The sequence below is a fragment of the Acartia tonsa genome, chromosome 4 (genome assembly GCF_053477335.1).
Source record: "Acartia tonsa isolate MP-2025a chromosome 4, ASM5347733v1, whole genome shotgun sequence".
Taxonomy (NCBI): Eukaryota; Metazoa; Arthropoda; class Copepoda; order Calanoida; family Acartiidae; genus Acartia; species Acartia tonsa.
This window is the reverse complement of record NC_137263.1, coordinates 32,825,456-33,113,813: the sequence shown is the minus strand read 5'-3', so window position 1 is coordinate 33,113,813 and position 288,358 is coordinate 32,825,456. Positions and strand designations below refer to the sequence as shown.

At 32.4% G+C, this 288,358-nt stretch overlaps 14 protein-coding genes and 2 long non-coding RNA genes across 23 annotated transcripts; 4 read left to right on the top strand and 12 right to left on the bottom strand.

Moving 5' to 3' along the window:
• Window positions 1-12,628: 12,628 nt before the first annotated feature.
• On the bottom strand, window positions 12,629-22,596 carry LOC145316859 (uncharacterized). The gene is made up of 12 exons (XR_013878750.1): window positions 21,496-22,596; window positions 20,994-21,087; window positions 20,569-20,651; window positions 20,312-20,358; window positions 19,650-19,744; window positions 18,539-19,134; window positions 18,166-18,232; window positions 17,636-17,713; window positions 16,501-16,619; window positions 15,935-15,990; window positions 15,192-15,295; window positions 12,629-12,973 (listed from the first exon to the last, which is right to left on the bottom strand). It is a non-coding gene; the product is annotated as an uncharacterized LOC145316859 (long non-coding RNA).
• Window positions 22,597-26,413: 3,817 nt separating this feature from the next.
• Window positions 26,414-33,684, bottom strand: LOC145315428 (uncharacterized). The gene is made up of 8 exons (XR_013878075.1): window positions 32,488-33,684; window positions 31,783-31,831; window positions 29,253-29,305; window positions 28,636-28,739; window positions 26,923-28,411; window positions 26,692-26,754; window positions 26,559-26,594; window positions 26,414-26,425 (listed from the first exon to the last, which is right to left on the bottom strand). It is a non-coding gene; the product is annotated as an uncharacterized LOC145315428 (long non-coding RNA).
• Window positions 33,685-56,189: 22,505 nt separating this feature from the next.
• Sil1 (Sil1 nucleotide exchange factor) lies at window positions 56,190-66,548 on the bottom strand. The gene is made up of 13 exons (XM_080157620.1): window positions 66,468-66,548; window positions 65,712-65,776; window positions 65,134-65,218; window positions 64,871-64,931; window positions 64,482-64,651; window positions 61,594-61,714; window positions 60,116-60,212; window positions 59,658-59,758; window positions 59,509-59,576; window positions 59,009-59,183; window positions 58,471-58,576; window positions 57,026-57,101; window positions 56,190-56,661 (listed from the first exon to the last, which is right to left on the bottom strand). Exons 1-13 carry the CDS (start codon window positions 66,539-66,541, stop codon window positions 56,412-56,414), a joined length of 1,449 nt encoding a protein of 482 aa, XP_080013746.1. The 5' UTR covers window positions 66,542-66,548; the 3' UTR covers window positions 56,190-56,411.
• Window positions 66,541-76,110, bottom strand: Snx6 (sorting nexin 6). Of its 2 annotated transcripts, none has more exons than XM_080157621.1 (11): window positions 75,991-76,110; window positions 75,354-75,498; window positions 75,059-75,126; window positions 73,370-73,474; window positions 72,873-72,971; window positions 72,482-72,646; window positions 71,896-72,056; window positions 71,450-71,534; window positions 69,078-69,184; window positions 68,587-68,710; window positions 66,541-68,169 (listed from the first exon to the last, which is right to left on the bottom strand). In XM_080157621.1, the coding sequence occupies exons 1-11, from the start codon at window positions 76,057-76,059 to the stop codon at window positions 68,101-68,103; spliced, it is 1,197 nt and encodes a 398-aa protein (XP_080013747.1). In that variant the 5' UTR covers window positions 76,060-76,110; the 3' UTR covers window positions 66,541-68,100. The 2 variants fall into 2 exon arrangements, with proteins under 2 accessions (XP_080013747.1, XP_080013748.1); XM_080157622.1 differs by having other exon boundaries at window positions 73,370-73,471.
• Window positions 76,085-80,928, bottom strand: LOC145316858 (acyl-protein thioesterase 1-like). The gene is made up of 6 exons (XM_080157627.1): window positions 80,840-80,928; window positions 80,095-80,428; window positions 79,059-79,272; window positions 78,742-78,861; window positions 78,243-78,346; window positions 76,085-77,934 (listed from the first exon to the last, which is right to left on the bottom strand). Exons 2-6 carry the CDS (start codon window positions 80,266-80,268, stop codon window positions 77,848-77,850), a joined length of 699 nt encoding a protein of 232 aa, XP_080013753.1. The 5' UTR covers window positions 80,269-80,428; window positions 80,840-80,928; the 3' UTR covers window positions 76,085-77,847.
• Window positions 80,918-90,489, bottom strand: LOC145316854 (uncharacterized). Its single transcript, XM_080157619.1, has 16 exons — window positions 90,311-90,489; window positions 89,676-89,714; window positions 89,287-89,356; window positions 88,793-88,888; window positions 88,454-88,507; window positions 87,660-87,765; window positions 87,344-87,404; window positions 86,714-86,754; window positions 85,966-86,064; window positions 84,762-84,841; window positions 84,389-84,469; window positions 83,996-84,099; window positions 83,424-83,547; window positions 82,703-82,800; window positions 81,720-82,338; window positions 80,918-81,363 (listed from the first exon to the last, which is right to left on the bottom strand). The coding sequence occupies exons 1-16, from the start codon at window positions 90,472-90,474 to the stop codon at window positions 81,199-81,201; spliced, it is 2,001 nt and encodes a 666-aa protein (XP_080013745.1). The 5' UTR covers window positions 90,475-90,489; the 3' UTR covers window positions 80,918-81,198.
• On the bottom strand, window positions 90,490-96,729 carry LOC145316857 (lysophosphatidylserine lipase ABHD12-like). Of its 3 annotated transcripts, none has more exons than XM_080157625.1 (12): window positions 96,656-96,729; window positions 96,145-96,286; window positions 95,713-95,843; window positions 95,225-95,319; window positions 94,777-94,855; window positions 94,354-94,446; window positions 94,041-94,096; window positions 93,570-93,647; window positions 93,223-93,277; window positions 92,998-93,065; window positions 92,671-92,781; window positions 90,490-92,312 (listed from the first exon to the last, which is right to left on the bottom strand). In XM_080157625.1, exons 1-12 carry the CDS (start codon window positions 96,683-96,685, stop codon window positions 92,291-92,293), a joined length of 960 nt encoding a protein of 319 aa, XP_080013751.1. In that variant the 5' UTR covers window positions 96,686-96,729; the 3' UTR covers window positions 90,490-92,290. The 3 variants fall into 3 exon arrangements, with proteins under 3 accessions (XP_080013751.1, XP_080013750.1, XP_080013752.1); XM_080157624.1 differs by having other exon boundaries at window positions 90,490-92,245; XM_080157626.1 differs by having other exon boundaries at window positions 90,490-92,232.
• On the bottom strand, window positions 96,694-107,752 carry LOC145316853 (uncharacterized). Its single transcript, XM_080157618.1, has 20 exons — window positions 107,042-107,752; window positions 106,584-106,705; window positions 106,427-106,465; window positions 106,114-106,259; window positions 105,729-105,914; window positions 105,459-105,599; window positions 103,831-103,933; window positions 103,647-103,705; window positions 103,024-103,149; window positions 102,671-102,742; window positions 101,970-102,115; window positions 101,443-101,549; window positions 101,144-101,236; window positions 100,833-101,010; window positions 100,182-100,302; window positions 99,606-99,920; window positions 98,743-98,868; window positions 98,306-98,380; window positions 97,795-97,996; window positions 96,694-97,689 (listed from the first exon to the last, which is right to left on the bottom strand). The coding sequence occupies exons 1-20, from the start codon at window positions 107,191-107,193 to the stop codon at window positions 97,469-97,471; spliced, it is 2,730 nt and encodes a 909-aa protein (XP_080013744.1). The 5' UTR covers window positions 107,194-107,752; the 3' UTR covers window positions 96,694-97,468.
• Window positions 107,753-108,324: 572 nt separating this feature from the next.
• LOC145316852 (uncharacterized) lies at window positions 108,325-115,411 on the top strand. 2 transcript variants are annotated; one of them, XM_080157616.1, is made up of 11 exons: window positions 108,325-108,506; window positions 108,732-108,836; window positions 108,998-109,309; window positions 109,523-109,729; window positions 109,946-111,259; window positions 111,397-111,870; window positions 112,324-112,434; window positions 112,809-112,894; window positions 114,221-114,371; window positions 114,693-114,834; window positions 115,111-115,411. In XM_080157616.1, exons 1-10 carry the CDS (start codon window positions 108,420-108,422, stop codon window positions 114,738-114,740), a joined length of 2,895 nt encoding a protein of 964 aa, XP_080013742.1. In that variant the 5' UTR covers window positions 108,325-108,419; the 3' UTR covers window positions 114,741-114,834; window positions 115,111-115,411. The 2 variants fall into 2 exon arrangements, with proteins under 2 accessions (XP_080013742.1, XP_080013743.1); XM_080157617.1 differs by having other exon boundaries at window positions 115,128-115,395.
• LOC145316851 (uncharacterized) lies at window positions 115,400-129,811 on the top strand. Its single transcript, XM_080157614.1, has 8 exons — window positions 115,400-115,589; window positions 115,881-115,922; window positions 116,192-118,262; window positions 118,533-118,759; window positions 120,841-121,635; window positions 122,127-124,098; window positions 126,030-127,411; window positions 129,228-129,811. Exons 1-8 carry the CDS (start codon window positions 115,411-115,413, stop codon window positions 129,370-129,372), a joined length of 6,813 nt encoding a protein of 2,270 aa, XP_080013740.1. The 5' UTR covers window positions 115,400-115,410; the 3' UTR covers window positions 129,373-129,811.
• A 4,547-nt stretch (window positions 129,812-134,358) lies between these two features.
• Window positions 134,359-140,402, bottom strand: LOC145316846 (uncharacterized). Its single transcript, XM_080157607.1, has 3 exons — window positions 140,004-140,402; window positions 138,665-139,692; window positions 134,359-138,402 (listed from the first exon to the last, which is right to left on the bottom strand). Exons 1-3 carry the CDS (start codon window positions 140,104-140,106, stop codon window positions 138,082-138,084), a joined length of 1,452 nt encoding a protein of 483 aa, XP_080013733.1. The 5' UTR covers window positions 140,107-140,402; the 3' UTR covers window positions 134,359-138,081.
• A 1,169-nt stretch (window positions 140,403-141,571) lies between these two features.
• On the top strand, window positions 141,572-214,343 carry ave (sterile alpha motif domain-containing protein aveugle). 2 transcript variants are annotated; one of them, XM_080157612.1, is made up of 4 exons: window positions 141,572-141,752; window positions 142,223-142,362; window positions 188,058-188,199; window positions 214,205-214,343. In XM_080157612.1, the coding sequence occupies exons 1-4, from the start codon at window positions 141,700-141,702 to the stop codon at window positions 214,263-214,265; spliced, it is 396 nt and encodes a 131-aa protein (XP_080013738.1). In that variant the 5' UTR covers window positions 141,572-141,699; the 3' UTR covers window positions 214,266-214,343. The 2 variants fall into 2 exon arrangements, with proteins under 2 accessions (XP_080013738.1, XP_080013739.1); XM_080157613.1 differs by having other exon boundaries at window positions 141,584-141,752; window positions 188,058-188,218.
• A 76-nt stretch (window positions 214,344-214,419) lies between these two features.
• Window positions 214,420-241,931, top strand: retm (real-time). The gene is made up of 8 exons (XM_080157611.1): window positions 214,420-214,554; window positions 221,676-222,136; window positions 222,389-222,552; window positions 222,824-223,004; window positions 224,554-224,794; window positions 230,615-230,923; window positions 239,159-239,289; window positions 239,441-241,931. The coding sequence occupies exons 1-8, from the start codon at window positions 214,428-214,430 to the stop codon at window positions 240,029-240,031; spliced, it is 2,205 nt and encodes a 734-aa protein (XP_080013737.1). The 5' UTR covers window positions 214,420-214,427; the 3' UTR covers window positions 240,032-241,931.
• A 4,762-nt stretch (window positions 241,932-246,693) lies between these two features.
• LOC145316847 (uridine phosphorylase 1) lies at window positions 246,694-264,164 on the bottom strand. Of its 3 annotated transcripts, none has more exons than XM_080157609.1 (11): window positions 264,024-264,164; window positions 258,879-258,918; window positions 257,111-257,193; window positions 256,538-256,660; window positions 253,528-253,659; window positions 252,345-252,438; window positions 250,209-250,290; window positions 249,283-249,347; window positions 248,415-248,603; window positions 247,909-247,970; window positions 246,694-247,192 (listed from the first exon to the last, which is right to left on the bottom strand). In XM_080157609.1, exons 1-11 carry the CDS (start codon window positions 264,044-264,046, stop codon window positions 247,072-247,074), a joined length of 1,014 nt encoding a protein of 337 aa, XP_080013735.1. In that variant the 5' UTR covers window positions 264,047-264,164; the 3' UTR covers window positions 246,694-247,071. The 3 variants fall into 3 exon arrangements, with proteins under 3 accessions (XP_080013735.1, XP_080013734.1, XP_080013736.1); XM_080157608.1 differs by lacking the exon at window positions 264,024-264,164 and adding an exon at window positions 260,631-260,692; XM_080157610.1 differs by lacking the exon at window positions 264,024-264,164 and adding an exon at window positions 259,432-259,512.
• A 4,048-nt stretch (window positions 264,165-268,212) lies between these two features.
• On the bottom strand, window positions 268,213-271,031 carry LOC145316845 (lambda-crystallin-like). The gene is made up of 7 exons (XM_080157606.1): window positions 270,842-271,031; window positions 270,448-270,574; window positions 270,256-270,358; window positions 269,510-269,693; window positions 269,336-269,426; window positions 268,867-269,033; window positions 268,213-268,568 (listed from the first exon to the last, which is right to left on the bottom strand). Exons 1-7 carry the CDS (start codon window positions 271,000-271,002, stop codon window positions 268,421-268,423), a joined length of 981 nt encoding a protein of 326 aa, XP_080013732.1. The 5' UTR covers window positions 271,003-271,031; the 3' UTR covers window positions 268,213-268,420.
• Window positions 271,032-273,711: 2,680 nt separating this feature from the next.
• On the bottom strand, window positions 273,712-288,127 carry LOC145316844 (uncharacterized). Its single transcript, XM_080157605.1, has 5 exons — window positions 287,806-288,127; window positions 281,398-281,480; window positions 276,919-277,038; window positions 276,278-276,468; window positions 273,712-275,926 (listed from the first exon to the last, which is right to left on the bottom strand). The coding sequence occupies exons 1-5, from the start codon at window positions 287,952-287,954 to the stop codon at window positions 275,150-275,152; spliced, it is 1,320 nt and encodes a 439-aa protein (XP_080013731.1). The 5' UTR covers window positions 287,955-288,127; the 3' UTR covers window positions 273,712-275,149.
• Between the last annotated feature and the right edge of the window lie 231 nt (window positions 288,128-288,358).

The following is a 288,358-nucleotide window of genomic DNA, read 5'->3' as shown; positions in this document are numbered from 1 at the left end:
TTTACATAAGAACTATTTGCTTCGCCTTATAACCCTAGGGGGAGGGCGTGGGAGGTCAAAAATAGCCTAAGAAACCAGAAAGCTTCCAAGATTAGTTCAACTAGTTAAGACAAATATTTTCAGAGATCTTCGACTTATACTTAAAAAATACTACTTTATATTTTGTGATATGGGATTTTAAAATCATAAACTTTAAAAAGAAAATGACAGTACATGAAATCTACACCATGAACGTACATCACTTCTTCAACTTGAACATTTCTCATCTTCTCACCAAATCAATTTCTGGAATAGTCCACTATTGTCTAAGTGGTCCCCTACACTCCCCTCGTTTTTTTACATGTGGGGGTAGGGATAGATTTTATCAAAAAAGAAAGATATTAAGAACAAACGGCGCTGATAAAATTGTAAAAATGGTTGGATGTTAGAAAAAAATAATTACTCAGGGAAAAGGTAATAGAAGATGTATCCATCTTCACCATAAAATATCTCGATGGATAGATCTCGCTTGCGGCTGAACCGATATATGGTTCTCATTTATCATGCAGCTATTCATGCAGGTCCTTTTCCTTATAACTATTTTGGAGGGAGGGTACCACAATCTCACAAGAGAAATTGAAAAATGAAAGTGCCCCTAGAGACCTTTAGGGGCGAAGCCACTAGTGTATGAATAAAGCATTTAGTGTCCTGTATTATAAATTAAGGAGAGGTGGGTTGAAAAAAAAGTTAAAACTGTCATTGTCCACAAAATACTCCTTATAAGCGGGTTCATAATATTGCGGCCACCAACAAAATAAATGATATCTCCAGATTCTTTTGTATTGAAAATAGTTTTAGTTGAAGTGGTCAACTTTACTCACATTTCCAAGGGAAGGGTCAAGTTATACGGTGCTTTCCATCAAATTACCAAGTCGAGCACAGAAGTTCCTTTCCTTTTATTTAAAAAAATGATTGGGGAGTTTTTGTTTGTTTGCTCACTACTTTTGGTCCAGTTAAATTATGTTATTTTGAGTATTGAGTAGTTTCGGAGGGTTAGGAACCCGTAGGTATAGGCCCTACGGCACAGTTCATGCAAAAACTTGAAAAGGCCATAACCTCCACCCCCACCCCTCACATTTATTTTCAAAATATAAAGAAATAAGCCAGGGTGGGGGGTTCAGTGCTAGATAGGTACTTGGAGGGAAAGCAACAGTTATACCAGTTCCATAATTGAAAATAGTTTTTGTTTTCAGGGATAGCCCATACCCCCCCCCCCCCCCCCCAGGATCTAAAAACTGGAGGCGAAAGCATTATTAATACACAATAAAAATGATGATATGTTTTATTTATTAGGTCATTTTCTTATTAATATAAATTGCATGTACATTTGCGACCACAAATAATAATTGAATTTATAATAAGACAAGGATAAATATTTCCATTGTTAGCACAGCAGCACTGTTATCAGGAAAAAAAAGTATAGTAATCAGTAATAATAAAGTTTTAAACTTCAATTTATACAGGGACAAGGGACAGGAATTCTGACAAACGAAAATTTCCCCACAACCCAAATCCGTCTTTTCTCCATTTCTTACCCATTACCCTTTTGTTACATCACAAAATAAGTTTCACGCCAACATTACGCCTCACAAATAACAAAAATTTTTGCGATTTCAAATGGAATTGATTTGCTAAATCAAGCTCTGACTACATAAATATATAAATTAAAATTAAAAATAGTTTATGAATAAAAGCAGGGATAAGGGATAGGAAACCTGGCCATAAATTAGGTCTCGGCCTGATTTTGAAAGGGATCATGCAACTTTTACCATTTGCCTAATTTAATGACCTTACTGGCGGACGGCTCATATTGGCTACCGCTCTAAACCAATAGTGTTCTGTGATTTGGGCTTGTTTTGTATCAACCAATCACCAATTGGCGGAGCCAATTGGTGATTGGTTGATACAAAACAAGCCCAAATCACAGATGGCGGAAATTTTACAAGCAGACAATTCTAGAAAAAATAATGATTTCGTCTGCTACGAAAAAATAAATATAAATGGTGTTAGATCACATTAGTTTAATTATTAAATCTGCTTAGAGTTAAACATTAAAAAAGGGCCACATAGAAAAAATAAAAATAACGGGATTATTTTTTTGGAAAGAAGGTAGCTACGAATTTTCATTTGGTAGTTTATAAATTAGATGTTGTATTTTGAATTTTAAAAATTTAGTACGGAGTTGATACAACACCTTCACCCTAATTTTTGTACAATACAACACAGTACAGATATATCATTACATTATATCCAGTATAGTATCCAAAGAACTTGATAGAATGTTACCCAAGTGCATATTTATTTATTTATTTTGAATTTTAATTAGCAATGAAATTTTCAAATAAAATTTTTACTCATTAATAAAAATGCAAATAATACAAACTAAAATCTGTCTGAGGGAAACCCAACGATAGCTTTCTGACAGTTCAAATTACCAAAGTAAAAGATAAAAAATTTTGGGAGAGAAAAAACTTCATTTTAACAAAAGCCATTAATATATAGGTTTATAAAAAGTTATGTTTTTTACTTTAAACTAGCTACCTGAATTTGATTCTATACTTTATCTACACACACACACACAGCTTTTTCATTAGCATTTTATACGAACCACTGCGCTATCCCAAAACTGGTTTATTAGGCTAGAAATAGGCCTAGGCTTGAAATAGGCCTGAAATAATATTTTCCTACGTTTCCCATCCCTTATCCCTGAATAAAAGAGCATTTGTAAAAGTAAGGGTCGAATATAATAGAATATGGAAAAAAGCTATAAGAAACTGTACCTTTGGAAATAAACTATTCTAAAAGTAAGCATGATTGGTCCTTTATTTGGTCTGTTGGGAGTTTTTTTAAAGAATTTGTTCGTGTAGAGAGATGTGCTTTGTAAACAATGATGTGTCTGGACGTTGTGACGACAGCTGGACCTACGGCTGGAGCCTAGTATTGGGAAGCTACAATACAACAAGGACGATACTGTTCTTTAAATTTGTTCACAAATCATTATTTGGATTTTCCGTAATCGTTATTTTAGGTTATTCAGAAGAAAAGCCCCCTAGAGAAAGAGATGAAGTCACTAGAATATGAATAAAAGAGGAGTGATGTACAATTTAAATTAAATGTTTGAATTATACCCTACTGTGTCTATCTACTGAAGCTTTTCTTTAACTCCCTCTGTGATAATTTTTGCCAGTTTCCTTCAAAGTGCCTAGTTGGACACAGAAACCCAACTCCATATAATACCTCTGTCTTTAGGTCCTTACTCCTTTATTCTTTCTTAATCGTCCTATGATTCACTAAATATTCTCATTTTTGATTTTGTATCTAAGGAGGGTACATATTTAAAATATTAATATAAGACGTACTGACTTTCAGGGTATGACTATAGAGTTGACACACTTGTATCTTTTAGTTTGTAGAATCTGTTATTGCGCACTCGAAAAAAAACTGAAATTATTTTACTTGTTATGATTTATTTTATTCTTAAGAATTTAAGATGCTTTACCTCAAAGATCCTAACGAGTACTGAACCCCCCCCCCCCAGCCTTTATTTCTAAAACGAATTGAAAATAAGGGGGGTAGTTTTTTCCATGTGTCCAATCACTTCAGAGGCCAATAGCTTTGCGGGGCCTTAACTGACAGTATCCCAACCCTGCGGGGCAATATAACCTAACTTTAAATAATAAACAAACAAACTAAAAACTATTCTCCTCCCCTTAATTCCAATTCAATAAAAAAAGGGGGGGGGGGGGTTAATGTGCTCTACTAGACACTTTTAGGGAAAGACCAAATTTTGTATTGTAAAGATTATATTTATTTTTATTCCCTTGATGTCCCCCCCCCCCCCCACCATCACTAGGATTTACAGCAAAACTTGACAAACACTTTTCTAAGTATTCAAATAAAAACTTGATTTTACAGGTATAAAAATACAACAAGTGTAATCTCATTTTATGATTTATTGCCCTTTCAAAAAGTATTGTAATAAAAGTTTTATTTATCCGGCACATGGGAGGGGGGGGGGGGGGGGCTCCAAAAGGGGTAATAAAGGGAAATAATTTCTACCTATATTTATTTTTCTTACTGGGTATTACATGGTATAACCACGAAATTTTAAGGTATCAGGAGATGGACTATAAATTTATGTACATCCCCAATTGTTATACACAATATTTTACTTTCTGTGGATTGAAATCATTGGTCGAAAAGTTTGGACAAAGTCCACAAAGGCGGCTCATATCTGTGGTGCTACCCATTGCCTCGTAAAACCTACCTAACTTGATCTGGATAAATAAACAAAAAAACGAAAAATTAAACACCTAACTCCCTTATTTAAAAAAAGCTTATGTGCCTTACTAGGCACTTTGACGGAAACCCCCCCAACATACATTCATCGTTCATAAAAAATCTTAAATATCTTTGCTTTCAAAAACATTTATGCTTTTTTTCTGCTTTTCAATGTCTATATTTTAATTGAAAAATAAGGATCAAAGTGAATAAGTTGAAAAGAAAACTTAAGAATAAAGTAAATGCAAAATCTAAACATGAAGAAAAAAACTTTACTTCATTCAGATGAAATTTTATATCTACAAAATATAAACAAGGATGACCGCATCCATAATTTTAGAGAAGCTCAAAGACATTAAAAGAAAATAACAAATTAATAGATAGAGTAGACGAATCGTCTGAAATAAATGTTTCTAAAATCAGACAAAAAAACGGCTCAAATATTTTTAAAAATAAATTAAACTCATTAAATCCCAAGTACGAAGGTAAATTAATCTTTAATTATTACCCATAAAAGTGGACAAGAAACACCAAAAATCTTTAATAGGAGCCGAGAAAATCAGGTTTCCCCCGAAACGTTTCTGACGTACATTTCGAATTCTAGAGTAGCTTCGCTACTGACATACAATAAACGAATATTTATATCTTTAAAATTAAGATATTTGATTGAAAATAAAATTATTTCTTGCATATTGTCAAAAAATTAGTGCTTATTTCATTAACATAAGTAAAAGGTCACAATATCATAAGAATGAATTTATTATTATTGGATCTTACTCCAGATTATGATGTACTCTAATAAATGGAAATATGTAGCTGGCTAAAATATCGACCCCCTCCATCCATCCCATTTATTCCATCCCCTCCCCTACTGCTGGATGAAAGAACAAATAAATGATGTCCATGTTAGCAAGCTAACTTGGCGACAATTTTTCTCCTGTCTTAATATATCCACGTTCACATCTACATCCATTGTCATAAGATTTTCGATTGCATCAATAATAGCAATTGTTGTCATTTTAAAAACGTAGTAACCTATAATTTATATAACCAATGGGACATTTTGTGCATTGCCATATTTTCCATAGAAACCCTGCATGTCAGTTTTGACAGGGGCGTGTGAGTGATATAAGACAAACGAGGATGACACCATCTATAAGAAGAAAAGCAAAAAATCATGGATTGAGAACGAAAAAAGAAGGGGAGAAAGATTGAAGGATGATTGATAAGTAGAAAATCACTGAACCTTTTATAAATATACACTAGCGGATGCGCCCATAGTATCTAGGGGATATATATTGGAAGGGATATGGAATGGCAGAAAATAGCCTAAAACCATACCCAGACTTGTTTATAAAAACAAAATAGCCTAAAACCATCTCAGGATCTATATAAAGCTTCACTGTGAAAGAGAACCATATCGGACAGCGGTCAGCGAGATCCTTCGCTACAGACAAAAAAAGCTTGCTACTTTATATAATTGGATATATGTCTCTATATATACATATATGTCTTTTGTAGCATGACCACCAGACTGACGGACCAAGTAAGTTATTTACAGGTTGTTCATTGGTACAGGAAATCTTCACAACAAAAATTTCAGATGTCTATCTTGAAATCGGACATTTAAAATTAAAGAGCAGCTTCATTATTAAAAAAGTAAAAGTTGTGATAGAGGAAAGAGAAAAATAAAGGGAATAGCAGAAAAGGGAAGTGGAACTCTGAAACCAGGGATCTTCAGTTAAAAGACAATCAATATATATAAGTAACCACTTAACCGATATGGTTCTCTTCATCAGGTAATCTTCCTAATAGGTTTTAAGAAGCTTTATTAATTAGTCCTTTTCTATTTCTTTAATGGACTAATATATACATAAAAATATGTTTAAAGATATTGAGTTGAAAGTGACAAAATAATGCAATTTTTATCTATTACATAAGGTAGTAAGGTTTTTTTGTCTGAAGAATGAGTTTTCACTAACTACAGAGCTGGATCTTTAAATGTGTAGCCGTTGCCGTAGCCGTGGCCAGAGGTACAGCCACTAACCTAATACCGATCTTTAAATTAAATTGGCTACGCGTGGCCACAGCTATATGTGATCTTTAAATCTCAACACCTTTTGAATTTTCAGTAAAAATAATAAAAATAATACGTAAAAACTTCAAACATTTAAAAATCCATATTTTATTGGCAGCACTGGCAGTGGCGAAGGCTACGACTACTGTTACGACTACGGCCACGGCTACGGCCACGGCTACGGCAACGGCTATACATTTAAAGAACTATTTGCGTTTCTTTTCGTAGGGCTGCTTCAAATAGGTCCGGGGTAGTTTTAAGCTAATTTTTTACATTTAAGCCTTAGATTGGTTTTATGATATATTTCTGTCAAATACTTACCTGTTGATGAAAAAGTCCCTAGATGCTAGGGGCGCATCCGTTAGTATTTACATATTTCTTTTATGAATAATTTAACTGCAAGAGAGACCTTTTTTACTGTATTGTATGTTTTGTGACTGTCCTAGTTTATAAACTTGTCACAATAATTACTAATTTAAAAGGAGAAACTAAGCTCAACAAGAACGAGATCAAATCATGGTTTTGCAGCAAATTTATTATATCAAAATGTGTATTCATAGTGCGGGTTGTCTGTTGGGTATTGCTTTATGTTAGGACAGAAAAGTGCACAATGCCTCCTCTTGTTGGGTGATAGACCTGACTTTACAGTGTAAAGAGAGGCCTCGCCCGTACCAGATAAGAATCAAAGTAAAAGATAGGAGGGGGCATGAGCTATATGTATCGCTGTCCACAGGGCGGGGACCCTGTCCCGATTTTGTTATAGATCTTTGAAATCCGCTAATAGCGACGGAAATATAAACAAAGCCGAGTCCCTATAAAAGAAATTTTCTAGCAGACGAAAAGGGTCTCCACCATTTGGGCCAGGTAGTTATCTAGATTATACATACGTTTATTAGATGGACAGAACACAGAAGACAAAGTCCCTAATATAGTCTAAAATTCTATCAAACAACTATGTATGGTGACATTAAAACAACTACCCAACAAATTTTCTCGTTAACAAATCCTAAACTGAAAAAAAGACATTACAGACAGACAGACGGACAAAGGAAGTTGAAAAGTAGTGACGCCACTAATAAAGAGTTACAGTTAGTTTGTTGATGAATGTTAGCAATGTATTTAAAAACTTTGTTGGCTAAAGTTAATATCAAATAGTTTACAAAATATCACGAGTCAAGGGATAGATATAATATTATATTATTTTTCGAATTTAATTCAATAATATTAACTTAATCACCTAACAAAATTATTAAGGAGTATGTGCTTCTGAAAGGTTGTGATTTGTTAATTCAATTCCGTAGGCTTGAATACAAATGTTTGACCAATGGGAACCTTAAAAATCTAATTTCAAAATCAACATGTACAGGGTGGGGCAAATAAGACCGGACAAACTTTAAACGGCCATAGCGTCAAAACGACTTGACCAAACAGGACGTTTGACCACACTATAAAAAGCTTAGGTAATGACCTTTTAGCACAAAAAAATCTTTGGACGAAGATGGACGTGTACAACGAGCTGTCAGCGCATATGTTCAACAAGGCAGATTCCAAATGCGCCGGTGGTTTAAACTGGATTCTCGACTAGGGCCCACTAAATTTGACCCCAGCCCATCTGTAGGTGAGGTAGAGTTATGTAACTTGCTGGGGATACTGTCAGATACATAAGTAAGACACTATAAATGACTAGAGCTCTCTATCTGAAATGGCTTGGCCGTAGTACTCCAGCAAAGTGAAACGGGGCAGATTTTGAGATGCAAAAAACGTCAAAAACCGTGAAAATTCGTGATAAATTTTCGGTTCTTGACTTCACGGACCCTTATTGAACTTAAAAACTCATTTTAGACTATGGGTTGCACTGACAACCCCAGCAGAAACTTGCCAATTCTAAAAAGGTAAAAAAGTCGTTCTAGCTAACTGTGGTCCAAATAAGAGCCTCCGTGTATAAGGGTAGCTTAGAAGTTGGGCGAATTTGGATCTTGCGGTTACTCACGTTCCTAAGGAAATGTGGCCTCTCAGCAGCCCGATCTTAATTTAATGGACTTTTGGGCCTGGGGCTATTTTGAAGCATGCACCAATAGACGTGCCCATGCCACAAAGACCTCCCTCATTGCCACTATCAAGGAGAACTACGCCAGCTTGGACAGGTACATTTTGACCTGGACCTGTCGGCGGTTGAGGAGGCGGGTAGAGGCGGTGATTAAGGCTGGCATTGATTTTATTGAATAATCTAATAGTCATATACCTATTTTGCTTGCCAGTTTTTAAAATTTAATAAAATCTTTAAAATTGGCGATTTTATGTTCGTTTGTTTAAAAGTTAGAAATTGTCCGGTCTTATTTGCCCCACCCTGTATATTTTTAGTTTTTGTGTGTGTTTGTCAGTTTTAAATGAGAAATAAGGTACAAACAAACGTAAATGAAAAAAATGGACTAAATAAGACAATCCTGAAAAAAACAGGTAAAATCATTAGAATTTACTTTTGAATTAATTCAGCTGTTACAGCTCTGTATTATGGTATGAATTTGTTTATATCATGATATCAACTTCAATCCTTACTTGAATTTTCCTGTGCTAATGAGTTTTTATTTTAAATGCGCAAAACTCTTTGAACATTTCATAAATGTCCATATGCCCACTTTAGAAATATGGGTTGATTTTTAGCTTGACTTTCAAGGATATTGTATTTTTCAGTTTATGTAAAAGTCGCAAGTAAAAATTCTGGATTTAAACTTCTATGCAGGAACATTTTAAGTTTGAATACATAATACAAATACACAGTTGTAAGTTATATACCTAATAGAAATGTTAGCTGAAATGAAATAACATGTATATAGTTCAACCTTATTCAACTGGAGTAAGTTTATTAATTTAGAATATTTGATATCTAAATTTAGTTTAAATGCTAAAACATAATGAATATAATTATATGATCTTTATTATCATATATATAAATTGTTGATGAAAATGCTCAAAGATTTTCCACTTCTTCTTTTCCTTAATTTCTTTCCTTTATTTGACCCTTCTATTTCTCTCTCAATTTATATATTTCTTTCTTTTTATTCTTATCTAATTATTATCTTTCTTTCTTGCCCTTTTTCTCTCTCTCTGCTATTCCTTGTTTGCTCTCTCTTTCATTTACTTTTCAACATATAAATAGTTGCAAGAATAAAAGTTTTCCATGTATGTCATTTGTACCAATCTAAAATTATATAAGGTTTGAAAATCATCCATTTCTCATTTTTCTTCTTCTGAAACAATCTAATTTTAAACACCTTTTTTATGAAACCTTCATATATTCTTATCTATATTAATTTTTAATATTTATAATGTTTCAAATAATATGCTCTCCACTCTACATTTGAAAATTTAAGATTAAAAACTATTTTTTTGCAATTGAGTGTTACTCTAAATTCACAGCTATTGTTCATGGAGGGAAGAGTACATTTGTAGAAAGTTAAACCTGAAGGATAATGCAGAATTTGCCTCTAAATTCCCATGAGATTTCAAGTTCACCAGAAATTTACCAACAGTTACCCCCAACAACTATTCCCCCCTCCATGCTTCTAATATTCCCTTTCTTTCTCTCTTTTAATTTTACCAACCGACCAAAATGAACTATCCCCAGCCCTCGAGTCATTCCCTTAGGACTTGACGTTTCCCTCCAAACAACCCCTTTAACTTTCTGTTAGTGTAGCCACTCAATAATTTGCATTGTACGTCATAACATCTAAGATAAAAATGGATTTATTTTCCAGGTTTATGTTTATTATTGTAAAGTTTTTGTAATCAAGAAAAACAGTTAAAGTAAATTGTCGCTATCCCAATATAATAGAAACAGACTATCATGTCTATGTAGCACTAAAAAATAATATATCTAGATGGTCCATCTGAACCCAAAATTCGTCAAATTTAAAAAGGATTCCTAGCAGACAAACATCTTTGTTAATTTTTTTTGCATTTTAGTAATTATTTGAGGATATAATTAATTTCTATAAAGCTAATTATCATCCTCAAATTTCAATTAACTAGAGGTAAGACAAAAGATATGTAAAAAGTAAGCTTTAAAACACTTACCTTATAACATAGCTTGTCCTTGTCCAAAATGCAACATCCAAGTAGTATCCTAAAAAAATGTTTAATATTGTAACAAGGATAAAAAAGTTCAAAATCAACAAATTATTTATTCGTTTTTTTTATCACATCTTTAAATTTAAAAACCACAACCTTTTCCTTTATAATCAAACTTAAAATATTACAGGCCTTTGGTGGAAGAATGGTTGTCAGAATGAGATTGTTTTAAGCAGTCAATGAACTTGTCACACACCAGGGTTCATAACCCGGTGACTCATACACTTGTTAAGACAGAAGGAAAGTGAAAAAAGGGAAAGTTTTACCCTAAAAAGTGACAACCCCAATAAACAGTTATCCACAGATCAAAAACTAGACGTCTAGTATACCAAATTTCACCATGTTAGAAAGTGAAAATATCAGTGATTTAGACGTCTAAAACCAACAACCACAAAAGCTTAGACGTCTGATATGTGACAATCATAGCAACAGATAGCCAAGATGGCCATTAATTATGGTTAAAACCAGACGTCTAGGGGGCGCAACAAGCGTCCCCAAAAGTATAAAAGGAAGGGATTTCTGGAAATTCCTCACTCTTCTCACAACCATCAAACTTAAAGCATCTCACTTGTAGAACATAGTCCATAGAAAATTAATTCCAGATCTATAGAAATCCAGTAAGTTTTACCACAAAAACTTTGATTAAATTACCTTAATCATATCCAAGGATATTCCAAACACCAGTGGTTGAATTTGACTACCTGAAATAATTGACATTTGATAACAATTTCATTAAGCCAAAGGTTTAAGTAATATTAATTAAAGCCTCTGTAATTCTAACACTACTGGTTGATTTTAATTTTAAAAATCCGAAACTAAAGTTTAAGTAACATTTATTTAAAGCCCTAGTAATTCTAACACTATTGGTTGATTTTAATTTTAAAATCCTAAGCTAAAGTTTCAAGTAACATTTATTTAAAGCCTTAGTAATTCTAACACTATTGGTTGATTTTAATTTTAAAATCCTAAGTTAAAGTTTCAAGTAACATTAATTCAAAGCCTCAGATAACATTTATTTCCATTGGTTGGTTATTTAATTTTAAATCTTAAACTAAGCATTAAGTAAAAGATTTGTTTTAAAGCCTCAGAAAAGTCCGACGCTATTGATTGATTATCATTTCAAAATAAAGAAATAACTTTGAATAGTAATTAATACTTAAGTAATTAATAATCCATCGAAGATAGGTATACCTATCACGTCTGTAATTAAGTATACATTAATTGATAATTCTTTGTGTTAAATAAGTTTTGTGTACAATTTTGTTTGGTCTTATTCTAAATTATTGCAACCATTTTGAATTTAAATTGTTCTGTTTTGTCCTTTAATTCATAAGTATAACTCCACCTTTTATATATCCAATATCATTAAATCTTGAATTGTTTTGTCTTGTAAATAAATTCATTAGTATTATTCCACCATTTATATAAATCTAATATTATTAAATCTTGAGATCTTGTAATCTAATTAAAATCTAATTAATATCTTGTGATTGTTTTGTGTTTAAAAAAGTCTTGTAAAATAAAATTATAAAATAATAAGGAATTAGTTATTAATTGGTAAACCCGTTTGAAAACTACTCTATAATTTACCTAGCTCGAATATAACACTGTCAAGGGAATTAGTGGCAAGCCGTTAAGAAAGGGAGAACCTTATCGGTTAGAATTGGGTTTCCTTGAGAGTCGGGACTAGGATTAACTACTTACTGAACCAACATTTAAAGGATTGCTTTGCAGGTTAGGAAGGCTGATACGTACGTCTTCTAATTTCAAAGGATAGATAGGTTAAAATCTGCTCTTTTGATAACGCAAGGTATAGAATAGCGGTAAACGCTATCATCACTCCTACAGGTGGTGCGACCGTCCTTTTGAATCTTAGATAGATAAGAATTATTAAGAAAATTTTTAATTAAGTTCTCTTACCTTATTTTTCTATACGGACCCATAGCATTTTACCAAGATCATTGACTTCCTTGATATATACTTAATATTTTTGACAATCTATATCTTGTACAAGACAAAACAACTTCTCTATACTATCATATTACTATTTTTAATTGCGTCAATTGACACTAAAATAACAGCCAATAATTTAGTTTATAAACTTGAATTAGACAATTTAAAATCTGATAAAGCACTTGAAAATCTTGCTATTTTTTTAGATATAACTCAAAGGATACCTCTTATTTTTATTCTAATTGACATTATAACTTTAATTTGCTACTAATAAACTCTTTTCCAACTTTTTTTTCATAGTTCTCGAATTCTTTTCCTATCGGATTGTGTATTCTACACCATTAATAAGTATTTCTAAATTGCTGTGAAAAACTTTCTGTGATAATAACTCTTAATAATATTAAGGAGACCTGTGATTTCTGACGGATCCGGTATATAACACCACAACATCAACAGAGAAGAGTCCCGTCAATACAGCGATCTTTGGTCTTCTACCTGAAAAACATTCAAAATTTTAGGTAAGTGTATTGCCTTATCTTTTATTATTTTCGTATCCTTATTAGGTTTAGTAGCTTTATCTATTTTTAATATACAATTGTTAAAAAGTTTTGCTGAATTTATAAATCAATTTTTCTCAACTTTTGAAAATATTATAAAACTAATTAAGTCAAAATATGACAAGCATCTTTAAAAGAAGCGAAAAATCCCCCTCGAGACCTACGTCACAGGCGGGGTCAATCATAATGGAATCTCAAAATACAGATAATAATTTAATAAATGATGATCATCATAATAATCTAATTACTGAAAATGTGGCAAAAACATTACAAGACCCTATCGGTCGATTACTTTTAAACCTAGCTAGCACTTCAATTGCTTTGAGTAAAAAATCTGACATTCCTGCTCCAAATCTTGATATAGAAGACATAAGTAATGATTATCAAGAACATTTACAACAAAATAAAAAACGCATTGAAAAAGAAATCAGAGAAGAAAAATTAAAATTAGATCACTTAATAAAAAATTATACAGCGGATAAAAAATTTACAACCATGGAAACTATAGTGGCCCCATCAAAATATTCTCCTACAGATATCTTAACTCATGATGAGTATAAAAGAAACTTAGCTCATAATCTATTTCCAAAAAAACAATTCAACACTAAAAGTCCTTCCTCTCCTTCCATTGCTGAACATTTAACAAATCTTAACGAGTTTCAGGAGGACATGTGTTTATCAGAGGCTGAATTTAAAAGATTCCTACAAAAAAGTTTTACAAATGAACCTTATCAGTTTATATCTGATCAAATAAGCTCAAAATTGCCTATTAGCGATATCTATTCAAACCTGTTAAAAAAATATGATACTCGCATAAATCCATTCCAAGCTAGAGATAAATTATTACAATATAATCCTCCCCCTAATTCAACTTTATCAAGTATTGAATCAGACATTCTTGAATTAGGGAACCGTGCGGCACTTATTCATGATGAAACCTCCAGAAATTCATGCTTTAATGCTGAAGTCATAAGTGCTTTAAAGAAAGCATTGCCCCGCCAATGCTCAGAGTACGTACTTAAAGCTGAAAAAGAGTGCAATGCTTACTACGGCCGTAACGCATCTTTTGCTGAATTTAGTACTTCATTAAAAGTTTATTCTGACCTCATAGATCTAGAATTAGAAAAACTTTATGCTAGCAAACCAATGAAGTCTATACATTACAGCAAATACAATACACCTAGACACTCTGTAAATGCTTTAAATTTTGATGAAAATCGTAGATCTACGTATAATAATAATAATCATGCAAAATCTAGCTATAATAATTATAGAAATAATAGGCACTTCATCAATAATCTCGATATAGAAGATAATTATATATTTTATAATAATGGATCCAATTTCTCTAATTATAACAGGAGCTATATAAATTCATTAGATATTGGCGGGACGCCCCAATACTCTAGAAATTATTCAAATAACTCCAATAATAATAATAAAAATCATTATAATAATCAATCTTCTTATATAAATAGAAAGCCACAATATAATCCTGGTCAAAGTTACCAAAGAAATAATAATAGCAACAGAAATAACATTAATAATTACAGGAATAATAATAATTATAAAAATAATAATAATATAAACAATGCTAGCTATAGTAAACAGCCTCATAACCAATATAAAAATGGCCAATATAATCCGCAAAATTTTTCTAAACGTCTTAGAGACCAATTCTTCGATAATTTTGGTTCTCACAAATATCACCACAATAAACCTGTAGAAGAATATAAAAATAAAATTAATTGCCCTCTATGCGGTGATTCTGGGCATGAATCAACTAGATGCAGACAAATGCGTTTAGATAATGGTAAATTAAAAGTTCAGCCACCAACAAATGTACCTTGCACCATCTGCCTTAAAGCAACAAAAAATGAAATGAAACTTCTCCACCCTGAACACTTATGTTTTCGCAGACCCGCTTTTATTCAAGCCAAAAGGGAAGGAAAACACAGGGATTATGATATGAGAGTAGTGAATCAAGAATATAGAAATCGAATTAAATCACAATAGCAACTAAATGTGATTTCTTTAAACACCCTAAAATCTGACAAGCACCAACTTATTTTTATGGATCTAAAACCTACATATGGACGGAAACTATATATACCAATGTTAATACATCTAACTAATAATGACTATAGATCATGTACCTCTATGCTGGATACAGGTGCTGATTTATCTATTTGTTCTTTTTCTTATTTAAAAGATTTGTTTCCATACTTTGATGATGATGAATGGGATGACATGATTCAACCTACAAATATTAGTTTAAAGTCTTACACGGGTCACAAGATACCTTTATTAGGAACGATCGATTTTAAAGTTAAATTTGATTATAAAGATAAGCCACAAATTATTAAACTGTACATTGTTAAATTCCAAGATAGATTTCAATGCAAACACCCAGTTATTTTATCATTAACAGATTTTCTTAATTTAAACTTAATTATTAAAAGTCTTAAAGCCGATAATTATATGCAACCAATAGTATACAAATCAAATGATTTAGAACAAGAAATTCCTAGCTACTTTGATACTGATGAAAATTTAAATTTAGCTCATGCTTTTCTTAATGATTTTAAACCTAAAGAAATAACAGAAATCTATTTTCAATTATCCCCAGCTTCAAAATTTTTAGAAAACGATCACGTGATTATAAGTCAGGACCACATTCCTTACTCTCAGCATTATAATATTAAAATTTTTCCTTCCACTAGTTTTGTTCAAAGATACAGAAATAAAATGTCTGTAATAGCAAAAGTTCAAAATGTAGGACCTATGACTTATAATGGCGCAATCCAGGGATATGTAGATTTTATTGAACAAAGCCAGGAACTTACTGTTATAAATCATATTTCCATAAATTCTTACATTGAGAATAAAATTAACTTACTGCATGAAGTCTCTTTCCTTGACAGTTCAATCACTCCAATAGGTGAAATCACTCTTCTAAAAAATATAGATGATAAAACTAAGACCGCAAACATAGATCAAAATATTTTTAATTTAGATTTTAACTTTGCAGAAGATTTTATAGGTAACCCAGATGCAGTTAATAATGACGTTAAAGATCCAAAATATAGCTTGTCAGAAGAAAGGGATAGGGTAGAGGAATCACCTATTACATTAACTAAAGAACAGGAAAATTCTTTCCTTGATGATAATGAAACAATACAATTAGGCTTTAAGCCAAACACTAAAGATATTGTACCTGAAGACTTACAACCCTCAGGTTTTTCAATTCCTTCAAATTATTACGAAAATGCATCAGACATTATATTAGAAAACAATTATGATGCTGAACACTGGCCATATATAAAAGACATTTTTATTGATAAATATCCACAAATAATCTCACTACACTCTCTGGACGCAGGTAAAATCAGCGACACTCTTGGTTTTTATAAAATTACACTTAAGCCACATGTCTCTCTTCCAAAAACCAGAAAATGTTATTACCTGGCTCCAATGGAACTGGCACAGTTAAGAGAAATTCTTCGAATTCTTGAAAAACTTGGCATTGTCAGTAAAGCCAGCACATCAGGTTCGGAACTCAGTCAGTTTGCCAGTCCTTGTTTCTTAATTGCAAAATCAAATAAAGCTCAGACAGCAAGATTAGTTGTCAATTACAAACTACTTAACGAGCTTATAACCATAGAGCCTCCACTCATACCTACGGTTAGCTCAATCCTTAATAAATTAAGAGATGCTTCCTTTTACAGTGTCATAGACCTAAAAAATGCATTTAATTCCATAAGCATACATCCAGACTGCCGCAAGTACACCCAATTCGCAACACAAATTGGAGCCTATCAAATGAATTCACTATGCACAGGATTGGCCAGCTCTCCATCTATATTGGCTCGTTTCACAGATATGATCATTAATCATGTTCCTAGTAGAGATAAAAATAATACAATAATCTTTGATGACAATGGTTATCCTCTCATGTTGCCAGATTACCTGGATTTCTGTGACACCTACTACGACGACATTGTTGTCTTCACACCTGCAAAAGATACTTATGAGGAAAGTGTTAAATTTCATTTCCAATGCATAGAAAAATTAGTTTCTCGCTTAGCTTTTCACAAATGTAAAATCTCCATAGAAAAAGCATCCTTTTGTAAAAGCAAAATCAACATTTTGGGATGGTATGTGTGCAACAACTTTATACAAGCCGACCCCAAAAGGGTCGAAAAAGTGTTGCAAGCACCCATGCCAAAATCTAAAGAATGTCTGCAATCATATTTAGGTATGTTAAATTCCTTCAGAACAGTTTGTGGATTTGACGTATTTAAAGACATAAAACACATAACAGTACTCACAAGCGATAAAACAAAATTCATTATGAAAGATTCACATAAAAAAGTAATTATGGATTTAAATAAAACCTTATCATCAGCTCCATTGTACTCAAAAATTGTACAACCTGGAGTTCCCAAAATTCTTATGACAGATGCCGCCAGCGCATCAGGTTCTCAGTATAGCTGCGTCCTAGCACAAATTATTCCAGTAAAATTCCCAAAATTAAAAGTCCCAGAATACATCAACATGGACGATAAAACACACAGAATAATTTATGATTTAAAATTACCTTATAAACCTATCTTTTATCCAAGAGCAGACCAATCTCACAAAGCATTCATGGCAGACTTAAAAACATCTCAACCACCTAAACATGAATATCTATTAGATAAAACTTTAGGATATGGTGAAGATGTAAAAAACTCTTTTAGTCATAGTCTCAAGTTATTACTAAAAGTCTCAAATTGCCCTACAGAATTCAATACAATTTGTAAGAAAATGGTGACCTATATTAGGGACCACATCCTCCACCCGCAGATATTAGAAAACACATACATGTCAAACCGTCATATGATGAAAGATTTCATTAAAAATATGGAAAACGGAGAAATTTCCATAGACAAAGATTTAAATGTTTTTGATGCTCTAGCACGTGTACTATACAAATCAGTAATAATAATAAACTCAACAGATAAATTCAATAACCAAAAACAAATTATCTTTAATGCACCTAAACTTAAAAGTGCAGCACCCCTCATTTTTCTACTTTATGAATCAAAAGACACCCTAATTGTAAGACCAGCAATAAACATTTCTTACCCAGAATATCAGCTCAGCAAACACAGAGGAACTTTTGAAATTATCTGCTATCACACAAAGTCTATACCTGAAACAGTAGAAAGTAATGCTATATATACTCTAGAACTTAATGCACTTCTAGATGCCTTACATGCTACGGAGCACCTTCGAGGCTTCGACCCAACTCTAGCATTATGTGATAATAAAACAGTCCTCTGGATGTATAATGAAGGAGTCACAAAATCATGTAGGAAAATGAAACGATGGGGATTAATTATTAAACATGACCATAAAACTGTCACACTTGCATTTTTAAGTTCAAAAAACAACCCAGCAGATTATCTAAGCAGAAAATTTCAAGTCCCAAAACATGAAAGAGTAAAAATACAATTACCTCTGTATGTGAAGGACAGCTTAGATGACAATATGCCTGCTGAGGAGATGTCCATTGGCGACTGGGCCAAATGGGTAGTACAACATCCACAGTTTGTTGAGTACAAAGATCCAAAACCTGAAAAATCATTATCAGTCAACAACATTACAGCATACTCCATTCCTGAAGTACATATTAACCTCTTATCTCAAATCTCTAGAGAAAAATTTGAAAAAGATTTTAAAGAGACAAAACTCAGCAAAAAAGTCTTAGGCTCTAGTCTTTCATACAATAAAATAATTGAAAATTTAACTTCAATCTTTCAACCATTGAAAGATTTAGAAAAAATTCTAACCACTCAAAGAATTATTGATGAACAAAAATTAGAATACAAAGACATTTACATCCAAGCATTAACGGAAGACACTTATGTACATAACAATAATAAATACAAAATTAAAAATGCACTTTTATATTACATTGACAAAGATGACATTCCAAAACTCTATATTCCTTCTAAGCTATTATATGCATATATAGCTTCTGCTCACCTGGCTACGAACCATTCTGGCAAAGATAAAATGATTCTTAATCTCCAAAATTATTTTCATCCTCGCCTAAAAGAATATGTTGATAAATTTACAAAAACTTGTTATGCATGTCAGCTTGTAAATCAGTACTCTAAAAATGAAAAATTAGGATTCTATCCAATCAGTGACCAGGCAGGTGAAATTTTACACATGGACCTAATAGAAAGCCTTCCTAGTAGTAGTGGTTTTGTGCATATACTGATTGTAAAATGTCCAGCTACAAATTTCATTAATTGCTTCCCCGTAGTCAATAAGACAAGCGAGGAATTCTTACATATTTTTCAAAATTACATATTTCAATTTTGGCACCCAAAAAGCATACTTGCTGACAACGCCCCATTCTTTGTATCAAAAAAGACAATCTCAACTTTAGCTTTCTTAAAATGTAGAATGTTTTATTCCTCAGCCTTCTCAGGATTTAGCCATGGAGGGATAGAAAGATACGTGGGGTTGTTTAAAACATATTTCAAAAAAGTCTTGGCAATTAGTCCGTCATTCAATTGGAGTTTCCTCTGCTGCTCTGTCAGTCTATTGCATAATACCTCAAAAATTCACAAAACAGGCTACTCTCCAGCTGAACTTATCTTCGGACCAGGTGTACATTTGTCAGAAAATCCGCTTCTATCAGACAACCTACCTAAAATACATCCAAATGCTCATATCCACATTGACCAAATAAAAGAAAAACATAACTTTCTACAAAAAATATGGAAAGAAGCACAATTAAAAATTGAAAAAGTTAATGTAGATAGGACAACATACAAAAATAAAAATAGAATCACCAGAGATTATAAAATTGGAGACATTGTATTTGTAAAAGATCAATCCAAAATCTTAGGTAATACACGACCGTTAAAAACAACTTATTATCAAACACCCTTTGTTATTGTACAACTCCCTGAAAAAGCTGTAGTAGTAAAAGCTATATCTAATTTAAATAATAAACAATTAAGAAGAAACAGGAATGAGATAAAAAAATACATTCCTTCAGACCCCCTCTTTGACCCCCTCCCCCTTTCTGTTAAAAATATTTGCCTAAAACAGTATGAGGATATAAATAAAGAAGAATTAGATAATCTTTTATCATCAGATAATATAGTTCTTGAAGAAATATTTAACACACCTGAGGAAATTATTGACGACGAAATTGCAATTGTTAAGGAACTTGAGAACGGAGTTGTCCCCATAGAGCCCGTTGACCTACCTGAAGACCACAACGACGAAGACAAACAGATTGTAACAAGATCAGCCCTTAAAAAAGCACAAAATCAGAATAAAAAGGTAAATTTTAATTCAAAAGTTGATATTAAGATTTTTGATTCATAATGCTATTAAAATATCTATTAATATTAATCCTTCCATCGTCAATATTTTCTTTGCAATTTTTCTTAATCGACACTATTACTACTAATATGTATGATTATAAATTTGAAACGATTATAAAACTTGAATGTAAATTACCTGATATTAACAAAATTAATACAACAGTATTCAATATTTATGATCAAGCAAATACAAAATTCCCATTGCCTGCAAGTAACGACCTACAATATAACACGCTAATAACAAATGAGTATTATGTACATTTATCATTAGTAAATACTCAGATACAAAAAATTATGGAAATAAACAAAAAATTTACTGAATTACAGCAATATTACACACAAGAGGTTCCATCGCCTTATCACCAATCTGGTAAATTTGAAGTATCTGAGAAATTTTTAAATGATACCCTTAATGCATTAGACTATTTAAATGCGGTCACAAAGATAACATTTGATAAATATACTACTTGGGACGCTTTTAAAGCCAACAGTCAATCCTTTACATCAATAATTATCCAATTTCGATTTATACAAGAAACACTAAGTTATTTATTTACTAACCTGGACTCACATTATGAAGCCATAAAACAAGCCAAACAAAACATAATCACAGATCGCTTGGCCTCTGCCATCTCGACTTTTGAATACAACACACCTAAAACAGACATTAAAATAATTGATTCATTTATTAAGGATGGCATACCTACGTATTATATCAAAAAGATTGAATATCACAACCAAAAAACAGGAAACAAACTACTTCCTGTATATTATAATAATTTTGGTTTAGAAGAAGGTTATCTTTTTGATCCTTCAATACATAAATATATTAAGCCATCAGATAAATCTTTATCTTATAAACAAAGGATTAATCTTAATAAATGTCTAACAGCCTTAAACTCAGAAAATTTTAATGATACATTAAAATTTTGTGAATTTCAATATAACCCATTAATTACCTTTACACCAACAAATGAAGGAGTTTTGCTACATAAAGCCAGCCAATTAACTATTAATGCTATAAATAATCAAATAAATGTTGATTTAGCTCAATCAGACTTACCTGCACATATAACTTTTGATGGTAATTTATCATTCATAGACATGGAGATTGGTTTAGTATCCTTCAAGCGTAACTCAGCAATAGATGTCGAGGAATCTACATTTTCTCACAATAGAATAGATTACATGACAGATTATTTAAGAAAAAAAGGAGATAAAGTTAAAAATAATCTGACATTTCCTGAATATGTTGAAGATAATTACGTAGGCATATTAATTGATATTTCAGCTGTAGGATTAGTAGTTATTCTCGTAGCCATAGTGCAAAAACTTTTCTTAAAATCTACACGTCATTGTAAAAGAGTTCCAATGGAAAATAGCATTATTAAAATGGTAAGAAAAAATCATGCATAATTCTTTTTTTGTTTCAGATGTATAACATATCCAGCACCATCAGAAACAATATATTGAACGTGGACGAAATAATAGACAGATCCTTATTAAAATTTAAACACCTTACGCCAGCTGAAAAAGATCTTTTTAGAGATAGAATCTTAAAACCTAATCTAGAGATCATTATAAAACACAAAGACCTCATTTTTATTTCTAATTTATGTAATGCCGCTATTATCTATAAACAGCTAAATCCTTCAATAAATTTTGCACCTAGAGTGCTTAATTTCATCCTCCGAAATCATCTGCCTTATTTCTACTATGTATTTTACATATTCTTTGATGCTATGTCTATTTCAGAACGTAAAAAATTCGGATTTGACATCAATCTTTATAGCGACACATTTTTTAGAAATACGACAAATGATACTATTTAAATTACAATTTTGTTTGTGTAATTATTAATATAATTATTGTACATTATTTCTGTCATATTTTCTTTTATTTACCTTTATCGATTCCAACCAATTCAAACTAATCATATGAGTGAATCTAAGCTATATACTACACACTTTCATAATTCAATGCATCTAAGCATATTTCTATTGAATTACATTACTTAATATCCGCCATATTAATTGATTAACTAATTTAAATCCCAAGTATCAATTTATAATTAACCCTTCCTAATAATGAGTATAATTAATCTAATCTCGAAATCGATTCACCCTAATTATTGTATAATATGGTTTTAACAATTACTGTGTAAATACCCCCCCCCATACTGGAATCGACCCATTCTAATTTAGCCTAAGCTGTATAGAACACGCTTAATCTTTTTCTAATATACATAAACACGTCTCCGCGTCTAGCAAATAATTTTCTCCTTTCGTACCTAATAATATTCTTTTTATATATATATACGTAATATTAAACCTTTAATCATCTTATTATCTATCTATTTAATTGTAACACTGCTTTTTTTTATTTTTTTTTCGTTAAATAAAATCTCTGACCTAATCTTTATTTTTTTTACTAAGCAATATAAAACACGCTTTGCATTAAACCTTCAAACGCTCATTTATTTATTTTATCAAAGTAACGAACAGTTCAAATTAACTTCTCACCTGTATATTAATCTCATTGTTAAGTATTATGAAGCATTTTTAACTTATAATTCTACAAAATAAAAGTTAAACCTTCTATTCTTACCTAATAATTTCATTAATCGCATTATTACCTATTTTTATTAAATACTAAGCATTATAGAACACGCAATTCTCACTGATCTCATCTAAGGAATGCTCTATTATCCATACCTTTAAGCCGTTTATAATTCCATATTAAAATCGATCCAATATTTACATATAAGATAAATTCCATACCATTAAGAATTTTTTTTTCTAATCTAAGCTTTATAGAACATTTTTGCAAACAAATATTCAATAACGGTTAACTTATTTCCATCCTGTAATCCAAATTTCTAGTCCTCCTTGATTGCTAACATAAATCTTCAGATATTTGGCCAACGGTTTCTCTACATCTATTTTCGGCAGATGAAAACTTCTTGTCAATTTTCTTACCAAATATTTACCGCATAAATCTTACAACCTACCATTTAAATTAATGTTTATAACCATAAAGATAACGAAATCTCAATATTTATCTAAATATCTTAATACCACCCCATAAACTTTATAACCCCCTCCCCTCCGCACAAGCTTATTGTATCCTCGTGCCATAAATCTTTTTTGGTCCACTAAACACACAAGTTAAATTGCCCCTACTTATTTCTAACCAAAATTTTACAATGTATTTTTCACCCATTGTATTCAAACTAACCTGCTCCTACTCAATAAACTTTAATCTTACTTTCAACCACATAATAGTACAAATTTTAGAATTATATTCGAAATAAATACAACTTTTTTAATCTTAATCAAAATAACTAGGTATTACGTTTTAAATTGGTTTATCATAACACCTTTTCTTTTCATAAAATCAGTTTTTTTTACGAGATCTTAAAAACAGATTTACATTAAAATTTATGTATCGGAAATATACAACTAGGTATTATCAAATTAAGAAAAAAGACGCAATCGATTAATCATCTTTATCTTTTAAAACGACCATTTAAAGATTAATATTTTAATTAGATTTGAAAAACATTCAACCTTTATGATCTTTTAAAATAAATTCTGACCTCGAAATTTCCGTACATTTAAAACAATTTTTATTCCAAGGACGTGAAAAATTTTTTAAAACATTTTTCTTTCACTAAAACTAGTTCCAATCTTTCCGAAACATTTATAAAGAATCAAACAATATTCATATGAAAACATTCACCTCGAAATTATTTTAATACACTCACTTGTTTAATTCTTTATCAAATTTTAATTTATTAATTTATAGATAAAATAAGAAAAGAAAACGTGAAATTTATAAACCACTTTTATTTTAATTTTCGTCTTAAAACAACGTTACATAAATTTCTGTCACATAATTACTAAAAACAGGTACAAGTTCTTTTGAAATATAAGCGTAATTTAGTCAAATACTCTAATCTTTTATATACAAACTTCTTAGGTACAATTTTTTTATCACAAGAATGCTAATAATATTATAAAACGATCTTTTCTAAACTTTAAATCTTTAAAAATTGCAAATTTTAGTTTAATTTATACAAACTTTACATATTTACAAATAAATTTTGAAAATTTACATCCTTGTTAAAATAATGAAGATAAATACAGATTTCCACTAGCTTCGCTCAAAATATTTTAACACCATAACCCATAAATCTTATAGTACAAAAGAATGATTCCCCTTAATACAACAGATTTTAAACGCTACTTGATTTACATAGCACTTAACTAACACCCATAATTCTTCTTGTTCCCTTTAATTAACCATCTATTCAAATAAATTATTTCCGATACGTTAAGAAGCTAATAAAAATCTATTTTTACCTCCATTTATACAAATAGGTGTTAAATTAATGTATCTCGAAACAAATTCCTTTCCTTGGTTTTACCAATATCAATTTAATGATAAATTAAAATCTATCATATTTTACTTCTGTTATTATACAGTGGTGTGTCTTTCGTTTAACATTCCTGAAGAATATTCAAAAATTTTAACGATTTTATTTAAACCCTCCATCCAACCCACGCCATTAAAATGACGCACTCCATTTTTAAACTTTTACTTAAATTTTACGCAAATACTTAACAAATATATTTAAGTTTCATAATTTCGAAGTAAAGACTTTCTTAAAATACTACAGTATAAATTCTCCAGGATGTCCAAGCCTTAAAACACACACCTGATAATAAAGAATTTTTGAATATCAAATTTTAAATTTTAAAAACAGAAATAGTCCTTTAATTTAACTTTAAACCAAAATCTTAACACCAAATCTTAAATATTTTATATTAATTAACTTTAAGAATTTAGTCAAAAACTAAAATTCTTTTATTTTTTGAGAGAAAGCCATTCCAAACCTGACAATAGTGCATAAATAAATTAACCCCCTAAATTTATTACTTTCAAAGCACTAAACTCTAAATCCTTATTCCATACATATTTCCCCTAATTTTACAACCTTTAAATTTCCCTTCATATCCCTTGATAAATTTTTCTTTACACTTACTTTCATTCCAATAATAAATCTAACGATACCCAATATTAAGATATAATGTTCAATAGCCTAAACCCCCCCCCCTCCAAACCAAATGTTATTCAGTTGTCAGGAATGTAGTGGTCTTTTCCTCTAAAAATATACATCATAATAATACATAGGTTAATAACATTCTAGTAAAGATTTTCTCATTTTTAATTTCATCCTACCTTAAATCCCTGCGCCCGAAAAGAAATCTTAATTCTTTAAATTTTATTACCCCCCCCAGAATTTAACCCCCAACTTAAAATTAAATTCGTCCTAAATCTCTGCGCCCGAAAAGAAATCTTAATTCTTTAAATTTTATTCCCCCCCCCAAAATTAACCCCCACTTTAAAATTATTTTCATCCTAACCTAAATCCTTGCGCCCGAATAGAAATATTAACACTTTAAATTTTAAAATATCCCACCTTAAAATTAAATTCGTCCTAAATCTCTGCGCCCGAAAAGAAATCCTAATTCCTTCAATCTTATTACCCCCCCCCCAAATTTAACCCCCCACCTTTCCGAACATTTTTTACAATTAAATTACGTATTTAAATACCTACCCACAATTTTTTTACTTTCGTTTCCTTTTATCCTGTAAAATTTCTTTCCATTCATATACTAAACCACTACAATCCTTTATTCTACAACCTCCCCCCCCTATTTTTCTCCCCCCCCTAAAAGTTAATACAATCCAACATATTTTTTTTTCCTTATCCAACTGCTAATCCTAAATTAAATACGTACCCTAAACTTAAACCCTTCTAACAAATAAATAACTTAACCCATCGAAAATCTCTACTTATGTTTTACCTAATTTTAGCCCTAGTATTTTTAAGAAGAAAAACATTTTTAAACTAACCCCCCCCAACTATGTTGATATGTGGGTAGTAGTAATTCTTCTTAGAAAACACAGACGCTTCAAACCTCATCCTAAAATATTAAATAAGATTTTAATCAAGAAATTTACTAACTAAACCTATAAATAACTTAAGAAATTATTTTAATTACTTATTAATATCCTTCAAAATCCCCTCCCACACCAATAAATGAAATACAAACTTACAAAATTAATCCTTCTCGGCTCGAACGCAGTTAACCTCTAAAATAATAAAGTATTCTTAAAGAACCGAATAATATTGCATAATATTCTTTAAAGCTTAACTACCTACCATTAATAAATTAAACCCTATTCTTACCTTTCTCACAAGGCCGGGACGGGGCTGAGTGCAGGTCTTGGAGCTGACATTAACAGGTTCCAGCTAAAAAAATATTATATTTTTTAAGTTTTCCTTCAATATTTCGTTTTTTATGTATTTTTTTCTTGCATTATAACTCTTAAATTGTATATCTTTTTGATTACATTGCATCTCCCTCTTAATTATATTCGACAAAATAATTATTTCTTTTCCAGAATCTAAAAAATGTACCTGGATTAGTTCACCCGCAGCATCTCCAGACCCGATAACATCGTTGAGATCTCGGTTGGCAGCTAAAAAGAAAACATTCAATCTATGAAAACTGTAATCAACCATACTGAAGAACTGAACCCAGCCCAATTTATCGGTATTTTGATAGCAATCTTGTTTTTACTGCCAGTAGCAATTATTCTAGTGACGGCCCTAATCTCATCTGTATTATTTTACATTTATGGTACCTACAAACTAATAAACTACCTGTTTAAACGTTTCATTTTAAACAATCAAGCCCAATTCCCATTCGAAATTTAAGAACAAATCTTACCGGTGGATTGTCTCCATAAGCGCTTGAACAGCATCCGAAACAACCTGAAACAACAAAAAAAATATTAGATGTATGAACTAATCATCCACGGATCACCATACTTTAAAATAGAACAAATAAAGGCAGACTACTACTTAACCTCCCTTACATCATTTGTTATACTGCCAGGTCATACCAAGCTTGATTCAAAGATTGAGATTAACTTTGATGACAGATTTTTATGCTTAATACAGCTCGAACGCCCACAATTAGAACACGGTTTACTATTACAGGCAATAGACTTCCCGAATGGAATCTTAAACATAGATTTAGTCAACCTAAAAAACACACCCTTCTTTGTTGAAGCCAACACAAAAATAGCAAAGATAAACTTCACACAAAAACAATTCTTAGACTGCTATTTTGTTTTCAAAAATAACGATATTAACCAACAATAAAAAATTTTTACTTACATTGTGAGAACGCAGATCACAAAGACACTTCCCCCCACCACCACATTGATCGTCGTGGAATTGCCAGCCCCACCGACCAACACAGTTCCCCCGTCTCCTCCATCCCCCTCAAACTCCGATTTAAAATCGCCGACCCCCAGATCCTGACCCCCAGTTTCATCGCCGACATCAAACAAAATAGAATAGATATCCATATTCGCAATAAATCTGAAAGCAAAAACATATTCAAGTTATAGTGAATAATTATAGAAGAAAACAGTTACAAAAGTTAAAAAGATAGACACAATACTCAGTGAAAAATACTTTAATAATTAAAATCACATTTGTTATCATTACTCTGCCTTACAGAGATCATTAGATCAACTTTATTACTAAAGTACTGAAAAATCAGGTAAATTTTTTTTACAATGTTCTTAAATAGAAAACACACAGAAATTAGGTCGTATTTCACAAATTTATACAAGCTTTATCATATAAAAATACCCAAATTACTTTCAAATTTTTATATTAAATATAATAAAATCCTCAAATTTTCTGTTGACCTCTTATTTAAACTAACTTGTATAATTTTATTAAATACGATTTGAATTCACTCTCTAGAACTCAACATCATCATAGATGTTATTTCCAGCAGGGTTTAACGGATTCATTTCAATGTGGGCTCCATTTCCCTCCTCCACTCGCCGAATATTGTTTGTCCGTCGAAAACACCGTTCAAATAACGCTAAAATATTAAAAAATAGTTTTACAAAGAATATCCTCACTCCAATAATTTATATAAACAATGAACACACGCGAATTTTAGTTCATTACTAGTAAAAAATTTTACGCGGCATACAGCGCTTGCATTATTTTAACTCTCCTTTCCGTATAAGGAATTTAAAAATACAGATAGAAAAGTTAAAATATATTCTTTATCATAAATATTTAATTAAATTAGAAACATACCTCCCAACTTAACGAAAACCATACACATTTGCGTTAAGACCAACAACAGTACAAGGACGAGAATTGCAATAAGCAACCACGTATTCAAGTCAATTCGGAAACCTCTAAAATAATAAGATTTTTTTTATATAAATAGATATTTTCCAAAAAATGCAATTTTTTCCCTTACATATTATATGTCTTACAGATTACCTGGGAGCAGTTTTGCCAGATCCATCAAGAACCACTCCTTCAACGGCTCCAAGATCTTCAGAACTTAACTCATTAGGATCCGGAAACGAGAGGGAAGGGAAGAATACAGCACTCATATTCAATGATGGCGCAGAAACAGCCAGTATATGACTGCTTTGTAAGTATAATTGTTTTAATATAACCCTAATAGAAAGCATGTAATTTAACCCGATAATAGATTCATATAGAATCACTAAAATATGTTATTCAGTCTAAAATAAATTTCCCCCCCCTACCCCTAAACCTCTTATTTCAACAAGTCTTTAAACCATATTGGTTCAAAATTTTTATCTTTTTATTTACAAAATTATAAATAATGTTTTCAACCCACAATCTTTTACTATTCCCAACTACACAATAATATTCTTTTTTTACCTTTTCCTTACCTTTATATTATTTCAGTCGGACGATGAAATACAACCACTAGATCCACCAAGTCCTAAAAAATCAGGTAACTCTATTATTTTTCATATTTATATCTCGCTAACAAATAGCCTATTAAAAATTTGAACCGAACAAAAAGTGTAGATTTATCATTTATAATTGATAATCTGTAGGCAAGCTAATCTAAAAGTTACTGCTACACAAAATTTAATTTTCCAATAACATACCCTTTTCCTTACACATCAATTATAAAGGCTTATTTTACATATAGAAAATTTTATTTTCATTTACCCCCCCCACATTTTGTAATGTTTTGATTATACTGTAACATTTATCGCTAAAACTTATCTATAAACATTATTTTTGGGGATATATAAAATTTATTTTTCATTTACCCAACCCTCCATAATTTGTAAACTTTCAACAATGTAACATTTATCTTCACATCCTATCTATAAATATTTCTTTTGAAAACATAGAATTATTTCCCATTTACCACCCCCCCCCACAATCTTTTTATTATTTTAACTACAATTTAACATTTATCTTCACACCCTATCTATAAATTTTTCTTTTGGAGACCCACAAAATTATTTCCCATTTACCCCCCCCCCTGAATTTTTTTTGTAATATTATGACTACACTGTAACATTTATCTCTCAACCTATCTATATATATATTTTATTTTCCATTTATAACACCCTACAAATTTATCAACTTATTAAAATATTAAAATTTACCAATAAAATCTATTTTGTAATATCAAAATGAAAATTTTCTTTCAATATTAAATATGAAAATATCTTCCAATATCCAACCCCTGCACTTACTAGTAAACATTGTTAAACTTATGCTAAATCTTAACCACAAAATAACTATATTTTGATGTAAATATAAATTATTCTCCATTGTCCTTTCACCGCCAAAAATCATATGTAAACAAACTCGAAAATTATCTCTACACATATCATTTTTGTTGATAGAAACATATATTATTTCAATTTTAGTGAAGGAGCAAAGCTCCTCCCAAGTTTATTGTAACTCAATGTGATACAATGTAAACTAACTGTGATACTATATAAAACTTATACTTTAAATGTTTCAGGCGGCGGCGCCCCTAATAAACGCGTAAAGAAGACTTACTCGTGGACAAAACCCCGTGGCTCCAGCCCCGACTACAACCCCCCATCCCCTAAGAGAACAGCACGCGCCAGCACGCCCCCTAGAAAGTCCCCAGAATGCCCCCCCGGACCTTCAAATTCGCCATCTTATAAACCCAACTTTGGTCCTAGGACCCCCCCTGGAAGCCCTAAATACATAATTTCAGCCCCAAACTCGCCCCCTAATACAGAGGTAACCCCTAAAACAAGGGCGCCCATTCCATCAGCAGAACAACCCTCCAAGCGCAAAAAGATTTACTCACTGAAACGAAGACTGATGGACGGGTTCACAGTCAGCGACCTAAATGAAAGAAGAGCATTCTTCACCAACATGATCTATCCTACCCCATTAGCTGTGGTCGAGCAGATCAACACCAACATGACCAGTATTCCACAGATAACGCGCGATATGGGGAAAGTAAACCAAGAAGGCATGAGCACTCTGAAGAATAGCTGTCCCCAGATAATACTCAGTAATAATATTATCAAGACCTACCAGCTGAGTCATGTATCAAACTTCTCCAGGGGGACAGCTAAATCATGCACTTGGGATTTGGTGACAGACCAGCTGACAGTGTATGAGGCCCAAACAACCTCATACGCCATAACACAGGGCTTGTATGTACCTACCATGGTATACAGCCAGGGAGCCAACTTGGTGAGACTCGCCAATACGAGTTGTCCACATTCGTGGGTTCCTTCCTTGAAGCACATTCACCAAGATCGCAGTATTGTCTCTGTAACTTTGAATAATTTCAAATTCCAAGTCTTGGAGCCTCCAAAAAGATACCCGCTCACTCCCGAAGGAGAAATGTGTTCCCTCTGGCATCATGCCAACAGAGAGGTTTTAAGCACAATTCCTAACTTCTCCACCAAGTACCTGGAGAAGATGACCAACCGATACCTGATACTGCCCAGCATGCCGTTGATCAACCACACCGTTCCTGCAAAACGTCACCTGTTGATGCAAATATCCACCTACTCCCGCGCATATCGCCTGCCAGAGATACTGCAGACCATCAGATCCCTCACAGAAACCAATGAAGAAACAGTATACAGATTATACCTGTCCTCATCCATCACCTTCCGAGAGCTCCTAAACTGCATGCCACAGGGAGCATGTTGCTTGATCCTACCCAGCAGGATCGCATACAAGATCACCCTAGCAGAGATTTCCCGCCTAATCATCATTGCCCACAGCAAAGAATAAATCACCAAAATGTTAGTATTACAGGTACTACATAAAAAATTTCCTTTTCTTTTCTCTTTCTCTTTTATGCAAAAAAATATACTTGGCAAGCTAATTAATTTTTTTTCTCCTTTTTTTTGTAAAGTGGAATATAATGTAAAAAGTAAGCTTTAAAACACTTACCTTATAACATAGCTTGTCCTTGTCCAAAATGCAACATCCAAGTAGTATCCTAAAAAAATGTTTAATATTGTAACAAGGATAAAAAAGTTCAAAATCAACAAATTATTTATTCGTTTTTTTTATCACATCTTTAAATTTAAAAACCACAACCTTTTCCTTTATAATCAAACTTAAAATATTACAGGCCTTTGGTGGAAGAATGGTTGTCAGAATGAGATTGTTTTAAGCAGTCAATGAACTTGTCACACACCAGGGTTCATAACCCGGTGACTCATACACTTGTTAAGACAGAAGGAAAGTGAAAAAAGGGAAAGTTTTACCCTAAAAAGTGACAACCCCAATAAACAGTTATCCACAGATCAAAAACTAGACGTCTAGTATACCAAATTTCACCATGTTAGAAAGTGAAAATATCAGTGATTTAGACGTCTAAAACCAACAACCACAAAAGCTTAGACGTCTGATATGTGACAATCATAGCAACAGATAGCCAAGATGGCCATTAATTATGGTTAAAACCAGACGTCTAGGGGGCGCAACAAGCGTCCCCAAAAGTATAAAAGGAAGGGATTTCTGGAAATTCCTCACTCTTCTCACAACCATCAAACTTAAAGCATCTCACTTGTAGAACATAGTCCATAGAAAATTAATTCCAGATCTATAGAAATCCAGTAAGTTTTACCACAAAAACTTTGATTAAATTACCTTAATCATATCCAAGGATATTCCAAACACCAGTGGTTGAATTTGACTACCTGAAATAATTGACATTTGATAACAATTTCATTAAGCCAAAGGTTTAAGTAATATTAATTAAAGCCTCTGTAATTCTAACACTACTGGTTGATTTTAATTTTAAAAATCCGAAACTAAAGTTTAAGTAACATTTATTTAAAGCCCTAGTAATTCTAACACTATTGGTTGATTTTAATTTTAAAATCCTAAGCTAAAGTTTCAAGTAACATTTATTTAAAGCCTTAGTAATTCTAACACTATTGGTTGATTTTAATTTTAAAATCCTAAGTTAAAGTTTCAAGTAACATTAATTCAAAGCCTCAGATAACATTTATTTCCATTGGTTGGTTATTTAATTTTAAATCTTAAACTAAGCATTAAGTAAAAGATTTGTTTTAAAGCCTCAGAAAAGTCCGACGCTATTGATTGATTATCATTTCAAAATAAAGAAATAACTTTGAATAGTAATTAATACTTAAGTAATTAATAATCCATCGAAGATAGGTATACCTATCACGTCTGTAATTAAGTATACATTAATTGATAATTCTTTGTGTTAAATAAGTTTTGTGTACAATTTTGTTTGGTCTTATTCTAAATTATTGCAACCATTTTGAATTTAAATTGTTCTGTTTTGTCCTTTAATTCATAAGTATAACTCCACCTTTTATATATCCAATATCATTAAATCTTGAATTGTTTTGTCTTGTAAATAAATTCATTAGTATTATTCCACCATTTATATAAATCTAATATTATTAAATCTTGAGATCTTGTAATCTAATTAAAATCTAATTAATATCTTGTGATTGTTTTGTGTTTAAAAAAGTCTTGTAAAATAAAATTATAAAATAATAAGGAATTAGTTATTAATTGGTAAACCCGTTTGAAAACTACTCTATAATTTACCTAGCTCGAATATAACACTGTCAAGGGAATTAGTGGCAAGCCGTTAAGAAAGGGAGAACCTTATCGGTTAGAATTGGGTTTCCTTGAGAGTCGGGACTAGGATTAACTACTTACTGAACCAACATTTAAAGGATTGCTTTGCAGGTTAGGAAGGCTGATACGTACGTCTTCTAATTTCAAAGGATAGATAGGTTAAAATCTGCTCTTTTGATAACGCAAGGTATAGAATAGCGGTAAACGCTATCATCACTCCTACAGATAAATATTTTTTTTCATATATTTCTGAATACTTTTCATCTGAACAGGTAGGCATTCCATTTAGATTCTTACAGTTGCAACGAAGTTTTGGGTTAGAAAGAAATGCCGTGCAGCGTTTCTTCAAGATATTTTTTTTCAATATTAGAGTAAGTTTCTTAAATATTAAATATTTCTACAAATCACATGGCTATTCTAATTATTTACTTTTTTCTATATGTTTTCATTGTTTTTTCCTATTTCTAAAATTGTTCAACATTAGGGGAACTTACGGAAGGTAAAATTTATCTTCTTTTACTGTGATACAATTTTCTATGCAAGCCTATTTCTGTAATGGGTTGCAAAGTTGATCATTGGAAAAATAAATGGATAATACAAAATTGTGCTCAGATAAGAAGGGCCTAGTTTAATGGCGTGTGTGTAGGTGTGGGTGTGTGTGTCTGTAGTGTGTGTAGGCGTGTGTGTGTGCGTGTGAATAAGTATGTAAGGCCTAATTAGTTTATAGGGATAGCAGTTAGTTTAAAGCACAACATATCTAAATCTTTTTCAGTTTAACTGTGTCTAATTATGTGAGGGTTGGTGTTAAGCTATTTTATGAAGAATAAGACACTTTCTTTGTAGCCTCTTAAGGCTAGGTGCGAAGTCGCAAGCAAGTATAAAAAGCATTAAGTCTCATTTGATAAATGATAATAATTTTATACAGCTAGATAAAGATGCAATATAAATTGATTAATAATATTACTTTTTCTATCTAATTGCAACATAAAAATATATCAACTTTCTATTACTTTTTATTATGGTTTCGACCCTAGTCTTTTAAAATCGTTATTTTTCTTCTTTTTAAATTAATTTTTCATTTGGAATTTCGGTTATTTCCCCAGGAAGGGAGGGGACAATATGCAGTTTATTACACTAGACCCCAAAGTTTTACAATAACGTTTTCTTATTCGTTGGTTTATCAACTTTTGGTACTTTTATTGAATTTTGATTGGTTTCTTCATTAAGTTAAGTGTCCAAACGTTTCAAATTTATCGGCCATTGTCTTGTACAAAAGAAAAGAGTTTTACGAGGTACATACCCCGTATGGATAGGACCCTATGCAGGGAGTGGGGATCGGTGGTTTAAAAATAGGTTTAAGTTAAAGCACAGACATTTGGCCTAGAAGTAGTCTAAAACCTATCTAGGACTAACAGAAAACTTGTCTATAAAGCTAGCCTTATTAATGTAATAATTGACGAGTTCTTGGACGAATTTTTTAAATTGGAGGTTTAAAACAAAAACTACAAAATACGATTAAGTTTAATACGCACACAAAAAAAGATTCTTTGTTAATTTATCCATTTATCAGCGGAAATATCTGGGCCACAAAAAGTTGTCCAGCTCGACCTTTTTCCCCCACACAGCTCTTTTTATCCAGGTTTTTACAAGTCCCAGTTTACCTATACATTTATATTTTATATTATATTCCCATTTAGAATACACCAATGAAAAATATAAAGAGATATTTAATAATGGCTGTAATAGTTATTTATCGCATTGTATTATAGACAGCTTTCCGCGGATATCAAACAAAAAATAATGAGAATTAAACGAAACTGGCATTAGTATGATTTTCGCTTTAATGCTCGTGGAAAATTGTCTGTAATACGATGCTAAACATGATTTTTCAAAATGGCTGAGAACCGGTTCTAATCCACCGGATATTGATCGGCTTCGAATCGATATGGGAATAGTTATTTCTCGCATCGTATTAAAAACAGCTTTCATTTTTATATTCGTAGAAAGCTGGATATAATACGATGCTAGATATGGTTTTTTCGTATTGATGAGAACCGGTTCCTATACACCGGATTCGAATGATTACGAGAAAATTGATTATTTTTTTTCTTTTCAAACTTTTCTAAACCATCTTATAAAAAGTTACAGATTCGAGAAATTTGCATATTGCACCAATTGAAAATTGGTTAGTTTTTCGGTTAGGTTATAATGGATACAGGGTAGCCCGGCCCCCTACCCCTTTATTTTCATTTTATTAAGAATATTTATGAATGGGTGGGAAGGATTCAGTGCTCTACAGGCAATTTGAGAGAAAGCATCAACAAATTCCCTATAACACTACTCGTATCTCTAGGAAAAAGTTTAAACCTTATTAATTTTCTAAAGATATTATTCTATGATATTCTATGGAAATTGTATTGTCTTCTTTTTCTTAGTAATAATAGACAAGGGAGTTATCTTATAGCTAATATATAACCAGGAACATTATATCCATAAGTAGCGCAGTATAATTAAGGAGGGGGTTGGACTTGAATAACATGTAAATGTAAGTTATGGAACAGCTATACTCTTAGAGTGTACTAGCAGATAGATAGATATTAAGACAATGGCCGATAAATTCATGTACATCCCAAATGATGAAACACAAAATTTACCCTACTGTAGATTACAATCAGTGGTTGAAATGTTTGGACTCTAAACTTAATAAAACAACCAATCAAAATTTAATAAAAGTTGTTGAGCGAACGAATAAACTTTGGCGACTAGTGTAATAAACAGCCCAAGGTCTCCTCCCTTCCTGGTGTACTGGTCAGCAAGGGTGTGAGTGTGTGTTAAAGTGACACTACTAGCTTGTGTGACGCCGGTGTGTCGACGGTGTGGTTAATGTACGGACAGACATACCTGGTTAAAGAGTGGTAGCGCTATTAATAATAAAAGAATTATTTGATTATTTTACAATCCTTTGTTGACTATTAATTATTTTTTTATATTGTAACTTATTCATAACTGGCGGATACGGATTTACAGGACTCTAGGGGGACTTGAAAAAAGTGGAGGGGGAGGAGATGTCAGACCACTAAGTTAGATTTTCATATAAAAATATTTTCTTTTTTGTAGAAGAAGATTTTATTCATTCACTGAATTCCAGATACACAGAATGCAAAAAGATGATTTATATTATCTTTTAGTTATTATTTTTACAAAATATAATTATTTTCTTTCTATGTATTATTATATAATTTACTATTAGTCTCATGGGCGTGCGAAGGGATTATATCTAAGAAATAGGAAAAAACTGCATTGTCTTTTTTACACCCAACCTGGTAAATTGTATTAGAGACTAGTGGCGACAAACCCTGTCTGTCTGCTTCAGGCTTAAGATCTCGGTAACAGATGAACCAATTGTTGAACTGCTTAACTTTTCAGGGAGTATAGGTACAAACAGGTTTTTTTTTCAAAAGATTAACAGCTCCATTAAAAATCTATACCCCGCCCTCCAAAAAAAAAATTTTAACATAAAAACATTGTTTGGAAGCTACCCCACCACCTTGGGATATGCGATTATAATAGAGATATAAAAATTCTATTACGATTATGTTGTAGATTTTAAAATCAGTTTACTTTTAAATTCCCCCCTTTATCCTTTTTAAAGGAATTTTTGTGTATGCTGAGAAGCAAAAAACTGTTTTGATTGTATATAATACACTTGATAAATTAACTTAGAAAAGCAAAGCTTTCCAATACATTTCAGGTATGTCTATTTCTCTGAATGTAAATTTATTTTATTATTTTTTATCAGCCTTTTAAAAAATATTCTTGTTCTCCCTTATATTAAAAGTGACGTTCGTTTTAAATGTTCCTTGGACATAAAATTTGTTTCGCAAAGCTACGCTTTTATGGTGTTGACATTCTTGTTAAGTGATATATTTATATTGCTGTATAGGTAAAGTATATTGTAGCCAAGGTCAGGGAAAAGGTGCTTGAATAAATGTTTCCAGGAACCCTATCCCTGCTAGGAAGTTTCTCTAAGTTGACATTACCTAAAATGAGCTTTAAAATATATTTTACAGTATGGCTTTGAAATGAAGCTTTTTTTAGTACCTATAAAAGATGATGTCATACTAGCCTACTATTGGTTAATTAAAATATATACTGGTCTGCCATTGGTAATTTAGTCTGTTCATTGGTCATTTGTATTGTACGACACATTGTATTTTTTATAAGCACTAAAAAGAGCTTCCTTCGAAAGAGCTAAAAATCCGCTGGATTAGAACCAGTTCTCAGCCATACTGAAAAATCATGGATAGCATCGTATCACAGATCATTTTCCCTCGAATGTTAAACAAAAATTATAAAATGGAAACCAGTTTTGTTAGGCCCGAAATATCCGCGGAAAGCTGTCTATAAGTAACTACTCCCTTAGTGCTTGCTTAGCCCTGTAATATCATAAAGAAGGGGTAATACTATGTAATGATAATATATTTATTAACTTTTCTATACTAATGGAGAAGAGAATAAGAAAGAATTGTTTTATGGCTTTTTATTTACAGAGATTATATGGATAATGGATCTTTAAAAATCTGAATTCGGACAATTTTAACAGTTTGAAAACCTTTGAAATAGATTTGGAATAAATGTATTTAAGTTATTCCCTTCTTTTTGGTATTTTTCATTCAAGGTTTAATAATAATAGGACGATTAAATCAAAACTTACCAAAGATAAGAGCTCTACTGACTAATAAATTATGTTCATGTTAGCAACCTAAATTGATGACAATTTTTTCCCCTATCATAATATCCACGTATATTCTATATATCCATTGATATCCCAGTCAATAATAGAATATAAAATCTATAAATCTATGAAACAATTTGTCAAATGGTTGGTGGACAAGTTTTTACACCCTCTGGGGGAATTAGAAGTTTTAATATTTTGTAAATAAAAATTCCACATATCTCTAATAAAAGTATAATATATGGTGGTTTCCTAGTAAAATGTAGTTTATTTTGTGTACTTTAGACTTAAACAAAGCTATATTATTTGCATATTATTTTTCAACAAAATAAACTTATATTTTATATATTTTATTTAGCATAGTTTTCAATAAACTTAAACTTCTCATTCATAAATGTTTCAAATATTATATAGTTGTCATTATTTTTAAATACTTGGTTTTTCATTTTTAAGTATATCATTTAAACTAAGTGAATTTGTTTTTCTTACATATAATAAGTATAACATTAGTATGACTTATATTTATTTTTGTTTTAAGAAGATCAACAAAAAAGGGAGATTTTTTGAGATACCCTCCCCCTTGCCAAATATTCCGAAACCTAGCCTAGACCAAAACTATGCCATTTAATTGTGAACCAATTGGTCCGTCTTTTTACAAGATCTCGCTGGACATACACAACACACATTCATCCTATTACTTAAGTACATAAGATACATGCCGAGCCGTTCCAAGGTGAACCTTTGCAAAAGTAACGAGCCTTATAAATTTTTATAACACTGCTTTCCTAATAAACCTTAACATTACAAACAAAGTATGTGTGTGCGTGTGTGTGTGTTTGTATTTGTGTGTGTGTAAGTAGAGGTCCCTGTAAAAGATGTAATATCCTTTCAGGTAGCATAGCAACTTTGCAAGTCAGCCTGTTGTGCTGATTTTTATTTAGTCTGTGTTTTATTCTAATTCTATATTAAATACTTTTCCTGTATTGCCTCGAAACCGATTAATCCGCTGGATTAGAAGCGTGTCTTAGCCATTTTCAAAACTCATGTATAGCATCGTATTACAGACAATTTTCCACGATTTTAAAATGAAAATCATAAAATCAATACCATTTTTGTTATACCGTTCCTTCGGCCCCTCAGGGCCAACAAAACTAGTTATATTATTATTTTTTTATTTAATATCCGCGAAAATTTCTTATTTAATGCTATTACAAAAACATCTCAAGAATTAAATTTAAAAGTGAAATAGCCTAAACCTATCACTAAAATGGAAATCTTTTTGAGTTTAAACGGCCAAACAAACCAAAATGTACCATTTCACATAGTATAAATAGAGTAAATAAGCAAAGCATATAAACTTAAAAAGTATCTTTTTTTTGCACAGGGATGGCCAGGTCTTTTTACAGAGAATACTGGGCCTTAATAATGCAATATGGGCCTTCTATTTTAACACCTCTCCTAAATAAATTTTACATTCTAAAAAGTAGTTGATGCAAAAGTATGATTTTTGATGGTAAAGAAATAGTGTTGTACTTGTGTTGGGTGTGAAAAAATAGTTTTGGTAAAGAAAATAATTGATTTTGAGAGAAAAAAAATAGGCTAAATGCTAGCTAGAACTAACATGAAGCTTTCTTGTATTATTTGCGAGACTCGACAAAGTGGCTGAAAAAATGAGCCGTGTGACGTCATAAAAAATGAGATTCCAGTCTCATTATTTGCTTTTCTCACTCATTAAGTAATGTTATGTTAACCAAAATGTTTTGAATTTATCTTGTTCTTACCATATGATGGGGTGTTACTTTTATATACTTTGCAAGGTATATTAGCCAGGTTCATTATTAGGACTTTGATGCATGATAAACCCTAAGGAGGATGTGGAAAAATGTTTGATTTTTATAAGAAAATCAGCCAAAATGATAACAATTTTATTTTAATTTAAACAATCTTGTAATTTTTAATACCACAAATATAAAACTAAATATTTGGCCTGTAAGTCTATTTATAATTTTACCTTACATAATTAACAAGAATGCCAATATCCAAAAGTAGCGAAGCATGCAAATACAGAATTAAAAAGAAAAGCCTAGCAGGATGAAGGTAAAAATAAGTTAGTGATGAATACCTTAGCAGTACAGACAAAGTGTTTCATGAATCTGGTGGTAACTGGTAATTTGAAATATTGGTATAAGAAATCTTCACAAAAATATGCAGACATTAATCGTACAGTTTTGCTACTAAAGATAAAGTAATGAACAGAGCTAATATTGTGTTGCAGTTTAGTGTATACATTTTATATTACAATTTCTTCACAACATCTCTTTTTAGAGCTCAAGGGAGGTGAAACATGAAATAGTTTGCGGTTTCCCTCGAAGTGCCTTGTAAAGCACAGAAAATCCTGACTCTTATTTTGAAATAAATCTAAAATTAACCAAGATGTAGAGGGGGAGGGGTTAATTTTTTTTCTTGTCTTTGATTGTTTAATTTTAGTCAGGTTAGGTTAGGATATTTTTAGCCCCGCAAGGTCAGCGTACCAAAATGTGTATGGGGGTCTGTGCTCGCTAGGTACTTCAGTGAAAGCACCAATTTACCTCAGAGAAAGTTTTGTAATGTTACTACATCAGCATATGACTGTTGACAGCATCACTTTTTGTATTCGTATACAGTCGACAAAATAATATATCAAGTGCATGTCAATCTAGGATACTTGATCCATTGAGGGCCTATACATACAGTATACATTCTGGCGTAATTGGTTTAATACGTTTGATATCTTTAGCTCTGATTCACCTCTCTTTGTACAATTTATGTTGTAAGCTTTTCATGTTTGTATCAATGTGGCATATCAATGTGTTGAGATTAAGTTCGAAGACTTCCAAGAGGGAGGAGTCACCAGCCCCTAAAAATTCCCCTGGGATAAATTTGTAGAAAAAAATTCACCACTATATACCAAGCCCTTCCAACACAAATAGAATTGCCAATGAGATAATTTACCCCCTCAGGCAAAAATAAGCTAGGACGTCCTTGATTATAACTACCTCTTAAGATCTTTCTTTGAAAAATTTGTAATGTATCATATATTAAGCCAACTTTTAGATTATAAAAATGTTAACATATTTTTATACATAACACTATAAATTTTATTTCTTATATGTTTATGTAAATACCTAGTGTATAATACTAAAGAGGGATATTTTACCAGAAGAAAGATTATATTGCCTTCAAAATATCCTTAACCCTTATCGGTCGGGGGTAGGGGGGATTATATCTGGAGCCTGAAATTGACTTGAACGCTTATCTATAATACAAAGTAGCTTGATGTCTGTCCGTCTGTCCGTCTGTCTGTCTGAAGCTTAAGATCTCGGTAACCACTGAACCGATTGGATTCTACTCTTCAGGGTATATACCTATCGGTCCTGTGGTGGTTTTAAGCTATTTTCTTGGGGGGTGGGACACCCCCAACCCCCCCAAAAATGAAAATTTACCCCCCTCCCAAAAAATTCTCCTGGTGCTGGTGGTGCAGCTGGTGCTGCTGGTGCAGCTGGTGCTGCTGGTGCTGGTGCAGAAAATTATTTTTTTTCTTGGGGCAAAGCCCCTAGAGGCTAGGGGCGAAGCCGCTAGTATTTTATATAAGGGTTTACTACTAGAGAATATTTAGTATTTTGGTAGACGAAAGTGCTTTGTTTATGTCAAGTTTTTTTTTGCTTTTTGCGTTCAACGCCCTACCCCTCCCCCCGTCCGTTAAGGGTTAAGTAAAACAAAAATTCAAAGTTTGAGTCTAAGCAAGTTTTTCTCCAAGTGTACTATACTTGTCCCTGATGTATATATTTCAAAATAAAAAGGCAGACGAAGGGAATATTAGATTTTCTCTTTTTTACACCTTCACCATTATACTATGTATTTTACATATATGTACAGAGTTAGAAAAATAATTTTATTTTTCCATTCAGAGTTGTAGTATGTTAATTCTATACAATTGCTCAAGTTAAACACAACCATTTCTAGAGTCAAAATTAAATATGATTAATTTAAATAAATAAAAAGACAATATTCATAAAAGCGAAGCTCTAAAATCAGATAGTAGAACAAACAAACAGTATTACTTGTAGAGCCACAGAATTTAATGAGCAGAATATTAATGTAGATGTTTAAACAAAATTGCATAAAAATTTGTTCCTAAATTACATAAATACAGGATACTTAAGGACATGAATTAATTGGGCTTCTCTATTGCTCGACATAATCAGGTTAATAGAAATAAGGTTATTTTGGATACTTGGTCACCCCGGATGGTTAGGAACCTTTATTTTAATTTTTTTCATGGAATAGAACAAATTTTGTACTGTAAAGATTATATTTTTTTGTTCCCTTGATGTTTAAAAGGCACTTTGTGGGAAAGCATCCATCATCATCTTTGTTTATTTGTTCAAATATTGTTAATGTTAATGTATTTTAGTTTTAATGCTCCAAGTGCCATCTCCCTGAAAATAACAAATGAACAGAGTTATGTTGGCTGGATGTGCTAATTTACAGGAAGTAAGGAATAAGTTATAAAATAATAAATTATGGTGTTTGCTTGCCTTTTGGCCTATCATTGCTTACCCTAATAAAACTTTTACTTAGTGTTTTGTGATTTAACTGTCCGTCCATCCAAATAGAGCTAAAAATCTAGCAGTCCGATGTTCCCAATATGCTTAATAGGTAATTTCTTTACTTTAAATATCGCGAATTTGGGCTATTGTCTGACTGGCCATCATCCCTAAAAAGATTTTGGCCAACCCAAATAATAAAAAAAAATAGAAAATCTTGTTTATTAACCCGTACAGCTATCCCTTTCACCCCTGCATAATTCCGGAGCTTGGTTCAGCAACCGGAAATTCATTAGTATTGTGAAACATTAACCAAAATCAGACTCGGAATATACCATGGAGGGGGGAGGGGACATTGGGCTATTTATTACACTAGTCTCTAAAGTTTTATAATATCACTTTCTTATTCGCTTGACATCTTTGTGGACTTTTATTTAATTTTTATTGGTTGCTTCTTTTAGTTGAGTGTCCATACGTAACAATTACTAATTGTATTCTACAGAAGGTGTGATTTTGTGGAACATCATTGGAAATTTACATCAATCTATCGACCATTGTCTTATCCCTTTAGATCCTTGGGAATATACACATACTCAGGCAGGGAGGTGAAACTGGACTGTAAACTTTTATGGTGCAACATGTTTAATACACAAGTTTCTCATTTGCTGGTTTAAAAGCTTTTGGCACTTTTCTCATATTCTGATTGGTTGGTTCAAACTAATAGTGTATAAACTTTTCAACAAATGATTTTGAAATAGAGAAAGATTTTTAACATCAAAAGGAATGAAAATAAATTTTTTGTTCATTGTCTTATCCCATAAAATCCCTGACATATACCACCAACACAAATTCTTATTGTGTAGAGGATTATCAAAGAACACAATTATAAGTTTTTAAATTGTGAATCTAAAGGGACAAGACAATGGACGATAAATTGATGTATGCTTAAAATTACCCCTTAGAATAAAATTAATGACTGAATAGTTTTGACACTGTTAGTTTGAACAATAAAAATAGATCCCCAATTTCTTAATTTGGCCAACAGTAACACAGTTTAGGAACAATCCGACCACGTTATTTGTTAGATGGTGTACAGTACACACTTGTGTAAGAATGGCAGTTTTTTTAGTAAATTCTGACATTGACTTAACAGAAATAAAAGCTATTTTTTATAGTACAATTACAACATAAAGTTTGATAGGAAGGCTAAAGGCGAAACCACAAGCCACTCCTCTATGTTTGGGGATCTATGTGTGCAGACCTAATTTGACTATTCCCAGGCATAATATAAAAATTGACATAGGTGTGAAAAAGGAATGAAAAATTAGGTTTCTGTATCGGGTTTTCTACATTATTCTATTCAACTTTGTTCTACATTATACATTGGATGAAAAAATGGACGATTTTGTCCAAAATATTCGAAAATACAAATCAGAAAAATTACAAACAAGTTGCTTTATACTTTATCTTTGTCTAACTGTCTGTCCTTGAGTACGATCGTCAGTCCGGCTATTACGGCTGCTTTAAAGATAGAAAGTTAAAATTTTTACAGTATCCAGAATATAATTTACTAAGTTCTCAGTCTGTCAGCCGTGCCAAAAATGTAAATTCTAAAAAATATATAATTCATGGTTTTCCTTCACAGTGAAGCTTCTTATAGGTTCAGGGAATAATTATTTTACCCCCATCATTCCAAGAGAAATCACAAATGGAAAAAGATAACCTCCCCCCCCCCCCCCCCACCAAAAAAAACTAGCAACATATATTTTACCATAATATATGTTTGATGTTTAAATTACTGCTGTAAAACCATTTTTTTTGTTCACAATATTAATATTCTTCTGGGTCCAAAAAAAAGATATATGATCATTTGCAGCAATATTAAAGATTGCAGTATTTTTTTCCCTACATTAATCTAAACAAGGGTGAATAAATCCAAAAGTATTCAGCTGTTTTAAGTTCTTTTTTCCCCCACTCGTAAATAAAAAACCTTTAATTATTAACAACAAAAAATTCCATAACTTTTTTGATATTCTTTTCTTCTAATTTTCTTAAAGCCAGGTAGGGAAATGACAATGGGCTATGTATTATACTGATCCTTAAAGTTCAATAAATACCTTCTCTTATTCATTGACTTGAAAAATTTGGAAAGTTTCATCATATCTTAATTGGGTGGTACAATCTAGCAGTGTACTACTTTTCCATTATTATTTTTTTTTTATCTATAATAGGGGTAATTTCATTCATCATAATTGGGGGTGTTTATCATTTCATCATCAATTGTTTTATCATACACATTCTCGTAGCTTGGTTGGAAGACTTGTAACTTAATGTATAAGACTTATATAGTTGCCTCGTTGATAAAAGCAACATAAAAGAGTAATAAAACATCTCTAATCATCAAAGAAAAAATGTAAAATGATTGTGATGAAAATATTTAGTTGAATCATCGCAAAAAGTGAAGAACTTTGTCCACAAATATGATGCACTATTCATAGAAAAATATATATAGAATCAATGATAAAGGGCTAAAACGACCAAGCTAATATTGCTTGATTCACTTCTACAAGAGATGCGATCGATAATGAAGATTTTTTTCTTTGAAATGTATTTCGTTATGAAGCAGCAGTAGTTACTAATTTATAAATGTTATGGTTGAGATAGATTTACAACTGTTAAAAGTACTGATAAAGGGGTAAATTACATTGGTCCTCAAACTCATTCAAGATTTTAGAGTTGGGGTAATTTTGTTTATCGTAATCGATGGTGGACAGTACATTAATTTGTAGTCTTTTGTCTTGTTCTTTATGATCCTTCTATTAAGATAAAAATTAACACAAATTGTTTTAATAGATTTTCTTAACAAGAAGATTGTTCAATAAGATCATACTGCAACTGCAGCTTTTTGGTTGCTTCTTAGTCGTTATTTTATTTGATAACTTCAAATTAATATACGTGTTTTTATTGATCTGAAGTGTTGGTAATGGAGGTACTATTACTTGGATCTTACACCAGATTTTCATGTTCTACAATAAAGTGTACTCTGTAGCGGGCTAAAATAATCCACCCCCACCCCCTCCCCTTTACTCCATCCTCTTTCCTCCAAATAGATAATATGTCCGACCAATAAAAGCGGGGGGAAATTGCAACCTAAATTGACGACAATTTTTCTTCTGTTATATCATCCACGTATATTCTTTATCCATTATGTTGGTAGACTTACAATTTAATGACACCTTGAACTAAACAAAGCGTTTAGCTACATTGGATGGCGTAAGGCGTTTTTGGTAACAGATCATAGTAAAGATGTATATACAGACTACTACTACCTTCCTTCATTTTTCAAAGGCCTCTTTCGTCTGCTTTCAAAATATTTTCTGCTACTTGGCTGTGCTAATATAAGCGACACCATTGGTTGATTTTCAATGACCCAATAGAAAGGTTGCACAAGGTGGTTACGATGTGGAGATACAGTTATTTAACCCTTTCTCCATCTAGTGTTTTACTCTAATTTTTTGGGTAAAGCTACTTTAAGATTAAAACTTTATAATGCCAAGTAAATTATAAACAAATTAAAAATTATAAAATTAATACCTCCGGGTTAATAAAACTGGTATTAATTTTTATTCTAGTATTAATGGAAAATTGTTTGAAATACGCTGCTATACATTATTTTATATTGTGGCTGTGAACCGGTTCTAATTCAGCGGATATTAGTGGGTTAAGAAGCCATAATGTAATAATTATTCCTCAATTATTCTTGCACTTTTTTTCTTTGTTGACAATCAAAACCAGAGGATAACTTTGTGCAGGCAATCTTATGACAAGTTCATATATATGTACTCTAAGTGTGTGTGTGTAGGTGTGTGTGTGTCCGTGTGTGTGTGCAATGTGCAATAAAACTGAGATTTATAAAAAAAGAAGGCATTCATACATCATATAATTTGTTTTGGAGTATTTTTGAAGGCATCCATATATCATATAATTTTATGGTTAGGTATTTTCTTAGAAGTTTACTTATATCATAGAATACTTTAAATTGTTCTATCGTACCACAGCTTAATTTAAAAAGTTCTACAATATAATGATTAACAGAAACTTTATTTAGAAAAAAGAAAAGATTTTCATATCAAATGATCATAAACTAAATCACTCCCCGTTGTAGATTAACATTATTGCTGAAAATGTTGACACTGCTGGATCGAACAATTAGTCAAGATTTATTTAAACTGCCCATTGTTTTTACCCTATTGAATGAAACTTTGGGGGATTAGCATAATTTATAGTTCAATGTCCCCTCCCTCCGTGATATAGGAAATAATACTATTAATTTGTGTCTAATGTATGTTGCCAAAAGAAACTTGACCTAAAGGTTGAATCATTAACTGTTCTTGCAACACAAATATAGTTTTCTTAATTATCTTTCTCATGGAGTTAGGACAAAAAAGTCTTAAAGAATTATTTGGATTTAAAATGTCAATGTGTTATGGCATTTGATAAAATTGAAAATGATCGATATATGTTATTAAAATGCTCTTTCACATGAAATTAAGAAAATATTGAGTATAACTTTTGTTTTATGTCGATATAGTCACTCAAAGAAACTTTTTTTTAAACTCAAATTTTTTAACATCCTAATTGGAACTGATGATCTAATTATTAGTGAAATAATTGTATTCCATGAATAGAATGAGAAAAAAATGAAATGTGTTTATGTATAAGAAATCTTTTGTTTTCTGAACATATTTCTAATTTTAAAAGTTATAAATACCTTAATTACCTGCGGGATACAATTGGCTGGCCTGCAGCTGCCGAGCCCTGTTTTATTAGCAGCTAAATTTGAAAAGTATACGGTTGTAGTTGATAAAATAGAGGATTGACTTTTAAATTTTATGCATTGTTTAAATTTTACCAAAAACTTAACAACAAAATGTTCTTAATGTTATTTTTTACTATAATGAAAACCCAAGGCATTTCTCCACTACCCTCTCAAAAAACGTCAAAAGTCTCTTTATAAAAACACAATAGAAAACTAATCCCTTGGTTGAGTCTATTATACATAGTCAAACAAGAATATTAAGTCCACACTAGCATGGGCATCAGAAAATAATCTCCAGTCACTTTCAAACATAAAGTTATCTTTTTAGTTAGCTCTAAAATTTGGTTATTTTAGTTGAATTTTGATTTGTTGTTTTCAAATTAGCAACAACCAAACTACTCTGCAAATAATTCAAATCACAGATGGTTAATTGACTAAAAGTTCAAATGAATTTACTGATATAGTGATAGTTACGTACAATAGAGAATTGTAGATAGGCGGCGCTGCTTATAATGGAAGGTCTATACACTCTGTCTCCTTATTTCTTTACCCCCCATCAAGAATCAATATATAAGATATAGATTGAAGTATATTAATGGATATATTATTACTTGGATGTTGATTTAAATATATTCTGATAAAAAGATGCTTCAAGCTGGCTAAAAGAACTACACACCCTCTTTAACCCATCCCCTCATACTGGATGAACGAACTGACCAATAAATGATATCCATATCAGCAAGCTAAATTGACGATAAATTTTCTCCTGTCAATATATCCTATATCCATTAGTATATCGTATATTGAAGTTTTTGAACCTGCTATAGCAACAGGATGTATGTATGTTCACTAAGATCTGATAAACAGCTGGACTGAATGTTCAACAATTGTATAAAAAAATTCATGATTTTGTTCAAAACCCTCCCACAACCAGTTAAAATAAGAAAGAAAAGGTAGAATTTCAGAACTTATTCTAGACAGAGAAATACACAAATACAGTAGATTAGCTACTGCTAGCTCTCTATATCTTGTATGTAAATTATCAACTTACCCCAATATTCCTTGCCTTTTTGCAAGGATAATAACATGTGTGTAACTCTCTATATCTTGTATGTTAATTATTAACTTTCCCCCAATATTCCTTGACTTTTTACAATGATTATAACATGTGTGTAACTCTCTAATTCTTGTATGTTAATTATTATCTTTCCCCCAATATTCCTTGCCTTTTTACAATGATTATAACATGGGTGTAACTCTCTATATCTTGTATGTTAAATTATTAACTTACCCCCAATATTCCTTGCCTTTTTACAATGATTATAACATGTGTGTAACTCTCTATATCTTGTATGTTAATTATTAACTTCCCCCCCAATATTCCTAGCCCTTTTGCAATGATTATAACATGTGAGTAACTCTCTATATCTTGTATGTTAATTATTAACTTACTCTTAATATTACTTGCCCTTTTGCAATGATTATAACATGTTAGTAACTCTCTATGTCTTGTATGTTAATTATTAACTTCCCCCAATATGATTATAACATGTGTGTTACTCTCTATATCTTGTATGTTAATTATTAACTTCCCCCCATATTCCTTGCCTTTTTGCAAGGATAATAACAAGGGTGCACTCACTTCCGTAAATAGCAAGGATCTTAGGGGATAAAACAATAAACGACAAATTGATATATATACTTAATGATGATGAAATAAAATCACCCCTTCTTGAGGATAAAAGTATTGGTAGAAAAGTTTTGGAACGAACCAATTAAATTGTATGAAAGTATCCAAAGTATCGGTGTTATAAAAACTTTGGGTTCCAATGCAATTTAAGTCCAGAGGGGATGTTTGCGGGTCTGTTGATTTGACAATGTGATAATTGATATAGAATATGCGTGGATACTACGAGAGGGAAACATTTTCGTCAATTTAGGTTGCTAACATGGACATCATTTATTGGTCAAATCGTTCATCCAGAAGGAGGTTAGAGTATGGGGTAAAGGGGGTGGATATTTCAGCCAGCTACAAATTTCACTTTATTAGAGTACATGATAATCTGGTGTAAGATCCAAGAAATAGTTAATCCATGAATGGGATACATGTGCAGAGGTGATTGCACACCTAATAATAAAGTAACATTAAGAAGTAAATGATATAATGATATAGATCATGCCAGCTTTGTACATACACTAGTAGCAGATACATACAATTAACAAAGAAGAATCTCTACAATATATAGTATGTTCGGCTGAATTCTATAAATATTCAAATTTGCTATTGGATCTGCTATGCATATATCCTTTGAAAACCCGAATATACACTAGTCTAAAATAATAAAATTGAATCGCCGTACTGATTTAAAACTTTAATATTAATTTTGTTAAGTTTTTATTATCCTATAAATTCTACATTGCATTACTAATTGTTTTAGTTGGATCGATTTCAAAACTATGAAGAACAAATTAATATAACATTTTCAATATTTTGTAAGTTATTTATTGGACACCCATCAAGCGGAGAAAATATTTTGGCAAACATGTTTATTTTAAAAGATTAATGATCTCTTTATATTAACTGAAAGACTAACTTTCAGTTTTATTTAGAATAGATAAACGTAACAGGATGTCTGTATGTCTATGTGTCTGTGGCTAACCTCTGATATGGTTATCCTTCACAGTGAAGCTTTATAACTATTTTTAGGGTGAAAGCAATCATTCTCCCATGAGATATCACCCCAATAAAAAAGTCTTCCATAAAAAAAATAGTTTTTGTTTTGTTTTTAAAACTAAAATTAGATGTTCCATATTTTGAGGTTGGTTTAATATTTACCTAGATGAAATTTATTAGAGCAAAAACTGTAAACCAAACCATCTCAAGTTGATAACTTTTACCACATACAGATAAAACAGTGGAAAATAATTGGCCGTTTTGATACAGGAAAAATTAAATAAATCCTTACATATGCTAAAGGCTGGACCGATTTAGTTCTCTTTTCCAGTGAAGCTTTTTAAAGGTTCGGGAGATAAGATAAATTTTGGGGGAGATGATTACACCCTATTAAGAAAAATTACCCATGAAAAATATCCCTCTAATTTAAAAAAAAACTAAAATTGAAAGTGATGTGGTAATATCCCACTCCCTCCCATCAAATGATATTAGAGGCAATAGTAGGTGATATAAAACTGCAATTAAGGCGGTCATTGTTTCTGCTATTTTTCGTAAAACAATGTGTTCTACTCCTTTTTTAACGCATACATTTACGGAAAATAAGCAGACAAAATTCTCTTTGTATAAATCAAATGATATATCAATAAGAAATAAATATCTTTTTTATTAAAGCCCATTTTTAAGAGAGTAGAATATTATAAACATATTCCAGATCAGTATTCTTATTAGTAAAATTGAAATTTTTACCAAAAAACAAATGAAAGCCTTTTAAAATATTGTATACGAACAAAATGTCTCAATTTTTCAATGTGTTCTACAAACCAGAAAATTGATTACATTAGAATTTACTTTTTTGTATGCTTTATCTTGAGTCAAAGCTCTACAAGTTTCAACTTCCCTCGCTTACAGACTGATTCTCCCATTCCCTAAGAAATATCCGTAGTATATGTCAAGCAATTAATTTTGGTTAAATAACGTATGTTTATCTGTACCATTCAGTGTAATTGTGTTCAATTTATTTACCCTTTAGTTTATCAAATGATTTTTAGAGTTTGTGATTTAGACTTCAACAAATATGATTACATTAACTTTATCAATTAAGAACCTTATTGTGGTTAGTACAACAAATTCATTGCTTCCTCTCAAGCCTATTTCTTGACCCCTGAAAACTTCACTCTTCTTATTTTTTAGGGGCCCTAATTCTCCGGGAACTAGCCCCTGAAGACTCCCAAAAACTTTACCTGACCTAAAATATGAAACAAAATATGTTCTTCAAAAGTTCGTTAGTGGTCCTTCCTGACAAAGGTCGTGCAATTAAAGCGTATATTGTCGGTAGAGTAAATAATAAACTTAGCCTTACTCCTGCATAACAAAGCAAAACGTTCCATTTGATTTAGACGACGATTATGGGACGTGAACATCGAGCTAAAAATGATTTCACCTTAACTAGGCAATATTGATATTTCTAGTATAGCATCGAAACCGATTCATATCCTGTGGATTTAAAATGGTTCTTAACAATCTTAAATCGTACCGTATTAAAGACAATTTTCGGGTATAGGCCCTTTCGTGACAATGCCTATTAAGTGGAGTTTCGTCTTGTTTTCCAAGTAGCTTTTGATAGGTTATTTTAGGTTAGGTGATTTCTAGCCCCCCGCAGTGGCTAGAAATAGGAGAAAATCTACTGTAAAAATATAATAAAACTCACCTTAAGAGGCGTTGTCACGAAAGGGACTATACCCCAATTTTTCCCCTAATAATCAAATACAAACCATATTAATACCAGTTTTGTTGACCCAGGCCTTAAGCCCATCGAGACCAACAAAACTAGAATTAATCCTCTAATTTTATTTCACTATGTGCTTAAAGCTGTCTATAAAACGATGCTGTAAATAACTAGTAAAGTATGATTTGAATAATAAAATTTTAGTGTATAAAGTTTTTATAATTTCATATGGTATCCTAGATAACAAAGTTTCAAAGAGGTCCCCAGAGAAATATTCTTATGCATACGACTTAGACATCAGGAATCGCAAGGGATAAGACAATAAATGATCAATTGGTGTAAGACAACAATAAACCAAATTTACCTCTTCTGTAGATTAAAACAATTGGTTGAAAAGTTAGAACACAAAACTCAATGAACCAACCAATAAAAATTTAAGATAAGTACCCTAAGTTTGAAGCCAACGATTAAGGAAAACTTGATTATTATAAAATTTTGGGGTTTAGTGTAATTAACAGTCCAATGTCCCTGTAGACATAGGTTGATAGACAAATAGATAAACTTGTAGATAAATAGATAAGAAGGAAAACACAGATACCCATTGATATTTGCTGGATCATAACTGGTTCTCAGCCATACTGAAAAATCTTGTATAGCATCGTATTACAGACAACTTTCTACGAATTTTTAAATAAAAAATCATAAATTTTATACCAGTTTGTTAGCCTGGGCCTTTACTCTCAGGTCTAATAAAACTGGTTTTAATCTTTCCATTTTATTATCCACGGAAAGCTGTATATAAATCTATGCGGTAAATAACTATTATTGTTTGCAAGTTGGTGGTTTCACTCAAAGTTCTTAGTAGAGCTTAACCCACCGCCCCATTTAATTTTGGTATAAATTCAAGTGAGTCGGAGTTTTTGATTATTACTTTATGACAGGTACTGGGTAGCCCCACAGGTATAGGCTTTATTTTTAAAAATTAGGAGGGGGAGGGTTTGGTACTCGATAGACCCTTTGAGGAAAAACACCAAAAACAGAAAAATGTATCAATTGATAGTTGGCCGGACAAATAACAAGGTTAACGCTTTCACACCAAAATACCTAAACTTTAGCCGGGGTAACGTGCATAATTTGAATATAAATGCCAAGTTCGTATGAATGCTCATTCAAAATGTCTTTATGCTGCCAACATTTAAATTAGGCTAGCACAAAATCATTATTTTTCAATTTTAAAGATAATTATTTCGAACCCTTAGAGATGACACACGACTTATATGATTTTAATGATTTTTTGTGTAAATTAAATTGCAATTATAATTTTTTTAAATCCTTGTAAGCTTGTGTATTTTTACGTGGTGGTGACAGACATGCCCTGGCAACAATGGAGTAGCTACGTAACTGATTTTTTTACTGTGAAAATATCTCTTGCAATATATACTTCTGCATAATCTGGAATTTTTAGAATTATATGTTAAGGCTGTTGAGAAAAGTAAGGTACGGCTGAAAATAATTAGATGCTGTTCTGTAGATTCTAAAAAAACCGCTGCATATTGCTACTGAAGAATCCTAATATTTTGAGAATAAAAACTAATTAATAAACAAATTTTAACATTTTGAGCCTGGCTAACAACATATGTAACATGCCCTCTAAGAGTCTAAATCCTTTTGATGCAATCTCTTCAAATGTAAAGAATGTTTTAAATATATAAACACAATTCAATATTATTCCAAGGATATTTACACACAAAAGAATATGGTTAGAAAAGATTAAATTTACACTAAATTTTAAGTTTAAAGAAATTTTTTTTTCTTAAATATTAGGCTTTTCTTCCCCTCATTATTTTGGGAATAGTCCCTTTAAGATGCGATTCGTCGTATTTTTAAAATGGCTTTTTATAGTTATTTTAGGTTATATTGAGTTAGGTGATTGCCCCCACAGGGTTAGGCAATTGGCTCCGCAGGGTTAGAGCCTTCCGCCGGGGGTAGAAATAGGAGAAAAGCTACTGTGAAAAATACGAAGAATCGCTCCATAAGGTGCGTTGCCACGAAAGGGACTATACCCCTTATTTTTAAAATAAATTGAAAAAAGGAAAGGTGGTTGGTTTTTTTCTGTGTAGGAAGCTATTATGCTGCAGTGCATATTATCCATTTTAGTCTAACATTCCCTGCCCTTAATTAATGAACAATGAAACGAAAAACCAGCCCAAACCCTTCCTTATTTAAAATTTATTTCAGAAGTAGTCACTTTGAGGGAAAGCATCATATGAAAGTTAACTTTGACTTTAAAGTCAACGTGTTCGCTATATCGCCACAGCTCGGGACTTAATGGAATTATTATTACTTGGACAGATTATCCTGTGCTAAAATAAAGTAAAACTTGTAGCGGGAGAAAATAACGATACCCTAATCCCACACAGATTTTTCTTTGTGAATAAAACGAAAGTGTTTCTTTTTTTACACAAAACAATTTCATTTTTACCAGAAATATGAGTACAAAAATGCATTTCATCATATAGAGCATGTATGCTTTACAATTTTATACATATATACAAAAATTCTTAAGGAATAAAGGGAAAAAATTTATATTGTTTGGTGTATATATTTATCAAATATCAGAGGCCTTAGATGATAGGGCCGAAGCCACTAGCGTTAAAATAATTTTTCAAAGTTTAAGGCCTTAGATCTTAATAATCTGCGGTTCCTAAAAATAAAAATATTTAATATAATTAATCACATAATGGCAATTTAATTAAAACGATTTTTTTAATGGAAATATAAAAATCAAGTTCATGTTACAATAATTATATATCGCATCGTATTATAGACAGCTTTCCGTGGATACTAAAATGAAAATTATAAGATTAAAACCAGTATTTATGACAAAAATTACTGTGCCGTTTTGATAACCCCGAGAGGCCGAAGGTATTAATTTTATGATTTTTATCTTATTATTCGTGAAAAGTTGTCTATAATACGATGCGATCCATGGTTTTTAGTATGGCTGAGAACCGGTTCTAATACAACAGGTATCCATCGGTTTTAAAGGCATACTGGAAAATGACAAACTAAGTTTGCTATTACCGTATCCCTGATACCGTTAAAGTAGGATGCAATGTTAGGTGGGCATATCCTGGCAAAGAATAACATCAACCATAAAAGCGAAGCCCAGCAGGGTTAGAGCCCCCTGAGGATTGGGTTTTCAACAACCTCCTTAAATATAAATTGGAAAGACCTGCCTTCCCCTTTTCATTATCTTAAGAAATACATCCCCCCAATCAAACTCCTGTGCAAGCCACATAAATTAAAAATGTGCTTAATATTCATAAAATATACACAAATATTTTGGCCGATAATAAGGATAATGTGAATATCAACTAGCACTTGTTCCAAGCGTATTTAAGTAAGACAGGACGACATACGGATAAACCTTAGTTATAGAGAAGCCTAGCTATTGAAAATAACAAATATACATTTATCAAATATGTAGAGAATGCAGAAATATATTTTACATTATGTATAGGTATAGAAAGGGAGAGGAAAATGATGGTAAAATTAATTTGAAACTCTTTCTTCTCGGCATTCTTCTCCAACTCTTAATGGCAAAATTTAGTAGAACAAATTTTTTAGTCTATAATCCTATGAATTTTAAAATTAAAACCTGCAATGTAGCGCGGCATTATATAGTAAGAGTGTAAGGGGAATACCTTTGCCCAAAACAGGTTGAACTCAAACCCATACACACAAAGTTAGAAATTACAGAGAAAGGAAATTCAAACAAAGGGTTGAGAGTATGCATTAGGGCCTTGTGAACTATTAAAAAGGTCTGGGCCTATGTTGTTATCAAACGTCACCAGAGGTATAAATTGTATAAACTTGATAAAATAAGAACCATAACTTTGAGAACGTTTTTTTTTTGCAAAGAAAGGCAAATAAAACAATCTAACTACTTTACTAGCAGCGGGAAGTAACTGGTATGGTCTTCTACAGACTAATCGCTTTTGGTATATACCCCACACGATGATAAATAAAATAATCCCCTGCAGATTGAAATTAGTTTCAGTTTGATTAGACACCAAGTCCCTAAAGTTTTAGGGGCTAACTAATGAGAGGACTAGTATAATTTACAGTCTAATGTCCCATCCCTACCAAAAAACACTTTTAGAGTAAATTCTAATAAAAAAATAATATTTCTAAGATAAAACAAAATATATTTAACAACATAAAAAAAAAAAATATTAAGCACAAACAATCAAGACTCCTCAAAGTTTTTAGCCAGCGAATGAGAAAAAGTGTCATAAAACCTTGAGTACCATTTAAAATTACAGTCCAATGTCACCTCATTCCTTGGAGAATAGGCGCATCTCTCTCTTATACAATACTAAAATAAATAACAAAACACAATTTAAAGTTTAAAGTTCATCTTTAGAACTGGTAGAAGAGGAATGTGTTAATAAGAAGTGTAAAGAATCAATCATTCCAGCAAAGAATTCTCCAGCGTCACCCTCATCTTCCTCGGACACATCCTTGTTCTGAGCCTCCAGCAGGTTCCTGTACAGGCCCAGAGCAACCTCCAGCCTCTCATGTAACTCCACATCTTGGTCCAATTCGGAGCCACAAATTGGTTTCAACTTTGTCATGGCATTTATAATCTTTTCATTTCTAAAAAATGCATAATTATAGGATAGATGTATAAAATATGAAATGTTTAACTAGTGATTGAATTATTGCATTTAAAGTAAAAATTACTCTATAAAAAATAGAATATTCTATATAACTATTAAAATGATTTAAATAACTAAAATCAAATGCAGATAAAAAGAAGCAGACAACATTATCTACTACAAAAAATGCACATTCAAGGATTTCTGATAAGTAATCTATCTAATATAGCAACTTATTAGAAAGATCGCTTTTTTTATTTAAGTGCAAATGGCAAATGCGGACGAACAAAGTTATTGAGTAACTTTATTACTGACTAAGAAAGTTTAAAGTGGATATATTTCAACTTGCAATAGCGTGGTACCTGTCATGATCTATGTAGCCATCTGTTTCAACATGTTGTATTTGTAGCAGGCAACTTCTGTAAACATCACACCAACCTTAACATTATTGTTCTTGTTAGTATCCATAATAGTAATAGAATGTGTTAATTAGTTGTTATTGACAGTTTATTTGTTTGCCTATGTATTAAGATCTCTGAAACTAACAGAAAGGGTGTGCGAAGCCCAAAAAATTTACCCCATACTTGCAATTTCACACACCCACCTTAACAAAAATCAAGAGGGAAATGTAAAACAGGTATTTAGTATAAAAAGAAGTCCCAAAGGCAATACAATTGACGAGAAAGCATTGAAAATCTAAATAATATGTTAATATGATGGAAAAATCTACCAATTTCATAAAGAAACAGATATACATATTTAACTCAAACCCAGCGTTACATACATACAGAAATACAGAGTTAGGGAAGTTCAGCTTTATAGAACAAGATTTGTGTGATAAAAAACCTAAACATGAAAAAAAATGACAAACAAGAGTTATCCATTATCAGAAACATAGTTTTACATTTTTACTTATTATATACTTACTGTAGAATTAATGTATATTCTAATGAAATGAACATACTTAAAATTATCTTAACATGTGTAATTAAAGGTCTAAATTATTGCACAAAGCAAAGCTAGGGCGATTTCAAAGTCCTAGAAAAATATTAATAAACTAGCGGCTTCGCCTCTAAAAGCTTTGCCCCAAGAGGTATAATTACATCTTCTATTACCTACCCAGCAGAAAACAATGCAAATGGATCGAAAATTTTCGCACCTACCCAGCAGAAAAAAAAACAAATTTTCGCGATTAAATAACGAATTCGCAAAATTCGCTCAATTCATAAAAAAAAAATGGGGGGGATTTTTTGGTTTTTTGGGGGGTTGGGGGTGTCCTATCCCCCAAGAAAATAGCCTAAAACCACCACAGGACCAGTAGGTATATTCCCTGAAGAGTAGAATTCGATCGGTTCAGTGGTTACCGAGATCTTAAGGGACAGACGGACATAATAAGTAATAATTTATCAACAAGTTCAGTAACTTGTAAAAGGGATAAGACAATGGACGATAAATTTATGGACATCCCCAATGATAATAAACAAAATATCCCTTTTAAAGGTTAAGTTATTGGTAGAAAAGTTTTAACCATACAATCAAGATTTAACGATGTGGAAATTTTCAGGGATCTAAAAGGATAATACAATGGCTGATAAATTGATGTAAATCCCCAATGATAATACACAAATTAACCCCTTCTGTAGATTAAAATTAGTAGTTGAAACGTTTAGTCACTCAACTTAATGAAGAAATAAATCAAAATTCATTATAAGTCCCCAAAGTTGTTGAGCTAACAAGAAAGAAAACATCATACTTTAGGGACTAAAAAAACAGCCCAATGTCCCCTCCCTCCCTGGGAAATTTTTACCTGTCTTTTTAATAGCTGCCATAAAGTTAGACTTGTTATATTGTTCTATCCTCTCCAGGGCTGAGGGATCTGTCATGTTGATGTTTTCTCTTTCATCCAACAGATCCTACAAAATATCAATTTTCTTGGAACCTTTGTTAGGATAGTTTTTGTTGTAGTCTTTTAATTTTTAATAGCTACTTTACAACTAGGGAGGGCGAGGGACTTTGGAATATGAATTATACTGGTACCCAAAGCTTTATCAACACAAATTTTGGGACTTTATTAAATAATGATTGGGTTGTACAAACTTTCAATGTCTAATCATTACGACCAATAATTTAAATTCATAAAAGAGTTGATTCAATTATACATTAATTGGTAATTATTTTTATTGATATTTCTGATTTTTTTTTAATTGAGATCATTTTTAGCTGTTAAGTATCGAATATTCTCTGTAGTTAAATGGTTAATCATGGTCATATTTTGAAGAAAGCTCTTATATCGACTCCTTTTTTCCCATTAATTATAAGCAAGTTACATGTAAAGATCATCATACCTGTACGAGAGTGAGAATTTTAATTTTCAGTTTATTGAGCTGATTTGTTTCATCAGAACTGAATACTTTCTGGAACACCTCCAGTCCTCCAGCCTCCAGAAATGAATGTTGGGCCTCTGGAAAGTTTCTGAGGATTGCAGCCAACGCGTATAAACACTTACTACCAGTGCGAATACTAAAATATGAATAAAATTTATGTAAATAAATATGTTAAAAATACCCTTTTTGTTACTTTAGGACTTAAAAATTGAAAACACACTGAATGAAAATAGATCATCGTCAAACACTTTACTTTGGTCTAACAAACTCAATTAAAATAATTTAGAAAACTTATGATTATTTTTAAATTGGTAGAAAATCGAAAGGATTATGAATTCAAAACATAAACAGAATAAAATAAGCTTTCGCAATTACTACAGCAGATAATTTGGATCTAGTGCAGTGCACAGTGAAATGTTCCTGGTAACGATTATTGTAAATGTACCATCAGTTCTTTATACCTGTGTGGGACAGTAATTTTTCTTAACAGAGTTGTTATAAATCCAGCCTCTAAAAATGCTATTTGCACCTTAACAAAAAAATCATTTTGCATTAAAAGGAATAATATGATATTAAATTTTTTAACTATTTATTTAAAACTCAAACTTACTTTTGGATTACTCTGTGCCGCACTACCAATGAGAAAAGCAGAATTCTCCTGTAATTCCACATTTGATGAATTTAAACTTGGCTTCAACACTTTCTCAATGCCTAAACCAAAAACGAATTTCAATTAGGTAATTTTTTTATTAGGTATAAATAAGGCCACGCTTTAGAAGATAAATAAATATTTAAAAATATTTAATAAGGGGCATTTGAAAATGTATTATTTTTTTTTATTATTTAAAAAAACCAGCTTAAAATATTCCAATCGTCTGATTTATCGAAAAATGTCGAAGGTTTGGTACAAAGTCGTCTGTCGTTCTTTCTCAATTACATATTATATTAAAGCAATGCAAAACTGAATGATGAACACTTATTGACCTAGTTCCTTAATGGTTTAGGTTGGATTTTAAAAGTAAAATATTTAAACCATTTAAAAATAATATAAAAGTTATAAAGTATTACCTTTCAGAGTAATAAAATCAATAGCATTATCATACTTGTGAAGATAATATTCAAGATTCTCCAGAATATTCACCAAACTTTTTATTGTATCATCATCCTAGATTACAAGAATGATGTTATAACTTTTAGTAACATTGCTCTTAGTTACTGGCACTTCATTTTTTAACAGCGACCGTGGCATAACAAGCAGCGCATCCGCTCGTTTTCGGGTTAATGTTTGATTTGAATCTCAGCCCAACGCCGAATTATTACATGTAGGACTACCAGAAAAAGGTTGTACAATCAAAGGGTTTGTTGTCTGTAGGACGATTGGGGCATACTCAGGCACGTCGATGAACTTGGATCTAATGATCCTTGTTGTTCATCAGTTGATTTCAATGTTTATTTTTTATCATATCCATCTATCTATCGAAACCAGGGTTGTCATATCGGACGGGCGGTTTTGGGCTGCTCTTTATCGGGTCCTTTTGGGCACCCCCCGTTTTGGGGGGTGAAAAAAAGGGGATGGGGTAAAAGGTGATCGGGCTTATTTTTGGGGTGATATCCTTGTAATAAAGTAACAGGATGTGTGTTTGTCTGTACCAAAGGATCTCGCTAACCGCTGAACTGATCGGGTTTTCCTTAACAGGGTAGCTTCTCATAGGTTCCAAGAAGGTTTATAACTATTTTCTTGGGGGGCGGGACACCCCCAACCCCCCCCAAAAAATGAAAAATAACCCCACCAAAAAATATTTTTAAAATTTTTTTAATTAAAATAAAAATGAGGGGGGGGGGGCAGGCAATCCCCCCCCTCCAAAACATTTTGTTTTTTATTTTAAAATCTAAAATAAGAAGTTGGATTATCAAATTCGATTTCCCCCTCCTCAAGTGCCCCTAGAGGCCTCTAAAGGCGAAGCCGCTAGTTAACTATTATATAAATTAGTAAGCTTTTTGTATCTAGAAAAGGATTTCGTTAACCGCTGAACCGATATGGTTATAATATAATAATTTATTTCGGAAAAACAGAAGAATACAATATTGCATTGGAAAAATTAGCCACATGGCTATACGGATTGGATAAAAACACAAAAGTGTTGTTGGCCCATCCGTTATACAATATACTTTTACAGTTTACATTATATATATAAGTTGTGCATTGTAGTATGATTGTTTCCATACATTATGTATCTACTGGTTGCCTATAGGGGATGTCGTGGTTGTGATTAGATCACACCAATCACTTTCCAGTGGAGCTTTTATAGGCCCTGAGATGGTTTTAGGCTATTCTATTTCTAATAATAAGTCTCGGTATGGTTTTAGGCTATTTTATATCCTTTTTATATGCTTTTTACGACATTTGCCCAAAAAGGGTGCCCAAAACTACTTTTGGGCGCCCTAAACCAGCCTAAAACCTTTTTGGGCAATTGGGCTACCCGTTATCGAAAAAAATGCCCAATATGACAACCCTGAATTCGAAACTTTTACAAAATATTAATTACCTGTTTTTCTTCCATATTGAAGATATCGTCAAAAGTATCAATAAACTTTATAATAATATCCGCTTCAGTTTCAATTTTAGTATTAGCGTCAGCAAAATCGGCCTTTATCTCATCCATTGACCTGATATGTTATATTAATATCATAAAAGTGTTCAATTTGTTTGTTTTATAGTTGGTGCATTATTTGCCAAATGTACCACTTTTCTGCACTACCTTTCCGATTTTGTTAATACTCTATATTTTGGTCCGTTGGGTAATTCAAGGATGCTGGATGGCCAAAAAAAAGTTTCAGAGTCCCTGGATGTCTAGATATCTAGCTATCTATGAAGGTAGGTAACAAAAATTTAAAAAACACCCATTTTTTCACAATTTTAAAAATTAATTTTTTCATCAATCTTACATCCAACCTATACATTTTATACACCAAAATGATCGTTTATTCATGTAAAAAGCTCACATAATGCTATTTTGGCCAAAACTCTAATTTTACAGGGTGTCCAACAAAAAGTGTATTTTGGATATCTAGCGTAATACCCAAAATACCTGTCCGAAAAAAAATCATTTTTTTTGGCTTAAATCCTGTGTTTTATCTGTGGGCATATGTGGTATATAACGGTTCGGAGGACCCGGGACTATAAGGTTGTCAAATTTCATTTTGGAACACCCTGTAAATGTGATTTTTGTGTCTGTAGAGCTAAAACTTGGTCCAAATTGGCTATTTTTTTTCAAATTACTCTAATATGTGTCTTAGTATGTTTGGCCATAGTGTTTTCTGACCAGATCAATATTTTCCTATTTTTTGGACACCCTGTATTTTCAAAAAAAGAGAAAGAAAAAATTTGTTTTTTTTTAAATTTTTTTTCTATTTTTAAGTTACTTAAAACTGTCATATAGATACAAATTTTGACTAATAACAATAATATTTGCCTATTTTACAAATTTTTACACTTTTGGGACACCCTGTGCATGTTTTTGAAAAATGATGGTTTTTGCCCATTTTTGGGAGGAAGGAGTCGTTTTAAGGCCATAGACTATTTCTTCATTTTTGTAGAACCTTTCAAGATACATCATTTGTTATTTATGCAAAAAGCGCAAAAACCGAACCGTTTTGCCGTTATTCACTGCCAAAGGCGGAATTTTTTACGTTTTTTGCCGTTCCCAAGGATTTAATGCGCATTTTAAGTAGGAAGACGTTGATTTTTCAAGATAACTGTAAAATAATTTTATTTAGGCATTTTATTTTACTAAATTTCATGTGAAGTAAAAATTTTTGTATATCCAACCGATTTTTGTCAAAAGGAATTTCAAATGCACATGGTTTATCCTATTATATAAAGTAGTAAGCGTTTTTTGTCTGTCCCGAAGGATCTCGCTAACCGCGGAACCGATATTGTTCTCATTTACAGTAAAGCTTCTTATGGGTCCTGGGAAGGTTTTAAACTATTTTTGAGGAGGGTGCCTACAACCCCCTCCACCCCCAAAAATATTTTTTTTTCTTTTGAAACTCAAATTTAAAATGAGAGGAGGTCGACTTTACCCCCTCCTACCTTAAGTGCCCCTAGAGGCTTCTAGGGGGCGTAGCCGCTAGTGGTTCTTATATTACTTATGTTATAGCAATTATTTATATTATATACACTTCATTTTCTTGTTTTAACAATTGAAATCCATCTCGACGAAAAATGGTTAGCTGCACAAAAAATTTGACTTAATATGAATTTTAGAAAATTTCCTAAATAAAAGTATTTCAGAGTAATCTTGAAAAATCAACATCTTCCTACCTAAAATGCGCATTAAATCCTCGGGAACTGCAAAAAACGTAAAAAATTCCGCCTTTGGCAGTGAATAACGGCAAAACGGGTCGGTTTTTGCGCTTTTTGCATAAATAACAAATGATGTATCTTGAAAAGTTCTACAAAAATGAAGAAATAGTCTATGGCCTTAAAACGACTCCTTCCTCCCAAAAATGGACAAAAACCATCATTTTTCAAAAACATGCACAGGGTGTCCCAAAAGTGTAAAAATTTGTAAAATAGGCAAATATTATTGTTATTAGTCAAAATCTGTATCTATATGACAGTTTTAAGTAACTTAAAAATAGAAAAAAAAATTTTAAAAAACCAAAATTTTTTTTTCTCTTTTTTTGAAAATACAGGGTGTCCAAAAAATAGGAAAATATTGATCTGGTCAGAAAACACTATGGCCAAACATACTAAGACACATATTAGAGTAATTTGAAAAAAATAGCCAATTTGGACCAAGTTTTAGCTCTACAGACACAAAAATCACATTTACAGGGTGTTCCAAAATGAAATTTGACAACCTTATAGTCCCGGGTCCTCCGAACCGGTATATACCACATATGCCCACAGATAAAACACAGGATTTAAGCCAAAAAAAATGATTTTTTTTTGGACAGGTATTTTGGGTATTACGCTAGATATCCAATATACACTTTTTGTTGGACACCCTGTAAAATTAGAGTTTTGGCCAAAATAGCATTATGTGAGCTTTTTACATGAATAAACGATCATTTTGGTGTATAAAATGTATAGGTTGGATGTAAGATTGATGAAAAAATTAATTTTTAAAATTGTGAAAAAATGGGTGTTTTTTAAATTTTTGTTACCTACCTTCATAGATAGCTAGATATCTAGACATCCAGGGACTCTGAAACTTTTTTTTGGCCATCCAGCATCCTTGAATTACCCAACGGACCAAAATATAGAGTATTAACAAAATCGGAGAGGTAGTGCAGAAAAGTGGTACATTTGGCAAATAATGCACCAGTTTGAATTTCATATCTTTGCTTTTATGGATGTTGCCATCCTTGTATTTTCGAAAATTAAATGTCATTTTAAACAATATTAGCAAATATATAAAAAATAAACCTGAATTTTGATTGGATATTATCCTCATCCACTTCATCTCCATCGCTCCTTTGTTTGTAATCATTCTTGATATTCTTGAGAACTCTCTTCAGCTCCTCAGGATCAAGATTAGGACCACCACCCTCTTCCTTATTGCTGTCATCTTTCATTGTGTTGGAATTTTCGGCTTTCTGAAATTTTTAAACATATCAGTTTGTGTAAGGTGTATTATTACTTGGATGTTGCAGATTTTCATGTACTCTGATAAAGTAATACTCCCCAAAAAAAGTTCTAAACTTTTCCAGAAGCTACCCTGTAAAGGAGAACCATACCGGTTCAGTGGTTAGCGAGATTTTGTGTACCGAAGTGTACTACACACACAGATCCTGTTACTTTTATAAAAGGAATACCTCATTTCCTTCATAAGGATCCAGAAGTTTTGCTTCTCTCTTTCCAGTGGCCATATTTATCCTGAATTGAAGTATAAACAATTTTAGTATTTCATATCTATAAATTAAAAACAATAATTAGATACCTATCCAGAATGTAAAGGAAATTGAGGAAATTTTTTTCTTTGAATTACCTAGTATGTGCCTATTATGTATATTCTGACTTTAATAACTAGTACCTATTTATTTAATGAAAATGGTTCAAAAAATAAATAATAATAAACCTGACATGCAGCCCCCTAGGAATGCCTTGATTAGGTAAAATTTCCTGCCATTCAGTTGTTGCAACAAACACATCAGTTGGCCGTTCTACAATTCATACAAATATTATTTAGGTAATCGCTTAAACAGTCTTGGTGTCTTTAATGCCTGATGCTCTACCCCAAATTACTAAAACGAATATAAAGTTCCTTTTCCTTGATGTACTTAAAAATTTAAAAATATGTGAATATATGTAAAAAAAAATAGGTAAACAATTAACAAAAAAACTCGCAACATAATACATTTATGTTATTGTCAACATTTAAAAAGTGAAAGTTACAAACTAGGAACACAAATTATGAAAAACAACGCAAATCTTATAACTAAAAACAATTATTAAGAAGTAATCTTTCTAAATACTTGTTTACGATGGTTGTTCAGGCATGAGCTGAATTTAACTATTTTAAACTTATGAGTGGCTTTAAAATTAGTAAGTTTTATCAGCTGTAACCATCAATTGAAATAATTCGAAGAAAAAAATCACAAATTCATAGATATTTATTTCGCTTGTTGGTTATACCTAATACCTAAAGTTTTATACCTATTTCAACAGAGGCCTCGCTATCAGATTCCATTTCTTCAGACTCAACCATAATTAGGTCATTTCTAAAAAAAAGAAGAAGCTAATCACGTGCAGTTCACGCCAAAATATTTTTATTTGGCAGGAGATTCTAGAATTTTCCAAATTATTTGTATTATACAGAGATATAAAGACAATGACCGATAAATTGATGTACATCCACAAAGATGATACACACAATTAACCCTTCTCTTGATTAGTTAGTAATTGAAAAGTCTGGACACCAATAAATCAACCAATCAAAATTCAAAAAGGGTTCTCAAAGTTGTAAAGCCAACGAATAAAAAAAACGTTCAATTATAAAAACTCTGGTGACTAGTGTAATAAACAGCTCAATATCCTCTCCACGACTGCATCTTATAGAACTTATAACAATGTTCAGTTATAACGTATAAGACGAGCAGTCTTTAATTATTTTTTGTTTCATCTATATTTTACCTTGTAATGTAAATGATCCGAACAAAACCTTTCATGATTCGCCAGTTTTTTAAGATGAAACACTGCCGTGCTCGAAAAAAAAGTTGAAAATAAAGCTTAAATGAAACTTTTTAGTCAGTCGTCAGATTAATACTTCTTAACAGGAATTTTTATCTTTAATATTTTTTTCAATAGAGGTAGGTAACTGCAATGTTTTAAACATTCCAAGATAAATTACAAAGCTTCCTTGTAAAACATTGACCAACACCTCCTAAAATAATGAATTTCCTAAATACTTACGCTTTCACAGAGCACCCCTGTAAAAACATAAAATAAAATATCACACAACTGCACAGCCATCTTGATAAACCCATTTTCTTCTGAAATAATATATAAAACTCAAGTAATTAAAAACTAAGGAATAAAATGCTTAGGTATTTCTTTTCTATTTTTACTTTATAAAATATTGATAAATGTATGTAAAATCACATGAAAAAATCATATCACATCCATTTTATTCAATTAACTTCCAAGTTACATACAAAATAATTTTTTTCCTGCCTATTTGTGTAATTACACATATTTTATAATTCATACGATGAAAAATAATTTAATTTGTATATTTACTTCGCTTGTGTAATAAAATTATGATTTTAAATCATTTTCAGATCAAAATAACACTTTATTGCACATTACTGTTTTAAAAATGTGTTTTTAATTTCTTAATAAATAGGCCAAATTTGTAACATTTACAAAATTTTTTTGACATATCATTTACATAAATTAAATATAAAAGATTCGCAAAATTAAGCATTTTACAGCAAATCTAATAAGCTACTTGCAACTATTTTTGTGAATTATTTAAGTACAAAATTACAATTATAACTACTAAAATTGTTGCTAATACCATAAAAATAATAATAACTTTATATAATTAATCATTATTCAAAATTAATTTATTTACATGTAAAAATGCTTTGCTTAGATAATACTCATTTTTTTGCAATACACAAAATGTACAAAAAAATTCAATGTTATTTGTAAACCCAAGTATGATTTTTAATATTCTGGTAACTGTTGTCTATAACTTTTGTTTTCTTTCTAAATTTCACCGGTTTATTAATTACAATTTACCATTAAAATAAAAAAAAATTAAAAAAATTTCTATTATGGCTTCAAACCGATTGATATCCGCTGGAATTGAACCGGTTCTCAGCCATACTGAAAATTCATGTATAGCATCGTGTATTTTTCACGAATATTAAAAAAAAAATCATAAGATTAAACAGTTTTGTTAGCACAGGCCTTCGCAACCCCCCCCCTCTCCCAGAGCTCACAAAACGGATTTAAATAACATATTTTTCCATTTTTATATCCGCGAAAAGCTGTCTATAATACGATGCGAAAAACTTCTATTCATACATCCAACCTTTAATAAAACTATTAAAATAAACTACACTGAAACTATTTTTTTGAAACTAGAGACTTTTATGCTTAGAAATTGTTACATTGCATCTTTATATTGTTTTTTTTTCAGAGCAAAATTATAATTCATAAGTAGGTAAACATTAACTAACTATTACATAATTTAACATTTGACTAAACAGATAATATGTTACTGCTATTAAAGCAGTAGAATCACTACAGTAAAATTACATCATATGTTCATACAAAGTTTCATCATAGTATACGTTTGTGTTTACACTGAATCAGCTGATTTTGTGCTTCGCGGGCTTTTTGATGACGTGGCACTTTACCATTCGTTAGAAAATGCTTCATTCAATGTTTTGTTTGTTATTTGATGGATGATGAAATTATTTGGATAAATTCTAGAAACTTTTTTATTCAAAACAAGATTAAAGTTTATTTTTTTAGCTGCTTTAAATTTAAAACTCAAAGTTTATTAAATACAATTTAGTTACAGCTGTGAATATTATAGCCCCTGTCTGATAGTTGCAATGGTTTGACGCAGCATTTGTGCGTGGGCTGCCGCGTGTTTGGCCTGAAAAAAATTGTTAGTTTATCATTTGCAGTCATTATTAAAGTTACGATGTGGATGTTAAAAGTATCCTCCATGATTCCCTCCCTGTATCCCTGTTTACTTTGAGAACGTTTTCATAATTATACATCATCAATTGACCCATCCTGCATTTTTATTTTCAATTCTCACCTAAGGGGTCGTTGAGGCGATAGTGCTCTATGGGTGATTTAAGGGAAAGCACCGCAAAAAAGTAACCATTGGGGAGGGAGATGTAGGGGGGTGTAAAACTCCTTTTATACAATAAAATCTGATGCAAATGCCTTCCCCTATTTTACCACATGTGATGGCTTACAATACACACCCCCTCATAATTTCTGTGCATGTGCTTAGATTTTAAAAGCTATGACGCACCCACAAGTTAAAAATGTAAAAACTGACCTCTAGCTCAGCCAGTTCGACTAAACTCTTCTGTATGTGTTCAACTCTCTGCTCTCTCTGCAGTTTTAGTTCATCCTTGGCCTTGTCAGACATCTTCTCAAAGGTCGTGCAGGCGTCCTGTTGTCTATAGAATAAATATTAGGCCAATTGGGTTATTACCCTTGATGGTCAATCAGACACAATAAGCAGTCCCGCCTATAAGGAAATATTCTATCATACGAAAATTTTGAATTATTTATAGGGATTATATAAAACAAAATGTTAACACTTAGACTAATGCCACATAATTGCCAATTTCCAATTTACTGGAAAGAAACCTATTATCTTATCGTATTATAGACAATTATCTACTAAAATAAAATAAAAACCTAGAAATAGACCATTATTTTTTGTGTTAAAAAACGGTCCCTTAAGCTAAACCAAAAAATCCTTAATCCTGTAAATCTGAGGACATTTGACACTAAAAAAATGAGATAAATAAACATTCCTACCTGTTTTCAGCGATGGCTACATCTTTATTTCTTGCTCTAGCTAAATCTAGCTCCTTGTTGGCCTTCTCATAATTGCTTAAACACTTTAATCTTCGGAATAGCAGATCCTTAAAAATATAAATAAACTTGAAAATTAGGTTTTTTTAAAAAACATAGGTAATTAAGGAAAGATTTGTAATGTATACTAAGCTTCTAAATTTAAATTCAGCACTGTTGTAATTGAATTTGCTAGTCTAATGATAATATATAATCTAATAATGTACGATTGTCCAATTTGGACAAAACTGAAATAATACTTTTAACAAGGATGACAACATCCATAAGTAGCGAAGCACAAAAAATCGTCGATTGGAATACGTAGAATAGATTTATTGGATAAAATAAACATGAAACCTTGTTTTATTTTGCATGATGACGATGGTCAAAGTAAATTATATTAAAGATGCTCACAACAATGGGAAAAATTATTTTGATACAGATATCCCATAAAAGTTTGAAAATTGCATCAAAATATACAAAGATATGGGGAAATATGTAAAACATATAAAAATAGCAAAAACCTGATAAAAGGCAGTCTGGCCGTCATGGTTGTTTTATTAAAACGACAAAAAATTTAATTTTTAAATCCTTAACTTAAAAAATTTGGAAAATCGGACCATATACACTGAAGATATGGAAAAAAGTGTTAAATATATAAAAATAGCCTAAAACCTGCTAAAAAGGCAGTCTGGCCGTCATGGTTATTTTGTTAAAAAGACGGGAAATTTAATTTTGATGTATATAACTGAAAAAATTTTGAAAATCTGACCATATACACTGAAGATATGGAGAAAAATGTTAAATATATAAAAAACAGCCTAAAACCTGCTAAAAAGGCAGTCTGGCCGTCATGGTTGTTTTCTTTAAAAGACGGAAAATTTAATTTTGATATCTGTAACTGAAAAAATTTTGAAAATCTGACCATATACACTGAAGATATGGAGAAAAATGTTAAATATATAAAAAACAGCCTAAAACCTGCTAAAAAGGCAGTCTGGCCGTCATGGTTGTTTTCTTTAAAAGACGGAAAATTTAATTTTGATATCTGTAACTGAAAAAATTTTGAAAATCGGACCATAAACACTGAAGATATGGAGAAAAATGTGAAAAATATAAAAATAGCCTAAAACCTGCTGAAAAGGCAGTCTGGCCTTCATGGTTGTTCCTTTAAACGACGGGAAATTTAATTTTGATATCTGTAACTGAAAAAATTTTGAAAATCGGACCATAAACACTGAAGATATGGAGAAAAATGTGAAAAATATAAAAATAGCCTAAAACCTGCTAAAAATCGGTCCGAACGCCAATGATGTTTTATAGTCAATTGTGCTCCTTAATGATGGGAATGTTGTCAAAAAATTTCAGCATTCTATCTTTTATAGGAGCTGAGTAAATCCCATTTCCCCCATAGCGTTACGGACTGACGGACTGACTGACGGACTGACTGACGGACTGACGGACGGACAAAGTGAATTATAGAGTAGCTTCGCTACTAAAAAAGGAAATATATCGAATGTGCCAATATCATTATTTTTGTCGAAATATTTCTGAATACTGAAAAATACTGAATCATGTAAATTTCCAAAAACTGAACAATACTGAACAAAATTTCCAAATACTGAATGTTCAGTATTTACTGAAAATACTGAATCCCAAATTTCCAAATACTGAACATTTTCAGTATACTGAAAAATGTGGCCACGCTGAATATGGTTGAACGTCTAAACAAAAAGTAACTATGGCTAATAATCATAGTAACCAAAAGGGGGAAAAGTTTTGCGTAAACTGTAGGTAAAGGCTTCTTTTGACTGAGATGTTGGGTTATTAGGGATAAATCATTCATTTATGATAAATTTTCCCAAGTTTTAAGATTTTTTGGATAGGCCTCCAGGTTCAGGAGCTGCAGGCATCCAGGTGGTCTCTGGACAAGAAAAAATGAAAAAAGTTTATTTTAAAGAGTTAGAGTTCAACTTATAAAACAAAATATGCATCTTTTATCTTCAAATATGTAGGTAAATACCATTCACAAAGATGCATATTTTCGTTATAAGTTGACCTCGAACTTTTCAAAAAAAATTTCCTCTCCAGAGACCCCCTTGAGGCATTCAGCTCCTGGACCTGGATGACTTTATCTCTAATAACCTTTTCTCTCAGTTCAAAGATAAAGCCTTGGTATGCACACGGTTTACGTAAATGTGTCAAAACTTCTCCCCTCTTATTGATGATCAAGGACATATAAAAAATCCGTCGAATCATGTGTAATATTTAGTTTTGACAATTTTAAATAAACTTATTTTACTAAACAAAAGCTAACAATACACAAGAGTACTTACTTTAGCAGCTGCAGTGTCTCTCATATGATATCTGAGACAATCGGAAAGTTTCAGATCTTCATCATTTGCTACTCGAGCTTCAATTCTAAAAACAATAACAGTATAATTACATATTATTACTTGAATGTTGCCCTAGATTTTCATGTTCTCTAATAAAGAAAAACTCGCAGATGGGTAAAATAAAGATACATCCTCTCCCCTCCTACTGGACTGACGAACTGACCGATAAATTAGTTTTAAGTAAGCAACCTAAATTTACGACAACTTTTCCGCCGTCAATATATCCACGTGTATCTTATATCCATTCATTTAGGCACTTGTAACAGCGATATTAATTTGATCAAATTTAAAATAGTTGGCTAAGGGGATAGGTCGGACTTTGGGAGGAAAAAATGTTTGTGAATGACATTCCTGGAAACAAAGTCTCAAAGAAAAGAAGTTCAAACCTGCGCATCTTCTCAAAAGTTTCTGATAATTTAGAAAGGAAATCTGCCAGATTGCTGTTCTCCAGAGTAGCCAGATCCAGGAGGCCAGAGGAAAGCTTGATGTAGTTATCAGACATCTCCTTGTGGGTGGCACACATCTTGTCAGACTTTTGGCAGGCATCCTACAATCAATGTTAAAAAGTTATGAAATAACAAGGTAAAGTGTTTACAGGTAGCGCAGCAATAGGGCTCTAAAAACGAGAACGAACATATCATTATCAAACTTTATTTACTTCTTCTATGGGGTACTTTTCTCAAAACCCCTAGCACAGAAACTCTTCGCCCATGCAAAGCTTTCTTGTACCCAATATAATAAATAAAACTATATTTAATATAAGGGAGAGGGGGATTTCATGTGCTTCTCTAAACACTTTCAGGAGAACCAACTTCTACGGCAAATAGGATAAAATTCAACAAACTACATTTTGAGAATTATCCAAAACTATGAACATTGAATTTCATAACCTAAAATTACGTCAATTCAAAATTATTTAGCTTGTAGATTATACCTTATTTATGTAGAAATCTATATAACTGATCTGATTACCTTTAGTTGAGTATGATAGGTAAGTAGAAAAGATTTTTCCGACTCAAAGAAGTCATCAATATCTTTCTGTGTACTGTTCAACAGGATTTCATCTCCAGTTTTCTGGAAGGAGGAGAAAATATCCACCAGTCTTTCTTTCTTGTTTTTACCACGAACATTCAGATCCTAGAATTTCAACATTTGTAGTTTAGAAACATTTGTAATACTTTTGTAGGATTAAGTAAATATTATTGAAATTGCGCATTTTGTTAGTTAGACCAGTAAAACAATAAAAATGAAGGAAAATAATAAAACAAACAAAAGTTGTTTTTCTTTAAAGAGTAGTGGTAAATCTTAAAAATGTTTTAAAAATGTATTTATTTTGTAAAAAAAAACTTTGAGTGTAAATTACCTTTTCGTATTCTAGAAAAACTTTTAAATTTCTGTCAAACTTCATAATTGGATGGTTGGCTAATCTTGTCAGGAACACTTCATGTTGAGCCACCGTTTTCTAGAAAAAAAGTTGATACTAATACAAGAATAGCAAAAATATCTTATACTTGTTGTTAAATGTACTTTTGAAACGTTATGAAAGAATTGTATAAAATATCAGGAAATTATAAATTCTCATATAGAGAAGGAGTGAGTTATATTATATTAGATAAGTAACATGGCCAATTCTAACCCAATTTCTTTTTTTAGTTTACACACGCCTAAATTCCTCTACCACATGCTTATGGATTGATTTATCCAGTTACCTCAGAAAATCTCAGAAAATGCTAATTAGAATGAGTTGTACTTTTCAGGGAAGCTTTTTAAGCTTTTAAATGTCTTAGGGATGGTTTTCAGCCATTTCCTGACCGCCTTCCTGTTCTTCCCTATAGGCTAGGGGCGAAGCAACTAGTGTACCTTAAAAGTAGCCAGGTATTCTGCCTCCAGTTCCTGCTTCATCTTGTTGAACTCTTCCTTTGTGAGTTGACCGGACTCTGCCTCTCCCAGCCTCTGCAGCTTCTCCTTATTCCAGTCAATTGGGGATGTCACAAGTGTAGAAGCGTGGTAATCAGGGATGGCAAAATAAAAACCACGTGGTTTTAATCAAGTGGTTTAAACCAAAAAAAAAAAGCTAAAAAAACCAAAAAAAAACAAGGTGGAATGGTTTAAATGTTTTTTTTAATACAAAGGCCTATCTTTCCAGTTATATCCTTATAATAAAGTAACAGGATGTTTGTATGTGTGTTTGTGTGTTTGTATGTTTGTACCAAAGGATCTCGCTAACCGCTGAACCGATTGGGTTCTCCTTAACAGGGTAGCTTCTCATAGGTCCCGGGAAGGTTTATAACTATTTTCTTTGGGGGTGGGACACCCCCAACCCCCCCTCCGAAAATTTTTTTAAAAAAACTTTTTAACTAAATTTAAAAATGAGGGGGGGGGGGCACCCCCCCCCAAAAAAAAAATTTTTTTTTTTACTTTTTCTTACAAAATATAAAATAAAAAAATCAATTATTAAATTCGACTCTCTCCTCCTCAAGTGCCCCTAGAGGCCTCTAGGGGCCTAGCCGCTAGTCTTTTTATAATGTAAAAAATACAGTCAAAAACATAAATACCTAATTCAAAATTCTTTTAATAGTTTAAATCTTTATACTAAAGGGGTAGTTTCACGAAATGCATTTGAACTTAATTTAGTGAACTGCATATTTTTTCTTAGTTAATGGGGTAAACTACATTTAAATAGCATATATTTGAAATAAATTCAATTTTCTACCACGTAGTTTTTAAAATATCAAGACCTGAAAATTGTCTTTTAGTGATATATGCAATTTAAAAAGACGATTTTCTAGTCTTGATATTTCAAAAACTATGTGGTAGAAAATTGAAATTTTTTCAAATATATGCCATATAAATGTAGTTTAACCATTTAACCAGGATAAAATATGCGGTTCACTAAATTAAGTTCAAATGCATTTCGTGAAACTTTATACTAAATTAGAATACTTTAATTTGGATATTATTAAAAAAAACCAAAAAAATTATTAAAAAAACCAAAAAAAACTGGTTTTTATTAATAAAAACCAATAAAAACCAGTTTAAACCAAATAAACCACACTGGTTTGATCTTTTTTAAAAAAACCTGGTTTTTTCCCATCTCTGGGTAATATTTGAACAAGATATTCTTTTGTTTCCTTTTTTATTATCAAAGTTAAGCTATAGGATCTTTTTGGTTTGATATTTCTATTAAAGGAGCCAAAATGTGTTTTTCAACTAAACTAGTAGGTATGGCTAGGGATGGTTTAAAAAATTTTTCTTCCCTGCCGAATCGAATACATAGCCCATAAATACTAGGGCGCAACCGTTAATGCTTAATAATGTAGCTCATCAGATGACCGGGAGCCTTCAATTGTTAAGTCAATCAAAAGACTATGCACAAACGGGAGCAAGTGGTCAAAGCATCTTCAAGCAGTGATTTTAAGTATTTTTTTTTCGGGTTGGAAGGAGAATACTATTTCATATCATTAGAAAGAAAATTTCATGATTTATCTTTTTACAAAATAAGACTCTCCCCCCCCAAAAAAACTTTTAATTTGTGACATTCTTCTTTGCCTGTGAAGCGTCAAAATCTGGTTTAGGAGGGGCTGGTGGAATTATGTGTCCAGCATATGCAGGGTTATCTGAAAAGAAGTAATTTTATCAAGAATGCAAATTTAATAGTGGCATTCTTTAGCAGTTTTTATTATATAACTCAAAAGTGCATACCTACCTAGTTGAGCTCAAAATGGCAAAAAAGACTTAAAATAATAACATAAAAAAATAAATCTTTGTCTAAACTTACATAGGCAACTCAAATATAAGGGACTAAAAAATTTAAATAATGTTTTTTTCTGAAAAGTTTTATCACCTCTAATATCATCGTGGAGCCAAACAAAATCTTCATGGAGCCTGGTCACAGCAAAATCATTCTTGAGGTAGTCTGCCAGGTTTGTCTTGGTGTGCACTGTAAACTTCACCTTGTCCTTCTCAGAGAGGGCGTCGGAGATCTCAACCTACAAGGTGAGATTTAGATTATACTTGTCACGTCAAGGGAAACAAAATATGAAAAATAAGCCAAATGAAGATTCAGCCATCACCTAATTAACTGGCTGAATTAAGTTATATGAATTGAAGATTAAATGAATATCACTTGTTTACTCTTCTCGATTAAAACACGCTTACATATACATTTTTTTTCATATTTACTTCTCTCTTACAAATGTGATCTTTATTTCAATCTAAAGTATATTTTTTAGAAAAGAAGTTTTTCGCAATAAATATGCCGATCAACAATTTTCATAGGCGTGCAAAACTCGACAACCCCTGTCAACCCTTTTTAAGAATCCCAACCCACTAGGCTCTTTATACATCAGGCAAATATCTGTGCATACGCCTAAAAATAGATTACCGTTATTATTCCGCTTTACAAAGACTGCTAATCGTCCTTATAAGCTTTAATATTTACGAAGAAATAAATCGTAAGATATCTAAGTTACTAAGTTTACCTTTAAAAATGAATCAGATGCTGAATCCAGATCAACATTTTCAGTGGTGGACTCCTGGGCTGTTCCCATTGTTAACAATTTTGTTTAAAACAAGTCTGAAATTTTACAAGGTGGTTAAAAACTTTTCTTTTTTATTCTTAGCAAGTGTATTAAAAAACTTATCGTAGTGTTAATTTTAATATCCATGGGTTTTGTAATAATTTTGCTGCTTACGGGCCATTGTTAGTCGTTAATGTTATCTGCTTTAGGAAGCAACAAGTCCTGCAGCCAAATTACTATAAAACGAGTAGACAAAAATCAAAATAATATAACAATAAAAGTAGAAATCTTTTATTTGCTTATCCCAATATTCCTCACTATAAAAAAACAAAACTATTTCATTGTAAACAGTTTTTTTTCTTATATTCCTATTATACTTAAATAATTGTAAAGCTTTGCGGTTTATCCCATAATAAAAACTAGTAATGTGAAGCAGCGAGAAAAAACTCCCCTATATAAGTTGTACATAATAATTGTTTAGGAACTATGTAATTTCATATCGCAAGTGGGAGAGGAAAGAGAGAGAGAGAGAAAGCAAGAGAGGGGAGTGAGAAAAAGAGATGAGGGAGAAGGCAGAGGTGTTGCGCGTAACTTAACGCCGAGAAAAACCTAACAAATAAAACATAAATTAATATGTAATCATAATCAATCGTTGCAAAGATAAATTAAGTGTTAGAAAATGTATCTTTTCACCAAATAGATAAAATAAGTACCTACCTACTCTTTAAAGTAAATTTTATGCTATTTGAATCAGAGCTTCAACAAAAACATATTTAAACAAGGATGGCAACATCCATAAAAGCGAAGCACTGAAACAGTAGGACAAACGGACATTAACACTTGTATAGTGTCAGAACTGAATAATCATAATATAAATGTATAAGAGTCAAAGCAAAATTGTAAGTAAATTTGTTGAAAAACTGCTTGATTCAGGATAATATTTATGGACATACTTACATTTTTAGGACTTGATTATAGAGTTGCTTCGCTGATTAAATTATACTTTGTTGTCCCAGGAATCAATATACCAAAAATCAGATCAATCGGATGATTAGATCACATAAAAATTTGTTGTTAAAAAAAGTAAAAAAATCAACATGTTTAAAATGGACGTACGGACATTTTGGTGATGATTATAGAGTTGCTACGCTTTCTAAATCGTACCTAACTATTAAAGGAATCACCATGCAAAATTTGAAATCGATAGGACAATTCTAACATGCCTTAATTAACGAAAAAAGCTATCCGTTACGGACGTACGGACGGACGTACAGACGGACCGACCCTAATTATAAAAAAGCTTCGCTTTTAAAAATATCTTTAATACACTCACTAAAAATAAAAAGAAATGAACAATAAAATCAATTTTAGTTTTTCTCTAAAGAAAATTATTTAGCACCAATTTAAACCTTGTTTTTACTTATGATTTGTTTTTGTAATTTTACTTTTTTCATAAATTAAATCAAATTGAAAGTTTTAACAAGTTAAATTTCTTTATAATAAGGAAAAACAAAACAAAATATTTGAAATAAATATATATGTTGTATATGATAAAATACTAAAATCATAATATCATGACTATGGCAATTTGAGCATCTTTAGTTTATCTATTCGCGGAGAAAATGATTTTTAAAGATGATAATTATGCATCTGTTTGGTTGAATTTTTAAAAAATCATTAAGAAATTTATTACCTAAATCCTTATTTATTGTTAATCTTATTAAAATACGAATTATGATATGAGAAATCTAAACTGTTTGAAGTTAACTATAAGTAAAAATGGCCGACCACATCATTTTCCCGCGCTTTCTGCTGCCATCAATGGCCGACAACTTTTTCAATGAATGATTTTACATCTTCAAGTTCTTTATCACTGGCCTCGTGTTGCATATTATACGTCTTGAACTAAATAAAATTAGGTATTAAATATAGAATTAAATCTTTGTAATTAGAATCAGTAATGAAATTTAATAAACTAATACTTTCCTCCTTCTCCGACGGTGAGAAAATAAAACTCAAGCAAAAGATCTCATAAAAGAATGGTCTGATTGGTTAGGACATTTCAGGGAAGCTTTATTATGGTCTTGGGTGTTTTTATGCTATTTTCGTGATGAAATCCTCCAACATGGTATGCTAAAAGGAAGCTAAAGGCGAATCAACTATTTTATTTTACAGATATCATGGCCAGCATTAAAAATATATTAAAAAATTACCTCGTGTTGTTTAAGAAAAGATTTCAGCTTCTTGCTTGTGTTCTCCCCATAGTGGAGAGGTAAAATATTATCCATCTCTCCGTGAGCTTGGAAGAAAGGAATGTCTAAGATAATAATAATCCAATTACAAACACTGCAGGGCAATATTTGGAAGCGAGAGAACAATGACAGTTAATTTAATCAGCACATTTAAACCAGAATTTTCCAATAATATGAAGAAGATTTAAACTGTATTATCTTTTATATCTCTTTACCTCTTCGACAACTTACCTTATTTAAAGCCCTCTAATACAAAATACATAATAATAGTTAAACAACAAAAATTAGTCTAGCTAAAAATTTATCTGTTGTTGAGAAGCCGATTTTAATTTCAAAAATCAGTGGGCAGGGGTGGTTTTTCTTCCAATTGCGCCATTTCTGATATTTTAGTAAAATAATTTGTATTTTAGTAAGGTATACTAAATTATGAAAAAATAGAAGCAAAAACTGTCTTTCTTACCTTTATTATGTAGAAGTTTAGGATCTGGTAGCCTGGTCTCTGGAAAGAAGGTTGACAATGCAATACAGGCTGCCAGGGGCTTCTCATAGTGCAAAGCACAATATAAGGCTAGTGCAGCACCTCAATAAAAAAAATATTTCTAAAAGCAAGGCTTCTCTGCGATTAGGTTCTGTACGTCAGTCAATAAGGAAACCATTGACAAATGCAATTTTTTCATCTTTTTAATTTTTATCTTTTGGGCACGAAACTAAGCATTAGTAGTAACAAATAATGTTTATGTATCCAGTCTCAATATGTCCAATATGTAAAAAAAATACCTTGAGAAAATCCTCCAATAATAATTTTATTGCTGGGTATCCCAGTTCTGATCTCTGTTTCAATGATATCAAAGACGGTTGTGGCCGACTTCTTCACCCCCTCGATGTCTGTCTCCATCTCGAGGTTGTCCAGAGATTCGATGTCGAACCAGGCGGGCATTCGGAAGCCCATGTTCAGAGAGATGGGGATTACTGGTGCAGTGGGACATATTACCTAACATAAATTGCTTTATTAGGACAGTAGCTGCTTTAAAACAAAGGTAAGTCTGTTCTTCTTTTAAAGATAAAGTCTAAAGATTTGCTTAATTTTTACCTACACAAATGTAATGTTTCTTTTATTGCAAACAAATAATAAGGGAGAGGTCATTTTCTAGTAAATCCCGTAAAGGTGTGTGTTATAAGGCCTAAAAATAGTAGTAGAACGATAAGGTGCTCTAGATATATGTATTCCCTATTGAATAGAACAATAGGGAAATTTTTTTTTTTTTTTTGATAACCGTACCTGGATTATCTAAAAAAAATACGAAATTTCTATCAAACGCTTTGTTTGGCTCAAACTGACAAAAATTAAAAAAATATATAATTATAATAATAATGTTTTCTATAGGTACAAGGTAAAAGTTAAGAACAATCTATACCATTAAACAAAGGAAGAAGTCATTCTTTACAGGTTGATTTATTATAATTATATTTTTTTTTATTTGTGTCAGTTTGAGCCAAACAAAGCGTTTGATAGAAATTTCAGATATTCCAGGTACGGTTATCAAAAAAAAAAAAAAAAATTTCTTCCCTATTGTTCTATTCAATAGGAAATACAAATATATAGAGCACCTTATCGTTCTACTACTATTTTTAGGCCTTATAACACACACTTTTACGGGATTTACTAGAAAATGACCTCTCCCTTTCTAACTAAAAATGTGGTCGGATTGTTCCTTCACTGTGTTACTATTGGTCCAAAAAAGGAATAGTACCCATTTTCAACCTTTAATGCTTCTGCATTCATTGTACAATAAAATTGCTTATATTTTTTTACCTTCAAATGATCAGGACGAATTGTGTTAAGAATTCCCGCCCATCCGTGGCCTGTGTCTCCGAGGCCGTGCAAAAATATTAGGCTGGCTGTTTGCTTTATCCGCGGCCGCAGCACAACCGGTTTCATGGAACTGTTTCCTGGATTAAAAAATGGCCGCAACGCTGTCAGCTGCATTGGAGTTCACTTTTTTGGGCGGGAAACTGGGAGCAGGTCTTTTTGTTCTTTGAGATTAGATGAAAAATCCGAGATCAATGAATACTTGAATGTTCTGTGTGATTGGTAGATGCTGTTTTGGTTGAGATTCTTTTGTCAGAAACTTCTTTTTCATGCGATGCTGAAAACATATTTTAAGTTAAATGAAAGAAACAGATGCTGTTTTGGTTGAGATTCTTTTGTCAGAAACTTCTTTTTCATGCGAAACTGAAAACATATTTCAAGTTAAATGAAAGAAACGCCACTATTATCTGATTTAAATGGTCCTATATGAGGGAGATTGATTGTATTTTTGAACAGTAACACACAGCTTAAGCCATATTTCAAAGATATTACATTAGAACATGAGAAAATAAAGATTTTAAGTAAGTTATTAATTAAAATTTGCTTTATATAAAAAAAATTCTTTTAATAACTTACTCGCAGAAAAATGTTATAGCGTATTATTAAGAGATAGAATTCAATAATAAAAAAAGTTAGATTTGCCCACATTGGTGTACTTCCCCCCCTCCCCCTCCTAGTAACAACTAACCTGTCTGAAAAGATCAATGTTTATAGTTATTATGAAGCAGTAGCAAAGAAACTTGACATTATTCATGTTCCCATTCTGTCTGAAAATTTATCAATTAATCAACAATTCATTATGATACTTTTAAATTTCATAAAACATGGTCAAAGATAATTAGGAGCCTAATTTGAATAAGAGAAAAGATTTCAAAAGCCCAAATGAAATTCATAAAAATATTATTAAGTTTAACTAATTCAAAAGTTATAACTCAATTAATAAAATGAAACATTTTATGTTTTTATAGATTTTGTTAATTTGATAGGCTCTGATATAACTTGAACCATGCAAATTAAAATAGGTATTTTATCATAATTAAAAAAATATTAAAACTTTCTATTTTCCTGAATAAATCCATCATCTAAGTTTGGCATATTGACTCTTTCAAGCTTTAGTGCTCGATACAACTCCGTGGCAACTCTTTTCTCTCCCAGAAGTGAGGAATAAGGCATTATCACTGGCTGAAAGCCCAGCCATTTCAGCTGACGTACCTAAATAAATTAGGGGTATAGGAAGGGGACAATGCATCTAAAATTTATTATTTTAGTTGTATGGACTTTGGGTACAAGAACTAATGTAACTTTTGTTCTGAATTTGAAGACTTTTGGTACTGGCGGAGGGTGCCGATGAATAGTTTACTCATACGAACAAACCAAGCTTACTAAAAATAATCTACAAAACTTTAGCAGACGAACCCAATAGAGCAACCAAAAATTATTCTCTCGTACTTTAACGTAAAGGTTCAAAAGTAAACAGCCATAGGGTACAAACACTGTGGAAAATTGTTAAATAAATCATGAAAAATATGTAGTTTCAAATCAATAAATCGATTGTAATAATTTTTTACCTTTGCTGCGTCAACGCCAGATAATTCCTGATCTGTATTTAAATTTTTCCTCGTAGCAACAACTATAGCCCACCAGTCTCCTGGGGGAGCCCGTTTAGGTCTCAGTATTGACTGATCTGTAATATAATCAGGTATCTGAACGGGCGTTCCGGCCAGCACACCGAACACTATATCCGGCTCAGGGTATTGAGGTAGCAGGCGTCCCACACCGCAAAATCGTTCGCTGCCGAGAAATTGAACAAGACCGCGATAACAGTTGACAAGACAGCGTGACCTTGTCTCCAGGTTTACTGTCGGCATCTGCGGAGAATGCATCTGCAGAGGGATCTTTTTGTAGAACAGCGCTAGTATGGCCGCGGCAGTGTCCATAGACATGTTGTGATCTATCTCTACCTCATCTATGCGCATATTGAAGCACAATGCCGCTGCAACGCGGCATATTGTCCCACTCTGGCTGGCAGAAAGATCTGTCATGGTCGCCAAGATTTTGGCCTCATTTTTATGATCCTTGACAATTCGCTCTATAATTATTTTAGAAATGTTATCCAGATTTTTTAGGTTTACTTCAGATGGTAAAATATCACAGAAGGCGTCTAGTATTGGTTTGGAAACTTCAATTCTAGAAAAGAAATAATTTAAGATTGGTCCACAATATGTTAAAAACAATAAATTTATGATAAGGTGTTTGTATAAATGTCCCTTTATGGCTGGACCGATCACTTAATATTGGTTCTGATAAAGTTATAGACATTTTGGTGAGGTAGGGGGAGGGCCGGGGTGGTAGGAAAACCACCATTTTCCATTAATATATTTAAACCTATTTTGTTATTAAGATATTATACTTTAAATTACACTTGTTCCCAAAGTTTGTGTCCAAACTTTTCAAGCAATATTTTTATTCTTCTTAGGGATTAATTTTGTTTATTATTGTTGGGGTTTAATTTATCGTCCATTGTCTTATCCCTTAAGATCCCTTAATTTACCTGTAAACAGCGTTGTTAGCCAAGTAAGACATGCTTTTGAAAACATCAACAATAGTTTCAAGAGATTCAGCTTCTTCAAATAAACGAGATATTTCACCCTTCACAATAGTTTCATTTCATACAAATATTTTTAAAATTTGCAAAATAAACTTAATTTGAGTGTTTTCTCAAAAAGGCTTAAGTAACAGCAACAACTCATGTCATTCAAAAAAATATTTCATGACTTAGTCGATTTTTTGGTAGGGGTGGGGGTTACCTTAATATTTACTAAGAAAGCCCTCCAAAATCAGCTGAATTATTTTCTTCGATTTTTTTCGAGTTGAGTCAGTATGACAAAAAATAGATGGATACACCAGACAACTACCTCCCTGATTCATAATTGACCACTAAATCTGCAGAAAGGTTTGTCTTCAGAAATTTCTGTTTTCTTACTAAGCTTACAAACTCGGTTTTATTTTTATGTTGCAAGCTGAAAAATCATTAGCAGACAATGCAGGAAATAGAGTTTTAATAAGATATTTCAAGTAATTTTTGACAATACGAATTAAACAAAGCATTTGATGGTTTTCAAACATTTTTGTCATACTTGGCAGAAAACATGGGCAGGACAGAGCAATAAAGCTCACGTTTTATAATACATAAATAAATAATGAGGTCATGTAGGTTTAGGTACATACACAAAATATCATTCAACAAAATAACAGTTATGAAACTAAAGTGCCTTTATTCTGATTTCTAGCAGTTCATTTTTATTGTGGGACTTTGAGAAGAAGTTTGTCAGGGAGAGAATATCCTTCGAGTTGAGTTCATTCAGTTTATCTTCTATCAGGTTACACACGGATTTGCTGTAATTATTAAACTTTATGCATTCGTGGCAATAAACAGGGGGGGAGGGGACATTAAATTGCAAATTACGCTTGTACCCAAAGTTGTACAACCACTATATCTTGTTCGTTGACTCATACCTTTGGGCACTTTGAATTTTGATTGGTTATTACCATACTAGAAATTTAAAAGTTGAGCTGCAGCAGTAAAATATCCATGCTAATAAACTGCAATGCCAGATGTAAAAAAACAACTACAATACCATTAAGATTATCCAATAGGTATCAAGTATGCTGTTTAGAGTCTATGCCTTTAATTGGTGCACCCTGTATTTGAATAGTCAACAGTGTAAACTAATTTTAAGCAAGAACATACCCTTATTATGGAGTAACTTCGTGGCTAGAATTCATAAAGTTTTATTTAAAACAAAAATATTTTTTCACGAAATATTTTCATAGAAGTATGTACCTTAAGCTCTCGACCTCCACGTTGCAGCTGATGCCAAAGCTCATCATTTTGACAGCCGTCATCAGGGACACATCAGATAAGTGCGGCTTACAATTAATCATAGCCTAAATCACAAACATTATTAATTACCGAATATTAACTTTGAATACATTCGCTTTCAATTTTGGGTGGGGAGGTAAAGGCAGTTTCTAGTTAAGCATAGGAAACCCCCCCAAATTACTACCCTTACTTACAATTCAATTAAACAATATGAGTGGAGAGTGCATGCATTGTAACATTTGGAAGCAGGATAAGTGTGTTTAAAACTAAATGTTGTTCCTTAATTTACAATGTAAAAAGAATGCCAAAATTGTTTAGAAAAACTTTGAAAAAATATTTAGTCGAAATTATCACCTGTTGTAAAACTAACTCATTGTCATGATAAATTTGACCTCCTCGGGACAAAGTAGTCATCAAAGTAATGAAAAAGAAATCCTAAAAAAAAGAGATTATCAAAAACAATTTACACCGTCTATCTAAACAAAATTAATATATTTTAAGATGTTAACAAAACGGTCAAATCAATTATGGTGATTATGTTTTAGACTAAATGAGAATGTATTTATTTTTATATTTGTAGCAGTGGAAACAGTAGGTTCTTGATGTTTAGTTATATTGTACAGAAAAGAGGACTCGATCTCAAGGAGTAATTTTTTCTGACGGAAAATTTCGAGGCACATTTTTTAAATTCAAAATGCAACTTTTTCTAATTTTACAAATGATTTACCTTAATATCATTTTCAATATTCTGGGCAGCAAATGTGTTATATAGAGAATCTCGTAACAAACTCTTATTTACAATTAGCCCTGAAAAACTTAATCTATAATACGAAGTAGAACGATGTCTGTCTGTACGTCTGAAGCTTAAGATCTCGGTAACCACAGAACTACTCTTCAGGGAATATACCTACTGGTCCTGTGGTGGTTTTAAGCTATTTTTTTGGGGTGGGATACCCCCAACACCCCGCTAGTATACTATAAAGTATTTTATAAATCGGATTGTTAAGGGTAAAAGGATTAATGTTAAAGAGGACTATCCACGAGTCAGAGCAAGTGATTCTAAGCATCTTCCAGCATTGACCCATAGTATTTTTTTCATTGAATATACTAGGTTTATGTTTAATAATTGCTTTATCGACTAAAAAGTTAGGTAACACCATGGTTTTATATGAAAAAAAAACTTTGAAATGTAAATTAATTTTTAAAGCAATATCATCAAATGCTTTGTTGAGTTCAAAGGACAAAATAAAATGACAGTGCAGAAAAGCATCAAATGTTGTAAATTGCAAAAGTACATTAATTAAACGGTTTACAAGTTACCAACCCTTTTTCTAAAAATACATTTTTAATCACAATAATATACTTTTGTGTCCAAGCTTTTAAACAACAGTTCGAACTCATCCAAACATTCGATGATGTTGCACCAAACAATGCTTAACATTTCAAAGTTTTTTTTGTATAAAACCATGGTGAAACCTAACTTTTTAGTCGATAAAGCAAATATTAGGCATAAACCTAGTATAATATTACCAAAAAAATACTATGGGTCAATGCTGGAAGATGCTTAGAATCACTTGCTCTGGTTCGTGGATAGTCCTCTTTACATTAAACCCCTATGATAAAGAAATGGCAATGCATGTTAGGCAACGTAAAGACAGAATGCTGTACTTTTATAGCAAGTAGAGATATAATCTGCAATTAACCAATAAATTAGGTTTCGTTCCTACCAGTCATGGGAACTTTATTTAAAGGGGCAGGAGGAGGAAGAAAGATAGCCTAAAACCATTCCTAAACTATAATTTGAACATGAAAAACTGTGTATAACCAACCCAAAAGCTATGTAAAGAGAACTCAATTGGTTCAGCGGTTATCAAGATCTTAACGAACAAAATAACCCTTTCACTTTTAATTAGGATAATCGACATAATTACCTTTAATCTTTTTGAGTCCCAGACAGGCAGCAATAATTTCTTCTGGTGATAATTTTTTATTTGTTATGTGATTGCCAAGAGTGCTTTGTAGAGCATCTACAATCAGTCAGGGCTTCATTATAAGGTATAAATAAAATTAGAATTCTTTAGATTTAAGTTTTTTATTGAAAAGTTTAGAAACCGTTACCTAATAAACCTCAATCTTAATACCATATCATTCCGGATAGTTTCATTCATTTTATTGATTGTTACACTTTCCTTTAAAAAACAATTTTCTCACCCTTTCTTAAATGATGCCCAACAAAACAAAACTTTTCCCTAGTGTTTCGGAGCCGGAGCCGGGAGCAGCAACATTTTTGGTAAAGCCGGAGCCGTATTTTTCGTTAAAAACGGCTCCGGCTCCGGATTAGCTAAAAATGATTTTTTAAAGTAATATTATAATTTGGCAACGGTCTATTTCCATATAATAAACTGAAAAACTATTGTTACTTAACAAATAGACACACATCCTTCTACTTTTATATAGCTTTAATCAAATAAAAGCAAAATATTTTATATTATTTATTTTATTTTATCAAATTTAATAATGAAAAAAAATGATATATTAATTTTAAGGTAGGAGCCGGAGCCGTATTTCAAAATTATACGGCTCCGACACCCTGCTTTTCCCCATCAACCTTTTTACAGAATGCAATTATCAACTACACTCTAATAAAGAGGTAAAAAGACAAAAATGAAAGCCTTCCTAAGTCTAAAAATTCTATAATTTCTTCAACTGTCATATCTTTCCTAAAAAAACAAGGTAAATATTTATACTATACGTTTCCATTGACAATAATATTAAAATATTGCAGATATGATTTTTCTACTAGCCTATAATATTTATCCAGCGGAAAATAACGAGATTTTGAGCCCTGAAGATATCATTAATTTATTATAATATACTAGCGGCTTCGTCCCTAGCCTCTAGGGACTTTGCCCCAAGAGGTTTGATCAAACCAATTTTCGTATTTTAGATTTAAAATAAAAATGAAAAAAAAAATTTGGGGGGGGGGGGAATTATTATTATTTTTTTTTTTTTTGGGGGGGGGGGGTTAGTCGACCCCACTATTTTATTTTTAGTTTTAAAATGATATAAAAAAAGATATAAACCTTCCAGCGAACTATGAGAAGCTACCCTGTAAAGGAGAACCCGATCGGTTGAGCGGTTAGCGAGATCCTTTGCTACAAACAAACAGACAAACAAACAGACAAACAAACACACAAACAAACAGACAGACATCGTTCTACTTTGTATTATAGATATAAAGCTACTCTAAAAGTAATCAAGTCTATAATAATATAATGTGATAATAAAACAATTCTAAATATATCTTACCTAAAATATATTAACAGAAGAAGAGTTATTACTTCATGTGGCTGCAAGGTTTTAATATCTTCTAATAATAAAACAAAAATTAAAAATATTGAATAACAAGTTAAAGCTGGTTATGATTTGTGAGTATAATTACGGATTGAAAAACAAGTTTTAACTAATATCTTAATTATAATGGTTTATGTACTAAATTCTTTGGTAAGATGTATTCAGTATTTACAGGAAGTGGGAGGAAGGGAGTGGGTGGATTTATGTAACAATAAAAATAAATACTGAAGATTTTGTTTTATTACCGATTATCTTTAATTAAAATGTTTACCTAAAGCCAGTGTTTGAATAACTTTGTTGAGATATTGTTTGGAGTGAATATTTTCATTAATGTGTAGCAAAAATCCTACTCTTAGCTGTGCACTCCGTGCCCAATCCTAAAAAATATAATTTTGGAAGTTGTGTGATTTTACTAACTGTTTTTTGTGACTATTTATAATCTAATGCTGTATTATAACGAAACTAGCGGCTACGCCCCTAGAGGCCTCTAGTGGCACTTTGAATGTTTTTTTTATTTAAAATATCTATTTACAGAAATTGTTGGTTTATGTTTCGTTGAAGTCTCTTTTTCGAGAGGGGTAATTTTTTTCTAGGGGCGATTTCTCCTGATAGGGTGGTGGTACCTTCCCCCAAAATAGTTATAAACCTTCCCGGGACTTATGAGAAGCTACCCTGTTAAGGAGAACCCGATCGGTTCAGCGGTAAGCGAGATCCTTCGCTACAAACAAACAAACAGACAGACAGACAAACAAACAAACAAACAGACAGACATCGTTCTACTATGTATTATAGATATACCTAATTAAAAGAAAAAATCTCCCTTAACAAACATTAAAATTATTAAAGTAGGTATATCATAAAACATTATTAAAATATACATCACACCAGCTATTGTATAAAGGTTTTAACTCGGTGAAAACAATTGTAAAAGGGAAAATTTACCAAAATTGACAATCTATCTAACTTAAATAGTAGCCCAGAAAATTACATTTCCTTCCACACATTATAAACTGACGGACAAACAAAATTAATTATAAAGAAGCTTCGCTACCAAAACAACAATACCTTAAATGTCTCTAGCTCCTTCTCTAAACTATCATTACCCAAACTTTCCTCCCTATTGAAGAAAAAACTTTATTTTATTTATAATGCTAAAAAAACTTACTTTTGAAAGACAAAAATGAAAACTTAGCTAGTATGCCTATGTAGGTATTGTTGTCCATAAAAAAAAGAATTAGAGAGTAGGGAATGTTTTTTTGCTAAGTTTGCCAAATTTAACTATGAGATTTAATGAGAAAAAAAACTTTCAATCTCATGGAACGAATCGCCTTACAATAAAAGTCATTTTGAATCCCTATTATTCATTATTAAGTATAGAAAAATAATAGAAAATATAAGTTTCCTTGATTTAAGAGCTTTAATGAGTTTAGTTGGTAATTTATTTGAAGGTTCCAATACTTCTTCTTCGTCAGGAAATGTGTGAATATCAGGATCCAAATACTGAAGTAAAGAACATGATTAGTTTTTATAAATACGAGTGGCTTTGCTCTAATAGGAAGGAGGTGGACTAACATCCTATCCTCGCTAAAAGAGACTATGAGTATGCATCTTTCAGCAGTGATATTATTTTATGGTGAATACACTAGGTTTCTGTTAAAAATTGTTAAATAAACGGACAGAAAAAAACCTTTGCAAATTACTTTCATTTTTAAATTTTTTTCTCTCACAAGACTGGTGCTTTTTTCGTTCATTCAATAGAAGTATACTATGTTTCACAACAAAAAAGCTTGACAACGAATCTGGAATTTGCTTAAAATCACATGATATCGCGTTTGTACAGAGTCCCTTTAAATATTTATAACAAAATGAAACATCCCAACTATAAAAAAATAGTTTACCTTATAACTTGTTTTCTGTGAAAGCTTGGTTAATAAAACTCTTGAGTGTTCATTTTCAATATAGGCACTGAGGTTTCATTTATGTATAGTTAAAACATACCTATCTATTCCTAATGGTACCCAAAGGTTTGTAACCAAATCATCTTATTTGTTGGCTTTAAGCTTTGAATACTTTTATTGAATTTAGATTAGTTACTTCCAAACTAGTATTGTAGAACTATGCAACCAATAATTCAATCTACAGAAGGAGTAATTTTGCTAATCATCATAGGATATAATTTAAATCAATTCATCATCCATTGTCCTATCCCTTAAGATCCATGGGTCGAGGCTTTGATATTGAAATCATTTACAGAATAAAATATTTTAAAACTATACACACATCCCTGTTTAATTTGTATGCTGTTGAAAAATATCTGAGAGGAATCCTGAACAAATTAAGAATAATTTCAAAATATCTATCCATTGCATTACAAATTAACAAATATATCTTTCCATGTGTTTTATATTTATCTATCTTGCTATCTCTCCTTTTTTTCTATATCTCTCTTTATTCTTCTCTTACTTTCTCTCTTTCTCTATCTGTCTCTGTCTCTCTCTCTTTCTCTGTCTGTCTGTCTATTTCATAGTTAAAAATTCAACAACAAATCTTAAAGTATAAATGTACGTACATATAACCCAGACTATACTATATGTATGTATATGCTCAAGTACTACATTGTGTCTGTCTGTGAGTGAATGTACATATCTCCAAACTGTTCTATTGATAGTTGACAAGTTTGGGCTAATTTGAAACATCTATGCCACAAAAAATACATTAGATTTGGAGGAATCGCTGCGTTCATAATTTTCCTTAGAAATTATACGAAACAAAAATTTTATTTAGGTAGATTTAAAAAACTGGGATGGCAATTTAATCCTAATCAATTTTCTCCAAATAAGATTTTAATTAAATTTCAATTACAACTACCTAAATGTTGGCAAATTGATCCGAAGCAGACGAGTCTGGGACAAAAAATTATACCTGGATAATCGTTGTAACGCTATATTATATTGGAGATGCTGTCTTCCGGTTACACAGGCTAGGCTACGACACCTGGAGGTCATGTGTGAGAGGCTACAGCTACCAGCGGTCATGCGCCCTATGCCACAGGTGATACCCATTGACAAGGGCATCCGCCCTAGCATCTTTATTAAACTTACTTCTGAAAATTTAGGTTCGGATTTTATTTAACAATTATGCTAAGGACACAAAAAATAAAGGACATAAATACAACCACTCTTTAAAAAATAGGCTGTTACAATTTCTTCTTTACGAGTATTATTTTTTTTATTTTGTACTTGTATTACGTAAAATGCAATCATATTATAATTAGCATAATCTAAAATATTATTTTTTGTTTAGAATTTTAAATAATCTATAGGTAAATATACATTTAGTTATAAAAGGTGCAAATTTATACAAATAGAATTTTTCTAAAGTGCAAATTACAATATTTGATAAGGTTTGTTGTTTTACTAGAATACATCACATTTAGGGTGCTTGCTGATTATATAGGTTTTCTTATTATCAATAATTGCTAGGTTCATTTCACATCAACTTTTTAATAGTTAACACAAGGTATGTAGAAATGCAAAGGGATGCATTTTATTAGCATGATTATTAATGCTGCAACATTGAGCAGAAAAATAATGTATCAAAAAGTGGGATGCACAGAAATTTTAAGGATTTTCGGGACTTTTGTGTTTTCTCTGTAAGAGCAACTCAATCAAAATGCTGTCAAAAAGGGTAAAATTAATGGTTTAGTTTTTTTAGGGGTTTTGAAACTCAAATAAAAACGTTTTTAAAAAATACCCTTTGTCATTAGTTTTTACTCACTAGGAATAATTTTTCTTATGAGTTTACTATCAAACAACCAATAGACATTTTTACAGCCTTGCATTTCCTATTTATTATTATTACAATTAAACATATCTATCTATCACAACATTATTATCACATTAACAAATATAATTTTACAGGTTCTTGCTAAACTTTTATCTAATTGCCACAGGTTCACTGGTTCAAACATTTATAAGTACAAACATTAGGTTAAATCACTCGGGTCATTGGACAAAGGACAACACATAATACATTAGTTTTAGAAACAGGGATATTGTACCTCAAAAAGTATTTTAACAACAACTTTATATTTTTCAGAATATTCAATATTGAATACGATGCAGTAAAAATAACTATCTATTGGTTCATAATGATCATCATTGACTAAAGAAAAAGTGGAGGCAAAATAGATTTCTTTATGTGCCTTACCCATGTTGTTTTATAAAATTGATATGTAGGTTCATAACTTTAATTTCAATTTCCCAGATATGTTCAAATATATAAGTATTATAGATATTTTTTCAAAAGTACAGTATTAAAATTTAGGCCAAGTTTGTGAACATTGATTGTCTACCTAGTTATTTTTTTAGATTTGAAAATTAAAAATATTATTAGATAATAGGTAATCTGTTTGCTGAAGGAGTTTTTTTATTCTTAAAAATCATTTTCATTTGTATTAACAATTATACATAGACTTTATGACGATAAAAACACAGATAATTTTTAATAACATAAATGCAAAATTTCCATTTTATTTTGTTACCAATTTACAGTTTCATGTTTCCTTCCCATTTATTTGTACATTTTTACAGTATTTGAAAAAACAATTACATTTTTCAGAGCATTTTAACATATTTCGACTAGATTTTTTTCAAAAAAAAAATACAGGACTAGGACAATTAACAAAATATTAATCTAAACCCAACTCCAAAGCTAACAAAGGCAGAAGCTAAATTGGGGCTAAGTTTGATTACGTCTATTTTAGCCAATATATTTTTTCTTCTAATTTTAGGCATTTAAGAGGTGATTCATTTCTAAATTAGTTTTATCTATCTATGATTAATCTTATAAATTTGGCTTTATATTAGAGGTATTGAATTCCAATGTTGAAGGCTTTTTCTTTCAATCAAATTTAAGGAAGTATCTGATAGTTTCAGGAATAAAGGAATATATTACTCTGATATAGAACAATCAGTATCATAGAAAGTATCTGATAGTTTCAGGAATAAAGGAATATATTACTTTGATATAGAACAATCAGTATCTAGCAAGTATCTGATAGTTTCAGGAATAAAGGAATATATTACACTTATATGGAATAATCAGTATCTAGCAAGTATCTGATAGTTTCAGGAATAAAGGAATATATTACTCTTATATGAAATAATCAGTATCAAGGAAGTATCTGATAGTTTCAGGAATAAAGGAATATATTACTCTTATATGGAATAATCAGTATCTAGGAAGTATCTGATAGTTACAGGAATAAAGGAATATATTACTCTGATATAGAACAATCAGTATCAAGGAAGTATCTGATAGTTTCTGGTAGGATGGATGATTTGTAAATATTGCAGTGTCCGAATTTCTCCCCCTCAGGAAATGTTACAAACCTAAATATATTTTAGATAAGGATTCATCTCAAATACAAGAATTGTATGGCAATATTGATTTAAAACCCAAACCAAATATCCAAAATCTTTACTGGAATTTTATGATCTCACTGGGTTCGTTTATTCATTAGGTATATTTTTTTTTATGATTTTTGCCTTTTCAATCTTCCCATTATCAACTTGCAAGATAATAGAGAATATCTATAAATTTTGAACCTGATATTGGCTTTTCCAGCATCTTTGGCAGCATTGAATAAGCTCTGGCCTAGTTGGTACGGTACAACCTTTAAAAAAATTATATTTCGTATTTCAATGATTTTACACCTAATTATATTCCTTAAAATCTTTTTATAATAAAAATATAGCAACATAGCATTAACCTGACTGTCTTTGACGTACTTAACTTACGACTAATATACCCTAAATTGAAAAATATTATACCTTGTCATCTTCAGCGTGTAGGATAAGCACAGGTGATTTTATTGCAGGCAACCACCTGAAAAAAGAAAATTGGAGTAAAATCAATGAAACGCACGCCAAGGAGGGCGGTGTAAATAACACTGGTACCCAAAGTTTTATAGCTACGACATAATATGCATTGGCGCAAAAGGGGGTTGTTTTGTTCATCTTAATAAGGGAAATATAACGATTTATCACATCTATTGTATTATCCTTAAGATCCCTGGGGCCCTTGGGTTTAACATAACAAACCCTTTATTCCTGCATTTCTTGATCATTTTATATTAACAGCATAAAAATAATGCTGAAATAAAATCATAGTATCTTACTTGTGGGACTCGAACTGAGCATCAATTTTCTCCAGGTTACTTGCAATGTTGGTGAGGTAGGATAAAGGCTTGGCAAAACTAAAATTTAACATTTAAAAAAAAGATTTGATTATGGAAAGAAAACGAAGTAGCGGGTTTCATCGTATTTTCACTGTAGCTTTTGATAGGTTATTTTATGTAAATTTTAATGATTGCCCCGATCGGTTAGGAAATAGGCCCTGCAAGGTCTAGAAATAGGAGAAAAGATATTGAGAAAATACGACGAAACCATGATCCAAAAGACTACATGAATAACAAAAAGTACTGTTTGCTTATTTATTTGATTATGATTAGGTAAGGAATACATTTTAAACTTGATAGAATTCACCTTATAAATACACAGCCTTGTTAAGATCAAAAGGACACACACACGCAAACAAACTTTCAACTACTTTAGTATACAGGTCATCATTTTCATTATTAAATGTTTACCTGAAGCTTTTAATTTCATTGAGCATATTGTCGAATGGGGATTCTAAGATGACTCCCTGAACATAAAAACCTCTTTATAACAGGAAGGGAGGGTACATTGGATTGTAGAGGTCACTGATAACCAAAATTTTATATCTTACTAGTTAGCTCTAAAACTTTGGATATTTTTTTAGTGGCTAGTTCCAAAACAAAAGTGTTAAAGCTTTTAAACCAATATATTTAATATAAAGAAAAATTTTGTTTCTTATTATAGGGTATGTGCCTATATCAATATATCGTCTATTGTCTTATCCGTTGTATTCGTGATAATCACCTGAACAGAAGAAGTGCCACCAGTCTCAATATCAAAGTCGGCAACCATGTGTGAACAAATGGCACTTCCAAGTGAATGTCCCCAGACTATAACCTAAATGTACACTGTTACTTTTATATCGTTACCACTGCTAACTATTAAAGATCATGTAATAACCTTAAGGCAACAAATACACCAATTTTTTCACCTATTCCAGATATTAATTCCATAGACAACCATGTTTCACAACCTTTTTCTAAAAGTCCTAACTGTGCATAATAATCCGTTGATTGACGCCTAAGCATGCCCTTTTCACCTAATCATTATTGTCGCATTATTGTCTTTTTTTGTGACGCGGTTGTGAGCTGGATTAGAACAAATCACCTTCCTGGCAACGTCATGGCAATAATTAAAATAGTTTAACTAATAATTGTAGTTTTTTACCTTTGCCTTTTCTCCCAGTTTATCTGAAATCCAAGCTAATGCAGCCCTAGCGTCTTCAACGACCGTGCTTTCAGTCAAACTAAATTAAATCAAGGTGTTAAAATTTCGTTCATCCTCCTTTCCTTAATTTCTTCTCTTTATACCCACATTTCTTGAACCAAGATTTCCACAGCAATAGATTAAAATTTTTCATGGTATTAATGTGAGTAAAATGGTAAAAATTCTCTAATAAAAAAAAAATAGAAATTAACGGGAGAGCGGGAATATTTTCCTTATGTCCAACCCTTGCCGGAGGCCATAACCGTTCGGCTTATACCTTCGGTGCAATAAACCTGCTTGGGTGCCTTGTTTCCAATATAGCAAAACCTTAACTAACCAAATGTAATAAACAAACACTTAAAAATGGTACTGATAAAATCACTGAAACAGAATGAACAAGGTTACCTACCGAACAGGTGAGGAATCCCCGAAACCTCTGTAGTCAATAGCCAGGACATAATAGCCCATGCTGATCAACACCTTGTACAATCCAACTCGGTGGCCCTGCAATGATATAACAATTTCAGTTTTCTATGAATAGCATGCTAGTGGCTGTGCATATGACCGTAAATAAAATCGAAATAGAAGAAAAATCGTGTGTGAACCTTTTCCAATCCAAAATTTTCGCAATGAATTTTCTTTTCTTTCAAAAATCATGTGAAAAACGTCCTTCTCCTCCTCAAAATAACTTAAAAATCGCCAAGAACCTGAGTAAATCTTCCGTGAAAAGTGTAAACAAAAAGGTGTGGTTATTTTCCGCCTTCAACACAACTACTATTCAATAAACAAACAAAGTATGCAGGTAAGATTCAAATGACGAAAAATAAATATTTTGCCGTTTCTATAATTGCTGCGTGTTTTTTTTTATCCAAATTATGGGAGGGTGCTCTGGCTGACCTGAGCTCTATTATGGCAGTTTCCATGGAGGTAGAGTATGACGGTGTCCTTCTCTGTCAAGGGCTCCACCTTCCCGCTGGATTTGTCTGGCAACAGATACCAGGCACCTTGTCGACCACTTTTACTTGCATCTGTATCAAAAACAAATATGAAAGTTACAATTAAAAGTTGTAAATATCACAAGTAGAAATTGTTTTGCATAGGTTAGGTATGTAGTTTTGAAACCATAAATTTTAGTTCAATTGCATTTTGTGGAACTACCCCTTTTTCATAAATTAATATGGAATGCATCCTAAGACTAAATATTCTAACAACTAAAAGCAACTAAATATTTTAAAGCTAAAGAATTTTTAACAATTAAGAGAAAGATTAAATTTCAACTATTGGCCTATCCATGGTCTTGTAATAAGTGTACACCAAACTACTGCTTACCTTTTGATGATGTAATGTATAGATTAGTTGTGTTAGTCATATCAAACTTTGGCTCAGTGTTTCCACAAAATTTAGCTGGGTCGGTTAGGTCAGGTACAAGGGGCAGAGGGGGAAACTGGACAAACTGGCTGAAAATCACCTGCACCAAGGTTAGGGTTGTTAAAGAGTTTTTTTTTATCACTTACAGACAATTTTCCATGGATAGAAAATTTAAAAATCTCAAAATTATTTCTAGTTTTGGGTCTTTAGTCGATCTACTTTAAGGGAAGAGGATGGGGTACGATCCAAGTAATGATAAGTTTGTTGTCAAGTTTTGTTCTGCTTAACTCATATCATGTGAGTGTAAAAGTTACAAGTGTTTTGTCAACGAAAAGTCATGCAATCTAAGATGAAGGCAATCTAAATATGTAATTACTAAACTATTAGGCAATATTTAAATCATATTTTAACACACAGACAAGCAACCTATTACTATTTTTACTAATAAGAGTTTTAAACAAGCATATTCCTGTTTCATCATTTCTGCTATTGTGTCCCCCATTTTACAAACTGAAATTTCATGATTTACAATTTTTTTCGTTATTTTTAATTTTGTTGATAAGAATTGTTATCACTTTGTTGTAACAATAAAAGCATTAAAATTGATATATGTAAAGTTGTCAAGGAAATATATAATTTCAATCTTATTTTGTTTATTATTACAACAGACAAAATTAAGATAATTTCAGGTACAAATAATATCACAGTATTTTAAATTATGGGGGGGGGGGGGGGAGTTCTGACACATTTGCGTAAACCTGGTATATAGGCTTTATCTTTGGACTGAGAGAATAAGGTTATTAAAGATAAAATCATTCTTATATGAAGAATTTTCCCAAGTTTTAAGATTTTTTGAATAGGCCTCCAGGTTCCGGAGCTCCAGGCCTCCAGGTGGTCTCTGTACAGGTAAAAATTAAAAATCAACTTTTTTTAAAGAGTTAGATGTCAGCTTATAAAACAAAATATGTATGTTTTTTCTTTAAATATGTGAATAACATTCAAAAAGATGCATATTTTGTTTTATAAGTTGACCTTTAACTCTTCAAAAAAAAAATTTTATTTTTATTTTTCACCTGTACAGAGAGCACCTGGAGGCCTGGAGCTCCGGAACCTGGAGGCCTTTCCAAAAAATCTTAAAACTTAGGAAAATTCATCATATAAGAATGATTTTATCTTTAATAACATATCCTCTCAGTCCAAAGATAAAGCCTACATACCAGGTTTACGCAAATGTGTCAGAACCCCGCCCCCCCCCCCTTAATGCCAAAAAACTTTCATTTTTTGATCATTCTAGATCTAAAGATGTATGAGTCTGTATATTCATATCAATAGTAATTTCACTAGCTATTATTTCTTCATTATTATCTCCCTGTACAACTACACACATCTCATTGCTGACAATCTCATTCTCATAACAGGGAGCCATTTCCACAACAGCTGTTTCATTGCTAACATCTTCTTGGTGATTAATAGCAGCTTCAGAGGCATTATTGACAGCATTGATTCCTAGACAAAATAAGAAGTTTTCTTTATCAATGCAATGGATAATTTGTTTAAGGGAATGAATTACATCTTATTTGTTTAAGACCTAGATAAAACTTTTGTTCTTACCATGATCAACTTGACATTCACTGTTATTGTGATCAGTACCAGCAACACTATTTGTCATATCCTCAACAAGTTCAGCCATACTCTCATTGTTGGACTCCTCCAGTATTTCTTGGATCTTTGTTGTTACAAGATTCAGTGATTCTTCGTCATTAAGACATTTTCTGTCACTCTCGCTCAGACATTCATTAATTTCCTGATGCTCCTAAGTAATACAAAACAAGTTACATCTAAATTTTCCTTTTAATAAAAGAATTACGATAATCTTAAAGGATAGGAAGGATAAGACTAGTGATGAACACACTCAATTATAAAAAACAAAATGATCTTTGAATAGATTAAACTTATTGGTGAAAAAGTTTGGACTTTGCTTGTCTGTACAGCCCAATCAAGATTTAGTAAACAACCCCAACATTGATAAGCCATCGAACCAGGTATTCTGTATATAAAGCTTTGTTGTGATAAGTTACCTACAAGTTAAAATCTTAACAAAATCATCAAATATAAATCTCACTTTTAGTAGTAAAGGACTGGAAAACCACGTAGAGCATCTTGTGCATTGTAGGCTTGAATTGTTGGCTTGATTTATCTAATAAATATATATCAAAACTAATTCCATCCTGTGAACTGAAGTAACTTAAGGGGTATTCCCTCAAAGTTCAATGTTAAGCACTGACCCCTTCCCCTTATTTTTAATTAAAGTGAAAATAAGAGGGGCCACCCGCAGGGTTAGGCTTAGAAAACACTATCAACCACTTGCATGAAAAAAATAAGGAGATGGGAGGTGGTACAATTACTCGACAGGCAATTAGAGGGAAAGCACCTATTTTAATAATTCAATTTGTGTGCCATTGTATTGTTAATCTACAAACAGATGAAAATATAAACCTAAAAATATTATTTGTTTTGCAATAAATATGTCCATTTTAATTTTAAGATTACATTTGCTACCTTGCCATGAACTTTTTGATGTCTAGTGAGAAGATATCTGAAGGGGAAAGCTTTGCTGCACTGCGTACACTTGTGCTTGGTCTGATCTGGTGAACAGGAACTTGGATGCTGGCTGGACAGGTGGTACTAAACAGATAACAAGATTAGTTCTCTTGAAAACTGATGCCCTTTGAATTGAAAAAAAATATTAACAATTAAAATAACTCAATATTACTTTGTTTTTCATAGGGTAAGGGGGGGGGGGGGTTAATGCAACCATCTCGTAATCAGTGAGCAAATGGCACTTAGAATTTGAATTTCGATCTAAACTTTTGCATGAGTAATCCTTGTTAGGTCTATTTTCCCTAAATCGAACAAAAATTTGGAAAAGTAACGGCTGGCGGCTCAGCCGTTCAGCTGTTTTTTTTGCCTATTTTCAGGGTAAATTCATCATCAATTACGTAGGAATCAACTATTTAAAACATATTTTTGGTTTAATTCGTGTAAAATAATAGCAATAACCATTTTTGAAACTTTTAGTACCAACAGCTACCGTCTAGAACCGTTTGATAGCGTTTTGGAGTGGCAACGAGAATAAGGTGGAGATAGGTTTCGTGAATAATTTGTACTATAGATATCTAAAAAATGGCAAAACTGCTGAGCCGCCAGCTGTTAGCCGTTACTTTTCCAACTTTTTGTTCGAGTTAGGGAAAGATAGAACTACCAAGGATTACTCATGCAAAATTTCAGATGGAAATTCGAATTCTAAGTGCCATTTGCTCACTGATTACGAGATGGTTGCATTAAACTCCCCCCCCTTTTATCACGTTTAAAAAAATGTGTAAAATCCCTCAACTTTTATACATACATTGATTAACTCTTACCTTTAGATGGTTTGGCTGTACAAACTTCTTGAGGCAAATCTTACATTCAAACTGTCGACTAGAACTGTGGGTTAAATTATGCTCTTTTAGAGTTCTCTTCTGATTAAAACTTTTATCACATTTGTCACATTTGAACTCTCGAATATTTTCATGAATTTTCAAGTGTCTTAGCATCCTATGCTTGTCAATGAAAACTTTATGGCAGATACCACAGGTTCGACTCTCGTCCCTGCACATTCCCTTCTGGATGTGTTCTCTGAGTTGATATAGGTTCATGTAAGGTTTGTCACAACTAATACACAAAAATTTCTTCTCCTAAAGAAAATAATATATTATAATTGACTAATGTAACAGATAAGAACAATCACCGCGTCAATTTAGGTTGCTAACATTGACATCATTTATTGGTCGGTTCACTCGTCCAGTAGGCGGGGAGGGAAGAGAACAGAAAATCTTACGTAACATCCAAGAAATAATATATGCAATCACTCACCTAATGTTAACTTTCCTGAGCTTGAACCATATTAACAAGAGCTACTTTAAAGTGACCGCTGACGACCGCGTAGCCTAAATTACCTGATGTGACCGTTCATGCGCCCTCAGCCCAGACTTGGTTGCACAAACAATGTGACAGACACCGCACTTGAGATCCTCCGCCTCCGTTTCTGTTATTTGGTAGTCATGGCTCTTAATCCTGACAACACAATATTTTTAACTTTACAACTAGATATTTCGAGGGAGAGAGAAGACATTGTACTGTAAATCACACTAGTAATCAAAGTATCAAAGCCATTTTATCTTATTCGTTGGTTCAAAAAAAGGGTGTCTTGATTGGTTTGTTCCAAAGTCCAATAATCTACAGAAGAGATAATTTTTTTTATCATTGTTGGGGTTGTATATCGTCCATTGTCTTATCCATTAAGATCTCTGATATTCCAGAAAAATTATTCTTTTTGACATAAAATATGTTTTTTTAGGAAAATAGACAATCAGATAGGTATATATTCTGATTTATTTATTTATGTATAATCAGATACATTTCTAATTCACAGATAGCTCGTCTTAACCAAAACAAAACGTTTAAATCTAAGAATTTTAATTTAATGTAATTTCTAAAATCTAACTTCTAGGAAGGATAAACACAGGTTTAGTTGCTGAGCATGACAGACACTTAAATATATTGGTATATAAGTAATTTGTGAAAACAATTAAAAATATTGGTCCCTGTGTTGCAGAAGCTGGGTCATTGTGGACACAGTTGTGGGACACTCGTCACACTTCAGCACCGGCCTCGGCTCCCGAGGCTTTGTCGTCACCTTCTGGATGGTCAGGCTCAAGTCTCCATCGTGATGCTGTTGAATATGAACTGCAATATTTTCGCGGATTCGCCGTCGAAAACTACATCCTAAAGTTATATTTCTAAAGCTAATATACAGTATCAAGAAAAAAACACAAATAACACTAATGTACCTATTGTTAGCGTAAGGGAAGAAAAGGTTAGACGAAAATAAATTTTTTTTTATCAAACAAAGTTTTACCTGAGCATTTGAAGACAGTTGAATTTTTGTCATTGTCATCATTGAGGTTTTGAAGTGGCTCAGTCAGCTCTCCAAGTTCCTGACCATCGAGCCCTTGAATATTAAAGTAAAGGAATAGAGGGGCAGGAGCTATATGTAACTCTACCCACATGGTGGAGACAGTGTGCCGACTTTTAATTGGGTCTTTGAATCATGTATTCAAGGTTTATCATTCAGGTATTTTTAAATATTTTTACTTGCTTTTTATGAAATCTTAGATATGATTTTAGATCAACCTAATAAATATAATAAAATATTACCTTTACTCAGCGAGACATCATAGATCCATCCTTTGTCCTTATGTACTGTCAGTAGATGATTTTCTAGCCTTTCTCTTGTTTTATCCTCAAAGTCACAGTGAAGACATCTAAATATAATGGTAATAAAGGGGTAAATATTTTCCAGAATTCTATCTATGCCTCTCCGGGAAAAGGGGGGGGGGTAATAAGGATTCTACAAAAGGAGTTTACAGTTGATTAATGTCAAGGAATCTAAAAGACTAGAGACAATAAAAATCCAAATTTACTGATAATTTTCACATAAATAGGGATGAATGTATCAATAAATAAACTATATGGGTATAGTCCCTTTCGTGGCAACTCCTCTTAAGGGGCGTCTCGTTGTATTTTCACATTAGTTTTTATAGGTTAGAAATAGGGGAAAAGCTACTGTGAAAATACGACGAAACGCTCCTTAAGAGGCGTTGCCGCGAAAAGGGACAATATACCAAACTATCTTGATTAAAACTTTCACCTCTTGCCGACTTATACCTGATAAAAGTTCTTACCTAAAAACTTGTTTTTCTTCATGCATTAGTTTGATATGTCTAGTGAGGTTACTAGAGTTGTTGAATTCCTTGTTACACTCATTACAAACATAAACATAATTCTTATCTTTGAATGTGTGATATTGTATGTGCCTTCGAAAATTTGCCTAGACAAAATATAATATTAAATAATCATTTCTAAGATAAAATAAAGGGGGGAGGGCGAAAGTGACATTTTTTGAAACCAAAACTAAAAGTCAAAGGAACTCAACTAAAAAAAGAGTTACAGGTGTGACATTTTGCATGGCAGTTGCTTTATAGAGGTACAATTTGGAACTGTGAAGAAACGGCGGCGCAACCGCCGAAAACAGCCGAGAAAAGGCAAAAAAATTTCGGCGGGAAACGGCGGTTGCACCGCCGTTTCTTCACAGTTCCATATTGTACCCCTATAAAGCAACTGTCATGCAAAATCTCAGACCTGTAACTCTTTTTTAGTTGAGTTCCTTTGTTGACTTTTAGTTTTGGTTTCAAAAAGTCACTGTCACTTTCGCCCCCTCCCCCCTTTAATGTCTGATTTATGAATTAAGATAAAGATATTATTAGGTATTACTTATTTTTTAAATAAAAATATAAATACGCCCAAACTTAAGTTTTATTTAACGTTTTAAGTATGCCGATGTTCAGGATTGGACCTTAACTAAAAACAATTTTTTTCTTTTTACCTTTTTTGAAACCTCAAACTTCTTGGGGCACTCTTTGCAGGATAGTTCTCCATTTTCGTCCAGATACAGGGTCTAAAATAAATTAGAAAAGCGTTTTAAATTAAGTTAAGGTTATTTACCTTTGTCCTCGCTGTAATAATTTCATATCTATTATCGACCAATTGTTATTATTGATATTTTTTCTCTCAAAAATACTCATAAGTAGGTAATAACTTTTTTATGTGTAATCACTTCTTAAAAATTTCTTATTCGTTTCCTTTTAATTAATTTACGATATTTGAAAAACCTTTGTTGTATAAACTTCAATATATCCATAAAGAATAAAAAAGTAAAAAAAAACTTTCAAAAATTACCATAATATCCTGATCAGATAAAACCCTCTTCTTGAGTCCTGGTCCACCCCTGCCAGCCTCTGGTATGATGATGTAAACCTTTTCCAGCTGGCGGGCATCATGCTCCTGCAGGTGACTCCGGTATACCTGGATAAAACCACTTATGTTGTGTAACTTACTCAACATAATTATCACATTAAAAAAATCTTTAAAGCACATATAACACCAGCAAATACTCCCCTACCCCCATTTCTTCTCTCTCATCGACATGCTCTGTTATTTTGCTATTGGGGAAAAGATTACACATATGATAGGGTTAACAAGTCTGTAATAAGTCATACTTTTCAAGCAACTTGGCGTCTTTTCAATGTTAGGATGATCAATAGTTTGAAAGGTAAAAGACAATATAGGTTTTTATTCTTGCTTTTATTCAAGTCACTTTTTTTCACTGTTAAAGGACATAATCCTACTAAGTATTTATGACATACATCTTAAAGTGCTTAAGAATTATCTTACTACGCATTAAAGAGAATAGTTAATCTGCAGATGTAAATTAACATCATCAGGTTTTTGATGGGTTTAACAATTAAATAAGAAAAATAACCATTTACGATCAGTAAAAATTTTAAAATGTATTTATTTACCTCAAAAGAGCCTTGTTCAATGATTTTATAACAAACTAAACATACAAGTCTTCCTTCCTAGATTTTAGAAATATTTTTAACAATACTTTTATAGATTTTATTTTTATAAATCCAACATTATTGAGAAATTTACTAAAAATTAAGATAAGCTTTTTCAATTCAAGGTTTTAAATATTCCTTTCCTGGTCAGAAAAATTGTCTTCTAATACTTCATCACCAATGATATCAATATCAATTTTAGCAAGGTTCAGTAAACATCTTCGATCTTTTACAGTTTCTTCTTCATCCTACAGATAAAAAAAATATTAAAATGATTTTCATTAATGAAATTAAATAAAACAAAGAAATCTGATGTTCATCTGTCTCTCCATCAAGTTGGTTGATGATTTAAGATTTTTTTTCAAAATTGTGTGAGATCAAGCAAACTTATAGGGTAAGGCGGGGGAAGTTTTGGTAAGGGGCTATTTTCGGTAATTTCGACCTACCTTCATTAAATGACCCTTTTCTCCATGTTCCTTTCAAATGAAAGAAAAAAACATAAAAGCAAATTTGTTCCTTATTAAATTGCCTACAAAAAAGTATAAAATGAATTTTTTGTGAGATGAATATTAAGGGTACTTATTGGGTCTCAAAGTCGGACGAAAATTTTTTTTTCTTCAATCATTTTTTTTTAGTAGGTGTGTAAAGATCGACGTACACAAAAATTGGTAAGACCTAGAGCTGATCCGTAAAAACCTTTTGAACTAAGAATTGCCCGCTCTTTCCAAATCTGTTGAGAGCTTTAAAATCGGGGTAATATTTTTTTTCAAAAATGACCAAAGTTGGCGCCGGGGGAAATTTCGGTAATTTCAAAAGAAATTAAAATTCAACTTTTAAGGTCATGTTTTCATGTTTTCTTTTGTCAAATCTATCATTCCATATGGACTTTTTAAGAATTAGGCCTAAAAATGAATAGAACAGATAAAAAAAAAAAAAAATTAATTTTATTTTTTGAAGCAAATTTTTGCGAGGAAAAAATCAAAATTTCTGGTCCTTTGAAAAAAAATACTTTTGACATAGGAGGAATAGTCCGATCTTTATGAATTTTTTTGTGGTTAATCCCAATAACCTATACTAATTATGATTTATAACGCTTGTTTGGTCGTTTGGCCTTTTTTCATCGATTTTTTTAAGGTTAAAATGTAGTCAAGATTTTTTGCAAAGATGACACTTTTGCTTCAAATTCGATTATTGAGGTCAATTTTTAATCAATTTTCATGTGTTTTGGTCTAAATCTATAGTTCAATGTGAGCTTTTTTAGGACCAGGCCTAAAAAGTAATAAAATACGTTTTTTTCTTATAATAATTTTAAGTTTTTTAAAAAAAAATTTTCGAAAAAAAAATCGAAAATTCGCGTCTTTAAAAAAAATTCATTTTTAACATAGAAGGAATAGTCCGATCATTATGAAATTTTTTGTGGATGATCCCTCCTATACTAATTATGATTATTTATGTTCGACTGGCCGTTTGGCCGTTTTTCATCGATTTTTTTTAGGTTGAAAAAAATTACCGAAAATTCCCCCGCTGGTCGGGAATTTTCGGTAACTTTTTTGCGGTCAATTTCGGCAAACTTCTAAAAGTCCTAGGATAACGTCCTTTTAGGACCTGATAGTCCTTTCCATAAGCTTTCTACCGGTCTTGGTTTCATTTGAAAATATTATTATTTACCCCATTTTTTTTCAAAAAAACCGAAGAAATACCGAAATTTCCCCCCCCCCTTACCCTACCTACAACGGCAATATAAAAAATTGAATTATAAAAAAATATTGAAACCTGGAGAAGAATGCAGAGATTCTGTAGCTCGCTATCCTTAACTTCTTGTTCAGTAGATGATTCCATATTATTAAATTTTTGTTGAGACATGGCATCTTGGATATCTGGGATCATTTCTTCAAATTTTTCAAGCTCTTCGCCCTGAATTCGAATAACATTTTCACAGAAGTGTATAATTTTTGGTTTGATTCCGTTGGAAAAAAGGAATAATAAGTTTCTTTATTCTTAAAACAAATATTTACTGTTTCTATGAATAGTAATTTAATTTACCTGTCGTGTTTCTGTCTGACCAGGTCCTTCCTCAAGAACCTGGTCTGGAAGACCTTGATCCTCTGTCCTCACTGATCCTGTTAAACTCTGGTAACCTTCCTCCGTCCTGACAGATCCAGGCAGACTCAGATGACCAGGATCATCCTCTGATCTAATGCTGCTGCCAGCAATATGCGTTAAAGATTCCTGATAAAAATAACTTTTTATCTATTTGAAACTAGCTGTCTGTCATATTTAGCCTGTACCTTTATGAGAATTTAAAAAACATTTTGTGGCAAAAATTCAAATACTTTCATTATTTTGCTATAATTAAAACATAAGATATTTCCTAACAGATAAAATCAAATCATACCTAATTGTTTTATATTCAAAAGAAAATTCTTACCTGAAACGATCCAACTGATTGCTGATCTATATTTATGCCAGAGTTTGATTGACAATATTGTTGTTGAGCTGTTTCTTGCAAATTAGATGAAGGTAGATGGATGTCTGTAAATCCATTTGCAGTGACGGCTGGTTCCAGTTCTGTACCTAATAATAAAATGTACCTAATGGTTTTAATACATATTATCAACATTCATCACAAAATTGTTTCAATATTGTTATTGCTATTTTAATGACATAAGTTGCCTTGTACAATTAAAGAGTTGGAAACCATTTATCAAAACAAAAATATATTAAGAAGGTAAAAAACTTACCCAATAAAATGGCGATTTTCTTTATCAACGAAACTATCTAAAAGATTATTTAATATAAGTAACTATTTATAATTTTTAATTAAATTCTAAGCTAAATTACGAAAGGAAAAAAATATCATCATTTTTGCATATATTTATATTTATTAATATCTTTCCTGGATTGATCCATATTGATTTTGAAGACATAAGCTTGACTTGATGAAATGTTTAAAATCTGAGCAGTTAACATCTGGCAGAATTAAACATATATCACTCACTTCTCTAATTTCTTTGCCATACCTAAAAAAAGGTTAGTTAACTAATTTTTATTTGTCTTGATATCTATTTCAAAATACACAAATATGTAGGTATAGGATTTTTAAATGTTTTTTTTTCATTTTACCATCAATCCTTAACGGAAGGGAAGTGTTTATAGACTTAAGTAGTTTTGTTGTATAGTAGTAAAATCATAAGGTTTGCATATATACAAATATGTCTGCTAATTTTTCGTAATTTAATGGTATTTCATTAAACATTACTGTTATATAGATTTCGTTTTTAAAAAAACAATTTAGGTATAATGGCACCTATACGGGAAAACAATAAATTTTTTGAAGTTAATACCTAATTATTTACCTGGCAATAACCGGACTTACAGCTGCTATGAGCAAGCCAGGAACCATTATCTCTCCATCACAACAATATACTTTCAGGTCACAAAATTCTGAACTTTGAATAAATGAATCAAATGCTGTTAAAATTTCTGTTTGGTGCTTGGACACTTCCATTCTTATTTAAAATACAAATATTATCACTTGAAAAATTTATATTCAACATCCTGAAACATTTATTAGGTAAAGTACTTTAATAATTTCTTCTTGAAGCGTAATACAAATCTGCCCTTTCAAGAAGGTAACTGAAGTAGAAAATAATGTACATCCTTCCTTCTTCACTCCCTGCCATTATTGAGATTTTTGAAGTTTTAAAGTCTGGGAAAACAGTTGAAATACAAAGGTGAATTCTTAAAAAACTTTTTTGGCTCACTGCCTCACAAAATTAGTGAGGCAAAATTATCCCCTCTAAATTTTAGGTGAGCCTCACTGATTTTAGAGAGCCAAAGTTTTATAAGAATCCACCTCAGACATCTATAGGTTGAAAAAAAGATTGTAAATAATGAATTTTATTATTGCCTATTTTTTTTGGATGATTTCTAGTGTATAAAACATAGTATAAACGCATTCTTTATTATTTGACTCAAGATATAAACATAAATAATTCATTTAAGCATGAAACTATTCTAAATAGTGCTATAAACACTTATATCAATACACAAAGTTTGATTTTCTTGCTTATTTAAAAAATTAAATTCATTTGTGATGAAGGTAGAGTAGAACAGCTGATTGTATGTAATGTTGTGTGACTGTCTGTTTTTAATCACGCAACCTTCATCTAATAAATATTAATTACATAATAGAGAAAGAAAATTAGATTTTTATCATTATAATTAAAATAATAAGACTGATCATTTTTGGTATGTTCTAGGTCAGGAGTTACACTGACCCTCCAACGTGAAAATCAATCATAAATATTTATTTTTAAATCTCTAATTAATTTGGCAACCCTGATTAAGCGCCTTTGCCGCGGATTTGTTTATTATGATTTGGGCGATACTCGCCGAGTTGTTGTAATTCGCGCATTTTGAAATCCATATAGTTTGACAAATTGACATGCTCAAATGAATTATGAAAAGGATTTTACGATATTCACATAACTACAGAAATAACTGATTTTTAGTTATAGATTCCCAAAGCTTTTAAATAATTCTATGAAGTTTTCTAAAAATTGGCACGTGCATGCAGTTATACACCTAATTTCATTAACCATATAAAATACAAGTAATCATTTTAATTCGAGATAACGTATATATTTCCTATTTCAGAAAAGAATGTTTCAAGTACGTATTTCCTCCTGAAATGGTATTATTATCATATTAAGTTTATTGATATTTACCAAAATGTCGTTTGTTTGTGAGTTATGTCCCAGGGCCTTTACACAAGAACTATACTGGAAACTGCACAGAGAATCACATGTTGGCGACCAGGTTTATTATTAGTTTTTAAGCTTATTAAATCTTTGCTTTTTTATTTTACTCTAAGCAGTTTGAATTTTTGGAATAGTGTTTTGGATTATTGGACTGACAAATTATGTAAAGCAAAACTGACTTCCTATTACTTTTCCAAATTAAATCTTTAGTAAAAGATATTTTGCCGTAGTTTATTATCTGATTAATTAAGTATTCATTAATTAACATATTATCTTCGTTTAGATATCGACAGTTCAGTGCAACCATTGCGACCAACAATTTTTAACCAGAGCTAAACATGACGATCACGTTTATCACAAACACCTAGAATTCCCATCAGATGTCAAGGTAATTGGACTGATTCATAATTGTTACAAGGATGAGAGAGGGAAACTGACAAATTAAATAAAGTATAAGTACAAAGTATGAAAGGATTTAGTGGAGAGAGTATTTTTTTTACATTTGAAGCGTTCCTACATTTTAATCTTGACTTTGTATGATGATTTCAGACTGAAATATCCCTTGAATGTCTGTACTGCAGTCAACAATTTGAATCCAAGCTTCTCCTGATAATACACAAAGTTGACTGTGTAGAGAAACCACCAGAACAAACTGAATGGCCTTGTCAGAAATGCGGGAAAATATTTCATGCAGAAAGATTTGTTAGAAATCATTCCATAGACTGCATGGGAAAAGAAGAAGAGCAAAATGTAGAGCCTGTGTACAAATGTGATTTCGAGGGCTGTTTAAATTCTTACCGCGATAGTCTTTTATTCAGAAATCACTTGTTTTCACATTCAGAATATCCTTTTATCTGCCAGGTATGTTTCTGAATATTTTATTGAAAAAATTAAATTTACTAAAATCACTTTTTATTTTATGATTTTGTATTAAAAAAAACATAAAGATAAAAATAAAGTTTAAATATGAGTTTTTGATAATAGTTATGATAATATTTTTTACTTTCAATAGATTATATCATCTATCGTTGTGAATACCATTTCAAAATTTAACTTGACTTAACTTAAATATAGGAGGAAGGCTGTTCATATGCATTTATCATGAAGATAAATTATCTGGAGCACGGGTTGACAGCTCACGGATCATTCGCCAGCCTATTGAGTTGTCTCTTGTGCACACAACAATTTAGCACTGCGGACCAGGTGGAGGACCACACACAGACAGCCCATGATGAGGAAGAGATAGAAGAAAAAGATTCTAAAATGGAACCTCTGGCTAAGGTAGATTTGTTTGTTTTTTAATTGCAAAGCTTCTTTAAAATATCAGTAACTATCGGTCAATCTGTCTTGAATTCTTAACCTGCGACGTTTCTGAAAATTTTAGTGGTTAATGGGAAGAAAAGGAGAATAAGGTTTTATTAAAGATTGCAATGATAGAAGATGAATAAAAAGCTTATTTTTAATTTATTCAGCTATTCTTAATTATGTTTTTTTCAGATTACAACTATTGAGTTTTCCTGTAAGTATAAAAACTGTGAAAAGAAACTTGAATCTTTATTTGATCTTAGCAGCCATTACTTGTCACACTCTGGTTATAACTGTGTCAGGTGTCAAACTGTCCTAAATAGCGAACAAGAGCTAAGTGATCATTTTTCTTCAACACACAATTTTCAGCTCAATAGATATATCTGTCCACTATGTCCTAGTAAGGAGCAAAATAATAATATTGGGACCGAAAAGTTGTTACTTGAACATCTAGTTACCTGCCACCCGAAACCTTGGTCTTGTTTAATATGCCAGTCCCCAGTATATTCATTAAAAGAAGCTCAAGAACATAAAGTAAAACATCTAACAAAATATTGTGATATTTGTGGAATGACTGTTCGCTCAACTGGAAACTTAATCAGTCATATTATCAAAGATCATGAATCTGAAGTGTTTTCATGTCCAGTACCAGGTTGTTCGCGTGTGTGTGGTTCTAGAATTGGCTTGGAAAATCACTTATCAACAAGCCACCATCAAGAGAATTGGCTGCCAATGTACAGTTGTGCTGACTGTTGCAAGGATCGTGGACCCGCATACTATTACAATCTCAAACAGCTTGAGTATCATCTTGAGTCCGACCATGGACAAGACTGTAAGCCAGAACAGCTGGCATTTGAGACAGAGGTCAATTGTCAATTCGAAGGCTGTCCTCGACAATTTTTAAGTATTAACAGTTTGTGTCAACATCAAGTTGCTAAACATGGAGATGTTTTATTTAAAGAGCTTCCACCCAGCTTTTATTTACATCTGGGGCGCAGCACTACCGATTACCAATTACCTATATCAGTCAATAGTGAAGAAGATCAAGTCAAATTGACCTCAAACAGTGAAGTCCATGCATTTATTAAATCTTTACATTTAAAAGTAAATCTGAAACCCTTAAAAATTAAAAGTTTATCAGAAAGCAAAGATATTAATGTTGAAAGCATTGTTAGAAAAAGAAGAAAGAGGAAAGAAAGCAACGAAGAATCCCCTGATATTAAGAAAAATAAAACCTTGCCAAAAGAAAATTTACAGGAAGGACACAAAATATTATCATCAAGCAATAACATAAATACTTTGCCCGAAGAATCAATTAAGCATAAATTTATGAGCGAGATAGATAAGGCTAACGTGAGAATTGAGCCCAAAACTGAAAACACTGAAATGAAAGAATCTAATGAGGACCATGATTTAGAATCTGTCCTTGATGAAAATAGCAGTATCTCTATTCAACATGTTAAAGCTGAAGTTGAAAATATGGACCCTGAATATGAAAAATTAGAGGTGATATTTCTAGTTTTACTCATGAATAAGTATGATTATACTGAATGCATCTAAATTCTTATCTTTTATTCATTTCTAATGTTCAAATATATATTTTTAAAACAAGTACTAAGATTTTATTCTATATTTAATTTTAGGCTGCAAATGAAGAAGCCCACAACCATTCGACTAATAATCCACAATACGAAAACATTGTTGTATTTGAGACATTACCATATACCGATTCTGCAGCCGTTGCTATTTCTGTTCATAATGTTATGAATACAATTCAGTCGCGGGAAACATTAAATGAAAATAATGATCTACCCAACACAGATTCTCTAGCCGCCGAAGCATTTGAAGAAGCTATATTAAACGCAGCAGCGTACTCAAATAGTTTAGATTCTAGCACGAGTATTGATTTTATTGCGACTGCTTTGTCGCCGATTATAACTTCTAGTGAACATGAAACCTCGAATGAAGTTGTAGATGAATCTGAGCTAAATATTTCTAAACGATCATCTCTTGAAGTTACAAGTCTAGGAACATCAGAAAATGAATCTACCCTCAAGAAGCAAGACAGTTCAGGAATTTCTGTCCCAAAACAAGTTGACCTTATTGACTATATTTTGGTAAGAATATTAAAAAACATCTTTAATATTAACAAATTAACTTTCTGGCCGGTTTGTGAAACTATTTTATAATCCACTTTGTCTGTCCGACTGTTAGTCTATAGCGCGTTAAGGAAAATGTGATTTTCTCGGCTGCTATTGAAGGCAGACTACTGTTTTTTTCCGGAAAGATACCAAAGAGCGTCCAATTTACAACTTATTTGGAACTTCGTTTATGCTACAAAGACATACATTTATATATGTTTTATGTATATATATTTTAGAGAAGTTTTGAGATTTTCCATAATTTTTATACAATATATAGCTATTCTTCTTGATTTCTTTTTCTCCTTCTCTTTTTATTGCCTTTGAAAACCTGCTGTATAACTATTAGTCTGTTTACCCATGGTCATATATGATTTTTGTGCTTCGCTACTTATGGATGTTGTCACAACTCACAAGATTGTATTTTAGATTGTCCATCGCAAAGACAGATCCGCCCCTAAAGAAGGAGATTTTGTAAAATACTTTGAAATAACTCCTGATAATATTCTTAATTGTGTTGTACCAAAACAACTTCAAAAGGTAAGTTTTAATATTTGTTTCTATTTTAAAAGAAAGCTATGATGATTTTTGGCTTGATAGGATGTTTCAAAAATGTTTTATGGGACCCTCTAAATAATTGTGTCTCCTTAATTCAAGAATAAATAGAGTATCATCATATCGAAAATATCATATTTATTGGTTTATTTACAATACCTTACTCATAATTCCTTTACTTTTGTAATCGTTCTTATATTATATCATTGTACCCAATATATATGTATTAGATCTTTGTAAACAATTAATTGTTATTTTCAATAAGATATTATTATTCTGTTACTCATGGATATAATTATCCCTGTTTATTTAGTATTTTATTACTCTAATATATTTATAGTCTATATATTTTATTTCAGGACTGTCCAGATATTAGCACGGGCCTTGCAATTGATCTACAAATTCTTTGTGAAGATAATAAATTTTCTGAAACCATATTGTCAAGGTAATCATTTATTCTATTGTAAATGGGGGGGGGGGGGGGTAGAAAAATTGTGGGTGGGGAACAAAATGAAATAATTAAGAGTACCTATTGAAAACAATTTTTCTCCTCTTTGGGGAAAAAAAGAAAAATTTATGGGAGGGGTAACAAAAGTGGATAAAATAAAGAGTATCTACTAAAAATATTTTTCTATTTTTTACCGCTTCTGAGGGAAAAAAACTAGTGGGGGGGAAGAAAAATAAAATATTTTTTAGCTGGGAAAAAAATATAATCTTGTGCAGAATATACACCCCCTGTGTGTACTTTAGGTTTTAGAATATAGAAATCTGACAATATATCTTACAGGGTTGTATATTCTGCACAAGATTTATTTTTTTTCCCAGGCTACAAAATTTTTTATTTCCCCCCCCCCCCCCCCCTAGTTTTTTCTCACCAAGTAGGGGGGGAGATGGAAAAATATTTAAAGAACTCTATATTTTATTTTTTAATAATTTTTACATTTTTTCCCCCTCCAACCACTTATTTTTTATTTTTTACACCCCCCACCTCCCACCCCAGAGCCGTGTCAATTTTAAAAATATACACCCCTGATATCTTATGATACAAACAAACTCTTAAACATATTTATTATTAATATGATATATGATCACTTTTTATTGTTTTATGCCTTGAAGTATGAAGGGGGGGGGGGGGGGGGAGAGATTTTTTTGAGTTGAGGTACTAGCTTTATTGTAAAAGATCACACTATTGTTTTAGTGGTTATCGAAATTCTTACTTTAACTTTTGAATAAGGGGGGGGGGGGGTGAGTTCTGACACTTTTGCGTAAACAGTGATTATAGGCTTTGTCTTTGGACTGAGAGGATAGTTTATTAGGGATAAAATCATCCTTATATGATGAAATTCCCCCAGATTTAAGATTTTTTGGATAGGCCTTCAGGTTGTCTCTCTACAGGTAAAAATGAAAAAAATTTTTTTTGATGAGTTAGATGTCAGCTTATGAGACAAAATATGTATGTTTTTCTTCAAATATGTGAATAACAATCAAAAAGAAGTATATTTTGTTTTATAAGTTACCTAACTTCTAACTCTTAAAAAAAAAGTCTTATTTTTAATTTTTACCTGTACAAAGACCACCTGGAGCTCTGGAACCTGGAGGCCTATCCAAAAAATCTTAAATCTGGGGGAAATTCATCATATAAGAATGATTTTATCCCTATTAACCTATCCTCTCAGTCCAAAGACAAAGCCTATAATCACTGTTTACGCATAAGTGTCAGAACTCCCCCCCCCCCCCCTTATTAAAACTAATAATATTGTTAATATATTAGGTATCTGTATGAGCTCTTACCTCCAGGCTACAGACCATTGGACACGGAAAATTGTTTGACAGAAAATAATTCAAAGAAAATTGCTCATTTCTTACAAAATATCAAGTTTAGGGCTAGAAAATTTAGAGCTAAATACAACACTTTACCAAAGGTAATAAATCATTTTCATTTTATAAAACAAATAGCAACTTAGATATAATATGTTTTAGAACTTATATATTTTTGTTACTTGCAATATGGTTAAACTCGTCCAAAGTTAAGGGAAGGGACAGAAAAAATCCTTTAACTATCCGTAGACCTAATAAAAAATGATCAGTATAGTCTAAAACCTTCCTATGAATTATATGAAATTCTCTAAATGGTAGAAATTAATCGGTTTAGTGGTTAGCGAGATCTTAACGGATAATCAAACTAAAAAAACTTATTCCTAAATATAATAGGATAATTTACTTAAATAATTTAATTTTTTCAGTATTTGAACAAACTGCTTCTGGAGAAATACGATCCTTTCAACAGTTAAAGAACTGGACATGATAATATTCATATCTGGAAGTTAAATTTGGCAATAAGCGTATTTTAAGAAAAGAATGTTTCATTCTCAAAGTTTTACAGGGGTATATATTCTGCACAAGATTTTTTTCCCCTGCTGAAAATTTTTTTCCTCTCCTGATTTTTTTTTTCAAGCAAGGAAGGGAGAAAAATGAAAAAAAATCAGAACTCTTTATTTTATTTATATTATCCCCCCTCCCAAACATTATTTTAGTTTTTCACCAAGAAGAGGAGAAAATTGGAAAAAAATGTTTTCATTTCTCTAAAATTTTTTTTATTTTTTCCCCCAACAACATATTTTTTTAAAAATTTCCTTCCCCCCCCCCCCTTCCATTTTGCAGAATATACACCCCTGAAGTTTTAATGTCCTAAACCTAAGTACAACTTGATTGTTATTTCGTATGTAATCTGCAAAATACTTATGTATTATTATGATCACTTGAAATTTGAATTCTTAATTTAACTATTTCTTCGATTTTTGTTTGTATATTTTGTAGTATATTAATATGATTTTAAGTGTAAAAGTCATGATATATTTATATGTACCTTCCTTGATAATAAAGATAATAATATTTGTACATATTGATTAAAAAAAAATTAAGATATACTTTATGTACTTATGTAAAATTTCAGAAGCTAAAATGTCTGGGAGGGGGCGGGGAAACCGCGGATTTCGGCGGGGAACCGGTGCTGTAAGAGGCGGCAGGGGCAGAGGGCGAGGGGCGGGTCACAGCGAGCCGGCAAATATATCTGAGGACGCCAGAAAGTTTATATCTCATAGAACTGGAAATATAGATCTGCGTAGTAAAATTGACGAGAGGTAAAAATGAACCTTTCAACAACTAGTAAGTTTGTATGTTATTAAGATCTCTGAAACGACCAATAGTATCAATGGGTTGATCTTTACATAAGATGTTTTTATTTAAGATCATATTTTCATTATTTTGAATCCCAAATTATTTTCAAATGTGATAAAGAGCCCGTAATATTATAAAAACAAGTCTTTAAACGTTAAAATTAAGAAGATTGTTACATTAAAAGTATTTACCTAGTCTAAAAATTATTATGGTTTTGAGTAAAAATCTTAAAACATAGAAAACTTTTTATTTAGAGAAAGTGACATAGGTGATTTGAGAGATCGTCTCAGAGAAAGGTATTATTTATTTCTAAATAATAAATTCTTTAGCTTTATTTTTAACTATTTTATTTCAAGTTTAATATTTATATATGTTTTTTTTTCTCATTTATATGCGCATTTATTTACTTTTTCTTCCATTTTATAACTACTACTACTACTCTTGATTTGTTTTTCCATATGAACCCTTTTTCTTAAATTTTTTAACCCGGTTGTTCCTTAAATTATTCAAGGCAAAGGTTACTAAATTATATTTTATAGAGTCAAGCTTTTCCTCTTTTTAATAGATCATCTAATGGCGATTCTTTGATGAGCCGGCTGTATGGCCAACCCGTGCAGGTAGTTGGCTGCCAGATAGATTGGGACTGCGGCATTGCAGTTGTCCACCACGACAACCCTGTCCTACCTAAGCCATTGTTTTGTATGTTTCTGATAACAGATCTTACTCATGATATCATACAACCCCATGATATTGTCGGTATTGATATTGTAGTAGATGCTGTTCTGCTTGATGCTGTTGCTCCAGTGCCTTACCTAGCCAAACGTGTCTGTTATCCCAAACATTATAGACAAGTGCCAGAAACACTGATAGATGCCATAGAACCTAACCAGGTGGCAATTGATACCTATGATTTGTATGCAAACAGGTTGTATGATCTTGTCATGAAAAATGATTCCATAGACGAAAGGCAAACTTTCAGAAACTTCAGCATTTCAACAACTAAACGAAGATCTTTCACATCAAGATCTAGATCCAAATCCCCACATCAAGGTAGAAGATCAAGATCGCCACTGTATAATCATGAGGGAAGACGTTCACATTCACGAAGATCGCACGACATAGAGGCACAAACACAGAGTTCACGTGATAGTCCATTCCATATGCTAAGGCGTTCATTTGATCATTTGGCCAGTAGTAGCCAGGAAGATTTGCAGCAAGGTTATCGTGACCGCCATCCAAGTGATGAACGTCGTTATGGATCATTTGAACGCCGCCTACGCAGGCCTTCTGCTGACAGACATCACACAAGTAGATATGATGAATTTGTGAGAGATGATAGAAGAAGGAGACATGGTCATCATGACAGTAGACATGATTACAGACGAGATAACAGTAGACATTCAGATATATTTGATGGGCGAGAAAGATATTCGCGCAGTCGTTCTGTAAGTAGATTTGATAGAGACCAGGGAACCTTTGATTTTGAAGCTTTACAAAGAAGAGACACTGATAATTATAAAAACCAAAATGATATAAGCTTTGAATATAACGAAGATCATAGAGTAAATGATGGTTATAATGATTCATTCCATTATGATCAAGAAAGAGAGGATATGTCGCCTAGATCACCTCAGCGATGGGGTAGTTATGATAATCCTAACTATGGCTATACAAGATCCAGATCTAGAAGTGGTAGTTATGATTACAATGAGAGAAGATACTCTGGAGAAAGATCTCCATTTGACAGCCGTGATCATTCTTTAAGGCGTAGTAGAAGCCATTCTGATTACAATGATATGTCTCCTAGACTTAATAGAAGCTATGTCAACTATCTTGACAGTCGTAGCAACTCTTTGACGCGTAGAAGCAGAAGTCGCTCTGTCTATGACAGCTTCCGCGATAGAAGCTATTCTAGATCGTGTAGCCAAGATAATTTTGGAAATCGAAGATATTCTAATGATAATAACAGAGAAAATTTCTCACACCATAGCCGTAGTCTATCTAGAACTGAAAGAGACATGATAAGTAATTCCCAACAAAACTCGCATCCTGCAAGATATTCTGTTAAACGAAGTCGAAGTCAATCAGAAAATGACAACAGACAAGTTGAGAAACATCATAAGGTGTTTCAATCAAATTCTGTTAAACAGGAACCAGCAGATATGCATGATCATGATGACATTATTGTTATACCCAATGAAAAAGAAATTGATCTAAAGCCAATTGCAAGTGCTAGCAAGGAGGGATTGGCAAAGGATAACATAATATTACGAATTGATAACGTCAAGAATGAATCAAAAGCTGGTATCACCAGCCCTCAATCAGACTCAAGCAAAATGAGAAACAAGGAACAGCCCAAAGAGCGCAGCAGAAGTCCTCTAAGAGATCCAGATTATCACAAAGAAGTCCGACGTTCTAAACAGGAGAAGAATGCTAAGCTGTCAGCTGCCGGAGGTATCAGAAAACCTTATGAACGAGAGCAAAGGCCTGTGTCACGTGACAGAAATAACAGATCTCACAATAAAGGAGATAAATCAAATGACCGAAGAAGGGACAGATCTCGTGAACGAAGAAACATCAAAACAGCAGCAGACAAGGAGCTGGAGGCTCTTAACAAGGAGATAAAAGAATTGCAGGTAAGATATTATTTTTATCATATTAAAATTAATCATTAATTTTTGATACAGCATTCCTATTCCTATTAATCTAACATTATTTGCTTTTAAATATCTGCCTTTTTTTGCTGCCAAGAAGTTGACTTATTAAAATGTAATTTTGGTAAAGTGACTTTCACTACACTTTTTCTGTTTAATATATTGACTTTTTGGATTGAATTTTCAGAAAGCTCATTTTCTTTAAACTGATGCCGACCTAAATTGCCATTTTTTTATTTTATCTCATTTTAGAGTGAGAAGGAGAGACTGTTGAGAGAGAAAAAGAAGGAAAAGTTGAATCAAGAGCTTCAAAAAAGATTAAATGAGCTTGCCAAGCTCGAGAAGGAGGATGAACGTATTAATGTTGGTCGCAAAAATAACAAGGATGATCGTCATCGCGGCAAAGGAAGCAGAAGAGATGACCGCCGTAGGATGGACAGGCATCCACCATCTAAACACAGGGAAAAACCGCTAACCAGGTTAATTCATTTGTTTTTCAGTAATAGGTCAGAATTGTTTTCCCAATATCGAGTCCTTTTTTCAGTAATAGGTCAGAATTGTTTTCCCAATATCGAGCCCTTTTTTGAAATTCTTATAAGTTGGTGTTTATATTTTTTGTTTTACAGCAGGGATTATAAAGCATTAAGCATGACCTTATAAGTATAAAATATCTAGGAAAAACAGGTTTTTTTTTATTCACAAAATCAAATTTAATTTTCTATTTAAAAGGGGGGGGGGGGGGGAAATGTGGTGACTCGTCACACGACATACCAGCAATATTATTTTGGGTGCTACTCCCTTAGTTTTAGAGATAATTGGATGAAATCTTTTGGGCTGGGTCACTAATTACCCAAACTATTGGTATCTTTAAAAAAAAACGGCGGCGAGACTGCCGCTTCCGCCGCCCGCCGCCGTTTTCCGCCGCCACCAAAAAAAAATTTTTATTGCATTTCTCGCCGAATTAGGCAATTTGGAATCATTTGAGACCATGTTATTTTTTTCAAAAAATTTTCCCCTTACAAGCAACCCTGCGGGGGGACTTGGTATCTTTAAAAAAAAACGGCGGCGGGACCGCCGCTCCCGCCGCCGTTTTCCGCCGCCACCAAAAAAAAAATTTGTATTGCATTTCTCGCCGAATTAGGCAATTTGGAATCATTTGAGACCATGTTATTTTTTTCAAAAATTTTTTCCCTTACAAGCAACCCTGCGGGGGGACTTTTTTTCAAATTCTCGTTTATCAAGGTATATCTTAAATTCAGTGCTACTCCTGTGCTTTTAAAGATATTGAAACAAAATCTTATTAGGTAGGTCAGTAAAAAAATATTTGAAAATATTTGAATAAAAAATGGCGGCGGGACCGCCGCTCCCGCCGTCCGCCGCCGTTTTCCGCCGCCACCAAAAAAAATTTTTTTATTGCATTTCTCGCCGAATTAGGCAATTTGGAATAATATGAGACCAAGTTATTTTTTTCAAAAATTTCCCCTTACAAGCAACCTTGCTCCCGCCATCCGCCGCCGCAGTTTTCCGCCACCGCCCCAAAAAAATTTGAAAAAATAACATGGTCTCATATGATTCAAAATTGCCTAATTCGGCGAGAAATGCAATAAAAAAAAATTTTCGTGGCGGCGGAAAACGGCGGCGGACGGCGGGAGCGGCGGTGTTGCTGCCGTTTTTTTTGAAAGATACCAAAACTTGGGGTAATTAGTGACACAATCAAAAAGATTTCATCCAATTATCTCTAAAACTAAAGGAATAGCATACTGTATTTAAGATATACCTTCATAAACGAGAATTTGAAAAAAATGACTAAGTCCCCCCGCAGGGTTGCTTGTAAGGGGAAAGATTTTTGAAAAAAATAACATGGTCTCAAATGATTCCAAATTTCCTAATTCGGCGAGAAATGCAATAAAAATTTTTTTTTGGTGGCGGCGGAAAACGGCGGCGGGCGGCGGGAGCGGCGGTCCCGCCGCTGTTTTTTTTTTAAAGATACCAAAACTTGGGGTAATTAGTGACACAAACAAAAAGATTTCATTTCTCTGTACAGGTAAAAATGGAAAAAAAATTTTTTTTTTAAGAGTTAGAAGTCAGCTTATAAGACAAAATATGTATGTTTTTTCTTCAAATATGTGAATAACAATCAAAAAGAAGCATATTTTGTTTTATAAGTTAACCTCTAACTCTTCAAAAAAAAAAATATTTTTAATTTTTACCTGTACAGAGACCACCTGGAGGCCTGGAGCTCCGGAACCTGGAGGCCTATCAAAAAAATCTTAAATCTGGGGGAAATTCATCATATAAGAATGATTTTATCCCTAATAACCTATCCTCTCAGTCCAAAGATAAAGCCAATAATCACCGTTTACGCAAATGTGTCAGAACTTCCCCCCCCCCTTAGTGACCCAGCCCAAAAGATGTCATCCAATTATCTCTAAAACTAAGGGAGTAGCAACCAAAATAAAATTGCTGGTATGTCGTGTGACGAGTCACCACATTTCCCCCCCCCCCCCCTTTATATAAATTGCAAGGTTTTTTTTATACATTAAAGGTGTTTTATTTTCAGGCCTGGTCCTTTGTTGAACTACAAGAAGCACGCTAGAATATGTTTGTGGAACGTTAAGACCATGTACGAGCAGGGCAGGGCAGAGCTTATAACAAAGGAGTTCATCAAGAACAACATTGACATCCTGGGCGTGACAGAGTCTCAGTGGCTGGGCAGTGGAGAGAGCAAGCATAGTTCTGGTGTCAAGATTCTCTACTCGGGACATAATAATTTAGGCTTAGAGCACAAACAGGGAGTAGCTTTACTCCTTTCAGCATTTGCTGAACAACACCTGTTGGCCTGGAAGCCACTTGGCCCTAGAATGCTCGAGGCTTTCTTTAAAACTGCTGAGAAAGATACAGAATTGAGAATTATTCTAGCTTATGCCCCAAACAATTCTGTAACTCAAATTGAAAAAGATATTTTCTTTCAAGAAGTAAAGGTTATTTTTCTCCAAGGCCATAAGGAGAATAATATAACACTGTTTCTGGGTGATCTTGATGCAGTTGTAGGAGGAGATAACACTGACCTAGAACATGTTATGGGTAAACATGGACTAGGAACTATTAATGATAATGGGGCTAAACTAATCAAATTCTGTGTTGAGCATGATTTAACTATTGGGGGAACTATGTACAGACACACACACAAAGGAACATTGAAATCTTCTGATCAACTGGGCGAAGAAAGTGCACAAGTGGATCATATTTGCATTTCATCAGCTCATAAATCATTTTTGCGAGATGTGAGGGTGAAAAAAGATGCAGATGTATTGTCAGATCATTATCTCCTGCTGGCAGAGCTCATCATGAAAAGGTAGATTTTTTTCTAGTAGCAAAGCTGCTTAATAATTTACTTTTCTGTCCGTAACGCTAAGGGAAATGTGATTTTCTCAGTTGTTGATTTTTTTGTACCCTTCCCCTTATTTTTATTATTTATAATTTTATGCTTATTTCTCTTTATCTTATTTACGACCACTGAACATCTGCTCTTTAATTCGCTTTGTCAGTTTGGCCATCCAAATTTTTTGCTCAATTTTCTGTCTCAAGTTAAGTAAAGTATTATGTATACCATCAACCTTTTAATCTTATGATATTAACTAAAGAATAAACATTTATTAACTTTCTATACCCTCTGTAGATAAAATAGTTGAGATCATAACTAAAGGGGCATAAACAAACAAAAACAAAATAAAAAGTTGGCTAAAATCTCTTATTGGAAAAGTTTTTAGTTAGATACCTACTTATTTTTTGTTACATTTCTAACCTGCATTGCCAGTTTTGTATTTAATTTTGATCTTTGTTTAGGGTCCGGAGGGAAGTTTTGGTACCAGCGGTCCAATCCAACTCAAGTGTACCTGTGTGCAACGATTATACTGCCTACAGAATTCAGTTTGATGACAATGATGAAACTGCTCCACAAGTCATTGAGCCTGTCTTTGGCCGTCCTTTGCTGGACCAAGAACAGCCTGCTGCGGATGAAAGTACAACTGACAACCATCAGCAAATATCTGTGCGCAATATCAGTCCAAATCAGCCAGAAAATCAGAATTCAGACAATCCAAATATTAACAACGATTCCAACGATGCTTACAATGAGGTGGTGCCTGAATCTTCATGTAGCATTATGCAAACCGGTGTTATTAGAAGTTATATGAATCCAAAGATTGGTGTTATCACGACTAATCTTGATAATGACAATACCAGAGTTGTTGTATTCCACATTAGCCAGCTTTGGTGCTGGAATAAAGAAACAAAAACATTTTTTCCCTTCTTAGAATATTATGCCACAGATGGGACTAAGGATCAGTTCCCACCCGACTTAGAGGTTAAATATTATATGCAGACCATTGCTGGAACTGGCGAATATAGCCACCAGGCTGTTTGTGTGTGGCAGCTCCACAACACTGGCGGAGAAACGCCACCTTTCAGGAATCTGGAATTAACTGACACTCTACAATATATTCTTGAAGAAATCAAGTATTTCCTAACTGGTGAATTGCCGAAAGAGGTAAAATTTACGCCCCTTGGCAATGTTATGGAAACTGCTGAAGCAGGCAGAATTCAGGAGTATATTACTCCAGAACTTGGCCTCATTCGTCTGGAAGGAAAAGAAACTGTAGCTCTTTTTCATCTGGAAGAGGTTTGGTCTCCCACTTCCTTGAATATAAACTGCTATATTCCCTATAAAGAAGTGCAGACTGGTCTAATGCAAGAGTATCTACCTATTGGTTCTCCTGTCTTTATAGCTGCACGTCCTTTAACGTGCTCTCCCAATTCTACCCTGCGTTATCAAGCTGTTGTTGTGTGGAAACGTTTACCTACAGAGCCACAAACTTTTAGAATTCTCGAGGAGTTTACGGCAAAACATAATACTATGTTGGAAAAGGAAATTTTTGAGAAGACTCTTGATCTACGTTGGGACTGGGCGAAAGATGTGTGGGGCCTACAATACAGTCTCAACTCTGAGTTGTTTCTTGGTGTGCCTGTTGCATTAAACTATCTCCCGTCCGGTTGGGCTGCTGTTGTGTCACATGCTTTGGACAATACATTGGGCCTAATCAAAATATTCAAACAAGATAATTCTTTGTTGTATGGTAGTTGTCAACAAATATTTGCTGTCTTCCATATTGATTCAGCATTTTCAAGCAGTGGAACAAGAATTGTCGAGGATGGAGGTATGTTTTCACGTCAACTGCTTGGCTACAATGTTGACCTTGTTGCTCGTTCAATCTATGACAGCAATGAGAAGTCTTTGCACGAGTTCCAACAGCTGCTTGATTCAGTCGGCGCCGGCAATACTCCAATCCTGCAAGCCGTTTATGTGTATGTGAAACCTGTAGACAATGAAAGTGATGGTTCTAATTTAACTACTGCTGCAAACAATTTTATTCCAAGAGCCACCAGTGTAAGAGAAGATTTTGCTACGGTAAATTCGTTGTCGCCTAAAATGTACCTCAGCCCATATCTTCGGATATTGTTAGATACGGCGCTTGTAAGATTCCATTATACCAAGCTGAACCTACCCAATGTAGACACTGACAAGTTGATAATGCCAAAGGCCATTGATGAACCTAAACTGCTAGCAAAACTAAAGAAGATTAATTGTAACGGCAGCGACAGGTTTACCTATGGTCGATTTGAGAGAAGACAGCTAGTTGACGGTCAGGCTAACCTGCTGCCAGAGAATGTGTCGGCCACAGGGGTCAATATTGTCTACATTCACAGAAGAAAGTTCTTTTCAGATAGCGGAGTTGTTGAATTCTTTGTCAAGTTAAAGGTGAGGTTCATTATAAGACTTCTATCAAGGAGGCGGATTAGAGATTTTAGGGTGAATAATATCCCCCAAATTCTTATATGAAAATTTCTTTCTTTGTTTTAAAGTTAATGTTGGGGTAAGAAAGTGTAGTCGCTTAATTTAGTAATTGTGTTCTTCCCTCCACTGTTAATGTCAGCAAAAGTCTGCCCCTTTGTATTGAAAAGAGGATAAAATAATATTTTTTTAGTAGTGAATTTTATCTACATTATACTCACTAGAGGTTGGTGTCGTTTGGTTGTCGCACATACGTTTTCTCTCTTCTCTCCTGTACCGTACTTTCTCAAACTTAACTAGTTTGTTACGAATAAAAATCTTCCATAGCTATTTTTAAAAGCGAAGCTTTTCTATAATTAGGGTCCGTCCGTCCGTCACGGATAACTTTTTTCTTTAATTTAGACATGTTAGAATTGTCCTATCGATTTCAAATTTTGCATAATGATTCCTTTAATAGTTAGTACGATTTAGAAAGCGTAGCAGCTCTATAATCATTACCAAAATGTCCGTACGTCCATTTTAAACATGTTGATTTTTTTTACTTTTTTAAATAGCTTTTTTCGTTAATTTAGGCATGTTAGAATTGTCCTATCGATTTCAAATTTTGCATGGTGATTCCTGTAATAGTTAGGTACGCGTTAGAAAGCGTAGCAACTCTATAATCATTACCAGAATGTCCGTACTTCCATTTTAAACATGTTGGTTTTTTTTTACATTTTTAACAACAAATTTGTATGTGACCTAATTATCCGATTGGTCTGATTTTTGGTATACTGATTCCTGGGACAACAAAATACAATATTATGAGCGAAGCAACTCTATAATCAAGTCCTAAAAATGTAAGTATGTCCATAATCATTATCCTGTATCAAGCAGTTTTTAAACAAATTTACTTACAATTTTGCTTTGACTCTTATACATTCGCATTCTGATTATTCAGTTCTGACATTATACAAGTGTTAATGTCCGTTTGTCCTACCGTTTCAGAGCTTTGCTTTTATGGATGTTGTCATCCTTGTTCTATTAAGTATATTTTTTGCTTAAAAAATTACGTTAGATTTTCATGCATTTTACGTTGCATTTATTCTATGAATATACCTATTTTGGAAATTAATTTATTTGCTTGTAAGTGTAATACTTGTTTTAAACCAAGTTATCGTAAGTTTTACTAGCGAATTTATTCTAGGTATAACATACTTTAATTTCCTATTTTTACTTGGAAAAATAATTTTATTTCTCGTATTCATTCGAATCCGGTGGATATGAACCGGTTCTCATCCATACGAAAAAACTATGTCTAGCATCGTATTATATACAGCTTTCTACGAATATAAAAATGTACAATCAAAAGATTAAAACCAGTTTTAATCTTTTAATTGTACATTCTATATCCGCGGAAAGCCGTTTATAATACGATGCGAGAAATGACTATTATAGTTACTTTATTTTTGTTGGTGAATATTTCGCTAACCAATGAGCACCTATTTAAGATATTTGGTCCGTTATTCTGTTTAATTCCATTGAATTGAGATACAATTTTTCTGCTGCTATTTAAGATAGATAGTTAAAATAAGTTGTGGAGATTGTGCTAACTAAAGAACATATCATTAAAACACTGGCTATCTCCCTTGCACTCTTATTTTTATAAATAGTTTTATACTTATAAGTTGAATGTGTTTTTGTCAGGAGTGATATAATGTAAACTTTGTCGTATCCTTTCATTTATTTTTTATAATCGCCATTAGACAAACAAAAAACAAGTAATAATTTACAGTTGATAATTCCAAACTTAATCGCAAATACTATTGCAAAGATTAAATGATTCAATATTTCTTTGCTTCTTCCTCTGAGCCAAGAGGACAAAAAGTAAATGTTTATTTAATTTTGTTATTTTTTAGAATGGAGAGGAGGTGCCTGTTTATGGATTCTTTATGAAACACCAGCTCCATCAATTCCAACAACAACAATTCAATGACAGCGATCTTCCCAACCTTCTGCCAGTCCATCAACATGACGCTTCCAGCGGCAGCGGTAGCTATGCCTCTTACAGCCGCCCACACACAAAGTTTGCTGCTCATGCAACTTTAACCCTGCCGGGAACTCAAATACCGTACACAATCACCAAACTTTGGAACGATGAGGTACGGGTTCAAACAGGAGCCGCCGTCCCGCTGCCGGATCTAGCCATCCTGAAGTTTAGACATCTCTTCCAGGTTATTTGCAGCATAACCGGGGAGGATTTTGAAAATAGCCGCTGCATAAATGCAGATAATGTTACGCCTAAAACGAATAGCAAAGGCAAGATACGAATTATTGATGTGACAAAAGACATGCTTCAGGTTTCTAAAGCCCCTTCTTCTATTGCAACAAAACATTTTGCCACTCTAAATGGATCTCTGATAGCATCCATGAAAAACATATCTGGCGAAGTTGAAAAGATTATCAATGATCACATTGCCGTTATTTCATTCAACGATCCTCTAAGCCGTGTTAGGCGTCGGGCTCTGTGTACCTGGCATGATGTCTTCTGTCTGGACTGGTCGCGGCCACCGTTAACCACCGTCAGTCAGGTGTATCAAACTACGGCCTACAATAAAGGATTTGGCATGCCTCAGGTCTTGAGCGTGAAAATGAAGGTGACTTTTGACGCTGTTCCAGTGGTACCTGTAATGCCAAATCTTTCAGATATTTTTTATGCTGTCACCGGTTGCATCATCGGCGATCACAATCGTAGTTTACCGCCACTGCAGCTACAGACGCCGTGTACCTTTATTGCCCCCCAGTTTCTTGCTTTTTACAAGCAGGTTATTGGGTTGATGGATGAATCTTTAGAAATTCCTGCCCATGCTTTATCCAACCTCAAAGTACCGCCAGAAAAATTCAGCAAAAGAGACATTAGAGGCTCTAAAAGCAGGTTGTCCGTTCGCCCTGACTATCACAAGAAGCCGCTAACGTCAATTCGTCTGTTACAAGGCGAATACGGCCGTGTGTTGCGACTCATTAAGACTGACTATGGCATTGGCTGCTGCCGACTTGGGGATGGAAAAGCTGCTGCCATACAATTTCTTTTCACTGTACATGATTTTACTGACAGTAGCAGCTCACTGCTGTCACAGCGAGTGAAACCGAATGATTTTATTGTTTTCAATGCAGTGCGAGTGGAGAGCGTGGAGGCAAATGATAGGAACCTGGACTATGTGGCCACCAGAGTGGCAACCAGCCCGGCTCTTGAGGACCTCAGGGGAGTTGATATCACTACTGACACCAATATTAAGCGAGGGTAAGAAATCTAAGTTCTCATACTATGATTTTAAATATTTTATTGAAGGCCCATTCTATTATACAGCATGACCCTCGAAAAAGTTTTTTTAAGCATCTGCAGCCCATATTTCTCAATGAATTATCAAAAAATGTATATGTCCTTGTTCTCTGTAGATTTCCACATAAGTAGATATAAAAATATTTTTTTTACATCAATTAACAGCTGAGATTTTTAGAGCCAAAGTTTTGAAAAAGTGGCTGAGGAAAAAGTAACTTTTCAAGAAAAATGTTTTTTTAAAGTGAAATGACGTGTTTTCCTCATAATTTCAATACTTTTTATAAAACTTATATAAAGATGTTTCCAAGAAAGGGGGGAGGCGGATGTGCCACTTTTTGAAACCAAAACTAAAAGTCAAAGGAACTCAACTAAAAAAAGAGTTACAGGTCTGAGATTTTGCATAGCAGTTGCTTTATAGGCTTACAATATGGAACAGTGAAGAAACGGCGGCGCATCCGCCGAAAACTGCCGAGAAATTGAAAAAAAAAATTCGGCGGGAAACGGCGGTTTTCGGCGGTTGCGCCACCGTTTCTTCACAGTTCCATACTGTACCTCTATAAAGCAACTGCCATGCAAAATCTCAGACCTGTAACTCTTTTTTTAGTTGAGTTCCTTTGTTGACTTTTAGTTTTGGTTTCAAAAAGTGGCACATCCGCCTCCCCCCTTTATTTCATGCAAAAAACACTTTTTTCACTTGCTCTGAAAGGCATTTTTAGATTAGTGTAAATTGCAAAAACACCCTTACAGAAAGAAATCCTACAAAAAATAGTAGCAAATTAAAAGTTTACATAAACAGAAATCAAACACTTTTTAATTTATTAAAATAAGTTAAAAAACAAAAAAGTTACTGCTACAAACTTTTATTAGATATTTAACAATTTAAATGATTTTTAAGTGTGTTTAAGTAATTTGTATGAGTGGGCGGGAATTTAAGCACTAATCTTTCCGGACGTAAGCATTAATTGGGGAGGGGTTTATTTAAGGTCATATTAATAAAGAGGAGATATTATAAGATTTGAGGGTAAATGGTTATGAGAAAAATGCATTTAATGAAATTTTGAAAAGTAATTTTTTATATGTAAAACTAACCTTTTTTTATGCAATAAAAAATGTATCAATTGTAAACTTGCTCTTCTTTCTTATTTGTTTTTTAACTGGTTGATGAAAAGTAATATACTAATAAAAAACTAAGAAATATTTAGCAATATCCAGTTTCTCAAGCACTTTTTCCAAACTTTGGCTTTAAAAATCTCGGCTGTTAATTGATGTAAAAAAAATATTTTGATATCCTTTGATGTATAAAATTATAGAGAACAAGTACATATGAATCTTTTAATATTTTATTTAGAAATATAGGCTGCAGATGCTTAAAAATACTTTTTCGAGGGTCATGCTGTATAAAGTAGTAAGCTTTTTTGTCTGTAGCAAAGCATCTCGCTAAACGCTGAACCCATATGGTTCTCTTTTACAGTGAAGCTTCTTTTGGGTCCAGAGAAGGTTTATAACTATTCTCCCACCTTTTAGTGCCCCCTATAGATGCCTTTAGGGGCGTAGCAGACAGTTTTCAATAAAGAAGTAGCTAATTGGCTACAGGTCAGCTGCATGTTTCCTTTTTGGCAGATTTAGAAAGCTTATATTAAGCTAAATTTTGGCGATGGGTTTAATATCTTCCAGATGAGTCTTATTAGTCCTGAGCAATAACAAGGTTTATAATTATAGACATATAAAAACAGTACTTACACGCAATTTAAAGTTAGTTACAAATGATTATTTTCAGAGATGTGCCGGATGAAAAGATAGCCAATTTTCGAACAGTCCTAGATCAGGTGTTGAAACTAGAGTACTCACAAGAGGAAAAAGATTTGGCACAGACTGTCCTTCCATCCAGAAATATGAGAAGAGCCATTCGAAACAAAACTTAAAATCATTTTTGATATTTTTGTATTGCTATAATGTTAATTACGCTTAAAAATTTAAGTTCAGGCATTTATATATATATATATTGATGTGTTTTTTATGAGTTTAATCGTAAAATTCTATGAATGTAATCATTTTTGGTTGTCATAAATTTACTTTGATCATTGCGAAATGTACCTTCGAATTATTTCCCAGAAAAAAAGGATATCTTAACTTTATTTGGACCCATAAATCGATGAAATAAATTTTGATGAAAAAAGTAGATGGGGGGAAAAAATTCTAGTTTTAACCATATTAGATTTATTTTAGTTTGTTTTCGATTCATTAAATTGTTCTTCGTATTTTATTTAATTCTATTTTCATGATAATTCATTCTGTAATTCTATGTGATATTAATGTTTATTTTTTAGATACATTTTTAATAAAAATGTATGTTTTATTTAAGATATGTTTTTTTTGGTTAGTTTATCAGTAGGATGGCCGGGGTTAATTAAATAACCTTTGTTTTGCGGAAAATAATATGGCGTTTGATGGTCTGAAATCAAAGAGATACGAGGTTTTTTATAATAAACATTTTAAATGTCTACTTCAACTTTGTAGACTCAACTTGAATCTTCATTTTCTTATTTTGGATTTTCTTTTTCGTTTGAGATACTTCAATGAAAACCTCACATTATTGTTTCATAGCTTGAATTCCAGAAAAATCCGTTTGGAACGTGTACCTACTCAATTTTGCCATATTGTCCGAAGCTCAATCGAAATAAAACGCGGAAAGACTCGGAACGAGTAAATCTGTTCCATCTAAAGTAACCCAGAAGTTTCGAGAATGGTAAATTTAAAGAATTTATAGGAACAGAATAAGTTCTTTGTCTTACGTGCTTTCATTCGAATCGTTTAACAAATTTTCGCTCGTCAATCTTAAATAAGCACATTTTCGATAGAAAATTTTCGATAAAAATTCACAGTTGAACGCTTATTCGTACAATTAAAACGTTCGTTTGTCGATTTTTTACGAAAACGTGCTTAATTTTGAATCTTAGGTAATTCTGATTTACATACCGCACGAATTCGTATGTTCTATGATTTCTTTTCCATTCTGATTCTAGGAATTCGCAAAATTTGCTAAATTTAAACTTCGGAAATATGGCTGAATCGTATCGCAACCTTCTTAACAGAGTGTTCAAATGAGACTACCAATCTTCAAGAATCTTGTTTTTCATGGGTTTTTATAATTACACGAAAAAACATCAATCGATATGCGGACGTCGAATTATTACGATCTTAGATAACCAACATTATCACCTTGCTTGGTGTAAAACCAATTGAAATTCCGTAGAACCTTGTAATCATAAAGATCACGAGTCCGATTGCAATAACCTTGAAGGTTTAGTCGATTACATGGCTGAAAGTGACAAAACTAATATATTTTATTTACCTAGGTAAAAAACTTTCCCAATCGAAATAAAAAATGTATTTATCTAAAAAATCGCACACGGTTAAAACATTTAAGATCTACAGACACACATTCAACTACTCTGGATACAAAAATAAACAATTTATTTTAGGAAGGCTGGTTCACAACTTTATTAAACTAGAAATATAATCAAATGTTTTTGATACTAGTTAATAACTCATGTGGTGACACATCTAGATGGCACGATATTCCTCCTCGTGTCGATTGATATCTTGAAGCATAGTAGACAGCTCGGCAGCCTGCGCGGCAGCTGACCTCTCAGCAGCAGGGCGACAATGACGCAGGTTAGCCTCCACCCAACCATGGTGGTATAGGCACCTGGTCAGTGCCCTTTTAAACTCGATATCATCAGTATTTGTAGCTCTACTAAGCATTTCCTCTTTTATTAGATCCATACGACTTTGCAAAGCATTGTACAACTCCTCATTGGCGGCGAATGACATTTTAACTCTATACTAGTGAACAGTATATGTCTAACTCTCTACTTAGTAAATGAAACTAGTTCCCACAACTAGGTGTGGCGAACAAACAGTCAACCACCACGGGCAAACATGGCCTAACCAACCAACCATATAATTATCTTCTAAAAAACCACTTTCAGTTACAGGGAGAAAAGAATAAATAAATTCATCTGAGCAGAAGCTATAACGGCCGGAGATGAAGTAATATCTTAATAATCTAATAAAATATAAATGCAATGATTTAAAAAACTGCCGTTATAACATGAATATTTAGGATATGTCATTGGGCGCGTGAACGGCTTTCCCCACAGTCGATTACAAGCGAGAAACGGATCAAGGTTGCTGCTGAAGGAGCCTAGTCTAAGGCAGCACTTCACCTCCAGGAGGTATTTTCCAAATATGGCTGAAATTGAAACCGAGACCCGCGAACTGCTGGTCGTGTAAACGCTGAATTATTTCCCGAGAAAAATCTATAAATTTTACTAATGAAAAAATTCATAAAATAAATGACTAACTCATTATTATTGTTTCACTTATATTAATTTTCTTGAACATGAAAAACATAAATACATTATTACAAGTATTGGGATGACTGTGATATATATAAAGAGGCTGTGATGACTGTATTGTTTTGCACTGGTATAAAAAACTTGTTTGAAACGCTTACTGATTGAAAATAATGCTCATAGATTATATACTGGTTTGCACGTTATATCATAAAAAATTTTCGTAAAAATCCTATTATCATTAAGATATAGATTACTTCCAAAAATCAGAAATAAATTGTAGCATGATTTGGATAGAATAAGTTTTAGATTTCTGACATGACTAATACAACAGGTACTAGATTTAACACAGTATGAATTTTCAATGGATATAATCCTTTGTATCTTTCATGGTAATATTGTTAATTGAAACTGAAAAAACCGATAGCTTATCGATGAAATATCCGACAACGCATGTCGCGCTTCGAATGTGGTCGAATTATGTCATACGAAACAGAATTATATCATTAACCGCCGCCAAATCTTATGACAACCTTAATATCTTGACTAACCTTGAAATACCATGATAAAACACAAAGGACATAACCTATAAGGTCGAATATTACATAAAATAATAATTAATACTTAACGGAAAACTTATTTGTTTGGCTAAAACCAAGAACGAAAAGCGTCAGTGTTTCTTGTGAAACGTGTGTTGACAATGCCGTCGTCGACGAATCTCGCCGTTCGCTGTCCTCCTGTGAACGGAGAATTTATCACAATATTGTGAAAAAGCCCAGCTCTATTTGTGTGGCCGTTTATCACCGGCTGGCATGGGAATAATCTTTGGGCTGCCGACGCAGGCCTGTCCTGTGGCCGCTGTGTCATAATGTCCTCATGTCTGCTTGGGGACGGACGCCGCGAGACTTGGGGATGGGAGGTCGACCTAGGATTTTGCGCCCCGCGATAAATTGGTTGACCGGAGTTCCGCGCAAAATCCGTTATTTGTGGATCGTCCTGCATTGTAATGCACCGCGACAAAGCCATTTGATATGGCTCTGTCATCTGTCGGTACATACGGGACATCTCAATCGACCGCCACTTCCCCTTATCCCTCAACGCCTCGTCCGACAAGCCGGCTTCGCACGCTGCGGAAACCCCGGACATTTTACAGGACTTTCTGCCCACTGGGCCGAAATATCCTACTTGACGGCATAACTGCGTGATATCATTCAATAGAGTCTGTGGCGAGAGTTGATACCTGCCGTCAGCTACAATTTGTCTAACTCCTGGCAGCCACATGGTTGAAGATCTGCAGAACAAGAAGTTTTCATCCAGTATCCCTTCCCCCATGAACTGAAATCCACATCTGCGATAGTACTTCTTAATCAGCGCCACCGGGCACATATCTCCGCCCTCTGATGCCAACAGGTTTGTACATCCTTCATGTTCTTGGTCATTCTTCCTCTTGGGGTAGATCACTCGCAGAACTTCCACCCCGCCGATTTGATCTTGGCTTATATGGCAAGCCCTCACTTGATCAAGATCGGCGAGACGAGTGAATGTGTGGAATTGCAAAATTATTGCCACCGTCGCTCGGAAAACTGGCAGCGGAATGTCCCAGATGGAGTCATAGTCGTAGACTATCTTGCGCATGATTGCCGTGAGAACGCCCTTAGGAATGGGCGTGGCTTTTCTGACGGGGGCGCGTTCCATTGCTGCCCTTCTCACCGCTCCTTCCAACAGCCGCGACACACGTTGTGAAAATTCCGAAACAGGCTGATCTATTATGTATGACCATGCCTTCAAACTTCCACAAACCTGTTTGAGGAAGGAGTAAGGCTTCCTTATATCCTCCAGATAATGGATGAAGTCCTGCAACACCCTCTCCTGGAACGTGGTTGCAGGCAGATTCCTTTTGCGCAAATAGGCGAGAAATACCTCCACTACTTGGGAATGCACGCTCGTGGTGGACTGGGCGCGGGACGACGTGTATAATTTGGCATCTCGACTCTTTGTTGGCGACAAATTCAGACCTCGCGCTGCTTTCATGATTCTCAGAGCTGGCCTCTGTGAAATTCGAGCAGGAAGACCCTCTCCGACTAAAAATATAGATTAAATTAACCATAGGTTTGAATAAAACAAACTTCGTACGCATTAAAAACCTCTTATAGAGACAGTTATGCAGCCACTTGAATGAAAAGAAAAAATATGTGTCGAAACCGACCATTGTACATTAACAAATTTCTTTGTTTGTTGTATCATAAATCTGAGACTAAAAGACTACCAATCCTAACGCCGAAAAAACATTCGATTCCTGCCTTTACTACCCGATTTTATATCATTTGAACAACTATACTTGCCTCTCATAGGTCTTTGTTGTCCTCTGACCCGGTAAGCTGGATCAAATCCGGCGCGACCCATTTTATACTGATTTCCGCGGATTCCTCTAATATAAAATATGAAATGGGTATACAAATTGAGAATTCAAATAACAAATTTCCGAAAAAAACTCGTTTAATTTGTAAAAATCAGTGTTCACATATATGAAATCCATTCGGAATCAACTACTAAAAAAAAAAAAAAAAAAAAAAAAAAAAAAAAAAAAAAAAAAAAAAAAAAAAAGCCAAATATTAAGATTGTAAAACCCATTTCTTGAACAGCCAACAAATATATATTAAATTTTCAGAGCGTATCACAGACTAGAATAATTTTCAAATTGCACTTTCATGGAAAGACCGAATGTTTGACAAATACATAAAAGGACATAAATGGATAATAAAAGTACTTGTGAAAACCAAAAAGTCCGAAACCAGCAGGGTTTCTCTTATAAGCATACATAATCTAATTCCGTCCAAACAACCTAACTGAATTTAGAATAATGTGCCTAAATTGTATGTAAATATTTTAAAAATAAAAATGCTTCTCACGATCCTATGATTTCTGGACTTGAATGGTTATTGAATACTTTAGATTACAAATCAGATGTATACATGAATTAAAATAATTATATCTGCATGGAAAATGATATCATTTTATTGGGTACGAATGAACTATCTTCAAATCTTATTACATGTTTTCGTTATTACGAAAATAGAAATATAACCTCCCCATATGATCTAATAAAGTCTTATCTGTATATTTACTAAATCTTGCCAAAGAAGTATCGTAGCCCAATAAATAGAACATTTCTATTAACTAATAAATGCACAACTCAGGTTTTAATCAATAAAGCGATCATAGAAAAATTACACATTCCTTTAAACATGCAATCTGCTGCTTCTGATGTAAAAGTGGTCTTAAACACAAAAATTCTTTTTATGAAAGACTTAAACCTTCCGGCTTCAATAAACTGCGACCAAAAACAAGCAGACTGCCATAAGGGAATGACAAAAACGGTAGTGGCGGACGGTATACTTAAAATTTTATGTAGTGCTGGAACTATAACTTTGACCGGAGGGCATATGTACATGACGCGCTTATTATCCAATTCTTGTATAAAAAAGTCGGTGCCTAATGCCGTTTTATCCGGCAACTTTGAATAAAACGCCGAACATTTTGTATTTGCCGCGCTGGCCATAAGATCGATATCCGGCATAACCATAAATTTCTCACATATTAAATTATAGTCCTCGAGAGCTACCGACCACTCGTCGGTGTTACTTACTTTAGATCCCTCGTCGGCAATTTTGAGCAACAACGTGCTCCTCCTTTGCCATACTGGCAGGAGAATAATGTCAAACTGTAGCTGGACTAGCTTGATATTTATCACATGGCGCTGTAGAATTTCTACTCTAGAGCCGCGGTTCAAAATGCTGACTAAGCCGCGATTGTCCGTGCACCAAACCACTGTTTTGTGTCTATTTTGCTGGAGAAAGGATTCCTGTTCAAACATTTTAACAACTGCCAACAACTCTCGCAGTGTACTGGACTGCTGCATTTCATCGTATTCGAAGGGAAACTCCTTTATAAAACGAAGTTGTTCCGCTTCAAATACATAAGCCCTAGATTCACTCGAATCAGAGACCATGATGGACTCTATCTGCGTGATGTCTAGAGGATCTACAGCTTCCAGCAAAACTGCCTGCTTCGCAGGTTGGATAATGTTGATGACAGCATTGCACTTGTTGACAGGTTGTCCGTTGAAACTAAAATAAAAACAAAGAATATTTAAATGTATAACTCATATTTAAATGAACGTCAAAACTTAACCGAGGCTTAAACAATACATTCGTAAGATGCCGGGGAAAAAATATATGCACAACTGAGTCGGACTTGTATCTTGCAAAAAATTTTTTTTTTTTTTTTTTTAATATTTTGAAAACATTTCAAAAACTAAAAACTCGAATGTACACACCTTATTAAATAAACTTTCAACATTTCGAATTCTTGTAACATTCTATCGTTTATAACTAACGACCCGGACCATCCTTTCTCCTGAACAGTCAATCCGAGTGTCTGCTGACATGCTCTAGTCACCACTCTCATTATATTTCCATGAGAATGGAGAAGGTGACAACATACACCAAGGATATGTGCTAATTCTTTGGCCTGTATTACACCAACCCTATCAGCTTTTGAAATTGCAGCGTTAATATCATTTGTAAGAATTATTATCTTCATTAGAGGGGCACTGATTCTCATGGAAATCGAGTCTAAATTGAAACCCAGGTAACACAAAGAAGTGGCAGGCCCGAAACATTTCGATAAATTTAACGTCCAGCCTGTGCTTTCGAACACAAATTTTATGAACTTAAGGCTAGCCAATCCTTTAATCTTAGACAAGGCTGAATTGAACGAGTCATCGACAAATGTCGATAAATCGATGCCTCGAGCGTGGCAGAATCTTCGTATGGGGACTATCAGAGAATTCATTATGTATGTGGCTGGACCTGACAAAAAATATTGCATTCTTATGGATCAATTTGAAGAAATACGTATAGTTCAATTTGACGTCCGATCGTTTCTTAAGAAAAACACTACCAAAACGTAAAAACAAAAAATATACATTCGTTTTTTGGTTTTCAGCATGCATGAGGCTGTCAAATACATTTCATATTGCATTCATTAAACAATAGACATCGCTATCCTTATGCGTTTTAGCACTTGCGTATCGAAAATTTATGCCATTGATAGAATTAGAAAATGATAAAAATAACTAACCTGTGCCAAATGGCAGCGTTAAAAACTCATAGAACTCCCGCGTGCCGGAGGCGTTGACAACCGCAAAACCAAATAAACCACGGAACTCTGGATGTAATGCCAAATGGCAATACATCGCTGAAATGTCCAACACGGACATCCAGCAGCCGGGTGTAACTCTGGGAAGGACCATGGAGATATCCTCCATTTTCATAGAGACTTTTCTTAAACAATCGTTCAGTGTACGCGACAGATCTAGACACTGTCGCAATTTCACGTTACCCTCACTATCCAATTTTGACGCCACCGTCAAAGGGTTGACAAAATATGGTTTATAATCAACTTTTCTAACAATGTTTTCCTTAACCCATTTGTCTGTTTTTGCCTGAACGAATTGAATGTTTTGCAAAGCGCTCATATTGTTCCTGATATCTGTCGCCTCAGGAAGAGGAGTAACTATGTCCGGCTTATAACCGTCTCTTAATAGTTCTAAAACTGAATCACTGGCGTTTAAAATTTGTTTATAAAATAATTGAGCCTTTGGATCATGGATCCCTCCTGCAACTGGACCAAAACCAAGGCCTTGCAACCGGTCAATTTCCTTGTCAATAAAAGCCGCAAAATCTTGGTCAGAAATGTCACTTAAAGAATTTACGACTAAGTCACTGGTAACAATTTTTACAGAAGTATTGTTGTCATTTTCAATATTACCATTGGAGTTAAAGTCAATAGAATTTGTGTCAGTTAAATTGTCGTTATCGAGCGGGGCGATAACATCGTCAATAAGGAGCTCCTCGGCTTTGGTGGATGGATATGCCGCTATGGCCGGGGAACTCGAAGCCTCGCTTCAGTCCTTTTTCTTAGGAGCTGTGCATTGAGAGGCTCTATGGCCTTGTTTCTGGCTGAAAATATAATAAAACATTAGACTGGCTGAATTTAACAACTAAGAAACTCTCTGCTAAATGGTAAGCTAAATTGCGAATATATTTTTTTTTTTTTTTTAAAAACTAAACTATGTATTTTTCGAAAAGAAAACATCCTTGATTATTTATTTGGCATATCCATTGATTGCCCACGCAAAATCGAGATCCAACTATTACTACAACAAACTCAAAACGGCTGCAAATAAGATATATTAAAAATTTTTGTCGCTTACCAATTGTGGCACGTGCCAGTGAAGCGTTTCGCAGATGGTCTAGCCTCCCGCTCTCTGTCCCGTCTGCGCTTCTCACTTTCTTCGTGCTCCTTGCGCAAGGTATTTAATCTGGTTAGCCTCTCGCCCTGCAGAACTTCACGGTTATCGTTGCAGGCAAACTTGACAACCACAGAGGGGCTGTTTGTAAACGCCAAACTCGTGTAGAGACTCATGAACTTGAGCAGCTCGATGGCCATAAGCGAGAACTCCATACTGCGATGCACGGCGGCGTGGGCCTCAGGGGGCAAATACATGTTGTAAAGCTCGCGAACTGCGTCCTAAATTATAGTTTAAAACGTAACAAATTTTATAACACTTAAATGTTACTTAAATCAAATATGGTGATATACAACAATGACCTCAAATATTACATTGTACAGATAAACCGCTCTAGTGCCTATTAAGATCTACAGCATTACAGATAAAAAACACATCTCAGTGCCACAATACTTGTGAAATTAAAAAATTGAAACCGCAAAAGAGAGTAAGGACTAGAACTGCGAACGAGACTCTTTTATCGTATAATTGTAATAATGTTACCTCGATATTGTTCTGGACAGATAATAGATCGAGACCAGTCTTCTGCATCAACCTCAAATAACTGGAGTCACGGCAATTCTGCGCGTTGACCTCAGTTATTTTTCCCAATCTGGTTTGTTGCGTAACGGCATAATGTACTAGGCAGAAACTGGGCGGCTTTGTTTTTGTAGGCACGCCTGCGACGAGTCTTCTGCTCGGCAACGCGACCATCTGCCAACCCTGGGGAAACGGCGTAGCCTGTTGAAAATTGGCCGCTTGAGATGCTTGTATGCCAGCCCTCTGCTGCTGCTGAACTTGCTGTTGCTGGACGCTGCCAACACCATTGCTGGTCGATGGCTGAGAAGCACTGGCGCTCTGCTGATTTTTCTGATTTCTATCGCTGGCTAGCATGCGAATTACGTCGATAAGAACACTGTTTGGTACCTGACCCGAATTATCGACAGATACAGGCCTGTCAGCCGTTGATCCTCGGTCATGACACGTACCACGTGGAGGCATGACAGACTGAGCTGATTTTGTCGGCACTCTGGGTAGTTCCTCCGACCTATGGCGTATGCGTTCGCCGTTTTGCTGCGGTTGGGGCCTAGCTGCCGCGCCTCCTGCCATATATGGTGCCGCATTTATGTTAACATGATTAAAATTCATTGCCTGATTCTGAGATGGATGATGAACTGGACCGGGCCGGCATTGTGGAAGATGCTGAGGGTGTTGCTGTGCTACTCTATTGATATGATCATGCTGACCATATCTGGCCCTTTCTTGTTGAATGTAAGATTGAGCCGCTGGAATGAGAGGTGTGGAAGCCCGAAACGGTCTGGCTCCCATTGGTGCATCATCAGCCAGCATGGCCAATAAATCCGCTGGATCTCTTCCGTTTCCATCATTCATTCGATCCGCCTCCGCAATCTCATCCATCATAGGAGCTGGTTGTGATTCATGGAACTGCGCATGAGCGGCGTCGATCTGATCCTCTTGATCATGGACACTTTCGTCACTATCAACAGCGGGATCATCATCTACGTCCGCTGCTAAAAAATAAAAAACTATTTCAATTATCGATTTTCATTTATACATTGCAACTGCTATTTTGAATGGTTAAAGCTGAACAAAACATGTCCAACATGAAAATCCATGAATTTAGTCGACAGGTTTGCAACTTTGCTAAAGTATATTTTATTTTATATATTATTGTGCCTTAAACAAGTGTATGCACGAGTCGAAAAATTTAAAAAAGCATAGAATTGATGTAACATATATAACCATAGGTCTATATCATGATACGTGACTAAAAGAAAAACTCTGAACTTAACAGCCAATGGTCTGTCAATTAAAATAATACCTGGAGATACAGGCTCGAAACCGTTTTCTTCCTCAAACGCCGGCAACTCCTGGGCTATATCGCCCAAATGTGGCAACTGCATCTCATCCTCACCGTCGGCCATTTTATGTGCAAATATGCGCCGTATGAGATGGAAACAAAAAGGCTTATGATAAAAATCTGAAAAATTTATATAAAATATAAATCGAGAAATCTAGAATGAACGAATATAAAATAAACGAAGCATTATGAGTAGGAAATTAATATTTAAAAGAAATAAATCGAATCGACATTAAAAATGACCCTTATAAAAAATTTTTAGGTTAAGTCTTATAGCATTCAATTTCGAAATTTAAATCATAAAACTATCTATTATTGCCCTATCAAAAACCACGTGCATAAGAAAATCGGTGAATTATGAAAAGGAAAAATATAAAGAAAAAATGCTATAAAATTAAAAGATATTGATGAAAAATTTAAGGGAGTGGGAGGGAGGGAAAAATAAATTTTTAGAAAAAACTTAAACGATTAATATCACAAGCGACTTTGTAGCATAAACCTATGTTTCACTATCCTCTATTCTTTATTCTTTCACTTTTGTATTTAGATGTTGTTCGTTCAATGGTCAGATAAAGAATGAAGTAAAACAGCGAGCTTTCTCTCGGCCCCTGTAGTCCGAGTGTAAGTGTGTGTGTGCGTGTGTGTGTGTATGACTACTTGCTTTCGCGCTCAGCTTGACAACAACCACCCCTCGTGGTTTAATCTAAACTTGTACCGTTCCGTCTCACAATCTGCCTACCGCAATTGAGAAACTTATCTGGCCTGTACCGCCTTACGTAGAGTCCTCCTCTACTACCACTCAGTTAAGAGTATATAAACGTGCCTATACATCATTGTCGGCCCCTGCCGCTTCATATAGCCTGTATATCATTTATAATGCACGAATCTGCCGCGAGAGGTACTCCCTCTATACTACGTCTCTCTACCGCCATCTAACGGCCGTAGCTGACAACTAAGGTTAATTTAATTTTTTCTGTCTGCTAGCTCTCCAGGCTTTCTATATCAGCCATACTACTTTTTATTCAATACTACGAGCGAATTTTTTCACATAATTCGCTTAAGATCTCTCAAACTGTGTTACTTTAGACTTCTCATATTAACTTTTTATCCTTGTCTTTCCACGTTTTATTTCGAACGACCTGGGCCGCTTGCCAAAATGCTCCTAGAGACACGTTTAATGTATTTTTTGAAATTCCACCATATTGCACAACAAATACCAAATTATTTTAATCTATGACGACATTTATATAACAGGTAGATCTGGTACTCCTCTTCAACTCCCCCTCCCCTCTCTTTTATATCCCCTTTCCCTTCGTAACATTCGTAAACACTGCACAGCTGATTGGTATTTTATTCCCCCCCCTTTACTCACCGCTCTTTATTACCCAATCTCCCCCTTGTCAGATGTTGGTTGTATGGGATCTCTAAAAGCACCCTTACTGTGGATACAATTGAATACATGTACTTTTGAGTGAGCCAAGTTATAAAGAAACTAGTTCTTTCTGCTTTCATGAATAGGTGATTTTTTTGCATTAAAATGCATCAATAAATTTGACATATTAACATTTCAGATTTTTAACATAAAAAAATCATTCAAGTGAATTAAGTTATTTTATGAGCCATTCTAAGTTAAAAAAGTGATCAATATGCAACAAGGATGACTGTGAGAGAAGTAACCCAACACAATCAAGCCAACAGACACGTCCAGAGGTATGAGTATGATCGATTACCTTTTCGAATTTAACCTATTTGCATATTCAAGGGCCGGGATAATTATGAAGGAAATATGAATAAATGTCATGTTTTTAATATAAGCTAGCTCCACGAACTAATTTAGGATAATAATCCTATATCACACCAGAGGCCAAATATTTTTTCGTAATTCCAATAGGATCAATCTTTTAGACCAGCATTTCATCTAGGCATTTTTAATTAAGCTAATAATAATTTGGATGAATAAAAGGCAGAGATTATTATATTTGGAACAAAACAAATATAAAGAAATAAAATTTTGGTTTGAATGTAATTAGGTACCTAGTGTTTTTTTGTTACAAGGATGGACACATAGACACCACGCCCTACTCCCTGAGCAGCTTCGCTACTTACAAGCATTTTTTTATGACTAGAACAAATATCTAACACTAAACTACTCGAGAAGAATTATATTTTTATGTTTTTAGCAACCGGAATAACGCGCAGAACCAGAGGCCCAAGTCTGTGCAGCAGTGGTCCGTGGTTGATGTGCAGAAGTGGTTGCGTAGGCACTGTGGGGATTATTTCCATCTTTACTGCGAGGCTTTTCTAGAACAGGATGTTACAGGTGAGTTTTAGCTGGTTATCTAAATAGAAATATCAATGGATATAGAATATACGTGGATATTATGAAAGAGGAAAAATTGTGGTTAATTCAGGTTGCTAACATGGACATCACTTATTTGTCAGTTCGTTTATCAAGTAGGTGGGGATGGATGGAAATGATCGCTATTTAGCCAGCTACAAGTTTGACTATTATTAGAGTTAGGGTTGGCAATCCGCCCAATATTTGGGTCAGATTTGGATTCTTGCAAAAATCCGCCGAAAAAATTGCGGATTAAAACGTGGGTGCGGATTCTTTTTTTTTATTAGAGGAATTCGTATTGTAGATTGCGGATACTTGTAATTTTTTTAAAGGTCTTTCTGTAAATAAAATAAAAATGCGGCCATTTTCTAATCCTTACTTAACCTTAGCCAACCTAAAATACCCATGAAAAGCTACTGTGAAAATAGAATACAAAAAAAACTTTAACTAGCACCATATTACCTAAAGTTAATAAAATCCTTTTTTTGTTTTTTTTCTGCCTTATTTTAAATGAATAATTTTAAGTACTTCAAAGTCTTCAAAATTAACAATCAAAATCCGCAGTTTCAATTGAGGATTCGGATTGCCAACCCTAATTAGAGTACATGATAATCTTGAAAAAGATCCATTGGAATACCTTAGATTTAATATTTGCAATTTATTTTGCATGATTTGTAATGGTTCGATGTTTTAATGATGCGTATTCATAAATGTGTATAGTGTAAAAGACTATAAATTATTATTGTTTTCATTCAACCACAGAAAAATAGAATTCATAACTTTAATATTTAATAAATGTACGTTTTATATTAATAACTGCAGACTGATACAAAGACAGAGTTACGATGTGCGTGTCTAAAACGAGAAACAAACTCTTTTTATCCTTCTCTACCTAATAGTTTTACTTATATCAAACTTTAAAAACAGATCTGATTTTGTACCTATCCGAAATATTTTGTCAATGTTATTATTATTTGTTACATCTACCTAGGTATACAATTCCTTTTTTTGTTTTTCTTGAAAAACTGTCAATAATACGATGCGATAAATAATACATTTTAAACTTTATAAAACATCAAATAAAATAAATAGATATGTACAATAAGTAGAAAATTACTAGTCCGTCTATTTCGAAGAAAATTAGTGTTAATAACAATAATGAGCCAATCAATTGGATTTTAATTGCCTAAATCAAAAGTTTTTTTTTCCTATGAAGAGTAACTTACATTCAATAAAAAAAAAATAGACTGATTTTTAAGATCTTGAAAATAGCTGGTATAATAGGACTGTTCTCCCTTCCGGGAAGCTTAAAATATAAGTTGAGTTGTGAAAGAAAAAAAAATATTAGAAATTTATTGTTTTGTCGGAAAAGAAAAAATTAAGAAATCAGGGATCTAAAGGGATTAGACAATGGCCGATAAATTGATGTATATCTCCAGTGATAGTCACAATTACTCTTTCATTACTCTAGATTACAATTATAGTGATCGAAACGTTTTAATTAATAAACTTACAAACCAAAATTTAATAAAAGTCCTCAAAGTGTTTAGGCCAAAGAATGAGAAAGCAATATTATAAAAATTTGGGGACTAGTGTAATAAAAAGTCAAATGTCCTTCTCCCTCCCTGGGAAGAAATGCATAGTAATTATTGTTCTGACTTCTGAAGTGTAAGAAAGTGAGTGACTTTTGTATGGGTATAGTCCTAGACATGTAATTATTGCACTATATAAATTACTGCAGTGGTGGTATGGCTCTAGAAAGTAAAGACTGGTTCATTAGGTGAGCTTAAATCATATTATAACAGCAAAGCAATAATACTTTTCAATCCAGATACTATTCTGTTATATTTAAATTGGCGATCGACTGTCAAACAAACTAAAGTAATATTCTAAGTATTAAATTTATGTTAACATAAGATTAGGTATGTAAAGTTAAAACTATTTAGGTAAAAAGTTATATTATAATTTTAGAACTGAAAAATTGAAATATAAATATATCCATACAAAATCTAGAATAAAAAATCAAAAAGTAAATTGTAATATGTTGAGTTGACGCGATTCAGAGATTTTTTTTGTAGACAGACCGACGGACGGACAGTAGGACAGACAGACAGACGGACGGACAGTAGGACAGACATACATTCAATACTTGTAGATACTTAATAATAAAAAGCAATTTATATACCATGCGGTATTCTATATCCTCTATTTACTTTTTATCTTTACATCTCTTTCACTTAAAAGCATTAGGTAGCTGACTTTTTTACCTGCAATGTACACTTTGGTCTTGTAAGGACAAAATAGATTTTTTAAAGATTTATTGTAGATTAATATATTTTATTTTTTAAAGATTTATTTATAGATCAATTTATTTTATTTATTAAAGTTAACTTTAGAGTTGTGGTATATGAATTAATCTTTTTACCAAATCAGCATGTTGACTATTTTAGTGTTGTCTAATCATGTATGTCTACTAGTATATACAGGTGTTTGCTAATAAAATAAATCCATTCCCTTCCATTCTGACGAAGTAAGAGAATGACTGACGTCGTAATGGACGTACGGGCATTTAAAGTATAATGTGTTATTTTACTTCAAAAATTCAAGTCGAAATTAATTCTTCTTTGATTTGGAATTAGCCAATATAAAAACCTTCAAATATATATGTTTTTTTTTCGAGAATTTTCATAGGTATGGCATAGTACATTATGTATAATGCACATTGAGTATACATTATATGTAAAGTTGTAATGTATATTATTATTTCATATACATGATATATATATGTGTATAAATATATACAGGGTGCACCACATAAATCCGGACTTTTTCTTATTTTTAAACAAATAAACATAAAATCGTCAGTTTTAAAGATATTATTGAATTTTAAAAACTGGGAAGCAACCTAGGTATATGACTAATAGATTATTTAATAAAATCGCCGCCAGTCTCAATCACCGCCTCTACCCGCCCCCTGAACCGCCCGCCGACCCTGGTCACCATGTCCCTGTTCAAGCAGGCGAAGTTCTCCATGATAGGAGCAATGAGAGAGGTCTTTTTGGTATGGGCGCGTCTATTGGTTCATGCTTTAATGGCGCTCCAGGCCCAAAAGTCCATTGGATTAAGATTGGGGCTGCTAGGAGGCCACATCTCCTTAAGGAGTGAGTAACAGCAGGATCCAAATTAACCTATCTTTAAAGCTACCCTTTGACACGGCGGCTCTCATTTGGGCCACAGTTAAGCTAGAACAACGTTTTATACCTTTTTAAAAATGGCACGAAGATTAAGATAGGGTTATCAGCACAATACATAGTCTAAAACGAGTTTTAAGGTTCCGTATGGGCCCCTGAAGTCAAGAACCGAGAAATTTTCAAGATTTTTGACGTTTTTGACATCTTAAAATCTACCACGATCCACTTTGTCGGAGTACTACAGCCAAGTCAGCTGGGATTGAGAGCTCTAGTCTTTTCTAGTGTTTTCACTAGGTATCTGATAGTATCTCCAGCAAGTTTCATTAGTCCATCTCACCTACAGATGGGCTGAGGTCAGATTTAGTAGGCCCAAGTCATAAACCCACGGTAATTCATCTGCGCAATTAGAATCTGCCTTGTTGAACAAAGGTTTTCATGGGCAAAAAGGTCATTACCTAAGCTTTTTATAGTGGGGTCAAACGTCCTGATTGGTCAAGTAGTTTTGACGCTATGGCCGTTTAAAAAAAGTCCGGATTTATGTGGCGCACCCTGTATATAAATGTTTGCTAGATTAATCACAATTACACCAATTATCACAAATGGAACTTCACAGGGAATTCAGGATTAAACAAGAAATAATGACCACCAATTTTTATGTATTGTAATTTATACTGGTAATCACGTTTTCTTATTCGTTGGCTGAAAAAAAATTTGGGATTTCTAATTAATCTTGATGGTTGCCTAAAAATAGGAGTGTGCAAACTTTTAAACTAATAGAAGGATTAATTTTGTTAATCATCATTAGATCTTTATCGTCAATTGTCTTAACCCTATTCGCTGAACAAAACAATCTACAATAAATACCTTATAACACAAAGAGAGGGGTAGGTTTCTGGTAGAATCCGTAAAGGTGTGTGTTTTAAGGCTTAAAAATAGTAGTAGAACGATAATATTCACTAAATATGTGTATTTCTTATTGAAAAGAACTAAAGACAAAATTTTTTTTTTTTAAAGTTAACATAAATTTTTATCGTTCTACTACTGTTTTTTAGTAGCGAAGCTAGTCTATAATTTGAAATGTCCGTCTGTATGTCTGTCTGAAACGTTTTGGGGGAAACGTGATTTTCTCAGCTCCTACGAAGGATAGAAGGCTGAAATTTTGTGTCAACATTCCCATCTTTATGGAGCATAATTAAGTATAAAACATTGTTAGCGGTCGGACTGCTTTTAAGCAGCTTTTTAGCCGCTTTTAATTTTCAAAACTGATTTTCTTGGCTCCTGTAGATGAGAGAAGGCTGAATCTTCTTGTCCACATTTCCATCAATATGGGGCATAAGGGGGGGGGGGGGGGTTAATGCAACCATCTCGTAATCAATGTATAAATGGCACCTGAAATTCTAATTTTGATCTGAAATTTTGCATGAGTAATCCTTGGTAGGTCTATTTTCCCTAAATCGAAAAAAAAGTTGAAAAAGTAATGACTAACGTCTCAGCCGTTTAGCCGTTTTTTGGCTATTTTTAGGGCAAATCTCATAAATTACGTAGAAATCAACTTTTTGAAACACATTTTTGCTTTAAATCATGTGAAATGATACAAAAAAACATTTTTTAGATTTCTAGTACCAGTAACTACCGGCTAGAACCGTTAGAAAACGTTTTGGATCGGAAAAGAGCATTATGTGGAGAGAAGTTTCGTTTGAAAATACCCAACAAATGGCTAAACAGATGAGCCGCCAGCCATTAGCCCCTACTTTTCAAACTTTTTGTTCGATTTAGGGAAAATAGACCTATCAAGGATTACTTATGCAAAATTTCAGATCAAAATTCGAATTCTAAGTGCCGTTTATACATTGATTACGAGATGGTTGCATTAAACCCCCCCCCCCCTTATGTAAAAAAAAACATCAATAGCGGTTGGACTGCTTTTAAGCAGCTTTTTGGCCGCTTTTATTTTTCAAAACTGATTTTGTTGGCACCTGTAAAATAGAGAATGCTGAAACTTCTTGTCAACAATCTTATTGATATGAAGCATTATTAAGTTTAAAACATCAATAGCGGTCAGACGGCTTTTAAGCAGTTTTTAGCTGCTTTTATTTTTCAAAACTGAGTTGCTCGGCTCCTGTAAAAGATACAAGGCTAAAACTTCTTGTCAACACTCCTATCAATATGGAGCATAATTAAGTATGAAACATCAATGGCGGTCGGACTGCTTTTAAGCAGCTTAGAGCCGCTTTTATTTTTTAAAACTGATTTTCTCGGCTCCTGTAAAAGATAGAAGGCTGAAACTTCCTGTCAACATTCCCAACAATATGAAGCATGATTAAGTATTCATCATCAATAGCGGCCAGACTGCGTCTAAACAGCTCTTTAACCGCTTTTACTTTTTGCAACAGATTTTCTCGGCTCCTACAAAAAATAAACTACTGAAACTTGCCAATATAACTGACTTTATGCTCCATACTTAGGTATGAAAAATCTTTGGTAGTCTGATAGCTTTTAAGCTGCCTTTCTTTGAAAAACTTTCAGATATAAACCTAAATTTTTCAAAGTTTCATGATTTTAAGTTTTTGCATATTTATTTGCATATATATCTCTTTCTTTTCTTTGTTATGAAAACAGTTAATCAGCTCTATAAATTACTTTGTCTGTTTGTCTATTTATTTTATATTTTGTGCTTCGCTACTTATGGATGTTGTCATCCTTGTTTACTTATAACACATAACCTTTACAGATTTTACCAGAAACCTACCCCTCTCTTTGGAGATTTATCTACTTGTTGTAATTCTTTTTTGAAAATATGTTCAAGTCACAAAAAAATCTTAAATTTTTGACAAAAATATGGGACATTAGATTATATATGATGTTGTTGCTTTATAGTAGTAATCTATATTAGTTAATATTTAATATTTAATGCGTTAGTACACTTATATTCCATGGACCAATCAAATTACACAAAAAACTTGCTACAAAAATTTGATGGATTTATCTGCCTGTTTTTAATTCTTTTTCAATTTTTTTCTCCAATTTGATAGGTAAGTACTGAGCTGGATCTTTAAATCCTTTTAATGGTGATTTAGATCGGGGTGCGTCGAATTTGGTTCACCACTAAAATGATTTAAGATCCAGCTCTGTAAAAACCTAAATTTTTGAAAATATGGGACATTAGATGATTCTTAATGTTGTTACCTTAAGGTAGTGATCTATATTATATTTTCTTTATCCAATAATGCCCCATTTCTAACATAATTTATCCTAATACCTTCAAATTGGCTTTTGATGATTTTTTTATCAGAACCAATATTTACATTAACTTGTACCTTATGCCAAACGTACTTTGTGTAAGACATGTGTTCTTAGATATTTAGATTTAGAAGAAATAAAGAAAATGTCAGATGTATCCTTATTTCTTAACCAAGAGAAACCTTTCTTTAAAAGCTTTTACAATTTGATTTTCATTTAACTATGAGTCTTACTACCAGTGGTAAATATAGTTATTTATTATAGACAGCTTTCCGCAGATATTGAAGTAAAATGTTTTGATATTGAACTAGTTTTGTTTGCCCTGAGGGCCTGAAAGCCCGAGCCAACAAAACTGGTATTAATTTCATGTTTTTTATATTAAACAAAATATACTTCTTTTTGATTGTTATTCACATATTTGAAGAAAAAACATACATATTTTGTCTCATAAGCTGACATCTAACTCTTAAAAAAAAATTCTTCATTTTTACCTGTAGAGAGACAACCTGGAGGCCTATCCAAAAAATCTTAAATCTGGGGGAAATTCATCATAAAAGAATGATTTTATCCCTAATAACCTATCCTCTCAGTCCAAAGACAAAGTCTATAATCACTGTTTACGCAAAAGTGTCAGAATTCCCCCCCCCCCCTCGGCTTGGAAGCTATACTGGAAAGTTAAATAATGTTCTGCATTGTTTTTATGCAGTAATTTAGGAGCTAAATTTTCCTGTCAACTTTTCTTGTTTGAAGTGTGTAAGACTCAGGGATAAAGGGGTGGGATAATTATATTGGATTAGCTTTTTTATTTTTTTATATACTAAAATCAGCTGAAAAATATTGAGAGAAATAACAATGTTTTCCCATAATCCTTTCCTTTGAATCCCTGAATGATAAGACTAGGTACACTTGTGCTGATTCATATTTTCTTGGAATTTAATTTTTTTTTTATTTTGCAGGTTAAGGTATTACTCATTCATTCAATATTATCATTATAATATAATGTAATCATCAACTTGACATTGCATTTTCAATTTCTTTTTTGCCTTATATTTCTATATTTATTGACATTTCAACCATGATCTTGAGGGATAGGACAATAGACGATAAATGAATATACTCCTAGATGATAAACAAAATTACCCATTGTAAAGATCAGACTTGTTTGTTTAAAATATTTTGAATCTGCAAGTTCAAACAAATAAATCAAGATAAGGAATAAAAGTACCTAATCTACGGCTGAGAGAATGTGGTTATAAAACTTTGGGTTTTAGCATAAATCACAGTCTCTACTTGCAAAACAACGTTTTCTCAAAGCTTTACGTCCCCAACAATTTTGTTTTTATCCATTATTTTGCCTCGACTTTAAAGGCTCTAAACCTAGCTTAAAAGAGAGTTTGGATGCCACTTCAACCCTCCATCTCACTTGCAATATATTTTCTTTATTTCAATTAAAATACCTATAAAGATAAAATAAATACTATTATATTCTTTAATAATAGTATCCTGGCATATTGTGTCATTTACAATATATTATTTTGTTTTTAAATTGTTATTTTTTTATAAGATGAAGCACATATGCCAAGGCTATTAATAATATCTAATTAAAATTATACTTGTTAATGGATAATCAATGGATTATTTTATTTTATAGCAATATACCTATCAAAAAATACCTAACAAAATTTTAAAACTACACTCTTAACAAGTTTTTTGCTAAATTTTTATCACTGAGTTTGCTGTTCTTTTTTTCTTTGGCTGACATCTTTCAACCATATTCTGGCCCTCTCCGTAATTTTAATGTGAAAGAAAACAATTTGTTTGTTGGTAAAAAGTAATATCTGCAACAATATGTTTTAATGCGGATTTATGAGCAAACAAGGACAATAATATATCCTTCTTTCATGAAAAGTAGCAGGTTTTTGTTTGTAGCTTAAGATTTCGATATCTACAAGCTGAACTGATAGACTTACACATTTTAGGGAATTTTCACATAGGGCTTAGGATAATTAGGGCTCAACAACTAACATTAAAGAAAGTAGTAAAGGTTTTTGTCTGTAGCTTAAGATTTCGATAACTACTGAACCGATTGAGTTCACCTTCACACATGATAGGACCCGTGATGGTTTTGGGTTATTCAATTTTTGGGATGGTTTTTGTCCTTTTTATGTTGATTTTCCCTACCCCTTTTATGCAGAGCTCCTATATGCTAAGGAAGCTGCCGCTAGCATAGAGTTAAAGCAATATAAAATTAGGGACGATTTTCCTGCCGTTTTGTAAAACTATAAAAAGAACAACTTTATTCTATTTGGTTGAGGATTATATGAATTTTAACGTTTTTGCATATGCACTGAATTTTTAATTTGTTTTCTGGTGTATAGTTCATTGATTATAAATTACTAGGTACTAAATTCTTTTTATCAGCGGAAATCCTTGATTATAAAATGCTTTGCATCTAAAATATTGTTACAAGGTAGCAGCTTGTTTCAAAGAGATTTGAGAGGAAAAACGAGTCAAAGTAGATAGGGAAAAATTAATGAGAGAGAGAAATATCAATTTAGTCAAAGTTTATGTTGATCCTTTTAGTCTAAAAAAGTTTAGTATGATATATACCTAGTTAGTAATGCTTTGGAAAATGGGAATATATTGGCTTGGCATATACTTTGACTTTCAGACAAGATACATAATGCAGTGTGAACCATATTTATAAGAACATTCAAAATATTATTACTAAATAAAATTTTGACAAATGAATTAAACTTCATTTTTAATCATTAGTTGACAAAAATGTTATTAAATTTTTAATTTAATGATTGTTTTTGTTGTCAAATATAGCAGTATTAACAAGATAGTACTTCGTATTAATATGGGGAGGTGTTTTTTATCACCATCTTCATCTAAATAACCCATGTAATTGAATAATGGATGTGTAATAAACGTATACATTATGACAGGAGAAAAATTGTCGTCAATTTAGGTTGCTAACATGGACAACACTTATTGGTCAGTTTGCTTTCCAGCAGGAGGGAAGGGAAAGGGGTAAAGAGGGGAAGGGGATTATATTATTATTTTAGCAAGCTACAAATTTCACTGTATAATAGTATATGATAATATGGTGTAAGATCCAAGTAATAATAAATCCATTAGTTAAATATGTTTGGCATTGAAATACATAGAAAAACCCATATCCACAGATATGCAATCTACATATTGCAAAAATGAAATAACTTTCTTGGGTCTAAACTCTAAATGATTTATTTTTGATTTAATGTAAGAAGTATAAACAAAATACACAATTGGTAACAGTCAAATAATTCAGTAACATGAAAAGTTTTAACAATTATGGTGATAAATACCCTCCCTCCTTTCTCCACTTAGGAATACAAATTGTATGAAATTCCTGAGCAGAAAGCAATTCATATTTTATTGTTCAAGTTTCTATAAATATTTAATGAAAGAATAAACATATTGTTGGCAGAGAAGCTGTTCTTTAATAAACCCTCGACTTTGGAGCACATGGTTAGTCTACTTGATGTCGGGTGGTTCGTCTCTCAGCCCATAAATAGCAATGGGTAAAGAATTGTACTTGTTACTGGTTCTATGTCAGATGCTAGACAGTAAGTTCTGCCTTTTTTTCTGGATTGTCTAGTTTCTTTTGCACTATTGCCTATTTATTTACCTTAACCTTGTTTAAAACTCGTTTGATTTAAAAAAAAATGATGGCAATATCCATAAAAGTTAACCTCAATAAATCAGATTGTCAGTCAGACGCATATAAACAAATGTTTCTTGTCTTAGGACCATTAAAAATCAAGAAAGTATGACAATTTTAGTATCTAAAAGTCAACATGTCTTGAATGAACGTACAGCATTGTCTAATTATATGAATAGTGTTGCTACGCTTTCATATTTTATTTCAAATACAAGGTTTGAAATCGATTTATCTAGATAATAGCTATCCGGTCCGAAAATATTTACTAACCCTAAATATAGATAAGCTTTGATCTCAGTAACTAAACACTTGATAGTTATATAATACACTTGATATTAGAATTATGCAATAAAAAGATTAAATCGGTGTTCAGTATTTTTTAAATGCCATGGCTTCTGCTAAATCTCTTAACACTTTAATTCCTTTTTAGTTTATATAATTCTGTTAATTCATGAAAAGTGCACTTAATACTTATTGATAATCATAAACGTTACTTTAGTTTTTAAAATAATAGGTATATGTTTGCCCAGTTTGGCATTTGGCAGTTATTTTTGTGAAAGTCGGTTAACATACCTATTCTAGTCATATAGCACCATATAGACAGACGCACATTCTATTAATCTACAATTAGACAAAGATTATAAAACCCCAATATCTGGAAGCATGATATTTATTTATTACATGATCATATTCAAATTGATAATTAATATATTTTATTGCATAAAATCATATAACAATATAAAACTTTGCTGATGCACATATGAAGCTTCCTGGCAGACACAACCTACAATAGAGAGAATACATTTACAATTTTCAGGTACAACCGTTTATTGCCAATTATAAATGTCTAAATGGCAGGTACTCCAGCAATGAATAACTAAGAGGATCAGTGTACACACAGAAATAAGGTTTAGCCAACATGCGAAATAAATCTAAAATGATATTTAGTGGACAGATAAAAAGGTCGTCTTTACTACGAAGGGTTGCCCTCAAAATCACGAAAATTACCAAATACTTTTAGAAATTATTACAGCTTGTATATGCTTCTTCTTTTTCTTTATAGATGGCAATCCAAGGCACGTTTCTCTAAATCAGTTTTGTATTATTATCGAATTGTCCAAAAAAAACTTGTGAGTTTATCTGTAAGATAGTTTTTTGTTTCTTTTTTTATGCAGTTGATAAATTATGGTACAGTTTAAAGTAGTAGAAAATAAAAGGAAGCATTATTCTTTATAAAGATAATCTACAAAGTTTTAATCACTTTACAAAACTTTTTAACAGAGAAGACACAGTTTAATAAACAAAGCTGATAGTTTGCGTTTTACATTTTAAGATATCTAATTTATTTAAAAATAGAAACTAAACTGAAAAATCCTGTATAGCATCGTATTACAGACAATTTTTTTACGGATATTAAAATAAAAAAAACATAGAATTAAAGCCAGTTTTGTAAGCCCGGGCCTTCAGTCTCTCGGGTGTAACAAAACTGGTTTAAATATTATAATTTTTCAATTTAATATCCGCATAAAGCTTCCTATAATACTATGCGATAAATAACTATTGTAATAGTATCTGTCAGGGAACAATATGAAAAGCACTGAATTTTTTTGTAGATACTCATTTGAAAATATGTTTTAAATTTTTTAATTCTACCTGTTCATGTACATGCTTCAAGTGCAGAGTCGGCTCGTTCCTGTAAAAGATTCCAACTTTGCTTTATTCGGAAGGAAAAATAAACAAAAAATGTATTGAATTGTATTGCAAAATCTGTGGAAAATCGATGTAATAATATCAATATTATTGACGATTAGGATAAATGTGAAAAATTCAATTTAGAGGAGTAGCGACTGTGTACAAAATATATTGTTAAAAGTCACCAGATGGGACAAGTAGTAGGATGTGTGCTTGTTTGCCTGAAAAAAATTAAGAATCACAAAAGTTCCTATCTTTAAATTGTATCAATATACTAATAGTTACTAAATTTATATACATGATTTAAAACATCTTTTTGACCAAGAAAATGCTTATAACAGGTGTAATATTAGTTTCTTAATTTGTTTTTACTTAGCGCAAATATCCAAAATAACCATTTTTGAAGACTCGATATGAATAATAGTTATGATGTCTTATTAATTAGGTAATATTTTCTCATTATTTTCTCTTACTTAGGAACAATGCCAAAAATTTACTCTTATGCGTCATAATCTATAATTATTATCTTAGTTACTCTATGACTAGTTTTTGCCTTAATTGAATCACGAATTCTACCATTCTCTTTTTCTAGCATAAATGGCAGCTATTTCTAAATACAGAAGTAGTAGGATTTAAATATGTCCTTTGGCTTCATAAAAACGGCTGTTCCAATTATTCCACAATTTAAGTGTTGGTTCATCGATGGTTGTGGATTATTTGCAGGGGTGGATACAATACTCCCCCTGGAAATATGGCACCTAAAAGAATTTTTTTATATTATTTTTGTAACAAAACTAAATATACTGAGATATCTCTTACCCCCCAACGTGGAATCTAATGTCTTAGGCAGCCAACGTCAGTCAGTAGTACACTGGAACCTTTTTACACACAAAATAGATTTGTTCTTGTTTGTTTTACATTATAATTACAAATGATACATGAATACATAAAAGACTATGTGGTAAGTACATAAAAAGAATAAAGAATGGTCACTTCAGGGGTAACGGAATAAGTTAATTGGCTATAAAGAGGTGACAATTTATGTTGATTTAAGAGCTGAAACGTTGGGAAATATGCTTAATCTATCATTTTCAAATACATATTATATTTATCACCCTCTTAAAAGCACATGCATTGGTGACAATACTGTAATAGATATCAAAACTTATGATTTACACGTCCTAATATCTTTGGTAAATAGTCACAATTGTAGGAAATGTTTCACTCAATACAGAAATATATTTTCACTATCCGATTCTTTTCCAGATTACCTTCCCTCTTTATCCCTGTAAAACTGGGTGATTACATGCAATACAATTGTAACTGGTCACTGTATAATCACATTCTTTAAGTCTTTGTAGGGTTAGGGCGATATATAGTTTCATAAAAGTAACAGGATGTCTATCTGTCTATCTTTAGCTAAGGATAACGCTTAATGCTAGTCTAATATGGTTCTCCTTTACACTAGCTTTTTATAGGTTCTGAGGCAATTTTCCAAGAGAAAGAAATAAAATTTTATTATTTTTAGGTAAGTCAAATATGGAAGGAGTTGGAGCCAAAGAAGATAAAGTATAGAATAGAATCCAGGTAGAAGATTCTGCCTGGATAGCCTGAAATAAAATTGGAACTTTTGAAAGCCCTAAATGGCTACAAGGCTTGTAGTAAAATCATATGATTTCAGATATTATCGAGAAATGATATGAAAACTAAATGCCTTTTTTAATAGTATACTAAAAGCCATACAGCCAATCGTCCAGCCATATTTGTCCTATTCACAATGGATTAAAACCTTATAGTATTAGCAAAACTTTAAACAAAAATTCATTTCAACATGAATTTAGTAAAAAAATGACTTTAAAAATATTTGGTTAAGAAATAATGATCACGGCATTTGTATTAGGGTTGCGCATGAATTTGTTTACAAAAAATCCTTAGCAGCTGATTTTTAATTCTTTCAAGGTCTGAGAGTAAAAGATGTTTATATCCAATTATATATTTTTAAGTATTTTAATTTCTATTATTATCATAAATTATTTTATTAATTGTTGAGTTATACGCAAGTTACGTTTACATTTCGTAATCGAGTGATTACGCAAGTTGCGTCATAAAGTACATTGACAGTGGTGAAATGTAAACAATATTAGATAAACATAAATTTAATTTCTATGCAGTAGAGACATAAAGTTAGAGGAAAAATCTAATACTTTTCGATGTATTTTCATTAAAAAGATATTATTTCAGTTTTGTCCCAACTTGACATGTGTACCATTCAAGTTTCATATTATGTTTTTATTGCGCAAGCGCAACTTTTCTTCAATATTCCCTAAATTATTTGAGGTTTTCATTTCTATTCCTCCTTATTCTATGGTTGGAGCGCAGCTCAGACAGAGCATGTCAGGAAAGTTGCATAAGCTAATGTTAGGCTTTGGTCATGAGATTTTTATTTCTGTCCGTCCGTATTTATAGGGAGGAAATGGATTTACTAGGCCGCTACTTAATATAGATGGCTGAATTTTTTCCCACCCACCAATGTTCATCCATGATAAAGCTTTTGAATTATTTTGCAGATGTTGTTGCCTAATGTAAATCTACTCTCATATCTTTGTCTTTTGGTCTATTTGTAATGCTCTTTGTGCATTGATTTTTGTTTTAGGAATGTTAGCTAAAATTATAGATAGTTTTTTCAATTACGTTTTAATTTTATTAAGTTGTATGTACATATTTATGAGCTGTTCAACCTGTGGATGTTGTAATCCATGTCTTTTCTATATATAGACTTTGTTTCTCGGTATTCTGAGGCATATTTTTGTTAATTAATATCTAATTATAGAAACCTTGTGTAAGCACTTTTCTTGTTCCAATAAGATTATTTTTTTTCCTGCGTATTAGTAATAGAAATGTTTTTATTGCGGTATTATTTTTCGTATTTTATACTTGAGCTATTTAAACTTAATTAGAAATTATGAGCTATCTCTTATTTATCACAAAATGTTTCCAAATTGATGTTTTTTATGTACACAGTTTAAAATATTTATATTGATATAATTTTGGCACTCTTGGTGAGAACTTGCTACTTCTTATGTTTGGCACAACCCATTTAACAAGAAGAAAACAATGATATGCCATTATTTTCCAATATTCTATATTTTCAGTCTTATTTCTTGTATTTCTTATTTTTACCTGGGATAGATGGATGGTTTATAAGAATAATAGTGCTATTATTTTCCAATATTCTATATTTTCAGTCTTATTTCTTGTATTTCTTATTTTTACCAGGGATAGATGGATGGTTCATAAGAATAATAGTGCTTTTATTTTCCAATATTATATCTCTTCAGTCCTATTTCTTGTATTTCTTATTTTTACCAGGGATAGATGGATGGTTTATAAGAATAATAGTGCTATTATTTTCCAATATTCTATATTTTCAGTCTTATTTTCTGTATTTCTTATTTCTACCAGGGATAGATGGATGGTTTATAAGAATAATAGTGCTATTATTTTCCAATATTCTATATTTTCAGTCTTATTTCTTGTATTTCTTATTTCTACCAGGGATAGATGGATGGTTTATAAGAATAATAGTGCTATTATTTTCCAATATTCTATATTTTCAGTCTTATTTCTTGTATTTCTTATTTTTACCTGGGATAGATGGATGGTTTATAAGAATAATAGTGCCATTATTTTCCAATATTCTATATTTTCAGCCTTATTTCTTGTATTTCTTATTTTTACCAGGGATAGATGGATGGTTCATAAGAATAATAGTGCTATTATTTTCCAATATTCTATATTTTCAGTCTTATTTCTTGTATTTCTTATTTTTACCAGGGATAGATGGATGGTTCATAAGAATAATAGTGCTTTTATTTTCCAATATTATATCTCTTCAGTCCTATTTCTTGTATTTCTTATTTTTACCAGGGATAGATGGATGGTTTATAAGAATAATAGTGCTATTATTTTCCAATATTCTATATTTTCAGTCTTATTTTCTGTATTTCTTATTTCTACCAGGGATAGATGGATGGTTTATAAGAATAATAGTGCTATTATTTTCCAATATTCTATATTTTCAGTCTTATTTCTTGTATTTCTTATTTCTACCAGGGATAGATGGATGGTTTATAAGAATAATAGTGCTATTATTTTCCAATATTCTATATTTTCAGTCTTATTTCTTGTATTTCTTATTTCTACCAGGGATAGATGGATGGTTTATAAGAATAATAGTTCAGTTCAGCATTCCATCGGTGATGGTCACACATATTTTAGTGTCCACGTAAATCTACTTTCTTCCCCATCACCCCCCCAATATAGCTGAACGTGAATCACCCCCTTTCTTAACTTACCGCAAACCGCACCTAATTGTACTCACCGTACATTTACCTAGCTTGCCTGCCAGCACCATACATCGCAGACCAATAGGATAACAGATATAACCGCGTGATACATAGAGCTAGAAAACTATTGGCTACAGGTTCAGCCAACCATAGTGAACATTAAATCACGTGACAACTCCAGCCTGGTGATTGGTCAATTAAACAATAAAGAACGAAAAATTGTGAACACGTGCACCAAGTGAACACGTGCACCAAGTTAAAGTGCATTAGTTTAAATACTACCGATAAACACACAAGTGAATTTCACAAGCTACAGGCCAATTTTCTGTCTATTTTATTTTATAATTAAAGTGAAAATAAATTAAATTGACCCTTTTTACATAATCTCACTTATCTTTCAGAACCAATCACCGAAATGGCGGAATCGGAGTCAAGTGACAAAATTAAGGACATAGTTTTCCAATATGCCAACCGCTCCAATGGCAATATTGGAGCCACAGTGCTCGTCAACATCCTATCTAAGATTATGAAAGGTGAAAACAACTTTAACACCTCAGACCAGCTCGATAGAATCAAGAAGATTGAAGATGACCTGGAATTATTCAAGCAAGGAGGCGGAGACAATCAGGAGAAGATCCAAGCAATCCAGGACAGCATCGACAACCTGAAGAGCTCAATCCAAAAGTCCGATTTAGCACTGAAGACCAAGGTAGATGAAATGATTATCCACTACGACAATAGAGTGGAGAAATTAGAGCAACTCTCCACCCTACAGATCCTACAGATCAACGAACGCGAACGGAGAGACCGATCTTTTTCGATCAAGGTTCACAACTACGCAGACTATTCAACATCTGGCCAGCCGCTAGTGCAACATATTTTCGATAAACTGCTGAAACCTTGCCTTATGGATGCTAACAAGCACGGAGAACTAGATGAAGTCCCTGATTCCTGGATGCAATGCATAGAATACGGCCACCCATTAGGCAATAACAGGGACACAACAGCTCCACGCAATTTCATAATCCGGCTACGCTCAAGATACTACCTGGACGCAATATTGAAGCACAAGAGAGCTCATGTGGACGGCCTCAACGAACAGAACCTCTCCACCAGCAAATCATACGCAGAGTCAGTCCGGTCTGGCAAGCTCTATCCATGCAGGATAGGTATAGATACCACTGCCCTTGACAGAGATGTACTGTCCTGGCTCTGCCGTCACAATGAGGTACACCGAGCATACCTGAGAGGTCAACGCATCGTATTTAGCCTCAGAAACAAACAGCAGCAATTTTTCACCGTTCAGAACCCATACGGTCGCACACTCAAGGAGCTTATCTCCCCGGTGATCGATGAGAAGAAGTGGATAAGATCCAAGAATAAACAGAGCCCTTTCGCACAGCCAGCCTACATTAACGGTCGTTCTAATGATAGGCACCTGCTTGATATGTTAAACCCAACGAAACAGAACCCCCTGCTAATGGATGAGGAAGACGACCTAACTGAGGAAGTCATCATAGATGGAGTGACAAATATCGAGGATACAGACAACAGCAGGAAAGCAACGGCAGTTAATAAGAAGAGGAAACATGCGTTCACACCGCTCAAACTGTTCGATGAAAACAACAGAAGCCCAGCCGTGAAGCAGCTGAAATTCAACACTCCCCTTCAGAACAGATTCGGAATACTACCCCCAGAAATAACGCTGGATGTAGAGGACTCAATTATACGTCAGCTACCACAGGGTGGACCACTGAAGCAAAGAATTAACGAGACGAAGGAGAAGATTAATTCAGACACGGCTAGCTTATCGGACAAGATGGTAGACAATGCTATGGTGAGTGAGATAGCTCTCACACTCATCGAGAGTGAAATGTCCGACCTAAAGAAGAAAAAGGATTCGAGAGCTTCCTCTGCAGAGAATACTAGAAACACCTCCAGGAATGTATCCCCGTCCACCGATACAGCGATCAATGATACCTCGACAGAGGCCATCGAAGATGAGGAACCAAAGAAGCAGAGGAAGCCGCGAACATGCCGCAGCTCACAGCAGACCACAGGTAACTGATTAACCACTCGCGGTTCACTAACAGTTGGAACTGCGACACATTACCTGATTAACCACCCGCGGTTTTACTAACAGGTCACTTATATACCTGACTAACCACCCGCGGTTTATTAACAGGTCACATACATACCTGACTAACCACCCGCGGTTTATTAACAGGCTATTACTCAACTGATTAACCACCCGCGGTTAAATAACAGCACCCGGCTATTTTTATTGTCATGCATTTTGTGATAAGTTAAATAAATGCGGGCAAATCTTCATAACATTAGGCCACCCGCGGCAAGTCATATCCACCCGCGGATTTGTAATGCGGGTATCATAAATTATAAATCATAAACTAAGGACCCCAGGCCACCCGCGGCAAGTTTTGATCATGGCAGCATTATGTCATATGAACACTAGGCCACCTGCGGCGAGTTAGGTCCACCTGCAGCCCATATAATCAAGCAGGTCCAATCGGCAAATTTTTACTTAAATATAACATAGCTTCTTTAGTAATCATAGTATTTAATAATGTATATCATTTAAATGTAACACAGTAATATTCGTTCCATTTTCTTATTACCGGTCGATATAGTGAATATTAATTAATATCGCACACTTTGCAAAAGTCTAGCTAACACAAATGAGCTCTTAAATTACATAAAGGGTGTTAATATTTATGTCTATAATATTTAGTTGCATTGGCACTTCTTTTGCCTCTAGCGAATTAAGAGCTAATGATTTACACTGTTTACATACACCCCAGCAAATAAGTAATATTTTTTCACGCTTTTCTTTTCTTTCCTTTTTATAAATAGTACTACTTTCTGTTCGACATAATCAATTTACTAAATTGTATTTTACTAAACCATATAGTTGATTTCTTCTCTTTACATAATCGAATAGTTTTGGCTGACATAATTATTGTATTGATTAGCATTTTGTTATTTTGTTAAATCGTATAATGTCTAAGTTTTAATTGATATAAAAATATTTACTCGAACATATTTTTTTTTTTTTTTTTTTGCTTTTAATCACGTAGATTTTGAAACCCAGCAATAATCTAAATCTTTATAATCTAAACTGATATACTCTTTTTTGCACTACTGCTATTTGATATGATTTAAATTGTCTATGTTTATTTTTCTCCTTCATATGATAATATTAATTATGACTGTATCCAATATATTAGGTACCTAAGCGGATAATTTAAAACTTTAAAAATCTTTGATTGAAAGAGGGGAACACACTCACTCAGCTTGGGGGGGGGGGGGGAGGGTAGAGTCCGAGGAGACTGAGATGCAATTTGACCATTTTACCAGACCCAAAGTGGTTCCCTTGGGGGGGGGACCGGGGGCGGGTGGGAGGGGGAGGGGGTGGACCAACAGGGAAACATGCTTGGTCGACCACGGTGTCAATAACATTAAGGTGTGTAGTAAATTCGATTTCGAAATAAGACTTAAGACATTACAATCTGATGGAGGATGAAATAGTAGCTAATAATAACAATAATGATGATGATATTAATGTATTGAGAGAAACGGTTCGTGCCGAGGTTAGAGCCATTAATGTCGACGATAATGACGTAGCAAATCTACATCAATTAATTGATAGGAGCATTCTTGAACTTAATGAAGACTTAAGATTAGATTTGAAATGTCAAGTTCTTTACGGCAACAATTACTTAGAATTTGTCGATGATTTTAATTTACCTTCATGCGATTATTATAGTGAAGAATCTATTAAAGACTTTATGAATTCCACAAACACAAAATATTTGTCTACTTTTTCTATTAATATTCAGTCCATCTTGAGCAAGTATAACGACATTTCATTATTCATAGACAACTTAAACTCAGGGAAGTCTAAAGTAAATATTTTAGCAATGCAAGAAATATGGCACTCGGTAGACCTAACATTTAACGGATATCAATATTTTAAGAAAAATAGGACGTTAGGAAGTGGAGGAGGAGTAGGCTTTTTAATAAGTAAGGGCATAGCTGTTACAGTAATGAACGATGAAGAATTTTTTAGAGACCGAATATATGAATGCATAACCTTAAACATCACTATAAGTAATCAGAAATTTATATTGCTCAACATTTACCGTCCCCCAAATGCACCAGGCATAACTAGGAATGCAGCCATTAACGATTTTTTGGAAATACTTGAAGCACATTTAGACTTTTTGAGTAATCATAATATACCAATAATTATATTTTCGGATTTTAATATAAACCTTTTTAAATTAAACCAGCCTAATTCAGAAGCCAGTTCATTATTTAATAGCTTAATATCAAATGCATTTATCCCAACAATAAGTAAGGCCACTAGGGTAACAAATAATACCTTTTCATTAATTGATAATATAGCCTGCAAAGACATCATAGGAAAAGTAGATTTATGCGGAATAATACCAACCAATATTTCAGATCATTACATGTTAGTAAACCTAATCCAACTAAAAAACCCTCCAAAGAATTCGCATAAATCTTCTCCTCACTCAAAAAGAACTTTCAATGCTGAAAATCTAGAAAAATTTAGGACAGAGCTAGCGATTACGGACTGGAGAGAAGTGATGAATGAAAAGACAGAAGTAGACAGAGCATACACAATATTTATTGAAAAATTTTTGAGTATTATGAATAAAAACATTCCTTTAAAACCAGTTAACAACAGAGAGCGCAACACACCGATAAACCAACATATGGACAAAGAGTTAAGAAAATGTAGGTTGAAAAAAAGACAACTATTTTTAGCAAGTAAAAATTCATTAGAGGACGCAGAAAGATATAGAAGTTATAGGAACAATTTTAACAGGGCTAATAGGAAGGCAAAAAAGTTACACTATAGAGAAAGAATACTCGATGCGGGTGGAAATTCTAAAAAACTTTGGGACGTATTAAAGGATACAATGGGGACCAGTAAGAAGGATACACGGATAGAGTACATTGAAACCGAGGGTACTAAAATTTATAAGGACATTGAAATAGCAAACAAGTTTAATGAATACCTAGCGAATATTGGTCGTAATCTCACTCCACTGCTACCCAAAATTAATAGTAGCACTTTCCATAACTACCTACCTCCCCCGTCGGAAAATAGTTTTTTTATAAGACCAATAACCGAAAGGTTTTTATTAGAACTAATAGGAAACATGAAGCATAAAAAAAGCTCTGATGACAACGATGTCAGTATATACCTAGTCAACTTTGTAAGAATAACTATAATTAGACCGCTTTTGCATATAATAAACCTTAGCTTTGAAACAGGCAAGATGCCTGATAAGCAAAAGGTCACAAGGACTATATTAATCCATAAGAGCGGACCATTTTTCTTACTCGATAATTATCGAGGTGTCTCATTAATAAATAGCTTTTCAAAAATTCAAGAAAAATGCGTATATATACAACTAATGGACTTTCTACAACAACAAAGATTCTTTAATAAATTACAGTATGGATTCCGACCAGGCAGGTCAACTTATCATGCCATTTTACATCTAGTCAACAAAATCACAGCGTGTCTTGCATCTGGGAGAATCGCCATGGTGGTTCTTCTAGATGTAAGAAAATGTTTTGATATGTTAGATCGTAGTATTCTCTTAAAAAAACTTGAAAATCTGGGGGTTAGAGGACATGCACTAAAATGGTTCGAGAGCTACTTCAAGGACAGACGCCAAAAAGTTTTTTACAAAGGAATAAATTCAAATAACACCGTAACGATTGATTGGGGAGTTTTACAGGGGTCAATATTGGGCGTTTTGCTTTTCTTAATTTATATAAACGATATTAATGCATGCTCGGAAACATTATTAAGCTACTTATTTGCAGATGATAATTGTGCATTTTTAGAAAGTGATAATTTAACGAATCTTATTAATTTAGCGAACACAGAATTACCTAAATTATTAGCTTGGTACAGTAATAATAAACTCCTCCTCCACCCGAAAAAAACTAAAATATTAATCTTTGGACTTCCCAGAAATGATCGTTTTTTAACTAATATAGACTTAGGTCTTTTAAATGAATTCCCGGTTTATTTCGATATGAATGATGAAGGGCAAAATTCCCCTGAGAAAATTACCAAATTAACGTTAACCCCGAATGAAAATGAAAAATTTTGTAGACACCTTGGAATTTTAATTGATAATAAGCTGACTTATAAATATCATCTTGACAACTTAAGGATAAGGATAAGTAAAATTATATTCTCAATGAAAATGATGAAAAATTTATTACACAAACGCCATTTAATTTTAATATATAACGCATACTTGAAATCTTTATTAGACTATTGTTCCCCATTATTTGTAGGAATTCCAGAAAGTTATATTAAACCTATTATGAATCTACAAAAAAAGGCAGTAAGAATAATATGCAGAAAAGAGAACAGGGCTCACACTAAGGATTTATTTATTGACTTGCAAATACTCCCCTTCAAAAAATTAATACTATATAACACTGCCAGATTCATGTACCTTTATAAAAACAAAAAGATACCAGCAACTTTTGACAATACCTGGAAACTAAATAGAGACATCAGAAATAGAGAGCTAAGGAACGATAACGATTATCATGTTCAATTTACAAACCGTTCCTATTTGAAAGCATTACCGCTCCACCGATTTCCAGTAATCTGGAATAATTTACCAGCTGAAATCAAATCCGTAGAGAACAAGAACGAATTTAACAGGAAAGTGTTCTTGCATTTATTATTAAGATAGGAAAATGGCTGCGCAACTTTAGCATACAATTCTTCATTTTAATTTTAGTTGTAAATTAAAATTACAAGGTCTAGCAAAGCATTGTTATGGAAAATTAACTGACATCATAATGATATGTGTGTACTTTTTTTTTTTTTTTCTTTTTTCTTTAATTTAAATTAAATTTACATAGTGAAAATTGACGCAATCGCAATTACCTCATATATTACGCAGTTTATTTAAACTCTTAGGCTACAGTTCATAAACTGCTAACGGCAGCGAAACTTTTACCAATTAAAACTTAAAAGTTGTTTACGCAAACACTTTATATTTTGTCGAACAGATTAAGTAATGTCAAAGTTCACTCCGCCGATTTAAATACTTATTAACAGCAAACAAAAATTTTCTCTTCTTTTTCAAACGAACAAGTTTAATTATAGAGCAGCTTTGGATCTATCTATCTAACAAGTTAAGTTCAACAATTTCATTTAGTCGCAGACGTAAACAATCTATAATTTAATATTTATTAAACCGAATCTTCCATGGTGCTAAAACACTTAATAACAGTGGACTAAGTATAATTATAGAATAGCTTTGTATCTATCTAACCAAAAAAAAGATAAATATTTTGGAATGACTAGTTTTTAGCCGAATGAGTCTTTATTAATATCATTGTTCGTTTTATTATTCATATAGGAGTATTCAAATTAGTTTAATCATTCTTGTACATAATAGGATGGTGAATATATATATTTATTTGTTTTAATATGTTAAATAAACTAATCCAGAATTTCGACGCTTGGCTCGCGTCGCTCCTCGTGTTCTGACTCGGAATCCTCTTCGAAGGTGGGGCCGTCGGAGTTCTCGGATTCAGCACGGGAGGCGGCGTCGTCTCCAGCGGCATCGTCTCCAGCTTCGCCAACATCGGACCTAGCTCCGGCGGATCCAGCCTCTGACTCGGAATCCATGGACCAGTCATCGTACTGGCCATCTAGGCCGGGCTCGCTGTCACTGATCTCAATGGTCGACTCGAGGTCCAGCACAATATCATACGCAGAGGTAGCCATTAAGACTGCCTCCTTGTAATCATTGCACTGAGCCTCGAGGACCGACAACTCATGTACGTTGTCCTCACGCGAGCGGTCGACAGTAGGCATTGCATCGCCTAACAAGCGGTGCAGCCGAATGCCTTCGTCGACAAGTCTGAGCGACTCGCGGTTGGGAATCTCTTGCAGACCTGCGCGAAAAGCTAACCGACACGCATCGCGGAAGCTAGTGCGCAGGCCCTTCCCAAAATAATACCAGTCAGCAATTTCACTTGAGTAAACTATCGGCGGAGCTGGCAGAGGATCTGGAACCGCAAAGGGAACGGGGCCGCCAACCTCGGGTTCGGGAGAGGGAGCCAAGACCTCCTCTACAGCGTCTATTAACAGTCGCAGGTTGCTATGATCAACCATGACAGAAAAACTTATTATTTAACTTATCGGCAGATTTAAAAGTAAACGTAACTTGATGGTAATCGTATGAACACCGGAGGAGCAATGATTAGTTAACAAGAAAGTCGCAATTAAATAGAATTAAACATGTCACGTGACATGTCCCGGCAAGCCTTTACAAATAGGTCTAATTTACCCCCATTTTTCATATTAAATAATAATAAACAAAGACAAAAAACCGGCCGGGTCAAAAATCAAAATTGCGCAAAGGCAGCTTCCTCCCCCAATGTCAGTCTTTTTTCTCCACCCCCTTTTATTATTACCACCCGGGTCAACCATTTTTCAAGACGACACTTTCGGCTTCTTTGACCTCACTGACACCTCTAGTGAATATTTAGTCTTGTTGTCAAAGGGACAAAGGGGAAGGGATGCTAGGGACGGATTTCCCGGGAACCTAGCAACAACAACAACGCATGCCTATAACATATGGGTCGTATGCTCGTCAAATACATTGTTGTATGAAAAACGAATGCGTGTGTTTATGTTTGTGTGTATGTTTTTGTGTTTGTGCGTAGACAATAGCCTCACTGGCCACCAAAGCTCCTTAGCCTCCCCAATTTGCACGTTTCCTGCTCTACCCCAATATTAATATTAATATCATCATACTACCCAAAAATATTCTAAATTCTTGGAAATGTTTAAGGTTAAATTGAAATTCAACGAATTTTTCTACACATGTTTTCCAATTTTTAAATATGTTTTACAAAAATCTAGCCCAAGGTCAATTTTTTCTTTGCTTTAGTCTCCACAAAAACTTCAATATTCTAACAATTTTAAAAATGTCTTAACGATGCCTTGAATTTAGAGATCGAATCACCACTACACAATTTACAATTTTAATTAAATTAATTTTAGTTGACACTGTGGGTCATGACTCGGTCACTTCTACATGACCGAGCCAAATATAACCAACGATTTCACTAGGAACCCCACCTCCAAACCCCCCCCCCCCCCCCCGTCGCCCCACCAATGGGAAACCAACGGTCACATGGTCACACCGTGTTCTTTGACGCTTGGATCTGGTGCACGTCGCCTTTTTCAGGATAAGGACAGCACGGTGTGTGGACTAACCAAATGGCATGTCGGTCCTATGGACCATAATCACAGCAGTGATTGGTGTGATATTGATATATTATCACAACCACGACATCCCCTATAGGCAACCAGTAGATACATGATATATGGATGCAATTATACTTCAATTATAACTTATAAACTTAACTGTAAATTGTAATAGTACTTTTGTAAACGGATGGACTAACAACACGCACAGTGTTTTTACTCTATCCGTATAGCCACACGGCTATTTTCCATTGTAATCATTGTATTCTTCTGTTTTTCCGAAATAAATTATTATATTATATAGTGCCATTATTTTCCAATATTCTATATTTTCAGCCTTATTTCTTGTATTTCTTATTTTTACCAGGGATAGATGGATGGTTCATAAGAATAATAGTGCTATTATTTTCCAATATTCTATATTTTCAGTCTTATTTCTTGTATTTCTTATTTTTACCAGGGATAGATGGATGGTTCATAAGAATAATAGTGCTTTTATTTTCCAATATTATATCTCTTCAGTCCTATTTCTTGTATTTCTTATTTTTACCAGGGATAGATGGATGGTTTATAAGAATAATAGTGCTATTATTTTCCAATATTCTATATTTTCAGTCTTATTTTCTGTATTTCTTATTTCTACCAGGGATAGATGGATGGTTTATAAGAATAATAGTGGTATTATTTTCCAATATTCTATCTTTTTAGTCTTATTTCTTGTATTTCTTATTTCTACCAGGGATAGATGGATGGTTTATAAGAATAATAGTGCTATTATTTTCCAATATTCTATATTTTCAGTCTTATTTCTTGTATTTCTTATTTCTACCAGGGATAGATGGATGGTTCATAAGAAAAATAGTGCTATTATTTTCCAATATTCTATCTTTTCAGTCTTATTTCTTATTTTTACCAGGGATAGATGGATGGTTCATAAGAATAATAGTGCTATTATTTTCCAATATTCTATATTTTCAGTCTTATTTCTTGTATTTCTTATTTTTACCAGGGATAGATGGATGGTTTATAAGAATAATAGTGCTTTTATTTTCCAATATTCTATCTTTTCAGTCTTATTTCTTATTCTTACCAGGGATAGATGGATGGTTCATAAGAATAATAGTGCCATTATTTTCCAATATTCTATCTTTTCAGTCTTATTTCTTGTATTTCTTATTTTTACCAGGGATAGATGGATGGTTTATAAGAATAATAGTGCCATTATTTTCCAATATTCTATCTTTTCAGTCTTATTTCTTGTATTTCTTATTTTTACCAGGGATAGATGGATGGTTTATAAGAATAATAGTGCCATTATTTTCCAATATTCTATCTTTTCAGTCTTATTTCTTGTATTTCTTATTTTTACCAGGGATAGATGGATGGTTCATTAGAATAATAGTGCTATTATTTTCCAATATTCTATATTTTCAGCCTTATTTCTTGTATTTCTTATTTTTACCAGGGATAGATGGATGGTTCATAAGAATAATAGTGCCATTATTTTCCAATATCCTGTATTTTCAGTCTTATTTCTTGTATTTCTTATTTTTACCAGGGATAGATGGATGGTTTATAAGAATAATAGTGCCATTATTTTCCAATATCCTGTATTTTCAGTCTTATTTCTTGTATTTCTTATTTTGACCAGGGATAGATGGATGGTTTATAAGAATAATAGTGCTATTATTTTCCAATATTCTATCTTTTTAGCCTTATTTCTTGTATTTCTTATTTTTACCTGGGATAGATGGATGGTTCATAAGAATAATAGTGCTATTATTTTCCAATATTCTATCTTTTTAGCCTTATTTCTTGTATTTCTTATTTTTACCAGGGATAGATAAAAATGAAAATTATGCTATGCAGTAATTTTATTTTCAGTTATGCCTCTTGTATTTTTATTTTCACCATGGATGTAATGAAATATAACAAGAAAAATGCAAATTTTTTCAAATCTTATACCTTACTAATCTTTTTTCTTGTATTTTTACCAAGGATAAAAATAAAGATAAATCGTGCCAAAATGTTGATAATGTTTTATCTTGTCCTTGCTTAGCATTTAAACCTTATTTAACCTAATTTCAAAATAAAGAATGATATAATTTGAAAGAATTTAATATAATAAACATTTAGAGAGTTTATTTCCTTCTGAAACTCCTTCTCTTATTTGGTGAAAAATATAACTAGATATCCTTTTATCCCTGTGCAGTAGAGTCTGTTGTATAGATATGCATTCATTCAGTTATAGGGAGATGGACTTTGTATTGACAATCTGAGACAGATAATCAGACTATAGCTCCACACATGTATCTATGGTAGTAATTCATTTATTAATGGGACCAACATTGTCTCAAAAATCTTTGCGGCATACAAGGATAGTTAAGTTGACTATAGATTTTCATTAATAATATGGGCATGACGACAATTGTAGTGGTTTCTACTTTTCTTCAATTATTGATATGTTGCATATTTATTTATGTCAAAAGGTATTATTATGAATTACTCTAAAAATACTTTTTTTTCAATAATAATTTTGTGTATCTTAAAACAACGTAGTTTTCTTTATAAATAAACAATTAAAAAAAACATAATTATAGTGTCAATGTAATTTAAAATTCCTTAACTCGTTGAATTCACTGAATGGGGCAAGACTAAGATTATAAATTCACCCATATATCTATTACTGAATCCTTACAGATCTATATATTATTCATTAGTATGCTTCATTCTGTGCTATTATATTAAATACTAGCGGCTGCGTCATTAGCCCCTAGTAGCTCTGTATCCAAAAGGGGTAGAGAAAGCAAAAAATTAAGGGGGGGGGGAAGTTCTGACACATTTGCGTAAACGGTGATTATTGGCTTTATCTTTGGACTGAGAGGATAGGTTATTAGGGATAAAATCATTCTTATATGATAAATTTCCCCCAGATTTAAGATTTTTTGGATAGGCCTCCAGGTTTCGGAGCTCCAGGCCTCCAGGTGGTCTCTGTACAGGTAAAAATTAAAAATAATTTTTTTTTTTTTTAAGAGTTAGAGGTTAACTTATAAAACAAAATATGCTTCTTTTTGATTGTTATTCACATATTTGAAGAAAAAACATACATATTTTGTCTCATAAGCTGACTTCTAACTCTTAAAAAAAAATTTTTTTTTCCATTTTTACCTGTACAGAGACCACCTGGAGGCCTGGAGCTCCGGAACCTGGAGGCCTATCCAAAAAATCTTAAATCTGGGGGAAATTCATCATATAAGAATGATTTTATCCCTAATAACCTATCCTCTCAGTCCAAAGATAAAGCCAATAATCACCGTTTACGCAAATGTGTCAAAACTTCCCCCCCCCTTATAACCCCCCAGGGACCTGTGTGAAATTAAACGGAAAACTCAATCGGTTCATTCATTACTATGTCTCATTTTTTTGCTTCTATGTTTAAACAAGGATGACAACATCCATAAGTAGCGAAGCACAAAAAATTGTGGATGGAAATACGTAGAAGTAGATTTAAAGTATATTTATCAAAATCAAGAATAGATTTATTGGAGAAAATAAACACGAAACCTTGTTTTATTTTGTATGATGAAGACGGTTAAAGTAAATTACATACTAGATTACATTACGATGGGAAAAAATATTTTGAAACTGTTAATGCAAAAAAGTTTTAAAATTGGACCAAAAATACCAAAGATATGGGCAAATATGTCAAACATATGAAAATAGCCAAAAACCTGCTGAAAGGCAGTGGGCGCCATTGTTTTTTTTCTTAAAACGCCAGAAATTTAATTTTAATATCTTTAACTGACAAATTTTTGAAAATTGGACCATAAACACCAAAGATATGGGTAAAATTGTGAAAAATATAAAAATTGCCAAAAACCTGCAAAAAGGCACTCTGACTGTCATTGTTGTTTTCTTCAAACGACAGGAAATTTAATTTTGATATCTTTAACTGAAAAAATTTCGAAAATCGGACTATAAACACCAAAGATATGGAGAAAAATGTGAAAAATATAAAAATAGCCAAAAACCTGCAAAAAGGCAGTCTGACCGTCATTGTTGTTTTCTTCAAATGACGGGAAATTTAATTTTGATATCTTTAACTGAAAAAATTTCGAAAATCGGACTATAAACACCAAAGATATGGAGAAAAATGTGAAAAATATAAAAATAGCCAAAAACCTGCAAAAAGTCAGTCTGACCATCATTGTTGTTTTCTTTAAATGACGGGAAATTTAATTTTGATATCTTTAACTGAAAAAATTTTGAAAATCGGACCATAAATACCAAAGATATGGGGAAAATTTGGAAAATATAAAAAAATAGCCTAAAACCTGCTAAAAAGCAGTCCGACCGCAATTGATGTTTTATAGTTAATTGTGCTCCTTATTGATGGGAATGTTGTCAAAAAATTTCAGCTCTCTATCTTTTATAAGAGCCGAGAAAATCACGTTTCCCCCAATTCATTAATTACGGACGGACGGACGGACAGACGGACGGACGGACATTGTGAATTATAGAGTAGCTTCGCTACTAAAAACAATTGAAAGGGTAGGAATGATAAGATAAGAAAAATATACTATTTTGATTAACATTTGTGTTTACAATCACTATTTTAAACAAGGATGACAACATCCATAAGTAGCGAAGCACAAAAAATTGTGGATAGGAATACGTATAAGAAGATTTAAAGTGTATTTATTAAAGTCAAGAATAGATTTATTGGAGAAAATAAACACGAAACCTTGTTTTATTTTGTATGATGAAGACGGTTAAAGTAAATTACATACTAGATTCACATATCAATGGGAAAAATATTTTGAAACTGTTAATGCAAAAAAGTTTTAGAATTTAAAAAAGATATGGGGAAATATGTCAAACATAAAAATAGCCAAAAAACCTGCTAAAAGGCAGGCTGCCATTGTTTCTTTTCTTAAAACGCCAGAAATTTGATTTTATTATCTTTAACTGAAAAATTTTGAAAATTGGACCATAAACACCAAAGATATGGGGGAAAATCTGAAAAATATAAAAATAGCCAAAAACCTGCAAAAAGGCAGTCTGACCATCATTGTTGTTTTCTTCAAACGACAGGAAATTTAATTTTGATATCTTTAACTGAAAACTTTTTGAAAATTGGACCATAAACACCAAAGATATGGGGGAAAATCTGAAAAATATAAAAATAGCCAAAAACCTGCAAAAAGGCAGTCTGACCATGATTGTTGTTTTCTTCAAACGACAGGAAATTTAATTTTGATATCTTTAACTCAAAAATTTTGAAAATCGGGCCATAAACACCAAAGATATGGGGGAAAATGTGAAAAATATAAAAATAGCCAAAAACCTGCAAAAAGGCAGTCTGACCGTCATCGTTGTTTTCTTAAAATGACGGGAAATTAAATTTTGATATTTTTAACTGAAAAAATTTTGAAAATCGGACCATAAACACCAAAGATATGAGTAAAATTTGGAAAATATAAAAATAGCCTAAAACCTGCTAAAATGCAGTCCGACCGCTATTGATGTTTGAGAGTTAATTGTGCTCCTTAATAATGGGAATGTTGTCAAAAAATTTCAGCTCTCTATCTTTTTTATGAGCCGAGAAAATCACGTTTCCCCCAATTCATTAATTACGGACAGACGGACAGACAGACGGACGGACGGACAGACGGACGGACGGACGGACATTGTGAATTATAGAGTAGCTTCGCTACTAAAAATGGTGGCTTAGCCTCTACTCTAGAGGTTTTGTCTTTATAAGTGATCTTATGCTTTTGACTTTCAACAGCTTAAAAATACTATCAGAAAAATAGTTTCTTTCGACTTTAATTCTATTTTTAGAATTGAACCTATCTGTTCTGTTAATACCTTTTCTTCTTTGGTTTTAGATCCTAGGTATTAGTTCTTAATCTTATACTATTTTCATCAAATAATAGTTGGATCAAATACCGAACAAGATTAGAAAATTCTAGAAGAATTGTTTTTTTTTAGGTCAATTTTATATTCCCAGACCTCATGTGGCATATAGTTTCTTATCATATCCTATTGTATAAAGTAGTAAGGTTTCCTTCTTTTGAAGCTTTGGATTTCGATAACTACAGAATTGACTGAGTTCTTCTCTTTAGGGAAGGTTTACATAGTTCCCGTGATGGTTTTAGACAATTTTATTTAAAGATATAAGGCTTGGACAAATTTTTATATGAAATTGTAGTTTTGGCCGGGTTTAGTCTATTCAACTGAGCTAAATGCTTGGGTTGCATTCGTTAGTATCTTTGTAGCGCACTAACCCTGTGGGAGAAGTTAAGAACATTATCTTTCTGAACCTAATCATACAGATTTAAACAAATTAAATAACTTTTAACCCCTCAAGACCCGTGTCTCCTCAGCAAATATCTGTGCACGTGCTTAAAGACAATTTACCAAAATTGAATAATATGTGACCGTATGTGGTACTTTATCCGCTTCTAAAAGATTAAATAACAAATGTTAAAAAGAATCTTCAAGGTTTAATGTTTTTAACAAGGATGAAAGAATACATCTAAATTGAAATTAATTCTTTTAATTTTTAAACATAAAACCATTGATTATGTATTTTGATAATTTTTAGAAGAAAAGCTTATAATAAATTAAATCAAACCTCATAATTGAATTATTAGATATTTTGTCAGTATAAAAATATTTTTCTTTGTTGTACCTGCTTGAAATTGTCCTTGTTTTCGAAGAAAAACCAAGAAAGTTACATAATATGAACATGAGTTATTTCTAGATAAATACCAAATAATATTTATGATTAGTTTATAATCTGCCCTAATCCTCCTACCTCGTGCTTGACGTACAAACTTGTATATGTATATATATTAGATATATATCCATACAATGTGATGGTTTTACTCTTTAGATTATGTGTAGATGAGTGTTTATGTGTGTGTGTGTGTGTGTTTGTTTGTGTATGGATATACATGAGTTGTATATTGTATATAGAACTTCATTTTCCTTCCTTTTCTGTCTTCCGAGAGGACAGAGGTTCAACTCCATATAATATTGAAATAAAGAGAGGGGTGGGGAAAGGGGGAGAGGAGGCCTCTCGGAAGAACCTTGTTTTCTTCCCATTTCCTTTCTATCTGTTTCCTTTTCCCCTTGCTACCCACCTCTCTTTCCCTTTTCTAGCTAGCCTACACATGATGATGATACCTTCCTTCCATTCAGTATTCTCCAGTAAGCAGCTGCGCTGACTTTGTTCTGCTTCTCAAGCACAGTAGTAGAAAGTCAGAAGGTTTCAGCTTCTTATTATTATTCAAAATAACTTTTTTTAAACATTAAAAAAGATTATTGTGTGATTCAAATGTGATTTTTAATTGTTATGATAAAAAAATCTTCAAGGCAAGTATTCCTATTTTAAGTTTTAATGAGAAGTAAAGTAGATCAAGGGTTTAAGGAAGTCTTTTCTATTTAGTGTGAATTTTCACTGGTTCAAATAATACAAAAGTTTGTGTGTCTGTGTTTGTGTGTGTGTATGTGTGTGCGTGCGTGTGTGTGTGTGTGGGTGCATGAAGTTTCCCGGAACTATCTGAAAATTTGATGAATTTATCTCAGCCAAAAATGCAAACCCAACCCATTTTTTGATTGTTTTAAATGTCACATGGCTCTGATAATTGCTCAGAAACCTTTTTTTTCCTAATGATAGGAATTAGAATTCAATAGGAAGCATAAGGTTGTAAAATCTGGTATGTAATGAGAAAATTAACTTTTAGGTTGAAGTATCTTATAGTTTTAGGAATAATATTATTACTATAAAAAATAAAAAAAATATAAACCTTTCATACTATTTGGCAGCAGGCATATCATTGGAAGCATTTATAAAATATTTAATATACTTTAAATTGGGCAACATCATGTTTCGTTTGACCCAAAAGTTGTCAGTTTAATATAAATAAGGTTTAAATTATTTTTATGAATAGCTTTTGCGCAAGTTTGCTTTGTATGATTTTGAATTATGGCTTCTATAAAAATATTTTTATGAGGTCATAGTAAATTAAACACTCATTCTTACGTATATTTATTCAGCCCTCAGTTTTATATTATTGGCGGATATAAATAAACTTGCAACAATATTTGTATAACACATGTTTATTGTGAAAGCTAAAATCCCTTATTTTTGGTTTAATATTTGGATTTTAAAAAACTTATATTTGTTATAAGAAATAAATGAATAAAGTTTAACCTATTGTCAGGGTTTAGGCTATTTTCCTACTTTCCTTACTCCTTTGAATATAGCTTCTAGATGTTAGAAACATTTATAATGAATCTACAAAATATCAGAAAGAATTTTATAGGTGCACTCACAGGTGTTTCTTTTCTTGAATATTCTAGACGTAACGGTGTAACACCTTTTGTAAGAGAAATAGATAGTTCCAAGAAGGGTTTTAACAAGTTCAGCTAATTAGATATTCTGGGGTATTCAATTTTGGTTTTTAAAATTTAAATCAGAAGAAATATAGAGATAAAAAATGTTTCTCTCTAATTACAAAATTGAGTCTTGTTTCCATTGATCTGAAATAGATGATAGAATCTTCAACTTCTAGCAAAGTCTTCTTCTTAGAAATATCTCTTTGTGATTGTAAAACTCGTTTACCGAATTAATGGCAGAGTTATGTGTAAAGAAGTTAGGCTTCTCAAATCTAAATATCTCAAGTTTCAACGACACCTTTCAAATTCACATAATTTACATAAACGTAATATCTACTAATGTAAAGAATAATTATTGTTGTTGTGCTATTTATAGCTTCACACGTCCGGATTAACTTGAAGCCGTGCAATAGATCCTGACACTGTAAAGGATTAGGCAACTGCATGAATAAAAATTTAGCTCTTAAGAAAAAAATAAAACGCCTTAAAATATATAGAAAAACAAACGTCTTTTTAATGTATATGAAATGCTTGAAACAAATTAGTTTTAATACATAAAAACCCGGTTTTGGCCATCTTAATGATATTTTTCTAAAGTCTTCAACCCACCCCCTCGTTTTATATAAATTTAGAAGCAACAATGTCAAAGAAAGGGGACGTAGCAATAGATTCTGATAAATCATATAAGCAACCAAAATAGCAAACAAGAAATTAAAAATATACAAGGAACTTTAATTTGAAGCTTTATGATTAAATTCAAAATATTGATATATTGATTATCTATTAGCGTTACAGAAATAAAGTACGCCAAATTATTAAAATTAACACATGAGTCAATAAACTAAAATAAATAATACTTATCAATTAGTTTTATAATAGAATATTAATTGAAATATGATATTCATTACTTGACTATTACAACCAGGATGTTTAAACACGCAAGGTTTCAGAATACTTCAATTTTAGCAGTACAGCTACTCTATAATTAGGATTGTCAAGTAAATCGACGGCATCATTATTGATATTGACGGATTTTAAAGAAATAAAACATACATTGCTTTAAGATATTAAAAGGTTTCCAAATATAAGTCATATTTATAAATTTAAAAATTAAATAGATTTATGAATATTATATCTTTACTGTGGTCTACCTGATTGGAACAATTGTATAACCTAAATTACCTAACCAACCTTCCTTACTATACAGTAATGTACTTTACTGTTATTTATCCTAAGCTTGTAATTGCTGCTGTATTTATGGACTTCGCTGTCCTTGATGTTTGTATGAATATGAAAATTAAATAAAAATACAAAAATTCTAACACGTAGAAAATTTAATATAATTTCTTATCTAATTATCTAATTCTTTTCAAACATAAAATTAAATTGAAATTTTACAAATTGAATGAAAATCTCTACATTCATTCCTACCTTCCTTTTAAAATTAATTACCTAAGGAAAATAATTCAAAGAAAAAAAATGATGAATTTATAAAGAAAATATTCTTATTGATAAAATTTTCCGTTGGTCTTATTTTGTGTTGTTTTGACTTTAGCATAGCATTTGTATAATTTTATAAACTAAATTATTTTAAGTTATTGGATCTGTACTGTAAGGGGTCGGGCTGGTGGGCAGATAAAAAACCTTAAAACCATCCAAAACTAAAAATAATATATTTCAAAACTCGATCGATTCTTTCGTTGTTGAAACATAAAACTTTACTGCTTAATGTAATTGAATATTAGATCTAATATGTATTTATTAATTATAAAATAAAAGCTTGAATGAACTTAACTTCAAAAGACAAGTCTTTATTTTCATTAATGGTTTTACCAGTCTGGTCTAGACAAACACGGGTATTCAAACATTCTCTGACGACAATAACTATTCAACAATTTTAGTATCGTAGCCACTTTACAACTATGTTCTATATCCGCCCGACGTGTCATTAAAAGAGCCATAAACAATTCAAAAACTTTAATTTTATAATAGCCTAAAACTATCTCGGGACCTAAGCGAAGATTTCCTAAAGTGAAGAACTTTATCGGTTCATTGGTTAGATAGAGCTTGCGACTGGATAAATACCTTACTACTTTATATAATAGGAAAATTTCTTGTATTTGTTGAGCTTTAATTGGACATATCTTCCTTGTTTTCGTGTTAAATATGGAACCAATTAAATTGAAAATTACTAATTCAATAATTCTAAAGTTTCTTGAATAAAAATTACAATATTTCAATCCTTATACTAAAGTAACAGGATGTTTGTCTGTCTGTGTGTCTGTCTGTCTGTGTGTACCGAAGGATCTCGCTAACCGCTGAACCGATTGGGTTCTCCTTAACAGGGTAGATTCTCATATGTCCCGGGAAGGTTTATAACTATTTTGGGGGAGGGTACCACCACCCTCCCTAGAGAAATTAATTTTTTTTAAATTTACCAATATTAGAAAGAGAGTTCAACGAAAAATAAACATCAAACGTAAATTTTTTTTAACTTTTTCTTTTAAAATCTAAAATAAGAAATTGAATTATCAAATTCGACTCTCTCCTCCTCAAGTGTCACTAGAGGCCTCTAGGGGCGTAGCCGCTAGTAATATTAATAGTAACAGGGAAAATTATTATAAAGCAACAGGATGTTTGTTTGTCTGTATGTACCGAAGGATCTCGCACACCGCTGAACTGGTATTGTTCTCTTTTACAGGGTAACTTCTCATAGGTCCAGGGAAGGTTGATAACTATTTTGGAGGAGGGTAACCCCACCCTCTCAAGAGAAATACCCCTAGAAAAAATTACCCCCCCTCCACCCCCCAAAAAAATTTTCAATCTAAAATTGAAAATGTGGGAGGTTTTATATAATTCAAACAAGAATGATTCTTCCTTAATAGCGAAGCTTACTGACGAGAATATAAAATTTAGATAGCTTTTAGTAGGTATGGAAGAAACAGAATTGTACTTAAAAATGCTTAAATACAAGATGCTATGTATAGTTTCATTTTTAATCTTGCTCTTGTGGATAATTTCTATAAGTAATAATTTATTTCAAAATTGCACCTTATTGTCATGGAAAGCCGCATGCAATGCAAGGCTTGTGGATTTTAACATCCAGATTTAAATAACAAACAGACAGACAAACCAAAAAATGTAATAGACTTCTCTAATTGTTTTCCTACTTAAAAATGCAGGAAATAGAAAGCTTGTTTGTTTAACTGTTTTCAATAAACTTGTTTATTTACTGCATGTAGTTAGTCTTTTTTTAATATAATCCAAAATTGTTTGATAAAGGCTTAGGGCAAAGCTGGTAGCCCTAGAGGGGGGGGGGAGGGGTAATGCAATCATCTCGTAATCAATGATTAAATGGCACTTGTAATTCGAATTTCGATCTGAAATTTTGCATGAATAATCCTTGGTAGATCTATTTTCCCTAAATCTGACAAAAAGTTAGAAAAGTAACGGCTATCGGCTGGCGGCTCAGCCGTTTTGCCATTTTTTGGCAATCTTCACAGCAAATTAGTCACGAAACCTATCTCCACATAATACTTTATGTTGCTCAAAAACCTTATCAAACGGTTCTAGTCGGTAGCTGTTGGTACTAGAAATTTAAGAAATGGTTATTGCTATCATTTAACATGAATTAAACCAAAAATATGTTTTAAAAAGTTGATTCCTATGTAATTAATGATGAATTTGCCATGAAAATAGGCAAAACACGGCTAAACGGCTGAGCCGTCAGCTGTTACTTTTCCAACTTTTTGTTCGATTTAGGGAAAATAGACCTACAAAGGATTACTCATGAAATTCGAATTCTAAGTGCCATTTAATCATTGATTACGATATGGTTGCATTACCCCCCCCCCCTTATGTGTAGACTAGCACTTAAAAAGTAACATGGAAATACAGAAAATGATGAATATTTAATAAATATGGTATTTTCCTTATATGAAAGCTCATTTTTTTATAGAAATATTCATATATTATAAGGAACAATATTTTAAAGGTTGCCTTTGGCTGTTTTTGTGAATATGCGCTGAATCTATGAACCTTTAATTATAAAATTAATTTCTTATTGCTTTTCTCAACAAAAATAAAAAAAATAATCCCTGCTTATTATAAAGGTAACTTTGATAAACCGCCCTGATACTTATAGAACTATATCCTCTACTGTATCTGTCTATTTATTATGTTTAATAACCTGACACACGGAAATAGTGGTTGCACTAATCCCTTAGGATCTATTCTTAATTCCCTTCTATTTCTTCACAAATAGAGGGTTTCAAAGATGATGATAGTTTTGAAATAATGGAACATCAATGTTTTTAAAAGTATTTATAGACATGATAAGATTTCATTTAATATTTAATATTGTAGTTCAATTTTATCGATTGTTAATCTCATTTTCAATTATCTGTACTTTTTTTTGTTAAGCCCTTTTACAAAAAAAATCTATCAAAATATTTCACATTTTGTGTTGTATTTGAATGGTTTAAGAAGATTTATTATTTAGAGAGATGAAGATATTAGACTGAAAATGACACTACCTCCAAATTTTATTGGATCATTTATTGGATGTAGGTTAGGTTGAAGAAGGTTGAGTTAAAATTGTTACCTAACACTTTTACGCCAATAATTTTCAACGATCATTTTATATAATACATACCATATATAATAGAGGTGGTCGGATTAATTATAATTTATTATTCTTTCCCTCATATTTTACAGTTTTAGTGGATCATGATAAAGTTTTTCCTATTTATGATATTTTGTACACCATCAATAATAATACCTAATCAAAATTACCCTTTTTGTAGATTCAAATTATAATTGAAAATTTTTCAACACTACTGGGTTGACTGCAATCAAATTTTTATGATAGTTTCTCGTTTAAACCAACGAAAGAGTTCACGTGTTTATTAAATTTTAGAGAACAGTGTATTTTGGAAAATTATATCCTCTCTCTCCATGGCAAATTAACAATTTCACTTTATTTTGATACTCCCTAAGTTCACCCACCATCATAACCCTTTCATACAATTACTTTATTTTCCTCATATTAAAATTATCATCATATTATATAGATTATAAAAAAATAAATAGAAAAATGTTTTTTTTTCTGTTGATTGTCAAGAGTAAAATAAAGTTGGCAAAATATTTTTTTTCAGTACAAATCCCCTCGCCTTGACAAAATTTTCAAAAAGATACGAAAGAATTATTTTCTTAAAGAATTGAGTAAACGTAATCTTGTGTTTCTGAGAAGTTGAAATCTTATTAAAAGAAAAAATTAATGATAATGAGTTGTGTAATATTTAACATAAAGTTTTGCACGTAGTTGTCTTGTATATTTTTATGAAATACTTTATACAGATTAGATAGAAATTCTATTATAAAAAAGTACTAAGGTTTTTTCGTTTAAACCTACAGAAGTTTAAGTGGCTTCTAATTTTAATGCCACACACTACATGGCACTATTTCTGTTGTTTATCTAAAAGCTTACAATGGATTTATTATTACTTGGATGTTTTCTAATAAAGTGAAACTCGCAGCGGGCTGAAATAACGATACCCCCTATTCACCCCTTCTCCTTCTAATAGATGAACGAACTGACCAATAAAAGATTTCCTTGTTGGCAACCTAAATTGACGAAATTTTATCCACGTATTTTCTATATCCATTACCTAAGATTACATAAAAAAAAACTAAATTGTAAATGTAAAAGAATGTGCTAACTTTTGTAATATTTTTAGTTTTCACCCCATATGCTGAAAGTTTTAGAAAATAGTTTTGGTTTTTCACAACATAGATATTCAATATAGTGTCTAAAAGTGAATCACGTAAGCAAGGTTTATAATATATTTATTGAAAATATTTGCGTTGTTTAGAACAAAAGATTTTTAAAAAATCTAGCCTATTTTATAATATTCTATTTAATTTATTCAAATAGAGCTTCAGTGTTTGTTGTGGTGATATTTACAGGCTTGCCCCTTTTACGTATTTTAGTTTAGAAACATCCACATTACCACTGTAAAAGAAATAAAGTTTTATTGTCTGAAGTTCAAGATCTCGGAAAATGCCGGAATTGTTCATAAATAACCTGGGGTGGTTTTAGTGGCTATTTTCATGACCACCCCAGAATTCCTATAGAAGCAAATATTAACTGCTAAACTGCCGGTTGCAGATAGCAGTCACTGAATATTGAAAGAAATAGCTTCTTAATGCGTGTAAGTGTTTTTCTTATGTTGAATAACAACATGTTTGTGTTTTGTATACTTTGTTAATATTTGGCTGTGTTACTTTAAGATGGATCTAATTACGGACCATTGCTCTTTGTCTGCTCGGCTTATTCTTTTCTAATTAGATAATTAGTTTCCACATCCATAGCAAACCTTAGGAGCGTAGCTATTAAGTTGGGGTTTTTTGTCCATCCTTGCGTTTTTTTCTTTTTACGGTTCTTTTTTACGAAAATTCTTTTAAAAATTTTTAATAACGGAATACAGGATATATCAATTTTATATTATACGATTTTTATTATGCCTAACCATCACTAACCCGTATATTAGATTCTTAGCCATATTATCCATCTGGATTATTAACTGAATTTATTACAATATAATCGTATGCAAAGCTTTGTCTGTTTTGGATGTTTTCCCCATTTTGCCTTATTTTTTTGTGGATGCATGTGTGTATATAGAATATTTCTGGTAAACATGTATGTTTTTTTTCCAGGCCAGAATTATAGACATACAGGTATAAACCGGATATGGACAGGATTTGTTTACCAGTCGGATAACTTTTATAAGGCTGTGTCTTTGTATTCATTAAGATATGTTTTGTTGCTATTTACTCAAAGAATTTATTTCCATCCATTATTTTATGATTTTACCTGCTTTTAGGAATTTATTATAAAACGTAAAGATGAACATGAGATTATCATTAAATCAAGAGCGTCTCTGTTGGGGGGGGGGGGGGGGAGTTGTCACCGACCCCATCAGAATCGAAGTTGAAATAGCCACATTTTTCACACGATCAGGCATTATTCTGTGCATGTGGTTTTGTTGAAAATAAGACAAGCAAAAATCATCCCTATTTGGCGGTTGTTTGTTGGATGTTACATTACACGTTACTCTCAGCCTATTTTTTTCCTGTAGGGCTTTTGAATGCAGTCTCGCATTTGAAATAAAACAAAATTCTTAGTCAATAGAATAAAGACATAAAATGGATTTTATAAACCTGCATCATAAGTAAGCCATACTTGTTCACTTAACAATCCATCTAGAATTGGCTTTGGTCACAGTCCTAATAAATTATTCTTACTTACTCTTACAAAATAAACAGTTTGGTACATGAACTCGGCTCGGTAAGCAATGAGAGAATATTCCTTTATAATGTTTGAGATAGTATATATAATCATCCTTTTATAAGAATTAAATTTCTAATAAGAGAATTTTCTAGATAAATGTACATTTATTATTTATATTTGTTTTGCCACTAGCCTCAAAGGGCAGCAAGAAGTAAATTCATCTTAATATCAACTAAATAGCATGAAACCATCTTCGAACATTTAACAAGCTTTCCTTCGGGTCACTTCAAAGATAAGTAAATTATATACAAAACAAAATTCTTTTCCAATGATTTTTTTGTGATATGATGTTAAATGTCGTCTTGTACATTCAAAACTACTTTTGAGGAATAAACTATTATCATGCTGCTAAAAAAAGTTTATTTACCTTACTGATGAATGTTTCAGAAAATTGACGTTGCCAACCGTAAAAAATAATAGATGGTGGGTAGACAAAAATGACGTACTAACCAACACTGAGAAATGGGTTTGGCAGATGCATGTTCTCCTATTTCTTTCGATAATTTACCTAAACTTTGTCTTTCTCATAAAAATTGACAATTTCATTTGAATGATTTTTTATTTATTGTTATTGATTAGCTTTATGTTTTTCTGGAATTTATATAAACTACTTTATATAGGATAAGCTTGCTATTGGTCCTTGATGGTTTGGGGGGGAGGGGTATTTAGGTCAACCCCCGTAAATGATACTCTAAAAAAGTATTTCTTTCACTATTTAAATTAAGAAATTAAAATTGGAGTGACACACCCTAACTTTTGGTACAAAGCATCAAACTATTTTAAGGTGTTATTATTCATTTTTGGAGTTATATTACCTCTTTACTTGATTGTCCTTGTTCTCTCCCTCCATATCATAATGGATCTCTTTGGTGTGGATGGCTTTTCTTTATTCTCTTCCAATGACGTCAACTTGGATAGGCCTTTCAATGGTAACAAAAATTAGGGAACAGGGATGTTGCACCTGATAGTATAAATGACGGTGACATTAATGGATGTAGAATATACGTGGATATTATGACAGGGGGAAAATTGTCGCCAATTTACCTTGCTAACATAGAACTCATTTATTTATCAGTTCGTGTTTCCAGTAGCAAGGGAGGGGATATGCGAAAAGGGAAATAATCGTTATTTTAGCCCGCTGTGTTACATTTTTTTGAGAACATGAAAATCTGGTGTAAGATCCATGTAATACCATATCCATTGTTACATTTGATTGAAACAAATAAGGATGGCAAACCCTTGTCCCTGGACCAAAAATACGCGGGATCCGTGCAAAATTTATGAAGATCAAGTCTTTGATATCATTTTTTTATTCACAGCTTCATTCAAAACCTGCTTTAAAAATATAGAATTTAAATATTTTTTTTATTATCAAAAACAAATTTTAGAGCTCTGTTTATTGTAGGAGTTTTGATTATCTCCCCCGCCCAGAGGAAAAAAGTTAATTATAATACTTAAATATTTTTTTATCCTAAATGTTTCCCTTAATATCTGAGTCATATTTAAAAGGGGGGGGGGGGCGAAAGTGACACTTTTTGAAACCAAAACTAAAAGTCAAAGGAACTCAACTGAAAAAAGAGTTACAGGTCTGACATTTTGCATGGCAGTTGCTTTATAGGGGTACAATATGGAACTGTGAAGAAACGGCGGCGCAACCGCCGAAAACCGCCGAGAAAAGGCAACAAAAATTACGGCGGGAAACGGCGGTTTTCGGCGGTTGCGCCGCCGTTTCTTCACAGTTCCATATTGTACCCCTATAAAGCAACTGCCATGCAAAATCTCAGACCTGTAACCCTTTTTTTAGTTGAGTTCCTTTGTTGACTCTTAGTTTTGGTTTCAAAAAGTGTCACTTTCGCCCCCCCCCCTTTGAATGGGTTTTATATTTAGATATGGTCCATACAAGTTTTTGAAACAACCTAAATTATGTCCTTCACGTACTATGCTGCATTAAATAATAATATATAACTAGCTTCATACATGTTCAATATTTAACAGTTAAAACAATAAAAGTTTTAAATTAAAAGACTTTTTTAACAGGTCCAATAAAGTTAAAAAGAAATTGATTAAAAAAACTGCTTTCACCTTGATTAAAAATGAATAAATCAAACAATCAATCAATTTAATTTTTTTTCCAAATTGTATATTTATGTTAGAAAATTTGAGAAGTTTGGTAAACATGTCATCATCTATTAAAGTGTTGGATTCCCTTATGACTTTGTTAAAAAAAGTTAATATAATTTCGGTTATTTTTAAACTATATTGTTCAAAAAGTTCGTCTGCTCGAACGTCTTAGAAACGTGATTGGAGAAATGTGAATTTTGTTCGGGTGCTGTTTAAGATAGATTACTAATTTTTTGTGTAAAGATTCCCAGCATATTGTATATATTTACTTGATCCATTTTTCTCTATAACTGACTTCGTCTGTTTTTCAATTCATATTTTTGGTTCTTCACTACCTACAGATGTTGAGATTCTTCTTTAACTCATGCTTTTGTATTTTAAAAATTTAAGGACTTTACCAACAAATACGAAAAAATACAACTAAAAGATAATAAAAAAAAATCCTTTCCTAATTGGCCTATTCGATACAGGTGCTTTTTATACTTTTGTTTACATGTTGTGTACGTATGTTTGTGTGTGTGTTTGTATATATTACGTGTCTATGTTTGTTTGAGTAAAAGATGCATTTTACGGCGGTTTATGCTCGTAGACATAATATATCAATAAATATGTCTGTATGTCACCTTCCATAAGATTGCAAGGATACATCATATATCACAATATCTCGTACAGCGCTATATAGTGAACAAATTATACCCCCCACCCCACCCCCTTCAGTTTCCGAATTTTTTTTTCCCGGGGGCTTATTTTGATGCATGTAATGTTAGGTTTAGGTATGTTGAGAAGGCGTCTCTAATCAGATTAAAATAAAAAAGGGGGGAGGGAGGTTGTATGGGAAGTCAACAATCGATAATAGGGATTCTATTAATACACTTTTTATCATGTTTATGTGTATTTTGACAAATCGAATATATCTTATTCAAATTGGTTTCCGTTTACTTGATTTTTTATATAAAATGGTTAACGACAAACAATAATATCGGCTCCTCCCCTCCCCATTGGATAACAGATTATTAAAAATTGATAAAATGACATTAGGCCAGTTAGAACATTACCTAAAAACGCTAGATTATATTTATAAGGCAATTGGGGGATAAATACCCCTAAGTAGGAACGTAGACCAAACCATCCAAATAAAACTTTTATAAACATTATCTATAACTTTATACTAAAAAAAACCTTGCTACTTTATAGAAAGGATTGTTCTTTAATTCCTACTCTAAGTAATCTCTATATGTAATATAATATCAATTTGTGATTAATTGCAAATAAATATTGGACCTTCACAGAATCTATAAAAGCTGGAAAGGGATAAAGATCACAAATAAAAGATTGTTTATAGAAAATAATTTTAACATTGGAGATAATACTTCTTTCTAAACCAGCCAGTTATTATTACTTGGATTTTACACCAGATTTTCATATGCTCTAATATAAGGAAATTCTCAGCGGGCCAAAATAACGATAACCCCCTATCTACCACCTTTACCCCATCCTCTCCCCTCCTACTGATGAACGAACTGTCCAATAAATGAGTTCCGTGTTAGCAACCTAAATTGACGAAAATTTTTCTCCTGTCATAATATCCACGTTTATTTTATATCCATTCATATGAAGTTCTGTTTACAGAAGAAAAAATTGCATGGTATCTTTTATCCATTCTAAGTTTACAGCCCTATTTATGGTGCGGTAAGGGTTGGTTTCTTAAATGTTAATGGAATCAGTTTTCTGGATGTATAACCTTGTGTTGGTGGAAAAGTATAGGATTATAGTATGATATTGTATTGACATTGGTAATAAGATTATCCTTCACTGACATACATTTTTATTTTCCAATCATGCTGTAGGTTTTAGATTTGAATATTTTATACTTTGAGAAAATGATGTTGATTTTACATCTTCTATTTAGAATGGTTAAAATTAGAAAATAAGACCAAATTTTACTAATCGATTTTGATTTTGATATTTTTTTTTTATAAAAATAGATGATATACTTAAGTTGATTTCACGAAGCAAGTTGCTTATAATGGGCTTTAATTTGGATTAAGAGAGTCAATTTTTTCCAACTAATTACGTATTAAGTTGGGTGTTAAGTTGTAGTCAAATGCTCTTTTTAAGTCAAATTATTAACCAAATGTAATATATGAAATTGTCCATAATTAAGAACAGTTTGACATAATAAGAGCATTAGACTACAACTAACACCCAACTTTACGGAATTGCGCGAAAAAGTTACCCTCTTTTATATTGAATTTTAGTTTTGATTTGATCACAAGATGTCTCAATGAAACTCTTATTTCAGGTCGCTGCCTGGTGCGGATGAATGAGAACTCCTTGATGAGGCTGGGTATTGTTCATCCAGAGCACAGACAGTTCATCTGGAGAGAGATTGCAAAGCTGAGGCTGAGGTCCTCCATCCTTTACCTGAGAGACCAGGAGCGCAGGTAGTGATGACCAGGACAGGTATCCCACCCTTCTTCTTTCTTCTATCCTAGTATTCAGAGGGCACAATTTGTTGACTTTGTAAAATCACGGATATTTTCTCCATAGTATATTAATAGATATCACTCAAGGGATAAGACAACGGACAATTCTATGCGATAATAAACAAAATTATCCCCTTTAAGATAAAAATAATTGATTTCAAAGTTATTTAGATATGTTTTATAGTCCAATGTCCCCTCCCTCCCTTCCTTATATTACTACGCTAAATAATGAAATTGTTTCTTTCTCAATCTCCAATAAAAATCGGCGATTTTATGAAGTCTACAAATCTGACCTTCCTTTCCTTGTCAAATGGATGTATATTCTTCAATATTTTATTATTCAGGAACAGATCTAAGTCGTGTGTTGTCTGTAAGATATGAAGTAAAAATGGCTAAAAAGTAGTAGATTTGCAAATGCAAGACTTTGGTCTTGTTTGAGTAATTTCATACAGATAATCAAATGAACTAAGCTAAAATTGAAGAATATATATCATTATTAACCAACATTCTAAAAAGTCCAATTTCTTTCTGTTAACTAAGGTCACTGAAAAAGCTTACTTATTAATGTTGTTCTTCTCAAGATTGCCTTAAATTGTCTTCTTGTGTTTTTTTAGAGGTCAAGATTTTTATCAGAAAGGGGTTTTCACTTTTTTCTAATATTAACTTATTAAAACTATTTATGAAAGGTTATTATTGTAAATAATGTTCGAATTTTAATTAATTTTATTATTAAAAAAATTAAACAAGAAAAGTTTTGTACTGTTTTACTTGCTATAATATTTTTTGTTGCTACGTTTTTTTTTGATATATTTACTCATGTTTATTATATGAATAATGTTGATAGATAAATAAGAGGTTGATTGGTAAATACTTGGCCAGTATAACAGGTCAAGTGGTCAGAAAATAGATATATTATATTGTGTTGAACCAAAAATGTACAATTGTTTGCTTTTTTAATGTTTTAATGAAATTTTAGGCTCTAATATATTTTCTCGTATTCATTCGAAACCGATTAATATCTGGTGGATAAGAACCGGTTCTCATTCATACGAAAAAAACTATGTCTAGCATCTTATTATATCCAGTTTTCTACGAATATAAAATATACAATCATAAGATTAAAATCTTTTTTTTTGGCCTGTGCCTTCGGCATCTCGGGGCTAAAGAAGCTGGTTTTAATCTTATGATTGAACATTTTATATCCGCTGAAATCTGTTTATAATACGATGCGAGAAATAACTATTCTTTATTACAAAAAAAACTTTGTCAAATTCCACACACATAATTTAAATCGCTGAATCTCCTTATATAAAGTAATAGTATGTATATGATTATTCTCCTTTACAGTGTAGCCTCTCATAGGTACAGGGATGGCTTAAAACTTTTTAGGAAAAAGTAACACCACCCTCCAAATAGAAATTGGCCTCAGAAAAAATTACCCTTAAAATAATATTTATAATTACTTTTTTAAAAACTAAAAGTGAAAGTTGGGGAAGGTTGACTCAACCCACTCCGCATAACCGCTAGTATAAAATAAAGCCATATTCCAATTAACATTGATCTTATCTATCTCTCACATTAATAACTTTGTCTTTATCTTTCTTCCATGATTTTCAGTATCTTTTTTTAAAGAATGCATAATTTGAAAATTTAAATATAACAGGAAGGGTGTGTTACAGGACTAACTAAAAAAAAGGATTTTGTTTCTAATTCTGGAAACTTGTATTGTGTCATATTATTATTTAACTCCGCATGCTTATTAATGCTAAAATGTTAGTTAGTTATGATTCTGTGTAATATCTTATTCTATTATTTTTACCTCAGGCTTTGTCACACGAAAACGTTACGGTTGAAATAATGTTTAATGGACAGACAGACATTCCTCCTCTTTCATATTGTATAGTTTGGAAATTAATCATTAGATAACCTTGTTGTACTTAGAAAGAAGGTACAAACAATCAGACATCCCACCTGTTTCATATTGTATAGTTTTGATTGGGTATTATTTATTATTAGATAACCATATTGTACCTAAAAAGTAGGTAAATCTTGTTATACAAAAAACAGACTTTTTTGATGGTAATATTTACTCTACATCTAAAGTTTCTTATTATTTGTGAGAATATGACATAAGATGTGTTTCAAGTACTCTCCTTCTTACATTATTCTTAAGATTAATTGTTCTTTCACAATAGTTGCTTCTTTTAAGGGGTCTGTTATGTAAAAATATTTAGGCATTCATAGGAAATAATTGATTAAGATAAAAATCAATAATCCTATATGATTTTGAAATAGGAAAAAAATAACTTTAGTGTCTAGGTTATCTTGAAACAAGCGGCCACGCCCCTAGAGGCCTCTAGGGGTATTGAGGAGGGAGGAGTTGAATTCCATAACCCAATATTTTTATTTTAAATTTCTCTTGGGAGGGTGGTGGTAACCTCTCCCAAAATAGTTATAAACCTTCCCGGGACCTATAAGAAGCTACCCTGTAGAGGTGACTCGACCGCAGCAGTTAGCGAGATCCTTCGGTACAAACATACAAACATCCTGTTTCTTTAATATAAGGATTGACGGCTGAAAAACCTTGCAGCTGTATTACATAGAAATAATGAGGATGGGAAGCAGTTTAGATTGTAAAAGATTTACAACTTTTCGTATTTTCACCAAAACACTGTAAGAAACATTAACTAATCTCTTTTTTATTTTTTACAGTACAGTTGAAAAACTTGTTAATACACTTTTGATTAACATAAGTTTACAATAGAACTTATTTTGTTTCAACCTTCGTTGCTACAATTTCTTTTAACTTTGGTATTATTTTCTAAGTTAATAAAAATTAGAACAGAAAAAAATACATTTTGTCGCTTAAATATAATTATATAAGGGGGGGGGGGGGGTTTAATGCAACCATCTCGTAATCAGTGAGCAAATGACACTTAGAATTCGAATTTAGATCTGAACTTTTGCATGAGTAATCCTTGGTAGGTCTATTTTCCCTAAATCGAACAAAAAGTTGGAAAAGTAACGGCTAGCGGCTCAGCCGTTCAGCCGTTTTTTGCCTATTTTCAGGATAAATCCATCATCAATTACGTAGGAATCGACTTTTTAAAACATATTTTTGGTTTAATTCATGTTAAATGATAGCAATAACCAATTTTAAAACTTCTAGTACCAACAGCTACCGTCTAGAACCGTTTGATAGCGTTTTGGAGTAGAAAAGAGTATTATGTTGAGAGAGGTTTCGTGACTAATTTGCAGTATAAATATCAAAAAAATGGCAAAATAGCTGAGCCGCCAGCCGTTAGCCGTAACTTTTCCAACTTTTTGTTCGATTTAGGGAAAATAGGCCTACCAAGGATTACTCATGCAAAATTATAGATGGAAATTCGAATTCTAAGTGCCATTTGCTCACTGATTACGAGATGGTTGCATTAACCCCCCCCCCCCCCCTTTTAAAATAATTGGAGGAACTTAATATTTCCTAAATCCAACATTTAAATTATTAATCATTTAATTTATATTTGAGTTTTTTTTATGAAAATGAGAAACTCTTTTAGGAAAATTTAATATTAATGGAAAGAAAAATTGTAAACCTCCATATCTCATTTCTTTTTTTTTATATCCTAAACACAGGATCAGAGAAAAGAAAAATTGAAACTGTTTTCCTTGTTTTATTTTATGTGGTGATTCTGTTTCTGTGTATGTGTGTGTGTGTATTTGTGTGTGTGCGTGTGTGTGTGTGTGTATTTGTGTGTGCTTGTGTGCGTTCAGAATTAAAGGGACATCAGATGATGAGAAAGTTCTTAATTTCATTATAATATCTTGGCTAATCAGTACATCTACTAGTGACAATGACCTTCAATTACTTGATTTCCTTGTTTTTTCATTGATTTCAAAAATTATACATAAGAAATATATTTACATAAATGTCAATTTCCTATAAAAAAAATATATACTTAATAGAAACGATATTATTGCCATTATTCAGTCTAACCAACAATACCTTCATTTTTAAGTTAAGATTTAGCAGAAAATATTTGGGCAAGGTGTGCAAATTTAAATATTTTATCCGCAGCATTTAAACCCTCTTTTTTCCCCAAGAATAATCACGAGGTAAAGATTTATTTAGCTTTAACAGTATTGATTTTGCGCAATTTTAAACAAGAATGGCCTTTTTTTAAGCTGAGCAACATTAAGCCACAAGTTTTTTTAACAGCTGCGGTAGCTTAAAATATGTGGTTGATAAAGAATATTTTTTGAAATACAGCTGTCAATATGTTTGCTATCAGCAGCTAAAAATTGACGGTTTACGAGTCCAGTTAAAGAGTTAAGTTAAAATTACATGAATATATATCTGCTCCCCTATCAAATAAGGATAAACAGTTTCTAAATTTCTTGTAGGATTAATTGTCAGTAATTTGTTATTTTGGGACAACAATGTAAACCGATGCAACTTTTTTAGATATAAAAAGAGCATTTGATGCAATACAACCCACCATACTCGCATCTTATTTAATTGGACGTGATGGAATAAAAGCCTTTTGTTTGTGTGAGCTGCATCCAACTACTTCAATTTGTATTCCGGGCTGGTCCAGGCAATTTGTTTTGTTTTAAAACAATACAAATACTATTTAATAATTCCCTATGTTTTGTTGTTTTCTGCAGATTGGCCATTCAAGGGTTAAACTCATTAAAAATCAAAAGCAAAAGAATCAAACTTAACAAACCAGTTTTTATTCTTTTTTACTAGGGGATAAAAATGTTTATTTCTGTATCAGATAGATTCATGATTTTAAACGAATGTCCCATTTTTATTGCTAAGTTTGCATCATACATTGTTTGTCAATTGGTTGGCCCCATGCATTGCATATTTAAACGGATATTAAACAAGAACTTCCTAGTTACAAATAAAGAATTGCTTCATTCATTTTTAAAAAGAAATCAATACCTAACGTTTAAAAATTTTCTAAGACACATTTTATCTTTAACTATATTAAGTCTATATTTTCTTCAGTAATAACATCGAATTAAGTTATGTAAGATTACTGATCTTCCTTGTTTATTAAAGGTTTTGTTAATTTTAAAAATAACGTGTTTAGAATTTTCTTTTGAAATTGAGCTTTTGGAATATTTTACTTAATTACCATATACTCTTATTTGGTGTTGATATATTGATAACTTATTATTGCTGCGCGAGTATGGACTAAATTTGTCTAAATATTTTTGAGTTAAATCCTAGTTGCTAAATATCCTAATGTGAAAAATGCACTCAAAGTACGAAAACAATACACAAGCAATTTCCTTATACAAATATAAACAAGGACAATTATTTTCTTAAATAGCGCAGAAATAACAAGCTTTTAACATTTCTTATAAAATGAGCAATTCAGTATGATAGAGTTAGAGTAGAGAAAATTTTTAGGCAATTTATGATTACAAATTGTTCAGATTAGATTGAAAAATTGATAAAAAGAAATAATTTTCTTATGTGCTTTTGCTTATAAATCATTGGACATGGCATTTTTGATTTTAATGTTATTTTTATATTTAAATATTGATGATTTTAATTTGTTAAAGTTTACTAATCTAAAAATGATTAGATTAATTTTGTGTCCATACTATTGAATGGCATACAGACATTAATATCACGGAGTAGCTGCGCTACTAAAACTATATTTTTGTCAGAATAAAACATGATAATTGTATTTGTCAGGTAGGTAGGGCTTCATTCAATAAAATTTCAAATTCATCTCTGAAAGTTAAATTATTTCAGTGAAAATTAGGAAAGTTGTTCCTCATTTGTTGAGTCATTTTCTAAGGAATGTTTGTACTCATTGGCCGCAGGTGGGGGTCTCTTATATCAGCTGTTACCGTCCCTCTGGCCCCAGAAAGGAAGAGGACAAAGTGAGGAGGAGATTCAGTAAGGGGGAAGAGAGGGTCGTTATCGTAGCGGTCAGCCTAGCCCGACCCTTTCCCTTCCCTTTTTGCCTAAGATTACACACCTGATTCATTCAATATATTTATTGTGCAATTGTAGACTAAACTTATACATTTTTACTTACAAACATTTACAGACACACAAATTTTAACATAAACAGACCACACATACAAACACATTCCAGAATTAATAGAGCCAAACAAACAGACACGCATATTTCGGATGTTTAAGTTAATTTGAGGATGTGTTGATATTCAGTTTTCAATTTAACCTCGTGCTAGCTGCTAGTGCTCGATAATATTCATATAAATCTAATTAATTTTAAACTAGATCATTTTGTTTTGATCTTGACATAGCTAAAATAAAAATAAATGTAGTTTCATGATAGGCTAAATTAGATTTATTGCAGTTTTCCACAGTTAAAGAATGAATAGTATAAATTCCTTTTTTAGTGGCCCCGGCAAATATTCAGACCCGATCCTTGATTTTTTCATGAAAAATTTCTATAACATCATACGGGTTTTTGAAAAGAAATTTTATTCAGTTCACTAAGTAGTCAAACTCTCATTTACTCATTCTAAAATATTACCTTTTTCAATTAAAGAATACCGTATTATGGTTAAAATTATGAGTTTCCCAAGATTTATAGAGGATATATGTATAAAAGTTTTAAAATGTGATATTTTGATAATTTGCCATATCTTCAAAATAAAGTTGTGATCGTGTAGATGGAAATATGAATTTTTATTCCTATTTACCCTTTCTGAATGCTATTTATTCACATGTGGCATACAGTTGTAAGTGTGAAAGCGAAGCCTTTTATAATTAGGCTTATTCTGTTTGCCCATGTGACGTCTTGTAATAAAAAACTGCAGATATAGAACTTTTTATTTATGGTTAACATTATTCCGTAAGCAAAGCATTTATGTTTTGTCATTTATACAACAGTTTGTTAAGCACTTTTAATAAATGTATGTACAATGCGTTGCTTTTGTGTAAATTGCCATCCTTGTTAAAGATATATATTTACATTAATCTTTACTACAGTTTGTTGACATTCAATATTTGAAGCTTGAAAAATATTTGAAATTGTTATTATACATAGTTTGTACTTTGCAGTATTGCTTTGCAGCCGCTTATCTTAGGACAGCTGGCAATGGCTGCAAGAAACTGATGCAGCTGAACGAATTAATTTACAAAAAGTTTACTCTTGGAATTTCTTTATCTGTCTGTGGTGTGAATTGCTGCGGCTGTAAATTGTAAAAATACATTTAATGCAACTGCGGTGTTTTATGCTCTGTCTTTGCAAATGTATCAGCATAATATTGCTGCTGCGCCTGTCTATCCTCATCATGTAGCATAACATAGCCTCGTCTTGGACACAACAAATATGCTACAAAACTTTTATGTATACACGCATCCAGATTTTACTAGATTTTCCCCGTCATACGGCCTTTGTTCATTGAAAGCTTTACAGCTAAAAAATGTCCATTTAGTTTTCCCAAAAGTCATTTTTCTTAGTCATTAGTACCTTAGCATAGGTCAAAAAATCTCTAAGGCCATTTTCATAAATTTAAAATGTGTCTAATTGTTGTTTGACAAGAAAATGAGTGTTTAAAGCATTTAAAAAATAAATGATATAGTACCTATTTATTTTTATTTTTGATTTCGCAATAATAATAATACCCTTTAAAGCTTAAGAATTATAAAAAACAACGCTCAAAATAAAACCACTGGGTACTGGGTAGCACCATTTTTTTTTAAAGAGGGGAAGGGAAGTGTGTTCGCTAACCACTTTGAGTTAAAACACTTTATAATCTCATTCATTTTATGTTAAAAGAATACTGCCTAGGCCAATCTGCATATGTATATTCAGAGATGAAAATTAGTTCATTTAATATTAATCATTTCCATGATAAGTTAAATCTAGCTTTTGTGGTTAAGGGTTGGTCTTGGTTTTACATTGTTAGGCTTAAAACCAATTCTTATCATGATTAAGGAATATAAAAACAAAATTATTGAGCTTAATGTTAAAAGCAACTTCTATAATATCATACATGTTTTTCTTTTCGTTTGTCCGTTAAGATCTTGCTAATTACTAGAAGGATTGAGTATTCAATTTTGGTAATATTCACATTGGTCCTGGGATGGTTTTAGTCTATTTTACTGCCTACCTCTTCCTTAGAGGCTTGGGGCGTAATTGCTAGTTTTTAAATTTAAATAAAACTTCAATTATTCCTTTGTACATGTTTTGCATAAATAAGAATTTTAAAACCGAAAAATTTTGTACAGAATTTATTTTTATATTTTAAGATGCCTTAAGCTTTTAAACCTCTCCTTTACATCTTTTGAGTTAATATATTACTGTCAATATTAAATGTTGGAAGAGGTAAAGCAAAATGTATTCCATGCCCACAGGGTCCAAAAAAATCTTTTAATATTGAACATTTTCATGCTTAAGATTGGTTAGCTGTTTTGGAAAAAAAAGTCTAATAATTTACCATTCGAACTTAAGAAAAAAACAAGTTAAATGAGTTAAAAATGCTTTCTCATCCTTAGTATGGCCCTAAGAACTTCTAAAACAATGGTCTCAAAAGTTTTTCTGTGTGTTTGTGTATCATTTTTTTTAATAAAGCCCTGTTTACAAAAATGGTTGAATTGCACCTATCCCCTATTTCGAGATGGAATTTACTAAATGGAACTTTTCACCCTGTATGTTCATATTTTGAGTAGATTTAAAGTGAAATATTATTGAAACACGTATGTACTACTCTCTTCCTGTTTTAAAATATTTCAATTTTACTTTCATATTTGTGTCATAAGTGTAAATTTAATAATAAAAAAGAGATTATTTTTGTACACTTTGTGAAGAATATAAAACCTTGGTTAATAGCCCTGACATTGGAAGTCTTTCAAACCTGGAATTAGATGAATTCAATTTGATATGGAGATTGTCATTGCCTTAGGACTCAACTCTGCCAACTTGATAAGCAGTTCAATATACTCACACACACACATACATACACACATACACATTGACTCTCACCGACACACTCATAAAACAGATTACTTTCAGCAACAGAACTTGAGATTATTGGTGTAATTTCTTTTCTAAATCTCTTCAATTGATTGTTGAAAAATTATGGTATTTTAACTTGAAATTTCTTGTCCGTCGTTTATCTTGTTTATTAGATTATGTAACGTTTGTTTTATAGCAAAGTAAATAAAGAATATATTTTGCTTTTTTTTAAATCCACAAAAAATATTTAATGAAAAAAGTTTAAAATTGCCAGTAATGCTAATATTACACAAATTGAATGAATTGCTTATTTTTCAAAATCATTTTATGCTATTTAGAAAATCCACTTTTCTCTTGGATGAAAGTGTACAGAGTTCACATTTTTTGTAGCGAATCTTCTCTATAAGTCTTTAATATTGTTGGTTGGTTATATGCATGTCAAGAAAATTGTTGAAAAATTGAAGAAAAAAGTGAGAATCTTGACTATTTTTGTTCTAAAGAGAATTTGAATGACTTAATTAGAATATTATCTTTTTATATAAGGATAAAGGATGAAGCTTACTTACCTTTTAACTAAACATCCGTGTTATTTTTGAGAGAAAAAAATAATGGATAAAAATTCAATGAATTCGCAGCTAATCAATAGACTATAAAGGGATAATATTTCTTTTTTATAAAAAGAAATATTTTCAATAATAAAATATTTTTAAGGTATTTCATTGTTTCTATCATTTTTAAAGATTCTGTAAATCCCTAATCTTTTAATTGGAAATCAATTAAAAATTCTTGTTTATCTCTCCTAATTGCTATACAAATTTTCTTTGTAATTTGATCTTTTGTATTTTGATTGTAATATTTAACGGCTAATTGTCTTTTATAGAAAGAGGTTTGTTTGTCTTTCTTTGATTTCAAAGGTTGTGTTTCTGATTTATATTTGTATTCTCAGGGATCTTAAGGGATAAGAAAAAGTACGTTAAATATATATACGTCACCAATAATGTTAAACAAAATTACTTCTGCTGTAGATAAGAAAAATATTGGTTGATTTGTATAGACACCGCTAGTTTGAAACCATTCTACCAAATTCGATAGAAATACCTAAAGGTTTTGAGCTATCGAATAAGATAACGTGGTTATAAAACTTTCTTCGAGTATTAGTGTAATTTACAGTCCAATATGCCATCCCTTCTCTTACCTCACCTTACTATATTTTACTTTTACGTCCTTTAATTCCATTCCCTAAAGTCTAGAGGCTAATCCACTTTCCTTAATAAAGAAACCATCTTGCTATATCTCTCTTATGATGTAATGTTCTGTTTCCTGGGTGATAAATTGTCTTTTATTATATTGGTTTCATCCAAAATATATTTTTCAATTTTTCAACAGGCTAGTTACACAAGTTATATCTTTTAACTCCATGCACTTCATTCATTCTTTTAAAACTTTATAAAATTTTCCTTTGAACTCTATTATAGAGTAAACGCATGCTGTAATAGTTTCTGTAGTGTTGGTTGTATGTTATTACTTCTCTTTCTATGAACTTAATGTTCCTTGCACTAATATACATATGATACGAGTGGCTCCACCCCTAGCCCTTGGGTGAAGGATGGCTATACAAAAAATAAAAGTTTTATAGTACCAGGGCAATTTCTTTACAAGAGGGATGTCCCTGAAAATAACTTAAAACACCACAGGACCAGTTGGTATATTACTTGAGAAGCACAACTTTGTCGGTTTAGTGGTTATCAAGGTCTTCAGCTTCAGAAGAACAGAAAGACATCATATTACTTAGTATTAAAGATAGGAGTTTTATTTTCAGATATCAAAGGGGGGGGGCGAAAGTGACACTTTTTGAAACCAAAACTAAGAGTCAACAAAGGAACTCGACTAAAAAAAGGGTTACAGGTCTGAGATTTTGCATGGCAGTTGCTTTATAGGGGTACAATATGGAACTGTGAAGAAACGGCGGCGCAACCGCCGAAAACCGCCGTTACCCGCCGTAATTTTTGTTGCCTTTTCTCGGCGGTTTTCGGCGGTTGCGCCGCCGTTTCTTCACAGTTCCATATTGTACCCCTATAAAGCAACTGCCATGCAAAATGTCAGACCTGTAACTCTTTTTTTAGTTGAGTTCCTTTGACTTTTAGTTTTGGTTTCAAAAAGTGTCACTTTCGCCCCCCCCCCTTTGTATAAAATATTTATTGAAACAAACTGCTTCGCCCTAAAATAGAGGCAGGAGACATTTTTATTGGAAGTGGATTCTCTCTGGCCTTGCAAAAATAGCCTACATCCATGGTAAATGTCAAGTAGGAATATTCACTAAAAATATTTTATTTTACTCCTAATGTCAATGTGTATGTGTGTGTGAGTGTGTGTAAGATGTATTAGCAACTAGTGAAGAGAAGTATTGAGAGATCAATTTAAACTTTCAAAACAACACACAGATATGAAAGGAGACGCATACTTTCCCTGGTTTTGCTGCATGGGCAGGTTTTGAACCCATCCTCTAAAAAAAGTAGCTAAAAGCAAAAAAAATGCCGTTAATCAAACAAACCAGCGTTGTATATAACATAAATTCATAGAGAGAATGAGGGAAGCAAAGCTTTATATAATTTTAGGGAGGAAGAAGACATTTGGCTGTTTATTACACAGGTACCCAAAGTTATATAAGCACTTTATCTTTTGGCTAATAAACTTTAGGTACTTTTACTGAATTTTAATTAGTTAGTTCAAAACTAGTGTTGTCTAACGTTTCAACCAATCTACAGGAGTGGTAATTTTCAATTGTAATTATTTCAATTGGGATGTTTAAAATCCCTGTATATTTTTTAGAATTAAAAGAATTAAGCAGGGGAAGGGTGGAGGGGGGGGAGTATTTTGAAAACAATGTGATAATGTTATGAAAGTTTGTAAATGGGCACTGGATCATTTTCTATGTTTTGGACATTGTTGACACTTACAACTACTTGTACAGACATTCAGGGAAAACGACTGTTCAATCGTAATCTAAGTAATTTTGTTTATTTTTATTCATTTTGTCCAAGCCTATATACAATTATCTGTTAAAATGTTCAATAAATCATAATTACATATACAGACATTATTATCGAGATGGACAGGCAGACTTTTAAGACATTATTATAGAGATGGCTGCGTGTTTTCAAAAAGCTTAAAAATCGCCATGTAAATATAACATGCGAACTTTCCGATTAGGATTATATAGTAGCTATGCTTTAGAAATTGTACCTAAATGTTAAAGGGATCATCATACAAAGTTATCAAGATATACCATTAAAAATGAAATAATACCAGCTATGCAATAATCTTGTCCAAAATAATAGATTTTCCTTATTAATTCTACAGAATGTCGCAGTATGCCTCAGTTCTGAATTAAAAGGATAGGTAAATGCAAGATAAATAAATCAATTTGTAATTAATTCAGCTCAACAAAATAAGACAATTTCTTATTAATCTTAATAAATTTTTGCTTGTAAATTGAGTTTAAAAATTATACACTTCTATTTTAAAAATTACAATTTTTAGGTACTACTTTAAAGTGTTATTTTTCTCCGAATGGCCTATTCTATTATCCCTGGTTTATAGTTTTTTTCTTTTTTATTAATTCTTGCCCTACCTAATTCTTGTGAAAAATTTATATAATATTAAAGTCATCGCAGACTAGTTTAGATTTTATTGAATGCAGTATTTTTGCTTCTACACATTTAGTTAAACTTGGGATTTCAAATTATCTTAACTTTTTAGAAATGGACACCGTATTTTTAATTTTATATTGTTTAACAAACGGACGTGTGGGCATAGCTTGTTTTTTAATAGCTGTGCTACTACAATACAATATGAATATAACTAGCGGCTACGCCCCTAGCATTTAGTGGCTATGTTTTCGAAGGAGAAGGGGCTATAAAAAAATATCTTAAAACCATCCCGAGATTAAAATCTGTAAATAGAAAAGCCTGTATAGGACCTATGTGAAGCTTGCTCTCAATCAGTTCAGTAGTTATCGAGATTCTAAGCTTCAGACACAAAAACTAAGACGTTGAATGTACTTTAAATTTGTAGTCTTTAAAAATGTGGCAAGAACTTTATATGTAGAAAAACATTTACTATAATTTCTTGCCTCAAGAGCTGATGTACTTTAACCCCCATGCATAGCTTTCTTCGCGTTTAATAGATAATTTCAGACATTTTTTGTATACTCTAAAAGTCCACTTAACAAGAATAGTTATATCCAAAAATGTCGCAATTTTAAAGATATTTTGTTGTTGATTTTTGTGTATTTTTGCCAAATGTACATAATCCATAATTGTCCGAACAATCTAAATTCTTGTTTAGTTCTTAGCTTTTACAAATAAAGGAGTGTCAAATATGTTTTCAAATAATGATATGTAAAAGGAAAGAAGAAGGAAATCAGGGGGGAGGGAGGGAGAGGACATTGGACTATAAATTACACTGGTACCCAAAGTTTTATAAACACGTTCTTTCATTCGTTCAAAAATTTAAGGTTCTAAGTAGATGTGTCTAAACTTTTCAACTTTATCAGGGAGGTACACCATTGTATCCTCCATTGTCTTATCCCTTAAGATCCTTGCAAATTATTCAATAACATAAATTAAAGCATTATTATATAACATTTAAATATAAAGAAAGTTAGATAATAAAATGTTCTCGCACCGGTGACTCCAAATTTTCCAGCGTTTTTATATTGTTCAGTAATCTAGTGGCGATCATGGAGTGATATACAATCATTTAATTGTTTTATTTTAGTGAAATATGTCTGTGATGTACGGGGATATTGATGGTTAAATTAATCTACAATTCTTACATTCCTCTAATACTTACCAGCTACTACAGGCAGAACAAAATGAGGGGGAAGATTAATTTAACATTAATTTTCTATCCGTGTGTTCCTGCAAATATATAGTAATGTTTGTCTGTCTGTCAGTGTGGTTTATGTGAAATTCTTTTGTGTAAACCATTATATAACTGGAGTTAACTTGTTTTAATTATTACTAATTTTACTCAAGTACATGCCATGTACTATTTTATTTACTAGTTGCTTCGCCCTATGCTATTAGGGCGGGGACATTAAAAAGAATCTCTGAAAAGTAAAACCAATATGAACCACAATGTTCCGAACAGCTTCAGACAAAAAAAAGGGGGGGGGGTTAATGCAACCATCTCGTAATCAATGATTAAATGGCACTTAGAATTCGAATTTCGATCTGAAGTTTTTCATGAGTAATCCTTGGTAGGTCTATTTTCCCTAAATGGAACAAAAAGTTGAAAAAGTAATGGCTGGCGGCTCAACAGTTTAGCCGTTTTTTGCCTATTTTCAGGGCAAATTCATCATTAATTACGTAGGATCAACTTTTAAAAACATATTTTTGGTTAGATTTATGTTAAATGATATCAATAACCATTTTTTAATTTCTAGTACCAACAGCTACCGGCTAGAACCATTTGATAAGGTTTTTGAGCGACAAATTTTCCATAGAATTAATTGTCAGAATCCTGGTCCCTTTTCCCTGCTTAGCTATAAAATGCTAAAAAGTACTAAATATTTACATTATGGGTAAAATGACGAGTGTGTGTGCGTGCCTGTTCTCTCGGGTGTGTGTGTGTGTGTGGAAAATGCTTAGTAAACTTTATGCATTACTTTCATCAAAAATGTTTCAATTTTCTAACAAAAAAATACATATCTAGAGGGATGTTATTAATTTCAGTTACATGCATTTTAATGATTATGTACTGAAAAGTTAATTTTGTTTTTAAATAAACGCCCAATGAATAGAGTTTGTTGAACCGCTATCTTATTTTAAATGATCTGATGTTTTTTTCTAATTGACGCTTATCAATATTTATCTTTAAGAGTTAAAGGTGTTCTCCCCTTTTCGCTAAATGGCTATAATATTTTTGAATTTTTATAAGCAAGATAAAAGCATTAACAATCACATTTGTATTATTAATTGTCTTGATATGATTCAGGCGTTTTCCTAATAATTTTGTTGTTATTTAAAGATATTTTTAAAAAAATTAATATATGATATCACATAGAATAAATAGATATTGTGAGTAATTCTCTAATACCCTGTTAAAATAATTTACTGAGCTGGCTAAAAAAAAACGATACCCCGTACCCCTTATTACCTTAGCCCATCCCTTCCACTTACCATTGAGAAACGTATTGGCCAATATCTAAGGATTAAATTAGCAATTTAAATTGACGAAATAAATATCCTGTCACAATAGCCACCTATTATATGTCCAAGTATAGAATATGGTTAGGATCGTTCAAAACTTTTGGGTTTTGGCTCCCATTCGAATTAAGAGTTTGCTCAGAGTGGATTTTTTATGCTTGTATGAAAGAACATTTAACATGAATGCATAATTATGCCTTGTATCATCTTTCATATAAACTAGATTTATACTGCATCAAGTATATCATGTACCTATCTATATCTGCATAATTTATTTAATGTTTATTTTATTTACATGAGACAGAATTAAAAAATAATACGTATTGAAATTTTACATGTATACCTTTTAAAAACTAAATGTTCTGCTAAAAAAAAAGTTTTTAAAGGATAATAGTCTAATAAGAGATTTGAAAGGCTAAATGTCTAACTTGAAATGCGATAGTCAATTGTTATGACGAAAACTTGTTTTTTTATTGATATAATCTTTTAACACATAAACAATTTATTGTGTAAATAATTATGAACACGGGCATAAGACATGTTTCAATATTTAAAAAACAATATCATTTTTTTAAAATATTTTAAAATGTTAAAAAGAATTAATTCTAAAACACTTGATTTACTTTTTTCAAACATCTGTTTTTTTGGCATTTCGACAAAACAAAATGATTAGTTCAACTTTTAGATTTTGTATTAATTGTGACTGTCAATCTATAACAAACAAGACGTGAATTTTTCGGTGTCTGACTTTGATATCGCCGCTATAGTGACATTTTACTTTTGAAAAGAAAATTATCTAAATTGGTTTAACAGACATTTTAGAGACTAAAATGAGACTATAACGAAATAAATTATGATATGGTATACATTTTTTTGTAGATGGTATATTCATATGGATGTAGATTTTTTTACTTTGGTTCTTTTGTTGATGTAAACAACATTGAATTTTGCAATAAATAAAATTAGGAGTGTGTGAATATTATAAAAGGAGAGGTCCCAAATTTTGAAAAATTGTTCAACTGAAAAATAAATCTTTGTATATGTGGTATATACTCAGATTCAAGATGAAAATCTGTAAAGTTTCCTTATCTTAGAGTTGAGTGCAGTTTCTTTTGCCAGGGAGAAAGAATAAGTAAAACTGTAAAACTGGAATGGCTACATTATAGCTACTTCAATGGTGTCTTTTTTTCGATTTTCTTGGAATTAAATTTAGATTTGCTATGAACATGATTTTTAAAAATGTATCTTATATGCTACAATTTTTTTATTGATATATGTGATTTGTAAAGCCACAATTTCATAGAAAGAATCTAATTCATAAATGACAGATGTACCTTAAGATTTAAAAGATTTGATAACTCAATGGTAGAAAATAGAGTAGTGTTTAAGTTAATCTAGTTTAAACGTGTTGTTCAGAAAAAAAATTGCAAATATTAAAATTATTATTAAAAATTAATTTTTTTTTTTGAAGAAATATTTTGGGAACATTTTTACCTATTCTTTTATCCATAAGTTTCTTTAATCTTTAGCCATCCCAGCAAAATTTTTTCATCTTTAAATCTTTTGTTCATCAATCCACTCTTCTCTTTTATAACTTCATAGAACTCTTTCTGGCTCTTTTTATCTTGATTAAAGGGTTTTATGCTATACTTGCCATCAATGAAACAAATTACTTTTTTTTTAACAATCTAAGAATCTGAAAGTTAGTTGGTTATTGACATATTTTGGCCCAAACTCTATACAAATTTTGTGATACTTTTGCTCCTTGAAAAGTTTGACTTGTGTCCAGAAAATAAAGGAAACTTTCAAGTGGCTGGACTCTGATGGCTGGCTGCAGGGTTGCCTGCTGGTCAGGATGGAAATAAGCTTTTTTTGTTAAATACAGGGAGGCAGTGTAAAGTACTCTAATACCCAAAGTTTTATAAACATGATATACAGTGTGTTTTTTTTTATGAGCACTTTTTTGAAAGCAATTTTACCCCACTTCTAGTTATCACACTTTAATGATTAATGGCTTATTTTCTTCGTTTTTTAAGGGAAATTATGAAAAAACCAAAAAAAATTACAGTTTTTGTTGAAAAAGTACAGTAAAGTTGAAAATTAAAAACTTAGGTGACAACATCTAAAAATGGTTTTAGCGCATTTTTCTTATGCTCAAATCTTCTACCCTTTGCAAGAAAAAAATTGGATTTTCAGTAGTCGACTTTGGGGGGCCAGTACTTTCTCCCTGATTGAGATATGGCCTTCAAACTTTGACCTATTCTAGTACATGTCCCCAATAGTATCTGTATAAATTTATAGCTCTATATCTCAACTTTGAAGCGTTTTGCAGCCATTCTTGCAAAAGGTAGAATATTTGAACATAAGAAAAATGCGCTAAAACCATTTTTAGATGTTGACACCTAAGTTTTTAATTTTCAACTTTACTGTACTTCTTCAACAAAAACTGTAATTTTTTTTGGTTGTTCATAATTTCCACGAAGAAAATAAGCCATTAATCATTAAATTCTGATAACTATAAGTGGGGTAAAATTGCTTTCAAAAAAGTGCTCATAAAAAAAAACACACTGTATTATTTGTTTGCTCAAAAACTTTGGTATCTTTTTTAAAATTAGGGTTGTTTGCAAACTAGTGGTGTCCAAACTATTCTACCATTAACATTAATCTACAGAAAGGCTATTTATCTTTATAGAGGATGTGTATCAACTTATCCTCCATTGTCATTTCTTATCCCTTAAAATCCCTAATAAAACAAATCTGAAAGATTTGGGCAAAAATACAGGGATTGGCTTCTGCCTTTTTTTTGCTTTGGTCTGAATTACAAAATGGTGGCTGAAATTCCTTCAAATGGACGCGACTCAAAGTATAATAGTTTGGAAAAGTCTATAATATGTTAGAAGAAATTTTCTCAGAGTACATATATAAATTGCATAACTGTGAGTGTTATAAAGATAGATAAAGGAGTAATGGAGGGGGGGGGGGGGGCAGCTATAAGTGCATAATTACACAACCCACTTTCATGTGTGTTTGTGCCATGTTTCTGCAGCTTTCCTGGTTACAGGGCATGGACTAATATGTACAGAAATATTTCTTTAAAATGTTTAGTTGGCTAATTTGGAAAATAAATTCAAATTCTTGATAAAGAGATTATGATTTTTAGACAATTTTTATGATTACTGATAATCATTTTAAACTTGTATTATACAGCACTTGTCGAGGAAAAAGTGAGTTTTTTATCAAATGTAATATCCCTTTCAGCTGCCCAATTCCTCTGGTTTTATTTACTGCAATTACACATATGTATCTAAAATCTATATTTTTGTGGCAGATTAAAGAGCAAAAACGTCATCGTTTTATATGTATATCACTAATAAAATGAAGGAAAATAAGAAATGTGGATTTTTCATGCTAAATAAACATTTGAGAATATTATTTTTAGAAATTGTAATTTTCTAAATTCAATATACTGATACAATTAACAAACAAAAGAAAATTTGAATACGAAAGAAAGAAATCAGACACATTTTCCTTCTACGATTCTAATCTCTAAAGGTTCGGACCTTAAGAATTACAATTCTTTTTAGTTTTTGGAAATAGGAAATCATTTATCTAACCTAACCACATACATGCAGTACTTTTCAGCTCCTCAGTTCCACTAGGTGGCCCCTCTCCTCCTTATAGAAAAATATCCTCTTATAGGTCTGCATTTAGGTGTTAAAAAAATTTTTTGGCGCTACGCGCCAAAAAATCACTAAAATAAATTTTTTGCGCTTCGCGCCATATTAACACTAATACAATGGTAATTCATTTTTATTAGAATTAGATATTATGCTGAAGACAGTCAAAGAATCCCCTTCTTAACAATCTTAAAGCAATTTTATAGTTTTTTGTGAAAAAGAAATATTTACAATTTTTTTTAAAAACTGAATTTTGATCAATTTGATTGGTTAATTAAAATGATTGATATTTTTTACTTATTATTACTTAGGTAGTTATTTTTTAGACTTCAAGAAATATTTTTGTATAATGAATATTAAAGGGGGACGTAACTGAAGCTTTTTTGATGCAGGGGGGGGGGGGGGTTTCTCAGGAACCACTTGATGAACCGTGTAAATTTTTTGGACTTAAGCCTTATGGGTATGAACATCTTATGGTTTCAAAGTCAACCCCCTATCCCCCCAGGGCTCAAAAAACCCCTAAAAATGAACCTAACCTTAATTTTCTCAGAAACCATTTGACCAATAGGGATGATTTCTTAAACTTAAGCTTTTATGGTTATAAACTAACTTCTATTTTAAAAGTTACTCCCATGCCACCAACCCCTAGCCCTCCCTGGCTCCAAAAAACCCTAAAATGGACCTATCCTTAATTTTCTCAGAAACCATTTGACCAAAAGAGATGATTACTTTAACTTAAGTTTTTATGGTTATAATCTTCTAGCTTTTAGCCTAGAAGTCACCCCCCAGCTGCCAACCACTAGTCCTCCGGGGCTCCAAAAAACCCTAAAAATGAACCTAACCTTTATTTTCTCAGAAACCATTTGACCAATAGAGATGATTTCTTAAACTTAAGCTTTTATGGTTATAAACTAACTTCTAGTTTAGAAGTCACCCCCCTGCTGCCAACCCCTAGCCCTCCAGGGCTCCAAAAAACCCTAAAAATGAACCTAACCTTTATTTTCTCAGAAACCATTTGACCAATAGAAATGATTTCTTAAACTTAAGCTTTTATGGTTATAAACTAACTTCTATTTTAGAAGTTACTCCCCTGCCGCCAACCCCTAGCCCTCCAGGGCTCAAAATAAACCCTAAAAATGAACTTACCTTAATTTTCTCAGAAACCATTTGATCAATAGAGATAATTGCTTAAACTTAAACTATAATGCTAATGAACTAAATTTTGGTTTAGAAGTCATCCCCCTGCCGCCAACCCCTAGCCCTTTGGGGCTCTAAAAAACCCTAAAAATGAATCTAACCTTTATTTTCTCAGAAACCATTTGACCAATAGAGATGATTTCTTGTACTTAAGCTTTTACGCTTTTAAACTAACTTCTAGTTTTGTAGTTACCCCCCTGCCGCCAATCACTAGGCCTCCCGAGATAAAAAAAACCCATAAAAATGAACCTAACCTTTATTTTCTCAGAAACCATTTAATCAATAGAGATGATTTCTTAAACTTAAGCTTTTATGCTTATAAACTAACTTTTAGTATAGAAGTCACCCCACCTGCGCCAACCCCTAGTCCTCCGGGGCTCAAAAAACCCTTAAAATTTAATCAAGAGAGATGATTTCTTAAACTTAAGCTTTTATGCTTATAAACTAACTTATAGTTTAGAAGTCACTCCCCTGCCGCAAACCCCTAGCCCTCCGGGGCTCAAATAACCCTACAAATGAACTTCATTTTCTCAGAAACCATTTGATCAATAGAGTTGATTTCTTAAACTTATGCTTTTATGCTTATAAACTTACTTTTAGTTTAGAAGTCACCCCACTCCCGCCAACCCCTAGCCCTGCGAGGCTCCAAAAAAACCCTAAAAATAACCATACCTTAATTTTAAAAATCAGCATGTTTTAAATGGACATTTGGACTTTCTGTTAATGATTATAGAGTAGCTACGTTTTTTAATTGTACCTAAATGCTATAGAAATTATCATGCAAAGTTTAAAATCAATAGGACAATTATAATATGTCTAAATTAACGAAAAAAAGCTAACTCTCACAGACCAAACCTTATTAAAGAAAAGCTCTGCTTTAACAAAATTTTTAATTAACAAAGTATAGAGTCCCAACTCTTTTTCCCATAACAGCTGAAGTCCAAAATATCTGCATTTAATAATGCGGTTCCTGAGAAAACTGAGGTTAGGTTCAATTTAGGGTTTTTTGGAGCCCCGGAGAGCTAGGGGAGTGACCTATAAACTATAAGTTAGTTTATAAGCATAAAAGCTTAAGTTTAAGAAATCATCTCTATTGATCAAATAGTTTCTGAGAAAATAAAGGTTAGGTTCATTTTATAGGTTTTTTTTTATCCCAGGAGGGCTAGGGGTTCGCAGCAGGGGGGTGACTTCTAGACCAAAATTTAGTTTATAACCATAAAAGCTTAAGTTTAAGAAATCATCTCAATTGGTCGAATGGTTTCTGAGAAAATTAAGGTTAGGTTAATTTTTAGGGTTTTTTTGGAGCCCCGGAGGGCTAGGGGTTGGCGGCAGGGGGGTGACTTCTAGACCAAAAGCTAGTTTACACCCATAAAAGCTTAAGTTAAAGAAATCATCTCTATTGGTCAAATGGTTTCTGAGAAAATAAAGGTTAGGTTCATTTTTATGGGTTTTTTTTTATCTCGGGAGGCCTAGTGGTTGGCGGCAGGGGGGTAACTACAAAACTAGAAGTTAGTTTAAAAGCGTAAAAGCTTAAGTACAAGAAATCATCTCTATTGGTCAAATGGTTTCTGAGAAAATAAAGGTTAGATTCATTTTTAGGATTTTTTAGAGCCCCAAAGGGCTAGGGGTTGGCGGCAGGGGGATGACTTCTAAACCAAAATTTAGTTCATTAGCATTATAGATTAAGTTTAAGGTTAGGTTCATTTTTAGGTTTTTTTTTGAGTCCCTTAGGGATAGGGGTTGGCGGCATGGGAGTAACTTTTAAACTAGAAGTTAGTTTATAACCATAAGAGCTTAAGTTTAAGAAATCATCTCTATTGGTCGAATAGTTTCCGAGAAAAATAAGGTTAGGTCAATTTCTAGGGTTTTTTGAGCTCCGGAGGGCAAGGGGTTGGCGCAGGTGGGGTGACTTCTATACTAAAAGTTAGTTTATAAGCATAAAAGCTTAAGTTTAAGAAATCATCTCTATTGATTAAATGGTTTCTGAGAATATAAAGGTTAGGTTCATTTTTATGGGTTTTTTTTGATCCCGGGAGGCCTAGTGGTTGGCGGCAGGGGGGCAACTACAAAACTAGAAGAAGACTGAAACCATAAGATGTTCATACCCATAAAAGCTTAAGTCCAAAAAATTTACACGGTTCATCAAGTGGTTCCTGAGAACCCCCCCCCCTGCATCAAAAAAGCTTCAGTTACGTCCCCCTTTTACTCATATTAGCAACTATTGAAGCTTCATGAAGAAATATGTAAAAAAAAAATCGTAAAAAGTTAGCTTTTTTGTGTAACACAAGAGAAATAAATTGTTAAAAGTTAGCTTTTTTGTTTAACACAAGAGAGAAAAAATACATGATGTCAAGTTCTTATTTCTGTATACAAACTTTAAATGAAGATAGCTAGACTTTGAATAAAGGAAATAACACAAAATTAGGTTATTGTTGTTTATATCTGTAAAAAAGGGGGGAGGCGGATGTGCCACTTTTTGAAACCAAAAGTAAAACATGCATGATCTCAGCCCATAAAAGAGTTACAGCTCTAAAATTCAGCTCAGCAGTTGCTTTTGTGAAGAACAATATTGAATTGTGAAGAAACAGCGGCAGAACCGCCGCTCCTGCCGATTTTTTTTGCATTTTTTCGCCAAATAAGACAGTTCTCAATCATCTGAGATAAACTTTTTTCTCATAAAGTGTAAAATCTTATAAGTGTCAAGGCAAAAGAAATTTCAGCGGGAAACAGTGGTTTTCGGAGGGAGCGGCTGTTCCGCCGCCGTTTCTTCACAGTTCCATTTTGTTCTCCACTAAAGCAACTGCTGTGCCGAATTTTAGAGCTGTAACTCTTTTATGGGCTGAGATAATGCACGTTTTACTTTTGGTTTCAAAAAGTGTCACATCCGCCTCCCCCCTTTAAAACATGCATTTTAAGTGTCCTATTTCACTTATACTAGGCCTACCTAAAAATGCCGGGACTCGAACTGGGCGCACCTGACGCTATATTCTTTAACACAAACTTTGTTTGCATTTAAGAAATATTTACATAGACGTTGATTTTGCTAAAATATTCCTATCCTAACTAAAATTATGATAATTTATAGATTTTTTAAAAATAGGGTAGCTTCGCTCCTCCAAAACAGCCAGACGTGCTTACCAAATGCACATTAGAAGTTAACAGAAGCAAATTTAAGTTATTTCCGAGCTTAAGCAAAAAAATTACATCATTTCTTCAAATACAAGCCTAGATATTGAAGTTTACTTTTGTCTAAAGATCGCAATGTGTAGTATAGAGAACTAAAATCAAAGAGGTTGCTCCTCTTTTGTGGAGGTTGGCCCCTCCTTTTTAATGTGGTGGCCCCTCCTTTTCAAGGTTATAACACCTTAAAATAGAACATAATTCTAATCTATAATACAAATTAGAACGATGTCTGTCTGTTTGTCTGTCTGTCTGTTTGTTTGTAGAGAAGGATCTCGCTAACCGCTGAACCGATCGGGTATTCCTTTACAGGGTAGCTTCTCATAGGTCCCGGGAAGGTTTATAACTATTTTCTTGGGGGGTAGGACTCCCCAAACCCCCCCAAAAATAGTGGGGTCGACTACCCCCCCCCCCCCCCCAAAAAAAAAGTCCTCCCCCCAAAAAAAAGTCTCCCCCCCAAAAAAAAATTTTTTTTTAAAAATTTCCTTTAAATCTAAAATACGAAAAATTAGTTTGATCTAACCCCTTGGGGCAAAGCCCCTAGAGGCTAGGGGCGAAGCCGCTAGTTATTTAATAAAGAATCATAATATAAAGAACTAAAATAAGAGGTTGCTCCTCTTTTTTAGAGGTTGGCCCCTCATTTTAGGGGGGTGGCCCCTCCTTTTTAGGGGATTGCCCCACCTTTTTAGGGGGGTTGCCCCTCTTTTTTAATGGGGTGGCCCCTCGTTTTCAGGGTTATAACACCTTAAAATAGAACATAATTCGGATTATTTAATTAGGAATCATAAAAAGAACTAAAATAAGAGGTTGCTCCTCTTTTTTAGAGGTTGGGCCCTCATTTTAGGGGGGTGGCCCCTCCTTTTTAGGGGATGGGCCCTCTTTTTTTGGGGGGTGGCCCCTCCTTTTTGGGGTTGGCCCCTCCTTGCGAGGAGGTTGGCCCCTCCTTTTACTAGGGTGGCCCTTCATAAGGAGGAGAAAAGTTGGGTTCCAGTTGGGTTCCAAGAACCCAACTACTGCATGTATGCCTAACCATTGCTTGACAATGGCCGGTGTCCTATTTGTATGGTTAATTAAAGCTATGCACAAGCAAATATCATATTTTATAATGTTTTGAAAGTGATAAAAATTTTATTAAGAATTGGACCCATCACATTTTAAGATTTCTAAATTCACAAAAGATAGAAATGATCTCTTTCTTTTCTTATATTGAGTTTCAGTATTCCCTGAATACTCAATTATCGAGTTCTTTTTTACACACGAAATATGCATTCTATAAACCTTCGATTTTATCAATAAAATTCAGTTTTTTTTGTAGAAAATAATCCTCTCTAAGTGTTCAAAATTAATCTTATGGATTTTTTTGCTTTGTTACTCAAAAATATTGCGTTTCCGACGTCGTATGTCTCTTGTTAACTCTGTTTTATAAAAAAAAATATTTTTTTACTTAGCTAAACATTTTATAAACATCTTTTGCATTTAATTGATACTTTTTAAATTATATACTTTCTTATCATATGTTATATAATTATAATTTAATAAATTACACATTAGATCTTGTGGTTATTTTTTTATTTGGTATATAGGCTAGTTGCAATCTGTAGTTTTATTTAAAAAAAGATATTCCTATAATTTAGTAGGTTATAAGAGTACTAGCGGCTTCGCCCCTAGCCTCTAGGGGCTTTGCCCCAAGAGGTTTAATCAAACCAATTTTTCGTATTTTAGATTTAAAAGAAAAATAAAATAAAAAAATTTTTTTTTTTTTTGGGGGGGGGGTATTTTTTCATTTTTGGGGGGGTTGGGGGTGTCCCATCCCCCAAGAAAATAGTTATAAACCTTCCCGGGACCTATGAGAAGCTACCCTGTAAAGTAGAACCCGATCGGTTCAGCGGTTAGCGAGATCCTTCGCTACCAACAAACAAACAGACAGATAGACAAACAAACATCGTTCTACTTTGTATTATAGATATGTTGGGACACTGAATTATTCCCACTTCTAATAACAAACCGGACAGCCTAGCTATACAGAAAGAAGGACAGACAGACATAAACATTCAATGAGTTGCTTCACTACTAAAACACAACTAGTTCGAGCTTAGCTAGGAAAACTTTTAGGTCTGAATAAAGTTTTCAATGTAGAACGGATTTAGATAGACAGCAGGGTTGCAAAGGATGCGTCATTTTATTTATTGATAATTAAATAGCAGGGTTTTTAACAGAAAAATGCTTAAACATTATTTCTAAGGCGCAATCGTTTTTCTTATATTCTCTATTGATAACAATATAGCACGCAATAAAATAAAAATTACAAACAAGATTATCTTATTGTATCAGAACAAGTTAATATTCAACTATTTTGAAATCTACTTGAAGAATCTATGCTGGTCGTTTTTGGTTTTTTGGTGGTTTTACAAAAACAAAAATAATTTTATTCCTGTATGTTAGTAATGCAGAGTGTATCTGTTTAAAACCTTTATACTATTTTATATTCTGGAACCAACACCATTATTTATTTTAAAGAGATACTTCTATTATTGATATTTAACGAGTATAGCTTTTTTTTAGTTACTTAAGTCAACATTTTGTTAGGCTAATAAAATCTGTCTTATAGAAGTATCCTTCTTAACTTTTCTTTATTTCTTTTTAGTTCTATTTTCTATAAATATTTTTACTTATCATGTAGGTATGTATTAAAAATCTGCAATTGTTAATTGAAATTATTATTAATATTTTATTATTTCAGAATGGCCGAAAATCTGAATTCCCAGTTCATGCAAGGATCTCCTGTTTTGGATCAAGTTTAACAAGGACAATTAGTTCCATATACGTTCATATTTCATTGTGATAATAAAGAATTAATCTTCATGTGAAATAGTTGAATTTAACTTTAATTACAGTGACAAATAAACAAAACTAGTGATACATAATAATTCCTCCGTACCTATAGTACCAGAAACAGTATAAAAATGGTTCAAAAGTACCAGTCCCCCGTGAGGGTGTACAAGTACCCCTTTGAACTGCTGATGCGGGCGTACGAGATGAGGTTCCCCACGTGTGATATGATTCCAATCATCAAAGAAACTGAGATTATAGGTATGTTTAATATTTTTTGTTAATTTCAGACAATGGTATGCTTTAGTTAGGGTCTTTTTATTAACCAGTATCATAAGGGCACTTTGAAAATGTATGTTTTGAGCAGCTTGACTTTAATACAGCATTTGATGACTTTAAAAAGAAAAATTAAGTAGTACCTAAAGAATGTATATGTTAATATTTTTAAATTAATAATATTGTAATTTAGATATATCTAAACTTTTTAATTGGTTTTTAAATACCATCGATATTAAACTTGTATATTTAATTTTAATACAAGTAAAAATAGCTCAAATTTAATATGAAGCAAAATAAAGGGGGGGGGGCACATCTGACACTTTTGCGTAAACAGGGATTATAGGCTTTGTCTTAGGAGTTATAGGATAGGTTATTTGGGGAAAAAGTTTAGTTTTTGGGTGTATTTTCCTTATATTTAAAAAAAATTTTGATAGGTCTCCAGGTTCAGGTGCTGCAGGCTGGAAGGTCACTTCTGGACAGGTATAAATGAAAAAAAAATTTTGTTTGAAGAGTTAGAGATCAACTTATTAAACCAAATATGCATCTTTTGGGATGTTATGAGCATATATGAAGAAATAATAAAAATCAGCCTCCAGGTTCAGGTCCTGCAGGCCTCCAGGTGAATTCTGGACAGGTAAAAACTGAAAATTTTTAATTTTATAGTTAGAACAAAACTTATTTTACAAAAGTTGCTACTTTATGGATGGTATGAACTAATTTGAAGAAAAATTTGAAATCGGGCTCCTGGTACAGGTACTGCAGGCCTCCAGGTGGATCCTGGACAGGTAAAAACTAAACATTTTCACTTTTAAAGTTAGAGCATAACTTATTTAACAAAAGTTGCTACTTTTTGGATAGTATTAACCAATTTGAAGAAAAATTTGAAATCGGGCTTCAGGTACAGGTACTGCAGGCCTCCAGGTAAATTCTGGACAGGTAAAAACTGAAATTTTTTACTATTGAAGTTAGAACAAAACTTATTGAACAAAAGTTGCTTCTTTCTGGATGGTATTAATCAATTTGAAGAAAAATTTGAAATCGGGCTCCAGGTTCAGGTACTGCAGGCCTCCAGGTAAATTCTGGACAGGTAAAAACTGAAATTTTTTACTACGAAGTTAGAACAAAACTTATTGAACAAAAGTTGCTTCTTTATGGATGGTATTAACATATTTGAAGAAAAATTTGAAATCGGGCTCCAGGATCAGGTACTGCAGGCCTTCAGGTGGATCCTGGACAGGTAAAAACTAAAAATTTTTACTTTTATAGTTGGAACAAAACTTATTTAGCAAAAGTTGCTACTTTATGGATAGTATTAACTCATTTGAAGATAAATTTGAAATCGGGCTCCAGGTTCAGGTACTGCAGGCCTCCAGGTGGATCCTGGACAGGTAAAAACTAAAAATTTTTACTTTTTAAGTTAGAGCATAACTTCTTTAGCAAAAGTTGCTTTATGGATAGTATTAACTCATTAAAAGAAAAATCTGAAATCGGGCTCCAGCTTCAGGTACTGCAGTGGGTGTCCCATAGTGTAGTGGTTAGCGCACTACGCTGTGGTTGGGAGAAACCAAGTTCAAGTCCCCACATAGACTTTGCACTTGGTTGACAAATGCTGTCGCAATTTGTCAGATTATGATCACGCAACCTTCCCTAAGATGCCCTAGGGTTGTAAGGGGGGAGATTTGTAGGAAGTTAGGATTCTACAAATCAAGCAGCTCTAACCATGCTTTCCCTCATCCATACTCCTCGTATGAGAGTGCCATTAATTAGGGTGGCTTGATATGGAACACCTGCCAAAACTCTAGGCCAGGGTGATGTAATAATTGAGTAGCTTCCACGAGAATTGCGGGTCAGCTTGTAATGTAGCATAGAATGCAATCAGCTGTGCGCGAAGCTTACCAATGTAAGATTGGCCAAAGGATTCTCACTTCCAGTCTCCGTGTGCATCTGAGTCCTAACTTCAGAGAATCATGGCTACAACAACAACAACAAGGTACTGCAGGCCTCCAGGTGGATCCTGGATAGGTAAAAACTAAAAATTTTCACTTTTAAAGTTAGAGCATAACTTATTTAACAAAAGTTGCTACTTTTTGGATAGTATTGACCAATTTGAAGATAAATTTGAAATTGGGCTCCAGGATCAGGTACTGCAGGTCTCCAGGGGAATTCTGGACATGTAAAAATTAAAATATTTAACTAAAGAGTTAGAACTATATCTATTTAACTAATAAAAAGAAAAATTTGAAATCGGTCTTAAGGTTCAAGTTAAATCCAACCATTTTGTTACATTTTGAATTATATCTGCTAAAAAAAATATTAAGCATTGACTAGAATATATATAAAAAAAACGTACTGTCAACAGGTCAGTCACTAAAGGAAGCCTGCAGGAAATACACTGCTCTAACTGCGGTAAAAATCCAACCAAAATCCAACACAATACCCTCAATTTGATACAAAAAAGTTATTGAAGCTGCAGGCTTCAAATTTGGAGTGGGGACAAAACACCTAATTTAAAAATGCCTAACTAAAAACACCTAAGTTTAAAAATACCTAATGTTAAAAACACCTACATTAAAAACACCTAATTTAAAAACACCTAATTTATAAATGCCTAATTTATAAACGCCTAACTAAAAATACCTAATTTTAAAAATTTCTAATTTTAAAAATGCCTAATTTAAAAATACCTAATTCTAAACTATATAAACGCCTAATTTAGAAATGCCTAATTCTGTAATATATAATTTTTTCACTAAATACCTAAAATTTTGATAACATTAATAAAATTGGCTAGGGTGAGGCGGGGCATTACCGGTAATTTTTTCGGTTTTTTGAAAAAAAAATGGGGTAAATATTAATATTTTTAAATGGGACCAAGACCATTAGAAAGCTTACGGAAAGGACTATCAGGTCCTAATAGGACGTTATCCTAGGACTTTTAGAAGTTTGTCATAATTGGACTCAAAGAAATTACCGATAAATGCCCCATGGTGGGGCATTGTGGGTAACGTCTTTTCAACCTAAAAAAAATCGATGGAAAACGGCCAAACGGCCAGTCAAACATAAATAATCATAATTAGTATAGGTTATAGGGATTATCCACAAAAATTTTCATAAAGATCGGACTATTCCTTCTATGTCAAAAATCATTTTTTTTAAAGGACGAGAAATTTCGATTTTTTTTTCACAAAAATTTTCATTCAAAATAAAATTTGAATTTTTTTATATAAAAAAATCTGTTATATTCACATTTTGGCATAATTCTTAAAAAGCCCATATTGAATTTTAGATTTTACCAAAGAAAACCTGAAAATTGATATTAAAAATCGAATTTGAATTTTTTTTTCGACGTTACCGAAAAATACCCCGCGCGAACTTTGGTCATTTTTGAAAAAAATATTAACTCTACATTTAAGCTCTCAACGGATTTGGAAAGAGCGGGCAATTCTTAGTTCAAAAGGTTTTTACGGATCAGTTCTAGGTCTTACCAATTTTTGTGTAGGTCGATCTTTATACACATAGGTGAAAAAAATTTTGAAAAAAAAATTTTTTCGTCCGACTTTGAGACCCCAAAAGTACCCTTAAAATTTATCTCACAAAAATTTCATTTTATACTTTTTTGTAGGCAATTTAATAAGGAACAAAATTGCTTTTATGTTTTTTTCTGTCAGTCGATTAGAACATGGAGAAAAATGTCATTTTCTGAAGGTGGGTAAAAAATTACCGGTAATGCCCCTTACCGGTTAATGCCCCGCTTGACCCTAATGATTCTTGCTGAAGGAGCTCGATAATTGATGAACCAATATGATTCATCTTTACAATGAATCTTCTCATAGGTCATGGGAATGTTTATAACGCTTTTGGGGAGGTTACCAACACCTTCCAATGAGAAATCGCCCTTTGAAAAAATCCTCCCCCACTCCCATTTTTTTTATATTTCTGCAATCGTTCTTTATAAAAATATAATTAAAATGGGGGATGGTCAACTACCACCCCCAAAAAAAATCAATCTACTCTTATCTTTCCCTCTATTACCCCTGACTGACCATCCCCTTGACGAGTTTGTAAAGCGACGCTACGGCTACTTAGGTTAGGGAAGAAACCAATATATAAAAAATAAAAATTCATTTGTTTTCTTTGTCCTTCAACCTTTGATTTTACTAATAAATTTATTTCTCACGTGAGGTGCCACAGCTTATACCAACAATGAAATTAATTCGGAAAAAAAAAATCACGAAACCTATATGTGTTTTTCAGCTGTTGTTGGGGGCAACACATCGTAAAATTGACGACCTCTCCATTGCCCCCAAATATTATTTCATATTTATTTCGCTTGTTGGTTATACCTTATACCTGGAGGTGCCACAAACTAATCATTTGACAACAGTTTTAAGATATGCTTAAAATTAGGTTTTTTTAAATTAGGTATTTTAAAATTAGGTATTTTTAAACTTAGGTATTTATAGTTAGGTATTTATAAAATTAGGCATATTTAGAATTAGGTGTTTTGTCACATTAGGCATTTTAAAATTAGACATTTTTAAATTAGACATTTTTAAATTAGGTATTTATAAATTAGGTGTTTTGTCACATTAGACATTTATAAAATTAGGCATTTTTAAATTAGGCATTTTTAAATTAGGTATTTTTAAATTAGGTGTTTTGTCCCCACTCCTCAAATTTGGGGTATTAAGCCTTATTGTGGCAGTCTTTCAGCAATTAGAGCGGCATATTTCCTGCAGGCTTTCTTCAACAATCAAGTATAAAAAAAGGGATATGAAAACTTCCTGACAAAATTAACTTAAAAGTAACAAACAAACCAAACAAATTTTGTTAAAATAGGCAATTAGAACTAAGATACAAGTTAGACATCATCTATTCATTGTCAGATTGAATTGCCAATAAAACCACATGTTTCTGCACAAACTTCTCATCAATCAAATCAAATTGGTCAATACTATCCAAAAAGTAGCAACTTTTGTTAAATAAGTTATGCTCTAACTTAAAAAGTAAAAATTTTTAGTTTTTACCTGTCCAGGATCCACCTGGAGGCATGCAGTACCTGAACCTGGAGCCCGATTTCAAATTTATCTTCAAATGAGTTAATACTATCCATAAAGTAGCAACTTTTGCTAAATAAGTTTTGTTCCAACAATAAAAGTAAAAATTTTTAGTTTTTACCTGTCCAGGATCCACCTGGAGGCATGCAGTACCTGAACCTGGAGCCCGATTTCAAATTTATCTTCAAATGAGTTAATACTATCTATAAAGTAGCAACTTTTGTTAAATAAGTTTTGTTCTAACTTCAAAAAAAAAAAATTTCAGTTTTTACCTGTCCAGAATTTACCTGGAGGCCTGCAGTACCTGAACCTGGAGCCCGATTTCAAATTTTTCTTCAAATTAGTTCATACCATACATAAAGTAGCAACTTTTGTAAAATAAGTTTTGTTCTAACTATAAAATTAAAATTTTTCAATTTTTACCTGTCCAGAATTTACCTGGAAGCCTGCAGTACCTGATCCTGGAGCCCGATTTCAAATTTTTCTTCAATTATGTTAATACCATCCATAAAGTAGCAACTTTTGTTAAATAAGTTTTGTTCTAACTTCAAAAGTAAAAATTTCAGTTTTTACCTGTCCAGAATTTACCTGGAGGCCTGCAGTACCTGTACCTAGAGCCCGATTTCAAATTTTTCTTCAAATTAGTTCATACCATCCTTAAAGTAGCAACTTTTGTAAAATAAGTTTTGTTCTAACTATAAAATTTAAAATTTTCAGTTTTTACCTGTCCAGAATTCACCTGGAGGCCTGCAGGACCTGAACCTGGAGGCTGATTTTTATTTTTTCTTCATATATGCTCATAACATCCCAAAAGATGCATATTTGGTTTAATAAGTTGATCTCTAACTCTTCAAACAAAATTTTTTTTTCATTTATACCTGTCCAGAAGTGACCTTCCAGCCTGCAGCACCTGAACCTGGAGACCTATCAAATTTTTTTTTAAATATAAGGAAAATACACCCAAAAACTAAACTTTTTCCCCAAAAAACCTATCCTATAACTCCTAAGACAAAGCCTATAATCCCTGTTTACGCAAAAGTGTCAGATGTGCCCCCCCCCTTGTTATTTTTATTGTACTTTCAAGCAACTAGGGGGAAAGTACAAACTGTTTAATTAAGTGAAATGCTTAAAATATGCGCTGTTGTTAAATAATATTTATTATATTGCACTTTTTTTGCTGATTTTATCGTAAATTAATTTCTCTTTACTTTACTAGGTTTTTTTTATTATTGTCGTCAACAACAAAAAGGTTGCCATGCGTAAAGTTTATGTCTTAGAGGGTGTGGGGTGGGGGATTTTAAATGCTTTTTTATTGCCATATATTCACTAGTGTACTACCTATAACTTAGCCTGTGACATATAATTAAATTATCTCAAAAATACTTAGGTATTCAAAAACTAACCTAAAAGTAGTAGAGAAAAAAGTAATTCAACGAGTAAGTATTTTTATTGGATGTTAGAATTCTTTTTGTGTGTAAAAGTAATTGAAGAAACGAGTAGAACTATAATAGATGCACATTCCTGCTTTGCAACTTTTAACTTTTAAAAAAATTTACCATTACAAAAGATTTAAAGAAGTTTTTCTTGTAAACATTTGTTGCATTATTTTGTGAAAAGACAAATAGTTTTGACAAAATATGGAAAATATTTGCTTTCTGTTTTGTTTCATGGTGTAAAAGTTATGATGTTATTTTTTGCACTAGCGGCTGTGCCCCTAGTATCCAGGGGCTCTGTATTCGAAGGGGTAAAAAAGGCTAGAAAAATAGCCTCAAATCATACAGAGACCTATGTGCAGTTTCTTTTATATGGAGAACAATTAAGTATTGATTGAAATCTTATAATAGGATTAATAATTGTCATATTATTTTTTAAAAATAGAAGTTCGTTTTTATTAGGTATTACCTAGGTAGAAATGTTTTATCCTAAAATCTAACATTAACATAAAGAAAATAATACACTTTATCTCAATAATGATACCATTTTACTGGCGGAATAGGTAGGATACTATTTTTGACAATATTTGGTTACTAACTTCTCTAATTTCAGAGGAAGAAATCTCCGGAGGCGGGGCCGTGCACATGGTGGACAGACGCGCCAAGCTCAACGTTGACGTCCCCTACCTGCTCAAAAAGATCATGGGAGTCGAGTACCTGTTGTTCCGTCAGCGCAACACCAAGGACCTGCGTGGCCGCACACTCCGCATCGAGGCCTGGAATGAGAGCTTCGAGAACAGGGTTGAGATAACAGAGTATTGTGTGTACAGTGTGCACCCGGAGAATCCTGACTGGACCTGCTTCGAGCAGACTGCCAATTTGGATATTAAGAACTTTTTTGGCTTCGAAGGCACGGCGGAAAAGATTGCCATCAAAGAGTACTCTAAAAGTATTGAAAAGAGCGCAGATATCATGGAGCATTTTGTTGAACTGTTGCGTAATCAAGGGATTACCCACGTGCCCCCTTGGATTGAACCTGAAAATTCGGTTGATATCATTGAAAAAGAAATTAAGGTAATGACACTTTTTTCAATATCAAACACGGACAGGTTGAATTTAGAGCTTACGGACATTACATTTTGTAAATATATGTATATTAGCGCGCGTCAGCTTCTTTTTAATTAAGCAGCCTAAAGACGTTTTTTCTTTGATTTACAATAACATGCTATTTATACTTTATGTTAAGGTACTTTAACTGAAGCTATTTTAAGCTCTCACAATTAAAATTAAAATAATAGGTATTATAAATGTGTTTTTTTTATTTAGATTGTCGAGATTGCCGATACAAGCGCAGAGAAGCTGCGTCGTAAGTCAAGCACAAAACAAGGTCTGGAAATGATGGAGGATAAGAAACAGGATCCAGCCTCTAAGCTGGAGCAGGGATACATCCAGATGTTCCTGGGTAAACTGGAACCAATGCAAGAATCTAGGTATAAAGCTTCAACTATTTTTAATAGTCATATATATCATCGTATTATAGACAGCTTTCCGCGGATATTAAAGTGAAAACTTAAGATCAAAACCGAAGGCCCGGGATTACATACCTGGTATTTATGTTATGATTTTTAATTTAATATTCTGTGAAATTTCTGTAATACGATGCCAAACTGGAAAAAAATTATATATATTAAAAAAAATTTTAAATCTTAGCGAAATACACGTTACAAATGTCAAATCAACATAAATATGGTTTATTTTTAGGCTTGTACAGCTGAAAAAATGCATGTCTGAGCTGCAGAAGGGCAAGGCCCCCTCGGACCCGGTCATGCTGAGGTTCCTGAGGGCCAGGGAGTTCAACGTGGAAAAGGCCAGAGAGATGCTGACAGCATCCTTGGTCTGGAGGAAAAAACATGGCGTTGATAAGATTCTTTCAGAATATCAGGTGAGAGTTGCAAAAATTATCTTGGATTTCAAGGTTTTAGACAATAATAATATGCATATCAAATTGTGATAAACAAAATTATATCTTCTGAGGATTTAATTTTTTGCTGAAAAGTTTGGACACTGCAGGTTTAAACCAATTAAGATTTGATTTAAGTACCCAAGGTGTGTAAGCCAACATATAAGATCCATGTAGCCTTTGATTTTGATTGGAAGATTCATTTACTTTTCTTTCTTAATAAGATGTACACAATTAGAAATTATTTAATAAACAACCTTCATATAAATCATCAAATACGTTCAAATCAAAATTTGATATTTAATTTCTGGTCTAATGAGTCGGATAACTTGAATTATTGATGGATTTTGCATTTAATTTCAAATCAAGTCTCAATTTTTAATACTTTGAAAGCTTCAACATGTAATGAAAATCAAACAAAATTACTTTTATGTATATGGATCATCATACCTCCCCTCCCTTCACTTTATTAATTCCTTTTTAAAATAAATATGTAATTGTGATAGTTTCTTAGTTGTATTTCTCTTAAATAAGGTCTTTGTGTGTTGGGGGGGGGGGGGGGGTTATGTGCACCACTGCTGAAAATGTTGTTCTATCGTTAATCATATTTTATATCAAAGTATGGTAAGAAATAAGGTGTTCTATAACTACCGCACACTAGAACCACAAAAATGGATTTATTATAACTTAGATCTTACACAAAAATCTTGTACTCTAATAAAGTGAAACTTTTGTCGGGCTAAAATTACGATCCCTCCAATCCACCCCCTTTACCCAATTCCCTCCCCTTCTACTGTATGAACGAACTAAAACATCCATTACGACAAATTACAATAGCACCAACTTTTCCTTCCGTTTTTCTTTTCTATCATCTTTAACCAACCCCTCTAACTTATATACTGTTGCATTTTTGCGATTATGAAACACAGTTTCATTGTGGAAGTGATGACACACAAACAAAAAATTTAATTTTCTGTGTTTTGCTGGAATTAACTAGAAGATTTGAATAATTCAAAGTTAAGACCTACCTACCTAGTACATCTTTTCTTTTGAAAACTATAATTTATGGTTTTCATTTGTCAAAGTAATGCATTTTCAAATATGTGGTAGGTAATAAATCAATAATTTTTATTTTAAATTATTATTTTTTGTAAATATGGTTAAATAATGGAAACAAATATTCATTAATTCCTTAGTAATACTCTTCTTTAAACATGTATTGCGCAGCAAAATTAAAAAAAAAAATATCGTTTACATATGTATAATTTTTAGAAAAGGTTTTTGGCAAGTTGTTGTTGTAGTAGCCATGATTCTCTGAAGTTAGGAGAATCCTCTGGCCAATCGTTTAATTGGTAAGCTACACGCACAGCTGTATGTATTGAATCCTACATTTTAAGCTGACCCGCAATTCTCGTGGCAGCTACTCTATTATTACATCACCCTGGCCTTATTGAGTATGGCAAGAAATAGCGGTAAATAACTTTTTTAAATGACCGATCGACTCCCTGACTTTAACATAATATGTTTTTAGATTCCTTCAGTTGTACGGGACTATTTCCCCGGGGGTTGGTTCCACGAGGACAGAGAGGGTCGTCCTGTTTACCACCTACGCCTCGGGCAGATGGACGTCAAGGGCATCATCCGGAGTATCGGGGAGGAGGGTCTGACCAAGCTGGTGTTGCATATCTGTGAGGAGGGACTCAGGCTCAGTGAGGAGTCTTCACATAGGTTGAATAAACCTATCACCACATGGAGTATGATTCTCGATTTAGGTTAGCTTTATTATTAACAAATTTTCGGTCTTTCATTTCTTTAAATGTGCCATAATTTCTTGTAAGATTAGATGTCACTTAAATTAATCGTTTATCTTACGGACTCGATATTAAAAAAATTAGATTCATGGGATGATTTAGAATATTTTATTATCAACTCTCCTATAAATGCTAGAGGAGCAGCCGCTGGTTAGGCATAAATTTAGAGAAGAATAAATCGTATAATCAAAAATGTTAATTGGAGATAGCACTTCTTCTCGCCCCCTCTTTATTTCAGCAGAAAAAAATTAAATTAATTTTTCATCAGTTTTTGACGCTTTACACAATTAATTACCGTATTTTTTTTATATTCGGTTCCTTTATAAAAGATTGATAGAATAAAAAGAAAAGTATTTATTTATTTTGTCGATGATATTACTAACATATTTATTATGAAAAGGGGCAGAAAAACATGTTTTTGTTCATTGAAAATTATATTTCCTGTTGACCTTAACTTTAATAATCAGATCACGTTTTTATACTTTTCACGGGCAAGGGAACGAATAAGTCTTCGTGTGCATAGACGTCCAAGGGGAGGGGGATAAAGGGTTTTGTTTACATTTCCTATCAAACTTTGAAACCCCTCATTTTACCCCCCTTAAAAATAGCTTGGACGTCCTTTTTTGTGTGTCATATATTTTTTCTGAAATTGTTAAGAAGTTACCTATTAAAACAAGATTTCAAACTATTTTAAATTCAGCCTAACTTTTGTTTTTTATTATATTTTGCTTTTTTACTTTTCCATCACTTTTCCCTGCATATTTTTTCCACAAATTTTCCTTTTTTGTTTGTTTGTAACGCGTTACCAAGTTTTGTAGAGTGGTGTCAGTAAGTTAAAATTACTTTATGTTTCTCTAAGTTGTATGTATGTATATATATAAATTAGGTTATCTTTCTCATTATCGTCTCTACTTGTGACATGACATTTAGTTCTGACTGAAGGTTAATTTTAACTTGGCTTTCTAGGCAAAGTTTATGGAAAATATATAAAGTTTTGTTGCTTTCTTTAAGCAATATCTCTTAGTAGGGATAGGAGGAGGGGAGTTAAACTACCCCACAAAATTGTATAGAACATACCTTTGCCATAAACTTTGGGTGGTTTTATTTCCTTATTAACCCCCCCCCCCCTCCCCTTCCCAGAGTCAAAGTACATAGTTTAATATCTTAGTTTAAGCTAGGTACTAAAAATATTAAGTGGTTGTTAGAGGTTTTGTAAGTTATTGTAAAAATATCAAAAGCGTAATTATTGAGGTGTTAAAAAAGGGATAAAGTGTATTTTTAAAAAAATATCTTTCTGCTGTGCTTGAACAATGTATTGATATATGAGGCGAGATGTAAAAAATATTTGTAAATTTACAAATCTCTCCTTTCTAACAAATTAGAAGAGTAGGTATCTTATGTCTACGCGGGGATAGAGGTTGAAATAGACCTGGTTAAAAAAAGATAAATATTAAAATGCATACTTTATTAATTAAATGTACAAGGATATTGGGTTCTTTAATATTTTTATCCGATGGATTAGAACTGGTTCTCAGCCATACAGAAAAGTTATGTATAGCATTGTATTATATGCAGTTTTCTACGAATATGAAAATGTACAATCACAAGATTAAAACCAGTTTTTTACTCGATGGAGTAAGTAAAGTAAGGAAAATGGCTTAATACCAAACATAGATTTAAGAATTGAATAGTCTTAAACCATCAAGGGACCTAAAAGATGTTTCCAAAAATGGAGAACTCAAACGGTTCAGTTGTTATATAAATCTTTAGCTACAGTCAAAACCTTACTACTTAAAAACCTTATAGCGGATCGCTAACGACCTCTATCCCAGTGATGACGCACATTTGAAGCAATATTTGATTACAAGTGTCAAGCAAAAATAAATTTTTAAAAATTAAATCACGTGAAATTTTTTATTTTACGTATGTATTGCCATGTTGGCATTTGATAATATACTTAGGCCTATCTAGGACTATTGAAATATATTAGAAAAATTGCTTATAAAATTCAGAAGACGGGTTGTGGTTTATTTTTCATTTCCAATATAAAAATACTAGCCTTAAACCATCAACTATGCGGATTTTATAGAAAATAATCTTTCTTGTTGAAAACTTATTCTTTTCTTTTACTCTTTTTTTATGTTACAAAAAATTATTAATTTGATTATGACACCAGAATTGAAAAGAACCAACAGTTTTAAAAAGAAAAAGTTTTAATTCCAGTATGAAAACAAATTCTACATAAGTTTTACTTTTTGAAGAATATATTTTACATTAAAATATAGGTATTAGTTTACAAGCAAAGGATTAATTTCTATCTCGATTATAGGTGTCATTCGATTATCAAAATAATTTTAATATCTTTACAAACAGTGTGTTATTGGTATTCAATACAATGCAATGATTGAAATGACTTTCCAGTATGGCTTCGAAACCGTTTAAAATCCGATGCTGACCCATATTGAGAAATCATGTATCTTATCTTATATTTTTTATTTTACTATCCGCGGAAAGTTGTCTGTATTGTGATTCGATATAAATATTTTTTTTACTATTTTTAAAGAATTAATTTAAAAACTATTCAATTCAACCTGCAATGGGCAAGGTTACGTATTTTTCCATTTGTGGAAATTGTAAGAAATTGTTGAATGGCAAAAAAAGATTACTATAAACAGTTTTATTTTCCATTGTTGCATGATGGAAAGAAACTGAGGTGGGTTTTTAAAAAATGAAGCATCGCTAAATCGGCTATAGTAGCCAGATGACAAAAATTTTTAAAACATATTTGATTTTTTGTAGATTTTTTATATGATTTTTAACAAAAACAGTTTTGTTGATCTGGCAACCATAACCGATTCAGCGATTCTAATTTTTTAAGAATCCACCTCTGGAGTTAAAGCTCCAGAGAGTTTGTAAGCTTGGAACAGTGCACTAGTTGCCTTCTTTCTTTTTCAGGGATCGGGGATAGACAAAATGAATAATCATTTATTGATTGTAGGACAAGAGGTTTCCAATTTTATTTAGTTAACTGATCAAGCAATTAAGATTTATCCTGAAAATAATAGCCAAAAAATTGACCAGTTCTAACACAAATATGTACTTTAAAAACAAACAAAAATCATAAAAGCCGTTTTTGTAAAAATAAGCAGTTTAACTTGTATATTGGCTAATTTTCTACTTACAATTTTAGGAAAGATATAAATTCCAAATATAAGAATAAAAAGCTTAATTTAAATGAAATATAATTTACACCTGATACTTTTCCTTTTTCCCTGCCCTATATTTCCAAAAACTATGATTGATTTTTTTGCAACTAGATTGGATCATATTTTTTAAAGCCGAACTTGCGTCACTCTGTCCGAGGTTCCTATCTATTCTAGGCTGGTTCAAATCTCAAATTTTAGTCCTCTTTTGTTTATTGCATTTTACCATGCCTTAAACATTTAACATATGATTATTTATTTATTTTGACTCTAGATATTCACGTTTAAACATCCAGTTTCTCCAATAGAATAATCTTATAATTTTATGACCTTAGTCTGGAAGTCTCAACTTAGCCTCTTTATGGTCAAATACCTTTCACACATTTACATGGCATGGTTTTGAATGAATTTTGTAAAATTTCTGTAAAAAAGTTTAAAATCAAAATATTCTTGGAAATTGAACCAAGCTAAAATAACAAAGAATTCAATGACAACATTAAGTTGAATAAAAAAAAATTTCAGGAAATTCATGATTTTTATTGGTCGTGAAACAAAACTACAGAATTTAATATTTTCTTGGTTTCTAAACTACTATAATATAATTAATAATTAGCAGGGATCTGAAGGGATAAGTCAATGGCCGATAAATTGATGTAGATTCCCAATGATGATACACAAAATTACCCCTTCTGTAGATTACAATTATTGGATAAAACCATTGAACGCTCAACTTAATGAACCAATAAATAAAAATTCGATGCAAGTCCTCGAAGTTGTTAAGCCAACGAATAAGAAAAGGTTATTACAAAACTTTGGGTACTAGTGTAATAAACAGCCAAATGTCTGCTCTTTCCCTGGTAGGTAGAGTATTGCACCTAATTAAAATATATTGTTGAAGCTTAATAAGTTTGAATTTTCAACAAAACTAGAATAATTGATGTAAATTAGATTTTAGTTTATGGTAACCTGCTTGATTGTACTTTAGTATTGTGTAGTGGTCAAACATCATTGCAGCAAATTGGCCAATTTCATGATCGCAAATTTTTATTAATTTATCAAGCACTCAATTATTTTATATCGTTAGTATGAAATTCGAAAAAAATAATCAAAATAACAAAATACTAATACACCAAAATATTTTGCAATAACCAAATATCATAGTAAAAGTGCATGTCACTGTTCTGATTCTGATAATTTGAATCTATTTGATTCCCTGATATTAAGATGTTTGATAATTATAATAAAATGAAATGTTCGTTTTGTCTTAAGATAATATTTTGACAACACGTTTTAGCAGTAACAGTTTATGGTATTTTTGCGAAATTGAAGGGATAACATTGTGTCGTGGATGCATGGCTTAAATTAAATCAACAATCAGAAAATCAAAGTTAGGCCTACACTGCAATACACAAAGCCATTCTTTTCTTCAATTATTCCTTAGTTTTCCTTCTCGTAAAGTCAAAATATTTCATCATATTTTGTTTCATGACCACTGATCATCTACTCTTTATCCGTTTTTGGAGCTACGCTACCTTTGGAAGTTTTTTTCAATTATCTTATCAAATATTATTGTATGCAGCACTTGTTTTCTTCATTTTAATTATATAAATCTCCTTATCTATAGCAGACGAAGAAATAATATTAATTAAACTGGTCGTAAAGATAAAGAAAAGATTAATTGTGAGATGGGCAATGACGTACAGCGAGGATTAAGGATTAATTAAAACACGAAGAGTGGAGGAGAAAATTAGACGAATATTAAAACTTTTATGTTCTACCTAATCATTCTTTATTTAGACAGGCTGCTCCCCTAGCATTTAGGGATTTTGTTTTCAAAGGGGTAAGAGGGGGGCAGAAAAGTAGCCTAGAACCATCCTGGGCCCTATGGGAATCTTCCTTAAAATGAAGAACTCAAGCGGTTCAGTAGTTATAGAAATCTTAAGCTACAGACATAAGACCCTTACTGCTTTTATAATAGGATTTAAAACAAACTTCTTTTTTTTTGGGGGGGGGGGGGGGTTGGGAGGGACTGATGACCGTCTGTTAGCGGTTACCAGGTCAGGGGTTTGCGAGACCTTACACTTACAGACACACGGATAGACAATACATCCTGTTACTTTTATATTAGGTTAAGTGGGGTTGGTTAGTGGATCTAGATAGGTCTATTTCTTGTGTGTTTGTTGATCTTTCTGTCTGATCTTCCTATAAAATGTGCAATTATGTGGATTAAAACAACAACAAAAACATACACACATACGTAAATTATAGAATATTATTCCAAGTGTATATTATGAAATAATAAAAACTAATCTTGTTTGAGAGTCTTGTCTTGTCAGCTAACTTTTCCAATTTAGCACAAACACGTAATCTACAAGTAAAGAGGAATAGGCCAAACATAATACTAAAGTAGTTGGATGTTTGACTGTGTGTAACTTAAGATCTTCAAAACTACTAAATAATATTTTATTGCTCTATAGAAATCTTTTGGGAGCTCTAAGCAATTTTATTTTCTGCTACGTACCCTAAAGATTTCTCCCATTTTTTTTTGTTTAGAATAATAGGTATAATTTCTTTTTAGATGGGTTGAACATGCGGCACTTATGGAGGCCCGGAGTGAAAGCTCTGCTGCACATCATAGAAATATGTGAGGCCAACTATCCTGAAACACTGGGCAGGGTCCTCATCATCAGGGCGCCCCGTGTCTTCCCTATTCTGTGGACGCTGGTCTGCCCGCTCATTGATGAGACCAGCCGCGGCAAGTTTTTGTTCTACGCCGGCACCGAAGGCGGCCACCGCGGCGAGAATTTTGCCATGAGCCCCGGCGGGTTGAGAGATTATATTCCGGAGGATTGTATCCCTGACTGGTTGGGCGGTCCTGCTAATACAGGTAAACTTGACTTTTCTAACATATTAAAACTAGGAGCCGAATGCCTTGGCTAACAAAATTTAAATTTATTTTTCGTGTTGGTCATTCCAATTGAACTACTTAAGAAGCAAATATAATGTATGTCCCCAATCATATCAAGCAAATTGATAAATTAAAAAGTTACACAATCAAATACTTAAATAATAGCTTGTTACATCCTTGTTTTATAACAATCTAAACAATTCTTTTCTTTCATCCTGTTACTCAACCTACAAAATATATCAAAATACCAGAAATTTTTCCAGTACATAGTTTTCTATTTTAGTCTGGTGCTAATCAGGCAGACGGGGATAGGACTATGAAAGATAAAATTCCGTTGCATATTGTTATCCTCCAGTACCTATCGAGCACTAACACTCCCTCACCGAACTTATTCTTGAATTAAATGGGAAACAGAGGGGTTGTTGTTATTTTTTTCTGTACCAAACCCTTGCAGGGGTCCTAGCAATTTGGTGCTTATGCCAGCGGTGCCCTAACCCTACGGGGCTACCATAAACCATATATAACACAAACTAACACGAAGACTACTGTTACAAGACTACCCTGTTATTTTCATTTATTCATAATGTGGGGAATGTGGTTCTGTGTTTAACTATCCACTTTAAGGGAAACCGCCATGGTGTTGTTCCTCCCCATTTTCAAATATAATTTAAGATAATCTTTTTTTTTATGGTGCTAATATTTGTTTAAAGCGTAGTTTAATTCAAAGTATAACAGACTATTTTGTTTACTCTAAACCAAAATTACTGTAGACAGCAATATTGGAGCAAACTTTTTTGTAGGCGAATACAAGATAATATTGATTCAAATTTCAAACTTTTCCTCGATAAAAATGTCTTATCTATCATAAAGCTTATCAGGAAAATTGGAAGTTTTCAAACTTTTATTCTATTTATATTTTAAACTGTTGAATTCTTTAAATTAATAAAAACTATAGAAATTAAAACTAACTGTAATAAATACATTACAAGAATTCTTTATTAGATGCATCAAGTTCAGAAATTTTAAAATATGCAACAAAATGAAATTAGATAATCTTATTTTCAAAGTTAATCATATTTTTTATGCACTTTGTATCTTTTAAATTTTTAAAGTTTGACTAATATGTATACTAAGAAATTAAATTTATATTAGGATGACTAAATTCAAAACTATTTTTTGTTTTGATAATAATATTTTGAATTTTTATATGAAAATCTATCTTATGGATATCTTTAATTTAAGTGTTTCATTAGTCTTAACCTTAATTGATGAAAAAATTCAACAGGGTATTTTGTATTCTCTAGGCCAAGGCTTTGATAGTTCTTTTGATAAATGAACAGATATCCTTATATGAAAGGATATGCAAGATTTCTATTTGTCTGTATCGAAGTATCAAGCTAACTGCTGAACCATTATTGTTCTCCTTTATAATTGTGCTTCTCATAGGCTCTGGGAGGTTTACAACTAGTTTGGGGGAGGATACCCGCCTGTCTGTTTGTTATGTTCACTATAGGCTGTTGTTACTTTTATATTTCTTTCTGAGAATCTCTACTCATGAATGTTATCACCCTTGTTGATGGATATTTCTCTTTTTTCCATCTTCATAATGACCTTGGAAAGTATGGTTTAATCTCTTGGGAGACGGGTGGCCCACTCCGCCCCGGGGATAAACCTGCACAGTTCTCAAGGGACACATTCATAAACAAAAAAAGGAATAGTTTTTTAGTAGTGAAGCTTCTATTTATTTCACTTTGTCTGTCAGGCAGTCCTTACGTAACGCGATGAATGAAGTGCGATTTTCTTGACTGCTTTTTAAAATCGACGGCTTAAATTTTGGGTGGAGATTCCATGTACCAAACATTCACTACATTTAATACTTGGACTGTGTGTCGGTCATACTTAAAAAGTTAAAGATCATTTTCATAATAAAGTTTTTTTTTACATGATCGCGTATGTTTTTCACTTTCTGAACATCTGTTGTATAATTTACTTTATCTGTTTGTCCAACCATGATTTTTTTGTGCTTCGCCACTATTGAATGTAAGCTAATAAAGGGGAAAACGATAAGAGAGAAATAGAAAAATGGGTGTGGAAAGTAATAAGACCACGTCGAGATATGTGGTGCTGTAGATTTTTTAAAATCTTCAGTGGGAAAAAAAAGAGTTTAAAATAATGTTGCATATTAGTAACATGAGATATACATACTGTGAATGTAATTTGAATGGATCACAGAATAATGTAACAGTCAATCACTCAATTACGATTAAAGAATTGAGCTCTCAATAAGAGTTGTGTATTGACTGCTAAAAACAAATTTAAACATTTATGTAGATTTCTTACTTTTGATTAGCCCTATTAGCTATACAAATGTGTATTGTCCTACTCCATTACTAATTCGGCCTAAACACCTATAGCTAAACAAACAATCACACATACATATTTTATAAAGATCATTAGGATTTGAGTTATTTAAAATTTTGTTTTGAAATAATTTAAAAAGACGCATGTTGCAAGTTAAAGTTTTTTTTTATGGTTGAATCTGAATAATCCTAGGTGCAATGTCCTTACAATTTATATTAAAAGGGCAGTGGGCCATGGTATTATGCTGAAATATTAGTCTGGGTGTCTACAAAAACTAACATAAAATTGCAAGCAAGTATTTTCAATTGTTTTTTCTTATAATGTAATCAAACATAAACTTTTAATTACCTAAATTTTCTGAAGATTTATGAAAAAAGGGGGGAGGCGGATGTGCCCCTTTTTGAAACCAAAACTAAAAGTCAACAAAGGAACTCAACTAAAAAAAGAGTTACAGGTCTGAGATTTTGCATGGCAGTTGCTTTATAGGGTTACAATATGGAACAGTGAAGAAACGGCGGCGCATCCGCCGAAAACCGCCGAGAAATTGCAAAAAAAAAATTCGGCGGGAAACGGCGGTTTTCGGCGGATGCGCCGCCGTTTCTTCACTGTTCCATATTGTAACCCTATAAAGCAACTGCCATGCAAAATCTCAGACCTGTAACTCTTTTTTTAGTTGAGTTCCTTTGACTTTTAGTTTTGGTTTCAAAAAGTGGCACATCCGCCTCCCCCCTTTAGAGAAAATATTTTTTTTTATTTTTCGGTTTACAAATTTTACTTACTACAGTTGTTAGCACGTGATTCTCTTTCAATTAAGAAGTGAATTTTATAATAGTTAATGACGTCCGGGGGGGGGGGGGCAAACGGAAGTCCCCCCACCCCCTTTAAAAAGCTTGGACGTCCTTGGTTAAGTGGGTCAAATAATATGTTTATGATATAGAGATATATTTGTAGAAATGTGTTTACATTATTAATGATGCTAATATTATATACATAAATACACATTCACCTGTTTATCATCATTATTTGTGTCTGGATTACAGTTGGGAGAAAAAAAGTAATAATTCGAGGATATATTGCCATGCAGGTCAGGGAGGGAAGGGACATTGGGCTGTTTATTACACTAGTCCCAAAAGTCTTGTTGGCTTAAAAACCTTGGGGACTTTTTATGAATTTTGATTCGTTGGTTCATTTAGTTTAATGGTCAAACGTTTCAACCCCTAATTGTTATATATAGGAAATGTAATTTTGTGTATCATTATTGGGGATGTACATCAATTTATCGGCAATTGTCTTATTCCTTTAGATCCCTACATGCAGGTTTAATAATATTATAGAGCTATTATGTATTTCAGTTAAAATATCTTCAAATCATGGATACTACTAGTGTGTAACTAACTAGTCAAAATCCAATAAAAGTACCCAAAGTTTTTAAAAGAATAAAGATAACGTACTTGTAAAACATTGGGTACCAGTGTAATTACCAGTCCAGAGTCTCCTTTCCCTCCTTGTCAAAATCACATTTAATTTAATCGTGCACCTTTGAATTTTAATTTCCACAAATTTTTGTTATAATGAATACCTAATCTATTTCATTTTTATCCAGAATGTTAAAACAATAACTTAAATATGTATGAAAGAAAACCTAGCTGATAATTGCTATATCCAAAGTCGTTAAAAAGTTAAGAAAGGAAAAAAGTGTGTTAATGGTGAAAACTTTGTAAGTTATGCTTCTCCATTATGCATTATACAATAGATTCAACATAAATAGATAGGTAGATATTTCTCCATTATACATTATCCAATAGATTCAACATGAATAGATAGATATTTCTCCATTATACATTATCCAATAGATTCAACATGAATACCTAGAAAGATATTTCTCCATTATGCATTATAAACCCAGAACCACTTCATTATGCAATCTACATTTTCCTGGATATTTTGTCTACGGTAGTCCATAAGTGTACAGCTTTACAGTACATTGTTTCTATTTGTTAAAGCAACACGTATGATAAAAGAAAAAGATTCTGTTTAAAGTAAAATGCTTATATTTCAATCAAAATCTATATTTTTGTATTTTTTACCGATCCTCCTTATTATGCAAATCAAAAGAAAATCAATGGGAAAACGTTTGTTTTGCACTTTTCTCCACTTTAAAAAAATGATTCTGATAAAATAACATTTTTTTAAGGGATTTATGCATTAATTATAATGAAAAACAGTTTAAGGTAGATTTTAATGATTTTTCTAAATAAGAAATAATCGAAAAAAAGAAATTCTATCACTATCACTTTAGAGGACAGCTGCTGACCCCCAGTCTTATGGATGAAGCTAAATACATGTTAAAGATAAAAATTACCCTGAAAAGTATACAAAAATGTTTTTTGGTGTGTTAAAAAAATCCATTTTAAAATCTTGATTTTGAGGATGATGGCCTTTAAGATGCTCTTACTGGTGGTGAAGGTGAGCTTAATGTTATCTAAGTACATGACCATTACAACAACTTGTCTATTAACCTATGTACCATTTTTTGTAGTCATAGCAGCCTACAGTGGAGCCTCTCGACATGAAATATAACCATTATCTAAAAACTACATTATTTACTTTATGAATTTTAGTAATTAAAATTGCAATTTTTTTCTTTTTTAATATTGCTTGGCTGGAGGCTGCTATGACTACAAAAATTAGACCATAGTTCAATATATAAGTTTTCATCATGGGCATGCACTTTGATAACATTTGGCTCACCATCACCACCAGTAAGAGCATCTTAAAGGCCATCATCCTCAAAATCAAGATTTTAAAATGGATTTTTTTCAACACATCAAAAAACATTTTTGTATACTTTTCAGTCTAATGTTTATTTTTATCATGTATTTAGCTTCATCCATAAGACTAGGGGTCGGAAGCTGTCCTCTAAAGTGATAGGGATAGAATTTCTTTTTTTCAATTATTTCTTATTTAGAAAAATCATTAAAATCTACCTTAAACTGTTTTTCATTATAACCAATGCATAAATCCCTTTAAAAATTGTTATTTTATCAGAATTAATTTTTAAAAGTGGAGAAAAGGGCATAACAAACGTTTTCCCATTGATTTTCTTTTAATTTGCATAATGAAGTGGATCGGTAAAAAATACAAAAATATAGATTTTGATTGAAATATAAGCATTTTACTTTAAACAGAATCTTTTTCTTTTATCATACGTGTTGCTTTAACAAATAGAAACAATGTACTGTAAAGCTGTACACTTATGGACTACCGTAGACAAAATGTCCAGGAAAATGTAGATTGCATAATGAAGTGGTTCTGGGTTTACAATAGATTCAACATGAATAGATAGATATTTCTCCATTATACATTATCCAATAGATTCAACATGAATAATTAGATATTTCTCCATTATGCATTTTCCAATAGATTCGTCTTTAATTGATAGATATTTCTCCATTATGCATTATCCAATAGATTCAATATTAATAGATAGATATTTCTCCATTATACATTATCCAATAGATTCAACATGAATAATTAGATATTTCTCCATTATGCATTTTCCAATAGATTCATCTTTAATTGATAGATATTTCTCCATTATGCATTATCCAATAGATTCAGCATTCATAGATAGATATTTAGATTTTTGGATCTTTTTTTTATTCGTTTATATGTCTGTAATTCTTAGAATAAAAGAAGAATAATTTTTTATATATCAAAAGGAAAATTATGAGACCAAAGCCAGTGTTATAAGCCCCGAGGGGCCGAAAACCTGGGCTAACAAAACTTGTATTAATTTTTTATATTCTTAGAAAATTGTCTGTAATTTGCTGATATACATGATTTTTCAATATGGCTGAGAACCGGCTCTAATCTATCAGATATCAATCTGTTTCAAAGCCATGCTGGAAATATTCTTAAAATAAAAGTAAACAAAGCTTTAATTGTTTAAGTTAGTAAAACTTCATATTATAATCAATTAGCACTACCATATTCCAAGTTCCAACCCTTTTGAGGTTTAGGTTTGTGGGGGTGATAACTGGGAAATATGCATTACTTTTTCCTTATTTTGTGCATAAAGAAGAAATAAGTTTTAGTTGATGTCATTTTTAAGCTAACTTGTTTTTTTGCAAGACAGTTACCTGTTTGATTAAGTAATTTAAATTTAATATTTTGTTTCTCTAAAGAAGGAAGAATATCAGGTAGGAAGGGTACATTGTACCTAAAATTAAACTTGTACCCAAAGTTTTATAACCACTTTTCCTCATTCATTGGTTCAACACTTTTATTATATCTTGATTAGTTAGTTAAAATTTTCAGTGTCGTAACTTCTCGACCAATAATTTTTAATCACAGAACGGGTAAATTTGTTCAAAATCATTGGGGATGTACATTGTAGAATGTACATCAATTTATCGTGCATTGTCTTACCCCTAGTTTATTGTACGTTTTTTAAAATCTTTAGTTGAAAGAATATACATTTTATTTCATGATATATTATGAAACATAATTCACATGCGTTTTATTTATATGGCTTCCAACGTACCAGTTCTTCATTAAAATACAAGTTAAATTCTTAACGTAGGTCTTTGTTTTAACAGAATAAAGATTATATAAAAAATAACAAGTTTATCCTATGGATCTTTCACTACACCAATAAATAGACCAACGAAACCCCGTTCTATTATATTTTTTTTTTTAAGAAGAAAATCATGTTATTAGCCCTTGCGGTGCGCTAAAAAGCCTTCATCTAAACGTAGCCTAACATATGCATAAAAAATACGTTTTTTATTAAAGTTTGTTTGTTGTTCATAAAATTATGATAGAATTTTTTTGGAAAATAAACTTTTTAAGAAAACATATTTAATAAAACTTTCAACCCTACTTAACATTGCTTTAAGAAATAAATAAAAGTCTGTTTGATTGTAATTTATTGGCCCAAAAAATCGTTTCCCCAACGTAATTGAGATTCTAGACATTTATAAAACCGTGTTCATTGGAAATCTATTAAGAATAGATAAATATTATTACACTACTGCAGATTTTTATATCATTGATTATCTTTTTTATATGCCTGTCTTAACATCCTTATATAAAAGTAACAGGATCTGTGTCTGGTTCAAAGCAACTGAACCGATATGGTTCTCCTTTACAGTGTGGTTTTGCATAGTTTCTCAACCATTCCCAACCATCTTCAAGTGCCCCTAGAGGTTTTGTGATTTTTTCACCATAAATACAATATTCGGAACGTTTTGTGGTTTTGTAAGAATATTTTGTTTACTTGGTTCACTTGGTTTTCCTTTAGATTCATTTAAAACAACCAATTGGTCACTAAATAATACCCACCTTTATTTTCATGAATTATTTATATACTTAGTAGAGCTTTAATTATGGTTATTATATTTTGCCAAGTGGTGTTAAATATCAAACCAGACATTTTAAAACATATTTTCGGTAATTATACCCACTATAAAACGATAAAAATTACGTTGCACCAAAAAAAATTAGAATATTTTTATTCCGTAGATTGGAGTTATTTGTGGTCCACTAGCATTTACAGGGGCAATGCTAAGTCTTGATCTGGAGGGTCCAGTCCAGACGGTACATCAGGATTCTGAATAAATAAGGAAAATAAACATTAAATCCTGTCAAAACAAGGATGATAATATCTATAAACTTAGAAGCTTATCACAACAGACATATAATAATACTTATATTTATGATTAGAGCTTTCAAGAGATTTCATTTAATGAACTAGGTAACTTTATTTAGTGCACGTAAATCTCTCAATTTCTGCGTTCTCAGAATTTTGTCAGTTAACATTATTATTGTTAAACATTGTAATATTTTTAGGAATTCCGGAGGGTGGTTTGGTTCCTAAAAGCTTGTACATGACCCCGCAGGAGTTTGAGAAGGATCAGTCACCGGGTCCACACCTCATGGACAACTCATGCTATCAGTCCATAGCTCTCACTAAGGGACAGGTAAAATTTAATTTAAGATTATGTAAAAACTGTATGATGGGTTACATTTAAACAGAAAAGGTGGTCAAAATGGCTAGAAAAGGAAAGAAAGTATATAAAGAAAAGATACATTAATCATTAAAGCATTATTTTATTTTAATCATTATTTCAGGTGCACGAGGTTCTAATTCAGAACAATGACAAAGGCTCCGTAATCACCTGGGACTTTGACGTCATGAAGCACGACCTTGTTTTCACCGTTTTCAGGACCAAAGAAGTCGTCCCCGACAAGCTGACCGTCCCGGGTACAAACAGCACGACAATCAGCGCCGACCCCATGCAGTATACCAGCATCGGTAGGGGATGGAAAGAGGGCTCGGAATATCATAGGGTTGAGGTGCCCATAGTGTGCCACGACGGGGAGAGCATCCAGGGCAGTCACGTCACAAACACAACGGGAAGCTACATTCTGCAGTGGAGCCACTTTGATCGGGCCACAATGACCGGCTCGGACAAGGGGGGCACTCAGGACATGTGGGACACGATCACGCACCCGCAGCACAAAGCCAAGGTGATGTACTACTACGAGGTGTTGAACAGCCTGGATTACCGCGGCTCCATGACAAGCCTGCAGTCCACTCAGTCCGGCTTCTCAAATATTTCCAAGATAAGTGGACAACAGTCAACTAGTGGAGTGAGCTCTGGAGTGTCCAGCCTCATCTCTGAATCCACCACACGCAACCTAGACGTGCTTGAGTCCTGACATGGATTAAACGAGCTCAAGTTTAGCCTGCGCGGGGACCTGACAGCAGAAAAGGTTGGCAACAAGCCATGTCTAGTTGAGAAAATAAATCACAACAACGGACAACAAAATGTTGGCGGCGCAGCTGCTCAACAATCACCCTCCTCATCGTCCTCGTTGTCAGCAATTTTGGCGGGAAATCTGAACAGTAGCTGTGGTAGTAATGTTAGTATTAGTAATGGTGGCAACAATGCCGCTAACTCATCAATGTCGTCCTCCTCCTAGCGACACCTGGTTACTAATCTCACTACTATAGCTGAATTAGAACCGCTGCCATCAACACTCTCGCCATCCACTCTTTCTCCGCACTCTCCGCCCTCATCGCCGCCGTCTCATCTGCCCTCGTCGCCGCTACGCATACGGAGCAGAAGCAAGAGCAGCAGTGACGAAAACTTGGAGCTGTTGTCGGCCTCATCAACGACAAGTTCAAGTTCAACGACCTCGTTAACAAAGACGCCTCCGCTATTGACGCCACAAAGCAGTGTTACGCTAACTGGCGACACTCAAGACGGCTCTGGCGCAAGTCCTAAATTGTAACAAAATAGCTGTGAAATTTTACTATCGAAGGTTAAAAAAAAAGAAAAAAACTTAAAGTAATATTTGATAGTTAAAAGAACTGAATATCCTACAATATGTATGAAATAACTATGTAAACAACTGATTATGATTATGATACTTGAACCAATATGAAATTAAGAAAGCTCATGTTTATGGATAAAATCATATCTATCTATACTAGTGGAAAATTATACAGTAATAATTGAACAGATCATAGATATCTCTTAAAATTAAAAAAATCAAGATATGACTATCTTTGTCAATTGTCTTTTATAAGACAAAATATTTTGTGTTTCATCAAATCGCAAATAATTTTTTACATTTAAATATTAATAAGGAACAAAATTGTATTCAGAATCCTTGCCGTCATTTTGTAAAGATTTTATATGAGAATGTAAACATAAAATATTTTGTCTATATTTTAAGTCCAAAGAATTTGTGTAATAAACCTCTACCATCTTAACTTAGTCTCTCAAGTAATTGAAAAACTAGGAATTACTATTTTATTTTTTGGTAGATAATTGTCCTAATTCTGTAAAATATGGGCAGAATATATTTGAATATTTCATCTTCTAGATATCCTTTAGGTTCTATATAGAAAGTTAAAATATCACTGCTTTGTGATGTTTGATGTCAAACAGCTAATTTTTTTCTTAAACTCTAACCTAGAATTAAAAACACCCTAGGTGATTCATTAGGTAGACCTTTATTAAAAGAATGTTTTTTAATCTTGATGAGAACATTACTGTAATTTACATAAACCATGTTTAGTAATATGTGAATCTTTAGATAGGGTAAATAGGGTTGGAATTTAGTTACCGCCTGATAAATGAAAAATTTACTTTTAAAGTCCTTATTGGATCTTGTATGCCTTTCTCTAGGTTTATAGGGACCTAGAACTTATTGAATAGAACCGAATTTACCCTGCGGTAACCAGTCCTCTCCTTGTGCCCTAAATAATAAATAATTTGATTGAAGTAAAAAGCTTAGTTATTACTTAGGACTAAGTTAATGTTAAAAACCTTTTAACCTCTTAAACTCTGAACTAAATAACTGAACAAAGCTCATTTGACGTGTCTGTGATCCCTCAGGAGTGTGTGTAGTGTATGTATTGTAGAGTAACCTCGACCCCTCATCAACCTTAGCTATTTATACCAGCTTTTTACAATTTTAACCTAACCTAACCCATTTTTTACATGCATACACTCAGAGGCGCTGCTACAAGCATTATTGTTCGGATAAAAAAATTTGATAAGTAAATCTATGAAATGTCCTGCCTAGCTTCTAGTAAAATTACATTTTATTAACAGAAAAATTCTTTCACTCTATCATCAGAACATTTTTTAGTTTTTAATTTTAAAGAATGGGGGGTTTTTAAATGCAACCATCTCGTAATCAGTGAGCAAATGGCACTTAGAATTCGAATTTCGATCTAAACTTTTGCATGAGTAATCCTTGGTAGGTCTATTTTCCCTAAATTGAACAAAAAGTTGGAAAAGTAACGGCTGGCGGCTCAGCCGTTTAGCCGTTGTTTGCCTTTTTTCAGGGTAAATCCATCATCAATTACGTAGGAATCAACTTTTTAAAACATTTTTTTGGTTTAATTAATGTTAAATGATAGCAATAACCATTTTTAAAACTTCTACTACCAACAGCTACCGTCTAGAACCGTTTAATAGCGTTTTGGAGGGGTAAAGAGTATTATGTTAAGATTGGTTTCGTGACTAATTTCCACTATATAGATACAAAAAATGGCAAAACAGCTGAGCCGCCAACCGTTAGCCGTTACTTTTTCAACTTTTTGTTCGATTTAGGGAAAATAGACCTGCCAAGGATTACTCATGCAAAATTTTAGATGGAAATTCGAATTCTAAGTGCCATTTGCTCACTGATTACGAGATGGTTGCATTAAAAAAAAAACCCTTAATTAGAAGTGTTTTTAAAAGTTTTTTTTTGTTCGTTTTGTGATCTCTAAGTGTGTTTAGTAGGTATCTATTTAGTACTTTAATTGATTTTTATTTAGCGCATTTCCCTCAGTAAAATTAATATTTATTTCGTTATTTCAATATATTTACTATTTAGTACCTATAAAAAAAAGAAATTTATGATAGCACGGGTGTACAGGGAAAGTTGTTAACATCCTCCTCATATAAAATAAAGGTTGTGTAAAAACATACCTAAATCCCCTTCCATTTCTATTTCAAGTTTTGCTTATGAACCCTCCAAAGGAGTTCTTTAATTGATGCAAGTTCCATAGGTTCTCTGTCGCAACCCTGTGCACGCTCCCGACATAACAATTTTTTAATGAAGAAATTTAACAAAGGGTTGGTTTCACGAAATACATTTGAACTTAATTTAGTGAACCACATATTTTATCCTGGTTAAATGGTTAAACTACATTTATATGACATATATTTGAAAGAATTTCAATTTTCTACCACATAGTTTTTAAAATATCAAAACTTGAAAATCGTCTTTTTAAATTGCATATATCACAAAAAGACAATTTTCAAGTCTTGATATTTTAAAAACTACGTTGTAGAAAATTTAATTTATTTCAAATACATATATGTTATATAAATGTAGCTTAACCCATTAACTAGGAAAAAATTTGCGGTTCACTAAATTAGGTTCAAATGCATTTCGTGAAACTACCCCTTTAGTTTCTTTATTTCTAAAACTTTCAAAAATATTATTCCTAATTTTTTGTCTTTGGCAATTTGTCTTTAATTGATTAATTAATAAATAATTTCTTAAATACTCAAGAATAATAATATTTTAACCTATTAAGTTGCCCTTTTATTAAAAACTAATATAATACATTAGTTTTTATTATCTTTATATATTAAGATTTGAATTTTATTTTGTATAATTTTATGACTACAACCGAAATTCTAAATTTATACCTATCTATTATTAATTTGAATTTTTTATGTAATATAATAATGTCAATGCAGTAGTAACCCAAAACCCATCACTCAAATTACCTTTTTTGTAATTTTTTTCTTATCAGATGTTTATTTTTAAATACCTTTTTTGTCCAGAAAATGTTAATTTTAAATGTGAATTGAATTTTGAAAATTATATTCTTCAATAAACAATAATAAAACTATCAGCTTGGTTGTTTAATTCGTTTTTTCATTTTTCCAACAAAAAAATCCCTTAATTTGCATGGTCTAAGAATCTTGGCCTCGGATAGCCTTGAGGATGGGATTCACCACTAGATCTTATTATTAGTGCATTGAACCAAACATTGCTCAATGCCGTGCATGGTTATATGGTCATTGGTCATACGTCCTTCAGACAACCAATTCTTTGATTGCACGACCTTTGTCTTAGAAGTCTTAACTGTGCATGGTAATGAATTTTGCCAAAGGTATTACCCCTCTTCTAATTATTTATGTTGCGCACCTAACATTGGAGCATAAGGAACCATTTTTAACGTCTTTAGTAATGAAACGGTGAAAGGCCGAGACGTATCACCTTCCCGACGAGTGGATAGGCAACGTGTTATGCCACAGTCGAGGGGTATGGTCTAAGAATCTTAAGGTAAAATCATTTTTTTGTTTCACTCTGGCCAAATTTAGAAATACAGAAGTCACCAAAAAGGTTTTAATCTATTTGAGTGCCTTAATACTTATCGAATTAATCATTTCCTTTTTTATAAAAAAAGATAGTTCCTATTCCAGTGGTTTTATAAAAGAATAATCTGTCTGTGTGTCAAAGTATAAGGGTGTCTGTCTTTCGTTGTATGAAATTAGCTAATCATGAAATTTTTATTTAATTTGGCTAAAATTTTATATACTAGAAAAAAAAATAGGGAATAGCTGAATGATTCTAGACTGTAACTGAGGATACTATAAATCTGGAGAATCCTGGCAGCCAGGATTAAATACCTGGAAGTTAGTTATCTAATCTCAGTTAAATGCGCTGTTAAAGTCGTACTGCTTTAACATTCAGTTCAAATCAGGTTAAATCTATTGGCAGTGAGGGAAATAGTATTTTCTCTCGTTTCATAGTAAATTGGATGTAGATGGGTCTCCATATTTAAGAATTTTTGTATTGTGTTTTCAAAACATATTGAAGATAGAAAATAAATCAAGTTTCTAAAGTAAAATATTGAATTTTGTTGTGTAAAAAGAGGAATATGGGCCCAGTGGGAATTTTTGGATAGAAAATTATTTACCGCAGAGTTTTTCCATTTTCTTGCAATTCTTTATTTAAAATCAGCTGTGCGAGTCTCTTCGTCTTCTTACAGTTTTTATAAAGCGACACACGATAAAACAGCAGCTTAGAGTACCTGATTCATACTGAAAGCCCCCCCCCCCCCCCCCCCCCAGCATTCCGTGCGGTTACTGCTTTATTTTGCCCAAGTTGTTTAAATGAGTATGACAGCTGCTAAATAAGGTGACTGAGACTGATTTATTCTTAGGTTGAATGTGCAACTGATGATCTCATGGTCCAAAAGTTTATTTGATAAATAAATTTACAAGTTTAGATGTAAATCGAGATAACTACCGGGCCCAAGAAGTGTTGTGTGGTCCCTTTTCTTCTGCTGGCAAATTGCTTTCTGTTCTTTTGTAGTGACTTATACTTCCGACGCTATTGGTTGATTAAAGACCCAATTGAAAGTCGAAACAGAGTCCCCAACCCGTTGGTTGAGTTACATTTAGCTTATGCTTTAATATTTAATATTTGGTTTTAAGAATCAAAATTTTGTAGTAATTTTTCAGTAAATTTTGGTAAATAAACTTTTTAAAAAGTATTTACAATTCTAAATCGGACCCTTAATTATTTACTACACGTATTATACATAGTACACGTAAAAATATCTCTAGAACTGATCCAAGATGTATTTGCAGACTTTTCTAAACAAAACTTTAGCAAATTGAATTTATTGTTCGTTCACAGAAGTCTTTTGCCTGTATTTGTTTCTGTCTTCTTTTACTAAGAATCCTATTTATACCAGGGAGGAAGGGGACATTAGGACATTATTCCCCAAAGTTTTATAATAACATTTTCTTTTTTATTGGCTTGACAACTTTGGAGACTTTTATTGAATTTTGATTGGTTGGTTTATTAAGTTGATTGTCCAAACGTTTCAACCACTAATCAATCTACAAAAGGGGTAACTTAGCGTATCGTCATTGGGGATGTACAATTACATCAATTTATCGGTCATTGTCTTATCCCCTTCGAATTCTGACATTACTAAAAATCTTATTTAATTTTATACACATAAACTTTACCAATTTTTATTGAGATGTTTAGAGGGAGGGAGGAGACATTGGATTGTAAATTATATTGGTATCTGTATCGGAAAGGAAGCGTCCCTTGCGTCATTTGTCGTGCTCTTTGTTGAAATCCTCTATGCCTTATAAACCTTACTCCGTTGAATCAGAAAAGACAACATTTCCTTTAATTTAACCTCCGATAGTGCGACATTCGTGTGTGTGTGTGTTTGTTGTTGTCTCCGCGAGTGCGTTTTCTTTTCTTCATCGGAGAATGCAAGAAACGGATGTTTTGTGCCATGGAAAGTGTGTTAGATTGTTGGGACCCCGCTGTAAGCCTGTCCGGCTTGCATGAGACGTAACCCAGGTAATGATTATTACATGCGTGCTGAATATAAGGCCTAAATTGCATTTAAATTCGTTCATTGACTAAAAAAGCAAATTGATTTCTTTGTTCAATTAATGAAAAGACCAAATGTGCCTACATAACCTGATAATTTTAACGTATTACGCTTATTAATGATGTTTTGCATTCGTTGCATTAAATTATGATCATTTTATTTGTCTGATCTGAGTATCGCTTTTATATGTATTATTTGACTGATGTATTTTATATTTTTTTTAGAGCTTTGGTTTTTATCTTGAAATACAAAGAATTGTAAACCTTCTGGTTTTTGTTCCTCATCGGACAGTGTGTAGTGGGTCAATCCCCTATCAAACGGTTTGGCTGAATGTATAAGATCTCAAGTCAAATCGTGGTGATACAGTATCTATAGTTGTATACACATTTTCTCTCTCTTTCTCTGGTTAAAGTGATAAAAACGTTACACAAGATTTTAAATTGAAATTATTTTTTTCTTTTATTAATCACATACAAAATATTAATTTTGTTTCTATAGCTTTAACAACAACATGATCATTTCATAAATAATTCCAAATTATTTTACATATCAATGAAATTTTCAACTGTGTAAATATTCAAGGATTTAGAAATATGATAATGTATGATAAAATGATACCCTCCCCCCCCCCCCCCCCCAAGTCATAATAAACAAAACGAAAAAGAACCAAAAATTATTGTTGAATATGTTTGGCTAATTTTCCTTTTTTCTATAATTTGTATTATGGATAAATTTTGTACATTAAATCTTATTTTATTATGAAATATGTAAGATTTTGTCTTTTTTTATAGTTTTTTTCTTGCTGAATGTTTCAATTATCCTCAAAACAAGATTGAGACTTTGCAAAGAGACTGGAGCTGATCTTGGATAAATGATTTCTGGATGGAGAAGCAGCCAGGCGCTCCTTTATACTCATATCTTGCAGGATAAACCTGAAATGTAAAATGAATAATCAATTATAATTTTTCACCATCAAAATTACAAATTAAATTTTGTAATATTCATTAAAATTTTTGGCTATAGTCCCTTTAGTGGCAACGCCTCTTAATTCGTCGTATTTTCACACTAGCTTTTGAGAGGTTGTTTTAGGTTAGGTTATTGCCCCGCAGGGTTAGGCAATTGGCCCTGCAGAAACCCTGCCCTGCCCCCCCGCAAAAACTAGAAATAGGATACAAGTAATGTTAAAGACGACGAAAGAGACTATGCCCAAATTTTTATCTAACCCACGTGTCAGGGGTTTCTTAGCCTTTCAGAGATATATAGGATTTCAGAGGATTCGCCCATTAAATTAAAGTTATTGGTCAAAAATGAAATAAGAGCCGTTCAAATATTTCTTTAACTGTTTTATAAAATTATAGGTATATACAAGACATTTATTTTACTCACAGTTTACACTGCTTTAATTTATGACTAGCTGTTGCCGCCTCTAAAGGCAACTTTAAGGGAACCTTTCAGATCAAAATCTTTAAAGGGGGAATTGGTTTTGAGATAATATAGAGCTCCCGCTCTCCCAAAAATATAAATTACAAACATTTTGGAACTTATAAAAAGAAATCTTTAACTCAAGTTGTTCGATCCTATATCTTATCAGAAAAACAGACAGACAGAGACAGACAAATATTCTGGTACTATAATAAAATGAATATACCTGGCGACAATTTGTTGTGGTCTCTCTTGCCAAGCTAACAACTCTTCTTTTGGTGTTGTTATCTAAGACAATTATAAATGTTTAATTATCCTAATTAATATAAGCTGCAGCTTCGAAACCTACGAATACTGCCATTTCACACTGTTTTGTTGTTGTCAAATTAGCCTTCGTTACCAAACATGGCGTCATCCCAGGGATCTAAAGGGATAAAGACAATGGCCGATAAATTGATGTACATCCCCAATTAAAATACACAAAATTACCCCTACTGTTGATTATAATTTGTGGTTGAAACGTTTGGAAACTTAATCAATCAAACAATTAAAATTCAATAAAGTCCCCAAAGTTGTTGAGCCAACGAATAAGAAAACTTTGGAAACTAGTGTAATAAACAGCCCAATGTCTCCTCCCTCCCTGCAACAATACGCTGCTAAGTAGACTTATTTAACAATTCCCACCCCGACCAATTGTAACCCGGGCCGTGAAGGGTAATTAATTTTGTGTACCTGATCTCCACAGAGCCTGTCCAGAAGTGTGACACAGAGGACAGCAGACCTGATGCCAGCCTTGTGGGTCAGGGCAGCAAACACCAGGGCCTCCATCTCCATGTTGACTATGCCCATCTCGGAGACCTTCTTGAGAAACCTCATCTTGTCCTCCTCTGAGTAGTCGCAGATAGCTCCATCCAATCTTCCCTGAAAAACACCGCCGTTTACATTAAATTGAAGATGGATTGTATTAAATGAAGAAGTAAGATTTTTGTCTGAAGATTCAATAATTTACTGAGCCATTTTAGGGAAGCTTGACTGTTACCTCAGGTCTAGTGTCCCTAGATGAATGGGGCACTGTAACTAGTTTATCACAAAGTTTTATAGATAGTTTACTGGAAAATATAATAAAATTTGTACAATTTACTATTGTTTTGTTGGCCCTTAAGGACTGAAGGCCATGACCAACAAAAGTACATTTGAGCATTATTATAATTAGGATATTTAGTCAATTAATGTTAATAAAATGATACAAATAAAAATAGTTTCAAAAATTAAATAAAATAATACACTATAGGTGCTTTTCTACAAAGTTCCTGTCGAGCACTAAAACTCACCCCCTCAGCACTTATTTTTGAAATAAAAAAGTAAAATTAGGGAGGGTAGTTTTTCACATGCAGGGGGCCTTAACCCAGCAAAGCTAACCAGCACCAAAATAACCTTACCTATCATAACCTAAAGTTTTAAACAAACATAAGAAAATGTCCCCCATTAACGGGTCGAGTGTTGTTATTTTTACTCAACAGCTAACTTTGTTGGAAATTCAAATTCAAATTCACATAGAACGCATGCTTCCATAAATTAAAATATTTCCTAATTGTTATACCTGTCCTTCGTAGAAATCATCAGTAGAAATTGTTTTTCCTTTCACTGTTTGAAATCCATCCTCCCCTATTAAAAAATGAAAATTTACTTCTTTTTATATCCTAACATATTATAATAGAAGTTAACAAGGATGACATCATCCATAAATAACGAAGCACAAAAACATAGATTAGACAAACGGACAATTTGAGTAATATAGCCATTGTTCGTTGTTCAGTTGTCATAAAAAGAAAGAGAGATAATAAGACATAAATCATAAAAATCACGCAACTGTTAGAAAAAACCAAATATTTATATTTTAAGCATGACCGATAGACTGACAGACCAAGTAAATTAAATGGAGCCTCATTGGTTCAAAGAATCTTTACAACAATTTCGGCTTTCTGTCTTAAATAGCAGCCGAGAAAATCTTGGCACATTATATCGAGTTATGTTAAGTAACGTAGCTAGTTTTTTTTATTGCTGGAATAGAATATGCATCTAAGGTATGCCTATCTACCATAGAGTTTAAATTACCTTAGCAAATAATAAATTTTATTTATCCAAGCCCGAAGATAGCCTATGAGGACGGGATATGACCATTAGAAATAGATAACCAACTTTTTGTATACACGACATTTGTTTTGAAGTCCTAACTGTGCATGGAAATGAGGTGTGCCTGTTTTGGGGCCAATACATTTCCCCTACTCTAACATAGCAGTAGTAGCAGCCACTTTTAACGTCTTTGATTATGAAGCTGTGTTGGGCTGAGATTCGATCACGAGCGGAAGCGCTGCCTGTTACGCCACAGTCGCGGGTTTTATTCATCCTAATATTACTATACCTAGATTACTGAAGGAGAGAAGAGTTTCCGCCAGGTACTAAAATTACTATACCTGGATTACTAATGGAGAGAAGAGTATCCGCCAGGTAATAAAATTACTATACCTGGATTACTGATGGAGAGTAGAGTGTCAGCCAGGTACTGGTCAAGAGTTGCAGGACGAGAAACAACTTCTCCAAGAATTATCTGTAAAAAGTAAAAATAATTCAAGTCTATGTAAGAATTTTGCGCGGTTACCCAGGGAAGATGGGAAATTGGACTGTAGACTATACTGGTACCAAAGGTTTATAAGGCTGTCTCATTTGTTATAATAAAAAATTTATATAATCTTAAATGGTTGGTTCAAACTTTTCAAATATTACTAATCTATGGAACCGTTAATTTTTCATCACCAACGGGAATGTCATAACTCTGAAGATCCCTTTAAGTTGACTTTAATGCCGATGTATATTGTGTATATATCATAAAATTTGAAGTCAATAAAATTTCACTATTATTAGTATTTATTAGTTGTCGATACGATCAATTTTATGTGGTTTACAAAAACGTTTTAATCTTAATTTAATGAATCATTGGAAAATTTTGATGTAATAATAAACAAGATTTTTGACATACATATGTTTTTAATTATTTTTATGTCGTTAGTTCATATTTTTTTATACGCAAATAAAAATTAATCTGTCAAAATCTTGTTTTATCTGTCATCTTGTCAAGTTTTAAAGCTCCTTGTTAATTTACTAGGCAGAGGCGTCCAAGCTTTTTTATTTGGGGGGAGGGGGGGGGGGGAAATTTTGAAAATAAAAATTTTGGGGGTGCCATTTTGAGGGGTGTAATCTTTATATCATAGAGGCATTTTTTTTTCATTCGGGGGGGGGGGGGGCAAAAATTGAAAATCCAAAATTTTGGGGCACCCCCAAATTCATTTGGGGGGAGGGGGTAATCACCCCTTTAATCCCCCCCCCCTTGGACGTCTATGTTACTAAGTCTGTCTATTTCCAAATTTCGCAAATACATCAAGAGCATTGTAATACTATAATAGCTATTTATTGCATCGTATTATAAACTGCTTTCCGCGGATATTAAAATAAAAATACAAGATTAAAACCATTATTAAAACTGGTAACAAATAATTTTATGATTTTTATTTTAAAATTCGTAGAAAATTGTCTGTAATTTGTTTTAATCCAGTGGATATTAAGCGGTTGCGAAGCCATACTGGGATGCTGTACGTATTGGTGCAAAAAATGGGGACAAATTTCAAATTGTTTTGGCGTGTGACGTCATACCCCCATCTCTTTTCTAGGGGGTTTCTTTCCTCCTTCCCTTTTCTTTCCCCTCACTTGTGACGTAAATAAACAGCCCCGTCAAATCAATTTAAAAATTGTCCCCATTTTTTGCACCAATACGTACAGCATCCATACTGGAAATAAATTTACGTAAATACAGACATCCTATGGTAGTAGGGATCATATGAAAGAAATGAAGTCATTCCTAAAAAGGACAGAAATTCCCTTCCTTGGGTATAGTAAGGCTATTTCCTTTCCTTTTTCTTACAAATTCTCAGTAAGGAAGGTGATTTCTGTCCTCTATCTTACAAATTCTCACTAAAGGAAGGTGACCTCTGTCCACCATCTTACAAATTCTTCCTAGTTCTTAGAAACTCTTCCTTTTCCTCACTCTTACAACCATGTTTATAAATCTACATTATTCCCCCAAATTCTTACTTATTCTCAAATAACCTACCTTATTCTAAGTAAAACTACCTTATTCCCCCAAATTCTTTCTTGTTCCAAGAAATTCTACCTTATTCTAAGAAATTCTTCCTCATTCTAAGAAAATCTACCTTGTTCCCCCAAATTCTACCTTATTCTAAGATATTCTTTCTTATTCTAAGAAATTCCACCTTATTCTAAGATATTCTTTCTTATTCTAAGAAATTCCACCTTATTCTAAGAAATTCTACCTTGTTTTACTGTCATTATGATCTTCCTATCCACAAAACTGATGTCTATTAATTTAAAGAAAGTTTCACTTGTAGACTGGCAGGTTCTTTCTATTTCTAAATTAAAGTCTTGGGAGATTTAAGGCTATTTTTCTTATCCTTGTCTATCCCTTTAAAAATACAGACTATTGATTCTATTGATAAAGTTACTTGTATTACACAAAGAAACGACTGAGGAAAAGCTTTATAGAACACTATTTGAGTGCTAAAATATCCCAATATTGTTTAAGATACTTACAGTGTCCAGGAAAGGTCTGACTTGTCCATCAAAAGCTTGTTCTGTAATGACGACGGTGCCTGGTTCCAAACCAATACCTCCACACGTTCCAATTCTAAAAAAATTTTGTTTTATCCAATAAATATAGAGAGTCTAGATGAATAATCCCTTGATTGTACGATTAAAAACACAGTATAGGAAGAATCCGATCTCATTATTGGTTAGAAAGTGTACATTATTTTGTTAGAAAGGTTAGATTTTTTTTAATTTTTTTCACATACTAAGTTATCTTATTACTTATAAGTTTGATGAATTGTTGTATATGATTGACCATCTAGAGAAATAAATGTGAAAATTTAGTACAATCCTTTATTCTGACAGTGTACCACACAAATCTACACAATGACTATTGTTTGTATTGTCTATTTGGTTTTAAATTTATTTATTTTATATTTTCCAAGGTTTAGCATTTAATGTTAAATGCTAATACAAATGTTATTCTTAATCTTAAAGCGCGTGCTGTATGGGGCCAAAGAGAAAATAACTCCATACATTTTTCACCTTTCTTATACATTTTTCATTGCTGACAAAAAAGTAAGCTTTCAAATTAATCATTAATCATCCAATTTAAAAAATTGCAGGAGAATCTTGTTGTTACCAAGTTATTTTTTTCATTATATGCAATTTTGCATAATTACATAATATTTATATACAAAAATAAATACATATTATTAAATTATTTTTTTATTTTTAAATATTCTTTATAAATTTATATAAAAAATTATTTTTTTTGCATTTATTATAAGTAAGGGGAGAAAAACATGATAGAAGAAAGGGAGAGAAGAAATAGAGAGGGAGAGGCAAAAAGAAGATAAATTCCAAAAGAGAAGCTAGCATTACAGACAGAAAGACAGATACAGTAAATTATTTTAACCCAAAAACATATTTTCACATACTTGAATTTTTTATCAATAATTCATCCACATATTTTGTATCCAATATTTAAATCAAGTTTATTTTTTTCTTAATTTGCATAGTAAACAATTTTAGTTTTTTAAATTCTAAAGTACATTTATGAAATCAGAAAGTGTTAGAATGTATGTAAGTTTGTTTGTCCGACTGGATAAATTGGTTAAAGAAAAAAATTGTGCGGAATAAACTGACTGATTATACTTTACAGTTAAAATCATAAAAGACGAATTACCTGAAGAAGATAGGGTCCTTGACACCCGCGTGGTACATCAGCTTGATCACCTCGTGCAGTAAGATACTGGCTGAGGGTATACCCATCCCATGGGAGATAGATAATACAGGTCCTACTTTATACATAGCATACCTAGGATAGATAGATAGTAGTAGTATTTTTAGTAGTATTTTGTATACCCTGCCCACCCCCTGTGGTGGCATAACCCTGCAGGGCTTCCCTGTTTCTAAAAATATCAAAACCTATAGTATAAAAAAATATAAAACTACCCCCACACCGGTGTCCTGGATAGAAAACAGGTTTATTTTGAGTTACGTATGACAAGACCTATATTTCTATGACCGGGCGTGTATGACGGTTCAGCACATAACTTTCATTAAATCACAGCTGATCATTTTTGTGGATTTTTTTGAAAATTACTTTTTTAACCATATTTTCATAGTTTTTCCCAAAAAAAATCACAATATTCTCACATTTCCAGCTTAGTTATCCTAAATTCATGCAAAAAAGTATAATAGATGACACCTATAACATGACTAATAACCTCAATTGACTATTCTAAGATTTGTAGGTAAAACATAGATCCTGGATGTGATACAAGGTTCCTCTGAGGTTCCACCAAAAAAGTTTAAACAAATCAGAATCAGCAATGATTTGTACAATGTTTTCATTGTAGTATTGACAAGTAAATCACTTCTGGACACCAAGCATATGGAGGACTGGTAAAATTATTTCATTACTGAAACCAGGGTTCCAGCTTCTGCCCTGTCTCACTTCTTTATCCTGCCTGCATGATTTGTCCCTACCTGAATGATGCTGTTAAACTTGCAGACTAACATTATGGCTTTCACATAGGCAGGTTTACCACCACTGCCTTACAGAGTATTAAAACCTTTATCAACATCAGCCTAAACAATAAGAAACCAGTTATCAGAGCAGTGCTAGTTGCCATTTATCTTTCAAAGGCTTTGACACTATAAACAATGAGGTTCTACTGCATAATATTAATGCACTAGACTTGAATGAGTACATGTAACGTTTTTATGTGAATATCTTAGAGGTAGACAACAATTTGTTGTTATCAGAGGATCTAACTATGCATACAAATCTACCAAACATTCTGACCTACAAGGAGGGGTCCTATACCATATACTATTCGAACTGTAAATTTCATAAATGCCAACACCTCACTCTAATTACATCTAATTTCCTCTGCTGACAACTTTAACAGCATAAGTCCCCTTATTTATCCTTATGTCAAGGACATAAAAGCTTACTTAGCAGTTCTTAATGATTGGTTAAAAAGTCTGAACCCATTCATTTCTCTAGTCAAATCATCTACAATGTCTTTACCACCTTTTCAAATGAAGCAGGCACTGTAGTCATTGTTGAAACAGTAAGTCAGACATCCTAAGTTCTTAGGTGTTACATGTGACAGTCTTTTCTATAACGACCATCTTGTTAAGGAGCCTAGAAACAAACTAAACCCCAAAAACAAAATATTTTAATCTCTCTCCACCAGAGGGAAAGAAAAGTAAGTCATAGTTAAGACATAAAAAGCAATTTGCCAGTACCTGATATTCTACTGCAGTTCCATATTTAGTAATGCCAGCTGGGACAGCCTACTGTTTTCTGGAAAAGCTGCTCTGAGAACAGCCATCTACTGTCACATCATGAAACAGGAAGCATTTGTTACCAGCAATATTTTACCATGAACTGCAGTAGATCCAAACTCATTACCCAGAACAGCTAAAACCACCCTGTCCCAATACTTTCAGGTTACAATGTTTACCTGAATACCTTAAAGGCCAGAGTAAATAAGAATCTGGTGCAGTTTGTGTTTGACACTGACAAGAATTTCACACAACCACCATCATTTCAACTGCAACCACAACCCATCAAAACCTTTAAAAGCAGCCACAATACTAAACTAACTGTTTCCAATGATGATGAGCAGGAACAAACAATAACACAGGAACTATTTAGACATCAAGTCAGCAAGAAATCAATATTAAGCAAGATAGCTTGTCAATATTACAAGGAAAACTTTATACAGAATCACTGCTGATTCTGAAGCATGTTATTTTAAACTTCATTGGTGAACCTCAGAGGGACATCTTATTACAGCCAGGAACTATGCTATAACAATTCATGAGGCATGCATGAGGGACTTAACAAGTGAGTATTTTTTTAGGTTGACTACCAAAACAAACTTCAGTTTTGTTTAACTGTTTAGACATTAATTCAAATAACAACTTCAAATAACTTTTACCCAACTTCTAGACTACAAATCTTGGATTAGTTAATTGATTCTGAAAGATCTTGTTATGGATAATAACATAGTCAGCTGTCATCTATTACTTTTTTGCATGAATTTAGAATAACTAAGCTGTAAATATGAGAACATTGTGATTTTTTTGGGAAAAACTATGAAAATCTGGGTAAAAAATAATTTTCAAAAAAATCCACAAAAATGATCAGCTGTGATTTAATGAAAGTTATGTGCTGAACCATCATACGCGCCCGGTCATAGAAATATAGATCTTATCATACGTAACTCAACAAAAACCTGTTTCCTATCCAGGACACCAGTGCCCACCTTATTTTTCATTTATTTAACAATAAATGTGAGTGTGTGTGTGTGGGGGGGAGGGGCAGTTATCAGTGCGAGTCAACAAGGTACTTTATGTAAAAGAGCCATGTTGTATTTGTTTATGTCTTAACCTCTTTTTGAGGAAGCTTTGTGTTTATCAAGCGCAAATTAATTTCGTATTCCATTCCTTATCCCAACCCAAAAAGAATGTCGTCTTTGTGAGTGTACACTTGAGAGCATCATCAGAGACGGTTTGGTGCGGTCTGTTGACAAGCCACTTCTGTTTATATATTGAGAGAATGAAGATATGCGGAGACAAAATAGGGCCTAACATTGTTTATAGAGCGCGGATTGAAAATTTCCCTCGATTTTGGAAGTCATACTTGACCTAAATGTTATATGGTCAAGACAGTTTACCTATGAGACTTTTCACTGATATCCTGAAGTTGTGTTCCAGTAGGTAGGGTGTATCCAAGCACTTTCAGCATATACTCGGCAAATACTTTCATACGGTGGGGTGTCCCACCCATACACACATATCTAAATAATTACACATTAGACTATAAATTATACCGATCCCTAATCTTTCTGAAATTCTTTCTGTTATTGGTTATTTGATACAAAATCTGGTTATACAAACATAAATTATTACCACAAATTTTTACCCATTTAAGGGGAAATTTTATTAACAGGATTAAGAGGGTAGATCATTTTTTAAGATCCCGGAATAAACCATAAAATAAATAAATCCTCAATTAGGATAATTTGTACTTTCAAAAGAGTCTCTGTTTTCCATTGAAGCTTCTTATAAATCCTGAAATTGCTTTTGGGGTAGGCATATATAAGCAATAGAAATTATTTGATATCAGTAAATCCTTGTTTTTGAGCAACAATATTTTTTTTTTATTTCAGTTAATATCGCAAATAGAGAATTATTCTCAAATGATATATGATTTTTTGGAAACAATAAAAAAAAACAGAATAACTTACTTGACATCTCCAAACATTTCCCTGAGATCATGAGAACCAGAGCCAAGAGAGAGATGGTACAGAACATCCTCATCCATATCCTGTACACACGGTCAATAACATTTTATTGTTAACAAGCAACTACGCCCTTAGACCTTTACTGGCACTTGAGACTCTGCCCATTTTCAAACTTAGGGCGATTTCTGTTGAGAGTTTGGTGGTACCCTCACCCAAAACCTTTCCTTTGATATGGACTTCCCACAGGGATAAAGAAAAATATCCCACCTTATCTAATACACTAGAAAATAAGGAGGGGAGGTTTAGTACACCTTAAAATATTTTTGATGCCCTTTTGATTAACTTTGAAATACGGTCTTTTTTTTATCAAAAGCCGAGTATAATTTTTTCTTTTCAGTTTCTTATTGTGTACTTTTCTGTATATTATGAAGGAGCAATGTACTTTACACTGAACTGCACAAATATATATTATATCTGCAGTCATAAAATTACAATATATATTACAATTTTACTTGAACAAATTTAGAAGCTAGATTCATAAATTTTTATTTTAACATTTTTCGTTAAAAATCTACTCTTTAAAAGACTATATCTTTTCTAGTCGTTTTTTTGGTATCAATCCTAATATAATGTGATTTTAATTCATATGCTTTAACCTTCTTACAAATGAAGAAAAAAATGGAGTTACAAAAAAGAAATGGTAGTACTAGCAGCTTGAGAAAATTAGCACTCCTACAATTGATGGTGGGTAAATGTATGTACGTCATGGACAAAATAAAGGTCATAGATGAATTGAAAATAAGGGATAAGGCGCATTTTTTTATGTATGCCTAACACTTGCGGGGCTTATACCTACGGTACCTTAACACTGCGGGGCTTCATTGTATTCTATAACCTAACCTTACCAAGCCTAAGGTAACAATTAACACTATAACCAACTTGAATAAATTTATTTCAAAATAAAGTGGGGGGGGGGGGGTGCTTTTCTGTGCTTTATTAGGCACTTTGAAAAAAACAGCAAGAATGTCAAAAGGCTTTATCATTATATAATAATGTATTTGTAAATACATTTTGGTGCAATAATTATATTCAACACTTTTATAGTATTTTCGCCAACACTGAAAACTGTTACGAAATACATTAATTTTTTCCTTGTTTTTATTACATAATAAAGATTTTACATATTTATTAGGCCTGTCAGTTATTAGGAAAATTACGAAATTTGGAGCACTTTTAGGAAGTTTTTTTTTATCTATTTTGTGGATGGTTTCCTACCCTTCCAAGAGATATTGCCTCTAGGAAAATATCGTCCTTTCCCCCATCCTATTTTTTAAAAAAGCTTTAAAATACAGTTCTTTATCGTAGGATAAAAGCTTAAAAAAATCTTTCATTGCGAATAGCGGTTTTTTTTGTGGACAAGGTGGGTTGCACTTATAGAGTAACTTCGGCAATAAATCCTAATACAAAAGTAACAGGATCTGTATATGTCTGTCTGTAACTGCTGAACTTAAATGGTTCTCCTCATTCACAGTGTAGCTTCTTACAGATCCTGGGAAGGTTTATAACTATTTTTGGGTTGGTTACCACCATCCTCCCCAAAATAACGCCTTTAGATAAAAAATGCCCCCTCCCACCCCAAAAAAATTTTTTTTTCCTTTTCTTTTTATTAAAACTAAAATTGAAAGTTCAAAGAGATCTACTTCCCCACAACCTATCCCATTGGCCCCTAGAGGCCGCTAGTTAGTTATAAAATAAAATATTGATGTTCCTGAATATGAGGATTCCATAATGTTACTCCTTCACGTTCACTCCTAAACAAAAATAGATTAAAATTTAGTTTAGGTTCTTAAGATCCTAAAACGGTTTTTTTTTACAGAAAAGCTTTGTATTAATTAAAATAAGCTTTTTTTTCCTATTTAAAATGTTACCAACCATCAGAGCTTAAAAGATTCTAAATTAATAGTAACTAGGATGGCAATATCCATAAGGGGAAAAAGACAAAAGAACAGAAACTATATATAACTTTTAATTCTATTATCCACAAAAAAATTTTATTAAAATTGGCAAATAAACCATTAAACACCAAGGATATTTGGAAAACGGTAAAAGATATAAAACGGCTGTAAAGCTGTTTAAAAGCATTAATTCTATAATGAAAAATTAGAAGTCTATCTTTGATAGGAGCGAAAAAAACATTTCCCCCGCAGCAATATGGACGAACAGAAGGACAGACTAAGTAACTTACACAGCAACTTTGCTTTTATAAATATACATACGTTTGTATAAGTATTACAAAAAAATAAAAATATTAATATTTAACTTACATGTTGAACTAATTAAAAATAATGATGACAGTGCGACAGAGAAATAAAAACTACTCACATCTTTATAATAGTTCTTAAAATTAACAGATGCTTAGCTAAGAATAATTTTTTGTGTCTAAAATTCAAGAATAATAGGGATAGTTAAGTAAAATATAAATCACCCCACCCCAAATATTGAAAATTCATCTATGCATGTACATAGATTAATATACATGGACATTATGACAGGGGAAAAATTGTCGCCAACCAAAACTCGCTTATTGGTAAGTTTGTTCATCCAGTAAAAGCTAAGGGGATTGGATAAAGGGGGTGGGTCGTTATTTTAGCCTGTTACGAGTTTCACTTTATTAGAGTACATGAATATCTGGTGTAAGATCCAAGTAATACTATATTCATTGCCATATCTTGAAAACTTTAAGCTTTAGAAGAAATATTTGTCGCACAAAAAATCAGGGGAACATAAATGATTTATACTCTCACATTATTTTCATTATCTTAATTGGTGGGTTAAGGGGGAGGGGGTTGGGAGATTACCTTTTCCTGTATCCCTATTAAATAGTTTACCAGCTAATTATGTGCATTTTCAAAAGTTTATTTTATGAAAAAAATCGGATTTGACATTATTACATTTTAAATTTAATTTTTTTGACCTTCCCATTGAAAATGTTAAATAACAAAACAATTAAATTAAATATAGTTTTACACATTTAATTATCAACTAATTGATAAGATTAATACTAAAAATGCACATTAATCATTTTAAGTATTTTAATATTATGTTTAAATAAATTTAACTAATTGATTATTGAAGAATCATGTATTCAGCAAGTAAAGCAAATCCCCCCTACCCCGAACTCCTCACCCGTACACTGAAGATTCCCTAAAATGGAAAACTTAATCGGTTCATTGGTTAAAAGATCGAATGAGTAATATACAGATGCTTATAAGCCAACGGAATCTTAAAGATTCAGCCGTCTATCTTTCCGATTAATGAATAGGAAACATTTCCTAATAAATAAAATCATGTTTACAAGAACATTTCTAACAAACTGACGGACAAAATGCTCCTTAGAAAGAGGAATTTTCACTAAGAAAACCAGCCAGTTATCTCTAAAAACTACAGAGTTAATCACATTTGGACTGACAGACAAAGTGATCTGTAGAATAGCTCCACTACACAAAAAATCACAAAAATTAACCTTTTTCTGCAACGTATAACATCACCGTTTCCTAACTCCCAAACCATTTTGATATTACAAAGGTTAACAAAATACTAATGATTAAATACCATTATAGTACGACCAAAGTAAAATTTTTATCCTTTATCATAGTTTATGATATCACAAAATAAATAATTGATAATAGGATTATTTTGATAACAATACAGTTAAGCTTTCTCTAGAACTAGGAAGGATTTATGCGATACAATATCGCTTAGGAGCGAAAACGATTTTTCCAGTTTTCCTTTTGATTTTTTTCCCGTAGGAAAAAAAGCTATATATAAACCACACTAAAAATACATAGAGCGCCTTTTACTTTTACCGTAATTACCCATGAAAAAAAATGACAAGATGTCTCAAGCGAAAAAAATCCTATAATTTGATTTATTTTCATAATCGGGGACAATTGTCTAAAATAATATACGATTCCAATCTCCCCCCCCCCCCTACCAAAGATAAAATTAAATAATATTCACTTGTTTCGTAGTATGGGCTTAATTATTAAGAGATATAAGTTTTCCGGAATTGTAATGTAGATAGGGAGTAGATTTGAAATCTGCATCAAATTTTAAGGATTTTTTATAAAATTCGTTTTTTTTGTATAATTCTTTATCTAAAAGCGGAAATACAAATTAAGTTAATTAATTTTGGCATCTGTGATTGGTGGATTTAAAAAATCTGCGCTCTGATTGGATGTCGTACATCATTCAACCAATTAGAGCGCAGGTAGTTTAAAATCCACCTATCCTATTTGTCAAAATTAATTAACTTAAAATGTATTTTCGCTTTTAGATAAAGAATTTTACAAAAAACGAATTTTATAAAAAATCCTTAAAATTTGATGCATATTTCAAATCTACTCCCTACATTAAAATTCCGGAAAACTTATATCTCTTATTAATTATGTTCATAAATTGAGACAGCGTCAAGTGGCTCCAAAAAATGACGTCAAACGATAAAATAACCAGTGAGAGGCCAGTATAAATTTTACCATTGGTCAATTACAGTGTTTACTGGCCTCTCATTGGTCAACTTTATTGTATTACGTCCTTTTTTTGTGCCACTTTACGCTGTCTCCCATAAATTTCAGGTCTACAATTGTTGCAATTTTCTCTCGGGGTTGCTAAGATAAAAACGCAGCAACAGATTTGGATTCAGGCATGTTTACAGCAAAATTCAGGTATGTTTACAGCAAAATTCAGGTATGTTTACAGCAAAATTCAGGTATGTTTACAGCAAAATTCAGGTATGTTTACAGCAAAATTCAGGTATGTTTACTAAGAGATATAAGTTTTCCGGAATTGTAATGTAGGGAGTGGATTTGAAATCTGCATCAAATTTTAAGGATTTTTTATAAAATTCGTTTTTTGTATAATTCTTTATCTAAAAGCGGAAATACAAATTAAGTTAATTAATTTTGGCATCCATGATTGGTGGATTTAAAAAATCTGCGCTCTGATTGGATGTCGTACATCATTCAACCAATTAGAGCGCAGGTAGTTTAAAATCCACCTATCCTATTGGTCAAAATTAATTAACTTAAAATGTATTTCCGCTTTTAGATAAATAATTTTACAAAAAACGAATTTTATAAAAAATCCTTAAAATTTGATGCAGATTTCAAATCTATTCCCTACATTAAAATTCCGGAAAACTTATATCTCTTAATGTTTACAGCAAAATTCAGGTATGTTTACAGCAAAATTCAGGTATGTTTACAGCAAAATTACAAAGGTGAGTTTAAAAATGAGTTATACTAAAACTTCTTGTTGTTTTTATAGAAAATTGCAAATTTTACCATCTGAATGCCATTAAATGATTGATCCTATAAGATTTAATTCAAAAATTTTTATTGCAATTTGCTTGGGTTTTAAGGTTGGGGGCTTAACCCTTACAGATCGGGCCCCTATTCCCACCTTAATAGATCGGGGGGGGGGTCATATTGACCCCCCCCTCTATCTCGGCTCTTGTTACAGTTAGAGACATAAAATTTTTTTCTGGTGGTTCATGTGTATTTTTAGAGAAAATTACTTTTTCTAGTCATAGCAGTCAGACCGCTCCTTAGCCGCTTTTTAGCGGCCAGCCGCTAAATATTAAAACAGCTGTAGAGCGGCCAATTTTGCAGCTAGGATGACCAAATTTTAGGACGAACTTTTATTTTTCATAACAAAAAAATTACTTTTTCAGATCATCGCCGAAAAACGGCAAATAACGGAAACCGCCATTTTCGGCGGTTACGGCGGTAAAACGGCGGTTGGCGGCGCCAATTAATATTTTTATCTGTTAACTGTTGCTCAAGGATTTACCAAAAAAAATTTTAGGCCTCTAGCTGTAATAGAAGCCACGATATTCATGATATATGTCTGTAGTAAAAGCCGGACAAAAATCGGTCATAAAGTCGGTCAGGGAGCGGTCAAACGGTCATAACACCACTTTTCTCAGAAGGTCATTGATATCTAAGTATTCACCAAAAAAATTTTAGGTTTCTACCTTATAAACAAAAGTCATAATGTAGAAATTAAGATTTATTTAGAATTTTTTCTAAATTTGGTTCCACCTAACCGACTTTGACCGGACGCCACGACCGACACAGACCAGATATCCTTATAAGATCAACTCTTGCCGACGTATAATTACTAAACTTAAAAAGTCATGAAGTCACAACTCTCTATCTTACCTACAAAAAAAATGACATTGAAAAAACTAGAGGGGGGGGTCAATATGACCCCCCCCCCGATCTGTAAGGGTTAAAAGGAAAATTCCATAAATGAAATAAAACTAACGATAACTGATTAGAAATAATCTTGTAACTTAGTATTTGATAGATGAATAGTACATTCTTCATAGTACAAATCACGGTGTACTTTCATTCAATTTAAAACTTTAATCCTCCTAACGCCAAAATTACCCAAATAATAGCCTAGTTTACAAAAGACATAGAAAACCCTGTAGAAGTTTTAGGTTGAATCTTTTTTTCTAAGGGAATTTGTTGGTTCTTCCTGTATAGGTTGACCTAAGGATAAATTCAATCTACCAACAAAAGTTTTTTTTGTGAACTGGTCTAATAAAAACAATAATGAAGCCAGAAGCGGGCAAAAGGAGAGTGTATCCACCCAACTGGCTAAAATGTGTCCATACCCTACACACCACCCTTGAAAAGGGTTTACATCCCCTGATGTATTTCCCAAAAACATCCCTTTTGTTTTATGTTTCACACCCACCTCGATTTTGGTTTAAACGGGGAGTCAACATAATTTTCGGGTGCGCTTCGAACTACCCCATGACAAAACACTAAGCACGCCGCTAAATCCAGCCGTTTTAGAGAACTTAAATCAACAAACAAACAACTACATAGAATATAAAAATACTTACATTTTACGTCCGTTTCGTGTCATTTTTTATACTGTCGCTATCTTAGATTGTTTTGAAAGTTCAAGTCTAAGTGGTTTTAAAAAATTATTTTGAAACGGAGGCGTAAATGACTTGTATGCTCTCACTACTACAAACTAGATATGACTGATTTCAGCTTTAGGGCCACTCAATTATTCAGTAAACAAGGACTAGCATTCTTCGTTTTTGCGTCATTATGTTGCGTAATTATGAAATATTAATTATTCATTAATTATTATATTAATGAATGCGTAAAATATACTTATATTATGACAGGGGAAAAATTGTGGTCAATTTAGTTTGCTAAAATGGAACTCTTTTATTGGTCAGTTCGTTTATCCAGTAGAAGGAGAGGAGATAGGGTAAAGGGGGAATATTTTTTTTACCCTCTGGAAGTTTCACTTTATTAGAGAACATGAAAATCTGGTAATATATATCCATAACCGCAAGTTACAACAAATACCTTTTAAAACTATAAACCCCCTCCTGACTTTTGGATTTGAAATACTATGAAAGGGGGAGGGCACTTATGTCTGTAAATTATACTTGGTCTCAAAGTTTATGTTTATCATAATTTAAAATCCAATTTCTTATCCCTTAAGATCTCTCAAATAGCTACAAGATACAACCTTGAGATGGCTCACTGTTCAAAGATATCTGAACAATATTTTTGTTCCATAAAGGAAAGTACGCTTTTACTAGTACGCTTCTACTAGTACGTTTCTACTAGTGATAAAGTTCCAAATATCATAAGAAGCTGTTTATAGTGCCTATAAAAAAATGACGTATACAATGACCAATGATAGGCCTAAACATAGACTAAATAACCAAAGGCAGGCCAGTATACATTTTAAATGACCAATGGTAGGCCAGTATGCCAACTTTTTGAAGGCACCATTAAAAGCTACATGTCATAAGTAAGTTTTAGAGTAGCTGCGATATAAAAATTTAAGATGCATAATAGAGATAACTTTTATTTGCAGGTTTTTATTCAGGGAAAATTATTACAATTTTTTAAAAGAATCTTTTTAAAATCTTTTTCTGCATAGCTTATCAACACTTTCAATAACATATCTTATTTTAAAAATGTGCTTTTTAAATTTTAGCAAAAAACACAAAGTTTTGCTTTATAACCTGTTTTAAAATTTGAATAAACAAATTTCTAGAATTAAAAGATTTAAATAGATCAATCTATCTATCAATGTCAGGGACGTAATTGGTGTATCTACAAAAAACTAACAATTTAACAGCTGTTTTTGGCACATCCTCACGTAAGTCCACTGATAGTCAGATTTGGAATAGTCCTATCAATTTTAAACCTTGTATAATAGTGCAATTATAAAATTAGTAATTCCAGTTAAAACTTTGATTTATATTATTTGGATAAACTTTAACATAACATGATCCATATAATTACTTATTTGTTATGACCATTCCAACAAGGATAAGATACAATCCCTTTTATTAGTTTCTTGATACTTTAAGAAATAACTGATTCAATTCTATTATGCGTGAAGTCTGTGTTTGCTAATATTCTTTTTCGTATTCTTGAATGAAACACATTTTTTTTAGAATATTGACAGATTGTCATTTTGTTAGATATCTTCATATAGCAACTAAGAAAATAATTAAAGTAAAATTAAGTTATCTTAATTTATGACAGAGAAATATATCTACGGGGTTCTGTTAACATTTGATTAACATAAACCAACCCAACCTAACCTAAATTCGCATTAGGAAAATTTTTTTTCTCTCAAGAAGTTGATTTGTGGTTCATTTGTTATATAAGGGAAACAATTATAAGTATTAATTAGTATTAATGAATTTTCTAACTTACCTTATACTGATAATGTGTCTCTGCACTTTAGTCAGATTTGACGAGCTTCGCTTTTTTTGGATGATGTCAAATGTCATCCTTGTTTTTGGAAATTTTATCATGATGAAATTTTCTTTAGGCCGTTGGCAAAACGATGGTTTAAGGTTATAAAAACTTGTTTCTATCTTTTTAGAAAGCTATTTCTCTATTTGGTGTATTCTTTAATCTTTAGGATGCAACAAGGATCATTATATTCAAAAGTAGCGAAAGCAATCACATATATGCCTATTCATTTCTAAATTATTATTATTATTTCCGAAGCTAATCTATAAAAAATGTTGTGTTCGTACGTTCAATTGCACAAACCGACTTTTATATAGAGGCGTGTGTTTCCACCCACCTTGCAATTTTTTTGTTGGGACACATCCACTAGGTTTTTTTCCTCTATGCCAAGAGTCTTTACCCCACTGATACACCCTTGATTTTAACAATTATTTTTAAGAAGGTCTATTTTTTAAATGTAAACCCAAGGAGATTTTTAAAACAAACTATTAAATCAACTTTTAGAAGCAAGATTTTAAGTGTTTTGTACTTTCTACAGTTGTGTACATTTTCGGATTAATAGATCCCTGTGCCCACTTTGATACAAGCAGAGACTATCATGAGACTTGACCTAAAGAGTAGCTTCACACCAAAAAGGTAAAATTTTAAGTGAAAAAACAAGTTGTTCAGAACTTTAATTTGAGCCGTAAACGACCAAATCCAAAGACAACGTTTTTAGAACAAAACAAGGATAACAACATCCATAAATAGCAAATCACATAAAAACAGGTATTGACAAACGGTGAAAGTGAGTAGTAGAGCAGAATTGTTCATTGATCATAAAAATAAATTATGTAGCATGACAGACAGACAAACGGACGAAGTAAATTATATACGAAATGCTCATTGGTGTAGTAAATCTTTAGTAGTATATCTTAACCAGGAACCGCAAAAATCACGTTTCTACATTTCGAATTATAGAGTAAATCCGCTATTAAAAACAAGGAAGCAATTTTGTTATAAAAGACCATATATAGGCAAACTATCTATAATACAAAGTAGCTTGATGTCTGTCCGTCCGTCCGTCTGTCTGTCCGTCCGTCTGAAGCTTAAGATCTCGGTAACCACTGAACCGATTGGATTCTACTCTTCAGGGTATATACCTATCGGTCCTGTGGTGGTTTTAAGCTATTTTCTTGGGGTGTGGAACACCCCAAACCCCCCCAAAAAAAATTTTTTCGTATTTTTTTCTAATTTTAATGTTTTTTAAGTTTTTATATAATTTATATATGTTTTAAATTTTTTATATCTTTTTATATCTTTTTATATTTTTTTATACTTTTTTATACTTTTTTATATTTTTTATATTTTTAGTTTTTTTTCTTCTTTTTAAATTTCTTTTCTTCTTTTAAACTTTGTTTTTTCAAATTAAAAAAGATTGTGAAACCTTCCTTCTCGTGTAGGGGCGAAGCCCCAAAAAGGCTAATGGCAAAGAAATTTTTAAAAACATGAAAAAAGAAAATAAAATCGAAGGGTTTAGAAAATATAAATTAATATAAATAAATATAAACAGTTATAACAAGTTATAAAGAGTTATAAAATGTTATAAAGAGTTATAAAAAGTTATAAAAAGTTATAAAATACTGAAAATATCTAAAAAAATGTAAAAAATAATTTTTAATTCTCCCCTGAACCTTTAGGGAAAAAGCCCCTAGAGGCTAGGGGCGAAGCTGCTAGTATTTATAAAATGTAGAATATACGTAGATATTATAACAGGAGAAAAATTGTCGTCAATTTAGCTTGATAACTTGCTAATCGTTTATTAGTCAGTTTTCTCATCAAGTAGGAGGGGAGGTGATGGGGTAAATAGTTGGATGGGGGTTATTTTAGCCAGCCGCAAGCATTGCTTTATGAGAGTATGTGAAAATGCAACATCCAAGTAATAATATATCGATTTATTTTTATGAGCATCAGAAAATGTTGACTTTAGCATATCGTTAGAAATATATATATGGTTCTCTGCAGAAAAAATTTTATTCTATGCCCATCTCTTAATGAAAGACATTTTAGAATAGTTATTTATCTTATCGTATTATAGACAGCGTTCCGCGGAAATTCAAATGAAAATTAGGCCTCTCGGGTATAACAAAACTAAAATTAATATTTTAATTCTTATTTCAAAATTCGTTGTCTGCAATACGATGCCATTTATAATTTTCCAGTATGACTGAGGATCGGTTATAATCCAACAGATATTAAAATCGCGAATCCAAACATTTTCCGTCGTCTTCCAAGTATAAATTCCAAAAAAGGTTTCGTGATTTTAGTTAATTTATTTTACCAAAATAAAAAGTTTATAATGAAGTTAAAAAATAAAGGATTTGAAGTAACATTTAATATAATCATTAGAAAAATCAATGATAAACAATTCAACTATGTAAAAACAAAAACTTTTAAGTTGAATTTTATTTTAATATGGAAAATATTTATATTTTGTATTACAAAACATTCACAAAACAAATTATTTCATTGATCTCTTGAGCTTGGCTAGAGCAGCCAGTCTCTGGTCCCTCCAGAGCCTCCTGTTGTACAGCTCTGACTCCGGGACTGTCGTGCACATCATCGAGTGGATCTTAGCCACTGTAGCTTTGTCCTCCTCACTCTCTTGTCTAAATGTATATAGATTATAAAAGTGGATATTATGAAATAGGAAATTTAATTAGGGGGGGGGGTGTTATTTCAGCCAGCTACAACTTTTACTTTATTAGAGTATATTATTAGAGTATCTGGTGTAAAATCTAAAATAGAGAGATAACGTGGAAACATATATGAAAAGAAGAAGAGACAGAAAAGTATAGAAAGCCAGTTAAAACATATGTAGCTAGAAAGATAGATAGATAGATATGTAGTTATAAATGTAGATAGAGAGATAAATAGGTATGTATATAAATATGTAAATAAATTTACTTCCAACAAGTAGGAATAGGTCCAGAGTCGGAGGAAACATCGTAGATAGTTTCTCCATATCTGTCACAGTAGTTCTGGGTACCCTCCGCGTTCAAGTGGATGGTCTCCATGGGGCCCATGAAGGCGTATCTCATCCCCATACCATCCTTCATCACAACATCAAGATCCTGGGAAAAAAATATCTGGCATTTAAACGGTTTTTCTTTTTTTACAGAACTATGGAAAAGTTAATTTACCATAAGATAATAACTTCTGCGGGAAGGGATTAACAACAATGTCTTATTTATTGTTTAACTATTTGGCCAAAATCCAAAACCACCCCTTTGTCAGTGTATTGTAATCTTTTCGGTCAAGACATTCCACTTACTCTTACTGACATATCTAATCTTCTGTATTTTTTACATTATGAAGGCCGAGATTCGATCCCTTGACCACCTTTGTTTTACGCTACAATAGTCCAATTTACTACCTGGGGTGTAACAACATTATCCTTGATGAGTCTAAAACATTCGTTGAGAAGTGCATACTGCATTCTGTTCAGTACAAAACCGGGTAGCTCCCTAAAATTAATTTGGGGTATGATTATACATTAAATAAACCAACTTATCCTACTTGACCTAACCTAAGTTTATAATTATTGTACCTGGAAAGGCTGACTGGACCCTGGCCCGCCTCTGCCATGATCTGCCTGGTTGAAGCCCTCGTCTTCTCGTCTGTCCAGGGGGCGGGGACAAGCTCTACCATGGGGGTGTGGTATGGAGGGTTGCAGGGGTGGGCTACTATAAATCTGGCCTTGTTGTTCAGATCAGCTGATATCTTGCTAGGAACTAAATATTTTAAAGAAAAAATTCATTTAAAAATCGCTGGGATTGGTTGTCACTACAGAGACAAAATATAGCTTTCCTATAGCACATTTCAGAACACAGTAATAGTGTCTGACTGATTATGACGTAACAAAAAAAATTAGCCAATGAGAGGCCACTATAAATTTTACCATTGGTCAATAACGGCCTCTCATTGGCTAATTTTTTTTTGTTACGTCATAATCAGTCAGACACTATTACTGTGTTCCACATTTCAACAGGTGTTTATAATTAAAGATAGAAGTTTTTTTTAAGGAAAGGCAAACATGCAGGTAATCACTAAATATACAGCAATAAGTTACTTTGTAACTTAAACATCGCCCGACAAATGTTGGTAAAATTACCGTGTGAAGCACCCCACCCCTTATTTAAAATAAATTTAAAATAAATTGGGGTTATTTAGGGCCCCCCTGCTGGAATTAGGCTTTGAAAAAGTAACTCACTCTTGTTTTCAAAATAGGAGTGGGGGAGTGGGGATTCTGTGCTTTGTTCTGTGGAAACTTTAAGGGAAATATGTTTTATTTACCTATGCAAGAAGTAGAAGAAGCAAGAATAGTTTCACTTCCAACAAATTCGTCAATTTTCTTCCAAACCTTGATCTTTAGCTCCAAGTTTTCTGGGACGCATTCCTATGACATTAATAGTTGATAATAATACTTGTATAGATATTGGACTAGAAGTACTATATTGGTCACCCCCTGTACACATCATGTTATACCTGTATATATACACACCCCTGTACACACTCCTGAAGGCTGGAAGTGCCAGATATGAGCTGTGCTTGTTGTTCAGCTGTCAAAGTGTCTCCGCGCAAAGTGCCTTCAGATTCAAATTGCTTTAGTTCCCTATAAAAAGAATTAGGGTAAAGTAAAGGGAGAATGTTCACTATATATGTAGAGATCTAATCACTAGGTCCTTTGTGATAATGTTACAGAGCAGATGTGCGTAGAAAATCATGTCTTATCGTCATAGGAAACGTCCCAAATGTCAGATCGAAAGCAAATATTTGAAATTAGCATAGCATTTAATAATGACTATGGAGTTATGAGTTCACATTATGTAAAGGTTTAATGTCTAAAGGGTGATTCTATCATGCATAGATTTAATCCTACCTTGCAATGGACTCAATGGCAGCAGTGACCTGCTTCTCCTCCACGTCGTACAGAACAACGTTGTAGCCGACACTGGCAAATATCATGGCCCAACTCTTGCCAATCAGCCCAGAACCAACTATACCAATCTTACCCTTAGACTCCATTATTCTGTAAAACATGGATAGACAAGTTCAAAACATGCAGGGATCTTGAGGGATGGGACTATTGATAAAATCAATATACTCCTCCCTCCAATCATAATTAACAAAATTACTCATTGAGTAAATTAAAATCTTTGTTTACAAATTATAGACAGGCCTATCATACATAAACAGATATTTTTAAAATCAATGGAAAGTTCCATTTTTTTATACATCAGGTTATTAACTTAAGAGTCCACCCGGTAAACATATAATTTAAGTTTGATAAAATACCTGTATGAAAGGTTTGCCTTTTATAATTGCTTTGTATTAGTCTTCAATTATGCCTTTTATTTTATCAAAATTATAATAAAGGTATGAGCTAAGACAGCCCGACAATTAAATTATATTTGTTGATTTTTTTCTCACTTAAAAGCTTCACTTAAAAACTATAGATATTGAATATACGTAGATATTATGACAGGGGAAAAACTGTCTTTAATTTAGGTTTTTAACATGGACATCACTTATTAGTCAGTTCCTTCATCCAGAAGGTGGGAAGGGGATGGTTTAAAGCGGGGAGGGGTCGTTATCTTAGCCAGCTACAAGTTCACTTTATATGAGTACATGATAATGTACGATCCATGTAATAGTAAATCCATTCTTAAAACAAACATAAAAAAAGAAAAATTGCAAAATGAAATAATTTTTAAGTGTACAAATAAAAACTCCCTTTAAAACTAAGAACATATGTAGCAAACAAACACAGACAATATACATAACATTAAAGATTTTAATTGAAAAAGTAATCGAGTCAAAAATATTTTAAGGCATGTTAAAATCATCCTTTCATTCTCAAACTTCTTTGCGTAACAACTTAATGATTTTACCATAAAGTCTATAAGTCCAATTTTTTTACATACAGCATGAATAAAATTATCCCATTGCATTTAATAGATTTTTGAAATAATGATTCCTGGGATGATAAGAATATTGGTAAAGCATCTATATAAATTCGTCCTAAAACGATAAAATTGTTAGGTTTCAGCAATTTTTATAATTGTTATGTTTGTTTGTCAGTAGTCTTGTAGAGCTTTCTTTTTTTTCAAGACATTTAACTTTTCATTTATTTGCATAAAAAAAAGAAAATAAAGTCACAAGTCAAAATATAATTTATATAATCTATGTGGTGGCATGGAAAAAGCTATAATAATTTTGTCTTCACATTAATGATCTGCAAAAACATGATTATGTAAGTCTGATTGTTAATAAGGATCTTAATTAAATTATTTGTATTTTATGTAACTAAAAACGTCTGCTCTTTACAATCCATTCTGTCCGTATGTACAACCCAAATGATGTGATATACTCGACCGCTGTACTTGACTCTCAGGCTACTGAAGATTCCCATGAACAATAAGCAGTCGTCCTGTTCGTCTGGCTAAAGGCGTTTATGAAAACTGCCTTTCAATGTGGGGAATATGAGTTTTATTGTTGCTATTTGAGGTAGTGTTATAAAATATCTAGGATTTATTTATGACATATAAATAAGTTTTTTTTTAAACAAAGATGAGAACATCCATGAAAGCTAAGCTTAAAAATCAGATAAGAAATATCGAGTAATATCGCCAAAAACCATATTTAAAATGGTCACACGAACTTGATTATATTGTTGCTACACTTTCTATCAGACCTAGTTTGAAATTGATGGGGAAATTCTAACATGCCTAAATTAGCAAAAAGAACGAGCCTTTATGTGATGATTGTCGGGATCGGAGTCCAAATGTAGAAAAATTTAGCTTTTAAAAACTTTTAAGATTCGAACAAATATTTGTTGGGTAAAAGCCACATTTTATAATTTTGTTTAATATGAAAACTTGATTTACTAATAATTTTCTTGTTGTATCGAGTTCAAATGTTATGATAACAAACACTCATATGATAATAGTTATTTCTTGTATCGTATTATAAACGGCTTTCCGCGGATATAGAATGTACAGTTATAAGATTAAAACTAGTTTTTTTAGCCCCGTGGTGCCGAAGGCACCGGCTAAAAAAACTGGTTTTAATCTTTTGATTGTACATTTCTATATTCGTAGAAAACTGGATATAATACGATGCTAGACATAGTTTTTTCGTATGGATGAGAACCGGTTCCTATCCACCGGATTCGAATGAATACGAGAAATATGTTTACATTTAACAAAGATGACAACATCCATAAAATGAAAGCTCTAAAATTAGAGGGCACGATAAACGTTAAGTGTTAAAACGTATTAAAGGATAACTAAATTGTATGTAAATTTGTTGCAAAATGGGTTAAATACAGGATTCCATTACATTTTTAGGATTTTATTATAGAGATGCTTTGTTTATATCATTGTACCTTCTTGTCCTAGGACTATTTAAAAAAACACCAGATGAATAGAATAATTATATCATATGAAAAATTTTAGCCAAAAAAGATAGAAATAAACATGTTTTAAAAATTTGTTGCAAAATTGATTACAGGATTCTATTTAAAGAAATACCTACATTTTTAGGATTCGATTATAGAGATGCTTTGTTTATAACAGTGTACCTTGTCACTAACTGTTACAGGAATCATCATGATTCCCTAATTATAGGAAATCTTTGCTTTAAATATAAGTATGAGGTTATAACCACATACCGACCTCACTCTGCAACCCCACCCCAAAAAAAATAATCAACCCATTTATTTAAAACAAAGAAAACATTTGATTTATTTTTATTTTTATTTTAAGTGGACTATCTTACAAAAGTTATAAAAAAATACGGGAATAGTCCCTTTCGTGACATCGCACATTAAGGGTATTTTTAAAATGGCTTTTATAGGTTATTTTAGGTTATATTGGGTTAGGTGATTGCCCCACAGGGTTAGAGCCCCCCGCAGGGGCTAGAAATAGGAGAAAGCCTACTGTGAAAAATACGAAGAATCGCCCCTTAAGGTGCGATGTCACGAAAGGGACTATATACCCAAAAATACTTATATACAAATTACATTAAAAATAATCATCTTAAAGCAGTTTTAGGTTTAAATCACAGTTATTTTTATTGGATTGAAATATAGAAGAAAAAAATTATGATTCTACTATTTTTTATACATCTTAGGATAAATAGCAGATTCTATTTACTTACATTGATTAATTCCAAGGCTCGGCATCCGCTTTTAGCCTCAACCGTAAAAATGTCGACTGAGAAAAAAAAGCCACGAAATCTTTAGATGAAACACACAAAAAATTGCAGGTTCACTTACACGATTACTACCAAGCCTTGAAATGTAGATTTTTAATTTAGAAAATCTTTTATGTTAATTAATTACAATCATAAAATACAATAGAGAGCACCTTAATAGTTACTATTACATTATTACAGGATCAATTTGGAAATACGAAGAAATGTCTCAAACCAAATCTAATTTTGTGCCAGAGCATCATGCATGCCCAGTTGTTTTAGAACTTGACATAAACCAGGGCTCTGCAGCCCTGTAATTTATTTCCTGTGCAATAACTGCTCGCCTCGTTTTATTGCACTGCAGCATTACAGGCCTAAATGACCATTAGCATCACGTTAACAAAATATGGCCCTACTTATATTAGAAATAGTGTACATATTTAATAGTAATAATTTTAATAATAAACTTAGCCTTATTAATCACAATATTCTAAGTTTATTTATATCTTTGTTTATTACATTTTTTTGGTATGCCTGTCATCGTTAGACTATCAATCTTTTAAAAAATGCATTCCTTCGCTTTTCTCGACTTGATCCCTTATTCTAAACTAATTACAATATTTTTCTACAAATATATTATTTTTTTTCGTTGATATGTATTGAGTTTCAAATAAATTGCCATTGAAGTTGTTTTCATTAATATATTGGTTATGTATTTTTCTATTTGCTGGATATATTTATGTAATTGTTAGCAATTATCAAAAATTTTACAAAAAATGAAAAAGAATATAAAACTTTAAAAAACACAGTCTTTATAAATACAGGCTTATGGTAATGTTTGAAAAAAAACTGTTTTACAACGTTCAGTAAAGCCTAAGCTATGAATATGAATCAGGAATCACTTATACTTTAAATCTAGGTATGTTGGTTTGTATGAGTCTAACGTACAAGAAAACCAAGTTATGGAGTATCTGTGCTACTTAAACTATATTTAATATGACATAACTGAAAGAACTAAACTGGCAAGAGTGATGGCATATAATGACATGGAGATATAATTACACCCACTGGAGAAATCTCTGGGCTCTGGCACACGTGAAATATCTTTGGCTGGGTCGTCGGCAGAGGTCCAGTCTCCCATCTCCACCAGAACTCTGTTCCTCCCCACCCTTTGCAGTAACTTATCAACATCACCAACCTCTTCTTTGTCCATTTTCTTTTTGGAGACAATTATAAATCTTGAAGAGTCATCCTTTAAAAGTCTTGAGATTTGCTCCACAGATTCGTCGGACTTGAGCATGCCAGCTCGCACGGAAAAGCCGACATTGTTGAGCGGCTTTGCTAGTGCCAGCATTCGGTCAACTTGTGTACGCGTGTACTGTTCATTTGTAATGTAATAATCTGGTAGGATTTCGGTTATTGGTTCCTTTCTGGGGGGTCGGTAGGGACGTCGTGGAGAATAGGGATCTTCAATAGCTTTGTCGTTATGACCGTTGGTTTTTATCGCGGATAAAAGGTGGGACACTACAAGGTGGGCAAAAGAGTGTTGCGGGTCGCTGGCGGTCATCTCCAGCTTGTTCACAATAATATTCAGGAATCTTACGTCGGTGTCCTTAATGGTAGTTGGACTGAAGCGCAGATTTTCAATGATCCTGCGCACACGTAGCAACTCAAAGCGCGTGAGGGAGGTGTTGTCGGCCAGGGACTTCCAGACCTTGTCGTTGCCGTGGTAGGTGGCCCAGCCAAGCACTGGGGTCACACCAGGTATCTGAAAACAGTTAATTATCAATAAAATTTTGAAACTTTACAGATTTTAGTTTCTGCTGGCGAGCCATATAATAACATTTTTTTTTTTATAAAATTCATCGAATTTTGAAATCATTTAGAAAAAAAATAAGCCTCGATTCGATACATTTTAAATTTATTGGTATATTATCATGAAGATTTAAAAATAATTGGATATTTTATAATCAATAAACTTACTCAACATAATTAACTTTGTATAAAAGTAAATTAGAAATGAGTATGACTAAAATTTTCATGTATATACTTGCCTTCTTTAAACTTTACTACTACTTGTTTTATTTAATATGAGGATTTAAAACTGTAAAAAATTTACCTGAGAAATTTTCATGATGACTTGCTCTGGATCCCTGACCAGTGGCTGTGTGGACTCCTTGCTGGCCTCCAGCACATTCACCTCCACAAACACAGGCACATTGATGACGTCAGCACTCTGGCTCATCACGTCGGTCAACACATCCAAGGACTGAGGTAGGATGCTTGCGGTCATAAACTTTATGTGCAAACCTAAAATATAAATGTTTGATTTAGTCAAGTAGTTTTCTTTTAAAGCTTTCAACATATGGCTTTAACTTAGATATTTTTCATTGTTAGTGAGATTTTTCTTCTTATTTTTTAAATTTATATTTTTTAGAATTAGAGGCGTGCAGAAAAAGGGTTTAGCTTTCTTCATGGCAAACGTGAGGGATTGGATACACCCCCTATGTGTAAACTCACCTATACCCACTCAACAAGGCTCTACACCCCCTACAAACCCTCCTTAAGCAACAACAGGGGGCTTGTTCGGATTTTCAGTATGTTGATTTTGTTTGTGGTTTAAGGGAGTTATCAAAATTTCAGCGCGATATCCAGCAATGCTTATGATAAAATAACAGAATCTTTGTATATCTGTCTGTTTGTACCGAAGGCGGGGGAGGTTACCACCACCCTCCCAGGATAGCGCCCCTAAAAACTAACCTGTTCTTTTGTTTGTCTTGACAATAATTTGTTTGAGAGCATGGCTCAGTGTGAGATCAGAGGCGGGACTCGAGTCTGTGTCACCAACAATTATCGGTAGGAAATTATTCAGGTCTCCTCCTATATACAAAAATTAATTTAAGGGAAGGGACTAGATCCTGTGGCACCAACAATTTTAAGAGATCCTGCCTACACCCATGGTAAAGATTATTTTTATTTCAATTAAGTTTCTTTCCAAAAAGGAGAGATTAAATTATCATAAACATTTCGGCATTATCCTTCTAATTTTAAGTGGAGTATTTTTAATCCCCCTTTTGAGTTTAAAACCTATTAATAATTCTTTTAAAGTTTTAATTTGGGTTTAAAAAGGTTTGGGAGAGTAATGTAAAGTTTTTTAAGGGTTTTAAAAAAATAAATAAGGCGAGGGGTGGTTACATGTAAGTATGATTTGAATGGGAACTGCAGGCCCAGCGTTTCCTTGGGGTTAAAGCTTCCCACAGCACAGGACCAAAAACAAGTTTTTTTTTGTGGAGGGGTTACGTGTGTTCTACTTGTATATTATTAGGATTCTACCAACTTTTCTACCACTCCTCAAATATTTAGAAAACTTGTACGAAAATTTGTGGAGGTGTTATAATTTTGTAAAAACAATATTTTAATTAATATTTGTCTACTGCATTCCAAATCTCTAACAAAAAATCGTGCAGTTATTTTATCAACATTTAGATATTTAGTTAGAATTCATTAGAATATCGTAATGTCGAAAGGAAAACTTTAAATTCAATGTGTCACTGTCAACTAATTTTATCCAGGGAGGGAGGGGACATTGTACTGTTTTTTACACTAGTCCCCAAAGTTTTATAATAACGTTTTCTTATTTGTTGGCATAACAACTTTGGGGACTTTTATTGTATTTTGATTGGTTGGTTCATTAATGTCCAAGCGTTTCAACCAATAATTGTAATATAAGGAAGGGGTAATTTGTGTATCATCATTGGTATATGTACATTAATTTATAGGCCAATGTCTTATTACTTTTATATCCCTAAATTTTAACCAGGACCTTAAGGAACAAGTAATTGGACGAGATATTGATGTTCAGACCAATGATGATAAACAAAATAAATTTAAAGATATTTATTACTTGACACTACTAGTTTGAACCAAGCAATCAAAATTTAAAAAAAAGGACTGACAATTTTTAAGTCAACGAATGAGAACATTTCATTTAAAAACTTTGGACACCAGTATACAGGGTGGGGCAAATAAGACCGGACAAATTCTAACTTCTAAACAAATAAACATAAAATCGTCAATTTTAAAGCTTTTATTGAATTTTAAAATCTGGCAAGCAAAATAGGTATATGACTAGTAGATAATTCAACAAAATCGCCGCCAGCCTCAATCACCGCCTCTACCGGCCTCCTCAACCGCCGGCAGGTCCAGGTCAAAATTTACCTGTCCAAGCTGGGGTAGTTCTCCTTGATAGTGGCAATGAGGGAGGTCTTTGTGGTATAAGCACATCTATTGGTGCATGCTTCAAAGTAGCCCTAGGCCCAAAAGTCCATTGAATTAAGATCGGGCTGCTGGGAGGCCACATTTCCTTAGGAACATGAGTAACCGCCAAATTGACAAAATCCATATTTTTGCTCTCATTTGGGCTAGGATTTAGCTACAGTGGGCTTTAAGTACTCAAAATGCGTGTTTCGATGAGCTTAAGACACACACAAATTTTTGGGTCAAATTTCCGGATCAGTAATATTTGACATAATATCATTTAACATAAATTCATTTCACATAAAACATTTGACATAAAATCACTTCACATAAAGGTACATTTGACATAAAAACATTTGCCATAAAGGTACATTTGCCATAAAGGTACACTTCACATAAAAACGTTTCACATAAAGGTACATTTGACATAAAGGTACATATGATATAAAGGTACATTTGACATAAAGGTACATTAGACATAAAGGTACACTTGGCATAAAGGTACATTTGATATAAAGGTACACTTGGCATAAAACATTTCACATAAAGATACATTTCAAAGTCTACCCGAGGTTGTCATATGTTTATATGAAAATATTTTTAGAAGATTTTTGAATTTTTTTTGAAGATTTTCCATTTTTTTTAAAGATTTCAGAAATTTTTATTTATTATTAAAAGAAAATCTTCAAAAAAAATTCAAAAAACTTCTAAAAATATTTTAATATAAATATGACTGTATAGACATGGGAACTTCAGTCGTGCGAGGCTTGTGGTGCAGAACTGAGATTCTGTACACCGGTTGCCATGCTCGGGGTACCTTTATGTGAAATGTACCTTTATGTCAAGTGTACCATTATGTGAAATGTACCTTTATGTGAAATGTACCTTTATGTCAAATGTACCTTTATGTCAAGTATACCTTTATATGAAATGTACCTTTATGCCAAATGTACCTTTATGCCAAATGAGTTTATGTGAAACGTTTTTATGTCAAATGAGTTTATGTCAAATGATACTTTATGTCAAATGTTTTATGTGAAATGAATTTATGTCAAATGATATTATGTCAAATATTACTGATCCCAAATTTCCAACTCCTTCCCTGTCGGGCACTACTGTTTGTGATTTCTTAAGGCTCAAAATCTTGAAAAATCGATCTCATTTCGGCTAGGATTGAGCTAAAATGGATTTAAACACAACAAAATGTGTGTCTCAATGAGCCTAAGACACCCACATAATTTGGGGTCAAGATTCCAACTCCTTCCCTATCGGACCCTACGTTATATGATTTTGCGCATTAACCACCGGCGTGTTTGGAATCTGCCTTGTTGAACATATGCGCGGCCAGCTCGTTCTACACGTCTGTATTCGTCCAAAAATTTTTTTGTGCTAAACGGTCATTACCTAAGATTTTTATAGTGTGGTCAAACGTCCTGATTGGTCAAGTAGTTTTGGCGCTATGGCCGTTTAAAGTTTGTCCGGTCTTATTTGCCCCACCCTGTATATAACATTTAAAGCCCAATGTCCCCACCTGTCAGGATTTTAGCAAAAAATTTAAAAGTTGCTTTTATTTACTACTAATTTGATTAAAATAAGACATAATTGTCCTGGTTGTATAAATACAATATCTAAGTAAAAACGTATCATTTATTATTAAATTTATATTTATTCCAGGGATGAGAAAAATAAAACAAGAGCTTTCAAAATATTATAAAATCAACCCTTAAAATTCTTTATCTTCTAAAGACTATGAAGATGACATTGTATTTTTTATTATAAAAATCCAAAAATTCTCCCCCTCCCCCGTTTCTCTGATTTTTTCTGCATGGTCTACTCTATCTGAAATAAATCTTTTTCTCTCTTTAACTTTAATTTTTGTTGCGATTTATCATACATGCAACGACAACTTTAATTACTTTACCAGTATGTCTTTGAAACCGATTAATATCCGCTGGATTAGAAATATTATTCTATGAACTCTAAACTATAATTATTTCCAGGATGGCCATTGGACCGCTTGATATCCTAAATTTTAAAAACGTGTTCTCAGCCATACCAGATAATCATGTATCGTATTTTAGACAAAATTCTATAATTGGATAAAAAGTTCAAAATTAATTCCAATTTTTTAACCCGGCCGTTCGGTCCCTATCGGCTTACAAAACTGGAATTAATTACTTTTTTATTTTTACTATCCAAGGAAAGCTGTCTTTAATACCCTGCGATAAATAACAATTCCAATATGCGAATACAACACCAGATAAAAAAATCTCTAATACAAAGTAGAACGATGAGTGTCTGTATGTTAGTCTGTCAGTCCAATTGAAGCTTAAGATCTTGCTAACTATAGAACTGATTGGGCTCTTATATGAAAAAAAAGTGTAAATGACATTTCGATTTTTTTTTGCATTTTCATACAAGGAATTCTTATGCATAGCTGATTCAATAGTAATATTAGTTTAGGTGGGGCTTTTAAAATTATAATTGCATTCATTTTGAAATGCGGATCTACTCAAAATATTTTTTTCCGTAGGTCACGGGAATTGTTATTTAAACGACTAAGCTTAAAGATTGATGGCTGATATTTTAAATAAATTTTCTTTTGACTTTTAAATCTACTGTATAAACTCACCTTGTCCGTCTGTCTGTCAAAAATGCTATGGAGACAATTTTAATTTTAGTAGGGAAATAATAATGCTTTGCTACTGATTATGGTATTATCCTTGTTAAGTCGCGGTTAGATAATATTTCAATAATTCATATATGTATGATGTCTTCAATAGGGCTCTATTTCTCAAAATTTTGTATTTCTTGATATAATATTTCAAATGTAATTAATATAAGTTAACTGTATGAATCAATATTGTTTTGTATTTATGAGCTTTTAATTTAATTATCACAATTATAGGTAATTTTTAAAATTCCAGATTCATATCATACTAAAGACATTAAAATGACTTTAAATATTGTTATTAAGAATACCTGTATGTAAAAACTGAGTACCATTATCAACAGAAACTTGAACTAATGAGAAACCTTTCTCTATGGCAGATTCTAACTCACTCCTGAAAATCAAAAATTTCATATTAATAAAAATATACTAGAATTTTTTAAAAATACAATATATAGGATTTAAAATGTTAAATCATTAATAAAAAGATTTTTAATTCCAGCTTAAGACATTGAAATCGAATTTTTATTTATATTTAGCATAGGTATGGATAATGATATTATTATTTGTGATTTGAAAGGCAAATTATCATATACTTGACAAGGCAACGCTAACAGGAACTATACACAACACAGGGAGGAAGGAGACATTGGAAAGTAAATTACACTGGTATCAAATGAAATATATCTGCTTTATAGTATTTTTACTTTTACTTTTACTGAATTTTGATTGGTTCCAAACTAGTATTGTTTAAACTTTTCATCAAAAGATTTAATCCACAAAAGGGTAATTTTGTTTAACGTCATGGGGATGTATAATGTATATCTTATCCCTTAAAATCTCTGATTATACACCACTCCTAGAATACTCGCGGATGTGATTGTATAGTTGTGCAAACCTTACACCCATCCTATTTACATCAGGGATAAGGGAACTGAAATATCATATTTTTTAGTTAACAGTCTTATATAGAATCAGTGTGTGGAGGAATAATTTAATTCATTTACCTAAAAATTAAGAGGTACCAAAAGACTCTTACACATAGAAATTATGCGGTATAGTCGTTGTTCTATCACTACTAGTAACCCGAAGCTACCAAATGCTGTTTTGCCAAAATTAGAGAACCCCCCAAGGTTTCCAAACTTTCCTTATACTGTGATGTAATGATTCTTTCGATTTCAAACGTTGAAGGAATATGTAATGACTTCATGTTTGATTATTTATTATTTCTTAGCTGCTGCGCCCCCAGAATCTAAGAGTGAGTAGTGAAAAAGGGAAAAATAATCATTACCATCCCAAGACTTAGGTCTTAAAAAAATAGCATGAAATCACCCCGAGACCTATGTAAGGCTTTTCTAAAAAGGAGAACTCGATTAGTTCAGTAGTTATTGAAATCCCAAGCTTCTGAAAAAAAACCTACTACTTTATGTAATAGGATAGTTATAAATTACAATAGTTTTACAATTTTAACAGGTTTTTGTTCATGGGTTTGTCATCCATTATCCGTGAAAAACCTAGGCGCATCTCCATAATCTCTTACTAACATCTACATTTATAATATGACCTTTGTTATACACCATACTATAAAGGTATTATAACAGAGGTTCATTTCTTATTTATAATATAATCTATAAAGGTATTATAATAGAGGTTCATTTCTTATTTATAATATGACCTTTGTTATACACCATACTATAAAGTTATTATAACAGAGGTTCTTTTCTTATTTACAATTTGAATTGTCTTATATATGTACATTACATTAGAGGAAATGAGGTATGATAAAAAAGGCATTTGAAAAAAATGTTTTATGACTTAGCTTATCAAGCAATATTTTACATTTTGTTTTTTTGCCATTTAGTTGAAAGTACATTTTCATAATTTGATTGCACTCCCCATCAATATAATAGAACATTAATGTTAGTATGCAACATGATGGTTTGGTAGTTAAAACAAGGAAGAACATAATTTTGTTATGCATGTCCATATAGATAGAATCTTATTTGGAACAACACAAATTTTGTTTCTTAAGTAAGCAGATAATAATTAAGCCCAACATTGTATTGTAGATCTTATAAAACGATTTGTTATCTTATAACCTAGGGATCTAAAAGAATAAGACAATTTACGATAAATTTATGAATACACCCAATTGTGATAAAGAAAATTACCCTTCCTTATATAATTAAAATTATTTATGGACAATTTGTACCAACAAATCAAGTTTTTATAAAACTTTTAGGTGTTTATCTCTTTTCAATGCACATACAAGGATGTTATAGGAAGTGATATACACAATGATACACTATAAACACACCCTCTGAGTCAATTTTGGGGTCGCCTTGTCACAGTTTAAAACAGATGATTATATCCTAAAGTAACGTTGAACAAAGTAATGTATTGTTTTGTAGCAGTGAGACTATAGAACCCGCCGGACAAGAATGGCGTTCTTTCACCTCCGCATATCATTAACACATCCGATAAAGGAAGGGAGAGGACATTGGACTATTAATAGTCGTGGCATCCAAAGTTTTTAAAACACATAATATTATTCGCAGACTTAAAAAATTTGGTTACTTTTTTCGAAATTGAATTAGTGTGCATACTTTTCAACCACTGATTTAACTATATAAAGTGTATTTAGCTAATTTTGTTTATAGATCTCGGAAATTGCTGGTCAGAATGGGATCACTTTTCAGGTAAGATTTAACAATGTCTTGGAGTGGTTTTAGGCCATTTTCCTTAATATTTTTTATGATGTGATACATTTGCGGAATTGTATGCACAGCAACATGCATATTACCCATGTCAAATGTTAATGGTAAACTAATGCGCTTGAGACCGTAGTTTTAAATTTTAAAAGATGCAGAACCAATATGCTTCAAGTTTACCACTGGACCAATCGGGTCCCCATTAATGGTGAAGATTCTATTAGATTCAAGTAAGAGTTCATATTTTTTTGGAAGGATACCTCTATCCTTCAAACAAGTCATGCCTTAACCCCCCACCCCCCCCCCCCCCCACCCTACGGGAAAATAACCAAAAAATGTGTTCTTTCAGTCAATCATTCAGCTTTAGATAAAATGTATGTCTAGTAAGATTTTAAATGAATGATGAATTATTTTTCTACAATTAAAGATATCATAAGAAGTCTTTAAAAAAACACTTAGTGAATCAAAATGAAACTTGAATGAAATTTTGTATTTTAATAATAATGAATAAAGAACACGATTTCTGTGTTCAAATTGGTTTTCTAAAAAAATCTAGTAGATTCTAGTTACATTGTACAGTAAATATACACAAAAAAACACATTTTTGACACACAATCAACATCGCAGAAACAAAGCTTTCCTTCAATTAAGGTTATTAGGTCGAATTTTGATTGGAATTTGATCCAAAAATGATTGTATGATTTATTTGAAGCTCTTTATTTATAGTAAATTTTAAAATTATGTAGTTGTTTTTCTAAAGAGTTTATATACTTAGCTTGTATTTCATAATACCCTAAAACCAACAAAATCTTGTAGAAAAAAATCATCAACTAAAAGCGTTATTTGCACAAAAAAATTTTTTTTTTAGTTAAAATTGATATTATTTATTCTAGTTTGGAAAAACTAATGCCTAAAAAGCAACCTTTTATTTATGTGCACTTTTTACTAACTCTTTTGTCAATTACACAATCAAATTCAAATGATGGTGACTTTTTAATATAAATTATACCGTTTACAAACTTTGTAAACTAAAATCTCTATAACCGGGCTTTTGTGAATGTAGCATTCACATAACAACTTAATTTTGATTTAATGATTTTATGAAATGGACAGTCGGACAAACAATTAAAAGAATTTCTGTGCTACTTAAAAAAGACAGAAGAAGAAATGCATTGAAAAGAAATAATGGGTACTATCCAGAGATCCAAAGGGATAAGGCAATGGACAATAAAATAATGTGCACTTCAAATTATTATATACAAAATAACCCTTTCTGTAGATTAAAATTATTGGTGAAAAAGGTTGAATATTGCTATTCTGTACCACTTAAATAGAATTTAATACAAATAACCAACATTAGAGAACATATTTATACAATTTTAGGAACACATGTAATTTCAAGTCTAATGTGCCCTCCCTGCCTGAGAGCTGGGTAGCTCTTTAAATGTCAGAACCAAGGACAAAGTAGATGAGTAAATTATAAGCCACAAAAATTGGAGAGGGGACATTGACTGTAAATTATACTTGGACCTAAAATTAAAAAAAGATCTTTCATCCGTTGGGGACGAGGGAGGATATTGGGCTGTTTATTGCACTAGTACCCAAAGTTTTAAAATAAAGTTTGCTTATTCGTTTGCTTATCAGCTTTGTACCTCTTAATGAATTTTGATTAGTTTGTTTATAAAGTTGAGTGTCTAAACGTATAAACTACTAATTGTAATCCACAGGAGGGGTTAATTTTGTATATCATCATTGGGGATGTAAATGAATTTATTGGCTATTTTCTTGTCTCTTTATTAAAAATTTATTGAACTTTGTAATGTCCAAACTTTTCAATCCATAATTTTAATCTACAGAAGGAGTAATTCCAATAAAAATAACTGGTGATTTTCATTAATTTATTGAAATTGGTCTTATCCATTTAGATCCCTGGACAAAGTAGATTAGTAAATTATAATCTAATCCAAAAATTGGGATTTATTATTATTTGATAATGGGATAAGTGGTTTTATCGTTAGTCTCTAAATTATACTTTTATTTTTAAACACGTACGTTGCGAACTTTTATTATCTTTAAATTAAAGTTTGTTAAATTTGGAGCGTCCACACTTTTTAACCAATAATTTATAATTTTGTTTTGTAATTGGAGGTTTACATCAATTTATTTTCATTGTCTTGTCCCTTAGGGACGTAGGCATCGAAAAATATATCGGTCTCCAAAGTTTTAAAACAATGTCTCATTCGGTGGATTAAAAAATTTGGTTGATTTAGTTAATTAAATTAAATTAATAATTGGGTTTATTAACTGTATTGTCTAAAATTTTCCATTAATAACTATAATTTATAGGGGGGTTTGTACTAAAATATGTGTACATCATCTTATTTCCTTCGTCTAATACCTTAAGTTTCCCGGCAAAACTAGATAATCACATTTTGTAAGTGTCCTTAACGGGTTTACAAACAAACGTATATATTCTCGACAACTTCAGAGTAGTTTCGCTTAGGGATTTAAAGATGAGACAATGACCGATAAATTGATGAATATCCCCAATGCAATGATGACACAAAATTACTTCTTCTTAAGATTACATTTAGTGGCTGAAACGTTTGGACACTCAACCTAATGAACCAACTAATAAAAATCCAGAAAAATCCCACAAGTTGTTGAGCCAACTAATAAGAAAACGTTATGATAAAACTTTAGTTACTAGTAATAGTATATTAAACAGCTCAATGTCCACTCCCACCATTAGCTGCACTACTGAAAAGCAGCGCCTTAGGCAAAATAAATATGGGCACAGAGCATCCTTGACCTTATATCCGCAACATAACCACCAACACAGACAGGTTTTATACCATTTTCTTTTAATTTACTCTTATAATGTTTGCGTGTGTAGTTCTTAATGTTTAAAAATTAAGTGATCAATCTACACCTCTTTTCTTCCCATTTATCCCCAAAGCATTAAGGCCGAATTTTAAGAATTGTAAGAATAATTATTTATCTCATCGTGTTATACACAGCTTTCAACGGATATTATTTAAAATAAAAAATCATAGGTTTAAAACCTATTTTGTTATTCCCGAGGGGCCACAGGCCCGAGCTTACATAACTGGTATTATTTTAATGTTTGTGGAAATTTGTCTGTAATACAATGACATTTTTCAGTATGGCTGTGAACCGATTCTTACCCTGTGGATATTAATCGGTTTTGAAGCCATTCTGGAATATTTATTTCTTGTCAATTGTCTTCTCCTTGCGTTCCTTCATACCCACTTCCTCTGGTTTATATCTTTTTAAAGAAAATCCGTACATACCAAAGTCTTCTAAAATGTATGATAAACTTTAAAAAAAATTCACATTTATATCCCCCCCCCCCTCTCCAAACCATTTTCCCATGATTTTAGTCTTTGGAAAATCCCCTTAAACAAAAATCTAATATGAATCATAGTGACTCATAATAATAATTAGTTTTAAATTGATTTTAATTCATTATAAATGTAACAGCTACTCTGTTCTGTTCATTGATAAACTTCTAAAATTTCCATAAAATCGTAGATATGTTTTTTTTTAAATATAGGATTACACTTGTTAAAACTAGAATTACTTCTTTTAAAGTCTTTCTGAAAGATAGTACATAACTGTCAATACATAGTAGAACAATATCTTGTCGTCTGAAAAAGTTTGACATCTTTAAAATCTTACGATTTCTGCTTTTCAAGCATTAAATCTACCAATCATGACACGATTTTAATTATTTTGAATAAAAGAATCTTAGAATCAAAAAAACTTTATTATGTTGGTGCCATGTCACTGTCCAATTGTCTGAATAAATCATCATTGTTGAATGGGTAGGATGTCTGTGACTCTGTATGTCTGTCAGTAAAGATATCTGAAACCACTGTACCGACTTTTTAGGGGCTTTCATATAAGTTCTGTGCAGGTTTAATTTATTTTGAGTGAAATCCAAGCCAATAGTTGTCTATAAAACAAATGAAAAAATATATTTACCGGCTGGAAACCGAGATCCATGGTACATGGGACAAATCCCCAAGATCCCAGTCCGCACACTCAACAACTGTCAACAAGAAAAAGAGGCCGACAACAGCTGTTGTACAGCTTTTTATCACGTTAGATTTAGGCTTTTTGGACGATGCCATAACTGATAATATTTTATTTTATTGGATTTTTTTACTTTAATCTTTTTAAAATCACGTCATATTTGATGAGAAAATTGAATGTAAATATTGATATATATATTATAAATCACATATATCTTTGTTTTGTTTTTATAGTTTGTCAATCACCTTCACCCCACCGCCTTCTGGTGTAACTACCCAAGGTTTTACATCAAGCACTCAACGGCGGTGGTTGTGGCATGGGAAAGGGGTGGATATTGGTTGATGTTGTTGACAATAAGAGGTGGGGGAGATGATGAGAGGGTGAGATGGTTTCTTTAGAACTGGTTCTTGACTGCATAATAGACGTCTCTCTTTCTCTCTCACACACACAAACACACACTCTCTCTCTCCCTCTCACTTATATATCTCTCTCTCTCTCGCTA

Bases quoted from the DNA above. Each gene is read 5' to 3' on its own strand.
- ave (XM_080157612.1), top strand. From the start codon at position 141,700: ATGACTGTGAGAGAAGTAACCCAACACAATCAAGCCAACAGACACGTC. The intron at 141,753-142,222 runs GTATGAGTATGA...TTATGTTTTTAG, and splicing joins GCCAACAGACACGTCCAGAG to CAACCGGAATAACGCGCAGA. The intron at 188,200-214,204 runs GTAGTGATGACC...TTATTATTTCAG, and splicing joins CTGAGAGACCAGGAGCGCAG to AATGGCCGAAAATCTGAATT.
- LOC145316858 (XM_080157627.1), bottom strand. From the start codon at position 80,268: ATGCAGCTGACAGCGTTGCGGCCATTTTTTAATCCAGGAAACAGTTCC. The intron at 78,347-78,741 runs GTAAGAAAGACA...TTATTATCTTAG, and splicing joins TAAACTTCTACATAATAAAG to ACATTCCTTTCTTCCAAGCT. The intron at 77,935-78,242 runs GTAATTTTTTAA...AATTTTATTTAG, and splicing joins CTTTTCTTAAACAACACGAG to TTCAAGACGTATAATATGCA.
- LOC145316844 (XM_080157605.1), bottom strand. From the start codon at position 287,954: ATGGCATCGTCCAAAAAGCCTAAATCTAACGTGATAAAAAGCTGTACA. The intron at 277,039-281,397 runs GTATTCTTAATA...TTTTGTATATAG, and splicing joins TACTCAGTTTTTACATACAG to GAGGAGACCTGAATAATTTC. The intron at 275,927-276,277 runs GTAAATTTTTTA...AACTGTTTTCAG, and splicing joins TCATCATGAAAATTTCTCAG to ATACCTGGTGTGACCCCAGT.
- LOC145316846 (XM_080157607.1), bottom strand. From the start codon at position 140,106: ATGGCCGACGGTGAGGATGAGATGCAGTTGCCACATTTGGGCGATATA. The intron at 139,693-140,003 runs GTATTATTTTAA...TTTATTTTTTAG, and splicing joins TTTCGAGCCTGTATCTCCAG to CAGCGGACGTAGATGATGAT. The intron at 138,403-138,664 runs GTAACATTATTA...ACTATAATTTAG, and splicing joins CTGTCCAGAACAATATCGAG to GACGCAGTTCGCGAGCTTTA.
- LOC145316854 (XM_080157619.1), bottom strand. From the start codon at position 90,474: ATGCTAGGGCGGATGCCCTTGTCAATGGGTATCACCTGTGGCATAGGG. The intron at 89,357-89,675 runs CAGGGATGTGTG...TAAATGAAACCT, and splicing joins TCAACAGCATACAAATTAAA to CAGTGCCTATATTGAAAATG. The intron at 83,548-83,995 runs GTACATACTTCT...TAATAATTACAG, and splicing joins GTGGAGGTCGAGAGCTTAAG to CAAATCCGTGTGTAACCTGA.
- LOC145316851 (XM_080157614.1), top strand. From the start codon at position 115,411: ATGTCTGGGAGGGGGCGGGGAAACCGCGGATTTCGGCGGGGAACCGGT. The intron at 118,263-118,532 runs GTAAGATATTAT...ATCTCATTTTAG, and splicing joins AGGAGATAAAAGAATTGCAG to AGTGAGAAGGAGAGACTGTT. The intron at 118,760-120,840 runs GTTAATTCATTT...TTTTATTTTCAG, and splicing joins AGGGAAAAACCGCTAACCAG to GCCTGGTCCTTTGTTGAACT.
- LOC145316857 (XM_080157624.1), bottom strand. From the start codon at position 96,685: ATGGGGGACACAATAGCAGAAATGATGAAA. The intron at 95,320-95,712 runs GTCAGCCAGAGC...ATATCATTGCAG, and splicing joins ACTGCCATAATAGAGCTCAG to GGCCACCGAGTTGGATTGTA. The intron at 92,246-92,670 runs GTAATATATTCC...TCTAATATAAAG, and splicing joins ACTGATTGTTCTATATCAGA to CCAAATTTATAAGATTAATC.
- Sil1 (XM_080157620.1), bottom strand. From the start codon at position 66,541: ATGGGTTTATCAAGATGGCTGTGCAGTTGTGTGATATTTTATTTTATG. The intron at 64,932-65,133 runs GTTTATTATTAT...ACTTCAATTCAG, and splicing joins CCTAGGGGGCTGCATGTCAG to GATAAATATGGCCACTGGAA. The intron at 64,652-64,870 runs GTATTCCTTTTA...TAAAAATTTCAG, and splicing joins ATCCTTATGAAGGAAATGAG to AAAGCCGAAAATTCCAACAC.
- LOC145316853 (XM_080157618.1), bottom strand. From the start codon at position 107,193: ATGGAAGTGTCCAAGCACCAAACAGAAATTTTAACAGCATTTGATTCA. The intron at 102,743-103,023 runs GTAATTTTTGAA...AATTTATTTTAG, and splicing joins TATCTGATCAGGATATTATG to ACCCTGTATCTGGACGAAAA. The intron at 98,381-98,742 runs GTAGCAAATGTA...TATATTTATTAG, and splicing joins ATCAAAAAGTTCATGGCAAG to ATAAATCAAGCCAACAATTC.
- LOC145316845 (XM_080157606.1), bottom strand. From the start codon at position 271,002: ATGTTTTACAGAATAATGGAGTCTAAGGGTAAGATTGGTATAGTTGGT. The intron at 270,359-270,447 runs GTATAACATGAT...TTAATGTCATAG, and splicing joins AGGGGTGTGTATATATACAG to GAATGCGTCCCAGAAAACTT. The intron at 269,034-269,335 runs GTAGTAAATTGG...TTTTTTTCCCAG, and splicing joins ATAATGTTGTTACACCCCAG to GATCTTGATGTTGTGATGAA.
- LOC145316847 (XM_080157608.1), bottom strand. From the start codon at position 260,677: ATGGTTTGGGAGTTAGGAAACGGTGATGTTATACGTTGCAGAAAAAG. The intron at 257,194-258,878 runs CAGGAACATCAA...TGACCGTGTGTA, and splicing joins CATTATGGAATCCTCATATT to CAGGATATGGATGAGGATGT. The intron at 247,971-248,414 runs GTACACAAAATT...TAATTGTCTTAG, and splicing joins ACAGGCTCTGTGGAGATCAG to ATAACAACACCAAAAGAAGA.
- LOC145316852 (XM_080157616.1), top strand. From the start codon at position 108,420: ATGTCGTTTGTTTGTGAGTTATGTCCCAGGGCCTTTACACAAGAACTA. The intron at 108,507-108,731 runs GTTTATTATTAG...ATCTTCGTTTAG, and splicing joins AATCACATGTTGGCGACCAG to ATATCGACAGTTCAGTGCAA. The intron at 111,260-111,396 runs GTGATATTTCTA...ATTTAATTTTAG, and splicing joins CTGAATATGAAAAATTAGAG to GCTGCAAATGAAGAAGCCCA.
- Snx6 (XM_080157621.1), bottom strand. From the start codon at position 76,059: ATGGGAACAGCCCAGGAGTCCACCACTGAAAATGTTGATCTGGATTCA. The intron at 73,475-75,058 runs GCAAAGAAGAAT...GACTGGAATAAG, and splicing joins CAGATTTTGACGCTTCACAG to GAGAAGCTGCAGAGGCTGGG. The intron at 72,057-72,481 runs GTAATCAGATCA...CATTGATTGTAG, and splicing joins CCTATCATACTCAACTAAAG to GATGCCTGCCAAAAGTCTGA.
- retm (XM_080157611.1), top strand. From the start codon at position 214,428: ATGGTTCAAAAGTACCAGTCCCCCGTGAGGGTGTACAAGTACCCCTTT. The intron at 214,555-221,675 runs GTATGTTTAATA...CTCTAATTTCAG, and splicing joins CAAAGAAACTGAGATTATAG to AGGAAGAAATCTCCGGAGGC. The intron at 223,005-224,553 runs GTGAGAGTTGCA...ATATGTTTTTAG, and splicing joins AGATTCTTTCAGAATATCAG to ATTCCTTCAGTTGTACGGGA.